This window comes from Juglans microcarpa x Juglans regia, chromosome 7D, assembly GCF_004785595.1.
Source record: "Juglans microcarpa x Juglans regia isolate MS1-56 chromosome 7D, Jm3101_v1.0, whole genome shotgun sequence".
Lineage (NCBI taxonomy): Eukaryota > Viridiplantae > Streptophyta > Magnoliopsida > Fagales > Juglandaceae > Juglans > Juglans microcarpa x Juglans regia.
The window spans coordinates 1,301,054-1,553,473 of NC_054606.1; the positions used below are offsets into that span (position 1 = coordinate 1,301,054).

General features: G+C 35.0%; 25 protein-coding genes and 1 pseudogene across 46 annotated transcripts in view; 16 read left to right on the top strand and 10 right to left on the bottom strand.

The window, feature by feature from the left end:
* LOC121239205 (putative disease resistance RPP13-like protein 1) overlaps nt 1-835 on the top strand; it is a 1,574-nt gene extending 739 nt beyond the window's left edge. The window contains exon 1 of the mRNA XM_041136368.1: nt 1-835. This exon is cut by the window's left edge and continues 739 nt beyond it. The gene's annotated coding sequence lies outside the window, so the exon portion shown is untranslated.
* The window catches only part of LOC121239203 (probable protein arginine N-methyltransferase 3), a 12,729-nt gene extending 7,100 nt beyond the window's left edge, over nt 1-5,629 (top strand). Inside the window, exons 7-8 of one of the 2 annotated variants that reach the window (XR_005935258.1) lie at nt 4,245-4,499; nt 5,404-5,629. Coding sequence is in view for 1 of the 2 variants with exons in the window: in XM_041136367.1 (XP_040992301.1) it covers nt 4,245-4,355 (111 nt within the window). In the remaining variant the exon portion in view is untranslated. Of the gene's footprint in view, nt 1-4,244; nt 4,745-5,403 lie in introns of those variants that run through there. The other variant, XM_041136367.1, reaches the window with a different exon arrangement.
* Nucleotides 5,630-6,868: 1,239 nt separating this feature from the next.
* On the top strand, nt 6,869-14,129 carry LOC121239515 (GPI mannosyltransferase 1). 4 transcript variants are annotated; one of them, XM_041136773.1, is made up of 5 exons: nt 6,869-7,071; nt 10,711-10,983; nt 11,337-11,519; nt 12,720-13,261; nt 13,548-14,129. In XM_041136773.1, exons 2-5 carry the CDS (start codon nt 10,713-10,715, stop codon nt 13,860-13,862), a joined length of 1,311 nt encoding a protein of 436 aa, XP_040992707.1. In that variant the 5' UTR covers nt 6,869-7,071; nt 10,711-10,712; the 3' UTR covers nt 13,863-14,129. The 4 variants fall into 4 exon arrangements, with proteins under 4 accessions (XP_040992707.1, XP_040992706.1, XP_040992709.1 ...); XM_041136772.1 differs by having other exon boundaries at nt 6,869-7,066; XM_041136774.1 differs by lacking the exon at nt 6,869-7,071 and adding an exon at nt 7,807-8,715.
* A 6,052-nt stretch (nt 14,130-20,181) lies between these two features.
* On the bottom strand, nt 20,182-21,395 carry LOC121238341 (cytosolic sulfotransferase 15-like). Its single transcript, XM_041135179.1, has one exon. The coding sequence runs from the start codon at nt 21,306-21,308 to the stop codon at nt 20,286-20,288; it is 1,023 nt and encodes a 340-aa protein (XP_040991113.1). The 5' UTR covers nt 21,309-21,395; the 3' UTR covers nt 20,182-20,285.
* Nucleotides 21,396-24,801: 3,406 nt separating this feature from the next.
* On the bottom strand, nt 24,802-28,790 carry LOC121239413 (cytosolic sulfotransferase 15-like). Its single transcript, XM_041136666.1, has 2 exons — nt 27,801-28,790; nt 24,802-24,834 (listed from the first exon to the last, which is right to left on the bottom strand). The coding sequence occupies exons 1-2, from the start codon at nt 28,788-28,790 to the stop codon at nt 24,802-24,804; spliced, it is 1,023 nt and encodes a 340-aa protein (XP_040992600.1).
* Nucleotides 28,791-30,921: 2,131 nt separating this feature from the next.
* Nucleotides 30,922-40,353, bottom strand: LOC121240062. 9 transcript variants are annotated; one of them, XR_005935429.1, is made up of 12 exons: nt 40,284-40,350; nt 39,222-39,289; nt 38,573-38,699; nt 37,448-38,323; nt 35,913-37,011; nt 35,486-35,778; nt 34,700-34,806; nt 33,741-33,891; nt 32,430-32,582; nt 32,132-32,229; nt 31,934-32,032; nt 30,922-31,510 (listed from the first exon to the last, which is right to left on the bottom strand). XR_005935429.1 is itself a non-coding variant. In XM_041137515.1 (11 exons), exons 4-11 carry the CDS (start codon nt 38,204-38,206, stop codon nt 31,489-31,491), a joined length of 2,682 nt encoding a protein of 893 aa, XP_040993449.1. In that variant the 5' UTR covers nt 38,207-38,323; nt 38,573-38,699; nt 39,222-39,289; nt 40,284-40,343; the 3' UTR covers nt 30,922-31,488. The 9 variants fall into 9 exon arrangements, 2 of the variants coding, with proteins under 2 accessions (XP_040993449.1, XP_040993448.1); XR_005935428.1 differs by having other exon boundaries at nt 37,448-38,352; nt 40,284-40,343; XR_005935430.1 differs by having other exon boundaries at nt 30,924-31,173; nt 40,284-40,343.
* A 1,611-nt stretch (nt 40,354-41,964) lies between these two features.
* Nucleotides 41,965-43,566, top strand: LOC121240002 (annexin D8). Its single transcript, XM_041137431.1, has 6 exons — nt 41,965-42,037; nt 42,121-42,266; nt 42,404-42,622; nt 42,829-43,041; nt 43,151-43,240; nt 43,345-43,566. The coding sequence occupies exons 1-6, from the start codon at nt 41,965-41,967 to the stop codon at nt 43,549-43,551; spliced, it is 948 nt and encodes a 315-aa protein (XP_040993365.1). The 3' UTR covers nt 43,552-43,566.
* Nucleotides 43,567-44,212: 646 nt separating this feature from the next.
* LOC121239417 (protein MAINTENANCE OF PSII UNDER HIGH LIGHT 1-like) lies at nt 44,213-47,332 on the bottom strand. Its single transcript, XM_041136670.1, has 4 exons — nt 47,261-47,332; nt 45,774-45,869; nt 44,765-44,941; nt 44,213-44,395 (listed from the first exon to the last, which is right to left on the bottom strand). The coding sequence occupies exons 1-4, from the start codon at nt 47,330-47,332 to the stop codon at nt 44,213-44,215; spliced, it is 528 nt and encodes a 175-aa protein (XP_040992604.1).
* Nucleotides 47,333-47,419: 87 nt separating this feature from the next.
* On the top strand, nt 47,420-48,688 carry LOC121239674 (putative RING-H2 finger protein ATL69). The gene has a single exon (XM_041136948.1). The coding sequence runs from the start codon at nt 47,515-47,517 to the stop codon at nt 48,064-48,066; it is 552 nt and encodes a 183-aa protein (XP_040992882.1). The 5' UTR covers nt 47,420-47,514; the 3' UTR covers nt 48,067-48,688.
* Nucleotides 48,689-52,949: 4,261 nt separating this feature from the next.
* On the bottom strand, nt 52,950-54,349 carry LOC121240072 (probable carboxylesterase 15). The gene has a single exon (XM_041137529.1). It carries the CDS (start codon nt 54,234-54,236, stop codon nt 53,226-53,228), a length of 1,011 nt encoding a protein of 336 aa, XP_040993463.1. The 5' UTR covers nt 54,237-54,349; the 3' UTR covers nt 52,950-53,225.
* Nucleotides 54,350-74,904: 20,555 nt separating this feature from the next.
* On the top strand, nt 74,905-77,294 carry LOC121239828 (WAT1-related protein At5g07050-like). The gene is made up of 7 exons (XM_041137158.1): nt 74,905-75,235; nt 75,362-75,424; nt 75,652-75,768; nt 75,884-76,130; nt 76,231-76,392; nt 76,492-76,643; nt 76,814-77,294. Exons 1-7 carry the CDS (start codon nt 75,033-75,035, stop codon nt 77,043-77,045), a joined length of 1,176 nt encoding a protein of 391 aa, XP_040993092.1. The 5' UTR covers nt 74,905-75,032; the 3' UTR covers nt 77,046-77,294.
* Nucleotides 77,295-87,481: 10,187 nt separating this feature from the next.
* On the bottom strand, nt 87,482-96,450 carry LOC121240080 (65-kDa microtubule-associated protein 5). Its single transcript, XM_041137539.1, is given in 12 exon segments — nt 87,482-87,887; nt 88,600-88,674; nt 88,791-88,864; nt 91,041-91,128; nt 92,508-92,659; nt 93,261-93,420; nt 93,510-93,665; nt 94,759-94,974; nt 95,075-95,320; nt 95,529-95,545; nt 95,548-95,731; nt 96,124-96,450. Coding segments are annotated over 12 exon segments (1,701 nt in total). The 5' UTR covers nt 96,193-96,450; the 3' UTR covers nt 87,482-87,623.
* Nucleotides 96,451-101,084: 4,634 nt separating this feature from the next.
* On the top strand, nt 101,085-108,353 carry LOC121239600 (cytochrome P450 72A397-like). Its single transcript, XM_041136875.1, has 7 exons — nt 101,085-101,465; nt 102,636-102,835; nt 103,755-104,369; nt 105,116-105,266; nt 106,184-106,360; nt 106,807-106,976; nt 107,697-108,353. Exons 1-7 carry the CDS (start codon nt 101,174-101,176, stop codon nt 107,805-107,807), a joined length of 1,716 nt encoding a protein of 571 aa, XP_040992809.1. The 5' UTR covers nt 101,085-101,173; the 3' UTR covers nt 107,808-108,353.
* An 844-nt stretch (nt 108,354-109,197) lies between these two features.
* Nucleotides 109,198-111,468, top strand: LOC121239237 (annotated as a pseudogene).
* A 441-nt stretch (nt 111,469-111,909) lies between these two features.
* Nucleotides 111,910-115,963, bottom strand: LOC121239235 (dr1-associated corepressor-like). 4 transcript variants are annotated; one of them, XM_041136431.1, is made up of 7 exons: nt 115,862-115,963; nt 115,682-115,724; nt 114,434-114,506; nt 114,246-114,339; nt 113,370-113,492; nt 113,223-113,280; nt 111,910-112,739 (listed from the first exon to the last, which is right to left on the bottom strand). In XM_041136431.1, the coding sequence occupies exons 2-7, from the start codon at nt 115,712-115,714 to the stop codon at nt 112,254-112,256; spliced, it is 867 nt and encodes a 288-aa protein (XP_040992365.1). In that variant the 5' UTR covers nt 115,715-115,724; nt 115,862-115,963; the 3' UTR covers nt 111,910-112,253. The 4 variants fall into 4 exon arrangements, with proteins under 4 accessions (XP_040992365.1, XP_040992363.1, XP_040992364.1 ...); XM_041136429.1 differs by having other exon boundaries at nt 111,910-112,742; nt 115,862-115,961; XM_041136430.1 differs by having other exon boundaries at nt 115,682-115,925.
* Nucleotides 115,964-118,355: 2,392 nt separating this feature from the next.
* Nucleotides 118,356-119,438, top strand: LOC121239423 (zinc finger protein 10-like). Its single transcript, XM_041136676.1, has one exon. The coding sequence runs from the start codon at nt 118,356-118,358 to the stop codon at nt 119,436-119,438; it is 1,083 nt and encodes a 360-aa protein (XP_040992610.1).
* Nucleotides 119,439-123,040: 3,602 nt separating this feature from the next.
* LOC121239424 (mediator of RNA polymerase II transcription subunit 15a-like) lies at nt 123,041-137,663 on the top strand. The gene is made up of 12 exons (XM_041136677.1): nt 123,041-123,199; nt 124,193-124,348; nt 125,807-125,918; nt 126,359-126,469; nt 126,915-128,114; nt 132,745-132,815; nt 134,570-134,644; nt 134,791-135,858; nt 135,968-136,300; nt 136,624-136,821; nt 136,920-137,008; nt 137,198-137,663. Exons 5-12 carry the CDS (start codon nt 127,088-127,090, stop codon nt 137,403-137,405), a joined length of 3,069 nt encoding a protein of 1,022 aa, XP_040992611.1. The 5' UTR covers nt 123,041-123,199; nt 124,193-124,348; nt 125,807-125,918; nt 126,359-126,469; nt 126,915-127,087; the 3' UTR covers nt 137,406-137,663.
* Nucleotides 137,664-139,072: 1,409 nt separating this feature from the next.
* Nucleotides 139,073-142,980, top strand: LOC121239402. 2 transcript variants are annotated; one of them, XM_041136655.1, is made up of 2 exons: nt 139,073-139,322; nt 140,840-142,980. In XM_041136655.1, exon 2 carries the CDS (start codon nt 140,879-140,881, stop codon nt 142,793-142,795), a length of 1,917 nt encoding a protein of 638 aa, XP_040992589.1. In that variant the 5' UTR covers nt 139,073-139,322; nt 140,840-140,878; the 3' UTR covers nt 142,796-142,980. The 2 variants fall into 2 exon arrangements, with proteins under 2 accessions (XP_040992589.1, XP_040992590.1); XM_041136656.1 differs by having other exon boundaries at nt 139,158-139,322; nt 140,849-142,980.
* Nucleotides 142,981-152,280: 9,300 nt separating this feature from the next.
* LOC121240082 (protein ELC-like) lies at nt 152,281-155,710 on the top strand. Of its 2 annotated transcripts, none has more exons than XM_041137541.1 (2): nt 152,281-153,731; nt 155,389-155,710. In XM_041137541.1, the coding sequence occupies exon 1, from the start codon at nt 152,447-152,449 to the stop codon at nt 153,683-153,685; it is 1,239 nt and encodes a 412-aa protein (XP_040993475.1). In that variant the 5' UTR covers nt 152,281-152,446; the 3' UTR covers nt 153,686-153,731; nt 155,389-155,710. The 2 variants fall into 2 exon arrangements, with proteins under 2 accessions (XP_040993475.1, XP_040993476.1); XM_041137542.1 differs by lacking the exon at nt 155,389-155,710 and adding an exon at nt 154,008-154,315.
* A 2,253-nt stretch (nt 155,711-157,963) lies between these two features.
* Nucleotides 157,964-160,873, top strand: LOC121240081 (pentatricopeptide repeat-containing protein At1g11290, chloroplastic). Its single transcript, XM_041137540.1, has 2 exons — nt 157,964-160,550; nt 160,592-160,873. The coding sequence occupies exon 1, from the start codon at nt 158,036-158,038 to the stop codon at nt 160,514-160,516; it is 2,481 nt and encodes an 826-aa protein (XP_040993474.1). The 5' UTR covers nt 157,964-158,035; the 3' UTR covers nt 160,517-160,550; nt 160,592-160,873.
* A 285-nt stretch (nt 160,874-161,158) lies between these two features.
* Nucleotides 161,159-164,078, bottom strand: LOC121240083. Its single transcript, XM_041137543.1, has 3 exons — nt 163,827-164,078; nt 162,127-162,482; nt 161,159-162,040 (listed from the first exon to the last, which is right to left on the bottom strand). The coding sequence occupies exons 2-3, from the start codon at nt 162,478-162,480 to the stop codon at nt 161,477-161,479; spliced, it is 918 nt and encodes a 305-aa protein (XP_040993477.1). The 5' UTR covers nt 162,481-162,482; nt 163,827-164,078; the 3' UTR covers nt 161,159-161,476.
* Nucleotides 164,079-164,932: 854 nt separating this feature from the next.
* LOC121239634 (nascent polypeptide-associated complex subunit alpha-like protein 1) lies at nt 164,933-167,343 on the top strand. The gene is made up of 4 exons (XM_041136911.1): nt 164,933-165,106; nt 165,960-166,044; nt 166,539-166,672; nt 166,768-167,343. Exons 1-4 carry the CDS (start codon nt 165,047-165,049, stop codon nt 167,098-167,100), a joined length of 612 nt encoding a protein of 203 aa, XP_040992845.1. The 5' UTR covers nt 164,933-165,046; the 3' UTR covers nt 167,101-167,343.
* A 1,006-nt stretch (nt 167,344-168,349) lies between these two features.
* On the bottom strand, nt 168,350-172,030 carry LOC121239633. The gene is made up of 9 exons (XM_041136910.1): nt 171,863-172,030; nt 171,643-171,777; nt 171,434-171,467; nt 171,281-171,332; nt 170,381-170,476; nt 169,658-169,711; nt 169,457-169,522; nt 168,799-168,877; nt 168,350-168,722 (listed from the first exon to the last, which is right to left on the bottom strand). The coding sequence occupies exons 1-9, from the start codon at nt 171,917-171,919 to the stop codon at nt 168,645-168,647; spliced, it is 651 nt and encodes a 216-aa protein (XP_040992844.1). The 5' UTR covers nt 171,920-172,030; the 3' UTR covers nt 168,350-168,644.
* Nucleotides 172,031-175,251: 3,221 nt separating this feature from the next.
* LOC121238301 (probable serine/threonine-protein kinase PBL18) lies at nt 175,252-180,627 on the top strand. Of its 3 annotated transcripts, none has more exons than XM_041135131.1 (9): nt 175,252-176,095; nt 176,310-176,437; nt 176,539-176,636; nt 176,905-177,122; nt 177,720-178,382; nt 178,502-178,650; nt 179,203-179,424; nt 179,839-179,988; nt 180,245-180,627. In XM_041135131.1, the coding sequence occupies exons 1-9, from the start codon at nt 175,912-175,914 to the stop codon at nt 180,542-180,544; spliced, it is 2,112 nt and encodes a 703-aa protein (XP_040991065.1). In that variant the 5' UTR covers nt 175,252-175,911; the 3' UTR covers nt 180,545-180,627. The 3 variants fall into 3 exon arrangements, with proteins under 3 accessions (XP_040991065.1, XP_040991067.1, XP_040991066.1); XM_041135133.1 differs by having other exon boundaries at nt 175,254-176,049; XM_041135132.1 differs by having other exon boundaries at nt 175,255-176,062.
* A 510-nt stretch (nt 180,628-181,137) lies between these two features.
* Nucleotides 181,138-190,408, bottom strand: LOC121238302 (transcription factor MYB33-like). Of its 3 annotated transcripts, none has more exons than XM_041135135.1 (5): nt 190,183-190,408; nt 189,952-190,008; nt 188,770-189,158; nt 181,984-182,998; nt 181,138-181,704 (listed from the first exon to the last, which is right to left on the bottom strand). In XM_041135135.1, the coding sequence occupies exons 3-5, from the start codon at nt 189,127-189,129 to the stop codon at nt 181,409-181,411; spliced, it is 1,671 nt and encodes a 556-aa protein (XP_040991069.1). In that variant the 5' UTR covers nt 189,130-189,158; nt 189,952-190,008; nt 190,183-190,408; the 3' UTR covers nt 181,138-181,408. The 3 variants fall into 3 exon arrangements, with proteins under 3 accessions (XP_040991069.1, XP_040991070.1, XP_040991071.1); XM_041135136.1 differs by having other exon boundaries at nt 188,770-189,193; XM_041135137.1 differs by lacking the exon at nt 190,183-190,408 and having other exon boundaries at nt 189,952-190,103.
* Nucleotides 190,409-193,971: 3,563 nt separating this feature from the next.
* Nucleotides 193,972-216,320, top strand: LOC121238299 (exportin-7). The gene is given in 30 exon segments (XM_041135130.1): nt 193,972-194,201; nt 194,979-195,227; nt 195,320-195,480; nt 196,056-196,121; nt 197,084-197,201; nt 197,315-197,424; nt 197,523-197,571; nt 197,574-197,617; nt 198,321-198,444; nt 200,314-200,381; nt 201,443-201,529; nt 201,626-201,778; nt 201,875-201,970; nt 202,140-202,199; nt 202,312-202,430; nt 202,606-202,693; nt 204,230-204,334; nt 204,411-204,515; nt 204,598-204,650; nt 204,789-204,852; nt 204,965-205,099; nt 205,655-205,767; nt 205,852-205,945; nt 206,960-207,179; nt 211,700-211,830; nt 212,646-212,792; nt 212,979-213,107; nt 214,738-214,836; nt 215,475-215,513; nt 215,642-216,320. Coding segments are annotated over 29 exon segments (3,153 nt in total). The 5' UTR covers nt 193,972-194,201; nt 194,979-194,989; the 3' UTR covers nt 215,780-216,320.
* Nucleotides 216,321-252,420: the final 36,100 nt, after the last annotated feature.

Sequence of the window (252,420 nt, forward strand, 5' to 3'; positions counted from 1 at the left end):
ACTAAAGTTCGCGTGATTCCTGTACTTGGGATGGGGGGCATAGGAAAGACAACACTTGCCAAGCTTATATACAATGATCATAAAGTGTGAAGCTTTTTTGATCTGAAAGCATGGTCTTGTGTTTCTGAAGATTTTGATGTTGTTACGATTACAAAAATAATTTTACAATCTGTCACGTCTGAAAACTGTGATGGGAGGGATCTAAATTGGTTGCAAGTCAAACTAAAGGAAAAATTGCATGGGAAGAGGTTTTTGGTCATTCTAGATGATGTTTGGAATGAGAACTACAACGATTGGATTATCCTACGTGCTCCTTTCGAAATAGGAGCTCCAGGAAGTAGCATTGTGATCACTACTCGCAATCAAGGAGTCTCGTCACTAATGGGAACTGTCAAAGTTCCAGCTTACCGCTTGAAAGTGCTGTCAAATGATGCTTGTTTGTCTATATTTGCCCAACATACATTGGATGCAAGAGACTTCAGCGCACATCCAAACCTTAATAATGTTGGCGAGGTCCCGAGGAAATCGTTAGAAGGTGTAAAGGCTTGCCTTTGGCAGCAAAAACTGTTGGAGGCATCTTACACACTACACAATACCGTGATGAATGGAAAAAAATAGTGAACAGTAAGATATGGGATATAACAGAGGAGAGAAGTGGAATTGTTACAGCTCTTATGTTAAGATATTACAATCTCGCCTCACATTTAAAAAGGTGCTTTGCATATTGTTCTATGTTCCCTAAGGACTATGAATTTGAGGAGAAGCCGTTGGTTCTATTATGGATGACAGAAGGTTTGACTCAGTCACAAAAAGATGAAAAGGAAATGGAAGAATTAAGGTAATTTTTCCAACAATCAAGCGTGGATAAATCGCGATTTCTGATGCATGAACTCATCAGTGATTTGCTCAATCGGTTGCAGGGGATACATGCTTTAGAATGGAAAATAGAGTTTGTAGTGGTAACCAAGAGAATATTTCTGGAAAGGCTCGCCATTCATCTTATTTGGGTGGCCTTTACGATGGTGATAAGAAGTTTGAGGTTTTTTCTAAATTCAAATATTTACGTACCTTCTTACCTCTTATGCTACCATATCCTGGATACTGTTATTTGACTTTTCATGTTCCTCTTCAGTTGTTACCAAAATCACGATGGTTAAAAGTGCTCTCTTTGAATGGGTATTGCATAACTGAGATATCAGATAAAATTGGAAATTTGAAGTATCTACGGTACCTTGACCTTTCTTACACTCCAATCACAAGCTTGCCTGAATCAATAATTACTCTCTACAACTTACAAATATTGATATTGGAGAAATGTACTTATATGAAGAGATTTCCTTTAACATTTGAGAACCTTGTCAACCTGCGCCACCTCAATATTCTAGATACATACTCATTGGAAGGAATGCCTCCAAAAATATGTAAATTAACATGTCTTCGAACATTGTCTAATCTAATTGTGGGAGAAGGCAATTGTTCTGGGATAAAGGAGCTAGGGCCTTTGTCAAATCTTTGAGGTACTCTTTGTATTTCAGGATTGGAGAATGTGACTTAACCATGGGATGCAAGGGAGGCGAATTTGATTGGTAAACCCAATCTTAGTGGGTTGTCATTGGAATGGAGTGAAGACAATGATGAGTCACGAGAATTAGAAGTACTCAACATGCTACAACCTCACAACAATTTGAAAGAGCTCACTATCGAGTGCTATGGGGGAATATAATTTCCAACTTGGTTAAGATGTCCTTTTTTTTCCTGATATGGTGATCTTGATAATTGAAAATTGTGAAAAGTGCACATCATTGCCAGCAATCGGACAACTACCATCACTCAAAGTCCTTTTGATTGGAGGCATGGCAAGTATGAAGAACGTTGGTCCTGAGTTTTGTGGGGATGGCTCCTCGCAACCTTTTAGATCCTTGGAGACTTTGCATTTCAAAGATATGAAGGAATGGGAGAACTGGATTCCCTGTGAAGAATTTCCAAAATTACATGAGCTTTTACGTGTAAGTTGTCCCAGGCTACTGGGGAAGTTACCAAACCACCTTCCTTTCCTAAACAAAGTTGTGATATATGGTTGTGAACAGTTGGTTGTTTCAATTTCAAGCTTTCCAGAGCTTTGTGGATTAACAATTGAGAGATGGAAATGGATGATGGTGTACGGAGGAAAGGTTGACTTCAACTCATTCTATTTCAAGTCTCTTTCTACAATTTCAGAATTCACTGGTCGAAGAGAAGTATTTAATAATGATGAACTAGAAACTGTAGAAAACTTAACCATCTCAGATTGTAAGGAGCTGACATGTTTGTCGTCAAATGATGTGGGATCCCTACCACCTCTCCCATGTCTTCATGTTTTGAAGATTGATGGTTGTCCAAAACTAGTTTCTTTGGTAGCAAATGAAGTAGAAGAGCAGCTATAGCCGGGGATTCCATCCACACTCAGAGAGATAGAGATATATAATTGCAAAGCCCTGGAATCTTTACCAAAGACAATTATGTGCCACTATAGGTGTCTCGAGTATATTTATCTTAATGGATGTGATATTTTGACTTGCTTTGCAAAAGGCCACCCACCTCCAACTCTAAAGCAACTTAAAATAGACAATTGCAAGACTATGCGGATTTTGTTAGAGGACAATGATACCAATAGTTGTAGCAGCAACACATCTCTTCTTGAGAACTTGGACATTTGGGGATGTCCATCCTTTGAATCCTTAACATCAAGCAGAGTGCTGCCAGCAACACTTAGACAATTGTTTGTTTATAATTGTCCAAAGCTACAATCAATAGCAAATGGGTTGCATCATTGCTTGTTTCTTGAATGCATTGTCATCTTGAATTGTGAAAACCTTAAATCCTTACCCACAGACATACAAAATCTCAGTCATTTAGATCGGATTGACATTAGTAATTGCCCAACTCTTGATTTCTTCACAGACGGAGAGTTGCTCCCTGCCACCCTAAGAGTGCTTAAGATTTCCAACAATGAGAAAATGCAAGCTGTGCCCAACTGTATACACAACTTAGTCTCTCTTCAAGAATTGGAAATATTGAAATGTCCAGTTGTATCATTTCCCAAATTAGGTTTTCCCACCAACCTAACATCACTCAAAATATCTCATCTCAACTTCACCCAAGGCTTGTTTGAGTGGGGATTGCACAAACTTACTTTTCTTGAACTATTCAAATTTGCAGTGGATGTTCGCACCTGGTGTCCTTTCCAAATATGAAGTTACCTGCCACTCTAAGAAGGCTCAACATCTCACACTTTCTGAATCTAGAATACCTGTCCTCCGAGGGCTTTCAAAACCTCATCTCGCTTGAAGAACTTGAAATAGGACAGTGTGAAAAGCTCACATCCTTTCCAGAGAATGGCTTGCCTCCCTCACTCTTGAAACTTTGTATTTTCAAGTGAGAGAAGTTCGTGTCATTTCCGAAGAATGGTCTGCCTCCCTCACTCTTGGAACTTTATATCTTTGAATGTCCTCTGCTGGAAGAATGCTACAAGAAAGATCAAGGAAGTGAGTGGTTAAAGATAGCCCACAGCCTTTACGTTCAATTTGATAGTGATCACCTGTAGAATCGAGACATGGTTTCTTTCTTCCCATTTGATTTAAAACTTTCTTGGATGCATCCCATGTATGAAGAAATAAATCAAAGGCCAATTTATTGCTAAGTCAATTCTTATTTGTTTTGGTTCGTATTTGATTCCCATCTGGAGAGGCTCAGTCTAAGTCAATTCTTCTCTGTTTTGGCTCGTCTTTGATCTACATCTGGAGAGGGTCAGTGATAATAGGTGTTTGCATAATGCCCAAGTGATCGAGAAGACCTTTGAACATGGAGTTTTTCACTGCTAATTGGCATGCTGATGATTGCTATATATTTAGTGAATCGTTGCAACCTCCCAAAAAAGGTAACTAATTCAGTGATTGTATTTAATAATGTAAAAGTTTTTTTAATTTTATTTTACCTATGAAAAAAAATAATGTAAGAGTTTTGAAGCATGCTAATTCAGGGATATTTACAGAACGTATTTCCTGATTCTCTTCTCTTTGTGGGACATAATTCAAATTGGTGGATCTATTTTTTCTCTTAAATAAATGTAAAATACCTAAAATAGATGCCATAAAATATAAGCTCAGTGTTTTGATGTATGGATCTGGTTTTGAGTAGCACAGAAAAGCAAATTTCTGATTTTGAGTAGCTTATGATAATATGCATTTTGTTCTTTTTGGCTTCAGACATTTGACTTGGCAACAATGAAATGGGATGATGTGGATTTCATTGCAAGTGCTGCGATGGAACCATATTTTGGTAGTTCTAGCAGCATCTCAGATAATTTGGAATCCTAGACAACATCATGTTACGGGGTTGTCTTGTGGTTTGAGACTGGTTTTACCAGCAGATTCTACAAAGAAAATGCCAGTAGAAAATGCAAGTGGCCTGTACAACTTTTTAGTCTACTTTAGGGCATATCCAATGGACCAGAAGTTTAGGTAATCACACTGGCATTTTCCAATTTCCATCTTGTCAGCCTTTTGTGGATTGGAAGTGATTTTGATTTGCGGTTCCTTCTGTTTTTGCATCTGTGATGTCACAACTTAACAGCTCTTACGGACATAGATAGATCCTGCTAGTTCCTGCTTAGAAATAATTACATTTAAGAATTTTAAGATGGTACAGATTTAGATTCCCCATATGTTTGTTGTCAAGAAACGAATAAGAAGGTTCCTTCACTCAATTTTCCAAGCGATAAACATTTTCTGCATCCATAAAGTTCAAGTGGGGAGAGAATCATGATCCGATGCTTGAGCATCAAGTATAGTTATTTTTTTTTTTTTCTCATATGGCATGATCCTGTGCAATGCAACTGAAGATGATGATGGCTTCTGTGTAATCACGGGTAGCGACTTCCTGCATAATGCCTAAAACCGAAAATATCTAAAACATGCAGCTTATACTCTGTTTCATAAGATATTGAAACAAAGCATATGAGGAAGAAAATTCACCACTGGCTTTGATGATGGGATCTTGGCAAAGTCTTTCAAGATTGACGTTGCCACCATTCAGGCAATCAAAGCCGGGCTTGCACCCAAGGCCTAAGATTGCAGACCCTGCTAGTTATTAAAGGATCATCATTTTGTTTTATTTTTATATTCTAATTTTCTGTAGTGAATAAATTACCTTAAATAAGGCCTTCAACGATGAATTTAAGGCTATTAATTTTTTCAGAAATGGCGCCAAGTATTCCTCCACTGTTGTAATTTTCTTTTTGGACAATGTAGAGAGCATATGTTTATGAAATTTCTGTCTCTGTGTTTGTTTTTAAGCAGTTTGGGAGTCTAGCAACAACAATAATGAGTGGAGTTCCAAAACAAGCTTCTTGCGTGTGTTTCTCAGTTGGAGCTAAAGATAAAAGAAGAGAAACAAACAAGCCTAGAAATTTGTTGTTTTCTAGCGACAGCCACCAAAGCAGTTGTTGCAACTCCACTCAAACTAGCTTGGAATGCTAACATTTTTCTGAGCTTGGGCTGAAACAAACTGGAGATAATCATGCCAACAAGTTCAGTAATTTAAATTTTAATGGAAAGCAGTGAGATGCCTTAATACAAGATATTATTCGCAACTTTTGAAGTCAATCTGGGAAATGGACAACAGGACCAACGACGACATAGAATCTTTTGCAACTCTTTAGCCAACCTCAAGTTGCTCAACATCCATCTTAGCCGCCAACTGATTATTGAGAGAATTATTACATGGATGGTCCCGAAACTGATGGAATACGTGACTAAATAGGGAAATAAATGAAGATTTGTGAGAACTATATTCGATTTGTGCATATATGCAACATAGGGTGTTATAAAGATGATCTTAATAGAATCAAATCAGAATTAATTGTTGCTAGGGCTGTAAAAAAAATGGGGAAACCGGGGAATCGACTGGTACATATATATTATTTTAATTTTTTATATTATATATAAACTATTTTTATATTATTTTTTATATTATATATATATTATATGCTAAATTGCTAATTTATATAATATAAAATTTTAAAATCTCATTATTCATGTCCATTAATCTTATAATTCTTAATATAACATTTGAATTTTATAACATAAAATGATAGATATGAGTCAATTACTTACTAAAGCCTTAGAAAAATTATACTCATCATCCATATATCACACACTTATTTTGATTTTTTATCTTTTATTTTTTTTTTCTTTTAACAAGTATGTGGTAAAGGCGGCTGGATAACAAAGCCCTTTAATTTATTTGTAAAAGCGGATCAAACTGAACCAAAATCGACCTTAATGATGAATCAGTTTGGTATCAATTCTTAAATTTTTCAAATTTATGTATACCAATTCGATTATAAAAAGAGCATCGTTTATAACGCTTCTTGTTTTTTAGTTTTTTTTATTTTTCTTTTCATATTTTTTTAATATATTTAAATATTTTTAAAAAATAAGAAAAATATACCAATACACTTAAAATTACTTTCTTAATCACTACGTATAATTTTTTTTGCAGCGGTATATTAGAGCGTACATTTTGGGCGTCATACAAACTTTTCTCTTATAAAAAATGTTTAAAATTGAACTGGACCAATTACATGTCTGATTACTGAACTTTACTGACCGGCCCATTGGGCTTAGCCCAAGCCCACAGAAGCACTATTTTTTTTTTCTCCCCATTCTTACCACAGGCCGATAGCTTCTTGCCTCTCTCGCGCGCTCTCTCTCTGTGCCGGCGTCTCACTGTCTCTCTGTGTTCAGCTGACCGCGGCGACGAGAAAGGCCAACGGAGCCAGCGTGCCGCCCCACGCCACCAAGGTATGTCTCGTTCTCTCTCTCTCCCTCTCGTCTGCCTTGGTCACTCTCTCGTCCGTCTCGGCTTTCCCCTCTCCCACTCCGTCCTATTTTATTCTCCCGCCGTGTGTTTCCTCACGATCTCGAACTCGGTTTTGATGTTGGTTTCAATGTCACAGAACGTCCCGAAAGTCAATAAACAACGCTGCCACGCCCTCAAATCTGACCGACCGCCGCTCGGAGATTGGGTAAGGTACGCTCGTGCTCTAGCCTAGCAACTATTGTTTAATTTTGTGGCTCTTGTATTTGTGCCTACTGGTCATAGGATGTCCAGCCGAGCTGAGCCGGTCTTTGGCTTGCTGAGATCGACTCGGCTCAAAATATTCAAGTGAGATTTTTATTTATTCTTTGTTTGAGCTTGATTCAGTAACCTAAACTCTTAACTCAAGCTTGTCTCACAAACGAGCTCGAATTAATTATTATTATTATTTGAATAAGATTTAATAATTAATAAATTAGATAACTAAAAATATAAAAAATCTAATATTGAATTTGTATAATTAACAAGTAGAACCTCTATTGAAATATAAGATTTTAAAAATTTATAAATAATTAATATTTAACTAGTTGATATTTATCTATAATAACAATATATTATATGCCTACACATATTGTTGATACATATACATAATATGATGGCATATATCTATTTCATATGTGGTTTTCACGTAATAGTATATGAAATCATTAAATTTTATCGACTAATTATTGTACAAATTATATAATATAGCTATGAAGTATATTTAATATATAGACATAAGTAATTATGTTACATATTATATATTTAATTATAAAAGTGTTATGCTTATATTATTAGCTAACACATACATATATATATGTATATATACATAGGTGTATGTATATATTTATGAATATATGAATGAGTTTTAATCGAGTCGAGCCAAAGAGTCGACTCGAGCATAAACGAGCAGGCCTTAACGAGCCTTAGCCGAATCGAGTTGACTCGAGTTTTGTCGGGTATGTGTCATTTACTAATCGAGCGGGTATATGCTTTTACGGGTGAGTTTTTTTTTTTTTTTCACGAGTCGAGTTTAATTCGAGTTTAACCGGGCGAGTACTGAGCAGGCTATTGAACAAACTGGTTCATTTACAGCCCTACTACTGGATGTTTGGGTTGTCCCTCTTTTATGTTGGGATTTGTAGTTGAGTGATTTGATGATTGGTTGACGATGGGAGGGGCTCTTGTTTATAATGTTGTGGTCGGAGGAAGGAATGCTTGTAAAAATGTGAGTTGGTGTTCCAATCGGCCAGCGGTCCAAATAAACAGAAATCGACGTTGGTTTGTTTGATTAGGGTTTTAATTGTGAATAGACTAAACTAATATATTTATATTTTTTATTTTATTCTTATATAAAACGACTATGTTTAACTTAAGTTGGTTAAACGATGCGCCATTTTATAACTATATGTTAGAAAAGATAATAATAAAAATAACGATGTTTGGATTAATGCACCAAATTGTGTCGTTTTGGGTTAGAGCTCGAGTCCCCTCTCCCGTCTTCTTCATTTATTGTCTCCTCCCGTCGTCTATCACACTATCTCTCTCTCATCTCTCAAACCTCTTACAGTCGCAAGCAGCTCTCCCTCAGCCGGCCTCCGTTTGGTTTGGCTGTCCCATCTCTCTTTATCATCTCTCAGACTTGTCACTTCTTGTGTCACTCATCTCTCTCTCTCTCTCTCTCTCTCTCTCTCACTCATCTCTCTGTTCGGTTGAATCTTTCCCCCTTTACGCCGGTAATCACGTCACCCCAACACCGCTCTCTCTCTTGCATTGTTGATTTCCCATCGGTGTCCCATAACCAGTCACATACAGGAGGCTCGGTTTCCCTTAAGCATGTTAATTTTGATATATAGTTTTCCTATTATTTGATTTTTTTTTTATCGATAATCAAGAAATTTTATTTATAAGAATAGGCAAAACCCAAGTACGCATGAAGTATACATGAGAAGTATCTAACTAGAGTTTACAACTTATAGTAAAAAGTCATGGACATTGAGTCCGTTACAAACAATGGCCCCCACCCATAAGAGCAAAGTTTTAAAGAAAAACTTTGCTTACCTATCAAAATAATAACAAACATTGAGATTGTTATTATTTGATATTTAACTTGTTTACCTATGTATCTAGAGGTATTTTGAAATTTTTGGAGCAAATTTTTGTGATCATGAGCAATAACCCGAGAGCTATTTTACACTGTTAGTGTACTTTTTTGCATGAAAAAACATAAAAATTAGATTCTTGTTCATTGAATATGTTGTTTTGATGTAAATTGTGGAAAGATGAGTGAACTAGAATATAGATTTTAGAGTCTTAGACTTGTGATGTTTGCCATGTTGCAAAGTAGCCGCTGTGTAATTAGATTATTGTTCATAGAATATGTTGTGATTTTGTTGTAACATTTTTTATGTAAATTGTGGAAAGATGAGTGAACTAAAATCTATATTTTAGGCATGTTGGAACACTATGAAAATTCTCAGAATTCTCAAAACTTCTCATAATTTCAATTTCAAATTTTTAGTTTCTTTCCAGCTAATCATTCTCTTCATTATTCAAACACAAAAATCAATATAATTTTACAAAATTTAAAATAAAAATAATATTAAAAAATTTTATTCAAACAATTTTTTAAATTTATAATTTTTTTATTTAAAATTTTCTTTCTCCGTTCCCAAAACTCAATAAAACATCTTCACTCAAACTATTTCACTATTATTCACAAAGTTTTGAGATATTCCAAGTGTCCAAACATACTCCTAGACTTGTGATGTTTGCCATGCTGCAAACTAACTGCTGTGTAATTGACAATTGTGGTTTTTTGTTTTATTTTTGTGTTATTGTAATTATTTGTCTTTTACATATAGATGCATTCTTCTTCAACTTCAGTTGATGTTGATTCAAACGAACCAACCACTAACTTGGGAGATGATTTGAGAGATTCCCAAACATCAGGACCTGAGTGCTAATTAAGGATTGTTCATATTCATTGCACCCTTACCTCTAACAACTTGATTGAGATAACAAAAAGGAATAAACTGGATGTAGTGTAGGGGCTATGCTACTAGTGTAATTGCTACTTCTATTATTGTACTCTCAAAGTAGATGAAGATGAACCTAATGAAGTTGAGCAGATATTTGCAGAACCAAAAAATGAGCATGTTTAGTAGATGGAGTCTTAAGTTTTGGTGAACTATACTTCCTGTGTACTTGGGCATCGCCTAATTTCATTCACATCAATAAAGATTATTACTTATAAAAAAAAAAAAAAAAAATTTTGGTGAACTATATTTCATGTAGCATAAAAGTCATTGAGCTAGCATCCTAGTTTTACGTGTTTGCTTCTACATACAAGCTGTGCCTGCAAGGCTGCAACAATGTACGCTTAATGTTTAGATACTTTTCTTTGGTTAGAATTGATAGGCATTTTACTTGGGCTAAATTTAGTTGGCCTCTTTTCATTATGTCTTAAAAAAAACTCTGTGAAGCTAAAACCCAACTTGGACACAGACTTCTGACCCGAACTCTCTGCACATTTCTGTATTCAGTTGGGTTGGTTTGGGTTTCTAAGAGCGTTTTTATTAGGTTTGTGTCTTAACCTGACTTGTTCGGGTCAGGTAGAACCCCTGTCGGCTAAAAGGTAAGCCAATATAATGGATGGATTAAGGACCATACACCTACTTGGCAGTTGATTGCCATTGGGCACTTAATTACCAAGTATGGTATGGATTTTCTTCTCATATTTATCGCTTGCATATTATTAGACTTCATACATAATTCTTGAGCTAAATGACTTCTATATTTGTTTCCTTTCAGCAATGACTTCAGTAAACATTCGTGCACTGCTTCTATTCTCCGCAATTTTTCGTGTGATTCTTATTCTCTATGGAGAATGGCAAGATAGTCATATGGAGGTTAGATACACAGATGTTGATTACCTCGTCTTTTCTGATGCTGCTTCTTTAATGGCTTCAGGAGATTCCCCATACAAAAGAACAACATATCGTTACTCTCCTTTGCTCGCATTTCTACTTATTCCAAATACAATCATTCATCGCTCATGGGGGAAATTTCTCTTTTCAGCTTCTGGTATGGGACATTTTGCGTCCATAATATATGTTCCTTAGCACACATTTCTGTAGTTTGAGTTTTTATGTAAGTGGTTGGCATATTGTATTTTTTGTATACCTTTAGTTGTTTCAAGTATTTTCCCTTTCGATATAAGAGCAAAAGGATACCTCATGCTAGCTTTGAAATTGTACATGAATAAAGGCTGCTTACATGTCCCATTTTTATAGATTTTAATCAGTTCTGTTTTCTCTTTTTGTTGTTCTGCTTATTGATATCGTATTACTTTGACTTTCCCCTCTCCTTGTGTTACAATATGAAGACTAGGGTGAAAGAGCTTTTTCACGAAACCATATGTTTATGGTCATTTGCAGACTTGCTTGTGGGCTTGTTTATCCGATCCATTTTGAAGCTACGCAGGGTACCTGAGAATCTATGCACCTATTCTGTGATGATATGGCTCCTCAATCCATTTACCTTCACTATTGGAACTCGTGGGAACTGCGAGCCCATTGTTTGTGCTGTGATTTTGTGGATCATTATCTGTCTTATAAATGGTATATATCTATATTCATACTAACTCTTTCAGTAGATAGCATTGTAACTTTTACTATAAAGATGTGAGAATCTTCAATCATTTAAATTTATTTGTATAGAGTCTATTGACTGCTCAAAAGTGGATACAGACCACTTACCTGTCAGTTTGCCACCAAAAAATATATTTGAATAAATAAATTTTCAATTTTAAGAAACAAGCTCCTTAAAAAATACGAAGGAGATGCTTGGAGAATGAGATGAGATGATAATTTTGTGAATAATAATAAGATAATTTGTGAATAGTAATGAGATAGTTTGAGTTAAGTATTTATAAAGTTTTGGGAAAGGAAAGAGAAAAGGTTGAATAAAAAATATTTATAAATTAAAATATTGTTTTTGTTTTGGGATTTGAAAAGGCTGAATTGTTTTTTATTTTTTATTTGAAAATTTGAAAAAGTTGTAGTGATTAGTTTTAGTGTTTGTGTTTGAATGATGTTTGGAAAAGAAATGAGATGGGATATGATGAGATGGAATGGGATGGGATGTGATGAGATGAAAAACTTTTCCAAACATCCCCTAAGACTCCCGTTTTTGTCTTCCCATTTCATTACACCAAAAAGCATTTCAAGATTTTGGTGGTTTTGAACTAGTAAACTAAGGTAGGTATGCATGTATATGTTACTGCTTCTTGGGATTCTAATTGTAGTCAGTCTACCACGCTAAGTGTCTCAATAACACATCGGCCTATACCGTATCGCATTCTCGAGCGTAGGTATAGGATTGATGATCATTTAGATGCATTCTTTTCAGACCATTGATTTCTCTATTTCTTAACCAGAAGTGCATGCTGTATGACAGTATGAGGCTATAAAGTCAATAAACTTAAAATATGCTACTCTTTATCTTCTCTTGTATTTAAGAACCCAAACAAACAAAAGCAGAGGCATCTTCCCTTTCCCTTCCCTGCCAATTACCCCTTTTGTTTCTCTCTCCTTTCCTCTTTTGTACACATTGTTAGCGTGGACGTGGGTTGGGGTGGGGAAGCTTCATCTTTACCTGGACTCTTTCTTTATATCAGAATGTTGAATATGAGTCCTTTGAATGGTTTCTTGGCACATTGTTTGATTAATGGATCAAATGAACTTTTATATTAATCTAACTATCTTGTTCTATATTTTTGCTTCCTACTCTTTTGATGGTCCAATGTTTCTGGTTTACAGGTAATGTGTTGCAAGCTGCATTTTGGTATGGGCTTGTTGTCCATTTTAGAATTTATCCCATCATCTATGCACTTCCTATTATCCTGATTCTTGATTCAAACTTCTTCCATTCTGGTCAGAAGCCATTCCTTAGTTATTGGACTGCTGGTCATGGAAAGACAACCCAAAGCAGTACTGATGTGACTTGTCACTGCAATATGCAGAATGTATTGACGAAAATATTTACTAGGCAGAGAGTTATGTTTGGACTGGTATCTGCAATTGTTTTCTTTTCTTTCACTGGTCTTTTCTTCTACTTGTATGGGTGGGCGTTCTTACATGAGGCACTGTTGTACCATCTTACTCGAACAGATCCAAGACACAACTTTTCTGTCTATTTCTATCATATATATCTCCAATATGAAAATGAGATTTCCGTTCTGGAAAAGCTCATCTCTTTCTTGCCTCAGTTCATGGTACAGCTGGTTCTCATTTTCTGCTTTGCACAGGACTTCCCATTCTGTTTTTTTGTGCAGACTGTGGCCTTTGTAGCATTTAATAAGGTATGTTAATTTCCAACTGCATGTTTATTCTTGTGGAACCTTGTGATACTTCCTCTTATTTTCTATAACTTTTGAATTGAATCGAGTCCACTGACCTCAATTAATTATTATTTTTTAAATATATATTATGAGGATATAATCACCATAAAGTTGCTGATTGCGACTTATCCATACCGAATCACCGATGCAGTTTTTTAGCTTTTGTAAACCCATATTTCTACCGTTTAAAAGTTTAGCTGCTTCAAAAATCACTTCCCTGAACTTCACGCAATTGTTTCTTTTATAGGTAATTACGGCACAATACTTTGTGTGGTTCTTTTGCTTGTTGCCTCTAATTCTACCATGGAGCAGTATGAAGCTTAAATGGGAAGGCATATGTTGCTTTTTTGTGTGGATGGGAGCTCAAATCCATTGGTTGATGTGGGGGTATATGCTTGAATTCAAAGGCAAGAATGTCTTCCTACAGCTTTGGATGGCAAGCTTGGCGTTCCTGGCTGCAAATACTCTTGTACTTATCATGATCATTCGCCACCATCGGTACTCTCCAGTATTTCGACATCTAGAGCTCGAGAGTTCCAAGAACTCAGTAAAACTTGAGTGAGGGATGAGACCCCATGACTGTCCAAAGTTGAGAATCGGTATGGTCTTCCGCAACGTCATCGGCTATTGCTTTGGGAATGTACAACCAATATTTTAACACTTGAAAAGGATCTTGAATGGGTTATGGTAACCATAGAGCGTTCAAAACCCATTATCTTGTGTCCCAAGATATGGGATGGTACAGTTGTATCCAAACCTTTTCATGCCTTCCTCGGGCATTGTGTTAAAAGATCAACTATTGATCTAAAAGTTCTAGAATTTTTGGATATTAATTTGGTTAAACCTTTAACCCTTAGAATCATAATATTCTACCACACTTTTGAATTCAACGTCTACGGCAGCCCACTTTATCGACACTGGCCCGATGATAGCCCTTTTCTTTTTGGCGGCTTCATTCATTCGTCAGTATTCAATAACTTATTACTATGTACATACAAAGTACAAAGACATTGTAATCCAACTTATAGGTCACCCTTTCCATGACTTGAACTCATGATGTAGTCCATGCTCTGATACTAATTGTTAAATACCTAATCATTGATCTAAAAGTTTTAAAATTGTTGGATACTAATTTGATTAAATCTTTAACCTTCAGGATCATAATATTAATTGTAACAGTGTTGTAGAAACTAGGGTTTAGGGTAGTTTGCTCCTTAGAGGGGAGTAACCTCCAAAGAGAGAGAGAGCGATGAGGAAAATTTGGAATTGTATTTAAAAGAAATATTCTTAGATAAACCTTTCAGAGGCACCCATGCCCTTAAGGAATTGCTTCTAATGGTTTCTACAGGAAATGAGCCAATATATAGCATTCAAGTTATAATCCAAAATAAGGCTAAAATAGACTATTTAAACTAATAGGTTATGTAAGACCTTAACAATAATAGAATATAGAACGCATAAGTAAAAGAAAAAAGCTGGGGAGCAGCCACTGTTTGGAGAGCAGCTACAACACACCTTACGTGGCTTAAGTAAAATTACCAAAAACACCCTATAATAAAAATTCGCCTATTCCCTCTCTGATTTCTCTTTCCTCCTTCCTTGTTTTGTTCCTCTATGATTTATCCCCTTCCCGTGCTTCATCCCAGCTCCCCCTCCCTTCTGATAAGAGAGAGAGACTCGAGGAGTGAGAGAGAGAGCTGATGTGAGAGAGGAGAGAGACCCGAGGAGCGAAAGAGAGAGAAAGCTGATGAGAGAGAGAGAGAGAGAGACCCGAGGAAGGAGAGAGAGAGCTTGATGAGAGAGAGACCCAAAGTGGGAGAGAAAGCTTGATGAGAGAGAGAGAGAGACCCGAGGAGTGAGAGAGATGTGATGAGTGAAAGAGCTTGATGAGAGAGAGAGAGAGAGAGAGAGAGAGAGCTAATATGCATTTAGAGAAAGAAAATAATAATAATAATGCAAGCTAAGGTATGCTACGGATCATCTGTGAACAGTAGTTGATCCAAGTAAAAACATAAAACGCATATACTGCTTCTAGCATATTCCATCCGGTCCCCAAGCCCAAGCTCAAGCCCAAGCCCACATTCCTTTACTTCATTCCCTTCCTCAGTGCGTGAGCCCATCACGTCCTTGGCCCATGAGCAGCCCACTGCGTGTGACACATTGGTGGACCAATTTACACAGTTGATTTTGCAATTGGAATGTCATGAAACATTATGAGAGAAAATGAAAGGAAAATGAATAGAACCAGACAATATTTCATCAGCATCACCTTTCACAATGACAAGGCCTCTTTATAACAAGTGAGCTGAAAAGGAGAGATTGAAAAGAGAGAGGGGGAAAAAAAAAAAACTGACATACAATGTTTATATTATTTTTAAGGTAATAATTTGTATATAATTATTTTTACGACACCGGGGATGGTTATGCAAAATTTGAAAAATTAGATGGAAAACTCAAAATTCAAAAATATTATCTGCTTTCTCTTAGCGGTTATGATGAGTTTTCAGAGAGGATGAAGGCACATAACATAGAAACGATGATGTTCGATCTTCATTTTGAATTTTGTCATCCCAAATATTTTTGTTATGTTACACATTTTTTAATTGGTTGTTTTTTTTTTTGAACAGTTAATTGGTAGTTATTAAAATACTTGTTAAGTTACACAATATTTTTGTTTTCTAGTAACAGATTGCTGCAGGGTTTGGAATTACAACACATTATTGAAAATGACAAACTAGTCCATATCACAACACAATCGATAAAAGGTTAGGCACATGTCTTTTTCTTGTACTTTATTTTTTTTAAAAAAAAAATTCCACCAATATCTTTTTCTTGCTACTTAATTCAATGAAACACAAGTCACAAGTACAAAAGCAATTGTATCAGCCATGAGATCAAGCTCCTTACTAAGCAAAGCTGGGTTTTAATGATATATGTACGAGGGACATAGCTTTTTTTTTTTTTTTTTACACCTATTTTTTGTTGCGTTGCTTTGCTTTGAGTGACTACAAAAGTAAAATGAAATCGACGTTTCAAGCACCTAATTATTGCACGTACATGGGGTCATGTGAAAGTCCAACCACTCCCATAAATTCAAATCAACATTACAATGCTATAGATATGTGATCGAGAATTTCTTTTTTCCACTTTAAATTTAAGAAAATTCACACGTTATTAGTCAATTTACATAGTGACAATGTCACGCACATGGGATGGTGCTTTGATCACATGGCGCACCACTCACATCAGTCGTACTCCATGATCACACACATGCATGTACACACATATATATATATACATTTGTTTATTGCTTTTGTTATTTTAAAAACAAAAATAAATATATACAATTATTGTATTATCTTTAAAAAATGATATTTGCAGTCGTGAAGGTATAAGTTTTGCACAATCTCTTTAACTTAAGTAAATGTTGGATTTACATTAAAAAAAAAAAACTAATTTTTTAATAGTAGACCTTACTCTTTTTCAAAATAATTACGCAGCGCTTATGTACTTCACAACTGTATGTAGCATTACTTTCCCACATATTTGATTATACTTAAAAAAATATACTTTGTATATGCTCTAATATCTCCATGATCACCATGATCCAATGTATAAAGCAAATGCATTCTGATGGATTTTGAATGCATATATAGTGCATTAATAACTCAACGAATAAGTGCACAAAAAGGACATGATATTTCATTATGGAAGATTCTAAATGCTAAAAAGGAAATAAACTAAAGGGTGGCATGGAATCAACATTCAATACATGACATGATCATGGACCATATATGCATATTGGGAATCTGCACTACTTGATTCATCAACGTATGATCACATGCATGATCAAATATCACGAGAATTCCATTATATAGTTTGGTATTGTATTGGTTGGCATGCATGGATGCATCTATAAATATCATCATGGTACAGAATGAATGTTCGGTCCTGCAGGGCATCAATATATATACCAGAAGCTCATGTGTCGGGTCATATTTGTAATTTGCGACTGACGTCTTTCAAGAATAAAATTAGGGATGGTTCATTTAATATCGTGTCCTCGGTCATTTGAACAAAACGTAAAAACAATATATGAGATCCATATAAAAAAAAAATTTAATTTTTTAATAGTGGACTCTACTTTTTTTTAAAACGATTACGCAGCTTTTATACACTTCACGATTGTATATAAAATTATTCATATATACATCATGTCATGATCATGAAACGCTCTAGCTTCAAGGTTTCAAGCTTATATATATATATATATATATATCTATTATACTATGAAAGCGGCTATCGGCATGTGAACAGGAATCCACATTAAGTTTTGTTTGATACTTTAGTTTCTAATTTTGTCCTTTTGTAGCTAGTTATTATTACAATTTTGTCCCTAGCTCGTGTATTTTACTTTTTGCTCGAGCCCTTATGTGAGTGATCTTTATTACGGTTTTGCCCTTGATTCATGTATTATTTGATTTTTTTGTTCCGTTGGTGCCCTTGTATGATTGAATATTATTACGTTTTTTCCCCTGATTGATGAACAATATTTTTGGACCACCATTTTTTTTCCAAATGTTGCCAATGTAAACTTTATCACAATGGTAGAAAAATGCAAACTTTTCAAACTTATCATTTTTTGTGTTTGGTTCGAAATGCCTCCTCCCAAACATCTAACCCAAGACGCACAATTTTTTCAAAGTTTTTCTCACATAGCTTAGTTTTGAAAACATAGAGAAAGAGATGAAATTTTGTGGAGAAAAAAATGGAAGAGCATATAAAGGAAAATGCTTATTCTGAGTTCTTACGAAATCGTCAACGATGATGGAGGATGTGATGAGCTGTCGTGGTGGGGAAGAAGGGAAGGGGAGAAAGAGAGAGAAGGAAAAAAAATTGAACTTGAAGACATAGACGACGACGACTCATAAAGGGAATAGAGAGTTTCAGTGTGGAAGGGGAAGGAGAGAGAGAGGGAAAGCAGAAAAGAAGAAGAAAAAATTGGTTTGCAACTGCCTACGTGTCCTCTCTTCGAGCTATGAAGTAAGAAAAATGCTTGGGGTACCCATTTTGGATCCGAGCATTTCTACTGATTAATTTTTTTGTTTGTTGTTTTTTTAATAATGAGTAAGTAAGTATTTTTTTAATGATGTTGTAATTTTTTGAAAAAAAAATATTTCAGAGAATAAAAGAATTTATAAAAAAAATTATTAAACAGAAAAGTTCATTTGGCCTTGTTGGTCAGATGTCTCATGCTACGCGACTCATGAAATAATGATCAAAGTTTCGAAGGATACAACATTGAAAGTTAATAGTTTTATAATATTAATTTTAATAAAATTTTTTTTATCATGATACCTTATACCACACACCACATCTCTTTTAATTTTACTTCATTTTTCTCATAACAACTATATGTGATGTATAGATAATAAATAAAACAATTCAATTAGTTTAATAAGAATAAAATAAAATCATTTAAACAAAATAAATTTTTAAAACTATATTATTTTTGGATTCTAAAATTTAAAGAGTCCTACTTAAAAAATATGCATGGTTCATTAACACTACAAATATCCTCTTTAGTTTGGACTTCTAAAATATTTGAAAGATTTTCAAACACTTGGCTTAATTTAAAAGTCTTCGGCTAGATTTAAAATAAATACTTGAGATAACAATATTTTTCTCCAAGATTTTGTAAAGTTCTGAATTCATTTCATGTAAGAACATTTACCTTATTTGCAAAAAACATTGTGACACATGCTATATATAATTTCATGTAGGAACAACGACATAAGAGATTAAACATCTTGTCAATTCATCTTTTGACGTAATCAACAACATAAGTTTCAAGTATATATTTTCCTCAAACTACAACAAAACCGTTTTGTTAACTTAAAAAAACTTTTACCTTATATATGTTGTTCACAATCTGCATTTGAAGAGCTTTTTTTGACACTTTTTTATACATGTGGTTATGAGATGAAGATGTTTTATTATTTAAATTTTTTTCTTAATTTTTACACTTTTTTTAAATGAATTATTAGTGTAATCTGCTTATATCAAAAGATTTTACTTTTTGATATGTCTTTTTTCTTTTTTCTATACCAACCAGGTTCCGTGCCTTTTGAACAAGTACTGCATGCTTGTTCCCTATCACATTCGAATGGTAATCCATACTCAAGAAGAATTAGCTAGCTAGGAAAAAATACACCAATTTCTATAAAAAATTAAAAAAAAAATTAAAATTAAGATGTAGCTAGAGAATATTTGGTGTTGCTGCGGGTGTTGTCAATTGTTATAAAGCGGAAAAGCAATATTAGATCAGAACACTGTTCCAACCTTGATCAGGAGAAAAACAATAAATTAGCAACACACCAAAAAAATCGACAAAAGAGAGAGGGGTTAGGCCGGAGAGCTCATGAGAGGTAGCCAGAGAGGATGATGGGGACGGTGCAATTGACCGACATTAAAAGTAGATATAACCATACCCAAACAATTTTAAAGTACAACGAACCATTGGAAAAAAGCAACATCTCTTGATTTCCATAAAAGTATGTCCGCCGTTATCCCATTGAGAACGTAACACAATTATAACTACGTTTGATTAATTTTGTGCCGGCCGTTATACGCATTAATATTCTGGATTAAGAATACGGCTGGGCTGGGTGTGGTCGCTACTTCATTCATCTTTATTTTTTTATTTTTATAAAACATTTTTTTAAAAAAAGAAAAAAAATTAAAATGTACTGCAAACCTAGGGAACAAATTATTAGCGTTTTCTTTGATTAATTTGTTAATTAGTTCCTGCTTTTGAAGATTAATATATATAAACGGATCCGATCATAATTGGCTGGATTTATATATATATATATATATATATATATATATTATTGCATTAGGGATACAAATTACAATATTAAATATTGTTCGAGCTGAGACCACATGATGCATGTAATATTGCTTGTAGTAGTAGTAGTAGTAATTAAGAGAACACTTCAAACGACAAACCAGAGGCACCTAACTTCTCTTCCATGACTTTGGTCAGTTGCTCCACCTGCCTAGGCGACAGGTAGTTTATCCAATCTCCGACCTCTCCCTTCCTGAACAAGTTCTTGTTTTCGAAGTTCTTTATCGACGTCCCAGATTTGTTTACCTCCAAATCCTTCATATTCTCAAAACTACACAGCTTTGCAATCTTTTCAATAACTCCACCTCTCTCCTCCTCCACAGAAAACGGGAACCCCAAGAACTCTGCTAATTTTTTCAACTGGAAAGTGATGTCTTTTTTCATGTCCTCGTACTTCAAGAACAATACTTTATTGGGCCTGTCTCTGCTCTCCTTCCAGTAACCCAACATGTGTTCCCAAAAGGGACCAAACCCAATAACCCCCTGGCAGTACATTTCAAAGCCTTCTTCTAGTGGCATTGGGGCTTGAGATCGTGGCTTGATTTTATTAATGAAATGCCACGAGGAGATGAAAGTGTCAAATGGGTTTCTGCAGATATAAACCAGCCGACAGCTAGATTTCTTGATGGAGCTAGGTAAGGAAGCAAAAGGAATGTGAGTGCCAAAAAGTCTAGGCTGTGGAAGGTTGGAGAGGTCAGGAAGCTGGTCATTTGCATAGATCTTGTATTCAAAGAAAGGTACAAGATCGTGGGGGTTGAATTTAAGCAAAGGATGGTTGTTTGAGAAGATTGGAAAACGCTCGCGACTCACGATGGCAAAAGCCAAGGCTTTCAACCATGTGGTGCCTGATTTTGGTATGGTGGCTAATACTACATCAGTGTCGCTTGCTTGGAAGTGCCTTTGGAAAGAGATTGTGGATTCGATCTCCCTTGACTGGCACCAAAAGCCTTGGTATTTGTAGAGATGAGAGGTTCGCCACCCTTTCTCTTTGGGAAGAGAAAGAAGAAGTTCCTTGCATTCTTGGCTTAGCTTTCCTTCTTCTCCGGCTTCTTGATCTCCATCCCTCGGTTGGTTTTTTATGGAATGGGTGATAACCATTTGAAAAAGTTGTGGAATGGAAATTGGTATGGAATTTAGCTCACATACACTACTTCTTTATAGCTTCAGTACTTCACTCACTTCTTCGGTTCGACAGAACTTTGGCAGTTTGTGCGCATGAAAAACATGCTGCATGCCAAAGAAATCAGAAGTGGCAAGCCACAAGACTATCGTGGGCGGCAGTGGCACCTCGTTATTAATGTTGTCCATATTCCTAGTGCCCTTTCTTTCACGATATATGTTACGTTCCTAGCTAGTTGATCTTTTACGTACGTCTGCATAATATAGATAGGACGGGGCCGGGTTTCTTTTCTGATAACAGCTAGCTAGGCACGAGGGGGCAGTAGCTAAAAAGCTAGCTAGTACTATATATTTTCCCACGAGGAAAGGCCTTCAATTTGCATGAAGGCTACGTTCATCTAACATGATTTTAACCTCTAAAATATCACTGCATGCATGAAAATATCGATGGTGCCATGCATCAAATAAATTACAACAATTAAATATATATTAGTCGATCCGAACAACATTATGCAGATCAGTACTACTCGGTCCTTTAACTTCGAAGTTATAAATTGGCTTCCAAAATGTTTTCTCCGCGAAGAAAGGACGAGTTTTGGGTTCTTTTATTATTCCTGGAATTATTTTTGGATCAATGCCGGGGTAGGAGTGGCGGACATCATGAATTGACTTGTGTGGATTAGGCAATTGGGTTTTACTGTTCTTATATACGTACCAAAATATATATACTGTTTAATTAAACAGTTAATATATATATATATATATATATATATATATATATATATATATATATATATAGCTGAGTCATTAATCGTGCTTTTGTTGAAGAATGAATGGTGGTGGGTCGGGTTATTCTATTAATAGTTGACACCACTTTCTTAATTTCGATGGATTTGATTAATCTTTTCTTTAATTAATTATTACTTTGGTGATGATCTTCCCGATGATCGATCGCCAAGATACTCCAGCGCTACTACCAATTCATCGAAATATTGGATCCTCCTGTGTCAAAATTCAATTGCCAAAATTCGAGATTGATAAGGGAAATAATTATTGCATGCAAATTACTTCTTTTCCTTTCCAAATAAAAGTACTTGTGAACAAACAAATTAAGACATAAATCACCGAAGTGATTTTTGTTCCCGTATAGTACTAGTGCTGTCGGGTCCTCATCTTTTAGTATAGAAAAATTATACTTATCATCTTCACACCACATATTACATATAAATTTTTTATTTTATTTTTTCTCTTCCTAAATATGTGATATATGGATGATGAGAAATGAAATCAATTAATTTATGAAGAATACAACCAATTTTTTTTTTAATTTAAAAATAAAAATAAATGTGATATGTGGTGTGTGAGGATGATGAATAGCAAATATGGTTAGTAAATGATACCACTTTCAAGTTAATCTCATTCTTCGTCGATTGCGGATAGGGGTGATAGACGGTCGATCCTGACTGACCAAACCTATCGTTTTGGTTTGGACCAGACCGAGATTGAGACCGGTCGGTCTCGATTTATATTTTAGAATACCGAAAAGTTTCGGTCTGGTCTCAGTCTAGGATTTTTCCACCTCGGACCAGACCGAATGAAAAATAAAAATAAAAATGTTTTATATATATTATTTATATAACAATTGTATAATTTATTATATAATTTTCATTTAACCTATCATAATTAACAATATAAAATTTTAAATATGTTATTAACACTTGTTAATATTCTATCAATTAACTAATATATAATATTAATTAGCTAATTATATAGTAATTATATAAATTAATAATGTAATTTTCATCTAATTTATTATCATTGACTACATAAAATATTTTTTTATTGAGTTAGTTATATAATCCACATTAATAAGTCACTAAATTTTAATTTAGTATTTTAAATAAGTTTTTTTTATTAATTGATTTAAAAAATAAAAAAAAATTAGACTGGACCGATAGCTACCAGTCCGGTCCGGTCCCTATGGGTGTTCGGTCCAGTCGGTTTTGGGAAAATGATGGACACCGGGTTGGACTGGACTAGACAGAACCGACCGATTTGCACCCTTAATTGCGGATCAAGAAAAGATATATTCAGTCCATCACTGCACTAGACTGGACTAGACCGAACCGACCGATTTGCACCCTTAATTGCAGATCAAGAAAATATATATCTACTATATATATATAGACGCGAATGTTAGATGAATAGTATTTTCATCTAACATTTTATTTTCCTATTTTACCTCTATTTTTATATTTATTTTTTCTTTCTATCCTTGATTTGTGTTATCTTCTGTTCGTATTTTTATAGGTTTACCCTTCTTTTGCCGACTACTTTTTGGTCTTTATCCCTAATGTGTTTTCTTTTATTTCTGTTTTTACGTTTTTATCCCTCCGTTTTATTGACATATTTACGGATATGCCATTAGCTTTGTTACATTCTTCACATAACCGACTTATTTTTTATCTTTTTCTTTCCTATGCTTATTCTACTGTTTTATCTATTTACCGCCATCTTTATATACAATTTTTGGTCTTGTTGAACTTACAATTTTATCCATTTACGAAAATCTCTGAAAACTTTATATACAAATTACAAAGTTAAAAAAAAAAAAAAAATCTCAGCTGGCTTCAACTTTCAAGTTCTGACTGTCACAGCTGGCTACAGAGTACTATACAATACATCCGGAGCAAATTATTAACTGTTCTCCCAACCTTACAGCTTTCAACTGTTTTTTATCTTCCCATTTTGGCTGGGAAACACACACAAACACATAACCATCTTAATTTCATAGCGCTGCAACCAGGCCGGCCATCAGAGAAGTTATATATATATATAGAGCAAGACTTTAGCGGATATATATACAAAGATCAAATCGCGGTAGATCATGATCGTGATGGTTCTCCACAGGTGCTTACAAGATCATATTGACATATATAATTCACAAGTTCTCAATGCATGGAGTCATGATCATGCATGATATATACAAGTGTTTTTTGACAGCCCTTTTGATCAAATTTAATTGGAACGCAAAAATGAGCAGTACGATCATATATATATTTATATATGTGTGTGTGTATGCTTCTCTTGGCACTTGCGAAGCTGTGCCCATGCATAAATGAGTCTGAAGAAAAAAGAACCCGTAAGTTAATTTATAAGGGGGTGTAATGATTTTTAAAAGGAAAAATTAATTAGAAAAAGAAAATTTAAGGACGATGCATGCTGGCTGTACGTACGTACTCAACATCTCTAGCTGTATCAGTACACAAAAATGCAGGCTCGCAGCCTTATTTTTTAAGGTGTGTTTAGATGTTGAAGTGAGTTGAGTTGAATTGAGATGATAAAATATTGTTGAAATATTATTATTATTTTAGAATTTGAAAAGGTTGAATTATTTATTATATTTAGTGTTAGAATTTAAAAAATTTATAATGATAAATTGAGATGAATTGAGAGGAATTGAAAATCTAAACTAAACCTTAATGTTAATAATTTCTGGTAATGACTTAATTATGAGATGGGTTGGTGGTCCAATCCAGCGAGCGAGGGAGCCCAGGTCGATGGCCACACTACTATCTGTTTCATTCCTGTCTGTTGCACCCTGCCACCCGAGCTCAAAGTATCGGATATGTGTCCGACCCGACCATATCCATTTCAGGTGTCAACCCGATCCGAACAGACCCTTCAAAACCAAATCGGGTTGAATCCGTATCGGGTTGACACTATATTGCGCCCCCCGCGTGCAATATCCAGCTAGCTACCTGATCACCTGTGTTGGACAGACCAATAAATATTTCATGATATGCTGATATTCAAACAATGTAGTGATCTTCATGCATAAAAGATCATCATCAATTTCAGTTTTTGACAGCATAATTAAATTTAAAGATTTCAGGAGGGTTCTGTTTCCCTTGTTACTTCATTCCTGTGGCCATACTCAAATTTAAGAGTTTTCACGGTAATTGACACCAGCTTTAATATTTCCCAATCAGAGCAACATATATATATATATTATATATATATATATATATATATATACACGTATCAGAAAACTATCTAGCTATAAGCTTCATGTGTTATAATAAAGGTTCAAATTTATCTACACAAAATTTAAATAGATTTGATTTTAATTATGCATGTATATCATTGAATGGGGATATTGTCAGCTTATAAAGACAGCTTAGGAAGTAAAAAATGGGTACAGTAGTACTGTTGCATACAGCCTGTCATGCACGAACAACTTCAATGATAAAAAGAAAAGAAAAAAATCTTACTATAAACAAGTTGGTGTATCAATTCGTCCATTAATATTGATATATAATATATATATTTAACGAAACGATGTGAATTAAAGATAAAAATAATTTTTATGATATAGGAGATTTTTTTTTTCTCTCAAAAAAATTCTTTTTATTTTTTTTAAATTAAAAAAATCATCGGTACGCGATATGATGCACGAACTCGCTTGTAGCTACAAAACTCGAAAGAAAAAGAGCACAATAAAATACTGAACCGATCCATCCGCAAGACCAGTTATTGCCTAAAGCAAGTAATTACGTTTTAGGCTTCGTTCGGTCGCTTACTAACTTCATTTTAATTTATCTTTAACTTATTATAATTTTTTTAAATTTTAATATAAAATATAATAAATAATTTAATTTTTTTAAATTATAAAATAATAATTATATTAAAAAATAATTTTTTTAATAATATTTTATTATTTCAATTCCACTCAATTCAACGTCTAAATTATTCAACCTTAATCCCTCGAACATACTTTAATCCATAATTTTTTTTTATAAAGTTAAGCAGTCATTGCTTGCTTGTCACGTCATTGCACGTTAATAATAGATTTATTTTATTTATTTAATTGGTGCAGTTCTTGTGTCAACTTACCCGTTGCAATTCTCATAATTAAGAGATAATAATATTATATTATCGTTAATTAATTTAAAAATGGGAGTGTGGGGAGTAGTCTGCTTCAGAATCAAGTCAATGGCTACGTGAGCCCGTCTATCAACAAGTTGACGACCCACACATATGGTCTCGAAATATCTCAGCCAAAAGCTTTGTTTTTTTTTTTTTTGTTTAAGATCAGTCAGGTGATAGTGATACGGGTTCAACCCGATTTGGTTTTGAAGGGTCTGCTCGGATCGGGTTGACACCTGAAATGGATATGGTCGGGTCGGACACATATCCATTTCAGATGTCAACCCGATCCAAACAGACCCTTCAAAACTAAATCGGATTGAATCCGTATCACCTGACTGATCTTAAACCAAAAAAAAAAGTTTCGGCTCAGATATTTCGAGACCACATGTGTGGGTCGTCAACTTGTTGATGGACGGGCTCACGTAGCCATTGATTTGATTATGAAGCAGAATACTCCCCACACTCCCATTTCCAAATTAATTAACGATAATATAATATTATTATCTCTTAATTATGAGAATTGCAACGGGTAAGTTGACACAAGAACTGCACCAATTAAATAAATAAAATAAATCTATTATTAATGTGCAATGACGTGACAAGCAAGCAATGACTGCTTAACCTTATAAAAAAAAATTATGGATTAAAGTATGTTCGAGAGATTAAGGTGCTATAATTTAGATGTTAAATTGAGTAGGGTTGAGATAATAAAATATTATTAAAAAAATTATTTTTTAATAATAATATTATTTTATAATTTAAAAAAATTAAATTATTTATTATATTTTATATTAAAATTTAAAAAAATTATAATGAGTTAAAGATAAATTAAAATGAAGTTAGTAACCGAACGGACGAAGCCTAAAACGTAATTACTTGCTTTACGCAATAACTGGTCTTGCGGATGGATCGGTTCAGTATTTCATTGTGCTCTTTTTCTTTTTATCATTGAAGTTGTTCGTGCATGACAGGCTGTATGCAACAGTACTACTGTACCCATTTTTTACTTCCTAAGCTGATCTTTATAAGCTGACAATATCCCCATTCAATGATATACATGCATAATTAAAATCAAATCTATTTAAATTTTGTGTAGATAAATTTGAACCTTTATTATAACACATGAAGCTTATAGCTAGATAGCTTTCTGATACGTGTGTATATATATATATATATATATATATATGTTGCTCTGATTGGGAAATATTAAAGCTGGTGTCAATTATCGTGAAAACTCTTAAATTTGAGTATGGCCACAGGAATGAAGTAACAAGGGAAACAGAACCCTCCTGAAATCTTTAAATTTAATTATGCTGTCAAAAACTGAAATTGATGATGATCTTTTATGCATGAAGATCACTACATTGTTTGAATATCAGCATATCATGAAATATTTATTGGTCTGTCCAACACAGGTGATCAGGTAGCTAGCTGGATATTGCACGCGGGGGGCGCACATACACACACACATATATAAAGCACAATTAACGTGACCACATCATCATGTATTGCTTGTGGTAGTACTTATTAAGAAAACACTTTAAACGACAAACCAGAACCGCCTAACTTCTCCTCCACGACTTTGGTTAATTGCTCCACCTGCCTTGGCGAGAGATAGTTCACCCAATCTCCCACATCACCCTTTCTAAACAAGTTCTTGTTTTCGAAGTTCTTTATAGACTTGCCAGATTTGTTTACCTCCAAATCCTTCATATTCTCAAAACTACACAGCTTTGCAATCTTTTCAATAATCCCACCTCTCTCCTCCTCCAAAGAAAATGGGAACCCCATGAACTCTGCTAAATTTTTCAAGCATGAATTGATATCTTCTTTCATGTCCTCGTACTTCAAGAACAATACCTTATGAGGTTTTTCTGTGCTCTCCTTCCAGTAGCCCAAAATGTGTTCCCAAAAGGGACCAAACCCAATGACCCCCTTGCAGAACATTTCAAAGGCTTCGTCTAGTGACATTGAGGCCATAGATCGTGGCTTGATTTTGTTAATGAAATGCCACGAGGAGATGAAAGTGTCAAACGGGTTTCTGCTGATGTAAACAACCCGACAGCTAGACTTCTTGATGGAGTTAGGCAAGGAACCAAATGGAATATGAGTGCCAAAAAGCCTAGGCTGTGGAAGTTTGGAGAGGTCAGGAAGCTGGTTGTTTGCATAAGCCTTGTACTCAAAGAAGGGTACAAGATCGTGGGGGTTGGATGTAAGCAAAGGATGGTTAATGTTTGAAATGGCAAAACGCTTTCGATTCACGATGGCAAAAGCCAAGGCTTTCAACCATGTGGTGCCTGATTTTGGTATGGAGGCTAATACGACATCAGTGTCGCTTGCTTGGAAGTGCTTTTGAAAAGAGATTATGGATTGGATCTCCCTTGGCTGGCACCAAAAGCCTTGGTACTTGAAGAGATGATGGGTTCGCCACCCTTTCTCTTTGGGAAGAGAAAGAAGAAGTTCCTTGCATTCTTGGCTTAGCTTTTCTTCTTCTCCATCCGTTGACTCTGTGTAATTTGTGACAACCATTCTTAGTGAAGGTAGAATTGGTATGAAATTAGCCCACACAGACCACACACTTTATAGATTCACTTCATTCATTCATGTGTTGTTGCATGAGAAAGATTTAGCAATTTGTGCGCGTGAAGCACATGCCCCACAGAATTAAGAAGTGGGAATCCACAAGAAGTACCTTCGCGGGCATGACACGTTGCGATGCATGCATCTATTTGACCAAATCCTTTGCCTCACAATATATAGTTTCCACGAGGAAAATGCCTTTCGAATGAAGGCTACGCGCGTTTATGGTGGTCCAAGATTTTGAAGTACAAAATCACAGCATGAAAACTTTCAGTGAAGGTTTTCTTTTTTCTTTTTTCGGTGAAAACCTCAGAGAAGTGATCATTGTTTGGTTGTAATTGAAGTTTTTAAAAAGGACACATGATATATTTTCAAAATAAATTTCACAACAATGTTAAAAAATCAGATATTTTTATAAAATGATATTATTTTTATAAGATATTTTATAAAAATATCTCTCATTTAAAATATAATTGTAAAAAATATTATGAATAAATCATTTTTCTTCGGCGGTGTGAATAATATGTAATATTCTCTATTTTAAAAATAGAGTCAGACTATTTTGCCGTCTAAAATAACCCGCTCAAATATACCGCACTTCACTTTTTGATTTTTATTTTTGCCTTCATTTTTTTTCACATGTTTTTAATATATTTAAATATTTTAAAAAAATAAAAAAATATCTTAATACACTTAAAATCACTTTTTTAATTATTAAATAAAAAAAATTTTGACAAGCAGCCAAAGCGGAATAATTGAGGCGACAGACTAATTTTATTCTTAAAAATAATAGTACTGCTCCAGCAGGCTGCAGAGAATAATATTACAGAGAGGACGTAGATGAGTGGAGGGAAAGAGCTTATAAACGAAAAAAAAGGACCTTCCAAAGCTGGTGAAGAATTTAATTCTACAGTTTTCGATAATTTGCTTTAATATATATTTTTCAATTCTTTCACTACAAATTTCCGAATATTTTTCACTTAAAAAGAAAAATAAAAGTGTTAAATGACAACGTGTTTCAAGTTGGCAAAGAAAAAAAGAAAAAAATTACTATGTCGTCCCAAAATTACTGCTCTATTTGACCTTCCAGTGAAATTATTTTTTTATTTAATGATAAAAAAAAGTGATTTTTAAGTATATTAATTTATTTTTTTTATTTTTTAAAAATATTACAAAAATATGAATAAAAAATTACAAAAATAACTATAGATAACACTGAACGGTATTACTCAGCCGCAGAGTAGCACCCGCTAGAGAACAAAACACGTGAACAAACAAAGATACATTCAATCCGTGGAGTCTTTTTAGGTATTGAAATTGTGTCTTGTCATTTACAGGCAACGGGCAGGTGAGGGCCTGAGGCCTTATCATGAGTGTACTAGTACTGGAATTTGGCCAAAATTTAGATAGAAAATTTATTTTTATAAATTTAACTAACTATTTTTTAACAATATTAAGTAAAGATTCGACAAATTTATTACTATTATATTAAAATATTAATTTTGACATTATTTTAATTCTAATTATAATTTAAATATTTATTCATTATTAAAAAATTACATATTAATTTTTTAATATTTATATTATTTTAACAATTTTATCCGTCTTTTTTTTACGACGGTTATTTTTTCAAACCGAGAAGAAAACGAAACTAAGCACACACAAATATTAAAAGAATTTCAAGAATTTGCAAGTTACAGAAAAGATAGATAATCTCTTCTTAAAATATTGATATTAGGGAAAGTGATTTATTTGCATTAAATATAACCATTTCAAAGACAACCGAGTGGAATGCATAATGAAATTGTATAGTAGAACACGTGAGGAGATGAAATTTTTTGTCAAAATAATATTTTGGCCAACAGTTGGGATTCAATAGATTTAGCCAGTGATATTGATGAAAGCTAAAAATATTGTAACTTTGTTGAGTTCACTACAATTTCTTTTTATGCAATTTAGTTAAACTTTAGTCAAATTTTAATTTTGTTGAATCCATTACTAATGCTAAGGGACACACACTGACACTGTCATGGTTGCCGACATAAAACATAAACACAAATTCCAAACAACATTAATCAGCATATACAATACAAGAAGCAACTGCTGAAAACGAAACAATGCCCATTTCATTTCTTGGAAGGCAGCTTTGCATACTATTGGCAATAAACAAGCACCAAGATAGATATGATAAAATTTTCCAATTTCCAGTCTGAAGCTTGTTTCTCTTGTGTGCTATCCAGCACCTTATCTACACTGCCAATGTTCCTGTGAAAATTGACAGAAAAATAAACAGTGCCCTATCAATGGTTGTCTCCCACTGTTTCCTCTTCACCCGTAGTGGATGTTTCACAGGAGATCAGCACCTTGTTAACTCTTTTAAGCTGTTTCTTCAAGTGAGAAAAGTATATCAAACACAGGCATAAACATCTATGGATAAGTTCTTATTAGCACTTGAAGCTGACTCAATAAAAAAAGTTTAGAATCGGTAACTATTAAAGCCACCTCTAAACTTTTATAGTTCAACCTGCTACACTGGTAATCTAAACAAAAGAGCAACAAGGCCATCAGAGAAGTTGGAGCATGCCTGTCCTCAACCTATAAAATTATGTTGTGCCTGAAGTTCAAATCTTTGAACGGTAATGTCAGCTTAAGATTTTATTTTAAGCATCCTGCAGAGAGAAAGATAAAAAGTTCCCTAAGACTGTTGCAAACCTGTCCTAAAAAACTTCAATGATCCAAAAATAGAGAACAAAATAAAAAAAAAAAAAAAACTATGGAAAAAAAAAATCATCCTAACTTTAACTAAAAGGAAGAAATTAAGGTTAGGTAAGGCGACTGGCATGAAATAGTAGTATGACCTAACCACCCATCCCATTATCAATTTATCAGAATAAAGGCTGTTAGATTGGAGAAGCAGCAACATCATTAAAACTACCAAAAGGCGCATGATCTGAAGTTCAGAAATCTATTTTTTAATCCTAGAAGCTTTTATCATTTAAATAATTTTTCTCTTATTCCACATAATATTTCCCTTTTGAAAATGTTTTCAATCCCTGTTTTTAGGCCCACAATCATCAATTTAAATACTTTACCTAAACCTACATGCTACATCGACTTTTTTCTTCAAACTGGCATAGCTTAGCTAGAGAAGAATGGAGTTAATCTTTATTTGTTCCAATCGTATCCAATACCTGCCACAAATATATAAGCATACGGTTCATATCTAGCATATGTATAGACATTAAACTATACACATTCGTTAAATACTTGTGCATTTATCTCGTAAGCACCTGTGGTAGAAACGAAGTTCATATTTCTTCACTCCACCCCATGGAAATAGGAGCCTCTGGAATATTATTTGTTGGCAAAGGCAAGTAGTAGTTTTTCTCTGCAATAGGAAGGAGCTTTCCTGAATGTAAGCTATTAATGATCCAGCTGGCTGGCTGCAACATACGATCAAAAGAAGGATTGAAAGTTGAAAACGTAGGGAAAAAGCAGAATAATTGACTGTCTTCACATGCTAGTTTAGGGCGATGACATAATCACTCATTGTTAGATTCAATTCTAGAGAGTAGAACAAGTACTCACCATCATGAGTATTTCTCGCTCTGCCGCACAGTGTTTCAACTGACGTGATACTGTACTCTCATCCTCAGCAATGATGGCACCGATAAAAATCTTTTTATTGTCAAGATCTTTTATTAACCACTGAAGGGTTTTAAACACCTGGCCACCTCCATGCTGGGCAATGAGAAACAGAAGAAAAGACTGAATTAAACAACGAACCAACTTCTTGAAACTAAGAAACCAGAAAACTATATCAAAGAAGAATGTGAAATCAACCAGAAATAAAGTTTAGGACAAAACAATGCTAATGAAGTCAAGACAAACGCAACAAGTTAGAGGCTGCAATGGCTGCATAGGTGTCATTGCTCAGTCTGTCAATCTTTTTTATCGGACGTTACGTGGAAGTGGCTTCTTAGCAAAACAAACATTTCAGTGATTAAGGTGCAGCTTAGCATCCAGCAGTCTATAGCTTTATAGTAACTGAGGATAAAAGATGGACTGCCAGAAAGAAGGTAGTCATCACTGGTATTAAGGGCCTGATATTGACTATAGTTTTCTCAAAACAGTTGTAGATATCTTTATCATATGCAAGTGGGCTGCGTAAATGGTCATCTTTCAATAGAAAGGAAAATAGTCCTGCAGAAACTAATGATCTTGATCAAAGCAATTTAATAAACTTCAATTCACTATCTTGAAAGTAAATATCAGACATCACACCCAGTTTCAATTCCATATGCTATATGGCAGTCTTAGCAGACGCTCCTATAGAGGAGCTGTGTTTGACAGTTTGAGTCACACACATGTTGGACACTGCCAACTCCAGTAATCAACACATTTCTCATACTCCTTAGGTCTAGGACTCAAAATACACTAGATATTAGAACTAATCAGATTTTAGAGTACAAACTCATATTTCAAAATGAGAAGTGCTACAGACACAAAATGATTAAACAATAGTAAACCCACAAACTGACGTAGTTTTATATGATCTATTAGATCAACTTTACAATAAAAGTAACTTTACAATTTGACATACCACATCAATCTTCGTCAATTTGTGGATTTACTTTTATATAATCACTTTATAGTTAAAGTATTTCTCTTTCATAATTTATACAAGGGCATTCACAGAGGTTATCAGGTTAGCTAAAGCATTTCCACTCATTTCCCAGCTCTTAGTAAGAAAATTAACATCATGGTTTTGTAATCATGCCAGAGCTGCAATACCAAGAAAATATGGTCATAGAGAGGCCAATTAGAATACAATAGCCATGGAGATATAAAATGAAATATTCAAGTTTGTGATGTCAATTAAAGTGAAATGATCCTTACCCTGAATATTTTTGCAAATTTGGTGCAGAAACTATGCTTCCCGTGAAGCATAATCCCTACCCTTTCAAATATATACATATTGTTATTGAGATGAACTAGCTTTCCACTTCTGGTACATATTGCATCAACTCGGTTGGATAGAATCATGTATCTAGCAGAAATATAAGTATAAAATTATTAAACCATAGAGAAAAAAATGTTCAACATTTGAAGGGGTGGCAGCAACACTAATCTGTCAACAAAAGGAAAAAATAGCATATTGATCATTTTTAAATCTACAAGAAGGTTGTGAGATATGCATTCTGCGAGATTAAGAAGTCCTCTCCATCAACCTGATGATGAAGGCAATAAAATCAAAAAGACTTTGCACTGGAAAAGATGGGCTATGTTGTGAAAAGAAAAAGTAAGAAACTTAATTTCCAATTATGCTCATTCCAAGCAAGGCCAATCTACAGCTATCTCATTTCTCTTTAAGAGAACTTCCTGCTAGGATCTTCCCAAATGAAGCCATCCAAAAAACATAGCAACTTTTCGAGGCACTTTATTTCATGCGTACCACACACCTTGAGGCATATATTTGGTATTTTACCTTTCCCTCCATCCAAAAAACTCTATATGGAGTCACTTATACTTTTATTATGATTGGACCAACAAACAGAGCAGCAAAGTCGAGCAATCCTTCTGGTTGCCACAGAAACAGATAATATTTACCAGATTTTCTCCATTAAATGAAGAATTCTTGTCTTCACATGAAGCAAAATTACCCAACCCTCAATCTTCCAGAGCCTTGTAAAATAAATCTAAATAGTCATAGATCAATAAAACCTAGTCAACTTCAAGCTTTGATTATGCTGATAGTCATTAGCCGTCAAGCATTGTTGGTATCACAAAAAAGTACAGGACCAGGTAACTCCCAGAACAAAAATGTAAATGTAAGTCAGGCATGGGACACAACTTACTTCTCAGGCAGTAAAATAGAACCTGCTACAATTGAATCGGTAAGCCAATCAACTTTCAGTATTATAGCATTCACTGCACACCCATACAAGAACTTGGTAGTTTTTAACTGAGAAAGAAAGAGAAAAAAAAAACTATGAGAAATTGCAACATCGCATTCCAACAGTTATGAAACCATGCAGTGGAATATAATAAAATAAAAGTAATACATAATACAGGTTTCACAAATTAGAAAATTCATAAACTTCTAACCATTTATCTTCTTTCAGATTAAAAAGAGTACTTTCACCTTAAAGCATTTTTGAACTCATATAACTATAACTCTTAGCTCATGCTAATTCTCAAGTTTCTGCACTCCACATTTTATAAACCCATCTAATCTTGTCATTGCAAGAATTGAAGTTTAATTTTTAGATAGTTCTCAGATCGAAATGAATAGGCGATAGCCAGATGGCATCAAAGTTTTTAATATTTACATATCAAAGTTTTTGTTTACTTATCAAAAAAAAAAAAAAAAAGTTTTTAATATTTACATCTTTGAAAGAGGTGTTATTATGGGTTGTGCACCTCCACCCAAAAAAAACAAAATGAATCTAAGAAACAGGATGAAAATAAATTATTATTCCTATGAATAAAAAAATAAAAAAAAGGAGAGTTCACCCCAAGTAAATCTAATTAAAAAAGGACCAGTTTTAAATGCATCATTTCAAAGATATCATGAAACTTGAGGGGGAGGGGGATACAAAATTGATGGAAAAAGAAAAAAATCTTAATCATCAACAACCAACCTTTTTTAAACAAAGAATAACAGGAGAGTGCTGACAAATAACTCTTGCACTTCCCTTTCCCCTTGAATTTGGAGAAGGAATATCCAAGAGAACAATGCCACCATATTTCCATATTAGTCCTTCAATTTCCTTTGTCTTCTCACTAGAAAATCCAGTAACAAGGAATTCTTTACCTAGAAAATTCAATCTCTTCTTAACCTTGTGAGACGATTTTGTGAGACAACTTTTCATGCCATAAGCTCTAGACCATTTTTTGGACAAATTTGGTCCTTTACGAGCTCTAAGAGTTGGGCCTGCACAGATTTGAACAAAAAAACATTAGGGTGGGGGACATAAAGTTTAAGCATCAAATATGCATTATATAGTCAATGTCAGCATCAACAAGAAAAGAATGAAGGTTAAAATAACACGGCAATTTAAGTCTTACAGTTCTGGTGTGAAAATTGTTGCTTTGGGGGGTTCTTGGTTTGCTGGAGTAGATCCTCTGCTTCAGAGAAATGAACACGTTTTCTTGCATGGTTGTCATGGAAATTATAGCCTTTAGATTGCATATTTTGAACAATTTTGCTTTGGTGATGCTTAATAATGCATCCTGGTACCAAAGCATGTCTAGGATGTCCGGTGAAACTTTTTACAGAATGCTTAGAAGACAGCAGATGCCAGGATGCCCTTTGATTCATAACACAAGGTGAAATTCTCCTCTCCAATGGCTGGATTAGAGACATGTCCTCTTCTCTGGTAGTTTTCTCCAAATTTCTCTTCAGATTTGTCATTTCTGCAACTGAATTATTGTTTATAGTAGTTTCCTGAGTGTCCTCATTATTTCTACCACCAGCATAATTCGAAACAGGCCTTGAATGTAGGAACTCGATAGAACCCCTTTTATCAGAAGACATGGAGCAGCACGTATTTTGATCTGAAGAAAGCTTCCCTTGATCATATTCTAATTGAAAGGACTGGTTATAGTAAAGGCATCCCCCTTCCAAAAAGCATACAGGGTTAGGCACAAGCATGCTATAAGTCTTAAGTGAGGTCATCTGCCTTCTAGTTGATACACCAGAAGCTTCTATATTAACCGTGTATGCAGCATGGTTATCCCCATGATCAGGTCCCAGATTTTGGTTTAGTGTCCTTTGCAAATTCTCCATCCCATGTTCGCTCAAGGGTCTAGAGCATTTTTTTCTAGTATTTTCTCCATCATTCAGATTGTGGCCTTGTGTCGAACTGACATTTTCCGGAGGAATACTACAAGGAACAACAGAACAGAGAGGATCGACAAAAGATAGAATCGAAGATCTAACCACATCTTGAGAAAGCAATATCTCTTCATGAGCCTTTTGAAGTGAACCCTCAACATGTACGCTTGACTGTGAACCAAATTTGGACATGCACTCGAGTTCATGCACAAAAGAGTTTTCATCCGGGGCAATATCTGCTGATTCCGATAGAAAGCTTGTCTCACCAAGAAAAAATGCAGGAACACTTCTAGCATTTTTCTGCTTCGACAGTGCATGAGCATCTTCTTCCTACCAGGAGGGAGATGGAAAGAGGAAAAAACACCAAGGACATGAGAACAAAACTATCATAGATGAATCAAAGATCATATACTCGTGTTTACAGTAGATAAATACTAATTTAAACAAGCTTGCGGAAAAATTAGTGATATCTGCACTTTGAATGCAGATCTTTATGACCCATGTGGTGCATCAGGAAAAAAGGATTAAACCACAATAGAGTTATATTCGCCATAGCAATGTCAACTGCCTGAAAAAATTAATAGAGTTATCTATTTCAAAAAAAAAAAAAAAAAGAGATCCTAGACACACTATGACTTAAGCTCCATATTTTCTACATTTATCTGATAAGAGGAAAGATAGCTCAAAACCCCGAACCATGTGGAAGGAAAATGATTTGTTTGCATATGTCCCTTTGTTGTTTGCATAGAAGGTGAAAATTCTTCACCTGTTTCATAAATAAACCGCCTGAATTTTCCTGGATAGACTGGTGCAAGATGGAATCAACATATGCGGCCAATTTTGAGGTAGTTGAAACCTGAACAGGACCATGAGAACGTTTCCTCTTTCTTTCACAATCAAGAGATCCTGGACATAAGTCTTTTGTTAACTGCACGTCCATGCCCATATTGTCTTCTAAATGTCTGTGTGTAGAAATAAGATTAGAATCTACTTGTTGAGATCTGATGTCTATGTGATTTAATCCATTGTGAAATATACTACGATTTTCAAATAGTGGAGTTTCCTTGACATGAGATTGAGCTGAATCACAAGCACACTGATCATCAGGGTTATTGTAAGATAACCCAACATCTTCAAATGCATCTGTCATAGCAACATCATCCAAGTCAGAAAGAGAATAGCATATGTCACTCTCCTCAGTTTGGAAACTGAAGGCCTCTTCCAAAATCTCCAACCGTGCTTGTTTCACCTGTAGGGCAACTTCAAGTACTGATTCTGTTGGCAATGCCATTGAAGCTAACTCACGCTTCACTAATTCATGTATAACCAGTGCTTCAGATGCTGCAATAGATAGCTCAACTGCTTCATTGACATCAGCACAGTTGAGAAAGCCAAAATTGAATTTCTCTTCATATTGTCTTTCAGAATCCTTGTTATTGGAGGGAGATGGCGGATAAACACTCTCCACAGTTTCATGAACGCAACTTAGAGGCAACAAATTGGGCCCACCGGCACTAAAGTGCATTTTTTAATGAGTCTCCTCTCCAGAACCAACAGAATATTTCAACTAGTTGCATTGAGACAACATTATCAGATGGAAGCAGTTTCTGACTTTGACTTGGGCTATCCTGTTAGATGCCATCTGAGAAAAGACAGATGGAAATGAAACACCTGCTTGGTGGAAAATATAGATTAAACCAAATTCTGACTACATAACCCAAAAAAGATAACTTTTCATATGAGATTTTTACTGATTACAAATGTAAATGCAGCACGCACACACATATATACCATACATAAAGAAACACTTCCTCTGGCAGGTCAAAGTTAGTGGGAGACCAATCTCACAAATTCATAGAGGAGTAATGAACCAGTATGTTCAAGGACTCACATTTCCAGGATTGTCTTACCCAGATAAGAACAAATGACAGTTGTTATATCTATCTCCTTCCCTTGATAAACGGATTTCCATCTTCAACCATGGATGTTAACTTGAAAAGATGCCAAATCCTAGGCTCCTAGCCATTTCAACATACAAACTACATCAGAAAATACTTGACGAATTCAACTCTTCAAGCATATTTAGCAGAGATGATCAACTATAGAATCTTCTGTGAAACAATTCAATGAAGGGACTGCCATATCAAAATACACAGTATCACAATTCAATAAAAGTTGATTGTGACCTGCTAAGAAGTTCTAAATTTTACACAAAGAAATAAGCTCATGGGTACAAGGAGTATATTAGAGCTACTCCTAAAGAATTGCATTACAAAACGTCCCTTGTCAACAGCACTGCAACTCTTACCATTTGTTATGCTTTCCTATGGTGGTAAAGTAGTTGCAACGTTTCATTAGGATGACAGAGTTTTGGTTATGAACTACTTTTGGCATATAAATGTATCTGAAGAGAAAGGAAGATTAAAGGTTAAAAGGGTCCTTTTCTTTTTTGTTTGTACAATTAGCTGGGAAAAGCTTCTACTTTCTGCACAGAATAGAGGCAAAACATATTAATGGGCAAAAAAAGAAACCTTCCAAACCTTAAGTTCTAGCTAAGAAGCAGTTTGAGGTTCCTTATATGCTCATTGAATGCTTCTGCTTGATGTTGCTGAAGCCAACAAGGAAGCAAAGCTAAATCCCGTAACAATTATAGCTTGCCAGAAACACTTTAATAAGCAAATACGTAGAAAATAGAATGACAAACTAATTGATTATGTTAGAGGTCTGGTCCTTTCCTCTCAAATTCCACCACAAAACAATGAATAGTTGTTCACCTATATTACTTAATAAATTAAAAAAAAAAATCCAAATGACAACCGACGGAAATTGATCAAAATTTTATTTGTTTTTCATAAAAAACGAAGCATCGGATCAATGTTCACCCATGACTTATGTGCTCCAATTGTCGATAAAAAAAAACCAATCCGAGTGTAAAGATTTGTAGACTACGGAAAATGCAGCTATGAAAGCCAAAAGTTAAATGAAACTTAGTTTGGCGGAGGGTATAAACCCCAGGTCATATAACAATGTCCAAGTACACAGGGAATGATAAGTATCACAAAAAATGCCAAGATTTCACTTCCCTATTGAAGAATTATTAGCCTAAAGTTACAGATATAGCAGGTTTAGTTCGTTTGGAACATTTTATTAACCATAACAATCAATTTCCCTCTTACGGAAGCAAATTTTCATTATACATCTCAAAAAGGCCGTGCCTAAGTTTTGGAAGCATGGAAGTAGTGAAGCAAGATTTACAAAGGATGTGGCAATGAAAGACCTAGTTGTTTCAACATTCAAAAGCCAAACCACCCAACTTCTGAAAAGCCTTCTTTTTTGCCAAAATTGGCACCATAAAATGACTCACCCGGATGCAAACCCAATCAATCAGATCAAATAAAGATTAAAGAAAAAAATACAGAAGACTACACAGGAGTCTCGTGGAAATAGAAATAGCCTCTGTCGGATTTTAATCGATGACTTGCGCCTATTTCGTAGGGCTTTACTTAATTGTTCATCTTCTTTCTCGGCGACCAGACGAATGGTAACGGTGATGTTATTATTAGCATCATTACAAAAGAAGAAAAGGAGAAGAATCGGATTACCTCGGCGAACTGAGAACGACGAAACCCCAGACTGCACCCCATTGAATGGATGGTAAAGAGGCGAGCTTGCTTCCGGGAATGTGAAAGCACCAAACAGGGCCTTATTTATATTGAGTGGGGATTTTGGCGCCAAAATTGTTTTTTTTTTCTTTTTTTTTAAGGAAAATCTTAAAAAAAAAAAAACTATATATATTATATAATCATTTCACTTCTATATCAATGAGATAATTATCTATCAACTTTTATTTTTAAAAAATAAATGATCAAAAGGGCGATGAAAATAATAATTATTAAATTTATTCTACTACATACAATCATTTTTACATATTTTTTATATACTCCAGTTTAAACAGTTATTTTATATTAAAAAAATTACGTAATCAATCACATTAATAAAGTGTACAAAAAGTACGTAAAAATTATTATATATACAATTTCTATTATTAAATATTTCAAAAGTATGAATAATCATATTGGATATCCAATGTCATCTAATGATTAAAAAGAATGATTTAAAACAAAATATAAATTATTGAATTCTGTCAAACTTATTTATGTAATTAACCCATTAACGACTCAACATGACAGAGTGTCCTTTGACACGTTAAGTGTATATAAAGGGAAACATATTTAACATATTATGAAGTCCAAAACTATTAAAAAAAACTAAATAACTCTTGACAAAAACCACAAATTAAAGATTCGAATTTAAAAGAAAAAGTTTTAGAAGGGAAAAAAAAAAAAAAAAGGTTCGTGATCTGGACAAGAAATGGGGAGAGGAGAGAGTTTTCCTTACTCAGCCCAGCCACCTTGTGACAGCCCAATTGGGGGTGGTGTTGCGAAGAGCAATCGGTTGTGGTTCTAGCGAGCCACACTGTAGCGGCCCAAATCAGTGCCACCAAAAGTGAGCTACTCTGATAGACTACATTCATGGTTAGCCCAAATGGAATTGGTCCAAACAAAAATCCCAGCCCAATTCAATTCATTCTGCCTATTTATTTATGGTTAGTTAATTATTTAAAGATTAACGTTAAATATAGTTATTTTTTTTTAAATGAAATTTATTATTAAAAAATTATGTTTCTTTTAATGTAAATCCTATTACTATTTTAAAGAAGAGTGCGCGGGCAGTCGCAAATATTATTTCTATTGTTTTAATGCGAGCTCCCTACGAGACTGCATGCCGACCATGCCAGGCAGCAGAGAGCAGAAAAAAGGTAACTGCAGCCTGCTGGAAGAGATAGGACGAGCCGAATGCTGTATTTTTTTGTTGAAATTGTGATTCGCTTACTCATGTCCTTTTTTTTTTTTTTTTTTTTGATAACTAGCTTACTCATGTCCTGAATCATAAACAAATCAACAAAACTTCCTCTTAAAATAGCTGTTATTTTGTCAAGTATGAGAGCTGTTTGGCTTGAACATGATGTGTAACGGAAAGGGGAAAGAAAATATTGGAGGTTATCATGTTTGATTCATTAATGGAAGAAAAGGAGAGAAGAAACTAGTCTTCATGCAGTATTGAATATATTCAAAGATAATGAATTATATGTGAACTGAAAAGGCATTCAGAACTGACGTTGCTTTTACCTGAAACGGCTGGCTGCAATGAAATCTTTGGCCTTTATAAGTGAAGAAATAACTTGTCGAGAGAGAGAGAGAGATAGAGAGAGGCTGATTAACAATGGCCACCATAAACGCTCCAAAGCAATTTTCTCCGGTTGAAGATGCTGAGAACATCAAGAGGGCTTGTCAAGGTTTTGATCAATTCTTATTTTATGGATTCTCACTCTCTCTTTTAACCAATACTAATTTTCATTGTTATTTGGACAATGTTTAGGATGGGGAACAGATGAGGGGGCTATAATTGCCATACTAGGACACAGAAATGCAACTCAGAGGAAGCTTATAAGGCTAGCTTATGAAGAGATTTACCAAGAGGATCTCATCAAACAGCTTCAATCTGAACTTTCCGGGGACTTCGAGGTTAATTAATTTGTACTTTTACAACTACCATTGATTAATTTCTGTTCATTTCACACCCTTTAGAACTTATAATTATCATTTGAGTCTGCTTTTTTTCATGATGAAATTTATTGACAAACAAAGTGATATGGAAATAGAGAGCTATATGCAACTGGACTCTGGACCCTGCTGATCGAGATGCTGTCTTGACTAATGCGGCACTGCAGAAGGCAGTACCTGATTACCGGGCAATCATTGAAATTGCATGCATAAGCTCCCCAGAAGAACTCTTGGCAGTAAGGCGTGCTTATCGGTGTCGTTACAAGCGCTCTCTTGAAGAAGATGTCGCCTCTCACACGTTGGGTCACATCAGGAAAGTATGTCTCCAGATTCCAATAGCATTGCCTCTGATATTATGACAATGAAAACTAATCAAGATCCTCTAGTGCTGTGAATTTTGTGGATTTTCACTCTTCATGGAAACTTTGATTAAAGAGGAAAAAGATAAAAAGAAGAATCTATATTTTCAAGAACATAGATGAAATGTTTATGAGGAGCTTATGATTTGTGAACTTTGATGCAGCTTCTTGTTGCAGTGGTAAGCGCGTACAGGTATGACAAGGATGAGTTTGATACGCAAGTGGCGCATTTGGAAGCGGATATTCTTCATGAGAAAGCCCAAGAAATGGCTTTTGACCATGAAGAATTGCTTAGAATTCTTAGTACAAGGAGTAAGGCACAGCTCAAGGCAACTTTCAACCGCTACAGGGATAATCATGGCACATCCATTACCAAGGTAAAGCAATGAAGTTTTTGAGGGTGCTGGAAATGATAATTAGAAGATATATGATACTGTTACTTTTTATTATATACGATTTGCATTGATATTTGAAGTTTTTCTTTAGGGTTTGTCGGGTGATCCAGCTGATGCCTATCTAGCTGCATTGCGTACAACTATCCGATGCATTAGAGACCCTCGAAAGTACTATGCAAAGGTAACATACTCATACAGTCATGAACTCATCTAAGCTTGCATTACAGTTCGTGTTTTCTACAGGGTGTTTATAGTGAGCACCTCATTCAATTGTTTGCAACTTAGGTTTTGCGCAATGCCATCAATACTATGGGAACCGATGAAGATACTCTCAGTCGTGTGATCATAACTCGTGCAGAAAAGGATTTGAAGGATATCAAGGAACTCTACTTTAAGAGGAACAATGTTACTTTGGATGATGCCCTAGTTAGGCACACGTCAGGAGACTACAAGGCATTTCTTCTTGCCTTATTGGGGAGGGATGAGGTTTAGGTTGTTTATCCAATTTAAGAGATTTACATTAAGATGGTACTCTAGAATGAAGTCTAATCGGATCTCCTCTATGTATTTCCCCTTGTTTACAGTGTCACTCTCTGCTTTATCCTCTGTTTATCATGAACGTTGAACTTTAACACCTTATTTTTATCTCATAAATAAAATAAAGGAGATCATTTTCGCAAAGACAGACTCTTGTCATGGCCTCAAACCCTCCAAAGAAATAAAAGGTTTTATAATCTTCCATGGACATACTTTTGCATCTGATATTCGTTGGGCTTCCCTTTTGGAATATGGAAAATTCGAGTGGCTGAAGCTGAAGCTGAAGCAGCTACTTTCGAATTATAAGAAAGAAAAGCAACGACTGGAGTGGGAAAGTCAGAGTTGAAAAGAGGATTTCTCACATTTTTCTCTCATTCAAAACCGTGTTATAAGAACTCTACCTGAGAAACAGTTCCCACTATAGAATCATACAGTAATATATTCAACACCTTACAAAGCTTCTGCTGCTTCAGAACCATAGTAATGCTACTTAAAGCATCCACTGGATAAGGTGACAGAGCATATATCTTAACCATACAATTAGATGCACTTGTAATATAAAGAAAAACTTCTGATAAGATTTTACAATACAAGATATCATATCAACTTTAATTACCTAAAGACACTTCTCACGAAATGGGCTGAATATGGGATTGGGTGATTCAGTTTGGCTTGGTGCTGAGCCTTGGATAATTTCTTGTGGTTTAAACTTGTTGATATAGTAACTTAGAGATGGCCCCGAGTATTCTAGTGTCTGCATTTGAGGTGGGTTTTTACCAACTTGGAGGAGTAATGCATTCTATCGGCCTAATTCCAATCTCAGCTTCATCTTAATGTCCACCAATTAATTCATAGGGATGCAGACTTACGATCAAACAAACAAAAAGAATGAGAATGTGCAGTCACGCCCGTTTGGATTCAAAAAATGTTTCATCTTATCTTATCATTATAATTTTTTTAAAATTTTCACATAAAATATAATAAATAATTCAAAATTTTTAAATCTCAATTTAACTTTTTCAAATCTCAAAACAATAATAATATTTTAACAATATTTTTTTTTCAACTTTCATACTTCATCTAAAATCATCTAATCTTATCTGTAAATCCAAACAGTCGAACTATCCCTATGAATTAGTAAAAGTCAATTACGGTGAAACAAACAAACAAGAAACATCGAAAATAGTAGGAGCTTAAAACCACCAACCTCAACTGAATATATGTTTGTTTGCCCAGCAGTGTCTTTCTCAACATAACCTGTCCAACCCCGCGGCTTGCGAGGCGGAAATGTTCCAACTACTTTAGTCTTCTCCCCTGCTAACCACTCCATGCTGGCCTTCCCAACCTAATTTTTGCAGGAAAATTGCACGATTGGTTAACTAGGTAAAGTGATTTTTTGTGAGAAACCAAGATCTTCTTTTATATTGAAAGCCATATGTTGAATTTTGAGCCCGGCAATCATACGGCCTTTATAATTTATGCCGATGGCATTTGGGAATGATTAGACAGGAACAACTGCAAAAGAGAGAGTGGACATTTCGAGAGTATTCACTGGGAGGCCTTGATATGCATGTTATGGAATCACGTGTATCAACGCTTAGTTTCTAAGTGCGACTCATCACTCACAAATGTACCATTAGTATGATCTTTCCATGTCATTATCTTTCCCACCTCCCTGCCCCAAAGGAACCAGTACACTTAGCAGTTGGAAGCAATAGCTTTGAAAAGTGAAAACAACAATTTAAACCGAATAAATATAGATAGAAGTCATTATTAAAAATATTTATTTTATACATATAATGTGATATTATTTAGACTATACATCTCTTCAGATAAGTGTTATAAATAATTAACTAAAAGTAATCATACAATAAATACAAAATATATACTGTTATAATGATTTTTCTCCAACATTAATCATTTAAACCATGTTGAAATATTAATAAATGATTAGATCTACCATTTACCCATCAGATTATTTGCAGAGGCACTCTTCCCTTGACATCCTCCAATTCTTATTGGTTTATTCATTAAAAAGCCGGCCGGCACGCTTATAAACTGCAATTAATTTGGTGTTTTATCATTTTTTATTCTATCTACCAAGACACCAAGTAAAGCAGTGCACAAATAACTAGAGAAAAAAAAAAGAAAGGACACAAACAAAGTGAACGGGTCACCTCCTTATCAGGAGCACATTCTTCAACATTGCAGTCAGAATCTTCAGAGGAAGCCAGATCAGAGTAAATAGGCTGCAGCTCCGTACTTTTCTCCAACTATGGTACTTATCGTTGAACAACCTTTGCGTTGGGAACGTGCAGGTGTTGGCTGCTGCAATCGCTGCCTGTGATGCACATGCCATTCCTGACTTGGAGACCAGATGGAAAAATTACTTTGCCTCACTTCAGTTGTACCGTTTTACTTGACCGTTCGTAAATATTTTTTTTATATAATGATTAATTAATAAAATAATTTTAAATGTATTAATATATTTTTTTATTTTTAAAAATATTTAAATATATTAAAAAAATTTAAATAAAAAATTTTAAAAAAAAATTACAAAACTATCTATCAGTCAAAGTGAGCCCGACTCAGACCAGATATATATAAATATGAGAGCTCAGAATTCGGAAAAACTGGACAGTTAAACCTGTTTTCTGGCGGTTTATATTTCTTGGAAAAATTTGATTTTCTTGTACGTGGTTTATTCTAGGGTTAGACGAGTTTGAGGGAGAAGTTCAGATCTTGCAGGAGAGAGAGAGAGATTATATCAGTTGGATGTGTCTAATTCTGTGGTGGTGTTTCAGTGGAGTGTCTAGCTGTGGAATGATCGATCTTTACATGCAAAGTCTTTGGGCCGAGCTTACATATATATGCTGCTGTTGTTGTGCACGTACTGAAAATCTGGGTTGTTTGTTTGTTTCTTCAGGAAAACCCAGACATATTGGTGGCATCTAAGCTTAGTCTGGAAAAATCAGTATTTTTCATCGTAAAAAGTGCCTACTTTTTTTTTTTTTCTTAGGGAAAAAAAATTCTCTGTCTCACTCCAACACGCGGCAGTTTAAACTGATTGGCCGAAATTGACTAAATGCAGCAATTCAAAATCTCAAAATTTTCTCCAACACCTTCAAACATGTATGTTTGAATTAGCTCCTGAAGAAGATAACTCATGCTAATGAAAGGATCCCTAATTCGTGTTGTAACAACAACAACCATAATAATAACGATATTGAGCTTAGATTAATGCATGGGTTTCTAAAGTTTGTATCTAAAATGCATACGAATTTCCATCGAATATGTCGTCATTATTTGATCACCAACAACTGCATCATGGGCTTCTTTTTCTTTCGTCTGCATCAACTGATCATTATTAATGTCATTATTGGATAGGTTGAGGACTCGAGATCCTTAATTATGTTTCTTAAAGAGTTAGATATGGTTTTAACTTGATTGCGCCACGTATCTCATATCATCGGTTCTGGAATGTAGGATCGATGTTATTAATCCAATAAATCATCCGCAATGAATATTTTCATTACAATAAGACGCATGCGCTGGCAGCTGCCATGAGACTCTACTCCACAAATGTCGGATCGGGATAATATCTACTCAAATTGGTCTCATAAGTACTTAATAAATAATATTCCAACGACCAGAAATGGAGTACATTTATCATGCATGCAGTGTTTTCCGCTTTCTGCCCTTTCTCGGATACCATTTGGAAGGTCATTGTTGCCATTTCACGAGCCGTTGAACATTAATTCCAAGGTCCAAAGCTATTTATTTTTTGCCGCGTACCCCGGCGGGCTTTTGCCCCCACCTGTCCTTATAAACGCTCTACTTCTTAAGTACTCCCACTTCTGTTCTGATCACACTATTGATCTTCACTCACTTCTTCCAACTATAACTCTCTCTCCGGCCATGTCTACAGCCGAACCACCGTTGTCGGCTACTGGTGTCGGTCTCGGGTACGGCATTGCCATTGCCGTAAGCATTCTCGTCCTGATCTCCACGATCATGTTTGCCTCTTATGCATGTGTTAGAGTTAAAGCCAATGGTCGTAGCGATACTTATAGTAATAATGGTGGTGATAACGACGACACGAATGTCCATAGGTCAGATCGCCAATCCACAGCGAGAACCTCAATGGTGCCTGTGATAGTTGTGATGGGCCTAGATGGATCCATCATAGAGTCGTACCCGAAGACGGTGCTCGGAGAAAGCCGGAGACTACCCACGCCCAATCACGGCCCGTGCTCCATTTGCTTGTCGGACTACCTGCCTAAGGATACCATAAGGTGCATACCCGATTGCCATCACTGCTTCCATGCCAATTGCATTGATGAATGGCTTCGAATGAGTGCCACGTGTCCCCTTTGTCGGACCTCTCCTGCTCCATCGGCAACTCCTAGTCCTACTCCTCTTGCTACTCCTTTGTCTGAGTTGGCCCCATTGGCCTTCCACACCAGGTGATTCTGTATCATTTTTTATTTTATTAATTTTCAAACTAATATATATATATATATATATATATATATATAAAAAGCATAGAGATTTTCTCTCTCTCTCTCTCTTTTTTTAGGAAAGTTTTAGTTAGTTATTTATTTATTTATTTTCTTCCTCCATCCTCTCTTTTCAAGTAGTTGAGTAAATTGGGTGCGTTAAACTCTTATTTATATATTTACTATGAATTTGTACATTTTCTCGAAAATAAAAAATAGCACGAGGTGTGTTCATATCCCAATACCTTGAGATTGCCAAGCAAGTATAATTTTCCTTTTTCCTATGGGGCCCATTAAAATCTTTATTTAAATTTTTGTTATTAGTGTGTATTTATTCTCTCTCAAAAGTAAAAGAGAAAAGTAGATAGACACCTTGGTAGTCGGCACCATCCAGGGGAAAACTTCTTTTCTTCTTTTTTTAATTTTTTTATTGTTGAGTTGTATTCTTTGGGACCATAAATGCATATAAGTTCACATTCAAAGTGAGATTAATGAAAAGGAAAATTCTAGGTGGGAGGGATTGCCGTAGATTGCGGTTGGATTAATTGGGCCACGGATTTTCTGCTTCTGGAACCGATAATCTTATTATCTTTTTAAATCAGTAGAATTTGACATATAATTTTGAACAATGGTAGGTATAGTTTTCATTTGGAAACTATAATATAAGTTTAGATAATTTTATTTTTAAAAATTTTTAAAAATTATAAAATCATCTCTTCTAAAATGATATTTTTTTTTTATTTAATAGAGGATTGCACGTACAGTCTCAAATAGAATTTCTTAATCCGAAATTCAGGTGAGACATTGACTTTAGACACGATTTTCTTAATTCCAATGAATTATTATCAAAGTTTTAACTCTTAAAACAACATATATATGAATATAAAATAAATATATAAGTCTATAATATTTATTAAATTCTTAACGTTAGAACGGTGTCGTTGGGATTCTATAGAAAGTAAAATATCTATTTGTACAAAACGAAGAAAGTATGTTGAATCAAGAGTAATTAACAATGAGTTGTTAATGTGTAGTATGCATTTGAATGATTTATTTGTTCGAAATTATAATTATAAAAGGAAAAATTCTATTTCGTTGTCTTATACAACACATCCTTTTAGGCTACTTTTTTTTTTTCCTTAACAGGTGTGTGACGTAGGCTGTTGCACGAATAAAATAACTCTTATAAAATTTTCAAGAAATACACTATTTATAAGAAGTATAATTGACAATTCCATTGGAAAAAAAATAGATATTTAATCAAGAGCGAGCTCGGGTAATGATTTTAGTATTATAAGTTAATGAAAAAAATGATTTATACATATTTAATTAAAGTGCGAAAACTCTACGAAATTCCTTTGAAACAGCTACATGGGAAGAGGAGCGCAATAGACTTCTGGAGCCGAGGCCCACCTATATTACTATTGGACCAACAAGTAATGGCCTTTGTCCAAACTTGTAAAGCCCAACATTTTTGGGCTGGACTGACTGTCTGGATACTATTACTGGGAAGGTTGAACAAAAGGGCCTTTTATTTTTTGGTCATGGACTCATGTTATGTTCTTTTTTTTTTTTTAACTTTAATAATGGAACAGTTAAAACTAATGCTGCATTCATTTGGATTCACACATGAATGATGTTTTTTTATAGAACAGACAGGTATAGATGATTGAACCGGAATCTAAGACGGACACGCAACTTGCTAGTCAACTTTCACGTGCTTGCTCTTCAACCACATGAAAAATGTTCTCGAGGCTAAATTGAATGAAAATGCAAGGAAACTTCATCTAACAAAAATATTTTTGCAATCCGATCATCGTGTTTATACAGTGACTTATAAATAACAGAAATCATTCATGTATAACAAATATCGTGTTTAATCAGTCACATGAGCTTTCAGCCCAAATTCGCCATAGCTTCCGAGCAATTAACAAATTGACATTAAAGGTGGATGGTCAACTTCTACTTTTCATGGCTGCATTCAAGCAGACACTTCAGTACTTTTTACTATAAATTATAATAATTAGTTCGAATAGTTCAAACGAGCAACCAAACAGAAACTTCCACCTCATCTATAAGTATCTACATATATAGAAACACATTAAACAATAATTAATTACTCGCGTTCATCGCCAGTTGATTGATCTGTACGTCTTTTTGTTTTCAATAATTTGTACATCCTTTTATGCTTCTGAGTACAATTGAAGTATTAAAACGAGAAGAATGAAAATTTTGTAAAAATAAATTTATAAATTAGGATAGTTTGACTTGATATGTTAAAAAATAATTTTATATACAATCGTGAAGTGCGTAAATGTCGGCTAAATATTTTGAAAAAGAGTGAGATCTACTATTAAATTTTATTTTTTCTACGTGGGTCTCATATTTTATTTTATTTTTTTTAAACGATTACGTAGTAGTTGCACAATTCACGTTTATAAATATTTTTCTATATGTTAAAATATAAATTTAAATTTATTATAAAGTAAATTTAATATAATATATAAAATTATATCAATTTATAAATTTATTTTTATTAAATTTTTTGTGACAGTAACCCTTTCTCAAACTAAAATAATGAAATGAGATTACATTGTTTTGGCATCCAAAAAACAGTATTAAAAAAGTGAATGCAGTTGCGGAAATGCGATGTCTTTTCCTGCTTTGGACTTGCTTTGACAAGCGTACCATATTGGCCAGAACATGGACAATTTCGTGCCAATTTAACAAGTTTTCATGTTAACCTTCTTATTAAATTGTATGGAAACTTGGATGAAATTGGCACGAAATTGTCCATGTTCTGGCCTATATGGTACGCTAGTCAAAGCAAGTCCAAAGCAGGAAAAGAAAGATCATGATAGGATGGCTTTTTTATTTTCCTTCTTCTATTTCGAACGTATTGTGAATTACACTTAAAAAAAAAAACAACACAAAAGTTAAGTTCTGCTGGAATATTGAACTTTCCCTTAGAATGGGTATTGAATTAATACAAGCCAAGGACGTCAGTAATTTCAGATTAATTTGCGGTAAAAGCTGAATTAATTGAGGACGGTAAATATTAGCCCGTAATAGTGGTGCAATTGAATGAAATATTACAAGTTTTATGTTTTAAGCTTCGTTTGGTTATGTAATTCAGATGAGATAAGATGAAATATTTTATTAAATATTAAATAAAATATTTATAAAATATAAATAATTGAGAAGTGTTAAGAATATTTATGAATAATAATAATAAAATAATAAAAAATAATAAAAAAATAAAAAATAATAATGAGAGTAATTGAATTACTTAACGTAGCCTAATCTCTGTAGTACTCATGGTAGATAACGTCGACGGGACGATGGATGTAACTTTAGTGACTTGAGCAGCAAAATAATGTAGTACAACTGTTGAAGAGAAAAGCGACGTGACGTGGGTCCATTAACTAGCTTCAAGCGTTTTTTAATTAGTTGAATATGATGCAGCAGTATGACTTTTCAACATCTCTAACAAAATAAGAACTTTAGGCAGATTTTGTTTTCTAGTTAAATTAGGATTTATTTCATATTCATGATGAAATAAATTTTTTCTATTTTTTTTAGGACTATATATATCTTTGGTATTTGTTTATTCAATGGGAACAGATTTTAGTAAACTGGTAGGAGTGTCTGATAGGTTTGGATAATAAAAGTATCTCAATCTATCTTATATTATCATTATAATTTTTATAAATTTTTATATAAAATCTAATAAATAATTTAAAATTTTCAAATTTTAAAATAATAATAATCTTTAAAAAAATTAATAATATTTTATTCAAATATTATATTTCAGAGTCATAACGCACATGAATATGACCAGGACAAGTCTTGCAAAAGAAAAAGAGGAACTGCAGACATGACCCATCGGTGTTTTGGACGGATTGAAGAAGCAAAAGGCGCATTTGCATTTGTTTCCACTCATGGTATGACGTAGATACCAATTTTGTTATTCAACATTCCGATATATCATACCAAAATAATATATTACATATTTTATTTTTATTTTTTTTTAAATTAATTATAAATTCTTCTACTCATCATCCATAACTATATATTTAATAAGAGAAAAAAATAAAAAAATTTATATAATATATAATACTGTATAGAAAATCTAGATGATAAATAGATTTTTTAGTACATGATACAGTGCTCTGGGTTCTGATATTTTCGTCATTAATTATTCATTGTACCTTTCATATATGACCAGTCGGGAAAAACCTAAATTAACATAGTTCCACCTCCAAAGTATATAATAATAATAAGGAAATAAAGTCCACTTAGCTTATAATTAGTTTAATATTTAGTTAGTTTTTAATATAAAAATTTTTCCCTGGGTTTTGGAAAAGGTTTAATTGTGTCCCGATGTGCATGTATTTTACTGATATTTATTATGTGAAGCATGTTAAATTTAATGTATTATATCAAATTGTGTCAATTTGTAGATTTGTAGATTTATTTTTATAAAAAAAATTGTGATTAATTAAAATATTTTTTTATCACATAATTAAAACCACTTAGATCAGGCTACGTTTGGATGTTGAAGTGAGTTGAGTTGAGTTGAGATGATAAAATATTATTAGAATATTATTTTTTAATATTATTATTATTTTGAGATTTGAAAAAGTTGAATTATTTATTATATTTTGTGTTGAAATTTGAAAAAATTGTAATAATGAATTAAGATAAGTTGAAGATCCAAACTAAGCTGATTTGAAAGAGCAAACTGAAAACCAGAAAATGTTTCGTTTTCCCCGGAAATTCTGAAGAATTATATATATGTGTGTGTCTATATATATACACACACAAATGTGGGCGTCACTTTGTCTGTATATAGACAAGGACAAGACTTTTGAACCACTGATATATTGTTTGCAGACGCAACAATTAACAGCACTTTTCACTACCATAAAATCTCCAGATTAAAATGCAGAAAAACATGATGCATACACATGAGTAGCAAACATCATAATTAGATCAAAGAAATTAAAAGCAAAAGCCAAATAGAATACAAGAACATAACATACTCCAGCATATCGTTGTAAATATAACATTAATTGCATGCAGATATCTAGATGATGCGAATTAAAATGCTAGCGATTCAGATCGATTTCAGTGCTTTTTGATGAATTCTTTTATCCCAGCAATGAGATTAGAGGTTTGCTTTGTCGTATTAGGGTCCATATCCACAGCAATTTTGTTGAGATAGAAACTGTGACCCACTCCAGTGCTAATAAACAGCTCCACGTCCTTGTTAGCCTTCTTCATGGCCTCGTAGAACTCCATCTCTGAGTCTATCAGCAAGTCCTGATCTGCTATGCAAAGCAGGTAAGGTGGCAGCTTAAGCCCCTCTAATGGCGGCGCTGCTGGCCCCATCGGACATGTTATTGGGTGGTCTTTGTTGCACCCAACAGGTAATGCCAAGCTCAGGAATTTGTCCACCATGTCTAGAGTTAGGAAAGGTGTCTGAGGTTGCTCTAACTCAGACCTGCTCCTCTCAGAGCGCACATATCCCGGGTGGATTGGAACCGCTCCGGCTAGCCTTAACGGACTCAAATCCGCCTTCCCAGCTCTTGCAGCCACTTCATGGACAAGGTTCCCTCCCGAGCTATCTCCAATGAGGAAAACACGGTCGAAGTCTGCGCTCTCCTTGAGCCAGCTGGGCCCGTACGACTCACCTCGAGCCAAGGAGCGTAGCCAGAGGAGCGTGGAGTAGCCATCATCAATGGCTGCTGGGAGACGGTGCTCAGGAGCACGGCGTAAGAAGGCCGAGACACAAATCACTCGAGATGAACGTGCAAGGCGTGTGTATATATGATAGTAGATGTACCAGTCAGCCTGGCTAATGCAAAAACCGCCTCCATGGAAGTGGACTAGGATGGGAAACTTTTCGGTTTCCCCGAGCTCTTTCTCTGGGAGATAAACCCGAGCCTTGAGATTAGACTTTTCACACGTGAAGATGTCGCGTGTGGATACTCCGTCGACGAATTCATCGTGGGATGGGACTGGCTCGGCCATGAACTTTACCTCTGGGGGTCCAGTCCATGTTCGGTCGACCGATCCATCATCATAAATTCTCAGCCATCCGGATACCTCATCGACGAGCTTCTTCTCACGGACCATGGTTCTACTTAAATAAAACGGTGGTACTAGGTAGGACTCTCTTTGCTTATGGTTTGATACAGCAAAAGAATGAACATCGCTCTCTTTATATAAAGAAGTTAAAGGTGCGTGCTCATGTGAGAGAGAGGAAGTTTCAGGGTCATTACACATCGAAATAAAAAAAAATCGTTTTCTTTCTATGGAAATTAAGCCATGATGGATTATAATTTATCATAGTACGTACGTTAGACTTGACTTGATGATTATCAATTATGTACATGTAATTCTTTTAATTTTGTAGGTCGCGGTCTATATATATATATATATATATATTATATAGTCATTATTGTGAAATTACCGATTGTCCTAAAAATTTAAGCTATGAGAGGAAGTAGATTTTAATATTTAATTTATATTTTAATACTTCCACTCACGTGTAAATTAGACTCTCTTAAATAAATGGGTCAAATACGTGGATTATTTAATTAAATAAGGTAGAGTATATAATCAGAATTTAAATTTAAGACTTAATCTATTTTGATATTATGTAAAATCATCACTTATTTCAAAAATTTAAACTAATAAGAGAACCTAAATTTTATTATTTAATTTATAACTTAACCATTATAATTAATTTCTCAAACTTCTATGCAGATGGCCTGTCAGTATCATCTATAAGAATAATATATTATTGAGTTGGGATCGATAGACATAATAAGAAGAGTGGTGCTAGTGTAGTTTTGACCCTTGGACGTCTCCCCTAGTAGAAATTCTCTATATTATTTTTTTGTTCTTTTTATTTTCACATATTTTAAATATCTTTAAACATTTAAAAAAAAAATACACCAATATAGTAAAAGTTATTTTCTTAATCATTAAATAAAAAACTAAAAAGTAAAAATTAAATAAATAAACAGTCAAAATAAGAGATAAAATTGACGACATACTTAACATTTTCCTAATAAGAATATCGAGCCTCGTCTATATATTTCGAATTAATTCATTAGATAATGTTAAGAGCGTCAGTGCGTGCCAGCTGCTGCAATAATATTCTTGGCGGTTCTGTATATTAGTGAAGTTGGAAAATATTTTTTTGGGTCTACAGCCACAGTCGGGCTCCCGCTAGAACAAATTCAAAGGTTTTTTTCTTTTTTTTTTTTTTTTTTTTGTTTTTTTATCACATCATTTTTTTAATATTTAAAAAAAATAAAAAAATTCATTATATTATTAAATAATATTTTCTTAATCCCTAAGTTAAAAAAAAAAAAGGGAGCGGAAGCTCCCAGCGAATCCCCAGCTTTTTCCTATTTTTTTTCATGACGATGTGCGAGTCTTAAAGATCTTAGAATTTCTTTCTTTTGTTAGTTGTTATTAACTATTGGCCGTATCAAATTTGACCCTTTTTATTTTCGTATTTTTCTTCTTATTATTGGAACAAAGGGCTAGCATTTTACGTTCTGAATAATAATAGAGTTATTATTTTATTACTATCTATTTATTATTTTTTTTATATTTAATTATTTTTTTAATTTTTATTATTATTAAAAAAATGAGTATTAGTAAAATTATATATATTTTTAATTTTCTCTTAATGATTAAAGATGTTAAAAAAATATTTTAAAAAATGATAAAAAAATAAAAAAATTTGAAATACACTTAGGTAATAGATAGATAGTAATAAAGGTAATAACCTATCACTACTCAATGAGAATGTAAACTAGCATTTTCCTTTTCTGGAAGCTTGCATTACTTGTAGATTCTGTACCCAAAAAAGGAAAAAAAAAAACATATAGAATGAGAGAAAAGTAGATACATAATGTGACTTTTATAATATTAATTCTAATTATTTGAGTAAATCGATATTTTCAACATCATTAAATGTTCGATAAATGTTGTATAGCTCGCTTCATATGTATATCTTTCTCATTTAATTAAATCCAAGAGTTTGACTAAAAGCTCTAGAGGATTCAAGTTTAGTTTAGTTTTTTTTTTTTTTTTGTTTTTTTAAATAAATATTTTTTTTCCTTTTAATGGACAAGGTGATCATAAAATTACTTCAAATGAAAAATAGAGTTTAAGGGGTGAGGGATCAGCAACAAACACTTGAAGAAGGTCTATTCAGCTAATTAAAGGAGGTTTGTGACAACCTTGACACTAGCTAGGATGCTTCCAACTGGGTGCGTAGCCGTGAATGATGATGACTAGTGGTTGCAGCTTTGGTTTGGACTCTAAATTCGTGAAAAATCAATTAAGTAAAAAATCATGCGAGGAAAAAAAAAAAAAATCATATGCAAAAGGAAATAAATTAATTAGAAGGGAAAAGATCAGGAAGAAGTAGAGGTGGTTGAGGGTGAATTAAATAGCCTAGCTAATACATGTGGAAAGTCATGCAGTGCGGCCGGGCAATTATACTAGCCAGATTTGGAGGATAGCATGGCCGACGTACGTTCTTTAAGGCCAAGGTAGAAAAAACGAAAAATGTGCTCAATAGAAGAGAGTACGAAAGCTGAAGACTACAGGGCCCGCGGGAAATAGGAGAAGGGCGGAAAAATAAACAGCGATGTATGTTGACGTAGTATATAATTTATTAGATTTATTTTATAATAAAAATAATTTTATAAAATAATAAATTCGTATGAAATTTTGTAAAATTAACTTTGTATAAGAGTATTAGCATTGGTTTATGCATATGTATATGTAAAGTCGTATTTGCATAATATGATTCTAAAATCCTCTACATTGACTTATATATATATTTAAATATTTAACTACTTATGAACAGTACTTATTTAAATTTAAATAATTACTATTTACCCTACAAATCATATTTTAATCATTATTTCTCTCTCTTTCCACTCTCTCTCTCAATACTTTCTTTTTCTCATTCATTCAACAACACAACAAAACTTCACTTACACATTCATTTTATTATTATAATATATTATATATATTTTTTTCATTTTATTATATTTTTAATATAATATATAAAAAAAATTATATTTTTTATTATTACATTTATATTATTAATATCAAATATATGTAGTGGATGCTAATTGTAAAATATATATAAAAAAATTGTTTTTAGCAAAATATTAATATTTTATTATTTTATCTCAAATATGTATAAGTCAATATGAAAATTTTGCTTAAATGATAAAATAGATATATAAAAGAAGTAATTTTACATATGTACAGACTAATATTAATGCTCTGATAAGATTAAACTAGTATTTCTTCTCGTAATAAGTAACATGTATACATTGCCCATATGGCGACAAAGAGTACGTACGTAGACGTTGCATCAACTAATTGCATTTGGAAGATAGCGATATATCAGGCTGCTTTAACATCATTGCACTGTTCCAACTAGTTCATAATTAATTAAACAGTGTGCATCTTGTTGCACTAAAGTCAACTTAGTCAAGTACTACGGTGTTCTCTTTCTAAGTTATAGAAAATAACTAGAGTAGTTTGATTTAGAGATGGGTTGATATGTTTTATAAATAGTAGAATAAAAATAAAATTTTCTATTATATTTTGTGTGAAAATTTAAAAGAATTATTTTCAAATTTAAAAAATTTAAATTATTTATTATATTTTATATAAAATTTTAAAAAAATTATAATAATAAAATGAGATAGATTTTAGATGTGAACCAACCGTGGAGCTATTCATGCTGCAGCCTGCTGCATGCCCATGCATTTTGTGGTTAGCGATAATGATCATGAAACACGTTAATCAGCTTCAGAGAAGTTCGAAAAAACGAAGAGGTTGTTCAGTGACGAAGTAGTGTACCGCAGATTTTGCAATAATTAGGCTTTTGTGTTTCTCATAGCCCACCTAGCAAACAGTACATAAAAATATGGGTGGTGTTTAGAATATTTTTATTGTCTTGATTAAATTCATCTTTAAAATTTAGTTAATATCATATTTTTTTATATTTATTTATTTTATTTAAATTTAATCCTTATATTAGATTATCTATTCACTCTCTATATAATAATAAAATATTATTAATTTAATAATTTTTATATTTAATTTATTTTTATCACATTTTGTATCTCTACCAATTAAATATTAATAATAATTATATTCTAATTAAATTAATATTAAAAAGATCATATTTTCGAAAGTCATTTAATGTTAATAATAAAAAATATTTGATTAAACTCATTTAAAATTATATCTAAATTTCTTAATTACAAACCAAATAGTATTTTTGCTTGGAGTGAGAAATTAATATTTTAATGTTTGTTTGAAGTGAGAAATTAGTATTTTAATATTTGGTGAATCAATAGTGGTTCTCTATATTTGGCCAACCACTGTAGTAAAAATATAAATTATTTTAGATTTGTCTAATTCAATGTGAGATGTTTTTGACATCAATTATATAAATTTTAGCCAACCTACTCATTTGGCCAAGCCAATGAGGATGCTCTTATAAGTTTGTCCTCCAAATGTGCTCCCTCACATGGCCTTGCCACGTCAGCCATTTAAAAAAAAATGAATTATTCCTCATATATGTGAGTGGGAGACAAGCTCCTTAAGATCTCCTTATACTTAAAAGAGGCTATAACAACGTGAACAGCAGTGAACAATAATGTTTGATCATGAATAGTAATCGTAAACAATGATGAACACAGCAAACCCACGAAACCACGGCAAAACCTCTATATCTCCGCGTCCCTTTCTGCATCTTCAAAGTAAATTTACAGCAAAATTACCACAAAATTATAGCAAAATCATCACAAAAATACCACAAAATAAAAAAAATCACCACACAAATCACGATGGTGGAGGAGAAACTGGCCGTGTGTGAAAGGGAGAGATGTCGTGAGAGAGTGAGGGAGCATAGATGGCAGATCGAGGCCATGGGTGGTTGGGATGTGTCGGTGGTGGCCTGAGGATGCCGGAGAGGGTGGTCACACGCTGTGGGTGGTGGCATACGATGATGGAGGTGGCCTAAGGGGAAGTGGGCGTCCGTGAAGGAAGGTGAGCATGCATGGTGGCTCGGCTGGACGTGGGGATGGCTACGAGAGGTGGTCGGTGGCCAAATGAGGTCCCAGTGGTGATGCAGTGGCCAGAGGAGGTGGAGCTCTGCCGTGGGTGTGGAGGACCCATGGGGGTGGTCTTGAAGCCGTGCGAAACCCATAAATGGGTTTCGTGCGTGCGTGCGACGGAGGGAGAGAGGGAGCTTCCCATAGCTTGGGTTCCATGGGAGGGGTTCACCGGTGAGAGAGAAGGCTGTTGGTGGCGGTGGTAGCGCCAGAGGACGGCGCACGGCGACACAGTAGCATCAAGCCCGTTTGGGCTATGCGCTGTCGAGGGAGAGAGGAAGAAAGAGTGTGCGAGAGAGAGATAATGGTGTGGGGAGGCTCGCAGGAGTGAGGCGGAGCTGGTGGTGCCGGCGGTGAAGTCTGGCGACGCACGACGGTGCTGGCTGAGTAGTGGAGCAGTTCGGCTACGGTAAGGGCTATATACGACATACGCTGGAGAGAGGGAAGAGAGAGAGAGGGCTAGGGAAAAGTGAGGGAGAAAGAGAGGGGTCTGGATATTTAATCCAGTCCCTTCGTCTTGGAATCCTCAAAACGATCCAACGGTAGGGATTAAACACTTATTTGAAAATACGTAACCATTAACTTAATTAAAAGCACTTAGAAGAATTAAGGTAGAATATTATTTAAACTAACTTTAGTTTATAAAATAATATTCTTCATCATTAATAAATGATGAAGTCTTATTTAATATATTTAAAAGAATAAAATTATTTAATTAATTAAAGCTTTCAACATAATTTAAATCTCATAATATTTTAAATAACTGAAATGATTTCCAACAATTATAATATTTTTGGAGCTCTTCAAGAATATTATAATTGTCTTATTTAAATTCAAACTTATTTTAATAACACTAGAAATACTCCTTATAAATATTTTTAGTACATTTAAAATATTGGACGTGCCTTAGAAGTCACATAATATCTTTTGAAACAAGCCATCATGGTTTGGCACGCAAGACGAGCCTCGCAGTCGCTAAATGGAAGGGGCAGACAATTCACATAATCTCTACCCTCAGGATTTACTTACGTCATAAAGAAGGAACGTACGTCAAAAAAGAGAATCGTACGTAAGAAGGAAGGAGTAGGGTATTACATTCTTCCCACCTTAAATAAATTTCGTCCTCCAAATTTGCTTAATGTTCTAGGGATTTGCTTAGTACTCTAGAAAAAACACTTCATTAATTACTAGGTAAAAAAAAAAAAAAAAGTTGAGAGAGGGAAGACGTGGCTGAGTGGAAGGAGAGAGAGGTAGAAAGAGAAAGCGAAACGAAAAGGAAACTTTTTAAGATTTAAATCTAACTCTTCATCATAACTCTTCAAATTTGATCGAATGGTAAAAATTTAAATACTGATTTAAATTAATTTAAAATAGATAATTAACATATAAATATCATATCATAAATAAATTATCAAATTTAATTTATAAAATACTAATATTTCATCATTAAATAAAAGATGAAATTTTGTTAAATATTTTTAAAAAGGTATAACTGTATAAATAATTAGAGTTTTAACATAATTTAAATATGACAATATTCTTAATTAACTAACGAGAACTGCTACAGCTAACGAAAAAGTAGCCCGAAAATATGTCCTAAATGTGTATTTCACTTTTTTATTTTTCTTTTCTTTTTTTTCATGTGTTTTTTTAATTATCATAAAGATTATTTTAAAAAATAAAAAATTCACAACATCATTAAATACTTCCTTAATCACTTGGTAAAAAAAAAAAAAAAAAAAATGGCAAACGTCCCTTGGACGTTACCTACTGCTAGTATATATATACACACATTATTCGAGCGGTAATTTTGAAGGGACATGTTATGAGGCAAGTATCATTTTCTTTAAGATAATACTAGGGGGCCGCGTAACATGTACTGCTAGACGTACGCCTAGTTTATTTGAATTTTTTTTTCTTTGATTTTTTTTAACATCTAATTTAATCATTAAGAAAAAAAAAATATTAGTTCACTAATAGTCAATCTCTTAAACATTAATCAAAAAAAAAAATCTAAAATATTCTAGCGATAATATTGAGGGACCATATGTTGTGCGGAGAGAGAGAGAGAGAGTGTGTGTGTTAAGAAGCACTTTTTGATTGCGTAGCATCATGTAGACAAGGATAAGGTTTGATAATCCGCATTGATGGGAGTTATAGGGATAATCCGGATTCTTGTGGGAGAGGAGGTGCAATTCGAGATGTTTATAGTAATGTAAAAGATACATTCTCTATTTACTTTGGACATGGTATGAATAATGAGACTGAGCTTCATGCTCTCTTTGAGAGAGTGGTTTTATGTAAAGAGTTAGATTTCTTTAACTTGAAAATTGAACATGATTCCAAAATAATAGTTGATGGATCATTTATGGTAATTGCACGATTTGGTATCTTTGAGAGTTTTGAGAAGCAATAGTTAAGGAGCACCAAGGGATCCATTTCTCTATCAGACACATTTATAAAGAGGCAAACCAAGTTCTAGATTTTTTGGCTCGACAATGAGAAGTTGGCTTGACATGCAGATATTCAAAAGGAGGAGTTCTACATAGACAGTTGCAAAGTATTGTTCGGCTAGATAAGATTGGTCTCCCTAGTCTTGGAACTTAATTTTCTTTGGTATTTTGTTTGTTTTGTTGGTATTTTGTTGTTGCAGGTTTTGCTTTAAAATATGCATGTTTAGATTGGTTATTGGTTTATTTGATTAGTTTACTGTATAGTTTATATATATATATATATATATATGGATTTGATGTCTGGGATGATTTTATTGAATACTTATAAATCCAAGTGTTATACTATATTATTTACTATAAGTGAAGGTAATCAATAAAATTGATGTTTCGACATCTTCTGGAAAAAAAAAAAAAAAAGATTTGGTAATCTAGATGAACGATTGGCAATATATGAAACGCCCGACGATTACCTTATCCTAAAGATAACAAGAGGGGAAAGTCCCACAATTAGCTAGGTATAATTATTGCAGAAGTTGGCTTTTAAAATTAATTTATAAATTATAGTTGTAAAAAGAACTATACAATCTTAATAAAACGTAAAATTTATGTACACGCATAAATAATAAATATGTCCATATAACAATTTAATAACAATATAATTAGAAAGAAGATATTTTTAGAATATGTCCATATAATATAATATAATTTCTACAATTATAGAAATGATATTTACGAATGTTCAACATTTTTTAATAATATTGAATGTCTTTAATATGTGTATACTGTGTACTATATTCAGCCAAAAAAAAAAAAAAGGCTCGGAAAATAAATCATCATAAATAGCAATCTTTTTCTATTAAAATTAAAGTTGCATTTGAATATTGAACTGAATTGAGTTGAAATGATAAAATATTATTAGAATATTATTTTTTTAATATTATTATTATTTTAAAATTTAAAAAAATCTAATTTTTTATTATATTTTATTTAAAATTTAAAAAAATTTGTAACGATTGGTTGAGATAGATTTAAGAATTAAACGAAGCCAAATGCCCGCACAGTTTCGTCCCTACAACAGGACGGCAAGCTGATATGATGAGTGCGTCCGTATACGTGTCCTATTGCGTCGTTCTTTTTTCCACTACGGCGATATGTCGTTGTTGTAACATATTGTTACACTTTCAGTTCCCATTGTTTATGAGTTGCGACCAATTGTGTACACTTGCTGCGGAATATGTATATACTGTTTGCAAACGAGGGTTCCGTCTTTAACTGACTGATGGGTGATGTTAGCTTCCTCTCCAAATGTGCTTATAAAGGGCCATACGTACCTTCTGCATCAGTTATTATTCACTCTTATATTCTAAATTTATAATTTTTTTTTAAGATGTGAGGGTATTTCTTATAAGAAATGATGATGCTTTTTATAGGATATGAGGTGTGAGATGATAAATAATAATTGATAAAAAGATTTTTTTGCATTTTAAATACATACACAATTCATTAATGGTATTCGTTCAAACATTTAAAATAAATAAATAAATAAATAAAATGCACTAAAGGCACTTTTGAGTGCACATTTGGAAGGCAACCTTAATTGAATTGAATAAAATCTTTATTATTTTTGAATAGCTGACACATCAATACTTGTAATTTTATTAATAAAATTATAAATATAGATAGTATTTTTCTTGACTAATTGACCGTGGAAAGCATCGTCCATATTCCATGAAATTATGTGGAAGCTAACCCGAATTTCTGTTGAAAGAGTCCAATCAATTCAATTCAACACCGAAGTGTATACTGAATAAGGAATATACTTGGGTTAATTTCCTAGCTACCTACTTCACCCACATATCATGTGATCAGTCAAGCTCGATCATCATCATCATCTAGTCTCTCTCTCTCTCTCTCTCTCTCTCTCTCTCTCTTTTTTCCTTCCTTTTTTCTTTTTTCATGTCAATTAGAATTGACCACAAAAATTAGAGAAAAAAGAGGGTTTGATACTATCCATCGATCCATAGCATGGTAGGTGGTGATGAGCGGGCAATGTTCTTCCCTAAGCATGTGAGAAATTTACACAAATAATTGGGGTATGGAAGTTTCCACGGAAATGCCTTTTTTTTTTTTGTCTGTTTTTAACTAATTTTCATGTGTGTGCTAGGTCAAGGAGAGAATCATTTTTTTTAAACCCCCCTTCCCAACATTAATTAAAGAAATGAAATTTAAAAGATGGGCAAAGACTTCTTGCATTTTTTTTATGGTGGAAAGTTTGTTGACAACAACTATATATCAAGTAAAATAAGAGGAGAGTTGATGTTGGAATTGAAGCTTAGGGATTTATATATATATATAAAGGGTTAACAAGAATAATGTCACGTTTGTTCAAGAAAATTCAAAGGTCCAGATTGTCTCGATTTCATTAATGGGGGAGAACATTAAGTAGAAATAAGTTGATCATCAAGAATGGAAAGACTTGTTATTTTCTCTTGTTTGGTTTGGACTTAGGAGGAGAAATCGGAAGGAAAATAAATTAGAAACTATTTGATTTTTTTTTTTTTTTTAATTTCCTTGCAACCAAATTTCCCTCTAAATATCGCCTATTTTGAAGGGGGAAAAAAGGGGCCAATACGAATTAATGGGCCTTTTATCATTGAGTACTTGCAAAATCAAGCAAAATACGAAAAAGATCAAGACATGGACCGTACTTTTGGACTTTGTGTACCATTTATTGGCCCAAAACTATATTCATACATACCCAAAGTTAATTGGACTGGACCTTGTGTTCCCATCGGTCACATGCACTACTGACCTTATTCTTCCGGTCCACAAGTTAATTGGACTGGACCTTATATAGATTCGTCGTGGTGTTCACATTAAGGGTATTTTAAACCAAAAGTACTGGTCAAGTGAAATGAACGGAATTGGTATATGAAGTTTTGGCCATAAAAATCATTAATTTTTAATCCAATTTAATATTAGGGTCACACATGTAATGGAAACATGCATATATATATATATATATATATATATATATATCATAGAGTGCTTATAAATTGTGATATATATTGCTAGCTGTAAATGATTTTGCATATGATTATGGATCATATAAATGTTGTTTTTAATCTATATGTGAAGTTGCTATTGGCGTAGGTATATATGAATGGATTACTTTATAACTAGCATTATATTATAAAGATAATTTCAAACAAAAATATAATAAATTAGTAAGTAGTACTGGATTAGGAGGCCGATGCATGATCCATATCATTCACTGATAAAAATTGTTAATTTCTTCTTTTATTATAAAGTTTTTTTATGAAAAAAGTTCTTTAATTAATTCCTAATTTCTTCAAAATAAAGTGGTTTATGTTAAATGAATCCGAGTTTTCTAAGAATTTTTTTAAGCAGATCCAAAAGTATAGTACTCGCGAGTATAGTACTAGTACTTTTATCGACCTTTTTATAATCTCTTCATACAAGGGTGTCCATGCAATTATCGAGTATAGTGCCTTTTTTTTTTTTTTTTTTTTAAGCAGATTGTGAAGTACTTAGGGACTTTTTTATGATCTCTTCATACAACTCAAAGACTGTTCAATTGGGCCGGGTTTTTTCAGGGTTCCGGCCCGGATTTAGGGTTGGAAAATCTGGACCTATCCAGCCCGGATACGGGTTACAAACCTGGGTATCGGGTTTTAAACCCGGTACCCGGGTCTTTTTACGATTCCTAAATAAACCCCCCCGTCTCTCTCTCTCTCTCTCTCTCTCTCTCTTGTTACGCAGCGTAAAGAAACCCTAAGTCCGTCTGTGCCTCCTCGCCACGACCCCATTGCCGCCGCCGCATCTCCGTCGCCGTCGGCCTTTCCCTAAGTCCCTGCCTCCATCGTGACCCCGTGAGTCTGTCTCTCTCACTCACTCTCTCTCCATTGGATTTCTGGGTTTGGCTTTCCAAGGGAGAAAAGTATCATTTCTACTTATATATGATCTGGTAGCTGCAAGATAAAAATTCTTGTTCACAATCGTTAGTCTAGGACTTGGCTTGATCTGGGTTTGGGTTGATTTATAAACTGTTAAATCCTAACATTGTCTCACATGTGGGTTTTCAAATCCTATAATTAATAAATTCCATGGGCTTGTAAATTATGAATGCTACCTGAAATAATCCAATGCCTTCCAATTATCAGAGTTTCTGGGTGGTATAACTAGCACATTGCAAGAAGTTTTCTCTAGGCTCCCTTTTGAAAATTAGTTGAAGAGAAAAGTAATTTAAAGCATTTTGAGCTTGAAGAAAATGTGTATATATATATATATATACATTTATATATATAGCCTCAAGTAACTTTTTAATTAATTAGTAACTTTTTAATTATATAATTAGTAAGATTACTTATACATTAGGAATTATATAAAATCTTGGAAGTGGTATTTGAATAAAAATCTTTGTTGTTTTTATAAAGTCCATCCATCTGAGATACCTCTTGTGTGTCTTGTAGAATAATGTCTATCGATATGGAATTAGATAATCTACCTGAACTTGGCCGTGTTCACCTTGTAATGGGATAGCTGGTGTGGTGCTTTTTTGGGTTATAGATGTTGTATAGAGATCATGCTTTTCTGGGTTATAGAGAGCTGTCTGATTGGGGAATAATGAATTAGGTACTGGAGGATGACCATTTTCTCCTCTTTTTGCTTATATGGTGTCATATATCCTTGTTGGCTATGTTCCCTTGTGCCATTGTGCAGGAAATATATGCTATATTTATTTGGGTTGTTTTTCTAATACAAGTTGCACAGCTTATGCCAGCTTCTATCAACCAAATGAATTCTTGTCAGTTCATTGGGCGTATATAAACATACTACATACTATATATATTAGGCCGATGAAAAAAAAAAATTCATTGCTTCTATTTTGTTCTTAGTTTTGCTACCTTTTGCGAACCTTACTTACTCTAAATTGGTTGGGAATGAACTCTAACTCCTTTCATAAGTTGATTGGTTGCCAAGAAAATATATCATAGATGATATTTTATTTTTGATTATAACTTAACCTCTATATGAACTTAACCTCTAAACATCCACTTCCCCTTATCTGAGAAATTTATTACCCGTGGAATGAATTATGCATAAGCCCGGAAGTTTCTCGTTCAGAATCTTTATGATGTGGCACTGCAAATATCCTACGTGCAATGAGTGTATATTCTCGTTAATAAATATTTATCTCATTCATTATGGGCAAAAATCAAGTGTTTTCCTGGTGATATGGATTAATCCTAACAAAAATTGTTTTCTATTTTTTTGCAGATCACAGTTCTTGGAACTTCAGGACTCTCTGGATCATATGTTGAGCATAGAGCTTAGACCCATAGTTTTTGGAAAGTTCAATATTAATTGCCAGAATTGTGTTGTTTTTCACAATGGAAATAGACTGGTGTTGTATTCTCTCCTTAAAAGCCATTAATGGTCGAGGTTAAAAAAAAAAAAAAAAAAAAAAAATCTGGGTTCAACCCGGAATCCAGAATCCGGGTTTTGAAAAACCCGGATTTATCCGGGTTCCAACCCGGGTCTGATCCGGATCAATCCGGCCCGGGTTTGAAACCCGGATCCGGATACGGGTATACCCGGGTTCCCGGGTTGGAACCCGGATGAACAGTCCTACATACAAGAGCCGGTGTCCAACTAAGATCATCGATTCATGCTCATGAGATATATATAATTAGTAAAGTACTTATATCATGTAATCCTATCCATAATGGATAGAATAATATAACAACTTTAAGAAAAACGTTTATTTGCGGTCGGATATTAATTAAGAAGAAAACGATGTAAATTTGTAGAGAGAAATGACGTTGGAGATTAAAAAAACTAATTTGGTAATTTGGAGTTATGAAAGGTAACAAAGTTTTGCATGGATAAGTTACTATATATAGAAACTAGAAAGTGGTAATTAGGATTTGTTGAACAAATGATGAACAGGCTACACTTGAACAGTACTCATGATTGAAATCAAAACTTTCCCTCCCATGAAATAATCATCGTCCCTATCATTGCGGAAAAGTATGAAACAAAATTTTCTACTGGAATATTGTCCTTGATTGAGCTAGCTAGCTGTGATACTGTACTTATTGTAGATATGATCATGTCCTAGTACTTGATCTTCTTGTTATCCATATATATATACATATATATATATTATATATATATATATATATTATATGGGATCGAATAAGTAGTTGATCATGACGATATATAATATGTGTGTGTGTGGGTAATATGGCCATAGATCGACCTAGCTAGGTTGTAACTTGATCCTGAGCTAGCTGTGATGTCATGGATGCCTAGTGGTACTCATGATCATGATTCTATCAATCATATATCTATAATCTTTTATATTCATTCTACTTAGAGAAGGGTTTGGAAAAAAAAAATCTTAGAAAAATAAACAAGCAATATCAAGAGAAACATGATATCTACAGATCATCAAGACAAATTTTAATTATCAGCGAATCTTGTTCTTGCATGCAGTCGTAGGCCAAGGACCTGAGGAAAGACCATAAATGGAGTACTACGCAATAAAAAAGCTGGTCTTAGATCACATGTACTTAAACTCTCATGATCTTCAGATCATGAAGGGGTAGTGGAATATATACATGTACATTACCAAATAAATTCTGACTGCATGCGTTGGCTAAAGTACTACGTACATGCAGGTTCACAACAAAAACTTTGGAGATCTGGCTGCATGCATATGTTAGGTCTTCACATGACAACATTATACAGTTAGAAGTCCAGAAAGAGTAACCTCCGATAATGTTTTCTTCCTTTTAGTAGGTACAGTTGTACTTGCACATTAATAAGACAGAAGGACCCGTTGAAGAACATGTTTGGGCAGCCTTTATAAAAAGAATTGTAAAATTGTAGTAGTACTAATATTAAGACATCCTTAAAGTTAGTGTTTTCTTCTTTATGTAGTACTACTGATCTCGATCGTCTAATACTGGTCAATGATATTTTGATAATATTTGTTGTGACAAACATATATCATGCATGAATGACGCGCGTTACTCGATCCGATGTTATATATGCTGGAAGTATTACGAGTAGCAGATCTCTAATTAAGAAGAATGAAGTTCTTTATATGGATGAGATCATCGAGTACATGAAATGCTAAAGGATGCCGGAATTAGGAAATGGAATTATGGATCGGATCACAGTAGCATTACATGGTGCCTGAAGGGACGTTTGTTGGTGATGATTGATCGATCAATGCCTTTCAATTTCCACTTGATATTTCAAATGTGATGTTGCTTTCCAGCACTGTCTGCATCCTGGTTGGCCATTCACTCAAGATCGACCCTAGACCCTCTCTCTCTCTCTCTCTCTCTCTCCCTCTCCCTCTCTCTGGGGCACGCGCATAATCATGTTCCTCGTATCAAACTTTATGAAACTTTATGACGACAATATAATATACATACATATATTCATATATATATATGTGTGTGTGTGTGTTTGTGTGTGTGTGTGTTCATTTTGCTGATCTGCAGGCGATCGAGGACTGAATTAATGCACGACCTTCAAATTTTTAAAATGGCATGAAAAAGCATCTCTCAGATTTCTAAGCTATTTTACCAACAAAAAAAGGAGGTAGGAATTAATTGCAAACCATATGACAAAGAGGTTAATTAGCTTGCGTTATTGCTACTTGCTGATGAAATATTTGGAGAATCAGACATTGGTGCTCGATCTCTTTAGGCACTATATCTGCAAATGGTTTTTGGTTACAAGTCCATTCTCACTTGATTCATTCTCTGTTTTTATTACTGTCTCGCTTTTTCAAGACCCATTAATTATTGAAGATTCCAATCAGATGGGTGGACTAAGGTGCCAGCTGAGATAATCACTTTTAAGGTTGGTTTGAACTTAGAGATGAGATGAGATGATGCGGTTTTAAATAAGTTGAATTATTGTTAGAATATTATTTTTTAATATTATTATTATTTTAGGATGTGAAAAAGTTAAATTCTTTATTATATTTTATGTAAAAATTTTAAAAAAATTGTAATGATGAGATGAATTAAGATCACTTCTCAATCTAAACGAGGCCTAAGACTTTTATATTTGCCTCCCAGAAAAAAGGGACAACCCAAAGTAAAAAAGATTAAACCAAATGCAAAGATGGGAAAGTAGAAGGAAAAACGATCAAACATGCACGAAAAACCAAAATAGATGAAAAAAAGAAAAGGAAAGAAATAAAAAGAATGAGAAGAGCAATTAATAAAGAATAGACAAGAAAGGAAAAATAGCTGCTTTGTTTTCAGCCTTTCAAATATGATTGCCTCAGAAGTTCCAACACATCCGCACCGAGTGGGACATGAGTATATATGATCAATTCCTCCACTACTCCTCTTGGCACCTGCAGTTATATATATCATCATGCACCGAGTCCTATCACACATATTTCATGATTCCAAACAGTGACATGAAGAGTATCCCACAATTGCCTGATCAGACAAAGTCCTATACTCTTATTTCATTCAATTCCTTTCACATATACATGAGGAATTAGAGGAAAAATGAGCAGACCACTCACATGTGCTTTCTCCATTATACATGTCTGTTGGAAATATGCTGAGTCACGCACAATTTGATCATATGTGGGATGCATTAGCCAATCACAGCGAGGATTAATATTTAATCAACAATGTGATTCGGACGTGTTATCCACGCACCTCACCATATGCTCTGTGTAGGCATTTTAGAAGTACTTCTGCCATGGATGACGAATCTTGTGAGATCATGATTTGGGGGTGATTAGACGCCCATTGAATTTGGTGCTCCACTTTGAAAGAGATCTTTTAGACCAATTTCATGTGATAGCTTTACAGGCCTGTATGGTGCAAATTATTGTGCTATAGTTTTCTCCTAGTTTGTTGGATTGATTGATCCACATGATACCATGCACCCCATAATTCAAAATCACTCTTTTGATTTTCACTCGCTTTGATTTATGGATTCTAAATTTCTAATATTAGTCCTTGAGTTAATTTTTAAAGTTTAAAATTACCAAGTCATATATATTATCATTCGCCCAACAACAATATTTAGATCCTAGTCTTCATGCATGTCACTGGCCGTGTGAAGATTGTCCCCCATAAAATAAGATCCTGATGATCTTCATTTCACTTGAAACGGATAGTACTATCCATGTAGGAGACATTAACTGATCATTCATGTTTTTTGTCCATCGTCCCGTAACCTTTCTAGAAGATCACTTTCAAACCTCTGGACTCTCTCCTCTCTTCACTTTTGCTGATCGATCCTCTGGTTTCTCAAACCTTTCTCGATCCTGATCTCTCGTTAGAGATTCAAACACATGGGTATATAATATACAGTGCGTACTCTTGGTAGTATGCAGTACTACTCTTTATCAAGGCAACTTACCCCGGCCCCTTGGTCTGATGATCAGTACTTTCCTAACCTGCCTCTTATGTACCCAAGAATTATATATATTTACCATCTGACGTACGTACGTTATACGTACAGCACCCATGATCAATATCCCGAGAATGTGTGTTTGTACATGATGCACTCACATTCAATATTGTCTTCCTTTTATTTTTCTGGATCTCCACAAGAAGAGAGAACTTTACATTTATGGAAAGAAAAAGGTTTTTTTTTTAATATTAATATTCCTGATCAGAATCTATATATGTTGTTAAATATTGTTGTTGGACAAGGTGATTTATTTCATGAATGCCTACATCATATATCATGTCCAAATCATGTCATGCTAGCTGCCCGGCCGGTGATCATGGTATCGATGCATGAGACGGCCAAATGGCCAAGCCATGCAAGAGGTTGTGTTGATTATTGCATCAAACTCAATTTATCTTAAATCAATCATTGATAAGACATATTACTTTTTCAACTTCTTATAAAAAAGTTAAATTCATCTCAACCTACTTCATCTACTTTATACATTTTAACTTAAAAAGTTAAACATATCTCAACTTAAAAAAGTTAAACTCATCTCAATAGAACTCACAAAATACTATTATTCACAACTTAACTGATCACGTCTCATCTCAATTTCCAAACGTAGCTGACCATGCAGCAGCTTTCAACGGCAGTTCATGTATTGATCATGTACTAGCTAGGGTTTAGAATATATGTGTATATATATATATATATATATATATATTATAATATATATTCTGATCGACGATAGATCGATGTGGTTCAATAGTAAGTTTTCGATCGACAAACCAAGCATCCACCGGCCATCATCTGATATTCGATTGACACCGCGTGCAAGACGTAGAAGTTCGTGGCCGGAGAGCAGATAGAGATCATCAGATTGCATGGTGATCGATCTACCCTAGCTAGCTAGCTAATTAAGTTGATACGCAGTCATATATATATATATATATACATATATATATGTACGCGGTATACAATATTAATCTCCAAACTCCGAAAGACTCCAATATTAGATATTAATCAATTACGAGTACCATGCCGCAGCCCGTGCAGTCAAAGTGGTAAGTACCCGGATGATCTCCTCATGTTTTGTTTTAATAAGATCGACAAAGGTTAATCAAGTACGTACAACTACTGTGAGTGTCCATGCATGGGATCTATTATGCGAATGCAATAGTGCCATAATAATTTAATGGGCGTGATGCATTAATATTATTTAAGGATAAATTAGATGGTTTCAATATTTATATTTAAAAAAAAAAAGATATATAGAATATGGCGATTATTTATATATGTTCCTATTTAATTTTACTAATTACGTATACGTACCCAAAATAAGATAAAGAAAATAGGTATTACACACCCTGCACAATGGAAAATGGGCTGGGAAAACCCTCTGATCATAATTTCTGCGCTTAAAAATTGGAATTATCCGCCCCCAAAAAAAAAAAAAAAAAAAAAACCGGCGTCATGGCGGGCTCCAATACTTTCATCGGAAATGGGCTCTGTGTCATTAGGTTCTTACCTCATGATGGCCCTCACCATGCACCATGGTGACTCGGATCCCCCAACCATCATGCTGCCACGCGTAGCCCACCTCTCTCTCTCTCTCTCTTTCTCTCTCATCACTTATCAGAGAACCCAAAACCTTTAAAGCATTCAAAAGCATCATATATATATATATATATATATATATATATATATATATATAAATTAACATATCAACAAAAATATTAATTAAAGTGGATAATTATAACTTTCCCATCTAATTTATCCTTAATCAGATCCCACATGCAGAAGTGTTAGGCCGAAATAGTAGTTCCGTCTTCCATTAATTATCTGCACCACAAAATTATGAATTTTGACATCATTAACTTTTAAAAAGTTATGGTTAGTAATTAATTAAACTCAAAAGATTAGAAGAACAAATACAACCATTCAAGAACAACTTTTAACTACCTACTCATTAATAAAAAGCTTATAATTCTCATAACCTTTAAATAAAGCATGCACTTACTTAAGCACAAATGGAGGTGGATGGCCGCCAGCCACCATGCGTGTAATTGCTCTTAAATATTAGTTGGTTGTGATGAGCTGTCATCATGTTGTGGCTGGCTGAAATTCTGAACTTTGCTTGATCTAATCATGTATTGTTGTGGAAGAAACGTCGAGGTTCACAGTACGTACGTAATGGTCGTGCGGAAATTAATTAAGAAGCTAGCTAGCACGTGCAACATTGTAAAAGCTCTTTAATTTGGCTTGGGTTGCATCATGGTTACATTTTTTTTTTTTATTTTATGATGCTTGAGTTATGTAGTACGACGTTACAAAGATTGAAAAAGATAACTTCCTTGTACGTGCTAATACAATGCTGCTACTTATAACTCTTGAAACACTAATATTTAATCAGACAATTAGACAAAGATGAGAGAAATGAGAAAACAGATGCACGATGAAATATTATTTAAACGATAACGAATATAATGTTGAGGGATCAATATATATATCATGTTTAATTATGTTGTATGTGTACATGATATATTATAAGCATAATAATATATAATATGGTCTAGCTAGCTAGATTAATATAATATTATACGTTTGTTGAGTTAATAGCTCTTTTGTCCGACGTCTAGCTTATATAAAAAGTACGTAAAAAACAAAAGCTATACATACATAAATATATGCATACAACATATATACACGCTCTGAATTAAATTAAACTACAACATTAATTTTAAATTATAATATTGGTATGACACGATGACATCAAGTTGCGAGCTGGTTTTGATCAATGCGACACCCAAAGGATTTGTGCTTTAATGTAATCCGTAGATAAAGAATCGGAGGACTTTTCTTATAATAATTATGTAGGAGTTACCTAGCTAGAGATCGAGGTTTTCTCAAAATAAGCAGTAGATAAAAGTACACCTTGATAAAGGTGTCCAACGTACCAATCGTGCAAGCATGACAAGAATATTATTAGTGATATATACATGTATATGTCACTAATAATATTCTTGTCATCGCCCCTGATTGCATTAAGCTTGTAGGTACAACGTACGTTTTGGCACACTAAATTGTATATTGATGTTGACATGAATTTTTTTATTAAAAAAAAATAAATAAAAATTTTGAGAGAAGAAAATATATTCTGTCTCATGAAAATTAATTTTATCTTTAATTCATACCGTTTTATTAAATGGATATCTTACATGTCAATATCATTACGCGATTTGATGTACAAACTTACTTGTAAGAAAATTTTTCATATATATATATATATATATATATATATATAAGGCTTTCATCCCCATCCATAAAATAAATAAGTATGCCCATTTCTTATCTTTTATCAAGGAAAAAGTTAGTGAGTAGGTGGCACCTGATCTAACCATGATCGGCCCAAGAATATTGAAAAAATAAACTTTTATTTTCTCGAATATTCCAATATGCAACTTAAAATACATGAATTATATATATGGCTGCAGGCTCACCAATATTTTTCCTTTTAAACATGATGTTAATATGGGCGTACGTAATGTTTGCTGATACGACTCCCAATTACGATTGCGCGCCTAGTGATTAATTTTTCTCAGAGAATATAATTTCCTCGAAAGTATTGGCTTAGTGATCATGAGGTCGATGCATATACATTAGATATGAACAGTAGCTCCTCAAGACTGATATAAATATGTAAGCCACCCTATACATTTCTCTAGGGAGAAACATACTAGTCCTCTTTAATTAGGTGTTCTTCCTCTCTTCTCTTTCTGATCAGTAACTTCTTTTCATTCCTTGCCGAAGTTCCCATTTCGTTCACAAACAAAATGGAGAAGCTCAGAGGTTGCAGCAACTTCCTCGAAGCATCAAAACCCTACTTTGCAATGATATCATTACAATTCGGCTATGCCGGAATGAATATCATTAGTAAAGTTTCTCTCAGCAGAGGGATGAGCCACTATGTGCTAGTGGTTTATCGCCATGCCTTCGCAACCGCTGCCATTGCCCCCTTTGCTTTCATTTTTGAGAGGTTTGAGTCTTACCTTGCACACAATTAACCTTTTAGTTGTTCTTTTTTTTTTTTTTTCCCACTCTGTATGAAATATATATGCATCAAAATTCTGATATTAAAGGAATATAATTTGTATCCTTTCAGGAAAAAGCAGCCAAGGATAACATTTACGATTTTCATGCAGATATTTGTCCTGGCTCTTCTTGGGTTAGTTGCTAATTAACTTTCTCGGGACAATCATGTCATGATTATCTCACTCTCTGTTCTACTCTTTTGTTTGTTTTTTTTTTTTTTTTTCCCTTTTTGAGAAAGGTTCTTAATTTCAGTCCCTTAGGATTTTCTAGGCATATATGCGTAAGTTATAATGATTTTATTAATCCATGATTTTTTGGATTTATCTAAAGACTCTAAAGTTGGATTTTTCTTTTTAATAGTCCGGTGATTGATCAGAACTTCTATTATGCGGGGCTGAAATTTACGTCGCCAACTTTTTCATGCGCAATTAGCAACATGCTCCCTGCCATGACGTTTGTCATGGCTGTCATATTCAGGTATTCATCAAAAGCAACCAAAATCATCACAATTTTAATTAAATTCTTTGTTCCTTATAATTAGTTTGGCTAAAGTGCTCGCTGTTTATATGGTGCAATATTATTGAAAATTAAGGATGGAGAAGCTGAGCCCGAAGAAAGTAAGGTGCCAAGCAAAGATGGTGGGAACTGCAGTGACAGTGGCTGGTGCTATGTTAATGACTTTGTACAAGGGTCCCATAGTGCAGTTGCTGTGGTCGAAGCACATACATCCTCGCAAATCTTATGGGACTGATTCCGAAAACAGTGACAAGGACTTTCTCAAGGGCACCATCTTTCTCATCATAGCTACCCTTGCCTGGTCTGGTCTTTTTGTTTTGCAAGTAAGTGATGCAAAAAGTTCAGCGAAATAGAATGATCTGTTTCTTTTAGAGGCCGGAAATAATCTGTAACAAATGTTTTATGTGACTTTTTCATGATCAGACACAAGCGTTGAAGACATACAAGAATCATCAGCTGTCTCTTACATCATTGGTGTGCTTTGTGGGCACTCTTCAGGCCATTGCTGTCACCTTTGTTTTGGAACACAAACCCTCGGTTTGGAAAATTGGCTTTGACATGAACCTCCTTGCTGCCGCCTATGCTGTAAGAATTTTCTGATCATCTGCAATATCTTTTTGTCTGTACGAGTTTGTGTTTCTGTGAAGCATTCGTTGATCATATCTTTGGTTAATATCTGTACAGGGAATCGTGGGATCAAGCATTTCATACTATGTCCAAGGGTTAGTGATAAAGAAGAAAGGACCTGTATTTGCAACTGCTTTTAGCCCATTGATGATGATTATTGTAGCCGTTCTGGGCTCCTTCATCCTGGCAGAGAAGATTTTCCTTGGAGGGTAATTTAATTTCCCTTAACTTCTTGCATGTATATATGATTTACGCATGCATTATAGAATATTTCTCTCAAGTCATATATCATTTGAGTGTATAATTAAGTTTATAATATTAATCATATAATTAATTAGTAGTTCATAACTTAATAATTCAAACGTACTACGTGGTGCAGTGTGCTTGGTTCTGTCTTGATCGTTATAGGCCTTTACTCAGTCCTCTGGGGAAAGCACAAAGAAAGCACAGAGAATAAAGCTGAGGAGATACCGGATGCTATAAAGGTTGGTCAAGTTAATGGCAATGGATCAGTTTCAGCAATCGAAGATGTTGAAGCAGCTAATGAAATTCAATTGGGAAAAGGAGATCAAGAAACCAACAACAAACCTCTCTTCTGTTGCATGCATTAGCTGCATGCCGGTCCATTTGAACATCCCATGATCAAAGCCAGTACTACTTAAGAGACCAAAGCAAAAACCATAGGAACGTCGGATGGATGGGGATGGGCTTTTTTGTCTTTTCATCCCCCATTTTGTTATCCTCCTCCTCCTCATCCTTCTTTGTTTTTATTTTTCTAAAGTTATAATTAATATAATCGGAGTTTGGGGTGTTTTATGTAAGATATTATATTATGACAATAAACAAAGACTTCAAGGAAATGGAATTAAATATCATGAGAATCGATCCTAATTATAAAGATCAGAGTTTTATATATATATATATCTCATGGATTTCGGTACTGCCTGCCTGGGTGCATGTGGACTCATGTATGTACATTAATTATACGTCTCACTAGTCATGAATAACTTTTGGAATATTGCTATTTTTACTGCCTGCTGACATCTGATTCAGATTCCACTGATGATATATATTAATGGTGCTGTGATACATATTTATATTTATATATAATGCGCCAGATCGATCGATATTGATCGATGAATCTTATAAAAGATCATCTAGTGCACCATTTATATATTTTTGCATCTGATACCTGCTCGCCGGTGATTCCCTAGCTAGCTAGATCCTTAGTTCCGCATGCATCTCATGACAAACATCCCTTTATATATATATATAAAGCTTTATCGATCCGTACGTTAGGGTACAAAGGCAATTATATAACTTTCTTCATCATCGAGAAGCTGCGATAATATTAATGGCCTGTGGCTCTAGCTATAGCTAGCTAGGTCACTTAATTTTAAATATCATATATGTACATATATGATGAGGGTCTGGAGATTTGTTCTTGGCCCGGGAAAGTAAGATCAGTAGTACATGATGAGATAGATAGAATTAGCTGCTATATTCATGCACATGATCAGGGTACCATATCATGTATATTTGGATTTAAGTAATTAATTAGAACCCAAACCTCTATTAATTAAGTAGTCATAATAATTCATATTATATTGCAAATTTCTCATTACCAACTTGACCTTTAAATATTGATCACGAGTACTTGATTTAATTATACCCAATACAACTGATCGTGATCTTCACAATCCATGATCTAATACATACCCGATATAGAATTTAACATGCGCACGCACGCGCATGCACATATATATACGCATGATGTGATCATATATAAGTACTTTACAAACCCTAATTATTATAATCGACGAACCCTAATTATTACACACGAGTATATATGAACTTCATAACGAACTCCGATCTCTCTCAAATTAAACAAAGTACGTACCCCATTTCTGTTCCATATGGAATATTTTTTAGGTGGCCAATTATTTGCATTAGTTATAAGTTCCTTATGATCATCAGCTCTCTTTGAAGAATCTCATGATCATCAGCTCTCCATTTTGGTTAATTATACAAAATCATCGACCTTATTCTCTAATTTGCACAATCGGATTAATGAAAAACATCATTAACTTTTTAAATTTTTACACAAAACTGATCAGTTTTGGTTTCATATATACTTTAGAGATGATCAGATCGAACGTGATTCAATTCATATCAGCCATGCATTCTTTGGAATCTGGTACTGTAGTTTTAAGGTCGAAGCTAGCTGCCCGCCCCCACATTACTTTCGATGATCTCTCTTTTGATGCTATATCTAGCTATAAGTCCACTTATAATATATGTATATAATTAATTTGATCACTTAATTGTACAGTTATGTATAACCTGCCCCCATGCTGCAATATTAATAAGTTATCTTTGTTTTAGTGAATATTCCGTCGGATATAGATCGTATAACTAAGTGCGTATATATAGCGATAAATAAATGTACTTGATTATAATAAATAAATAAATAAAGTAAGATTAAAAAATTAATATATAGTCGTAAGCACATATATCTATATATTAATCTAGAAGGACATGATCATCAGATTTATTAATGACAAGCATCGCTCTATATGTGTGTATATATATATCATGTCTGATAAGCTAAATAAATATATATAGTTTAAAAAAATGACCTCATAATAACATGATGAGAATAACAAAAGGAGAATCTGGGATTTGTTGGTGGTGGCTGAAAGCCGTACGTACGTCAAAGGGGTCTCTAATTTTGTACTGATGTCAGCTATTAATTATATATAATTCGAAATTAAATGTTTTTCTCATATGTTAAAGAAAGTACATATATGCATGCATCGATATGATATTTTCATACATAAATTAGACACGTTATACGTAGTACGTTAAGGGAGTTTTTCTGCTCTTAATTAATTGTATATATGCATGCAAATGGATATTGCTAGAAAAACTGAAATTGTAATTGTATTTCATTGATGTAAAAGCAATGTACAGGGTTTTCTTTTATAGAAGCTAGACTACAAAGAATCCAGAATATTCTAACGTATAAGAAATCTGTTATACAATGGCAATGAGCGTACACATGCAATGCATGCACTGCAGATTTTTTTACGATGGAGAGCTATGGTTCTGCTGCTGTGATGTAGTTTGGCTAACAGGCAGCACAGGGGTAGCTTTGTCCTTAACATCTCCCCTCAAGTCGAGCAGCAAAGACTGCAGATGAAGACTTGAACAAAGTGATGCAAATCGAGAAGAGGATAGAGGTTTGGTAAGCACGTCTGCAAGCTGATCTTTACCAGAAATAAAGGCAACCCGTAGAGATTTGTTCTGCACCCGATTTTGCACGAAATGAAAGTCTATTTTAACATGCTTAGTACGTACATGAAAAACGGGATTAGAAGATAAGTACATGGCTCCCATGTTATCACAATACAGCAGAGGTAGACACTTTAGATGGACACCAAGATCACGACAGAGGTGTTGGAGCCAGATGACTTCGACTGTAGCGTTTGCAACAGCCTTGAATTCGGCCTCAGTTGAAGATCTTGCAACGGTTGGTTGTTTCTTTGATGACCATGAGACAAGATTAGAACCAAGAAATATGCAGTAGCCGCTTGTAGAACGCCGATCGTCTGGGCATCCTGCCCAATCGGCATCAGACCAAGCAGTAAGCTGAGCAAGTGATGAGGGAGGGAGTTGCAAGCCAACATTGGACGTGTGCTTGAGGTAGCGAAGAATTCGCTTTATGGCTTGCCAGTGAGGCACTCGAGGGCTATGCATGAACTGGCACACTTTTCCTACAGCAAAGGCAAGATTGGGTCTTGTAAATGATAGGTACTGCAGGGAACCAACGATGCTTCGATAGAGGATGGGATCTTCGAAAGGTTGTCCAGAAAAAACACTGAGCTTCTCGGAAGTGGACATGGGGATCTTTACTGGTTTTGCATTCTGCATGTTGGTGCGATGCAACAGATCAGTGATGTATTTATGTTGGGTGAGGAGTAGACCCTTGGAATTATAAGAAGCTTCGACCCCAAGGAAGTAATGCAGTTTGCCCAAGTCGGTGATGGGGAAGTCACGGCGTAAAGTTGCAATAAGATCATATATGTATTGCATGGAGTTCCTTGTGACCAACAAGTCATCAACGTAGACTAAAACAAAGGTAATGATATTTGCAGAGTGATGAATAAAAAGAGAGGAATCTTCTGTAGAAACAGCAAAGCCAAGATCAACCAACCGAGAGCTTAGGCGTGCATACCAAGCACGAGGTGACTGCCGAAGGCCATAGATGGCTTTATTTAGTTTGCAAACAAATGATGGATACTGAGGATGTGAGAAGCCAGGTGGCTGAGCCATGAAAACCGTTTCATTAAGTGGCCCATGCATAAACGTGTTCTGCACATCATACTGATGGACAATCCATTTGAGATACGGCAAGTGCAAGCACAGTTGTAACCATGGTTGCCTTAACCACAGGACTGAAAGTTTCTTCAAAATCAACGCCAGACTGCTGAAGAAAGCCTCGGGCAACCAGTCGGGCTTTGCGACGTTCAATCGAACCATCGGCAAGTCTCTTGGTTTAGAACACCCATTTACAAGTGATGGTGTTTGTTGCTTGTGAAGTAGGGACAAGAGTCCACGTTTGGTTGGCAAGGAGGGCTTGAAATTCTTTAGCCATGGCGTCGCGCCATTCTGGGTACTGTTTGGCTATGGTGTAAGTAGCTGGAGTTTCAGGGATGGGACTGAGATCAGTGAGGAAGGTATGGGGCAAGGGCCATTTGGTGGTACCATCATGAAAAGTAGAGGGTCGAAGGGAGTTGGTTTGTGAACGAGTAACCATTGTGTGTGTGTGCAGTTGAGGAGGTGAAGACGATGGACTCGATGATGGTGACGAGGGAGTCTGTGATGGTTCTGCTAGAGTTGATGCAGATAATGGAGAAGATGGCGATGCAGGGGGAGATCCAAGTATAGACGAAGAAATGGAGTATGAATCTGTCGACGGATTGGACTGAAAATTAGGAAGAATTATGTGAATGGGCTTGGAAGGGGTAGTGGGCTTTGGTAGAGATGAGTAAGGGAAGTTGTTTTCGTTAAAACGAACATCTTTGGAGATGTACGTACGACCAGTAGGGATATGATAGCATAAAAATCCATGGTGATTTGGACTTAAACCAAAGAAGACACATGAGAGTGAACGAAAATTAAATTTTCGTGGATTATAAGATGTGGTAAGAGGCCAACATTCCGATCCAAAGACTCGTAAAGAATTGTAATTTGGTTGGGTCTTGTGAAGTAAAAAATGAGGTGAGTTATTTTGTAATGTGGGAGATGCTAGCAAATTAATTAAATAAACTGAATGAAGAAAAGGTTGAGGCCAAAAATGAAGAGGGACAGATGAGTGGGCTAGTAGAGCTAGGCCCGTATCAACTATGTGACGGTGCTTACGCTCAACGATGCCATTTTGAGTATGAGTATGAGAGCAAGTAAGTCTATGAGTGATGCCACACGATTTTAAGTAATTGGAAAATGGACGATATTCACCCCCCCCCAATCGGACTGGAATTGTAAGATTTTTGTGTTATATTGAAGCTCAACATTATTTTTAAATTTAACGAATGCATCGAGAGCTTGAGATTTTGCTTTGAATGGAATTAGCCATGTGTATCGGAAAAAATCATCAACAAAGGTAATATAAAAACGATAATCATCAGGGGACACATAAGGGGATGGACCCCATAAATCCGAAAATATAAGCTGAAATGGTGCAATGGATTTATTTATTCGTTGATGAGCAGGTGATCTATGATGTTTGGCCTGAGCACAGGCATTGCAAAAAGGAATTAAAGTGCGCTCAAAAGGATGTTGATGCTGCTGGAGGATGAACTGGACGAGCTTGATGGAAGGATGTCCAAGCCTAGTGTGCCAAAAAGGAACTGAAAGATGACTTGAGAATGCAGAAGGTGATGAAACTGGAGATGGAATTGTGTAAAGGCCGTTACTTGTGGACCCTTGAAGAAGACGCTTCCCCGACTTGCAATCATGAATAGAGAAAGTGTTAGCATAAAATTGGAAGAAGACATTGTTGTCGATACAAAACTGGCGGACAGAGATCAAATTCTTTTTAAAAGAGGGAACACACAAAATTTTATTTAGAAGGAATTGAGATGAGGAGGAGAGAAAAGAAGCTGAACCAAAGTGTGAGATAGGAACTGAGGAGCCGTCACCATCACGAAGTTGCTCGTCTCCACCATACTCAAGTGCATGTAGATTAAGGTTACTCAATTCACTGGTGATATGGTTTGTGGCAGCGATATCTGGATACCAGTTGGTATCGGGTGAGTAGTTGGTTGAGGTGAAGTTGGCTGTCATGGGTGATGGACTGGTATAGGCTTGATTGAAACGGTTCAAGCAATTGATAGCAATACGGCCTTGGCGATTGCAGACCTGACACACCACACGTTGATCAGCAGAGGAAAACGAATTTGAAGACACGTTACCTGCATAGTTGCCACGGCCCCGATTTGATCATCCACCATTACGTCCGTGATTAAAGTTGCGTCCACCACGGTTTCCTCGACCCTATGCACCAGAGGAAACTTTTGCAGTAAAATTAGTAGAGGCTTCCGTTGGGAAAGTGCTAATATTATAATGATGAAGTAATCGGGCTTCATGAGCCAAGAGGTGTCCGAGTAATTCCTAAGGAGAAATTGGAACAAGCCTGGTAGTCACAGAAGTAAGTAAGCCATCATAATCTGGTCCTAGTCCAGCAAGGAGATACGGAACGAAATCCGCAGGAGGAAAAGGACGACCCGCAGCTGCCATGACACCAACAAGGCCTTTAGCTTTGCGAAAATAGGTAGAAATGGTATCGGCACCCTTCTTGAGAGATGCCAATTGAAGTTAGGTCTGGATGACCCGAGCTTGAGAAACGGAAGCATACGTTGATTCAAGGGAGGTCCAAACAGCTCTTGCGGAAGAACAGCCAACAACTTGGGCCATTATGGGTTCAAATAAATAAGAAATGAGAGTGGGCATTACTTGTTGAAACCAGAGTGGTAGGCTGGATTTGGGGTTTTGTTGTTAAGCATGAGTTTAGGTGGTGGACAAGAACCATCAACATACTTGTAAAGTCGATTTCCATGAAGATATGGGACCAACTGGGTTTTTCAAAGTAGATAATTTTCAAGAGTGAGTTTCACAGCAATGGTGTGGGAGAAATTTGGTTGTGGGAGGGAGGGAGAAACAGAGGATGATTCCTTTTCAGGCTCTTGATACCATGCTAGAAATACTGAAATTGTAATTGTATTTCATTGATGCAAAAGCAATGTACAGGATTTCCTTTTATAGAAGCTAGACTACAAAGAATCCAGAATATTCTAACGTATAAGAAATCTGTTATACAATGACAATGAGCGTATGCATGCAACGCATGCATTGCAGAGTTTGTTACGATGGAGAGCTATGGTTCTGCTGCTGTGATGTAGTTTGGCTAACAGGCAATGCAGGTAGCTTTGTCCTTAACAGATATATATATATATATATATATATATATAATTACGATCTATATAACTAATTGTTCTTCATCATGAATTAGTTATATCAATGATCTCGATCGGCTGGTTTTGTACAAAATCGCATTGTCTTGATGATCTTGCTTGTTCAGTTATAATATTGGACCCAAAGTTTACTTGACAAGCTAGCAAGCCATGCAATATTATCGCATCTCACTTTTCTTATATAAACAGAAAAAAAATAAAGAAAACGCATTATCTAAACCAAATCTGAAGTAAATAAATCCCTTAATTTGTTTCTTCTGCTTCTTTTGGCCGTAGGGTCCTCTCTCTCTCTCTCTCTCTCTCTCTATATATATATATATATATATTATATTATATTATATATATTAATTTCTTTCAAGAGTGGGGATCATATTCATCAATATGAAATACTAAATTGAGGACATTAATTAATGCCGATTTAATGGAAAGCACTAGGCCGCCGCCTGCCCTCGAAGTACTGTGCTTCGATTTTGAGACAGCGATTGTCGATCTTCCGCATATAATGCATGTCTTTTCCCCTGCCCTTCGTTGATAATTAATCGTATAAGATCAAAAGTACACACATGATAAACTAGTACTTAATTCTCGCCAGGGAAATTAAAGAAAAGTAGAGAAAAAAAAGCATATAATCCGATGCAAAAACAATGCTAATCTGTATGGAAAGCACTGGTATATATAGTTCATCGTACGTGGACTTAATATTACTGATAATTGTTTGTCGACTCCCCGCATAATTTATATTTTCCACTTTGATGGCTCCATCGAATAATATTGGACTTTATGTATAGATGATGCACTTACTATATGTTGAACAACATGGAGACAGTACGTAGTACGTACCCAATTATAATAATGCAAGTTGTAATATATATAAAAAAAAAATATTTATAACGAATTATTTGTAATGAAAATAGACTATTTTTTACAAAAAAATAGTCGTTTTCATAAAAAATAACTGGCCATAATAAATAGTTTTCTTATAATTATATATTAAATATATATATATATGTTTGGAGGAGCATTAATGCCATTAAATATATATTATTTCATCATTTTTTACTACTTTGTGCATGCACTCAGTACTACTGCGCTTTTCTTGCCTGTATTATAGTATTTGAGCTGATCTCGTGCATTATTCCCAGAAGATCCCATTAATTCTATTTGTCTACGGAACGATCACAATTCGTAGATAACAATGTATATTCGCGGTGCGACTAATTTATTTGTACCTGAACTTTGTTTGTGTTCTTCCTACCATCTCCCACTATATATACATATATAGTATTATAATATCTATATATATCCGATTGAGGATTAATCGGACTTCATGTAATAATTAGAATAAAATATTGAGGGCGGGAGATCGAGGCAAATCTCTGTCTCACACGCACCCCGATCATGGATAATTTGCCTTAAATTAATTGTTATTATTGGAAGAAAAAAGAGCTAACCACCCCCCCCCCCCCCCCCCCCCCCCCCCCCCCCCCCCCCCCCCCCCCCAAAAAAAAAAAAAAAAACATGGAAACCGAAGAATATTTAGTATCCTAGGTATATGAAAAGCTTCTTAACTAGCGGCCTACCGACCGATGATCTTCTCCATATAGCCGATAGCGTGATGTCACCTATATATATAAGACAAAGCTAATTAGTAAATTGTTTTGGGTTTTCCTTTACCTAAAAATCAGAATAAGTATAAAGGAGCTGCAGGGATCGAGCTGGTTCTGTATAGAACTTTCGCGCACGGAGACAATAATGATTAGGATTGATTCGTTTTTGGGTTGCTGATATAATATTAATGATTTTCTTGTTGGATCTCCAATTTAAGTTATTCCATGTCTTAATTATTTGGAAGGAAGGAGAGATCGGCAGCCAATAGTGCATTGAGATCATGAACATGACCAAGCACACTAGCTATAATATTAATAATTCTCTATACACTATATATTATATATGTGTGTGTGTGTGTACGTTACTTCTTCTTTTTCTTCGTTTTTGTCTGCTTTGACATCATAGGCACTACAATGATGTACATGAGATAATGATAAATAATAAGGTACTGTTGACAATGCAGACTTCATCATGCATGTAGCTAGATATATATATATATATATTTATTGTGCCAAAACCATGCATAATATTGCATGAAATACATGCAGCTAGCTTATTCTAATTATTAATGATTTGCAGCTCCAATCCTCTTGAAGCTCGGCCTCTCTCCTTAACACTCATTTTACCACATGATCCATAGATCAATGAGATGTACCGACACTAGCTCATTGGTGGCAGTTTAATTTGTGGTGTAACGTGTACGAAAGCTACGTGTACTGATGTAACTTCTTCAAATCCACCAATTCACAATTTGGTGGCATGAGTTTTATTTTCTAAGTTATTGGATAATAACAACATTGATCTTAATTTTATGAAAATGGCATGTATGTACAAACGTCTTACACGCACATATCTTCTTATTGGCACAAGTGCATGAATAAACTTATGTATTTTCTTTTTAATTCTGTAAAGACATGGTGAAGAATGCAGGAGCGAAAGTTTGCTAACGATGTTTTGACTTTTGGGGCCGACATCGACGTTGTCGGAAAGCACAGTTTTTCAGATTTGTCGGATAATACAAATTGTCAAGAACTAGGAATTACAAGTAGTAGTGGAGGTAGCAAGTATGATGACGTTGAAGAAATTAGTTATGTACCCTCCCTTTTTGAGCTGGCAATAGGCAATGGAACAGATGCATATAGATTGCGTCCAAAACTAAAAGCCACCATAGAAGAACAGCCCTTTGCCATAAATATATATATAATTTCTGATACAACGCCCATGCAATTGAATCAGGTAATTATGTAAAAGAAATAGCTAGACATTATAATTATTATAAGGTCCTTTCCACAAGATTTATCATTCCCACCCATGATTATAGTTTATGCTATTGAAAATTAGGAGGAATGGGAAAAAAAATAACTCTGAAGAACTTTACTGAATCGAGGTCTTGAGATTATGCAGGCCAGCGGCCATAATTATATAGCTAGGCAGTAGTAAAGCATGCACCATATATGCCGGCCCTTGGTATACATGGAAGTGGAATTCACTTTCATGTTCCACATCATGAGAACGCATGCACAGAAGGGGTCCGGTCCTAAACATAAGCTGGTTGCTGGCCCCGGCCCCCATATGTGCTTGGTTCCCAGTTGGTTGCACAAAGTTTCATCTCAGAAATTGAGCACGTACCCGCTCAATTGGTTGCTAGCTAGGTTCTCTGAAAGATGGTCTGGATTTTGAGTTTTGTCTGAAAGAGAGAGGATAATTTTCTAAAGATAATGAATTTCCTCCTCAAATTCTTGACATGCTCGATCTGATTCCTAGAAATAATATTAACTTCTCTGCTATTGGATCCTATATATATGCATGGTCTCTATTGAACCACCAAAGCATGAAACTCGCATATACTTTTTCCATGCAATAATGCTGAATAATTCAATCCTGAAAACAGAAGGCATTAACATTATTATGATTATATCGAGAGTTAATGTAATTTCTTATTATATGGAAAGAAAGAGTTCTTCTACTGTAAGATACAGAGAGGGAGGGTGGAATTCTAGAAATGCACTCATTTACAATCATTAGGTCAAAACATTGAAAAACAGCCTATGTTCCCCTTGAGACTGAATCATCCTTTGGAAGTGCGACATAGTTTACAGGAATTATGTTATTGATCCTGCCATCTCTATGTTCCTTCCCAGCTGATGATATTCCATGGCGGCCTGAAGGAGTTGCCACACGACGACCAGTGGGTGTTCCAACCACGGTGTTAGCACTGGTGCTTTGTCCCAGCGGCTTCTTTGGTGTAGGCCTTGAACCATATCGGGCCTCTTGTTCTGCTGCAAGTTGGTCTTGCAGCCGTTTCTGCTCCTGCAAGACAAACCAGATAAAAAAAGCAATTACATATATATATTTTCACAATCAAATTAATTTTAGTGTGGAATATAGGCGATATCAAGGATTGGCATCCTTAATAAGCTGTAATTTCAAGACCCTTCATCTCAACCTTGTTCAAGACACCTTATGAGACGACCAAATAAATAAAGGTATGGCTATCAAACACTCCGAAATGGTGGAAATTCATTTAAAAAAACACATCTAACTTGAATGTAACCACACCAAACATCCATATACTAATCAATCTAACAAAGTCAGCATGTTTTCCGTCCTATATATCATTCACCATCTGGATCAAACACATTGGGAACCCTTTGACAACAACAATTTGGCAGCATTTCTAACGTTTCATAAATGCAGGTCAGTAGACCTAAGCTATGTGCTGATTCCACTAATAATGACGTAACTGAAATACTTTTTTGGGATGAAGAATTTCGTCCAAAAAAAGTCTTTTTGTTCATGTAGGGACGATGAATGAGTATGAATTATTGAGCGTCTGATTTTTCCACATTATTCAGAAAGTTTTAGGTGTTCACATTTTCCAGATAGCAAATGGTTCATTGCTGTTGATGGGGGAAAAAATTCCACAGTAGGCAAATGGAAATATCAGCAACCCAGAATGATTATAAGACAATATATGCTATCATGTACTATAGACAACGTAAAGCAGTAATTATCAGCATACCCGTAATTTACGCTTTTCCTCTTCTTTTTCCTGGCGTAGTACAATGTAGTCTTTCAAGCTATGCAAGATGGAAACCTGAACTTGAAATCAGTATTTTTATCTTAACACCTATTTAATACAATCGTTTACTTGTAAAAAAAAAAAATTATAACACCCATAAACTCAGCTGAAATTACAAGCTGGTTTACTACCTTGTCATATAAGAAAGGGATTCCTTTCTCCATCTCCCAGGCTTTTACTTTTGTAGTCAAATTTTCGCAAATAGCTGTATAAACAAGGAGTCAAATTTTACTTAATGACACTTCAAGTCTTAGAGGTGATATACAAAAAGAAGAGAATAAACTTGATAAAGAAACTAAACAGCAGAAGCACGTGTTCAAATGACATTTCGGTTCCCAAGAATCCAACATGTTCTCACTGATTTTTTTTAACCCGGCAACAAAAGCACTGAAGGATACAATTTTGTAGAACTTATTACAAAAAGAGCGTATTATAACTGCTACATATATCATACATCGCATGGTCGTATACAAACTTATCCCATCTTGATATATACATTTCATTTTCTAATATTCAGTATGAAAAATATGATATCAATGCTGCTATATAATATCGTCACTAGTGAGCTTCGATGTCAGAATTCACCAAGTACAGTTTTATCCCACTATCGGATCGCATTCATGGTCAGAAGGATCCCACAGATACCTTGTTTAATTTACGTTCTTCAGGAATGCCTAATTGCTGATAAACTCAGTTCAAAGTCTACCCCAAGGAGAGAACCCCTTTGTCATTGTGTTTGTTGATAGAGTTAACCCCAAACATTAATTCCCTTTCAGTGCCGTCAATGAGAACACTACTAGGAGCACACGAGAATCATTCGTTCTGTGAAACTTCTAAAATCAGGAATAAGCATACACTACTTTTGCAGAGGTGGTTATGGCATATGAGGTCACAGAGAAACAACTATTCAAGTGTAAATTTAGAAGCTATTACTAACAAAACAAGGACCGTTAAGAACAATAGGTGGATGATAATCAAATGATGACCGTAACACTCTATAAGCACTTTTCCTTCTATTAATTCAGGTCTCATTGAGTTTTAACTAAAACAGTTTTGTGAGTTAAATCTAGTGTGACTAACTTTCAAGTCAGTAAAACATAGCTTCTGTAAAGAACCGGGGAAAATAGTTTGTTCGAACTGGCAAAGATTACTATCGAAGCTAATATAATTGAAGAGTTTTCTCGGAAATGTGTAACACCCTAATGGAAGGCCCAAATCATATGGTCTATATTCTAAAAAGACTAGTCAATGAGACAATTGGAGCTCCATTGAAACTTTATAAAAAGCAAAAACTTGTCTTCCTAAGCAATGTGGCATCTCATACACCACCTACCCTTGTCCTTATCATATGGGGTATCACAATCTACCCCACTTAAATTCCCAACATCCTTGTCGGGCCAATCCGTCGTAGGTGGCACAGCCCAAGTCCCACATTTCCGGTTGGGATAGGCTCTGATACCATTTGCAACGTTCCAATGGAATACTCTAACCACATGGCCTATACTCCGAAAGGACTAGTTAATGATATAATTGAAGTCTATTGGAACCTTATAAAGAGCAATAGCTTCTTCTTCCCAAGCAATGTGGGATCCCATACACCACTACCCTTATTCTTACCATATGGGGTATCACAAAATGTCTAAGAAAGTTGATAAGATGAGAGTTCATCATTTCAAGTCACATTTAGCCAGAATACCATTGCACTGTTATAAAATTCTTCAAAGCATGTTATTATCCTCTAAGGCTGTAACATGTGGTAACCACAAAGAAGGAAACCAAGCAAAACATTCACAATTTCATCAACACGTCTATAATAGAGTCAACATCCACTTCAACTTCCATATTTCTTAAAAAGAGAGGATAAGCATAAAAGCAAATTTGAGCCCAAAAATTTGCTTTTGTTTTCTATGCAAATAAGAGTACAGAAAAAGTTCTTTTTTTCTGTTTTTGACTTCTTTTCAATGGAATACGAGTGAACCACATTATATTCATTAATAAGTTTTATGCCTACAATCTGATAGGATTGTTAAGTGAACTACAGATATGTAAAACCTCACACAATGATCAATATAACAGGAATATGGTCACCAGTACCAAACAGCTGTATCAAAGACGCCAAAAAGGGAGAACACAATTTTTGTTAAATTTATTCGTGTCCCATATGGGTCAGCATGCTTTGTTAGCAATTCTTGGCCAATAAACAAAATTCATTTCTCAGTATGAGTAGAGTGTGGCTGAAATTCAATAACCGAGTTGGCATTCCCTTCATCTATGGCATACTGAAGCGAATAACTAAATTGACTGCTGAAGATGTGATTCTCTAAATCATAATAAGCAATATATATGCAAATTATACCAATGAATGATGATTACAAGCTCACATGGTATTTTGCTGACCAGATTCCGTGCTTTCTCAGCACGTTTCAGATTTTTGTGTGCTCCTCTTCCAGCAGTGTATCGATTCTCATCCTGGACAATAAGTTGATACAATAATAAAGTAGCAGGAGAGAGGAATGGGGGGATCAATGTATGTCTCCACTGTAAAGAGCTTCAAAATGCTTTGATCTAAATCATAGCTAATCATATTAATCTAGTAGCAAATGAAATGGTTACCATACCCTATAGAAGCATAACATACAGCTCAATTGCTCCATCAATGTTAGTTATGTAACATTACAAAACAGAATGAACTTGTGAGAGAGTGAGGTGGTTCTTGAATTTAATCTGCTGCTTATAGGTTCTAGCGAGACGTATGGACCAATTACCATTAGAAAAAGAGAGCGTAAGAGAGCGAGCGGGGGAGCGAGCTCCAAATTTAACCAATAAGAAATGTTAACTGCTCAACACAACCTTTATCTACAATTTTTCCAACCTAGGGCTCTAATTCCATCTTGGGGTGGCAAGCAGCCGGACTTGGGTCAACCATAAACTTGAACACCAAATAAATTGGTAGTCACAAGAAAGAACTTCAGAGAATAGAAATCCTTCTCATTAGATATTCATTACAAGGACTTTAAAAATGTACAAACTCCTAATTAGATCTAATTTGAACAGGTCTGTACGATTATATCACCCATGCTTCTCATGGTTGTTCTCTTTAAAATCAATCTCAATGACCATTAATTTAATTAATGAGCTGAAATTTATCCAGCATTTGCCACCTTAAGTAAAAACTAATCCGTCTATCTCAAAATAAACAAGAGGTTAAAACCAGTACACATTTTATTGAAAAATAGATGCAACTATCTTCCTAATGTGTCCTTAGATATGTCAAAAAAGGTGGGGTTAACTTTGAAAAAACATGAATTCAAATTAAGGGCAACAAGAAAGTTAATTAGTAAATTCTTTCGATTTTGTACACTCCCAAATATTTTGGAAACGGCCCAAAAAGAAAAGCCAACAGAGCTATATTTATTTTTGCCTCCAACCTTGCATCAGCTACTGACTCCATCCACTGATGTCTTTCAGTAGCTAAATTCAATTCTAGTAAACTGTGATGTGCACGGTTTTTCTGGGAATTATATCTACACACAATTTACTAGGACAATTCCAGTCAAAGGAAGTCTTCTGGGACTAGCTTTAGCACAATAAATTAAACCATTAACATTAACTTGAACATTGTATAAAAGAGCAAAAAGCAAATAAAAGGAAAACAAATTTGAATGCTTGCAGTAATTTATGCATCAGTCGAGAAGCTTCCCATGGCAAGGAAAGGTGTTCCATAGCATCTTTTACTGGTAAAAACCGTTAAATTATCAAATAACAGTGGCAGCCATAGCAAGATGTCAGGATTACTCCTGAGAAAATGGATTGGCATTTAATAGAATAATTGAATTTCCGCAATTTACCATTTCGTATTCTTCAAGCCATTTCTCCTCCTCAGTTGCATATCTCCACTTCTCTACCTTGTCCAAGATATCCTTCCTGCTTAGTGCTTGCTCTTTCGCTTTTGCAATTTGATCATCCATGCTTGAAAGAAGATCAGAGAGATCCACATTACCTGTGAAGACATCAAGACATTTGAGCACAACAACCACATAGCCATTTTAAAACAGTTTCTACCTCAAAGAAACATGTATTCGACATCAAGCACAGTAATAGTATGATGATATAAGACCTTGAAAAGGAAACCATATCATAGTCTAACAGTAGGAAAGCTGATATGAATCTAAACCATTTCAGCCTCACAGAATCAGAGAATTGAAACAACAGAATGCAATCAATAAAGAGTTTCATAAAAATCTACACACGCATGAATAAAAAACTACTAGGGAATCAATTCTAAGAAAGAAAAAAAGAAGATAGAGACGATAAAAAAATTTCCCCCATCCGAATTCAGGAGGAAAGAGATATAGTTCCAAACATTAATATGAGCTGTATTAGAGCTATAAATACATAAAAGTATGAAAATTTTAATAGGAAATCTCGACAAAAAAAGGATAATAATTCTAAAAAGATGGAATACAATATACAAGCTCAGAAAGCGCATCAAGAAGACCGAACAGACAATCTATATAATAATGGTCTAACGTGCAACTCAGAGTAATTGAAATAGTTTCAAGCAAGTCTAGAAAACATAGAACAAGAAGAGTCCGGTGGACCAGAATCTACGAGGCTGATGAGAATCTGTCGTGCTGCATGACTATCTACATCCATATGAACCCCATTGTAGATTTCTTCCAGTTCAATCTGCCTCTTGAACACCAACTCCTTCATCTTTGAGGCTTTCAGCACATTCAATTGCTCAACTTCAAGTGCAGTCTGAAACAATATGTGCAACAGCATTAACACTACAACATACCATCCCCTGAATATAAGCAACTAAAAAAAATAAAGATACTAAGCATCACCTTTTCAATGACATCTAGAGCGAGGCACCCTTGTCTTAATACCTCATCAACCGAGGAAGAAATTAAGCTAGTTACATGTTCAAATCTTTTTTGCTCATCTAGTGATGTCTCCATGAGATTCCAAAGCTCTACCAGTGTCCTCCCAAGATCTTGAAGCTACAGCAAAAGCACATGCTTGAGAGAGAATTTTTTTGGAAACTTTATGAATATAATACACCACCAAATGAAAATTTCCAAGTTCACCCTTAAACATAAAGCTTAAAGGCATAGGATACCAGCCCAAGTATAAATAGGAGAGGGGGGGGGGGGGGGGGGGGGGGGGGGGAGAGAGAGAGAGCACCCTGCTCAATCAATTAGAAAGCAAATTAAGAAAGATTTACAAAAAGAGGTTCTTGCTGTATTCCTATGGGAATCACAGATTTTGGTAACACACTATGGTTTATCTTGGATACTTTAGTCCATAGTGCATAAATCATGATGCATTTACTCTTCTCACATGGGGATTCTGCCTCAAAGCCTGTATCATCCAAACCATCCTTCTTGGTTTGAGATTTGATGTCACCACCCTAGTAATTGCCACTTAGTTCATAATAGAACTCAAATCCTTAAGCAAAAGGATAGTTCAAAACAAAACTCCAAATGATAGCTGATTTAAGGTAAGGATGCACATGGCTAAAAGTTATAGGAGAAACAAATAAAAGAGATCCACCATCAGGTTCTACCGTTCTATGGTATTCTTCGCCTCCCAATATCAAGTGTTAATACTTTCTTCTGTAAAATATGAAGCCACGCAAAATAAAATATAATGAATCTATTAAACGGATAAGCTATGAATTGCAACTCGGACATTTTTATTTTCATAAGTAAACTTTCAAGCATAAACTGCTAGGCTATCATGATGAATATCAAGACCCTAGGTTCACCAGTAAGCACAAGGCTATTGGTCCTCTAAGCTCAATGAGCGACTATAGCCTGTTAAATTACATAAGCAAAGATCCTGATGGCCAGATCAAGGTTGAAGATATAAACGAACAGAATAACCCTGACTAAATCTTCCTTGGTGGAAATATAGATAAAAATGGCATGAGTATATAGAATTCATATATGGCCACTTGCTTTAAAAACATAGACAAGCATATGCATGCATGCATGGAAGCGGCCAAGTGTATACTGGTATAAACTACACCCACGTATAAATAGATACACGGACATAGAGAGAGAGAGAGAGAGAGATTCAGTGTTAAATCACCTTGTGTAGCCTTTGTTGTTTCTCCTGCTTTAGTGTGTGGATCACACCCGTTAGTCTGGCAAGTGTGTCATTGCTGATGCTCTTTGATTGGCTACCTGAGGGATCAGTCAAGCTTGAGTGAACTTCATTTAGCGTCTTAGAAAAATCAATTGACATTACAGCTGACAGCTCATGGACAGCTTTAATATGGCTGTTGACCTTTTGTAATCTGAAAATCTGCAAGTTAAACAAACAATGGAGCAAACATAAGTGAAATGGGATGTCCATTACTCGTATTCTACAACTTAAAACTCTAAATCACTATTGTTGAAGCAACCTTTTCATTCTGAAGTTCCCGAAGGTGTGACTTAAGCTCTCCCAACTTCTTCGTTGTCAGATCACTTTCAGAAACTTGAGGATCAGAAGAAAGGCTAGATTGACCATTGCCTGCTATTTCTGCACAGATCCGAACAACTTGTGACTGGATTTCTGAAAATTCCTTAATTCTTTCTTGCTTCTTTGACCTCAGCTCCTCCAGGATAGGTTTTATGGCAGATATTTGCTCCTTGAGAGTGCCCCTTCCCTTTCCAAACAGTACAGAGAGGAAATCAACTCGACAAATAATATGGAAGATGATATAGTCATGGAAGGATGATATGTAACTATTCTACAGAAAGCACACAGCAGGTGCTAAGGTCCTCAATTATCGTATAAAAAAATCGATAGAGAATTGCATTTTCTGCAATGAAATAAATGCAACAAGAACGTTAATAATGTAAAAAGTAACAAACCCGTGAAAAAGAGGCATGTTCCCTAGGGCAGAGACGATATTGGTGATTTCAGCTTCAGCCTCGGCTAATGACTGATGCAAATCAGCCTTGTACTTTCTTGTTTTTTCAACCTTCTTCCGATAAATGTCGAGGCACTCTTGCTCGAGTTGTAGAAGCATCTTGTCCCTGTCGCTGTCACTCTCCCCAATTTCGTCCCATATTATCTAGATGACCGAAGAACCAAATGCATAAAAGATTACACGCCAAGCAAAATTTCTGGGTTTAATTTAGAGCATTATGAGAGAATCAAAGTTCCCAAAAGAAATAAACTATGACTCGCACGCAATGGGAACTGAACTAATACAACACCATTGAGAGCTTCAAACTGCCCGGCATTAAATTGGGGCCTAAAACTGTAAATGGATGCATATTCGCATCCAGCACCAAACCCAAAACTACGGAAAATAGTTTAATGAGGACAAAAAAAACTTACAGTAAAATTCAAAACAAAAACATAGACAAACGCACGCACATGTGAATCATCCGCAGAAGTATCATGGATCGTGGTAATGAAACAGAAAGCGAGCATAGAGAGAGAGAGAGGGAGAGAGAGAACCTGCAATTCCTGGAGTAGAGAACCGCAAGTGGTGCGAGACGGAGAGGGAGTAGGCGGCATATTCGCCATTACATAAGAACTTGAAGGCGAAAAAAGAAGCAAGGGATCAGAGTAAGAAGAACCGACTGCGAAGCCCCCGAGGCCCGAGGAGTGAGCGAGTGAGCGTTACGAGGCGTTTTCTCCGCGCTATCTTCTTCCCTTGTCTTTTAATTGGCTTATTTTGCTGTGATTTATTCCATTCCTATTTTGGAAGATCCCCAGCCCCAGGCGGACTTCGCTTCATGATTGGGAGAGAACCCCTTTTGAAATGCGCATGGGTTGTTCTTTTGGCGCCAATGCTTCTTGTTAAATTGTTCTCCCTTTTTTTCATTTCTTTTCGCCCTTTCTTGTAAAGAAAAATAAAGTATAATAGTATTTAATTTATGATAATGTTTTAGTAATAATTTCATGAAATTAAAAACATAAATTAACATGATTTTATATGTTATATTATATTATAATATTATTTTTATTATAAAATATATCTAACATATCATATGTATACACATCAGATTGTGAATATATTTTAATGAAATATTTTGCACTACTCTTGATTTTTCAATAGTGGAGTAAGTTTTTAATAATTCATTGATTAAAAACTCAATTCATTTTATCGTTTTTAAAATTTCAAGGAAACTCGAATCTACCCATTGAGCAAAGTATATATATTATTTTAATATTTACCCCATTACACTAATTAACATAATTTCCTTGATTAACCAAATAGCCAACCGAATCTCTTTTTTTTTTCTTTTAATTATACTAGATTTTTTTTTAAATAAAATACAAAGTGGGCAGAATCTCCATACTCTATTGAAAAGTCTCATTTATGGCAGATGAATACTGTAGAACAAAAGAGAACCAAACAAAACAACAAACCATCAAAATAAAACCAAAACCAAAAACTAGCAAACAAAACCTCAAACTCTAATATGTGGCAAATCCCGTTTATCCAATCTAAGCATACCCTCAAAGGCATTGGTAATGAGATCCAATCCGTGTATCTTCTAACAATACTCTCCTCCCTTCATCTCACAAGAAAATCAGCCAAATTGTTGTCTTCTCTATGTTGATGAACAATGGTGAATCGAAGGCCATTTAACAAAGAGAGGAGTTCATCCCAGCAATCCCATAAATACTAATTCAAACACTTCTTGACCAACAGCTAGTTGACAATCAACATTGAATCACACTCCAGTTCCAACTGCATAAACCCCATTTATTTGCATATGCGCACACCAAGTAGTAGGGCTCTCAACTCTGCCATGTTATTAGAACTATGGCCAAAATGCAATAAGAAAGCACCAAGAAAAGACCTACTATTCACGAGAAAGTCAGATAGCTTCTGTAGCCCCACTTTGACAGCTAGCCATACACTGTTGGCTCGACAACTCCCTTTACCCTCGCCTTACAACGTCTCGGCCAAAGCCGCCACGTGATAAGGCAAGAAAGGATACCAATAAGTACACCACACTAAGAATATTTTTTGGCGAAAGAAAACCAATGCAACACCCTCGCCTACCGCGAATAAGTCACCGAGCGAGGAAGATCCAAAGCAGTTTCTACAAAATCCTAGACTTTTATTGCAATATCCCTTGTAGCCAACACATAATCAAACGACTCACAACTACCCATCGAACAACAATCGTAGCAAGCAAGGATGCCCAGGGTCTGAATTCTATTATTTGTAGCCAAACCATTTACCTTAGCTTTCCACGTATAGACTATAATTTTTTTGGGCAAAGCAATGTGCAAATCCACTCCATCCCTAACTGTTCAACCCCTCTTATCCCGAATAATGTCCCGAATAGTTGCCAAGGAAAAATGACCATCACTAGCAGGTTGCCAGATGATGGTATCCCGTCCCTCCTTCCCAACTGGTATATGCTGGATAATCTGCCTCGTTTTATCTTCGCCAACCAGCTCCATGAGTTGTCCCTCATCCCACCTTCCATCCACCCAAACGTCCTTAATGCACAGTCCAGGTTGCTGAATTAATTACACCAGATTTAACTAATCAAATGCCCCAAAAAAATCATACGTTCAAACTACAAACTTTCCATTTTGATAAGCTCATTTAAAAATAAAAGTTTTCAAATAATTACGATACAAATGTAAATGTAACTATTTTATAACGTATTACAACCGTCTAACGGTATAGTGTTATTCCGATAAAAAAAATATTTTTCTTCTAATTTGATTTGGTTTAAATTTTAAATTTTACATAATCATCTTTCATTTTGTATAGGGTCGAAAAAAAAAATCTATACACTATACTACTATATTATTTTCATTTCATCATGTAAGATATAACACATTTATCATAATTAACTAATTATTTATTAAATAATTATTTATCATCCGATGGTAATAAATATATTATATCTTACATAATACTTTAAAAATAAAATATAAATATGATATATAATATTACTCGTTAAAAAATGGTATTGCATATATCAATACGTACTAGTTATCTTTGATAACTAGTTTATATTTTTTTGGGTAATGATTGACTTAAAATTAGAGTTTTGACATTTTGTGATTTTTTTTATTGGATTAAGCAATATTTGACAATGGTAAACATTTATCAGTTTAATACAAAATCTATTATAATTATTGTTCGCAATTATAGAGTAAAAAAGATATCGAAATGCAAATAGTTCTATAATATTTAAATTATTCTATTATCAATTCAGTATATAAAATACATCATTCATGTCAATTAAATGGTGTGATTTGATTTATAAAATTCAAAAGTTTAAATCAAATTATACTTTAAAATATTTCATAATATTTATTGAGCATTTCATACTAAAATCTTCAGTGACAACAATAAGTGATATTAAGAGTGTGTTTGGATATTAAAGTGAATTGAGTTGAGTTGAGTAGACGATAAAATATTGTTGAAATATTATTTTTTAATATTATTATTATTTTGAGATTTGAAAAAGTTGAATTGTTTATTATATTTTGTGTTGAAATTTGAAAAAGTTGTAATAATGAGTTGAGATGAGTTGAGAGTAGTTCAAGATCTAAACAAAGAAATCTACTTTATGTATTGATATTTCTTTCATTCTAAGTCCAAATAATTACTCTTATTGCAGTTATATCCATAATTTAATCTTTTTTATAGATATCATCTGTATTATTCAATGACGATAAACTCGTTTGATCAGTTAAAACCTTCGAGTTTTTATTGTTTTGATGATAAAATGAGTACTTTAATATTTATAGATATTTTTAAATTAAAATTTTCAAATATCAACTTTAAAATTCTATTATCACCTTCGTTCATGGGACAGTAGACACTATTACTCATTTTCAGTCAATATCTCGATTATAACAATTATTGTTATTTTCGCAATAATCATCACCATTGTTGACAATGTTGTAACATTAAAATCAAAGACCTTACTAGGAATATCGGTATGACTTAAATGTTATTATCATGTTCTTTAACATGTGACACGATTCCACAAACATTATAGTGGTTGTCCATAAGTAAATTAAGGGTATCATTGTCGTGTTATAAAATTGATGGCAAATTATATCAAGTTTGTTTTCTTTAAATTTTGAAAACTGTTTGAGATTTACTTACTGTATTTCTAAAGGAAAGATGGTTATATCAACAAAGGTATAATTTTAACACATAGTGTATTGATAAAAGGGAAGATAATTGATACAGTCACAAAATAGATCTTACAAAAACAAACTTACAAATTAATATATTTTTATATGATATATTAGATTTATTTTACAATAAAATAATTTTACAATCTAACGTATCATATCTAAGAGTGTAAATTTAAACCAGAAAACCGGTCCGGACAGGACTGGTTGGAAAAATATATATATATAAATTAATTTTATATATTATACAAAATATTTATATATATAAGTTTTATATATAATATATAATTATATATTAAATTTTTATATATAATTATATATGAAATAATTTCATATTATAATTTATAAATTATAACATAAAATGTTAATCTTAAATATGAACATTTGTAATTTGTTTGATCATATGCTATTAATATAATTATATATAAGATAATGTTATTATAATTTATAAAATAAAAATTTAATCTTAAAGATAAAAATTTAATTGATCATATGCTTTAAACATTATATATATATATATATATTAAATTATTACTAACATTTTATCATAAAAAGTAACATTTTATTATATATTTTTTACATTTTTAAAAAATCAGAAAATCGAACCGGACAGAAAACCGGTAAAACGGGAGGTACTGGTTTAGGTGAGTAACCGAGACGTAATCGGTTTTAAAAAATATAAAATCGGTACATACCGGTTCGGTCATAGATTTTGTTTAAAATCAGACTAAATTGGACCGGTTACATCTTTAATCGTATCAAGTCAAGTCAGTTTATAAATTTATTTATGTGAAATCTATTTGTGGTTAAAATATTTATAAAAATAAAAATAATGCGTGCATGTCTAATGCAAACTCTTTAAAAAAACGTAAAACCCATTTAAAAACTTATTTTTATGAAATGTTCAACATTTTTTTATAAAACCTTGTACGGCCTAAATTTATATATAGCATTAATTAGAGAAATGTTGGTTATAAGTTGGTGCGAAGGACATGCCCTGTAAATATAATTATTCATTTATTTATAACCATATTGAATGTTTGAAGTAAATTATTTATTTATAATTTATAAGCATTAAAATGTTATTTATTTTTATTTATCAAAAGAATATATTTTATGGTTCAAAGAGAGAGACAGAGAGAAAATATAAAATATTAAAATATGTAATATTAGAATCCGTACGATCAATAATGAGATTTAGTATTGAAAATCCACGTATTATATGCACCTGTCTCCAAGAGGACGCTGATCCCGATCCGTGAGAAATAAAATAAAAGAAAACAAAGGGGAGATCCTTATCACAGGAACCAAAAAGTCAGAGCCGCCTACGTTACAAAGCCACGGAGTAGACACCCTCTCTCATTTCTCTGGCGAGAAAATGAAATCATGTGGAGCAGTTCCCACCACCACCTTTCTCAACTCTCTACTTCAATCTTCTAAAACTAAATCCGGGACTCGCGATTCCCTGCAAACCTCTCGATTACTCAGGGACTTCGCCACCAGGGAATTCAATGCATTCCTCTGGTTTTCTCTCATCGCCGTCACCGCTCTTCTGCTCCGAAAAGTCTTCAATCTCTTCCGGCTTTGGGCCCAGGCCCGGAATATCCCCGGGCCTCCGTGTACCTCTTTCTACGGCCACTCCAAGCTCATTTCCCTGGAAAATCTCACCGGTCAGTTCGATTCTCTTGGGAATTTCAGTTGCCGTTTGGTTGAGTTGAAATTTTATAGGAATTTGAGAAATTCGAGTATTGTAACTATCTTGTTTCTATTAAAATCTTTACTCGCTAGAGATTTTCGTGGTGAAAATGGAGAAAAGGAAAAGCGAAGAAGGATCTTTAAGTCTCTATTTTGCCGTTTCTGCAACTTAGTTAGTCAGGTGGTTGAATTTGTTTTAGTTGGGGGTAGTTTGGAACTTTAATGGGGTTTAGATGATTAATAGATTAGAAGTCAGTATTTTAGTCCACTTGTATTCATGTATTTCTCCGAAATTAATCCGATTATAGTTTTTTTTTTCTCTCTTTTTGAGTAATTCTTTTAGCTGATCTATCAGTCTTGTACATGCTGAATTTCATTTTTTTTGTGCATTTAGAAGCTTTTTACAATTCACCTGTTCAATCTTTCGAGTAGTCAATATCATTACTCTTGCAAGAATTTGGATTCATAATTGCTTGATTTGTCGACGATGTGCTTTTGTGTTAAGATAATCCACTTATTGAATCGATCGATGTTATTGTTGGTTGGATTGCTCGGTCCTTTTAGAATTATCCTTGTTCCGAAGGTTAACTAAGCAATGGATTTTATTATTCATTGATTAGTCTGTTAAGTTTTTAACTCCCAAATGATCAAGAAGAATCTACGCTTGAGAATTTCCTGTTTATACAATTTTCTCCTCATTGGAAATGTATATATTTTCAGAAAGTTGATCTCACCAGAGTAGCCAGCCTGACAAGTTGCTATTTCTCATACCATGCCCAGTATCATCATCTTCGTCTCTTTCGACAAGAATGACTTAATGTTAAACCCCCTGTTTTGCTGCATAGAATATCAAAATGAACATTTGCCCTTTGATGAACTCTAGATTGTTTTCTTTATTTGATTTTTTTGTAATTAATTTTTTTCTTCATTTGATTGAAGCTATAATCTTTTTCAGTTGATATAACTAAATATAGATGATTCGAATTAAATTCGAATTCATTTGTTACTCGGATTCTAGCATTTAATTTAGTTTCTCATGGTAGCCTGTTTCTGGTCTTGGATGATTTAGAATTAGCTTCTATTTGATCTTTGGGATGTGTGTTCCTTTGTATAGGGTATAACTTAACTGTCCTTTTGGCTTTCAGAAGTTTTATCTGTTTTACACAAGAAGTATGGACCAATTGTCAAGTTGTGGCTGGGTCCTACTCAGCTTTTGGTATCAATGAAGGATCCAGGACTTATCAAGGAAATGCTTTTAAAGGCTGAGGATAAATTGCCTTTGACTGGGAGGGCATTCCGATTGGCCTTTGGGCCTACGAGCCTCTTTGTTTCATCCTTTGACGAGGTATGAACTTAGGTTTCAATACCACCTCCATCTTTTTCCCTTTTTCCCTCCCATTTGTATGTTCTAGTCCTATATGAGAAGCAGCATTAGTATTACTGTTGATTTAAACCCGGGAAAGACAATGCATGTTAGAGCACTTAATATCACTTTTGACCTCTTTATACCACTTGAGACTTGGTAGAATATTCATGAACTTTTGATGCATTAGTAAAGTAGAAGGACATTAATTTTTATTGTTTTGATTTCTTATTTTATGCCTTGGCATTATTGCATATTATGCTGCTTGACAAAAAAAGCTGGATGAGATTCGGGAGTTCAGCAATGAATTTGGACTCATGTGTCAGTGCCTCTCCCCATCATCTTGAGTTGGTGGCATGGATATTATTTATTTTCCTGCATGTGAACTTTGGCTTCTCATTCTAAACACGTTGATTATTCCAAAACTTTCTCTGGCCAGTGCTGGTTTACAAAAGTTGTGTTTGGATAAATGTTGATTTGTTTTTTTAATCTTCAGCTGATACTAGAATTTTTTTATTCTGTTTCTACCACATCGCTTTCTTTTGTCGTATGACCATGCATTTTTACTTTATACAATCATTCCACTGTTTCTTTATTCGGAGGTTTGGTTTTGTACTACAATATCTTTCATCTTTCTTTCATAATGATCTATTTTAATAGATTCGCATTTTGTCTTATGAGCCTTTCCTTCTATTAAAATCACTGAGCTTACATTTCTTTATTACTACATCATGATGGCTTCTCAAAGATGACATGAAGAAATTGCACATTTTTATATTTTTTTATTTAATTATTTTGCCGTCAGGTTTGAATCAACATACTTCTTGCTGAACAAAATAACTCACATGTGTATGCATATATTTATGTACATGTGTATTAATGTTTTGTACATCACATGCAGGTGCAAAGGAGGAGGGAATCATTGGCGACAGAATTGAGTGGGAGATTGATTGAGAAACCTCCTGCAATTCCTACAAAGGTTGTGGACTGTATCATGGAGAGACTGAACAAGTTCATGGCCGAAGGCAGCCTGGATTGTAACATGGTTTCTCAGCATATGGCTTTTACCTTATTGGGATCCACACTCTTTGGAGATGCATTCTTAACATGGTCCAAGGCAACTGTTTATGAGGAGCTTCTCACGATGATTGCTAAAGATGCTTGCTTTTGGGCCTCATATAGCATTACACCCTACTGGAAACGGGGATTTTGGAGTTACCAGCATTTATGCACAGAGTTAAGACTCTTAACTCAAGATATTGTTCAACAGTGCCAAAAGAACAACAAGCTTTTTCAACAGAAGGATGGAAACCATTATAATGGGATTACAAATATGGGAATGGAGTCTGCATCTGGTTCACTATCTTGTTTTGGTGTGCTTAATGGTCATCTTAATGCAACAGAGGAACCATGTGGAAATTTCATGGGAGTGATGTTCCATGGATGCCTAACTACCTCGGGGTTGATTGGCAATTTATTGGCAAGGCTTGCGACACATCCACAAATCCAGGAGAAGGTAGCTGTCTTTTCTTTCCTCTCATCCTTTTTATTTGAAGGTCATGCCGCTCCAAGTTCATTTTTCCCGAACTGATGTCAGATGTAGTTAATCAAACTTTTAGAAGTGTTCAATTGGATGCAACTCCTAGAACTTTTAAGCTCCTTGCCCTCCCCCTCCACTTTTGACTGGTAAAGTTATGAGTCACATGAGACCTTTAATTCTTTCTTTAATGTTTTGCTCAAATTTTGTGGATTTATAATCTTGCTCATTCTGGAATATTAGTGGGGTGTGGTGTGTTCTTGCTTGCATACAGAACTTTATTTTATCATTAACCCGCTTTCTGTCTCCAATGTGTATTTGCTGCATAATTTCTGCAATCTTTGTTATATTGGTTGTTGACTGATATCGTCTATGAAAAACACATGAAGCATTTTGATCACTAGTAAAGCACGGAAGGAAGTGTGCCTATAACGTCTAAGTGGAGCTTCTTTTCTGGTTGCTGCATTCTTTGCACACTCACTCTGCTGACCTCGATTAGAACATAATTTCTTCTTCGGTGTTTGGAAGTTTAACCATTTCTAAGTTTATATATATATATATATATATGGTCTGATCAGGGTTTGAATTAAACTGTGCATTGATCTAATTTGTTTTACTGGGATTCTAATTCTGCTGTAACTTGCTTTTTAAAAGACAAAATCAGTTGCCAATAGTTTTTGTTAAGGAATGAGTATCCGACATTGTAATTTTTGTGTATCCTGTAGATTTACTCGGAGATCATTATGGCAAGGAATGGGTCAATGAAACAAGACCAACAATGTGTTGATAAGATGCGTTTATTATTAGCAACTGTTTATGAATCTGCTCGTCTTCTACCAGCAGGGCCTTTGCTTCAGAGATGTTCTTTGAAACATGGTAAGGCATTGCTTAACATTGCATAGTGGGTTACTCTCTCTCTCTCTCTCTCATACGCACATTATCCGTACTGGGATGGGCCGGGTTTATCTTAGACATCCAACTTCCGTATTTTTATTTTTTTTATACCAGATGAAACATAGAGTTATTGTATACATACGAATTATTTTAATATATCTAGCTAAGGAATGGAAGCGCTATCAGCTTTTTATTTTGAAACCCAATCATTATAATACCTTCAATCATTCCTGATATACTTTTTTTTCTTGAAAGGTAAGAGATGAATTCCAAGAACCACAAAAAGTATATCAGGAATTATCATTCCTGATATACTTTTTGTGGTTCTTGGGATACATCTTCAAAGTTAAAGTGTTCTTTCTTCATGTTATCATGTGCATTACTTTTACTTGTAGTTTCTAGAGATAGTGGCGTCACTTGCCCCGATGCAAATAGTCAAGCAAGTAACAATTTTCTATCAATGAGATGAGTTTTTCTTCCTACTGTGTATTTATATTTTTATAGTTAACTATGGCCATACTCAAGAATGCAATATAAGAGGATATTAATTAGTATGACATTTTTGGTTTTGTTGGGCTCTTACAAACTTTTTGGTCAACAATTTATCTTGGCTTGTCTATCCTATAGGTTGAGACCATGGTTGTGGTGGTTCTTCCTAAGCTGTGGAGCTCTTGGATACAAAATTCTTATGGACACTTCATTTTCATGCTGTATAATATTCCCTATCTATCTGTAGCACGTTTACATTGATGTATGTTGCTTTTATTATACTTTTTCACTGTAACTGATCATGATTGTTGCTTGCTGTTTTTACTTCTTTTTTATTATTTATTTTATATTTTATTACACCCCTTTTGTAATCTCTATTTTTTTTTCCTTTTTTCCTCGTACTTCTTCAGACTTCAGACTTGAAACTGGTGTAACCATACCAGCTAGAGCAGTGCTGGTTGTACCTGTGCAGTTGTTACAGATGGATGATTCTAGTTGGGGGGAAAATGCCAGTGAATTCAATCCATATCGTTTTCTGTCGAAGGCTGGAAATGGATCTGATTTGGTGCTTAATACATCTAGTACAGGTTTCACACCTGCGTAAATCCAATGTTAATGTTTCCATAGTTGCACCATATTTTATTTGTCGATTGTACAGTCATTTATTATCACATAATATTAGTATTAATATCCACAATGCCTTGTTCCATGTCTTCTGGCAGTTAATAGTATAATTTGTGACATGCCTACTGTAATCTTTCTCCTTGTTCAATTTTGTATAATATCTTCTTGTTCACACAAAATAGATGATTTAGCCATATCTCACGAATGAATATGGTCTGCACTATTAAATTTTATGGTTGTATTTTGAGTATTATGTGCATCCAAATCTAGCTTGCATTTGATCACCCTCTAATCTACATGACAGTGAGTTGGGGAATAATTGACAATTGTGACCTGAATTTTGCATAATCACATCCTCAAAGTTAAAATAATTTAACTATAATGAATATATGGTAATAATTGTTGCCAGGGAATGCTGAAAAGCATGAACATCTCGGAGAGAGCTTCTTCATCTTAAATGATCCAAACGACAATGCAGCATTTCTTCCCTTTGGGTCCGGTGCACGTGCCTGTGTGGGTCAGAAATTTGTAATTCAAGGAGTTGCAACATTGTTTGCATCATTGCTTGAACATTATGAGGTTTGTGCTATAATTTGTTACTTTTTCGTCTCAATTTCCTGTAGCAAGACTTGTAAAAGAAAAGAAAAATCCTGTAGCAAACAATTTTTTTTTTAAAAAAAAAAATTGTACGCTTGAATGTTATGAAGTTTTGTGCTGGCTACATTTCCTATAGAATGGCATCTAGTTTAAGGCTAAGGCCGAGAGTATGCCTCCTCAGGTTCTTCAGAATCCCACCCAAGAACAAGAAATTATTAAAATACCCTTATGGCAAAAATGTGAAGTTTCCTCATTACTTGAGACTCTTCCAACCAATGAAAGAACTTTTGAAGACTCGGCCAGAACTTCTAAGTTGTCACAGCCTTGAAATTAATACATACTTTTAGTTTTGATTTCTGCATGTTTGCTTCCACGAAAGTCTTTGGAATACTGAATCAATTTCTAAACTTCTTAAATAGGAAACCCAATGTTAGTTTTCTAAACCTTTGATATTGGATTTGTAGCTTCAGTTGAAAATTTCAGTTTCTTACACTATTTCCTTTGCTACTGATATATTGATCTTGCCAATCTATCAGAGAATGATGAGTAAATTCAGGCATCAAGGTCTACCATGTTTAATAGGCTAGCTGTTCCAACTTGGGAGTGTGCGTGTGTAAAAAAAAAAAAACACAAACAAATGTACATTCTGTGATACAATTCTATATGAAGTCTCATTGTTCTTTATATGGATCCAAATTACAGATAAGACTCCTGGAGTCAGAATCTCAGAGGGACTCAAAACAAATGATGAATAACAGTGTTTTTCAGCATCTACCTAGTCGGGAGATAGTCTTCGTAAGAAGGAACAGCTGAAAGAAAAGGCACCAAAAGCTTGGCATGTGGATGGATTAGAGTGTGTTTCTGCATCATCACTTGTTTCTTTTAATTACAAGTCATGGATGGAAGGCAGATGGTTCATTGTTCTTTTCATGTGTTCTTTTTTTGTTTTCCAAAGTTGATGGGGGAAGTGTTTTTCTTCAACTACTATTTTATTTTGGCTTATTAGCTGCAAAGTGGAGGATGCTACATGAGTTGGTTATATAGCAACTCGTGTTTTTTTCTCCTCAGTTTTTAAGAATAGGTCAAGTGCTGCTGTCTCAGTGCCATGACAAGAGTTTTTTTTTTTTTTGTTTTTTTTAAGCACCCTGGGCCTATTGTTGCAGCAGAGCCTCTCGCGCATGCTTAAACTTTTCTTACCCCCCACCCTTGGATTTAGAGACCTCGTCTCTTTTTTCTGTCGTAACAAGTACTTTGTTTATATTTTTTTCTCTCCAGAAGAGAGTTAATGTTGTATTTGTAATACTGATTAAACATGTATTGGGATGTATAAAATATATATATATATATATATTTATATAATACTGTTTGTAATTGTGGCATGGCATTCCTTGCAGTCATGTACCTACCAGTTTGGTTCGGGTATCATGTCCGACATCCATTGCCGGCAACTGAGTCGAGTGGGTCACGGTGCCCACTCCTATTAATTAATCAATATACAGAACTCGTGTGTTATTCATATCATCATATAAATAGCTAAAAGACATGCCAAATGCACCCAAAAAATGTTTTTGATATGAAAAAGCTTGTTACAAATGCCTGGTGCAAACGGTGTGCAAATATGGTTGACGTGGAGATACTTGATGAGAGAGACATAATTAATGAGAGGGATAGGCTGAGTTGCTGGAGCTGGTGAGAGAGAAATACCGAGCTAATGAGAGAAAGATCGAGCTGATGAGAGATGAATAATTCATTTTAAATCTGACGTGGCATGGATGACTGTACGTCGGTTATATCTAACGACTGTATATAGAAGAACTGTTTTGATATTGCTGTTGAAGTATCTATAGCTTTAAAATTAATAATATATAAAAATGGTACATATAGTATTTTGCATATTTTTTTTCGTATTTTAATAATGTGGTTGGTCAAAATAATTATTTTATATTAAATTTTATATTATTGAAGTGTACAAAACATAAAATTTTTATATAAAAATAAAGAATCCAGTTCCTCCGTCTCTCTCCGTCGGCTTACAAGTTAAGCGAAGCAGCAAAAAGATGAACATGAAGAATAAAGCACGATCGCATAGATGGACACGTAAGCGACACGTGTCAAAGGCGAGCACACGAGGCGCCAGGAGAGAGTCCCTCCGTTCCTTGCTTTTGCGTTACAAAAAGCAAAACGAAAAAGCTTTGAAAATCAACAAATAATTGAGGGAAAAAAAAAAAAAAGAGCCTAAAACGACATGAACATGAAGAAATGAGATTGCTCGGAGTTCCGCCAGTCTCTGCAGTTGTTGTTGTATTAGTACTAGTGCTTTCCATCGTACTTGCTCTTCGATACCGGGAGCCTACGGACTCTGTGAAAATGGCTACACTAGGAGGCGTTCACGAATCCCAAGAAGAAGCATCTGCTCTAAACAGCGCCGAGGTCGATGCCTCGCTCGTTTCGCCGTCGATGAACACAACAAGAAAGAGGTTTTTATCTTCCCCCCCCCCCCCCCCCCCCCCCCTTTTTTTTATACTAAGATTTTTATTTTTATTTTTATTTTCTGTTTTTAGGAGTTGAGTTTTCAAACCCAAGAATTCGGGTTTTGAAAACTTTGTTGTTTGCTTTATTTTAGTCCGCTTTAAAATTTCTAATCATTTTGTGAAAAAAAAAATGATGATTTTTTCATGCTATGCTCTTAAGTCAAAGATCAAATGAATTTATAAAATGCTAAAATTTGTATGATGTCAACGATTAACTAAAAGTAATGGTAAGGATTACCTACCACCAGAAAATATGTAAATTATCGTAATTTTGCTTGCATATCATTTCTCTGTGTCTGTCTCTATGTTTTGAAGAATGCGGTACTGGAGTTTGCGAGGGTTGTGAAGACCCAAGAACAGGTGGTGGCTGGTACATTGCATCATCTCACTCTGGAGGCTATCGATGCGGGTAAGAAGAAGATATATGAAGCCAAAGTTTGGGTGAAGCCGTGGATGAACTTCAAGGAATTGCAGGAGTTCAAGCATGCCGATGCTGGCGACTCATCTTCGCCATTCACCACTTCAGATCTTGGTGGTCAAAAAGGTGGCTTTAACTTCCTATATTTTCATTTGCAATGTTAATGCCCTATTTTGTATTTATCAGAATGCTATACTAAGCATTATTTTCAACAATATGGTTCAAAACTTATCCATATACGGTCTGTAAAAGATTTTTAGCTGTCTTTTGAGCCTAACATGGTTAGGGTGAGATGATGAATTCTGGGCACGTAACTACCCAGTAACTTTTTGAGGCTAGTGTTCTTTTGACCTGAACTGCTTCAGTGTGAGTCAATGAGACACAGTATACTTCCCTTGTAGCAGTTGGTGAAAAACCAATAAAACATTATTAGTGATTCTTGGATTGCTGTGTTTTTTATCAGGTGGGCATGGGCCAGGATGGCAAGCCTTGGCACCACTTGATACCCAAGTTCAGGACGCAGCAAATCATGCTGTCAAGACCATCCAGCAGAGGTCTAACTCATTACTTCCTTATGAACTTCAAGAGGTCATTCATGCAAAGGCAGAGGTCAGTGCCTTTTCTTATTGTTGTTTTATTGTTTCAAATGCATTCTGTTGCGTAATGTCCAGGAGCTACCTATAATTTCAAGAGATTTACCATTTTAGTGAGTGATTGTTTATATTACTAAACTGAGAATTTCATTTGGTAAAGGTCGCTGGCGAAGTGGAGTATCTACACCTAAAGCCAAATCCATATTACCTATTCGTTATCGTGTTTTCAGTACACAGTAAATGAAACAGAAATAGAATTTTTCCTCCTCTCTTAGTAGCTCCCATACAGGGCTTGTTCCCATGATAGTTGTAACGTTTTGTTCCTGAAGTGTAATTGAAGGGCTTCATGTAGATGTACTTATAAATGCTTACAATTGCTTGGAATTAAACATAACATTTTGAGTTGCTATGATATGATAAGGGAATAAAGGAACGAGAAAGAGGAAAATAAGTAGAAAACGATACTAGATGTGCTACAAATACTCATTTCATGCTGTTTGAAGAAAATTATATTATTGCATTTCATGATATAGTGGTTGAGCATGCCCCCCCCCCCCCCCCCCCCCGCTTGGCATTTATTCATGGACTGTCTAAAAACAGGTGATAGAAGATTTTGCAAAGTTTGACCTGCTTCTAAACCTCAAGAGGGGAAACAAAGAAGAGAAGTTTAAAGTGGAGGTACATAAGAACAATGAAGGTGGCTTCCATTTGAATCAGATGGAGCCACACGAGAGCTGACCTCATTTACCATCTGTAACCTCGTACAAAATTATGTCTGGGTGTTTATAGGCTCTTTGGCCACGTGAATTTCTGCCTGTGTTTATTTTAAAGTGTATTGGCTTTCCAGCCCACAAAATCAGAGGGAAAAAGCGTGTATGAATTTTAGAATATCTATATGACTATATGTATGGCGATGTTATGGTTTTTTATAATCTCTTATGTTTTCATTTATATGAATTTTGTCATTTGACTATTTGTCGGACTACCGCAATGGTGTCATTAAGATCTGTTTTAGTGGTGATTTGCATTGTGACCGGTATTCTATTAGTTTGAGTTTTTCCTACTGTTGAAGACTCGGAAATCCTCAAAGGTTTCTTCTCCCACCGGCAAGGGCCGAGACAGATGAACCAAAATGGCTATTTTTTAACTTCCCCGGGGAGTACGGTGGTGCCGTGATTGAGATTTCTTAAAACTTTTTTATAATTCAGATCCCTCTTTCAACGTGTAAAACTACATAGGAAGGTTCATGAAAACGTATTGCGGGGAAACAGTCTGGTAATAGAACATACATAAAATGATCTGCTGGGAAAAAAAAAGCACATCTGAGAAAAATGACTTGGCCGTAATTGAAACGAAGATGGAGACACAGAGAATAAGAAAAAAGTACTATAAGGAGGAGTTTCTCAAAGGGCAATCTACCTCTACCAAGGCTGCCATACATTGATTATAGACTGAAGTACCCAGTCTAATATTTCTTGAATTATCAGGAAGCTACCTCTGGAAATTGTAACTAGCAACTGGTATTACAGAAACCTGTCATAATGTAGAGAAAAACTAATAAAGAGAATTAAAAACCTTCCAGATCTTCTAGCGGAAACTGCATGGGGGTATGCTTTCATCTACAACAAAGGGGACACCTTCGTACTCATCTCTTGCCACCATGAGCTTAGCATCTACCTGTTTCCAATAACTAACCACTACGATGTTTCATGCATAGTTAGTCCTCTTCATCATAATCTTCCTCCTCCTCCTCATCTAACCTTGTGCTGAGGTGTGCCAGATGAAGAGGGTCAATGGCCATCTTGTCCACATCAGAAAGAGACCAGCCTGGTAATTCTTCATGCCTAGTCTCAGTGGAAGGACCGGCTATGGATGCAGGGGCTGCTGCTGCTGCTGCTGCTGTTGCTGTGGTCTTTGTGCCCTCATTCTCATCAACATGGGCGTTCAGATCAAAATTTCGAGCTGCTGGGTTGGCAGCATCTGCAACTGCAATATTCTCTTTTGAAAATTCCTTTGCCTCAGAACCATTTTCCATCAATGTATCAGGGTTCTGATTGTGTCTGTGGCTATGCTGAATTGATGTAGAGGGATCGGGTCCTGTATCAAGATGGGAAGTTTCTCTTTCTGCTGTTCGACCTCGTCCACGGCCTCTTCCTCGACCCCGACCTCTTCCTCTGCCACTGCTGCCGGCATGACTCATCTCCTGCTGCAGGAAGCAAGTTTAAATGATCATCTCTTTTAGTGCATATCCTTACCTTCTATGCACAAAAAAGTAAATAGATAAATCCAATCCTCCTCCCTGACATTTTAAAGGTGCTTTCGCGTGCTAACTTTGATAAGTAAAAACATCAAACTATCTCACCCCCACCGAAAAAAATAAAAAAAAAAACAAAGCAAATATAAGTTACAAGGTGAGAGAAGGTCAAGGAAGATGGATTTCAGCCTCAGCCTGAAGATTGGCAAATGAAATTGTTTCATTTTTCTCAATTTGAACAAACAAGATCGTTTTGGACGTTAAAAAGAAATAATTCAAGGATAAGAGAACCAACTCAATTATCAAATATTGAAAGACTTAAAATAAGTCTAGAAAAGGAAAAACATGCAAACTACAAATGCTCTGATGCGAAAAAGGAAAACAAATCACTTCATTATCACATGGTCTGGAAGAAAAGAAGAGAGTTATTACCATCCTGCTCTTCTTCAACTCCTCATCACTTTCATTGCTTTCATCAGCTGCAGCTTTTCTGGTAGAATAAAAAGTCAACCAGTTATCTAATTACTCAATATACCAAGTTAATGTGAAAGAGAGAACAATGGGAATCAAAGTTCTAACCTTCTCTTTGGAATGGTACGATCATCACCAGCAGCATCAGAATGGCCATGACCATAGTCTGGAACTCGGCTGACTACCTCCCTCAGAAAATCAAACACATTATAGCTCTGCACACAATGTTTTCTGCAAGCAATTTCAGTACATAATTTCTTCATATATCAATTTTTTGATATGCAAAGACATAATACTTAAAATGAAGGAAACAAAAGCCAACATATTTCTATTATTAACAGTACCTACAGAAGAATCAGGAAGTATGACATGTCCAGAGACTTTTTTAATTTCTTTCTTCTTTTTTATTTCTTGGATTGGGGGAAGCAGTTGTGAGCGGATGGCAAAAGATATCCTAATGGGAGTCATTTTTTTCCGTTAGGGCTCGTTTGGATAGTGAGATGAGATGAGTTAAGTTGAATAAAATATTGTTAGAATATTATTTTTTTTAATATTATTATTGTTTTGGGATTTGGAAAAGTTGAATTGTTTATTATATTTTTTGTGAGAATTTGAAAAAGTTGTAATGATGAGATGGGATGGTTTCTCTATCCAAACAAGCCCTTAGCACCAATTTCTGGGTTTTTGAGGGGGCAAGGGCTGATGAAATTTCTTCAGAAACTTACATTAAACGACTCTGGACTGAATCTATCATATCAGTTTCACATTTGACATGGAAATCGTATTTATTTTTTTTATAAGATCAAAATAGAAATTTTTACTCCTTTCATGTAATAGTCAAGAAACTAGGTACCACTATTACAAGGTTACAAAAATTGGCCACCATGCTTGCAGCAACTATTAAGCCCAGACAAATAGAAGAGAACATAAAATGCAGGTAATTCTTTTTTTGGATAGGTACAAATGGATGTAATTTTCACTTACAAATGCAATGCACTCATAGTCTTTGCCCCTCTCTGAAGGGTTATCTCATATGTGTGGTCACAAAGGTCTTGCAAAAATAATTCCAGTGCTTTAGCTGCATTATCAAGAATATGATAAGAAAGGGAGTTAAAGATCAGAGGACTCCATGGGAAGAAGAATATTTAACCTAGAAAGTCATGGCCACTCACAAACTAAAACAGGCACTGCCAACGCTATCTTCCCAACATCCTCATCAGCTTGCATTATCTTTTTAATCCGAGCCTGTCACATTAATGAACTCTATAGATAATGAGGCTAGATGATAAAACCCCCATGACTACAATACATAAAGATGCATGAATAATGTGAAACACCAAGTAGAATCATATTTTGTCACTTCTCTTTCCATAGAAAGCTAGGTAACGAAGGGCTTTTCTTTTTCCTCTTTCCTAAGGCCCAGGAAACTTAGTTGCCTGGACACTAGATTAAAATAAGACTTTGAAGCATTAACACAATTTACCACAGAACACTGTTTATACAGCTGTAGCAGTTAAAACCCTTCACGTTTTTATAGGCTTTTTATTCGAACTTCTGAAGCACATTACTAATGAAGAGAAGGTATTCTAGATGATAATAATAATAATAATAATAATAATAATAAAGCCCATTGCTTGCTCCTGGCTAATTCCTCAGATCACCTTATTACCACTCACAACAAAGGCAGTAGGGATTTATACTGAGTTTAGCCAAAAATTCCGACGCAAATGCTTGCTTTTCCTTGATTTCGAACCACTTTAAGTGACCAAACAGTAGATACCACCATTTTTAACACATGATGTTCAAACATGCGTACACAAACTAGATACCTAAACACATAATAACACAATCCAGATTAGCAACACCCCCCGAACCCATAAATTTGTTTTTTTTAAAACAAAACACATAACAAATAATAGCCAAGAAAAATGAACCACCCCACACCCCCAAAAATAAAAATTAATATACAAATATAAGGAAAAGCTAATAGAACCAGATCGCATATTGCCATAAGAGCCAAATATGATGCACCCATAGGGCCATAAGCTCACTTCACACTAAATGACACTAAGGAAAAACACAACCCATCACCCAAAACAAAATATTCATCGATGAGTTCTTAGTTCTTAGAACAAATCATAACCATGGGAATTACAAAAATAACAAATTTACAACAGAACAAGACCTGGATCGAACAGTAAAAGATGTAACACCCCCAACTGATTTAAATCCTAAGCTAAAACCAACAATTCAAACATCTACAGAAAGTCAAGAAATTTAGCACCACCAAAGAAATTGAACTGATCAACATCAATCCATAGATGAAAAAAACGTGATTTCGGCTTTTATTTTCTTTTCGTTCGTTTTCCCACATCCAAAAATAAAAGAAGCAGATAGAGAAAGAGAACGAGAAAACTTACGGCAGGAAATCGAGTATCGAGCTTCTTCCTCATGTTGTCAGATCTGAGGCATAACACAAAAACTTTCAAACGATAATCGAGATTTTTAACACAAAATCGTTGCTACTATCATCAGGATCATCATCGTGACAGCTAAATCCACGAAAACGCGTCTCAGATCCGAAAGTTTTCAGATTTTACCCCAAAAATAGAGTTTTTGTTCCAACGGCATATCCATCCGTACGAGTTTGACGAAGAAAATTAAAAATAAAAAAATAAAAAAGTAAAGGCTAAAAGACAGATGAGTAACAACGCTGTCACCGTAGGTTTAAGACAGGCTAATCAGAAGAGAACCCGTTTATAAAAGACACAGAATTCTTTTTATTTTTTATTATTTATTTTATTTTTATTTTTGATAAGTATAAAAAAATTCTTTATAAGAATAAATTTACAAGCTGATAAGTTAAGTTATAGAGTTTGCTACATTTATAAATGAATTACATAAAATAATTTTACAAGTTAATATAGTTTTATGTGATTTGTTAGATATATTTTATAATAAAAATAATTTTACAATCTAACAAACTACATCAAACCATAACAATTTGTAAGATTATTTTTGTGTAATCTCATTATGATTAAAATATTTTCCATAATTATAAGATACATTTTTTTATCATATATATATATATATATTTAGAGTGTCACTTCTTCAAATCTTTTCTTAAAAAAAAATTATTGTTTGGATTTTAAGTTATATGTATATAGTTATCTTGCATTTAATATATGGAAAATTGTTAACTTACAACTCTTTTGTAACTATCTTACAACTCCGTACTAAATGGATGATAGTTTTCTAAAATTGAATTCATTTTTAGTGAAGATGCACGATGGTATTGATTGATTGCAATATGAATTGTAAAATAATTATAAATCAGTTATAGGTGTATCAAATTTTAATATTATATTTGTAATGTAATTTTTAAAAAAGTTATATTTGTCTCAGATTTTAATATTTTATTACTTTAATATTAAACTAGTTAGTTTAACAACATTATTTTTTTTTATGTATAAAATAAATAATTTTTCAACAAATCTGCAACTATTAGTTTGAAAATGATTTTTTATGTCGATTTTAGATTTATTTACTTTTTTCAAAAAGAGTGTGTGAGGCTTACACGCCCTTAAATTGTAAATATTATTATTTTTAATTGTGAATTTTATTTTTTCAAAGGGAATGAGATTTAGAGATGATCAGATGAGTTAGGTGGTTTTAGATGAAAGATAAAAGTTAAAAAATATATTGTTAGAATATTATTTTTTAATATTATTATTGTTTTGAGATTTGAAAAAGTTGAATTAAGATTTGAAAAGTTGATTTGTTTATTATATTGTGTAAAAATTTGAAAAAGTTGTAATAGTAAGATAAAATGAGATGAAATACTTTTCGAATCTAAATTGGCCCTTGGACTAGTACTAGCGAATAAAATAATTAATATTCTTTGAAAATTTTACTCTGATTTTATGTATCTAAATTTAAAAAAAAAATCATATTTTTCATTAAGAAGTTGTGATAAATTGTGGATCATGAGTTGTTATTGAATCAATTGCTCGTTCAAAAAATGAAAAAGAAAAAAAATAAATTCATCGACAGATTTTATTGTGTTGATAAGTATTAAATTGGCTATGAACACTCATAAATTGTACCTTCATTATATGCGTTGGCATTGCATTTAATTAATTTATTTGGATTAATAACTCCTCGTTTTAATTCCAAATTCATTAAATAGCTTTCAACTCGTCAAAATTTTATTTTAAATCATGCATCGAAAGAATTAAGGGGGAAAATCTTTAACATATATAACAGTTATATAAGCGATGTTTAAGCTGTCATGTGAACTATTTTAGAACAAGTTTAAATGGACCACTTGCCAGCAGAATATTACATGAGCAACGTCTATAAAAGTTTATCCAAAGCGAACGCCAAAATAATTTTAGGAGTAATTTCTTAATTTCTTTGGAGGAAAATAATCGGAGATATATATGGGAATGCTTCTGTATATAATATGTAATTTCCATATACTATATATAATTTCAACTTAGGTTAACTACATAATAAGTCCATTGACTGATCATAATTGCCACCATATTCCCGGAACTCTTATATATATATATATATATATATGAGAAACGTTTTAGCCGCAAAATGATTCTATAAAGGTAAATCTATAAATTGACGTAATTTGATATAATATGTTAGATTATAAAATTATTTTTATTATAAAATAGATCTAACTATTATTTGAAATGTCAGTTTGTAAATTTATTTTTATAAAAAAAAAAATTGTCACCGTAACTCTTTTTATATACATACACATGATACATATGGAAAGTTTGACTAAGTGAGGAACAGCTTGTTCATCACAATATATTTTTGGAATAATCTTAGTGGCAAGGCCTTCGGTTGGGGCCATATCTTAAGCGTCCAGCTTATTCATTCAGTTCAATCTTTAATTGCTAATATGATGCATATAATAATTGCACACCGGGATTTCTTTCCATTCGCTAAGGATATTGCATTAACTCAACCCTAAATAAAAAGCAACATGCCATCTCCCAAATCTTCTCAAACCCCACGAGACACCCACTTTTTATTTTTTATTTTTTTTTTGTCTTTTTCTGTTTCTTGCCTGCCATGGAATCATCACGCGGTTCTGCACTATGCCCCTCAGATGCCTCTAGCATCTCAGCTGCTTCTGAAGGAGCAGTACCATACAAAGAAGGTGGCGAGGAGATCAAGCGTTCAATATTGAAAATGAAGGAAAAATTTTCCAGAGGCCGTTTTCATGAAGTACTACTTCATGATGAGGCGCCGGCACATGAAGTACGTGATCATCATATAGGATCGAGTTCTACTTCTCGTCACGTGATCTTGCTCGATTTGAAGCATTCCAGTCCCGATGATTCCAATGACGTCCATACTGACACTACTCCGAAGAAGGAACTCAATCTTTTCGGCTCCGTGAACGCTGGAAGTACTTCTTCTTCTCAGATCGCAGCCAACGAGCCCACGTCGGATGGAAAGCGATCAGAGGCGGCTAGGGTTTTTTCATGCAACTTCTGCAAGAGGGAATTCTCCACGTCCCAAGCCTTGGGCGGGCATCAAAATGCGCATAAACAAGAGCGTGCATTGGCTAAACGACGTCAAGGGATGGATGTGGGTCATGCTCTGGGACACCAACAATACTTTCCTTACTACTATCCCTATTCAAGCAGTACTATTTCTGCACACTCTCTCTATGGATCTTTGAATAGATTATCATCATCTACTATTGGTGTTCGAGTGGAGTCCATGAGTCACAAACCTTCAAGCTTCCCATGGTCCTCCTCCTCCTCCTCCTCATCATCATCATCATCTGGGCATCGATCTTTTGATCACCATGGTGGCTGGACGACAAGGCCGCAGGCAATAATGAACTCACAGCCATATTCTCTTGATAGGCTAAAGCTGGAAGGTTTTCAGGCACACAATGGTGCATTTGCACTTCCTGCTGCTGCAGGAACTTCTTCAAGATTTGAGGAAATTAGTGGTGCACTTGGCAATCTGAATGGTGGATCGTCTAGTACTAGAAACATTAATATTAATATCATTGGCGCCACTTCAAACAATGTCAATGAGATCGGGCCAAGTACTAGTAATGGCCGTGACTGCCTCCGGCGAGACGAGAAAACCGATCATCGTGACTCTCAGGGACTTGATTTGTCACTAAAGCTTTAATATTATTAAGTATATGTACTGCGTGCATGATGATCTTTCATGTATGCGTGTCATGGTTCTAGTTCGTTCACAGTTTATATATATTAGTATTATATATGATTCTTAACGTTTAATAATTAGGTGTATAATGATCTTTTCTTTGAACATTTGTCATCAGATTGATTCTTCAGAATTGAAAACTTCAAAATGTAAATGAATAAAAATGAAAAGTCATTGATGCACACTTCATGGCCTAGCTGGGTTTAATTTCCAATATTCATTTAATTTAAATGTCGTTTGTCATGCTTACCGGCGTTGATCTTTTTTTAGATCTATCAATATATTATATATATATATAGTAGTGTACTTATAGTTTTATTTATATTTTTACTTACAAGTCTCATTTTGTTAGTTTTTTTTTAATTTTATTATTTTTAACATATTAATAATTGATACGTAGAAAAGTATATTTTTTATAAGTTTTTTTAAATATATTTAACATTATATATATATATATATATATATATATATGGTACTAGTTAATTTGAATAAAGAACAATCAGTCAACGTCATTATCTATTCATAATCAAGATAAGTCATGTTATAACTGTAAAAAGATTTCACAAAATACGAGCCTTTTTGCTATTGATTTTCTAAATATTATATGCAACTTATAAATTTTTATGACAGAGCAACTTTATAATTACGATTTTTTTTTTTTGGTAATAATTAAGAGTCGAGAGTATTGGGGCATGACTCGATGTTCGAAGATCTTAAATTATAAATGGGACAGATCATCACGTCCGGGTACAAAATCATTTACGAATTTATGGTAATAGTTAATAATTTATCCTTAGAATTCTAAATTTTATTAGAGGTGCTATCCACCCCTTCCTCGCTCCCTGCCCCAGCATGGGTGGGGGTGGAGAATTTTTTTCTGTACTCTGCCCTCGTCCATGCTGGGGCGGGATACCCCATCCGCTTGTCTGGATGCGGGGATGAACTTCCATCCGTTCGCCTCCCGCCTCCTATGGGGCTTTTGACCCAATTCAATTATCTGAATCTTAAATGGCCTAAAATCTATTTTTAGGTTACTTTGGACCCAAAATTTAACTAAAATAAATAAATATATTTAAAAATTGAAAATATATATATATATAGATAGAACTATTAACTATATACTAAGTTTCAACTATTAACTAATTAAGTAATAATCATCACTAAGGCACTAAGCTATTACAATTTACAATTATACAAATTAAAAGAACTAATAAACTATTACAATATTACAAACTCCTCTAAAAATATTAAATATTAAAAATTATACTATTAACTATTGTAACAACATTACAGTTAATTGTAAATTAACAAAATCATAACATTTTAATTTGATCAATTTGGGATGGCGTCGTGGCGGTGAGTTTACTGAGTGGTGAGTTGTGTCGACTGCTGTGAGACTGAAAATCAAGATCATAAAAGTTAATAAATTATAAAACCTAAAATATTAATAAGTTAAAAATAAAACAAATTAGAATTATAAAGTTATAAAGATGAAACAAAAATTTATTAGTATAAATATAAAATATTAAAAGTACTAATCAAGATGAGATTGAGACTGCGCCATTGGAATTTGGGATGAAGATAGGGATGAGCATAGATCGGTCATTACGATCGGTCATAAAAAACATCAAATATAAGAGCCAACTTGTATGATTTCACTTTTTTTTTTCTTTTTAAGCAAATGTTTCAAACTTAATCCAAATTAAATTTAGGGTATTTAAAAACATCAAAATAAGAAAAAAAAATACCCTAAATTAATTAGCTTTGTGATAAAAAAAACAGTTCAAACATCAAACATCAAATATAAAAAAAATGACATACCTAAATTAAAAACATCAAACATAAGAGTCAGCTTGTATGGTTTCACTTTTTTTCTTTTTATAGCAAAGTTTTCAAACATAATCAAAATTAAATTTACGATATTTCGGAATACCCTAAATTAATCAGCTTTGTGATAAAAAAAAAAAAAAACATAGAAAAAACAATTCAAACATCAAACATAAAATAAATAAAAAAAAATACGCAAATTGAAAACATTAAATATAAGAGCCAGCTTGTATGATTTCACTTTTTTTTTTTTAAGCAAAGTTTTCAAACTTAATTCAAATTAAATTTAGGGTATTTTGAAATATCTTAAATTAATTTAGAGTATTTCGAAATACTCTAGGGTTTCAATCTCTACATTAGTTTAGGGTATTCGATACCCTAAACTAATGTAGAGAAAACCCCTAAATTAATTTAGTGTTTCAGATTGGAACCCTAAATTGATTTAGGGTTTCAATTCGAATTAATTAGACATAAATCAAATTATCAATGATCAAAATTCACACTTACATAATACAAACCCTCAAAAATAAAAAACACACGGACAAATTTACACAAAGTCACGCATCGTTCATCAATCATCAACGATTCAAACCACATGCACAATCAAGTCTCCACAGTATACAATTCACAAAATCTTATCTTCCATCTCCAATTAAACCTCATCATTCCTTCAATCTTCATTCTATAAAATATAAATCACAAAAAATAAAACTTTAATTTAGGGTTTCTTACTTTTGGTAACATAGATAAAGATAAAATCATGGAAGGTTATGGTGACGGTGACAACTACGATGATGGAGACGTCGATGGGGATGCAAATTGCAGAGAGGGAGCGACTGAGCGAGACTCAGAGAGAGAGAGAGAGAGAGATTCAAAGTGCATACTGGGTAGAAAGAAAATTTGAAGAACAGGGAATTATCATTATTTCTTGTTAATAAAAAAGTGGATAGGTAAATACATTACTCTTGCATGTGCCACTATATAACTCCTAATTTCTTTTTCTTTTTTTTTTTTGTTTGAAAATATAGTAATTAATTTAGGTCAATCAAGAGATGAGATAAAGTGAGATGATTTATAATTTATAATTAATAGTAAAATTTATAAATAATAGTGAAAATCTCTCCTCCAAACCGGTGAGGAGGCAGGATATATGGAGTTGTAAACAAAGACCACCGATTAATGGACAAGATCCAGCAGATCTCATGCATGACGTACGTACATGACTTCATTGGGAGAGTGATAATTATTAAGGAAAAAATTAACTGCCTTCCAAATTTATAAGTTGATCGCTGGAAAATTTTTTTTATTTAATAATTAGAAAAGTGATTTTAAGTGTATTAGAATATTTTTTTTTTATTTTTTAAAATATTTAAATATATTAAAAAAATAAAAAGAAAAATAAAATCAAAAATAAACATACGTTCAACTTGAGGAGCGACTCAATTATTAATTATAAAGTTTCAAAATAATTCGAATAATCCATTTAATCGACAGATTATCATTTGTAAATTACAAGTTCTAACTGGAAATTTTAATATCATTTTTTTGAATAAATTTGATTTTTGTAATTTATATTGTATTTTTGCTAGAGATGTTGCTGAGAGATAAATAAGGGAGAAAAAAGAAAAAAAGAAAACTTAGGGGGCAATGCGAGGAAAATAATATGTCCCGATTCTCCCTGAGTCCCCTATAAATATATGAACCGTACGGACTGCCAACCAGCATGCGTAGAATATTTGAAGTTTTCCCAAGCAGACTAGACGTAGGACTCCTTAGCCCGTAAGCATCCTCCGAAACCTCCCAAAAACCTTGCAGCGCTCCATTTTTTTATTTTTATCTACTCGATTTATAATCTCTGCTTAGAGATACACTCGAACTCACAATCATCCCAACAGGTATCTACATCGATCTCTCTCTGTGTTGTTCTTTTTCTTTCTTTCGTTTTTACCAGCCGGTTGATCTTTTTCGTTCTCTCTCTCTCTCTCTCTCTCTCTCTCTCTCTCTCTCTCTCTCTCTCTCTCTCTCTCTCTCTTTTCTTTTTCCCTGTTAGAGACTTTGAAACTGATAATTCACTAGAACTTAGGGTTTAGGGGCTGAGAGTTATATTATGGTTTCGATGGTGGATCATGCTTATGAATACATGATTTTCTGTTTGGTTCTTAGGAATTTTGGGCTTATGAGGTATATGCATATACAGGAAAAAGAAAATCTAGCAGATAATTGGTCCCCCCCGCCCCCCGCCCTTAACAATGTTCCGAATGAAAATTTGTGGAGAAATTTGGAAAAACAACCAACATATATTTAATCAATGGGTTGGTTGCTACTTGCCAATTGTACTTGTTGCATCCACGGAATCCTTATTGTTATGGGGTCGAAACGCAGACAGGATAAATATTGGTGCTTGTCTGCTTGAGGGTTGTTCAAACTGCTATTTAATGGAACTCAGGCAAATAAACATAAAATAGGAACTTGTGGTGCGATATTCACGAATCAGAACCGATATTGTTTGTAAATGCAATCTAGGACTGATGATGCTTTGTCCTCGGCTTGTGTCAGGAATTTACCTTAACTGATAATTGTAACTGATAATTGGTTAATGGCCATTTCATGCAATTGTTCACGTATATCTAAGATAAATGAAAAAAGCTGCACTATATTTTGTCTTATTGTGGGTTTGAATCTTTGTGTAATTTGTTTGATTCTTTTTATCTATTATGGGGAGGTCAACATAGTTGTTGCCTTTGCTAAGCGTGGTATTAGTTGAGGTAACTTTCTTTAGTGGGACATAATTAGGATAGTGTAATGTACAACCGTTTTATGATAGTTAATAGTTGCGCAATAATTATACTGTAGTTTGACCTGCATGATGTCCCATTTTATGGCGCTAGGAGCTTTTTGGAAAACTTTGATTGCTTTCTTGTCAGAATTTGGTGGATATCATGAACAATTAATTAGAGGCTTGCTCCGACTACAACCAACATGGAAGTGAAGGATTGGAGAGATCGACTATCACCAGAGTCTCGAGAAAGGATCGTGTGTAGGATGTAAGTAAGATATATCATTTTTTAATTGCTTAGGTTGTTTTTTAAGTTACCATATTTTGTACAAAAGATATTTTGCAGATATTCTTTAGAAAAACTGGGGCATTTACAGGCAAGTATTGTTGATCTTGGGGGCTGGGGGAGGGGGGTTGAGTAATTTAAATTATCATTTGCATTTTTTACCTTCCTTATTACATCAGGCCTTTTTTAGATTTGATATGCCTTATAATGTACTAAGGGTTCCTGTTTGACTTATTGCGATTCTAATGATATGCTCAGTAGTCTTACATGCATTTAGTTGATAAAATAAAGATGAGAGAGCATTCTATGGCTTTTCCTCCATATTTCCTGGTTCTTGTATATTTTGATTCACTGGATTCAGCCAACAATCTACTAGTGCCTTTTTTTTTTTTTTTGTAAGTAACAATCTACTAGTGCTTTAAGGGAGAATTAGGTAAAATAAAACCAAGCCTCTTATAGGGAATCAATGAAGAATTAGAAACTTTTAGAATCATATATTGCTGCAAATAGTTCCTCAGCAATATGGTTATTTTTGTCATCAACTTGAGAGATTTCTCATTGTGTTATGTAAATGAAGTTAGTGTTGTACTTGCACTATTCTTCGAGTTTGTTTCTTTCAGATTGCCTCCATCCTATCATCTTTGCTTGTTCTCTGTCTATTATCTCTACTTGTCAAACTGATCTTCAACTTTGTCCTCTTTTGAATGGAATTTATGGATCGGGAAAGCTTTCCCTTATACTTTTATGTTAACCCTACCTTCAGCTTGTTGGCTATCATTGGATCTATGACACTATGTCTTGGTTAGTTAGAAGATTGAGAGATTTAATAATTTTCTGGTGCAAAGGATTGAATACTAATTCTCTTATCTGTTTAATTATGCTATACTTTGCTTCCGCTCAACACGTCTTATGCATTTAATACCTGCTGGCAGAGAGGTGCATGGAGTAGTCTCATGGCCTTCGATACGGTGCTTAATGGGGATGAGATAAATGCACTAATTGCAGAATGCTACTTCTAGGTTAAAAAACTTGGTTTGATAAGTCTACTGAAACAGTTGCAGAAAAATGAATGATGTGAGCAACATATAATTACCATGCAAATGGACCTGGCATGATCAAGAGAAATTGAATATGGTCTGAGCTTGGGAAAGTTTTACTCCAGCTCCTCTTGGGCCAACTGACTGGCCTGTAAGATTAGTATATAACTTACCTTTGGGGAAAGATGAGTCTTAGGCAAGCTAAATTGGCTCATGGATTTTAAATATTAGAAATTGAATAAAGATTGCTTAAGTTGATATGTCATACGATGATGTGGCTCGATATTGCATTCAAGGAATTCTATATTGTTTATAATTGTAAGGTTTTTTTCTTTTTGATCAGTTCTCTATTCTTGCTAGCATGGCGAATGATTTACTTATATTTGAATATTTACACTTTCAGCATGGATATATTAAAGAAGCAGATTCGATCTTCTGGGAGAGACGGATTATCTCAAATTAAGACACTTTCTGAGAATTTTGAGAAGAAGATTTATGAGTCTGCCACAGATGAGGTATCTTAATCACACTGGTATATTATTTCCTGACTGACATTTGCAGCCTTTGCATTGCCATTTATCTGTTCGACCGAACTTGACAATGCAATGTCAGCTTAGTCAAGCCTTTTAGGTTTTCCTGCAGTCCTATTGGAATGATGGGAGAAAAATGCATCTTGATTTCCTTTCATCCATTTCTAGTATGGAATCTCGATCAACTGCATCTCATCATCCCAATACGGATTGCCACCCATCTTGATGGTGTTATTTCAGTTATCTCATGGTATGAACATTGTGATATTTCTTGCAAACTTATCCCTGTAGCTTGTGAAATTTTTATTTTTGCAAGGATTTATGTTGTATTTATACAAAATAAGGTAACAGAATTTTTTTTCCAACTTCAGCATAAGGCATTCCTTTTTTCGTAAATATAATTATTGCATAATATCTGCTTTCAGAATGATTATTTGAAGAAGATATCGGCGAAGTTGCTGACTGTTGAAGAGAAATTGAGAAATTGTCCGAGTCTAATTCTTTATTATCAAAGTCTTATTCTGGTGAAACTACAGGTAAACATGACTTTGATTTGTCTACATTGTGTTACTTTTTGAACTTCACAAACATACAATACGAATTCTTCCTTATTTTCTGTTTACATGCATTAATTTGTTCTTTGTTTTCCTGTATTATATTGAGGCTTTTATCTGGGAGTTGTCTATTGGCCTTGTAATGTCTCTTGTTCCAAATATTTGAAGCTGGCTACACATACTTCAGATCTTAGTATCTGGTTTTTTTCTTTCACCTTCATTACTGAAATGTGTTTCTTGTCGTATTGGTAATTATTCCAACTAACTCTAATTTGGGATTTGTCCAAACTTAAATGAATTTAAAATCCTAGTTTGTCAGTGGTAAACATTTTTGGGATATATAGACAGCTTGACTACTTATTTTCTTTTGAAATTTCATTTCATTAACTCTTTTGTTTTTGTGTGTTCGTATGTTTGTTTTAAACAGCATCCCGCAGTATTCAGTCCCAAGTGGATAAGCATCGGCGATTGCTTTCTCTTCATTCTTATCAGTACCAACATCAATTATCACCGAGCACTCAGAACAACATTGCACCTTGTGGAACTTCTTCCAGCTTACCATCTTCAGGGCATCCTCTCAGTGATTTAATTGAGACTCCTATGCCGAATGCTGCCACTGAAGATTCCAACTTGCAGCGTACCTCTAGAATTTCGCAAATGGCAGCTGAATGGTCAGCGGGACATGGAATATATTCTGATGTTTCTCTCAATAATCCAATTCAGGTTCAAGGAAGGAAACATCCACGGCAGGTGGTTGTCCAACAGAACCACCAACAACCTCAGAAGTTACAGCTAGATTCTTGTCAACTGCCATTACAACCCCGGCTTTCAAAGCCTTCAAAAAATGATTTTGTTTCACCCTCACACTTGCAAGTTCATGGCCAGGAAGGACAATCAGGGCAGCAAAATGATCAGAAACTCTCGCGACCTAATCAAATGCAGTCTTGTCAGCTATCTGTCACGCAAACTCCCTTTACACGGCCTTCTGAGACACAATCATGTGTAGTTTCTGACCATCTGCAGTATCAGCAGCCTTCCTGTCAACAATCATTACAACCTCTGCTTATGAGACATCCACAAAGGCAACTGCAAAAAACACATCAGGCTCCTGTTACCCATAAACACAAATCACCAATGCGAGATCAGATACCATCAATATCACATCAGCAACCGCAATCAATAAATCAAAATATGGCTGATACTTATGTAGCACAGAATCAGCTAATTGGGCAACAACATCTTGCCCCTGACTCACTGCAGCAACAGCAAATGTTACCATTCCTGCAGAACAAGGCTCAAAACATGCAGCAGGAACCTTTGCAAGGCCAGCAAAACAATCAGTCAAGTCGACATCATCAGAAGTTGGCCCAACAAAGAGATTTTTCTGTACTAAGGCCGCAACTGAAGCTGCATGGGAAACAATGTGGTAATTATACCACGCACCAAACTCAGGTTGCGGCAGAGGGGCATACCCAGAAGACAGCATCAGCTTTGTTGCCACCTCAAGGGCAACAATCACAACCACAGCTTCCAGTGAGGGAACTGATATCTCAATCACAGCTCGAAAAAGTGCAACAACCACCAACTCCATCACAGCCAGATACAATGGAAATTTCTGAAGCATCAGGTATGCCAAATCATGCAATTTGGAAGGAAGAACGTTTATTTTTTTCAAATCCAACAAACAACCAAAAAAGAAAAAGAAAACATGCTTCTCAACATTTAATCAAGTTATCCAACTATGCAATATTCTTATATATCTATGTATATATTTTTTGGTTCTCGTCTCAACAGTTTGCGGTTCCAAATTACTGTAGCACTGAATTGTCTAACTTTTTGCTCTACTTACATAGGGATGATAGTAGAATTAATTATAGATATAGGAAGAATTGCATGCTTGTTCTAGAAAGCAGGAATGACATTTAGAAAATATACTGTTAATATGACCTTTTTTCTGAGTACTGTCAATGTGTCCTTGCCAGCATTATATAAGAACTTACATAAACTAACATATGGACCCCTAGTGATCTATTTAATGGGAAAGATGATTCATTTTGTATTCACTATTCTTTAACAAATCGAATCCAGTAATGAGGTTTAAACTTGCTTGATGCTGGATGAGAATAGGAATCCTTATTGTCAGAAGGAGAGCACACTGGCAAGCCATTCTCAGAATTGTTCAAGTTAGGCAAAGGATGAGTGTCGTGTTTTTTAAGAATTAGGTGTTTTCTATTGTATACTACATAGGCCATGCCTATTTTCATTCATATTAATGAGAATTACTTTTTACTGATAAAAAAAAAAAAAAAAAAAACATAGTCTTGAGGTGTTGAACATGGAAATTCCTAATAGGCAGACAAAGGCGTTGTTTATCAAAGCTATCTTGGGTAAGTGGTTATGACATTTTGCCACGCCAAAAAAAAAAAAAAAAAAAAAAAAAAAAAAAACATTGTGGAGATTGGTGGCAGAAGTCAAATACAGCAGCCTGTGAGTGAGGTTGGTGTTCATGTTCAAACAAGGTTAGCAGGCTGTTTGGGGTAGGGGTGTGGAAAAACATCAGGGCAGGGTGGGGGGATTTCTCGTTGTCTTTGAGGTGGGAATGAGTCTAAGATCAGATTCTTGCACAATATATGATGTGGGGACCATCCCTTGAAGATAGCAGGACTTTTTTTCTTTGATTATTTTTACTCTTTTCAGCCCTTGACGATAGAATCTCCCATTGTAAAGAGGCATTGATAGCATAGCTTTTACGGATCTTTGAGAATAGACCCAATGGAATTTTTTTTTATCAATAAACAAAATTTTATTGAGAATAAAGTAGACAAAGGCCCGAGCATACGGGACATATACAAGAGCATCGCCTATATATGTGAGTTTAGCGATACAAGGAAGTCATGAAAGACATTCCATTAAAATCAATTACAATCGACCAATGGAGTAAGGTATTGAAAAATAAACTTCTAAGCACTTCCATTGACCGCTCTCAATCTTCAAAACTCCTTGCATTCCTCTCCCTCCAAATATACCACCATAGACAAATTGGGACCATCTTCCACACTTTTGCGATCTGAGGGTTACCTTGGATGCCTCGCCAAGAAGTTAGGAGGTCGATTACCTTTTTTGGCATGACCCAATCTAATCCCACCCGAGCAAAGAAATCATTCCATAGGGTCGTAGCAATCTCACAATGAATTAATAGATGATCTATAGAGTCTCCACTCTTTTTGCACATAAAATACCAATCCATGACTATGATGTGGCATTTTTGTAGATTTTCTATTGTGAGGATCTTTCTTAACGAGGCTGTCCACACAAAGAAATTACCCTTCATGGGTGCTTTTGTCTTCCAAATACTCTTACATGGGAATGACGTTGTATTATGCATGATCATTGCATGGCTGCATGATAGTAGGAGCGAACTGTGAACTTCCCTTTCTTAGAAGGGCGCCAAAAGATCTTGTCTTCGGCTCCCTTCATTATACGGGTATAGTGCACTAGATCATAGAACTCCGAGAAAGCAACAACTTTCCAAGCTTGTGCATCTCTAAAGAATTAACGTTCCATTGGGGCGTACCATTAGAAATAGTTAAGAAGTCTGCAATTGACGCTTCTTTCATTCTTACTAAGCCATAGAATTATGGGTAAGCTTCCTTGAGTGTTGTATCGTTACACCATATATCATGCCAAAATTTTATTTTGGACCCATCACCCACCTCAAAACGGATATTTCTTGAATAAGTCCCAACCTCTTCTTATGTGTTTCCATAAACCAACCCCACATGTCCCATTTACCTTATTTGAACACCATCCTCCCCATGGTTCACCATACTTCGACTCTATGACGGCTCTTCATAATGCCCCTCATTCATTGTGGTATCTCCATACCCATTTGCCAAGCAAGGCTTAAAGATAGCAAGTGACGGATTCCCAATCCTCCTTTCGGGATAGGGGAGCGCACCGTGGCCTATTTTACCAGGTGGAATTTAAATTCCTCATTCACCCCCCACCCCACTCAAAAAAAAAAAATCCATTAAAGTTTCTCCATGCACAGGGCCAACTTTGTGGGAAGCGGAAATAGTGATAGGAAATAGGTTGGCAAGTTGGATAGAGTACTTTTGGTTAAGGTGACCCTACCACCTTTGGATAGATACGTCCTCTTCCAATTAGCCAGTTTCCATTCCATTTTTTCTAGTACTTCATCCCAAATAAATTTTGATTTTAATGGGGCACCCAAAGGAAGACCCAAATATTTCTTCAGCAGCTGGGGATATCTTGCATTCCAAATTGTTAGCCATGCTCTCGACATTCGGAACATTCCCCACCGGGACTACTTCTAATTTAGCCAAGTTCACCTTCAACTCTAAAACAGCTTCAAAGCATAAAAGGAGTGCCCACACTCCTCAAAGCTCGGATTTGATCATGACTAGCGCCATAAAAGATTAGGGTATCATCAACAAATAATAGGTGGGATATGAGAAGTGAGCTTGTATTTGCCTCCCCCACTGAGAATAATGGAATGTTACTTTGTAAGAATGATCCTTCTTTTCTTAAGGCCTCGTTTGTTTTCAGAAAACATCTCATCTCATCTCACCTCATTATTACAACTTTCTCAAATCCCCACACAAAATAAAATAAACAATTCAACTTTTTCAAATCCTAAAACAAAAATAATATTAAAAAATATATTCTAATAATATTTTATTCAACTTTTTAACTTTAATCTCAACTCATCTCATCTCATCTCTGAAAACAAACAAGCCCTAAATCGTTTGTACTTTTTTAGGCAGAGAGGAGATTTTTTTTCTAACATCCGTTGGATTCCTTCCAAACTATGGAGCTTTGATGTCAAGTCTTTCTAATACCGAATCTTCCCTCAAGATAACCTCCCATTTCACTGGAAAAAGATTTGGAGAAATAAGGCACCATCAAGGGTAGCATTCTTTGTTTGGTTGCATGTGTAAGGGAAGTTCTTAATGATGGATAACTTGAGGAAGAGGAATGCCCTATTAATGGAGTGGTGTTGTATGTGTAAGCAATATGGAGCAAACATCAATCATCTTTTACTTCACTGTGAGCGGTTAGAGATCTATAGGCATCGATTTTTCACACATTTGGGTTTGAATGTTTCATGCCTTGGCAGATGGAAGATTTGATGGTTTGTTGTTGTAGTCCTAATCCTATTAGTACTCATAGCAATTCCGAGGTGTTGAAGATGGATACCTTGTGTTTGATGTGGTGTCTTTGGCATGAATGCAGTGCTTGTCTTTTGGAGATTGTGAGAGGATGATGCTAGAATTTTTTTAATTGGTATTTAAGTTTTTTTTACATGTATGCGCTTTGAATAAAATTTACCTTATAAGAAAAAAAAAAAAAGTTGTACATGGGAAAGAAATTAATATAGGCGTGTCTTAGTGAAAGGGATGATTTAAACATCAATACTTTTCTGTGTTTGAGTGTGTTTGGGTTCAAAGAATATGAGAGCAAAAGAATCATAAAAAAAATCTTAACTAAGCACAATTTGTGCAACGAGATACATGATAATGCACTACTCTTTTTCTTAGTTGAGGGTGAATTCTTTTAAAAGTGCCTAATGCAGTCATTTTCTAAGTGTCAGAGATGTGATTTTTTAATTGAAGTATCCTGTACATCATAATTGAAAGGAAAATAGGAGAATGCCATGCTTCAAATGTTTGTCTTCCCCGAAATAATGACCCTGGTCATTACATCAAAGCATAGGTACTTCCCTTGTTTAACTTCATTGGTTCGGTCAGGTTGATCTACTTCCAGTGCAGCATTGCCTGAAGTTTTGTTAATTTTAGACAACTCAAAAGAGGTTTCACTCTTTATTCAATTCGTGTTGACTTACAGTTCTTTACTCTCATGCTTGTGGTTCTTCATATATCAGCAGTAAAACATTTGGCTGCTTGTCTTATAAACTACTGAATCTTCATGATTGTGCTTGCCAGCTTCTAGGAATTGTGGGCATATCAACAAATTTTAATTTTTACCATACAGTTTTACATGTGCTCAATGAGAACCATGAAAAAGTCGCTTTTATTGATGTGAAAATTGCTGGAACATTGCAGAAGGTGGATTTGAGTATGGAAGTTTGTCCCACAAGAAGTTGCTCTCTTTTGAATCTTTTATCTCATTCTACTTGCAATTTATGTGCATATAATATTTTTTTTTTAACTTTCTTTTCCAAATTTACTCTTGCCATACAAACGCATAACATTTTCTCTGTGCTTCTTTGGTAGGACCACTAAATCTCACATCTGAGAAACCGTTTGCAAATATCGGTGATTGGCAAGAGGAGGTTTATCAGAGGGTAATGTCTTATAAGTGCTTTGTTTGACTGTGTGGATTTCTTTTATCATGTTAATATAACAAATATATTTTACTGTTTCTTGAGTAAGTTCCCAGTTAAGCAGCATTTTTTATGTTTTTCCAGAGACAACTGAATTAAAAAAAAAAAAAAAAAAAAAAAAAAAAAAGAAAACTGTAATAGTCAGCCAGTTAATCCTATTGTCTCACAAATTTTTGCCAAAACATTGGTAAGTTTATTTTTGATAGATTCACACACCATAGGAGTCATAAGTTAGTACTTCATCATTTGGACAGTCAAATATGTATTAAATGATTAAATTCACCTCTTCTCATCATGCTAGAATGCTCGAATAAGCTTATATAAACCTTAATAAGTCAGCTTTAGATATACCTGGTCGAAAAATTTCTGACACGACGAGTTGGATTCGATGTGTGAACTGTGCTTTCAGCATTTAAGACATTGTTCAATGCAGCGAAAGCATCGCAAGATTTTCAAATTGTTTTGAAACATGAAATGAAACCTATTTGAATCTCAGAATACCATACAAAAAGATTGCATAAATATAGAGAAAAGAAAAATCCATTTTGTTCTTAGCATAAATTACCAACCACTTTAGAAGACTAGTGTTTAATTGGAGAAACAAAACATTATAAGCAGAACTGTGTAACATATAGATTGACTCTATGCAGATTATCTAGAAAAGAGGTTTGCATATTTAAAAACTCAGGGGCTCTCTGGTGCACTCTGCTCGGCTCCTATAGACTTCAACTCTATGCAGAATAATGACATAGTATGCTGCCGCCGCAGTTGTGTTTTATTTATAAGCTATGGTATCACTATCACCTAGGACAAAAAAATAAAAATCATACTGCCAATCCTTCTGGTATGGTCATTATTACATAAGCTATGATGTTCATGTATCATGTATCATGTATCATACTACCAATCATATTACATAAGCTATGATGATCATGCATCATCATACCTCTGTATAGAGATGGATTGACTAACTGCAAATATGTAATGTTATATTAAATGCTGTACTAGTAGGGAAGAACCTTTGGAAGAACCTTTGGAATTTTAGTTGCACTCATCATAAGAGGTGAGTGTACTTCAAATGTTGATAAAAACATTAGGAATTGCTTCTTTCTATTTAATATGGAATTTGTTTTTCCAATTGACTCTCAATGGATCCAAAATACTGACAGAAAGAAATGGATATATGTTCCATCGCAAAAATTTTCTTCCCCTTTAGCACTTGGGGTGGGGTTGGACAGGTCATAGTTGAGTACTTAATTTTATAGTTTTGACATTACTCAGTTTTAGTTACTGAAAATTAATAAAAATTCCAATATCATTACTTACCAGAAAAATCATTTTTTTGAAATGGGCATGTCTGTGAGGTTGCAGAGTACCTACAAAATGGGAGGCATTCTGGTTTGGAAGACACAATAGAACTGTGAATTCTCAGCTTCTTTCCATGCACAAACCTTCATTGTCACAGCATGCCTGTTACTTTCTCATTTGTAATCCACAAGTCTTGAGGATTTTATCCATATTGCTTGTTCCTCTGAATCTCTCTCTGTGTTTTGAAATTGCTCATATTGAAATATTTTCTATTGTATGTCAGAACTCAACAGTAAAGGGGCTGGTATAAGTACGTTTCGTATTCTGTTTATACAATCTTATCTGCTGATGGATATATGTTAAGTATTCTTGCAGATCATTACTTTTCTCATTATTTTGCTTTGCAGGTTGAAAGTTTAAAAAGCAGGTATTTGAAACAACTTACTGGGTTGCGGCAAACATTGACTAATAGGCTCCAGCAGGTGCGCTATAACATAACTCATGTTTGTGAATTTGCTGTCATAGCCAAGAATAGATTCGCCACATTACATCACAAATCTTTTTTTTACACTAACGATTTCTTATTTTGTTTTGTTTTATATTTGCCCGTATTCCTTTTTTCCAGCAGGATTCTGCTCCTCATCCAACAAACACAGGCCAATTAGAGAAAATTAATCTTACGTTGAATCTAATTATAGCTTACCTAAATGTGCCCAAAAGCAAGATCATGCCTTCTTATGCGGAGAAGTTGGATACACTTCAAAAGAAGATACTTTGGATTCTTCAGCTGACTGGAAAAAAGTCTGATTCTTCACCACGGGAAGGAAAATTTTTCCCAGATATTTACTCTGTTCAGCAGTTGACGCAGCCACAAATTCAGACATCTGAAGTGCATCAACTTGAAAATCAAAAGATACCGCCACTGCAATTTACTAAGTCACAGAGTACTCTAGTAGCAACTGGTACGAGAGAATTGGCTCAAAAGCCTGAGCTAGTATTTCAAAAGCCCAACATGCAGCAACAACTGGTACGAGAGAATCACCAAATATTGCCCCAGCAGGCTGCAAAGCCGCATGCTCATGCAAAACGACAGAATCAGTTGAATGAGGTAAATGAATTAAAAGTGAGACTAGGGACGAGTGTTAACAAGTCACAGCATCAGGAAAATGCAGTAAATGACTCGAGAGTTAAAGGAGGGATGGGTGTCAAATCAGGACGTATTTTGCAAAATCAATCTGGTGCCAGGTGCTCAGTGTATAGTTCCCAGCACTCAAAGCCTGGGGCTTCAGTTCCTATCTCGTCATCCGAAGTCTCCTGTCATCCACTAGCTCACCATTGTCCTCGTATTGATGTGCAAAATCTGCCAACACCTCTTACGGAGGCCGGAACCTGTTTTCATTCTGCAAAGTCTTGCTCTGCCCTACCTTCTTCCTTGGCTCAACCCTCCATGTTAGGGAATTGTGAGAAACCTACTTTTGATGCTCCATCACGCTTGAATACTGGAAATATTCGACATCCCAATGTACCTGGTTCTCTAGGACCTGGCCAATCACTTGCCATCTGCACTCCTGGGATGTCAGTCTCGCCATATCTTGAGGAACTTGATACTCTGGATGGCACGAATTGTAATATGGCAACCTTCAATTATGATCAGTCAAGTGTTGCTGAACAGCCTATTAAGTGCTTAATTAATGTGGTTAGTTTGAACTTAAATTGTTAACTTCAATTCAAATGTTTTGGTTCTAGATTTTCTGTGGGACGTACGATATTTGATTACATATGAAGTTGATCATGCAAAATTTCAGGTGAACTCGATCTCATCTAAAGAACTCAGTGCTGCTATTGGTGACATTGGATCAGTGATTGGTATTACTGATTGGATATCAAGTTCGCTGCCAGCTAATGGGTCTAGAGCAGCAATAGGTGAGGATTTGGTTGCCATGACGAAGTCTAGTTTGCAAGCAAGATATTTAAAAGGGTGGAATGATACATCTGGAACAAGGAAAAGGAATCGCTGCACAAATTGGATTGCGTCAAATCCTTCTCCAATGAATGATGGATTCAGACAGTGGATTGACTTGGAGAAACCCGAGTTGGAGTCATCTGCGATGTCTTGTATTAAACGGCCTAGGATTGAGGTAGGTAGCTGTTGTGGTGGGGTTTTCAACCAGAACTAGAAGCTACTATTAAGTTTCTTTCAGTAGCATGACTTCATGCATGCAGTTTTCAGCAACATAAAACATCAATTCTCGATACAATTGAATTGACGTCCATCATCATCCTTCAGTAGCATGATTTCATGAATGCAGTTTTTTATGGGCGCTCAATTATAGGGAATTGTTCCTCTAGTTTTTGCTTGTTTATGAATGTGAAAGTTAACTTCCATCTTTGAACAGTTTGGACGTTGAATCAGAGTGCCTCTTGTATTATGATGTAAGAACTTATCTGTACCCCTTTGCAGGTCAAGCATGCTCTGTTGGAAGAAATTAGGAAAATAAACCAACAGCTGATAGACACTGTGGTAGTCATTAGTGACGAACATATCATTTCAACTGCTGCTGCTGCAACTGGTTGTGGTGAAGGTACCATTGTCATGTGCTCATTCACTGCTGTGGCCGCCTGTCCAAACTTCAAATCACAGCCTGTTTCATCTCAGGCAGTATGTTTCCAAGTATTCCAGTCCTATCGCCGTTTATAAGCTATAAGCATTATCTTTCTATACCTTCCCTTGACTTTGTGTTTGTCATCGGCATGCAGTCACCTATTCAGCCCTTAAAATTGCTCGTTCCCGCTAGTTATCCACACACTTCTCCTGTACTCCTAGACAAAATGCCAGTGGGAGCAAGGTGAGAGCATTGGCATTGTTATTTTGATTTTATATATATGCAGATTATTCTTGGAAAAGTGATGGGCACCACGCAGTAACTGTTCATGCATTAGTGATAATATGATATCCCAAAACAAGCCGTGGGCTATGCTTTATGTTAATCCTTGGAAGATTGGTCATCCCCCCAATTCCTTGGTTGCTTTGACAGAGAGGACCACCAGGACCTTTCAGTAAAGGTAATATCAAAGCTCAATTCATGCCTCAGAACCCTGTCAAATCCCTTCTCAGTGGGGGAGATAGCAAGGATGTGGGATTTTTGTGTCCGGGAGGTTGTCCTCGAGTATGCAGTGCAGAATGGCGGAGGCAACTTTAGCTCAAAATATGGAACTTGGGAGACATGTCTTGGAGCTGCTTGAATCAGTCTGCACTTGCATATCATCTACTTGGAAGATTCCTATTGATATGCACCTAGGTTGGTTTTGCTACAGATGATGGATTTTTTTTTTCCCCTGCTAATTGTATCAGGTGCGATGCTTGTGTAGGGTCTTCTTTAATTTGTCTGACCAAATTTTCAAAAGTGTTTTTTTTTTTTTTTTTTTTTAAATGTAGTTTTGAAGGCGTAAGTGTTTGAGCTTATTTGTAATTTTAATAAATTATAATATGAGTTTTCAATCCATTGGATAGTAACAGAGAAGATTATTTTGGGGATTTCAGCTCAAAAGTTATAATGTTCAAAATTACAGAGAGTAGAGGTAATTATACTCATAATTCAGAAATAAAACCTCCTAAATACTTCAAAGTTCAGACATTTTATCAGTTTCTATGATATGAGTTGTATATAATAATCATATTTTTTTTATGTAGCAAAAGAAAATTGAAATTTTACCAAATTGACGGCCATTGTTTCGGCTAAAGCAACTTTGGGTTCCAAGCACCAGATTCTATGGAAAGCGTTCTTGGGTTCAACTCCCTCTCTCCTTTTCTCTCTCTATTGTCTGTGTGTGGGCATCTGCAACTCGCACTTTCTTCTGCTTCTCTGAGCCTTCTGAGCTCATCCCCCACCTTCTCGGCTTAGGGTTTCTTGTTCTTTCTCACCAGCTGTCTCCGTATCCTTCCGACAAAACCTTGACGAAGGTTCAGAATTCTGGCGTCATTGTTCTTGCCTTCGTTCCAATAGGATAAATAAGACACCCTCGTCATCGATCCATACCTTACTTTTTAGGATGATGTTTTCTCGTTCCATAACTTTTGACTTTTTCCAAAAAATAAAAAATGAAAGAAGTCTATTAATTAGATGAAAAATACTTTTGGTCGATTTTATAAAAATAAATTTATAAAATAACTTTACAAAAAAAATACTTAAGCCAAGAGACATTACTTCAAAATTACAAGCGTTCTTAATTAATAACCTATATTTTTATTTTTTATTTTTATGGCCAATTAATAATATATATCTTAATCAACATTTACCGCTTTTAACTATTTATAATTTTTTCTTAAAAAAAGAATTACAACCTTTGTTTAGTTCACCATGGCCCATATCCACCGTTTTGCTCGTACGTCTGGCAATCACAGCTGTAAATTATTTTCAACCGTTGCATTCATTTAGGAATTAATTCCAATGATATTACTTATTTTTCCTAAGGTAGCCATAGTTATGGACATAAAAGAATGTTTCAAAACCAGCTCCAACTTAATGCAATCCATCCATTGGGATGAGACTCGATGGCTAGGAAAGGAGGTTCCACAGAACTTTTGGTAGTGATGGCCGAGTCGTTCATTGTCAAATAATGTTGAAAATTTTGTGTAATATTTTTTTAAAAAAAACTTATTAACAACAATTGATTTAAAGATTGTTAAATTTATCACGTCAACGATAATGCTAAGATTTCGGAGGTCATAACGATATATCGGTTGATGCCTCGTGGCTAATTTTTTTTCTGTTATGAATATAAGGTATAAATTATAAAAAAGGAAGTTGAGAAAAAATAAAGCTAATAATTTTTTTTTTATATAAGAAAAGCTAATAAATTTTTAAAACCAACTATTTTCATAGAACATGTATATAATTTATTTAATTATTTTATTTTTTATAAATTCGTGTTTTGTTTAAGATTATGAAATTTGGGGAAAAGAACAACCGAAACAGAAGGGGAAAAAAAAAAAAGGTAACGAAACAAAACGGAAAAAACGAAAACAGCGAGTGCACAAAATACTAGAGAAAGAACGAGAGAGAGAGAGAGAGAGAGAGGACAAGGAAGACGACCTCGTTACCATCGTCACCGTCGTCACCGTCATCATCATCGATCCCTGACATTCCTTTCGTTCGCAAGGTCAGTTATGAGATCCCATTTCTCCCCCCCCCCCCCCCCTCTCTCTTTAAATCGGATTTTCTAAATGTGACTGTCAATTTTCTCTTGCGGATTTGGTTTTTGTTCTGTTTTTGGGGCTTTGTGTTGTTGATCTATGATTTGTTTGTTGGAATTTTTCAAAGATCTTAAACGTAGCGGGTCTTGATCTTAATTCCTCTTTCTCTTCGGGTTTTCGGATTTTTAGATTGAGAATGTAGGGGAACCTATAAAAAAAGATTAAGAATGTAGGGGTGATTTGAATTCGGTTGTGTCTCCATTGTACTTCTTAAGATAATTTGTACGTTTCTTTGGGTTTATATTTTGAACTTAATGTACGTATAAGCGAGGAATTGCATTAGGTTATGATTTCTACGAATTTAGGTTGGACATGCTTGACTCTTTGATTTTCATGTGTTTAGCATTTGCGCTTTTATCTTCTGAGTTGTGGTGTTGCATGGATATAACAATTGCGATCGGTGATTGGAACTGTGGGTTTCTTTTTGTTTATTTATACTTCTGATTTTTGGGAAGAATATTAGTGGCATTTCCCACTCGAAGCTTTGGATTCCACGGTATTAATCTATATTTGTTTCAAAGCTTGTTAATAACCCCTATGGGCTGGCTCAAGTGGTAAGAGTTTTGGTCAAAAAAAAAAAAAAAAAGGAAAGAAAAAGAAAAACTCCTTTGGGGTTTGTGGCACTACATATACATTATAGTAGGGACTGACTTTCATGGTGGGCAGCTATGATTTTAATGTTTACCCCTATGGCACTTGGACCAAACGCCATCTAATTCCCTGTATCAATCCTGTTTGTGTAAGTAAGTTGCATCTTACCTAACCATAACACGTACAAAAAAAAAGAAGAAAAAAGATTAACAAAAGTATGATTGTGCTATGTGCTACAAGAAGTTTCTGTATAAGAACTGTGAACTTTTGTTTGAAATAGTTGGTCTGTGAGAGGAGATCAACTCGTGGTTTCCTGACAGGTTGGTGAGTTATGATCTGTGATTTTTGGTCCTTCTAGTGTTTTGAAGATGGCTTTAATAGATGGCCTATTGGGCTTGGCATGCTCTTAGAAATGTGGGAGGCTTTAGTTCTTTTGAAGTGTCTGGGGTAGCTTGTAACTGTATTCCATATTCTATCTGGCTATTGTTAGTAAAATTTTTTCATCCTTATTTTTATTGTATGTTAAGTGTGAAACAAAAGCTGCAAGGGGAAGGAATTATGTATTTTAAGCACATTTGCTTAACAAGCTGTGGATTCGTGAATTCTGATCATCGATGTTTTTATTTTTTATTTATTGGCACTGGGTGTCCGGGAACAGCGTCCCAACTAATCTCAGGGATGCACATGCCCTCGGCAAGGAGTTTCCCGCGAGTGCATCTAATCATCGATGTTTTTATTTTTAGTGAAAAACATCTAGGTTCATATGGCTTGGCTGCACATGTTTTGTTTTCAACATTAATTTCAAAAAAATAAAAATTTGATTTTTGTGTAGTTGTCGCAGCAATATTTGATCTAATTTGAAGCCAGAAAGATGTCTCCAGCATCAAAATCTAAGTCCAAATCCAAGAATAAGCCCTCTGCAGGGTCTGTGAAGGAACAACAGAAGACTTCTTCCAAGCCTTCCGGATCTAATGACAATGGGGGTGGCAGTCCAGCAAGTATTTACAATTCAGTCTCTGGAACATTCCATGCCCTAGAAACATTATCTATTGCCTCTTCACCACCTTTCCATGACAGTGGTCATTTCCTTAATATGGATGATACTGATGAGCATTCTAGCAGCCCTCATGGAACGGTCTCCAAGTATGATTCTGTTTCCAACAACGGCAGCTGCTCTGGAGAGTCTGAAGACCCAAAAGAGAAGATGGCTCATTTTACCCCAAAGCAGGAGGCAATACCTGGTTCCGACATTGACAGGCGAGAGAAAATTCGTCTGAAAAATGAGAGGAAGCACCAGCGGCAGAGAGAGAAGCGGGCACAAGAGTTGCATGATCGTTGCAGTGGCTATCTCATGTCAAGAAAGCTGGAAGAACTTTCACAGAAGCTAGTGAGAATGGGGTTCCCTTCTGAACGAGCAATATTCGCGCTGATGTTGAATGAGGGCAAGGTAGAGGAATCAGTTGCCTACCTTTTGGATGGAAATGAAGAAGAAGCTCAACAGAAGCATATTACTAACCTTGGAAGTGGAGCCAATTTGAAAATTGATATTAGTGAAGACCTTTCTTGGATTTCAGTATTGGAGGAGAGATACAACTGCTCAAAGCAAGAGGTTGAAAGAACTGTTGTCACCTGTGAAGGTGATCTTGAGAAGGCAGAAGATACCTTGAGAGCACAGAAGCAGGAACAATCTGCTACTCCGTTGAAGGCAGAAGAAATTGCAGAGACCAAGAACCTAATGAAACCCAAAGAAGTGCCTGCAGCTTCAGTTACGATACAACAAAGAAGAAATGAAAGGGATTCTAACTACCCAAAGGAAACTGCGGCAGTGGCCACATTTCCAGAACCAGGGAATAGGAACCTGCAGGTTTTAAAGACAAATCAACTTAAGACACTGGCAGAGGAGAGGTGGGCTGCTACTGGATCAGGACCTTCTGCTTCATTAAATTTAGTGCCACCTACTCAGTTAGCACCCCCTGCAGGAAAAGTGGAGGTGCGGGTTGGTGTTGTTGGAAATGAAGGAAGAATATTACAGCAAGGACTAGGAGGATTGAGGGGGTCGGTAGTTGTGATGCAACGTCCCCAATCCACAAATGCCAAGCAAGACCCTGTTTCTAGTGTAAGTGCGTCTCTTTCGGCTGTTCAGTGGTATGGAAGTAGCGTTCCTGCTGTTGAAAGCATACGATCAAATGGGAAGGTCATACAAAATCAGAGCCGAGGCAGCCTTGGTTGGGAAAATCAGAGCTCAGAGCATTTCCATCATCAGGCTCCTTATAAAGATTTTCCTTTCTCGTTCGGGCCAGTGGATCCCACATCAGCTGGCCTGGGAGGTTCTTGGAGAACAAGTGGTGCATCTTCACCAATGGTTCCTTCTGATCCTCGGGGTTCACGGAGCACAATGGGTGGATCCTCACATTCGCTTACATTTCCATCCTCTCTTGGGTTGTTTTCTGGTCATGGTTCAGCAGGAACCTTTGGCTTGTCTTCGCCCATGGACTGGAATACAGGGGGCTTGATGCCTGAGTTAGACTATACCAATATCGATTGGACATTGAATTACCCATCACCTTCCAAATCAAATGGGTTGTTGCTGGGGCTTTCTTCCTTATTGAGGAACAGTTCAGGGATGAGGTTGGGCAGTGCAAATGGAAAGTTCAGATCAGGATTGCAGGATGGTCGAGTGGCTACAGAAGCACCATCTTCTGCTGGTTCGCGTGACTGGACAACTCCTTTTGCAGGCAAGGACATCTTCAGTGTGCCCAGGCAGTTTGTTACTTTTCCATCTCCTTAGGACTTGAGAGCAAAGGGAGAAAAATATAGCATCTGTGGTGGGTCTAGTCAGTCGTTTGTGAGTATTGACGGTTGTTTCTTTGATTACCAGCGAAAATGCATCTACTAGTTCTGCCATATAGCTTGGTTTCTTCTATCTTTCTTTCTTTGTTATTGTTATTAATTTTTCTTCCATTTGGATTTGGAGAAAAAGAAAAAGAGAGAGGACGGACAGGGTGGTGCATGTAACTCATATTTTATGACAAAAATAAATAATCATAATAAGCATGAAAAGGTAGCGAATAGGACTTATTGAATTAAGTGGAACTTGAAATTTAAATTTAAAGCTTTTAAATTTGTACACACAATGAGGAGCAAAATAATAAATAATAAATAATAAATAATAAAAGCAAGTGAATTTAATTATCCCACTCACGTGGTATTTTTGTCGGTCTTGGATGCATATATAGAATGAAAGAAAAATAATTATTTGCAGAAGATTTGTAGACAATACGAAGGATATTTTTATAAATTATATAAAAATAATATCATACTGTAGGAATATTACGATTATATAAAAGAATCATTAAAAAAAGTTCCAGCGTATATCCTCAATCTTATTACAAAAATAAATTACGAATTAACTTAATTTAATGTGATATTTTTATTATAAAATAAATGTAATAGATTTTATAAAATCGTGAAAGCCAGTACTATGAACATAATAGAAATCTATCGAAAATAGCAGGAAAAATAACAATACGCTTTTGGTATCAGAGCCATTGGTGATAGTATTGTTATTGCTATTGCTATTGTTATTGCTATTTTATTCCACTTATTGTTATTACTATCTTATTTTTCCTACTATTTTCGATGGATTTCTTGTATACTTATAGTACTGGCTTTCGCGATTTGTATGAGTTAAAATGCATAGAATATAATTTAAGAATGGAATTACAAATCTTGATGGATAATATAAAAGATTTTAAAAGACAACAACAATTAATGAGGTAAAATTATACATCAATGATGTCTAAATAGTATGTATATCAAAGTAGACAAGCTGCAATAGAATACTATGAAGCTGACTGCACTTTCCTAAGGAACGAAATTAATAGTATAAGAAACCATTTGAAGATACTTGCTTTATAAAAAAAAAAAAATAAGAAATCACTGATACAAATTTTACAAAGATAACCCATAACTAAAGAAAATAATGTATATTGGGAAGCTTGTGTTGGTAAGCCAAAAAAAATCGATGGTCAGCACATTCAACCTAGAAGGCTATAAGGGTGGTCCTGGTGGTGTTCCCTCAAGTTCTTAATCTACTTATTTCTCTTTGGAAATAGGAAATTTTTGTTTAAAATCTGTCTCAATGAATTCTTTATTCAAACCTAATGAATCTAGCATTAGCATCCCTGTAGAATCTGATAATATTAATCAATAAGACTACAGTATATTAGATATAGAAAGAAATCTACAAGACTGGACAATTCCTGATGTTCCAAAAAATTAAATATACAAAATCTCTACTTTTTCTTCTAAATTATCATTCCTTACAAATTATACAATTAAAACAGTAGAGAAAACTATTAGTTTAAATAATGACTATAAATCATTACAACTCTTAATAAAAGAAGCTATTAATCGTCATAAAAAACAAAATTATACTTTTATTCATGTTGGACTAGTACAAGTAGCTATAAAACCACTCACTCGAAATGGCTTAAATACCTCAATATTGCTTTGTTTAAGAGACGGAAGACATTATAACTTTCATGATTCATTACTTGGAATGGTAGAATCCAGCCTGTTCCAAGGACCGGTCTATTTTAATTGTTATTCCAATTATTCTTTATCATTATTTGATGGTAATATTTTACACGCCTTAACACTAAATATTAAGACAAATGGCTATCAAATGATGAAAGGGTCACATGCTTTAACAGTAATTTATAGGATTCATTATAAATTAATGAAAACAACATTAGAACCACAAGCTCTAATTACTAGCCCTAAAGGATATACATTATTATTACAATCCAGTACACAAAATTCTAATATACAAATTCCTAAATAAATCAATTGGAATCAAGTCACACTTCCTAATGAATGGCAATTAGAGAATATTACCCCAACACCCAAGATAGAAAATAATTCTAAAGATAATCTCGAATATATAGATCAAAAAATGGATGGGATGGTTCAAATAGCTTTTCAACCTTTTAGAAGATCTTTTTCACATTATTCCTCTCCAGCACCCTCCAGTTATCATACATCCAGATTTATTCTTACATCAATCTCTAGAAATAAATCCCAAAATTTTGACACCAGATCTTTTGATACTAGATCCCAAAATCTTGACACCCAGATTCGAGAAATCATTCATGGAAATATTATTGATACGCCAGTACATGCTATTAGCCATCCTGATAAAGCATCTACCTCTCATAATCCTGAAAAAGAACCCTCTTCTCCGACGTATTCTCAAGTAGTTGGAGATGATGCCTAAATATATACCCTGAATAAAGAAAAATTTAAAATTAACAAAAAATATCTCAAACAAGATTATATGAAAAAAGAAAATAGTCACAAAAGAATAACATTTTTCTCAACCTTTACAAAAATAGAAAGAGATTATATTCAAGAAAAATATTACGAAGATTTAGAAAAAGTACAGATCAATATATCTTTCTTTATATAGTTTGAGATATATAAATCAAATCAATTATCTACCATAAACAGGACTACTAATCAATGGATTAAAGGAGAAAATAACCAAATTATTTATGAAGAATATCCTCCTTTTCAAGTCATCAAGTATAATCAGAGGAATACTCAAATTTTGGCTACACCAATAAAAAAATATAATATTGCAAATACTGAGAAAAACTTTGATAATATAATACAACAAAACAATTATACTAATTTATATCTAAAAATCATGGGTAAGCAATTAGAAAGGATTGAAACCCAAATATCCCCTATAAAACTCACTATTAAAGAAATAGAAGAAATTCTCTTATTTGTTCCCCACGAAATTTCATTCCATTTAAAACCAATTTTTTCCAAAAATAAAAATGATTTATTAGAACAGATCTCTAGTAAATTAGAAAAATTAACTATTAGTAATACTGCTACCACATCAAAACAACCACATATTAATGTATTAAGCAAAATAGACTCACCCGTAATATCTGACTCTGAAATTAGTAATATTGAAAACCAATTTAAAAATCTAGATCTACAAATAAACAAGATTAGAGGAGATCATGTTAATAATTTTTCGGCTAGAGATTCAAAACAGCATGTCTCTATTACTCGTAATTGGTATCCCAGACCTACTCCACCGGATATGCAATTCGAGGAAAGAGAACATATAGTAAGATCAGCATTTGCACCAGATGTATTATAAGAATGAAATATAGACGGATTATCTGAATATGAAATACTAAATCATTTTCAAGAAATGATTATGGTAGCTAACGTCTATAAAAGTAACAGAAAAATTGATCATCAGGTAGCACACATTATTGTTACAGGATTTACTGGCCAACTAAAGGGTTGGTGGGATCATTACCTTTCATATGATGAAAGGTCACGAATATTAACAGTTTATAAATATGATGAAAATATACAAATAATTAAAACAGAAAATAATTTACCCCTAGAATATGTTGTCAACACATTAATATATGCATTAACTAAACACTTTGTTGGTGATCCCGTTCAATTTAAAAAAAGAACTAGTGATTTATTGATTAATCTTAAATGCCCTCAATTATCTGATTTCCGTTGGTATAAATATGTGTTTCTAACTAAAGTTATGATCAGAAATGATTGCCAACAGCCATATTGGAATGAAAAGTTCATAGCCGGACTTCCATATTACTTCGCCCAAAAGGTACGAGAATCATTATTAAGATCAGACGGTACTATTGATTTTCTTAATCTCACATATGGTGATATAATAAGTAAGATTAACAGAACTGGATTAACTATGTGCAACGATTTAAGATTAAAAAAGTAAATAGAGAAAGAAAAGAAGTTTGCTAGAAAGGAATTAGGAACTTTTTGTGAACAATTTGGTTATACTCCTTTATTAGCCCCCTCAAGAAGACACAAAAAAGGAAAAAGATTTTATAAGAATTATTCCAATAAAAAATGAAAATACAGAAAACCTTATAAAAAGATAAAAGACAAACCAACATATAATAAGTCACTAAAAAGTCCTAAAAAGACTAATAAAAAGAAAAAATAGATTGTTTGTTATAAATGCGAAAAAGTATGACATTATAAATCAAACTGTAAAGTCAAACAACAAATTAATGAATTAGATATATCCGAAACATTAAAAGACAAATTAATAGACATTTTTATAATACATTCAAGTGAAGATGAAGTTAGTTCTTCAGAAGAAGAATAAATTTATCAATTAAAAGAATCAAGTTTTTCAGAACAATCTTCCAATAGTGAATTAGAAGAAGATGAAGTACATATTTGTAATTGTCTAAATAAGGATAATTGCATTTGTAACAAAACCATTAATGTACTTTCAAAACAAGACGATATTATACTAGAATTAATAGACAAAATCAACAACCCTCAAGAAAGAAAAGATTATTTAGAAAAATTAAAAGATACATTTAATAATCAAAATACTACAATAACTTCATCCTCAACACCTTACAATTTTCAGAAATAATAGGTAGATTTAAAACTAACAAACAGAAAATTACGATTCAAAATATACAACAAGAAATCAATGAGATAAAACAAGAAATTAGAAATTTAAAAACATCCAATCTTAAATTAGAAGTTTCAAACGAACAACTATTACAAGAAATTATATTATTAAAAATAGAAAAAAATGGAAAAAATCTTCATGATGAAAAACATAACATTGAACAAGGAGAATGTTCAACATTAGATGAAACGGACAATTTCATTAATATTCTTAATAAGATAAATTTTCAAAAATGGTATGTTGAAGTAACAGTTTCAATTAATCAAGAATTCTCTTTTACTACAATTGTCCTATTAGATACAGGAGCGGACCTAAATTGTATACAAGAGGGATTAATACCTTCTAAATATTTTGAAAAAACAAAAGAAACATTATCCCAAGCCAATGGAACAAAATTGAATATAAATTATAAATTATCCAATGCACATATCTGTAATAATGGACTTTGTTTTAAAACAATATTTATTTTAGTAAAAAATATTAATACCAAAGTAATATTAGGAAATCCCTTTCTTGCACTACTTTACCATTTTTCTGTAACAGAAGAAGAAATTTCTACTAAAATACTTGGACAAGAGATACAATTTAAATTCATATTTCCCCCGGTACCAAAAGAAATTAACTCTTTAAAGAAAATTTCATTAACCAGAAAGATTAATTTTTTAACAAAAAATATAATTAGAAGAAAGGAAAACCAAATAAACTTCTTAAAACAAGAATTAAAATATAAAAGAATTCGAGAACAGTTAAAAGACCCATTATTAATCCAAAAAATTGATAATTTCAAAAATTACAATTGAAAATGAAATATGCTCTAACCTGCCTAATGCCTTTTGGAACAGAAAACAACACATAGTAGAATTACCCTATGAAAAAGAATTTTCTGAGAAAAACATTCAAACCAAGGCTAGACCTATCTAAATGAATAATGAATTACTAGAATATTATAAAAAAGAAATTAATGATTTAAAAACGAAATGATTAATAAGGAAAAGTAAATCATCATGGAGTTGTGCTGCCTTTTATGTCCAAAAACAGGCAGAATTAGAAAGAGAAGTTCCTCGTTTAGTAATAAATTATAAACCTTTAAATAAGGTATTACAATGGATTAGATACCCAATTCCTAATAAAAAAGATTTATTATCCCGATTATATAATGCTACAGTATTCTTAAAATTCGACATGAAAAGTGGTTTTTGCCAAATCCAAATTGCTGAAAATGATCGATATAAAACAGCCTTCACAGTCCCCTTTGGTCATTTTGAATGTAATGTTATGCCATTTGAATTAAAAAATACCCCTAGTGAATTTCAAAATATTATGAACGAAATATTTACTCCTTTCACTTATTTTTCAATAGTTTATATAGATAATGTATTAATACTTTCTTCATCTATTGAACAACATTGGAAACATTTAAATATTTTTGTTCAAGTTATCAAACAAAATGGATTAGTTGTCTCATCATCAAAAATAAAACTATTTCAAGAAAAAATTAGATTCCTTGGACATGTAATTTATCAAGGAACTATTACATCAATTAGTATAGCAATATAATTTGCTGATAAATTTTCAGATGAAATAAAAGACAAAAATCATTTACAGAGATTTCTAGGAAGTCTCAACTATGTTGCATATTTTTACCAATCTCTCAGAACATTATGTAAACCATTATTTAAAAGATTAAAAAAGAATCCATCTCCTTGGACAGAAAAACATACTAATATCATAAAACAAATTAAAGCCCATATTAAGAAATTACCATGCTTAGGGTTTCCATCTCCTTATACTTTTAAAATTGTTGAAACAGATGCCTCTGATATTGGATACGGAGGAATTATAAAACAAAAATTATCATCAAACTCGGAACAGATAGTTCGATTTCATTCAAGATGTTGGAATCCTACTTGAAAGAATTATAGTACTATTAAAAAAGAAATTTTAGCTATTGTTTTATGTATTTCTAAATTTCAAGATGATTTGTTTAATCAAAAGTTTTTACTTAGAATAGATTGTAAATTAGCCAATGAAGTTTTAATTAAAGATGTGAAAAACCTGGCTGTCAAGCAAATATTTGCCAGATGGCAAGTTATATTAAGTATTTTTTATTTTGATATTGAGCATATTAAAGGAGAATCTAATTCTCTTCCTGATTCTCTATCCCAATAATTCTTATAGGGAAAATCATGTCATCTTCAAAGTTTAAAATAAAGTCCAAATCCTCATACGCACGGCTGCCATCTCCTCCTTATCCTTCACCTCGTCCTTCTGCAACTCCAAGACCTTATACGATATTGTGGTCATTATCACAAAATATTATACTCTCTTACAATCCATTTTCACTATTAGCCTCTCCAAAATTACCAACCTACTCCAAAGCCGTTTCTCCTTCTTCTCATTCTCCTTCCCAAATTATTAATCCCCCATTATTATCTTAGACTTCTTCATCTCCTAATATTATCAAATCTCATTGGCATCCAGTCTTTCTTATTGAATCTGAAATTCAACATCTGTCTGACCCTCAGAAATTACTTGATGCCTTTCTCCTACCAAACTGGCATTATGTTCCACAAAATATTAAGAAAACCCAGCATTTTTATGAATTTATATTAGTAGATACTGACTCAATTATTCTCTCAGAAATTTCTTATTCCTTTCAAACTCAATCTTCTCCATCTGCGTCTCCAATTATTACTTTTCATAAAGTCACTATCAAACAAGTTCTCATCTTGCAACAATGGGGAAAAAACTCCTATTTAACAAGAAAATTCTTTCATCCCTATGATCCTCCTTATTATGATTATTACGATTACCAGCAAGCATGGATAAAAATATTTTTAAAACAAAACAAAAATTTGCGTCATTCATGGTTCATTCATTTTGATAAACTATAGGAAATTAAAACACTCCCGAAATGGTTCTCACTATGGTGGGAATATTATGGACCAAATCCTCTTCTCCTTCCTCTTCCCTTTCAGGAAAGTCTCCAAAATTTTATTTCACATAATGACAGTCCACCAGCATTAAGCCATTGTTCACCCATCTTGCTATTCTTTCTCAAAACAAAATTAAATTGGATTATGAAATGAGAATACGTTATCAAACCTCATCCATCTCTCAAAACCATTATGTTCTTAGCCCGCTAAGTTTCCATCAAATGGTGGAAAAAAATACAATTATGATCATGTATTGAAAATGTTTTCAAAAGTTACCAGAACTCCAGAAGTCCTAGTCTAACGGAGCAGATTTCAAGCACAATTAGCATCCATTACAAACAAGAAGGATTTGAAAAAATTAGCTGAAGTAATGTCACAAATATCAGACAGTGACGATGAAGAAGAAGCACAACCCAGATTATCTCCACTACAGCAATCTGCATTATCACCAGCCCATCAGGCCTTTCCTTCTCAACAGGCCTCTCAATTTCAGGGTAACCAAGCTGCATCTTCTTCTCAAGATTATTCACCTTACCATCCTTTACAACTGATGGATTCTCAAGATCCGTTTGAACTGGAATTAGCAAATTATGATCCTCAGAATATGTGATTCCAAAAGATTATTATCTGACTAACCAGCATGACATGCAGAAATTGTCAGAATATTATCCCTCTAGAAAGTTATTCGTGACAGATTATTGCCTAGCAAAGCGACAAATAATTTTGTACAAGATTACATGTTTTGTACTATGTTTGTTTTTAGCGTCGGCTGACACTGTTCTTGTCTTTAATGTCGGCCGGTACTGTGTTTGTTTTTAGCGTCGGCTGATACTGTTCTTATAACGGCCGGTACTGTTCATGTATTATTAGAGTTACTATTTTAGTGTCTATATAAAGGGGTTCACGAGGCAAGAAGGGCATTCGGAATTTCTAATCTGAAATCCCTTCCTTTCTCGCCCAAACCTCTCCAGTCTAGTCATGTCCTCCTCTCTTTGTAAATCTTTCAATCGTCCTTCCCTCATGTCTTCAGCTTCAAACTCCTTTGAGAATTAATCTCCTTGTAAGTATTATATTCTTAATGAAGAAGTTTATTTCATATCTTATATCTCTTTTCTTCAATTTTTATTTCTTCATGCATATGGTCGGTTATACCGCCTGCCTTCTTTACTATCATGCATATGGCCGGTCTTACCGTTTTTTATTTTTATTAATACCTTTTCTTTTATTAATATCTTAATTTAATGTGATATTTTTATTATAAAATAAATGTAATAGATTTTATAAAATCATGTAAGTATCCATATAGAAATTACTTATGTATTATTTCTTTGTACATGCAATTGTCCTCTATTTCTTAAGTTCTTTTGAATTCGAAACTCAATTCATCATTACAATTTTTTTAAATTCTTATATAAAATATAATAAATAATTTAATTTTTTTAAAATTTAAAATAATAATAATATTAAAAATAATATTCTAACAAAAAAAATTTTATTTGTGTTTAAGAAAAATTTATAAAAAAATTTATTTATCTATTTTTCAGTTATTGATACGTTAGAAATTAGAAATTTTAAATTTTAAATTTTGAATTTAAAAATGAACCTTTGAATAAAAATATATTTAAAAATTATAAGAATATATAATATTATTTTTTTAATAATATTTTACACAATTCATTTAAAATTAAGTCAGAAATGAGTGAAACGGACGTAGTTGATTTTAAAAGAGTATTGACCAAATTGCATACGTCGAATCCAAGCCGTCGAATCCAAGCCGTCGAATCAACACGATCGCTCACGTTATATTCAAGCTCTCTCTCTCTCTCTCTCTCATGCAGACGCCACGCAATCCCCATTATTTCGAAGCAAATTCCTGACTCTTTCTTCTCATCACACTCGAGAATCTCTCGAAATCAACCAACACAGAAACGTCTGGAGTTTATTTGCAATCAATCAGAGAATTTGAGAAACATACCGAGACGAGCCGCTAATGGTGCCACCGGCGGTGCAAGCGGGTCCGAACCCACAACAGACCCAACAGTTCCTGAGCTCCGTCCTCTCCCAGCGCGGGCCCTCCGCGCTCCCTTACTCCGAGGACACCAAGTGGCTGATCCGCCAGCACCTTGTCTCCCTCACCTCCTCCTACCCTTCCCTTGAGCCCAAAACGGCGACCTTCACCCACAACGACGGCCGTTCGGTCAATCTTCTCCAGGCCGACGGCACCGTCCCAATGTCTTTCCAGGGCCTGACCTACAACATCCCCGTCATCATCTGGCTCATGGATTCCTACCCCCGCCACCCCCCTTGCGTCTACGTCAATCCCACTCGCGACATGGTCATCAAGCGTCCCCACCCTTATGTCAACCCCTCCGGCCTTGTCTCCGTCCCTTACCTTCACAATTGGGTCTACCCTAGCTCCAATTTAGTTGACCTCGTTCGTAATCTCAGCCTCCACTTTGGCCGTGACCCACCGCTCTATTCCCAGCGCCGCCCTAGCCCTAGCCCTAACTCTAACCCTCATCCTAATTTTACTCCTCCCTCTTCTTCTCATCCTGCCAACGCATCGGCTTCTACTTTGGGTTACACGCGCCCTGAGATTCCACCGAGACCGTACCCGCCGTCTCCGTACGGTGGTCAGACGGAGGATCCGTCGGAGGTTTACAAGAGGAACGCGGTGAATAAGCTGGTGGAATCGGTGCTCGGGGATATGACGGTGATGAGGAAGGCACGTGAGGCTGAGATGGAAGGGCTTTTCAACGCGCAGGCGGTGCTGCGGAACCGGGAGGAGCAGCTGAAGAAGGGCCTCAACGAGATGCACAATGAGATGGAAGGGTTGGAGCAGCAATTGCAGATGGTGCTGATGAACACCGACTTGTTGGAGGCGTGGTTGAGGGAGAACGAAACGAAGCTGAGGAGTCACGGCGATAATGTTGACGTGGACGACGCGTTTGAGAGCGTTGACGTGCTCTCGAAGCAAATACTCGAGTCTACGGCCTCCGACTTGGCCCTCGAGGACGTGGTGTACTCATTAGACAAGGCGGTTCAGGAGGGTGCGATACCTTTCGATGTGTACCTGAGGAACGTGCGGCTGTTGTCGCGTGAGCAGTTCTTTCACCGCGCCACCGCTGCCAAAGTGCGGGCCGCGCAGATGCAGGCTCAAGTTGCCAATATGGCTGCTCGGATTTCTCACTATGGAGGCGATACCGAGGCATTACGTGTTCGGGCTTGATTGGTTTCTCAAAGGGGTTGTTATATACAAAATCATTCAGTTGAAGGTAATATTCCTGTGCAAAATTCAATGATCTTTTTTTGGGAGGCCGCCGGGCGGCCGAGGGCCCCCGCGGGGGGGGGGGGGGGGTGAGTTATTTTCTTTTTCATCTTGTTCGATAATGATTTATGTCGATGGGTTATGCAAATACGTGATGTTGTGTATGTTCTGATTGAACGATCGATGGTTTAAGTTCAAATTTTTGATCTTATCTTTTTAAATCTCATTTTAAAGATGAAGTCATTGGGTCTTGTTCATTATATAGAGGAAAATGTATTTTCAGGCATAAACTGATTAAAATTTGACTTGAAGCAAGCACACATGACACAACTCAGTGCTTGTTCTGGCGCTTGTGCTTCCCACGATAATGATTTTCTTATGTCAGTACTTGAGGCCAACCCAATGGGTTCTTGCTTCGTAAATGTATGTGAGCGAGGGCTCAATTTCACCTGGCCAAGATGTGATATGGGGCAGCCTCAAGGTTTTACAGGTTTTCCCTTATGTTTTTAGCACAGGAAACTGCCCAAATTCCTGTAACCAAATATATCTATTACTTATAAAAAAAAAAAAAAAAAAAATCTGATGTCGGTATTTTTCGTTTCTTGTTTCATGCTGCTGTTGGTTCTTTTATTTGAGTTGTGGTTACAATGCTAGGGCATTTTCTGATCACTTATTTTTCCTCGTTGTATGCCTCTGTTCTTCAGTTCTTTTATCCACTGGATGGGCTATTGTAAGTTACCAGTATATAAGCTTCAATGCTTGTCACATCGTTGGGTGAATTGACTTTGTGGTTTTATAGTTGCATTTAGGTTCTCCAGTTTATCGGGGAAGTGAGATGTGAATATTGCTGATGCTTTTTCCTCGAGCGATTGTACATGTGTCTGCCACTAAAATCTTATTCCGGCGTGCTAGTTTATTTGGTGTTTGACTAACCATTTACGACTGCAGTATTTCTCATAAATTTCAATTCCCGGCTTATTTAAGAAATATGAATTGATCTCTGTTTGCTTCCAAATTAGACTATCTGTTCATTAAAATGCATAGTCTCACAAATTGAGTACTTTGATGTCACGATTGATCTACATATTCCAGAGAACAGGATGGTTTTTCAAGGAAAGATTCGTGATGCAATACTACTTATCAAAAAAAAATTCGTGATGCAATACTGTAACTATTTGTCTGTCATCTGAAAGGTTGCAACTTTTGATCTGTCCTACTTCAATAATCACGCGGTTTGTGTTTCAAGAGTTTGGTCTACTGTGATAAGAACTGTAAGTGGACGTGGTGCTGATATTACCCTAAGTCGACCCTCAATTTAAATCAAGTGTGAGGTTTATCTATAGATATTAGGACTTGCAGATTGGATAGAGGCACTGTAAGAAGTTTTTCTGCCCTGAAACTACAAGATGGATGGATAGGCAAGTTCGTCTAGATTTGTTGCCATATGCCAATATTAATAAAGTGGCACTCTTTTCATCCTTCAAGAGCTTGACAAGATGCACCTATCACTTTCAATAGTTGTAGCAGCCTAACCAGGTTTTGAGTTGGGAAGGGTGTACACATTCGTAATCACCTCTAATATTGAAGTGTCATCTAGTCAACTATCAAATGAGTTCTCTACATTGTCTTTAGGAAAGCATCATGTAATATGTCTCCATTTGCAGGACGTGTTAGCTGCCTTCCGAGTAGAATGCTTAGTATAGGCGATTAAAGGAGGTAGTGTAACGGCTTTATGGCTTGGGACTTTGATATGTAGTCGTAGGGATTATGCTTGGAGAGTTCCAATGGCTGTTGTTAGCCGTTGCAGTAAGCTCAGAATGCTATTATGGCTATTTATCTCACGGGATTCTTGCACCAGAATGCAGGCAGGCATTTCATGATTACGGAGTGAGTTTGTCATGTCGTGTTGGCCTTATGAGTTATTTAATGCAACCATGTCTTAAAATAAAGGTATTTATGTAAAGTGATGTTATTTTACTTTACAAAAATGTCTCTCATTTAAAATATAGTTGTATAAAAGGTTGTATGTCTATAATTTTTCTTTATTATAATCGTGAACTCGTGAGATGATTAGGATCATCATTCATCAGCATAATTTATGATAGAATTCTTTGAGTTCAAAAAATGACATTCAGAACATTGAGAACTCCACCATAGAATTCCATGAATTCTAGAATTGGTGGAAGAAATTGGGTAATGTATATATGTTTTTTATATATGGATGAGGGTCCCCTAGAATCTGATATGGATGTGGTTATTGACTGTCTATGGAAAATTAATGTGGTAGAAATCTCAACCAGTCGGTGGAGCTCATAGCTTTTGTCCTTCATTAGGCGGAAGAGTAAAGAAGGAAAAACATTGCAATTTCAGGGAGCATATGCCAAGTTTGTAAAAGCCTGAGTGGAAGAAGTATCAGGAAACAGATCAAATATGCCTTACGTGGTAATCTTCTGCAATACTAATGGTCCATGATTTAAAATTAAGCAACACTTAAACGAAAGAGTGAGCAATGATATTGGTACATCATCTTCTTTTGAATTTTGGGATATATATATACACACAGACATATACAGAAACTCTTTGAAACGGATGGGCTGTTTTCAGCCCTTTAACATCCTCTAATAATAAGGTGTCATCTCAGCATTACACAGCATTATACAATTTAAAGTCATGAGAATCACCGCATGTAATTTCTACCTAAAATTAAATACCCTATGAAGGAATTGTCTTCCAGACTTCCAGTACTTCCCTCTACTATCAGACGAATTATTCCTGTTGCTTCTTTCCACCATCTGGCAGCCGTTGCCACCACTACCAGACCGAAGTAGCCAGACTGACGCTAGAGTCGTAAAAAAATAAAACGAAGTAGAGCATGATGCTGTCTGTTTATTTAATTATAAAAAATAATTTTAATATTTTTAGAAATACATTATATTTTTCATATGAATAGTCTATAGATGTCCCGGTTTGCGCAAGTCATTTCAACTCATCTCACTACTATTCATTACTATTCATCAACTTTAACTCACAAATCTCACTACTATTCACAACCCATCTTATTACTATTCATAACCTATTTCAACTCATCTCAACTCATCTTTGAATCCAAACGATAACGTAAGAGGGCTTCGATGCTTCGGGGCTGCTAGACAGGTCTGTGGGAGTTAGTTCTTGGCTGTTGTTTTAGATGAATTGGTAGAAATTGCGGTGGCAAAGGAAGTAATGAAGTTTCTGCAACGTTAATGTGTTTAATAGAATCATAATCTTGATCTAAAATAGAGGAAAAAGGTTTTATCTTTGTCATTTGGGATGAGTCAAGCTGCAAATTGGCGAAAAATGTAATCTTATTTATGTTTCAGAAGTAGAATTGTAATTCATTGTTGTAGAGTTTCATGTTTCTGCATATCGCTAGTAGATAGTTGTTCTCATTGTGTACTTGTCCAAAGTTGATGAAGATAGATTCTTCATCATACAAGAGAGTCAATTATACAGACATCCTTTAGAGACGAATGAGAGGGTTTGTGCGCCGCGGTCCCATAGTTAGCCCCATGGGTGGCCTACGTAGCAAAAAAATATTGGAGATTGTTTTCAGCCCTTTAGCAGAATGACTGATTAGAAGATTTACTCAAATACATACATACATACATATTCTTTTATTTTTTTTGGAAGAAATAAAGGAGACAATGAGGGAGAAACTGGGAGGAGGAAACCAGGGTAGGTTTGGGAGGTGAGATGAGAATTTTGTGTTTTATTTTAGTGTTTAAAATATTATATTTTAGTATTATTATTGTATTGGAATTTGAAAAAGTTGAATTGGGATTTAAAAAAATTGAATTGTTTATTATATTTTGTATGAAGATTTGAAAAATGTGTAATGATGAGATGAGATGAAATGAGATGAGAATTTTGTGTCTCATCCCACCCTCCAAACTTGCCCTGTCGACTGCATTCCGTTTTAGAATATCCAAGTTACGTATAATTTTTATATATTTATAAAATTAAATTTTGAAAGTTTTAACTTATTAAGAGTCTTCAGTTTGTACACTATATTTTAAATTTTATTTTTTAAATCAAATTATGAATTACATGAGATGTAAATATTTTTAAATGGAATTATATATATATATATATATATATATATTTGTGTGTGTGTGTTAGAACTTGTATTGATGAGGCAAATTGCACCCACTGTTTTATTCCGATTTGTCGTTTTCCATTTCTAAAGTATCTTCATCCACCCCTTTTTTTTTAAAAAGGCTATAAATTCCTCCATCCTCGAAGGGACACAGGAAATGTAGAGTTGCGAGAAAGATGAGCTCCAGCCTCTCGCATCTCACACCTGTCCTCCCCATCACAACCAGTAAAGCTCCGCCAACTCCCTCCAGGTCAAGCCCCTCTTCTTCTTCTTCTTCTTCATCTACTGTCTTCCACACTCTGTCACCAAGAATCCATATTCCTGCTCATGTATATACGCACCCTTCAGCTCTACTCCTTGAGCTCTGCACTTCCTTGAAAGAGCTTCACCAAATTATTCCTCCCATCGTCAAGAACGGCCTCTACAATGAGCATTTGTTCCAAACCAAACTCGTCAGCTTGTTCTGCAGTTACGGTAGCGTAAACGAAGCTGCTCGTGTTTTCGAGCCCATCGAAGATAAACTCGACGCGCTTTATCACACTATGCTCAAAGGGTATGCCAAGAACTCCTCGTTAGACAGTGCTGTGTCGTTTTTCTGTCGAATGAAGCTTGATGATGTCAAGCCTGTTGTCTATAATTTTACTTATTTGTTGAAAGTTTGCGGTGACAATACGGACCTTAGGAAGGGTAAAGAGATTCACGGGCAGGTAATAACTAATGGGTATGCGTCCAATGTGTTCGCAATGACCGGGGTTGTCAACTTGTATGCAAAGTGTAGACAGATCGATCAAGCTTATAAGATGTTTGATAGAATGCCCGAAAGGGATTTAGTATCTTGGAACACGATTATTGCGGGATTTGCACAAAATGGGTTGCCAAAAGTAACGTTTGAGTTGGTTTTACGGATGCAGGAGGAAGGGCAGAAGCCTGATTCGATCACATTGGTTACTATCTTGCCTGCTGCTGCAGATATTGGTTCTATGAAGATTGGAAATTCAATCCATGGGTATGTTGTGAGAGCTGGGTTTGGATCACTTGTAAATATTTCTACCGCTTTGGTGGATATGTATTCAAAATGTGGATCAGTGGGGACTGCTCGTTTAATCTTTGATAGGATGAAACAAAGAACTGTTGTTTCCTGGAATTCCATGATTGCTGGGTACGGACAAAATGGGGATGCTGAGGAAGCAATGAAAATTTTTCAGAATATGTTGGATGAAGGGTTTGAACCAACCAATGTCACCATAATGGAAACCCTACATGCGTGTGCTGATTTGGGAGATCTTGCACGGGGGAAATTCATTCATGAATTATTGGATCAATTGAAACTTGGATCTGATGTTTCTGTCATGAACTCTTTGATATCTATGTATTGCAAATGTAAAAGAGTGGATCTTGCTGCTAAAGTATTTAAAAACTTGCGGGGCAAAACCCTTGTCTCATGGAATGCAATGATATTAGGTTATGCTCAGAATGGACGGGTGAATGAGGCTCTGAGACACTATTGTGAGATGCAATCACAAAACATAAAACCAGATTCATTTACGATGGTGAGTGTGATTCCTGCTCTTGCCGAGTTGTCAGTCACACGACAAGCAAAGTGGATGCATGGAATTGTAATAAGAACTTGTTGGGACAAAGATGTCTTTGTCGTGACTGCTCTTGTCGACATGTATGGTAAGTGTGGAGCTATTGACACTGCAAGAAAGCTCTTTGATATGATGCAGGAGCGGCATGTGACAACATGGAATGCCATGATAGATGGATATGGGACACATGGTCTTGGAAAAGCTGCTGTAGAATTGTTCAATGATATGCAAAAGGGAACCATCGAGCCAAATGACATAACTTTTCTATGTGTTATCTCCGCTTGCAGCCACTCGGGTTTGGTGGAAGAGGGACTCTCTCTCTTTTCCAGCATGAAGAAAGATTATGGTTTAAAGCCCACCATGGATCACTATGGAGCTATGGTTGACCTTCTTGGTCGATCTGGAAAGCTCAACGAGGCTTGGGATTTTATTCAAGGGATGCCTATTGAGCCTGGGATTACTGTATTTGGTGCCATGTTAGGCGCTTGCAAAATTCATAAAAATGTTGAGTTGGGGGAGAAGGCAGCAGAGAAACTGTTTGAGTTAAACCCGGATGAGGGTGGGTACCATGTACTCCTCTCTAATATATATGCCACAGCTTCAATGTGGGACAAAATGGCGAAAGTGAGAACCATGATGGAGAAGAAGGGGCTTCAAAAAACACCTGGCTGTAGTTTAGTGGACTTCAAAAATGAGGTTCACTCTTTCTATTCTGGAAGCACGAGGCATCCCCAATCCAAAAGAATATATGCTTTTCTTGAGAAGCTGGGAGAGGTGATTAAGGCTGCTGGTTACGTGCCTGATACCAATTCGATTCATGATGTGGAGGATGATGTTAAGGAGCAGTTGCTTAATAGCCATAGTGAGAAGCTGGCTATCTCGTTTGCACTGTTAAATACCAGTCCTGGTACAACCATACACATCCGAAAAAACCTTCGAGTTTGTGGCGATTGCCATAATGCAACCAAGTACATTTCTCTTGTGACTGGTCGGGAAATCGTAGTGCGTGACATGCATCGGTTCCACCATTTCAGAAATGGAACCTGTTCCTGTGGAGATTATTGGTAATGTTCATCACACAGATGTTAATTTTTGGGTGTTCCTGTGCTATCTACATTTGAAGGCTTTTCAAGGAACGAGGCCTTAGCATGGATAAAAGGGTTCTAGCATGAAGTTTGGTTGTTGCTGTAATCCTGAAACATCAATGCCCAATAAAGTGCAAACGAATTTCTTAACGGCCAAAAAAATAGATCTGGAAGCAGGGCTGCTATTTGTGTCACCAAATAACGTAATTGAATTTCATCTTGTCATGTTCATTTTATTCAGTTGACTTGCTATCATAAGATAAGAAGATTAGGATTGAATCCTTCATGTACTTTTGCTGCTTCCCATTGACTTCTCTAATGAATCTTTAGTCCTTGCGGCGATTCCTTACGTTTAAACAGTGATACATGGTAGTCCTTCGGTTCTAGTTGCTGCTGCATGCTCACTCTGTTACAAGTAGCACAGCTGAAATCATATGGAAGGCACCTGTCACAATTGCATGCAACGCTCAACCGAAGTAGCTAATTACCCTCCAATGAATGAACACCCGATAAAACTCGAAAAACGACTTTGAACAAAGCAATGAAGTCGGACTCAGAAGGCTTCAATGCCATGGCTCGAAACAGTTTTTGGTGGTCAATAAGCACGTTATATTGCACATTAGGCTGAAAGAGAGAATTCCACCAACTATTTCCAAATTTAGAAAAAAACACAAGGGAGTACCTGACCTCTTACAGATGTAAAACCAAGAAAATAAATCTTCTCAAGCCTACTACACGCTTCCAAACAAGGCATCAAGGGAAGCCAAAATTTCCTTTTCAACCCAGCTTCTAGCCAGTTATATTCACCATGTGAATGTCTAATATCTACACATTCACCAGACAAAACATCCACAACAGATGTTTTAAACAATGCAAATATCCAGAAGACAGCCACAAAATCATACGCTATATACCCAAAATGCTGCAAGACTCGGCTCTACAATCATTTCCACCACCAGAACTGTCGAAACAAATATATCTTCCTCATTCGAGCATTGTATGTCAAGAAGGTTCTGGCTTTGACAGGGTCCGCATTCAAATACTCAAAAGCATACATCTGTTTGGCCTCTTCTAAGCCATCGATCTCCATCACTGCCTGTAGTAGCTCATGGGCATCAATTGAACATTTGCTTCGCTCCATTGCATCAGCCAAGCGCCGAATGCTTGATGCTACTGCCAGCATTGCATCCTGGAGTGCATCTGAGCCACGAGAGCGTTTTGGAAGTTGTCTGACAGGCTGGATCAGAGGATCTTGAGTACCATCTGGCATCTGAGCATACTCTGGCGTTCCAGTAAATGATTCTGTCCCATCCGTCTCACTCAGGTCTTCTGAACTTGGGGAAAGATATGAGGCAGAGTCATAATCACAATTCTTTATCTCTGTTGGATGGTTTCCATCCTTCATCTTGGCCCAGCGACTAGGGGCTTGGTAATTTCCACAAACAATTTTTAGTTCATCATACATCTCTATCTGTTTACCTCGAAATCCTCTTGCATCAGGGTGTGCCTATTTAATTAATTGATCAACACCAACCAGCATATAGTAAATAACAGCAAAACATATTGTAAACAGGAAAAAAATAAATTACTTACTGCAATATATCTCTTCCAAAGATCATCGTTGTCGCACTCAATCATCTTTGTATGTGGATTCCACCTGAATCCATCCTGACTTAGCATATCCTTCATTATCTTATACCTCTTCTTAATTGTCTTAAGTCTATTAACAACTTTTTGATTATTTAAGTTCAAGTTAAAGCGAGAGTTCACAGCAATACAAGCAGCAGTGTAAGCATTTTCATTAAAACATTTGTCAATTTTGTTCCCGTTTTTAGCTTGAACAGCAAGGGCTTCAATAAGGCACTTGTCCATTGCGATTGACCATACCACGTTCCTTCCTTTGTGCTTCATATCCCTTCTCTGTCCATGCTGGGCATATTGCTCCATTCCTGAACAGGAAAATACAGATAACTATATTCTGTGGCATCTACTTGCCAAAAATTTAAACTATATTATGTGCCATATGACAAAAGCAGAATTCAAAATACTGAGTGATAGACGATTGACTGCATCATCCCACAAGACAAGAGAAAATGCAGTATCATAGCCCAACATCATCTACATGGATCATGTATTAGTACATGGCATAGTTAGAGGTCACAATCAACATCTGTGATGTAATCTACCACCATCTTCTCTATCACATAAACTTGATGATACCATAAAGGCAAAAGGTAAATTTTTTTAGAGACACTCAATCCAGTGAAAAAATAAAACCCAGCATTAATTTTACTTTTAACAAATAAAACTAAAAAATGATGCCTAGGCCCTACGATACTTAGGCCCACAAATTATCACAAATCCCAACTTGCTTGAACCTTCAAATCATTACTGTGTCTCTTCCTTCATTGACTAATGACTAGCTATCCTCAATCTTATAACAAGTACTTCTAGCTGATAAAGATAATAACCAGTGCAGCCTAAGGCACTTAGCTTGGAATCACCACCGCTGCACCTTTGATGTAGTGTAAGGCGCAACATAAGGCACTTATCTTACAAAATAATGCTCAGCATTTGGTTCCCTTTTGCAGTATGGTAGAATAATACTTGAAACTCCCAGTTTTTAGTTATTTGAAAATTTTCAACTCATCCATAATTGACTTGGTATCCACTTACAAAAAATTGATTCACACCCTCCGCTGGACACAGCACCATAACACCATACAGGCCAAACAAAAAACTGCTAGAGCAAACTCAATACAGCTGATCAAAATTTTTAAGCTAACCTCAACAACTTGTGCTTGGCATTGAGCCTAGTCACAATTATTTTCTATCTACAAACACAATTGAAGTACATCTCGTATCGTATCTTGCTAGTAATTACAGCATTTTGCGAACATCTAGTCGGTCCATGTCTTGTTAACGCACAAAAGGAACAATTATCACGCGAACAATAGCAATAAATTGTTAAGAATTCGTCTCGTGAAATTATTCTACCATGCCCAATAAATGATGTTTGAAAGTTCCCAAATACAAAGATAACACGCACACAGAGAGAAAAGCCCCCACTAAAACCCGGCAAATGCTAACACTTGAATGACGCAATGAAAATGAAAGCAGCTAGTACAACACACCAACACCCCCGACTTAGGTCTTTAAAAAAGAAAGCTACAAAATAAATAAATAAACATCTACACAGAGGAGCAAACTGCATGCATGCATGCATACATACATACTTATACAAGTAAATACCAGATACGAATGCAAGTATGTATGGAGAGAAATCGCGATACCCGAGTCAACGGAGAGAGGAGATTCCGATCTTAGGAGTGGTGGAATTTTCTCGCCGGTCAGATCGCCGGTTCCGACTGCATCTTATCTTCGGGAGATACAGCGACGGCGTTAAGCAAATGGAAGAGGACTACTACTCTGACGGTACATCAAGAGGTTAGGGTTTCTTTTTCTCGAGAAAATAAAAGGTTTGAAAATTTTCCCGACCCGCACTTTCTCGAAAACCAAACGCTTACGAGAGAAAAGTGTACTTGGGTCCAACAGTTCCAGTGCACTACGGTCCGTTAGGATACACGACAGACCTATCATTAGACGCCATCAAAGCAAAAGTCAAAGAAATTAATCTTTAATAATCCATATTAAAATATGCATTATTTTAAAGAGTAATTCTATGTATAACTATGAAGTGCGTAAATATCGCGTAATCACTTTAAAAAAGAGTAGAGTCTATTATTAAAAAATTAATTTTTTTATGTAGATTTTATGTTTTATTTACTTTTTTCAAAATGATTACGCAGTAATTATAAAATTCACAGTTATAAATATTTTTTCTCTATTTTAAAACACATGTAGATGCAATTAAAGGAAATGGCTATGAATTTTTTAATTTGTAAAGTTCTTTCTTCATTCTAAAGAAAAAAAAATGTTGAAAAACATGTTATTTTATTATTTTAACCGAAAGTGGTATATTTTAATTTTTTATAGATAGATATAAATATTTTATAACTCATTTTACAATGAATTAATATGATAGTATTATTGCAGGCATATAACTTGAAGGCATAACAACCATACCTCTAAAATAGAGATATTAGATTCGATCACTTCCTCGACTCAAAAAATAAATGATAGTATTATTATTTTTTAAAAAAATAAAAACTTTTATACAAAACTCAAGATTTTAATTATCTTTATAGTTTTTATTTTTGTAAAGAAATTGATGGCATTGTTGTGGATCAATGATAGTGATTCAGATTTCAGATTTTAGACGTGGCCTGACCATCTACTGCTCAATTTAAGGGAATTGACTGTTGAGACTCGAGACGTGGGAACAATGTCAATGTCGTAATTTCAGGTCATCATAAGCCGTGACTATATAAAATCCCATTTTCATCAGCTCCCCTTTCTTCTCTCTGTCTTCAGTCACTTTGCCTTGGGCATCCGATTTTGGGGTTTTAGGGTTTTGCATAAAATTCCCACTACCTTTCTACGAAAGCCAGCCATGACTGCTCAAACCCAGGAAGAACTCCTTGCTGCCCATCTCGAACAGCAAAAGATCGATGTATCTCTCGCTCTCTCTCTCCATAATAAGTAACATGTTAGATCTCTTTAGTTTTATGATTCAGCATCGCTTGGGGCAAGAAAATGTTCTTTCTTTTTACTCCAAGATTTCCTTTTCTTTTCTGCTGGTGCTTTTAAATAGCTATATGCGCTTTAGATCTTAATGATTTTCTTACCCAACCGTTTTCTTGCTCACAATCTGATAGAAATGATGTTGGAAAATAGAAATCAGTTAATTTCTTCAGGGCACTTAGTGATATAAGTACACGTAAATAAGTTTTAGGATGTAAGACGGATTGGTGACTTTGGAAACTTTTTTTTTTTTTTTTGATATGTAAAATAGGTATTATTCATCCATTCAACTGTCAATTACAAAGTAGAATATGCCCTATTTATGTAGGAGCATTAGAAACTAAGAAGTCAGTGACTTTGGAAGCTATACTGCTACACTGATCGGAAATTGTATATCTGAGGTTTGTGATGTGATATTGGTTATAATTTATATACCTACATAATTTCGATAGTAATTGTATGCGGAATATATTTCGAGAGTGTAAAATAGAACTGATAGTCATAATGGTGTGGGGACGAAGATTAAAAAAAGAAAAAAAAATTGTATATATTACCTGTTGGGGCTACCAAGTAAGGTCAGCTGATTAAGGAAAGCTCAGGTAATAAAATCTCTTAGCTGTTAATTAATTAATTATCTAGTTAAGCAGTCATAGACGGACTGAGTGTCGGGTGCTCTAGGATTATGCAGATTGGGGAAAAACCTTTGATGGGTTGGATCGCACATGCTGCCTTTTCTCTTTTTATTGGTTCTAGTACTTAAATTTTTGTTTTTATGTGGGTAGCTTGACGAGCCCCTAGTTGAAGATGAAGACGAAGATGATGAAGAAGATGATGACGACGACGACAAGGATGACGATGAAGCCGAGGGTAAGTTCACTGCAAATGTTGTGGTGGTGTCTTTGTTTCCTCGTTTATGCTCTTTATTTATCCTTAGTTTCTCTTGATTTTGGTGGCACTAGTGAGTTGCTCATGCACACATATTTATATAAAGTCTCACCCCTTTTTACTATACTTAGGAATGCTTTAAGAGAAATCAAGTAATATTGCATGGTGTAGCACGTATGTATCTATGGCACCTGTCTTCCTATAAGAATTGGTGAAGTGTAAGGTCTTGGCTCCACTAAGACTAATTTGTTGTGAAAACGACCGATAAGAATATTAAAGACCAAGGATTTGGGGAAAAAATTACTGCTTTTTAACGAGTTATGTAGTTGTGTTATCTTGTTTCACGTCACTCGTTTGCCTCTATCGTGCGTCTAACCTGATATGTGTTATCGTCTCTATGTCTGTGTTTTGTCTTATTTCATTGTGATTTCTTCATAATGGTTCCTTTTTTCAATCCGTTTAATAAATATAATCAGGACAACTTGATGGAGACGGTAGTGGAAGGTCAAAGCAAAGCAGAAGTGAAAAGAAAAGTCGGAAAGCAATGTTGAAGCTTGGCATGAAACCTATCGCAGGAGTTAGCAGGGTCACTGTCAAAAAAAGCAAGAATGTTGGTGCCTTTTCAACTACGATTTTTTTTTTTTTTTATGCTTTCCATTTTTAGTCTTTGTTTTTTGCCTAACATTATACTGCTGCTTAAATCAGATACTGTTTGTCATCTCGAAACCGGATGTTTTCAAGAGTCCAACTTCAGATACATATGTAATCTTTGGGGAGGCAAAGATCGAGGATTTGAGCTCTCAACTGCAGACTCAGGCTGCAGAGCAGTTCAAGGCTCCTGATCTCAGCCATGTGATTTCCAAACCTGAGTCTTCGGCCGTGGCCCAAGATGATGAAGAAGTAGATGAGACGGGGGTGGAACCCAAGGACATTGAGTTGGTGATGACACAGGCAGGGGTCTCTAGGTCAAAGGCTGTGAGAGCATTGAAGGTTGCAGATGGGGACATAGTTACAGCCATCATGGATCTTACCAACTGAGAGAAGCTTTTAGTATTATTTTATGTCGAGGATTTTGCAGTTCCGTGGTTTCTAGATCACCTGAACTTTATGGTTTTGGATCTTTTTTCAATTTATTGAATTTTTCTTTTTCTTTGTTCTGCGTTTGTACGAGCAAACCACTCAGACGAATGCATTGTTGAGTGGTAAATTGGAGCCCGTGTTTCTCTATTCGTGTCCGATTTCAAGTTCGGGGACTACGCTTTAGATCCTATTCATTCAAAAGTTGCGCAATTTTAAACAGCCCTTTAATTATTTGAAACCTTCTTTCTTTTTGAAAATGTTGTACCGCCTTGCTGAAGTATTTGTGCGGTGCATTAATCTCTATCCAAAGTTATATTTCTGTAATCAAGACGATATATTCAATTTTTTGAAGGTTAAAGATTTTTTTTTATTATCTATATATGTGCGTGTGTTTGTAATTTTAGAGGACTGAGGGTGCTATAATCCCCAGCCCTTTTGGGTTGGAATCATCTCATGTTCTTGCATGCTAACGACCTTGCCCCGAGTCTCTCTTCACTTCCCATATTCCTGCTTCATTATACCTCTAAACTTAATACAGTTCAAGGGCCACTTCATATATGCCTTACCAATAGAATTGAAAATTGCATGGTTCTGAGAGATGGATGGCAATTTCGGCCAATTGAATATCATATGTGTCATTGACAGTATATATGCTGCACGACTCGTATCGTATCGGTGCTCTTGCCGACCCGATATATCTTGCCATTCGATCGTGCATGCTTAATTGCCAGGCAGCAACAAGTAAAGAAAGCCACCATTGTGTTACTTGTACACTTTAGTGTTAGAACAAGCACATCAAAAAGCGCTTTGATATCTTTTATATGCAGAATCCATGAACTCAAGTTTCAGATTTGGTAAGGAGTTTTATACTACTTTTCCATAATCATGTGAAGTAAATCTTCATGAATTTTCTTATGTATTTAGCCAAAGAAGACTTTTCTACTTCCAGATTATTTCTATTTAGCAATAGAAGGTTCGCCTGTTTTATTAATTTTCATTCCCTAGAAAATATTGAACATCGTTTCTACTCCATGAATCTAAACGCGTACCAAAAGTTTATTCATAACCACTGTTTTCTACAACGTTTCTATCCTTGCCAAAACAAGTACATCATCTTCTCGTTTTTAATGATAAATGTGGATGGATTGCTGCATAAACGAGCAACATATTTCTCATTTTAGTGAATTTCAGCAATAAATGTCTTGAGTATTGTCAATGGTATAGCAGAGAAATTTGTTATTTGCCGGGTGTTTCTCATGAATACATACTGTGTACTCCTACCATACATATTTTGGATCATTAGTAAAGTTTGATTTGTAAAAAAAAATGAAATAAAATGCTGGACATGAATTAAGATCATGGAAAGACAAGCTCGGGAGTTTTTTTTGGTGCTTCACTAACCTTTTGAAATTTAAGTGTAAGCAAATGACTTCATGATCTTTGTATAATGTGTTCTTTTTTCCAAAATAAGTTCCGTCCACTTAGTTAAGTGAGATATTTCTCTAGGCCCAAAGCATTGTCACGCCTAAAAATAGCATGATAGCCAGTCCGAAACAAAATCCAACGATCACCATGAAAGCCTGGAGACAGTTAAAAGAACAAGATGCTTGTAATTGTAGAACATAAATAATTCACTGAAATTCCAGGGATACTTACCTTCCCTTGAGACTCAAACTTAAATTTGTCAGTGAACCATGACAATCCTCTGTCAACAAATGGTGCAAGAGCAAGCGCCCTGCAAAAGAAGCACCACGTTAGAATCAAAAGGTTGTTGCATTGAAACTATATTCTAGCATCAAAAGAAGAAAAATTTACACAATGTTTCCTGCACTTAACATGCCTGCAAACCCAATTAATCAGCATCTAACTCTACATCTTACTTCCGATAATGAATTATGGCTGACTAAAAAGAAACAATCTTTCCTGTTACGTTAAAGAAATAGTGCATGTCAACAGCAACAGATGGGGAGCTTCCCCATTTCTCTAACTGTAGTGTTCTTGAATCTGTCTCAAGTACACTTATGGTTGACTCCTTAAATTCAAGATGGACCCAATAGACAGAAACTACCCCCCCCCCCCCCCCCCCCCCCCCCCCCCCCCCCCCCCCCCCCCCCCCCCCCCCCCCCCCCCCAAAATTCTTTCTCCTTCCCCCACCAATTATGATATGAGATTTGACCCACAGTGAAATGAAACAACAAAATTTGAGATCTAAAAAAACTTTCAATCAGTCTTACCCGCCAGATACAATGTAGAAACACCATGGTGTTCATAAATATTTAAAAATTATCAAGAAATTTGAGTTACAGCAGCTTACCCGCCAGCTCTTATAAGTTTAGTAACTTGGCTTCCAGCCCACACCATGGCCATTATTTTGAGGAATCTGCAAATGACCAAAAGTTTCAGGTCATCATTGAAGTTTTTTATAAGAGTTATTGACATTTTAGATCATTTCTGCTTTATAAGTAATATATCGGTTCCTTTCTTCCTTAGAAAATATTGATATATTACTAGCCACCTTTCAACAGCTGCGAGATAGCCCATCCTTCCGGGTGCAGGAGCAATATGAAACCTAGAATCAGTGCAACTTGTGGTTATGATCTAATATATTCAGAACACCTTCATGGCGATACTGTGTAATATAAATAAAAAGTGAGGCACCTTCTTTGAACATTTCACTATTGATTTTTCAAAGAAGTTACTATTTCCAGTACCATTTGTCATATGATTCTTGAATCACCGTTGATTGGGAAATTATAGTAGTAAATCAACTTTAAAAAAAAATAGAAATCTGAATGCTATTTGTATTGAGACATATTCCTTCATTTCATTTCTACTTTCCTTTTCTTTGTTGTTATTTTTTTAATTCTCGGTACTGTTCCGAGAACATAAAAGGTGTTGTTTCTATAAACATAAAGTCCTCAATATTTCTCCAAATTTTGCGGAAGGTTAGTGTAATCCATGCTACAAAAAACAGCAAACAATAGGATTAGGAAAAATAATATGGAAAGAGGACATTTTCAGGAAATGCTTATCTAAATGGTCAAGTATCTCAAAGAATTACTTTGAAAGTGCCTTTGGATTTCCTAAAACAAAAAAAATAAAACTTGTAGCTTGTTGCGATGTTATCCTTGGGGCAGGATATTGGAAGTTCAAACTAGCCAAGACATTTTCTGATGTTATTGTGCACAGCGAAAGAACTTGGAACAATAATAATTGGCACACACGTTATTTCACTCACCAAACTATGAGAAATGTTGTGAGATAGTAGGTTGTATTCAATAAACCATAGGACAATATTCCTGAAATCCCATATCTCTTTAATCTCTTCAATATGCTGCCAAATTGAACAAACAAAAATAAACTGTTACCATAAGTAAAATGACATCCCCAAGAAACCAAGGTAGTTAGACAAGCATATGGTAAAATGTCATTCCCCAAGAAACCAAGAAAATGGACACGCAGCCTACTTTGCATTTCATACCTTCCCTTGTTCTTTAAAAAAAAAAAATGAAGAAAATCCTGATAGCTAGAAATAGATAAGTGATAATGAGCTTCTGTCCAATAATAGAGCATTTGAAACATGAGTTCCTTGGGCTCTTCGGTTCTTATAATGTCAAAGAAAAGAAGAAACTGACAGAGGTTATGTTATGAGAACAAAAGCAACTCAATCGGAGAAAGCTCATGGGGGGAAAAAAAGAAACAATGAGATATTATGCACTCAAGGGGGTCAAGAGGAAGCCAGGACGGGAAGTGAGAAGGTGTTGTAGTCCTCGCTGAAGTACATCTTCTTGGGCATATTTCCTGTATCGCTGGCAGACTGTGTTGATATAAAATAATAATAATTGGAATGATAACGCTGAAGTGACAATAATACTCGTGCTATATGTTCGTGTGAGCTTGGTGTCCATTTAATCTTGCATTAAACTTTTAACATAATCAGTAATCCAATGACTCTCTCTCGGTCGACCACATTCACAACGTGTAGAGACTAGAGAGTTTAAACAATGTATGCAAGCCATTAATTGCCTTTTGGATGCATTGGAACAAAAACACAGATTCGCCATCATCGTGTCATTAACAAAAAACCAGTAGTCTCTAAGTATTGACCCTAAAATACCGAAAGGCAAGTAGTACGTACTCGTTGAATGTGAGTGGTCCTCCCCGACCAGTTTCATTCTTTTCCGTGGAACCTACAAGAGAAATGCAAAGATGTGAATTTTTTATCTCGAGTAAACGAAACATAAATATACAGAGTCGCTTTCGAATTATTTTAGTTGATGATGCCAATTACCTTCACAGTTCGAAGCATTTGATGTACCATAATCCTAACTCACCCAATAAAGAAAAATGAGAGCAATTGTTATCAGAATAACGTTCGGTAAAACCTAATAAAGGAACAAGCTCATGAAAGAACAATAGTATTACGACCAAATTCTATTCCTTTACACAGATTTCAGCCACAATGAAAGAAAAAAAGAAGAGGAAGAATGGAATGCTCACAGTATCATCACCGCTGATTGAGCAGACTCTGGGTCTTGGCGAACGGCGCAGACTAACCGAGGAGTTGTTTGATTTGTGTAACCAATATCGCCTGGAAACCCTGTGAATGCTCACGCAGGAGAATTCATGGAAACCCTTAAACCCAAAAAAAGGGAAAATAAATATAGTAGGAATAAATCAGAGAGAAAGAGAGATGAAGAATAACAGGTGTTAGCATTACCTGGTGATGATGATAGAGGAGTAAAGGCTGACTGACGAGCTTGAGACCGACAGACATGAGAAAAAAGACGGAGACGGACTGAGAGACAGTGAGCTCTTTTTTTTTTTTTCTTCTTGAAAAAGAGAGAGGATTAACAATGGTATTTTACTCTTTTTTTTTAAAAAAAAAATGTCCTGAATTCCTGAGTGAGCAAAAGTATGGGTAGTTAATTGTCCTTCCGATCTGTATTTCGCGGCTTCGCCTGCGCACGATGGCCGTATGACAGCAGATAAAGTGAGTAAATAGTAATACGCGAATAATAGTAAATAATTTATAAATAATAATAAAATAATTTAAAAATATCTAAAAAAGTTATATTATCTCACATCAGTAACGTCTCGTTTGGTTATTAAATTCATCTCAATTCATCTAAACTTATCATTACAATTTTTTTTAAATTTTAATATAACATATAATAAAGAATTCAATTTTTTTCAAATCACAAAATAATAATAATATTAAAAAATAATATTCTAGGAATATTTTATCATCTCAACTCAATTCAGTTCAATATTCAAACGCAGCATAGTGATAGGACTGAATAACAATAGAAGAAACTGGTCGGCACCGATGCAAACCGACCGTTGGAGCATAGAATCGACCGAAACCAATAGAGAACCAGTCAGTCGATGGTAAAAATTCCTTAAAATCGACACTAGCTAGTTCGATTCCAGTTTAAACCTGCTTCAAACTGTCAAACCAATTGATTAAATAAATATATGTTTTTTATATATATCGTACTTAAAACGACATTGTTCTACTTAAGTTTAAGTAAAACGACGTCGTTTTATACTTAAAATATACCAAAAAAAGAAAATACAAATGAAATGACGATGTTTGGTCTTAAACCAAACGACATCACTTTATACATAACATATTAGAAAAAATATATGAGTAAAACGACGCCGTTTGATTTTAAACCAAATGGCGTCACTTCGATTTGAGCTCATCTTCTTCCCTTCTCTTATTCTTCTCCGATTTTTCAATTTCTCTCATTATCTTTCTCCTCTACAACACTTTCTCTCTTTACTCTTTTAGACAAACCTTGCCGCTAGGAGGATTGAGAACCGTCAGAGTTGATGACTCAATATGGCCGATATTTCTCCTTCCCATCGATTGGTACAATCGGTTGTTCCATGCAACTCTCCTTTATTGGCCCGCGTCAATTTTGGTAAAAAATCGTGCTTATAGGGTTGGTTTTCACTCTGCTTAGCCAATGGCCTCATTTTTTCATGATTTTGTAGGTACTACATTTAATTATCATTATTTTATGAGTAGCATCAAGTATTTAGATAATTATGATGTATTTATGACATCATATTGATGTAATATATTTTTTATTATCATTTATACATTTGCACTGCAACCCAAAATAAACTTGTTTCTAATTCTTTTACAACATTGCCTTTGAATTATAAAATTTGTCTCAAGTATATAAATTGCAATTAAAATCACTAATTTACCTTTTATGTTAAGAAAAATTGAAGGGTTACACTCATATAAAGATATTACAAAAGTAAATTCATAAATTGATATAATTTCATATGATACATTAGTTATTAGATATATTTTTGGATAAAAATAGTTTTATAATTTAACTTATTACATCAAATCACATTAATTTATAAATTTATTTTTATAAAATTAACCTGTGAGTAAAATATTTCTCAAAAAAGAAGAAGAAAAAAGAACAACTACTAAAGAAAACTCAAGACACAAAGAACGAGAAGATCATATGGTGTAGATATGGCAGCTTATTGGAGAAAGTTATACTATGAAATAAGAAAGTGTAAATTATTGAATAGAGAGGAAAATGGAATATTGTTGTAATATATTTGTGGTTTTAGTAAATAAAAAGCCAAAATTTACTCACGGACTCATGTTATTATAAAGAAAAGAAAAATATTACCTCAAAATTACTTGTTGTCCTTTGTCTGCACTTGCATTGTCCCATATTCTCGAGGAAAATGATGATATGATGATCCCTTTCTACCCAAAAGAATGGACTAATGCATGCTTGGAGACTGGAGAGTATGTTAAAAATGAACCTCGATCTATCCAAACGACGGTCTAGATTCATATCATGATATGTTCTGATTTTCCTGCTCGTTACAGAAATCAAAGTAAACGGATCTTTAATATACAATTAAAGATTCATTCATGGAAGTAGACAGGTTGAATTTTGTTGTGTTTATAAAACCGAGGAAAATGAACTTTCAGTTGAATGTGGTACCAATTCATATGGCCAAAAACTGCCGAGGCATGAGAGATGCCACCATTCGTCCCCAACTGCAAATTGAAGGTTCATTATCTCATTTGACATAAGCATTCTCGAATAGACAACTTTTGATTTTGTTTTCAAGCCATGTATCTAAAATGCTGTCATTTTTTAGACTGTTATTAATAAATCTACAAAAATATATTAGATTTCACAAATATAAATCTATAAATTAATACAACTTCATATAATATGTTAGATCTATTTTACAATAACTATAGTTCTATAATTTATCGTACCATATTAAATCACATCAGTTTGTAAATTTATTTTTATAAGATTTATGTGTTGTTAATTAGGTATTTCTCTATTTAAAATTATGTACAATATTATCAAGTGTGATTACAAATAACAAAATTTATTATGAAGATTAATTAACATTTATTTTTTATTTTTTAATTATTAAAATAATAATAAAAATTTAAATACTTAAATATTGTGATTAAGAATAATAAAATTTAAGAGAAAGAATTTTATTTTCAATAATTCTATGTTTTACAATAAAATTTATTATTGTTTTATTTTCTTGGTAGAGGTTTTTCCGGCCAGGTTTAACCAGTTGGGTAGTTATCATGCATGCATGCTGGTAAAGAGCCGGACTGATTCAAAGTGTCATCCTCCTACAACCGTACCACGGACTGTGTAAAACTACGTTTCTTGTGCCTCCAGCGTGATGACCACAAGGGCTGTCAATTGTTAAAAAAGAAAGAAAAAAATTGATGCTGAGGAAACATAAAACAGAAGGAAAGATTCTGACGTTATTTTCCAGGAGATATTCTGAATTATATTAAGTTCTGCACTCTTATCATTGAACAATTCTTTTGATCTGGACAGAATAAATTCGAATGTTTGTTCAGATGCGGCGATTGGCTAGCATTATTCATAAAGAAATCACCTGCATGGTTGCAGCCAACTTGCTCATATCAGACATTTACTAAAGGCAAAAAAACCAAGAAAAAAAAGAAAGAAAGAAAACCAGCTTCGAGTAAGCTGTAATGGAGTTTTATAATCATGTTCGGCTGATGGATAACATCAAAATAGCATTAAAAAAGGTGGCGTTCACACAAGGAACAACGTCATTAAGGAGCTTTGGTTTCATCATTCAATCAAGCAATTATTGTATTTCTGGGAGCTAGACGTCAAGAATCTGCAGACAAACGTACAGTCGTATGATGTTTGAAGTGTAGCATAGGAGCTTGCACCATATAAACAAAGGCCAACTAGATCTTCTTCTCACAATCTGGTTGAAGAACTCCAAGGGCCCATTCCTCGATCGGATATCCGAATATGCGGTGAAACTAAAATTACAGATGCTTTCCTGATTCTCCGCCACCCTTTTCCTCTCATATAGTTTATATAATTTGCTCGACTTTTTATTGCCTTGTTCATCAGACTCTGAAAAAATAACTGATTTTCTACCCCTTTTTTTTTTCCTGGTAACATGTTTCAAATCTTTTTCTTTTCACCTGCTAATATTTTACTCTGCGAGAAGGCCTTTCTTCCAAGATCAAGCACTTATAGTCCTTATAGAGCTACAAACATGGGGGAATGTTGTTTCGGTTGGCATTGCATGCTAGAGAATCAATGAAATGAATAAATAAGCATTCATATGAGAGTGAACATAAAAATCACTTGCGTATAATCTTCATTCTGCTTTGTTTTGTTCTAGCTAGCTCTACCATATTACTTTGAAATTTCCAATTTATATAAGAATATATTCCGGAAAAAAATCATGTCCACAGAGGTTCAGAGGGTAGTGGTGATCCAGGATGCATCAAAGGATGTTAGTCTAGCCGCACTCAGATGGGCACTGAAGGGTTTATCACTAAAGCCTGGAGATGTGATTACCCTTGTTGGAGTTCTTCACCAGGTTAATAACCCTTGTACGTTACCTTTCATGAAACATCGGAAATTCAGTAAGCATTTTTGCTTTCTTTTTTTCTCTTCTTCGTAACGAGAAAATATAAACCATAACAATTGATAAACAGTTGGAACAATGATAAAAGTAAGCATCTATGGAGGTAAAAATGAAATCTCTGTCACAAGTAAGTACTGGTACTGTTGCTAACCTTTTTCTTGTCCCTTACTCCCATTTCTTTTTGTTCTTTTTATTGTCATTTAAATGTTCAGTGGGATTCAAGACCAAGGTAGATGAAACGAACCAGACAATTGTTCAGAAATTGGTTGCCGGAAAGAATGATGAGTACCATAACAATGTGGAGATAATGAAAATTTCAGAGGAGTACGAGGCACAAAAGGTCAGCCTGAAAGTTGTATTGAAATAGTTTTACTGCTTCATCCCTATTAATCATTCATAAAATGGCTGATCATACAATTTTGTGGCCATGAAATTTCTCAGATCGAGTTCTATATAGACGTGCATGCAGGACCTTGTCCAAAGGTGGTTGCCGTTAAGGCTGCCAGAAAGCTGAGGGCAACATGGGTGATACTCGACAGGTCTGTTGAACACCAAAACTGCTGTTCATAATCTGAATATTCATTTACCCTATGAAAGTGAAAAAATAGTGTTAATAATATAATTTATATAATTTAAAAGGGTCATACCAGTAGCAGAGCATCATAGTTTACACCTCATACTTGCAGAATAATTTGATCTAAAACATGTCAGAAGGACAGAGTAATCTTCAAATAATAACTGCACTTTGAATATCATATACTTTGTTTAGAATTTCTGCTTGCCTTGCTATAATATGTTTATATACAGGCAGATGAAGCAAGACAAGAAATACTTCATGGAGAAGCTTTCGTGTGGTATATCAAGGATGAAACGCGACAACAGCGTTCAACTTTTGAGAGGACCAAAAGCAATGGGGGTTGGGGACAGCGCACCCTCGAATACTGAAAGCATCAGTGCCGGTGCGGTCCATGTACCATATAATGAAATGGTACAAGGCAGCACAGATGAAGAACTATCTCCTAACAGTAAGTACATCAACCCATGGTGGCAGGAAATTTTTTGGTATAGAATTGGTCAACAGGTGAATCCCATAACCTATAAAACTGGTCCAACTATATTAATTTGACTCTATGAATAAATATTCCAGAAGAGAGAGAGAGAGAGAGAGAGAGAGAGAGAGAGAGAGAGAGTTCATTTTCTGCAGTAGAAACATCCTACTTAATTGGAAATGTAAGAGATAAAGTGATCATTTGGGAGTCACTTTTTATGGAAATAGAATTAGGTTTGGTTCCATGAAACCCTAGCAAATGTTACACCAAAACCAAAATCGAATTCTTAGAGGTTCATTTCACCAGTCAAGTGCCATTTTAGTAAGGTATCTACCGTAAAGGTATTACTCCCTTCATTGCCTGATACCTGGTAACATAACTTTGCATAGTTGTCATGGCTAGTAAATTTTCAATATACAACTGATTCAGACATTTACACATTCACACATACTAAAATCAAAATGTATACACGATGAACCCACTTATGGATGTGTAATTTGTATTTTCTTCTTTAATGATAACTCAGTACTTGTTCATGTCAACTAATTACAAAGTCCACATTGTTAATTACAGGATTTCCAGGTGATAATCAGAAGAACAGCTTAGACAAAGGACATTGTCCGGATGGTTGTCAACCGCAAGTTCATAGGAGTGAAGCCTCAAGTTCTAGTTGTACTGAGGCCAAGTGTTCACCTTTACATTTTAAGGAGGAAGGAAACACCACAACTACGGAACAGAGAACAGGAGGAGAGCGATCCGCACAGTCCATTTCTGCGAATCGAGAGAGTAGTCCAAAAGAAACATCAAATTTGGGGAGCCCACATGAACAGCAAAACAACAAAAGTGGTTGGACAGAAAAGTGTCTGATGGAGGAGGAATTTCCTAACTCCGTGTGTTCTATATGCGAGAATAGACGACCAAAAATTGGATGGAAGAGAGAATTCACTTATTCAGAACTCCATGCCGCTACAAAGGGATTTTCCCCAAAGAATTTCCTATCAGAAGGTGGATTTGGTTCTGTCTACAGAGGAGTGATGGATGGGCTGAAGATTGCCGTTAAGCAACACAAAAATGCAAGCTTGCAAGGAGAGAAGGAATTCAAGTCTGAAGTTCGTGTACTAAGCAAAGTCAGACATAAGAATCTGGTCAGACTGTTGGGGTCATGTTCAGAAGGAAGCCACAGGCTACTCGTTTATGAATATATCTGCCATGGTTCTTTGGATCAACATCTATCAAGTACGAATACGATCAAATTAAACATCCCTTAATATAGATTTCCTCTTCAATACTTGTAACAGATGTTTTCACGCTACTTACCATTACAAATTAGGGAAAGCTAATCACATGTTCTGCAGAGCACAGCCGCAAACCCATCAGCTGGGATAAAAGGATGAAAATAGCTATGGGAGTTGCCCAGGGCTTACAATATCTGCACAAAAACAAGGTCATCCACAGAGATATGAGACCAAACAACATCCTTATAACCCATGATTACGAAGCTCTGGTAATAAACCAAATACATGTTCTTTTAAATCAGTTTTTAAGATCCTGCAATATATATAAAGTGAAATGTTGGGTCAGTATAATATTAAGTTTTACACTTAAGATGTCTATTCTTGTTCTTGAAATAATAATATCTATATCACTCTTACGAATTCACAGCATCGAGCAAATTCATACCACATCTACTGATCTTCAGATGGTTTTTAGTTACCTAAATCATTTCAATATTATATGTGTTTCATGATTAGGTATTTCACTTCAGTCCATTGAAAGTACTGGATCCAAGAAAATCAGTCTGGCCAGGATACACATTGTTAATGTACTTGTATTATACTGTACTCCACGTAGCACACTTCCATTACACTAAAATTCACCTACCACAGTACTCTAAATAGGGCTTCCCGCATTGTACTGTTATGCACATCAAATGATATGCAATTCTTCCCTTTCTTTTACCACACATCAATATATGATTTCCTTAATCAATTCTAATATGCAGCCAAAGCATAATATTATATCAATATCCATCTAACATGTAAAATGTGTTTACTAGCTTGGTGATTTTGGTCTTGCAAGAACTCAACATGAAGACACAAATAACTCATTAGAGACAATGTTTGTTGGAACTTTGGGATACTTGGCCCCAGAATATGCAGAATGTGGGAAAGCATCAACCAAGACAGACGTGTATGCTTTTGGGGTGGTTCTATTACAGCTAATTACCGGGATGAGGACAACTGACCGTAGACTTGGAGGGAAAAGTCTTGTGGGATGGGTAACTGCTTCAATGCCTCCAAGTTGTTAGTCATGTGAATATGTCTCTAATACTCTCTTAGAGTGCCAATACATTGATTATCTCCAATACATGGAGATATGAGAGATAATCTAGTACATATTTTTTTGAAAATCTTAAACCCTTTAAAAGCAGACCCCGTATTTTTCCTGTCTTTCTCCTATTAAATTTAAGATTACCTTTGAGGGGGTAGAGAAGTGAAAACGAGAAGGAGGATTCAATAAAGAGACAATGCAGTCCTTAAATAAAAATCTTGCAATGAAAAATTGCTTTGAACAAACAGCTCTGGTTGCAGTGATCTATAGGAGAGAAAAAAGCATACAAAAAAAATGACAGGATAAGCATTCCATTGCATGCCACACTTAGCAGTAACTCACATGTTTCCTTTATATGCAGGCAAGACCGCTATTGAAAGAGAAGAACTACCCGGCCTTAATTGACGAGAGGATTGTGGACTCGCACGATGTCCACCAGCTGTTTTGGATGGTTCGAGTAGCAGAAAAATGTCTCTCAAAGGATCCTGATACGAGGTTAACGATGGATAATGTAAGTTTGCATGAGTCAAGCCTTAAGAATGTTGGTGCAAAAACTATGGCATTTAAGAATTTGCCTACTTTTCACGTTCAAGATGCTTGAATCACCAAAATTTGCCTTTTCCAATGCCTGCATTGCATCTAGCGTATTATTAACTTCAGGAATTCGTAAAATTCTGAATAGTACAGACAATTATTTATCTCATTGCTCGTTCTTATCACCCAGAGAATCTCATATGCATTGTTTGTTGTATGATTCAATATTACAGGTGGTTCGGGCTTTAGATTACATAATAGAATGCAACCCAATATGTGGCAAAGTCTGCTCCCCAGCACGATCAGACTCATTCAGCAGCATGCCTGTCACCCCTGACTCACAAGGCAGCATGCAAGACTCCCCTGAATCACATGCTGAAGACGGAAGCATTGTCATGGCATCTGCTTCCACAATTAGCTCGTCCTCTATGCCTAAAAAGTTTACTTGGGGCGGTGAAAACATAGATGAAAATGAGACAGGAGTGCCTCCAACTAATAGAGTGTTACTTTATGATGAGATGATGGTCGCCTAGATACGATGATCCACAACTTCATCTTCAGTGATAGATAATTAATCCGAGTTAATAAATATATAATATCCTATTTTGCGGTCTAAGAGATACCCCCTCCCCCAACAAATTGCTTGTTTAATAATCTCATATAAATAAACAAATAAAAGAGAATGTTGTATACTCCAATGTTATATTGCGCACCAATATGTATTATTTAAGTTATGTATGTATGGTTTAAGTTTTGATTCTCAAAATTCTCAAATATATCGCAAAGTTTCTTCGGTTACTAAGTGCATACTGCAAATTTTCATTTAATTGTGCTCTCAAACAGAGGGCAGTTACATAAAGCATAATGATCCTTCGACGCGTCTATTAAATGCCAAAACAATTGTACTGCTTCCATCACAAAAGAAAATTCCACGGCAGTAAGGAGCAAACTAAAACCAATATTTCTGATGTAAAGTTCTGTGAACGAGAAACAGAGAACCTAATATTTAAGAACACTTTCCCGAAATGTGACCTAAGTCCAAGTGGTTGCCAAGTACAAAGAGGAAGTGGGACCATAGACAGAACTGCGGGCAAAGTCGTCATGCATACAAATCAAACTCAGCCAATAACCAGATACAACTGAATCGCCATTTTCCAGATTTGAAATTAGTAGTTATGTTACAGTTTCAGTAAAAAGGCAGAATGCGCACATGCAGTTCGCTGTTTAAAAACAAGAAATACAAAAAAACCACAAAGAAAGAACCCATTAGCGTTGCATATGTTCCAGAAGTAATACCCGCAAGGGGGCTTTTTCAGTAGCCTGACTACCCACATTGACCAAATCATCAACATGAATGAAGTGACAAATGTTTAAAGTTCATAAAATTGACAGCAGTTTCAAGGAAGATCAGACATTTGACAGACAGCAGGCATGTTATTCCATGCAAAAGAATTAAGTCCCCATCCTTGATTTGATGTAGAAGTTCCCGCCGCCTTGTGTTCGTAGTCAATGTCAAAATCATCGTCAAGAAATGTTGCAAAGGTGCTCTGATCTATATTACACCCAGAACTCTGCTCAAGCCAGTCTACCCCAAGTAGAGCATCCGGCTGAGTAAAACTCAACCTACCTGCGGTTTCTTCTTCTCTATCTGAAGTCCAGGCTATGTCCACTGGTTCCGATTTCACAATGATCCCTAAAAATCAATTAAGAAACTATAATGAGTGGCAGATTCACAGGATTATCCTGCTTTTGAAAGTTTGGAAGTAGTTTAGAAGAGCTCGATGATGAGGAAAGCAATAGTGTTTTTGAAAACAAAAGCTAAAAATAAAGCCAACATCTATCAGGTGAACTATAAAAAATAAAATTTTTATTCAAAGATGTCAAGATAATTCAAAAATTTCCCAGCGGGTTTCTCCAAATATAGATTTGATGAACTTTGTAATCCTGCCAGACTGCATTAAGAGATGCTCACCAGTAAAGGTCTCGGCCGGTGGTTGTCCATCCATTGAACTTCCAGAAGCACTGATAGGACTGATTTCACTGAAAAGTGAAGTTGTAGAGTGACCAAATGGGGAAATGGGATCCCCATAATCTGCCCATTCTGTCTCACAAATGTTCAGAGTAGAACTGTCAGCTATATCACCAGGAGTGGCACTAGATGAGTTTGAACTCTTGTCAGATGAATGCTTCTTTGAACTACTCAAATTCTTTGATTCCTGAAGTAAAGCATCCAGCAAACCGCTGTTACGTGGTGAAGAACAATCTATCTCAAATGTACCAGCAGGTAGAGGAGACTTGATAAAAGCATCAACTGACTCAAGTAAAGGACGGGAAGGAGATGCAACCCAGTTACTGAAATCAGTTTCTGCATATTGGAGTGAAGGGAGCTCCAACTTCACAGCCCCAGAGATGGGCTTAGAAGCAGAGGAATTGCCATTTGAGAGGGAATGGCTGCCCTGAATTACACCAAAAGACTCTGAATTCTTAGTGGCAGGATTGGGATCAAGAGGAGGAGAAAATCCAAATGACTGAGCCACTTTGTCACAAGTATCCTCTTGAAACTGCTCAAATGAGGAGAAGCCATTACCAACACTAGCACTGGGACCAGGGAATAACTCATTTGATTCTCGAAGACGCTTCTGAATAGGCATTATTGGTTGCAGAGTACAATATTGAGGAGAACCAAGGCCTTCTAAAAGCATACTGCTTGCAGGGATATCGGGAAGTTCAGGGACATATGGTAAGACACCCTGATTGGCCTTCAGACTATCAAATATGACATCGGGTATCTCATAACTGTTGGTCTGCAAAATATCATGATGCCCTCTATCCCCACCATTAACTCCAACAGTGTTTTGGCCATGTTGACTCTCCTGCAATGCTTGAAAACACACCTCAGGAGGATAAAGAGGTAAGCCAGCTCGTTGGTGTCTCTTAATTCGGGTATTCCAGTAATTCTTTATCTCATTATCTGTACGACCAGGCAACTAAGAACAGTGAAAGAGAAAATAAATTATGTTAGATGAAGAGTTAATACATATATACTCAAGTCTTAAAGAACAAAAATTGAAAAGCTCAAACTATTCATGTTGATGACAAGTTCATTAAGGATATGCAAGACAAAATGACCAAATATGCCAAACAAACTAAATTGTGGTTTTTAAGTTAGCTCTTTCAGAAGCCTATAGCTGCCTGGAATATACAACAATGCATCATCATTAGTAAATTAGATATTGATTCTACTATTCTTGTTTTTTCTTTTGTAAGTAAGAAAACTTCATTTGAAAGTGCAAAAGGTGCAACCCAAGCACATAGGGTGTATACAAAAGAGAGTTGTATCAAGATAATGGTTCGACTCAAATGAAAATCACATCACTTACAAATATTTTTTTTAATAAGTAAGAAGTAAGTTTCATTGTTATGAATGAAAATAGGCATAGCCCATGTACACAGAGAATATACAGAAGAAAATGCCTAAATACATTCTAAACACTAAATTAAAGATAAAAAATCATGCACATCGTTGCCATTCAGAACAATGGCTGAAAACCACAGGAGTAAAGTGTGTAGAAAAAAAATCAGAAGCTCCGCCACTGTTCTTTCTCTATCTTCGAAGCACCGCGCATTCCTTTCCATCCAAATACACCACATAATAGGGCTGCTACCCGCATGGTGCGGGGCGGGGGGTGCCCTTCCCCGCACCCCGCCCCGCACCATGCGGGGTTGGGGATTTCCCCACCGCCCCCCGCCCCCGGGAGGCGGGGGCGGGGTCCCCCGCCCCGGTGCCGGGGGGCGGGGGAAAAACCCCCACCCGCCCCGCCCCCCGCCATTATGTTAAAAAAAAAATTTTTTTGGTCTAAAAATATTTTTTTAGACCAAAATTATAATATATTTTAAATAATAAATTAAAATTTATAAATATAAAAAAATATAAACTCATTAGAGTTAGATTTTGGATTGATTTGGCCTCCTAGGCCAATCTTTATATAGGAGGCCAAGACAATACAATAGTCATTAGTAGTAAGTCCCACATTGCTTAAGGATGAGTATTGTATTGCCTTGGCCTCCTATATAAAGATTGGCCTAGGAGGCCAAAACAATCCAATGACTTGAATATAATTTTAAGTCTTTTATAAATTGTGTATATCTATATACAATATATTTATTTAATATATATAAATAAATTTTTTTTTTTAATGTGGGGCGGGGGCGGGGCGGGGCCCCGCTGGGGTCATCCCGCCCCCCGCCCCCGCTATACCCTCTCTATGCGGGGCGGGGGACCCCGCCCCCGCATGGGCGGAGCGGGTTAGCCCGCCCGCCCATGCGGGGGCGGGGCGGAAGCCGGGTGGGGCAGCGGGGGCGGGGCCCCGCTGCCCACCCCTACCACATAATGCACAACAGGATCATCTTCCATGCTGCTGCCACCTAGGGACAGCCTTGGACACCCTTCCAGCAAGCAAGTAGGTCAGCCACCTTTGACGGCATAACCCAAGCGACACTCACTCTACTAAATATCTCATTCCACAGCTCTCTTGTCACCTCACAATGCAATAATAGATGGTCCACTGATTCTCCATGTTTTTTGCACAGATAATACCAATCCAGCACAATGAGACCCCTTTTCCTTAAGTTTTCTGTGGTTAGAATACTCCCAAGAGCCGCAGTCCACACGAAGAAAGCCACTTTGGAAGGTACGCGATTCCTCCATATACTTTTCCACGGGAAGGATACATTACTTGTGAGGCCTGGACTTTATAATATGCTTTCACTATGAACTTCTTGCTGCCACTGGACCTCCATTGTAACCTATCACCCTGTACCGTTATACTTCCTGAGGAGTATATCAAGCTGAAAAATTCCGAAACTGTAGACAATTCCCAGTCATGATTTTCCCGAGTGAATAGGATATTCCACTGATGAGAACCATGGGCAAACAAAAGCAAGTCCACCACTGAAGCCTCCCTATTAGCTGCAATACTATAAAGAGCTGGGAAGGCCCTCTCAAAGAGCACTCTCCACATCAAACATCCTGCCAAAACCTGATTCTAGTGCCCTGCCCAACCACAAAGCGGATATTGTTTTCAAAACACTGCCAACCCCCCTAATATATCTCCACAAACCCATGCCATGCCCATCTCACTACATTGGTACACCAACCACCCCAAGCACCTCCATATCTGGAGTCAACGACTTCCTTCCAAAATGACTCTCCCTCCAAGTGATACCTCCATAACCATTTCCCCAATAACGCTTTATTGAAAGTCCTCAAATTGCGCACACCCAATCCTCCACTCGAGATTGGAGAGCAAACTTTATTCCATTTGACAAGATGGAATTTGTTGTCCTCCCCTAGACCACCCCACAGAAAAGCCCGAAATAACTTATTGATCCTATTCGCCACCCTAGCTGGCAACGAAAATAGAGATAAGAAATATGTCGAAAGATTAGATAAAGTGCTTGTGATCAGAGTGAGCCGCCCCCCCCCCTTCGATAGATATAGCCGTTTCCACCTAGCCAACCTTTTTCTCCACTTTCTCAATGACCCCATCCCAAATAGCCCTAGCTTTAAAAGTCGCCCCCAAGGGGAGGCCTAAATATTTCATAGGTAGAGAACACACTTTGCACCCCAAAAGGTCTGCGAGATTACTGATAGGAGACACCACACCTACCGCCACCATCTCAGATTTACTAAGGTTTACCTTAAGCCCCGACACCACTTCGAAGCACAACAAGAGTGCACGTAGAGCTTGAATTTGGCCCATCTCCGCTCCACAAAAAAGAAGTGTGTCATCTGCAAATAAAAGATGTGAGATCATGATAGAGCCATTAATACCATTACCCACTGAAAAACCGGCTAGAAAACCACCCTCTACAACTATCTTCACCATCCGGCCAAGTGCCTCCATAACAATAATGAAAAGAAAAGGAGATAGCGGGTACCCTTGCCTCAAACCACAGGAACTGTTAAAGAAACCCGCAGGGTTACCGTTAACTAACATTGAGAAGCGAGCAGTAGTAACACAATGTCGAATCCATGAAATCCACCTATCACCAAAGCTAGGGTGCAAATCGGTCGGTCCGGTGATGGACCCATCATTTTTCCGGACCGGACCGGTAGCTATCTGTCTGATCTGGTCCAGCTTTTTTTTTTGTTTTCTTTTTTTAAATCAATTAATTAAAAAAAATTATTTAAAATACTAAATTAAACTAAGTGACTTATTAATGTGAATTATGTAACAAACTCAATAAAATAAAATTATATATGGTCAATGATAATAAATTAGATGAAAATTATATTATTAATTTATATAATTACTATATAGTTAATTGATTGATATTATATATTAGTTAATTCATAGAATATTAACAAATGTTAATAACATATTTAAAATTTCATATTATTAATAGTGATAGGTTAGATGAAGATATATATAAAATATTGTTAATTTATAGAATATTAACAAGTATTAATAACATATTTAAAATTTTATACTGTTAATTGTATAAGTATTATATAAATAATATAAATAATATATATTTTTTATTTTTCATTCGATTCGGTCCGGTCCGGAAAAACCCTGGACCGTAGACCGGACTGAAACTTTTCGGTCCTCTAAAACGTGGACCGAGACCGAACCGGTCTCAGTCTCGATCTGGTCCAGTCCAGACCGACCGTTTATCACCCCTAACCAAAGCCACACCTCCCAAGTAAGTAAAGGAGGAAATCTCAATTTACATGATCATAGACTTCCTCCATATCAAGCTTGCATAGAATGTCTAGTCATTCTATGTGAGCCCTTCTTCAACCTATGATCCAAGTACTCATTGGCAATAAGAACTGAATCAAGTATCTGCCTCCCTCAAACAAAGGCATTTTGGGGTTTTGAAATAATTTGCTCCATTACCAAGCTTAACCAATTAGCAAGAACCTTCAAAATAATTTTGTAAACTCCACTCACCAAGCTTATAGGGCAGAAATCCTCAACTTCTATCGCCCCATGTTTCTTCGGTATGAGGGTTATGAATGTTGCATTGAGGCGTTTCTCAAACTTTTTGAAGACATGGAAGTCAAGAAAGACCCGCATAACATCATCGACATCCACCATCGACCTAGTCTTTCTTAGGGGTCCATTCGTAGGGGTCGCCAATATTTCAAGTTTGAAAATGTGGTTAGCAGTGGACGGTTTTGCTGAGAAAGTTCGTTCTTGGTGGTCTTCTTATTAGCTCACGGGTACCCCTAGCTTCATTCTTGCAGGTAAGTTAAAGGCTTTAAAGCAAGATTTAAAGAGGTGGAACTTGAAAGTTTTTGGTAGTATTGACAACCAAAAGACTATTCTAATGGAGGAGTTACAGGAGTTGGAGGGGTAGGTATTGATGGGAAATACTTCCGAAGAAATATTGTCGAGAAGGAGTGTGGTGGTGATTGAACTGGAAAGGGTATTGTTGATGGAGGAGACCTCGTGGCGACAAAAATCCAGGAGATTTTGGTTAAAATAAGGGGATAAATGTACAAAGTTCTTCCATAGAGTAGCTAATTCACGTAGACGCAATAATACTATTGAGTCACTCAAGACAGGTAATCAAGTTCTTTCTTCCCCCTTTGAATTAGAGAAACACATTGTGAATTATTATGAGGACCTGCTCATGGAGCCGACTTGCTGGAGGCCGAAGACAAAGCACCTGAGCCGGAGGGATTTTCGATGGGTTTCTTCCAACAAAATGATCTGAGCAAACCCAAGCTAACGTCTTCTGACACAATTCCGGAAATGGGCTTCCCAAGAAGGAGAAACAAGAAACCTATCCAATTTCGACCATTCCCTGGTGTTGGACCGTGTGAACTCACCCCCAACAAGGGAAAGATCCATAAGGTCCAAATCAAACATAAACTCAGAGAACTCTTCCATGGATATAGAGGTGTGAGAATTCCCTGATCGCTCGCTGGGAAAGCGAGTGATGTTGAAATCCCCGCCCATACACCATGACACGTCCCATAAACAATATAAGTCCGCCAACTCCTCCCAAAACCTTCTCCTCTCTCTATCCAGATTAGGCCCATAAATGCCTGCATAAGCCCACTCCCACCCATCTACTACATTCTTGAAAAGACTAGCAACCGAGAGAGTCCCAACACACTCCTCTACTGCCTCCACTACTCTTTTATCCCACATTAAGATGACACCACCAGACGCTCCAACCGAAGCCAAGTAAGACCAACTCACATACGAACACCCCCACAAACTACGGATAAGTTTTCTATCGACAACCCTCAATTTTGTTTCTTGAAGGCACACCACATCACTTACAATGTTAATGAAACATTATGAATTCACAACAACGTAATTTGTGTAATTTACTTTACTACTTCTTATCCAATCTGATTCAATTAAAGGGAAAGGGGCATGATTGCTTGAAGTTGAAGAAAGCACAAACCTCAGCATTTTGTTTTTTAACACTGTTCAGGGTTAATAAATATATAAAATAATTGGGTTTAATCAAACAAGCATAAAAAAGGACAAGTATGGGTCAACTGTCTAAACTTATCCTTTATGGAATTATGCACCACGTAAAAGTTAAGGATTGGCCAAACATATCCCAAAATATTTTTCAATACCATATTGAATACCACATATATCCTTACCATTTGCAGCTAGCCAGCTATAGACCATGATATCAGAAACTTTTAAGATCCGCGACAGACCATGATAACAGAAAATGATTGTACCGTACCCAAAAGCAGACAAACAAAATATATACTTACATGTGCTGCCATCCGAGCCCATTTGTTTCCCATCTTGGCATGAAGTTCAATGATCAGCCGTTCTTCCTCAGCTGTAAATGCACCCTTCTTTAAGTTTGGCCTTAGGTGATTTGCCCATCTTAATCGACAGCTTTTGCCACATCGGAACAACCCAGAGTGCTTCTGAACAGCATTCCAGTTCCCCTCTCCATGCTTCTTGACAAAGTCCACCAAAATTGCATCTTCAGTAGATGTCCATGGTCCTTTTTTTAGAACAACTGCTCCACCCGCACAGCCTTCATTATTTTCATTAATCAATGGAGACTCGCATTGATCCTTAGGCAGTGACCCTTCTTCACTCTCAGTTGTTTTGCAAGGCATTCTCAATCTGTGATGCTACACCAAAGCCACTAGCTGATAACCATGCAAAGAGTAGAATGACAGCCTGAATAAAAGGGATGAGAAGGAAAAAAAACGAACACATAAACAAAAGGATAGCTCCTTTTTTCTTTCTACCCTAAAAATACCAGCACTTCACCTCCCACGCCCTAACTATTTTTGTTCTGCACTCTTTTCTGAGCACATCAAACTGCAACTGGTGCTAATATATATAGCACTGCTTTAAGTTCACCCCATTTCATAATTATAAACGACCCCACATCATGCATGGATGATGACGGTTGAAAATAGAAGATGATGGTAAAAGCAACCTTAGAGGTAGATAGCCAAAATAGGTGACTATGGACGAGATGGAGAAACGCAATACAGTAACATTAAAAACTTTCCCAGACTAATAACTCCGCCAGCCCTATGAGCAATTAAATTAACAGTCTAAAATGAATTAATGATGACATCCACGAATTTTGCCCCTATCTGAGGTACATAAAAGGAAGAAAAAGATCTTTAACCGGAAACCAAAACTAGCCCCATCATTAAAGCAATGAAAGGCCAACACACTCCTCTAGGTCCACCAACCTAAATTCCTATCTTTAATTCACTAAAAAAAAGGAGTTAATTTCATTTATTGCACACGAAACACATTTATTATGCATTAACATAACGAATCGCAATATTCATAAAGAAATTAACAATTTTAAGGATCAGAACTCTCAGCTCAACCAACAGTATATTAATGCATGTTCAATTCCACCAAAATGGGCCTAAAACTAAAAAAATTATACTACACACACAGAGATGAAATACCTGAATTAGACCAAGACAGAGTATATGCAAAAATCGAAGCTGCTACGAGTCCTTTCGCTGAAATTTGTAAAAAGAAAAATCAAAAGTCAGGAAGAGTGCTCGATTAAGCTCGGAGCTGAGAATATGGTAATTATGGAATACGTGAGCACACAGAAATGGAAAAGCTGGAATCAAAAGCCCAATTTGAAGTTAAAAAAATAGCAAATACTCGAAGAAGATAAGCTCAGAAACCTTGTGATTCAGAGCAGAAATGGATCAGAGAGCGCAGAGAGCAAGACAAAGAAAATAATCCAGATCCACGCGCATGGGCACGAACAGAGACTCACTCTATTAGATAGAAAGCGAGGGTGAGAGATTTGTAGAGGAAGGAAGTGAGGAAAGAGAGTTTGAGTTGAGAGTTTGGGGGGATTCGAGAGGCGAAAGAAATGGCACGAGGAGAGGGAAATTAGGTGAGACAATGTACTTTCAAGGAAGACCGAGTAAATACCACCCTACTTTATATAGTGTATGCCATATATTTCCTCTTTCTTTTTTTCTTTTCCCCTTAATTAACATTTTTATTTTTTAAAACATGCTTTTTTCTTTTAAAATAATTACCTCTTTTTTCTCTAATATTTTACTACATTTAGGATGCTTGGAGAATTAAATGAAATTAGAGTTTCATGAATAATATTAAAATAATTTATAAATAATAATAAAATTATCTGAGTTAAAATATTTTATTAGATTTTAATAAATGAGTGATAAAAAATTGAATAAAAATATTACAAATTTAAAATATTATTATAATATAATTTTTGTTTTAAATTTGAAAAAATTATATTATTTTTTATGTTTTGTCTAGAAGTTTGAGAAAGTTGTAATCATTAAGTGAAAAAATTAAAAATTAAAAATTAAAAAATATTTATATTTGAATGAAATTTGATAATGAACTTATGAAAAATTTTGAAATGAGATGAGATAATATAAGTTGAGTTTCAGAAACAAACCCTTAATTTTTTTCCAAAATTATGATAGAGTGGACAAATTTACTTCATTTGTCCAAATATATATACAAATATATATGAGAAATATTACAATAAAGTTTTACACCACACACATCCATACACCTAACTAACATATAATTTGTTATTTTTATCGTTCTATTTAAACAAAAACATATTTAAGCATTAAGATAGAAGAATAAAAATGACAAATCATATATTAATTAAATAGAAGTATGTGGTGTAAGACTTCGCTATAGAATTTCTTATACACATATATCATCCTTAAATTTTAAAGAAAATGGACTGTGCTTTTAATGATTCAAAGCGTCTTCAGCGTCATCCCATGCAATAGCGATGGTCACAATAATTGAAGGTCATGATATGTCTTCCAACCAATGCAAATGTACAACATGCATGACATTCATCAAACACTATACATACCTGACTATATTTATATCTATATATACATACATGCATACATACATGATATATATGGACATGAACTGCAAAATGAGACGGCACTTACATCATCAAACTTCTTGGCAAGCAACCAATGAGAATGTTTTGTTCTTCCATATGCATCTCCTCTGGACCAATGCCCTACTCAACGTGAGTACTCCCTTGGCACAAGTGTATGATCTGATACCTCTTGCCGAGTTGGATGAGAGAGTCATGAGATCATTCACTTCTAAAAATAATATTTGTTTTCTGGAGGATATTATATATCATGATTAATCCCATCTCTCTCTCTCTCTCTCTCTCTCTCTCTGCGTGTGTGATTATTGTTTAGATCTCACAAATTGTATCAATGATATATAAATGGATCTGACAAATCGAAGTCTCCTTTTAGAGATCTTGTAAATACCTGCTGGCAATACGTATTTTTTTAAGCTCCGTACTGATCATCGCAAATCAGATAGGAAAATATTGGAATGGATATCGTGGGCGGCTCCAGTAGTCCTTTTGTCATGCAATAATGTGCATGAGAACAAGAAGATTGAAATGAGAGATGATGATGTTACCCTAATTATGGTTCCCGGCCGGCCTTGGAGTTTTCCCAAAGTTGGTAACTCGCAGAGGTGGCCGATCACCAGGCTTATGGTCCACGTCATAAGCAAAGAGAAATAGTACCGTTCCACTGGAGAAAAGCCAGATGTTATATATTCACACATGGAAGCTGCAAGCAGCTAGCTAGGCGCTTCTCGTGATGCAAACCCAATCAATATGTTTTGTTTCCTTTTTCTTTTTCCCAGTACTCGAAATTGCTTTTGTTTTTGTCTCTATGTCCCTCCCAACTTGCAGGTAAATGATGTGAGCAATGCCAGAAATTATTGATGGGTACAAAGAATATTTTGCTTTATGGCGTGTGCATGCAGCATGGCTCTATTTGTTCCAAACACAGGAAAATTAGGAATAATGAAGAGGCATTACAGGCAGTTTGGAGCAACAATACCAAAACTGTGATAGCTAGACTTCGAAATGGATCTATATCCTGCAAAAAGAAAAAAAAAAAATGAAAGAAACAGTACTCCAAACGGGGTATATACAAAGTTGTTCAGGAGTTTTCTCTACAGAGGATGCAGAAACATGAGTACTCCAAACCTCTCACGAAACCGAACATGTACACTAGTCTCCCAAACTATAGCCCCCGCAGGCACGCCGTTCTCCGAAGGAAAGAGAATGGCGTCTTGATATCCCTCTTTGTTGGGATATGACCAATATATAGAATATAGAAGAGGTATAGCATATATCATAACTTTGCGTATTAAATTATTAATTTAAAAATAATATTTCCAGGCATCACGCCACACCAGTACTAATTAATCTTGATCTTCCGTGTATGGCGCCGCGTCATCATGAATCCATGATCTGATTCCACGAAAACATGGGCTCCACGCATAATTTGTCATGCTCAAACCGTTGATGTTTTGTGATTATTAGATACCAATTATAATATATACATGTTTTGTGACTATATATCTACTTAATCCATATTTTCTCTATCCAAATGTCATATCTCACATGTTAGTATTTTGAGTTATTCTATTTTTAAGTCGATATGTAAAATAAAATATCTATATTACTTAAATAATAAGATTTTATTAATTTTAAAATTTATTTTTCAAATCAAATTAAGACATATAAGTACTTTATTATAAGATGTGTTCTACGCAACAGCTTGAAAATATAATTTTTTTTATAATAATACTTTCTTAAGATCTGGCTTTTGCTCGGTATTTATCACCTGTTTGTTATGTTATCTTATTTAAAAAATTAGCTGTCATGTGACGGGTATGTGATTAGATGTTATATGAAATTAATTTCTATTCTAAATCGTGGTTAATGTATTATATTATCGGTGAAGGAAATAAGCAGCAATTAGATATATATTACATTAACATAATACATATTTTCTAAAAAAAAAATAATAATACTACATATAGTTGTGGAGTACGCAAATACTGTGTAGTCTCTTTGAAATAGAGTGAGGTTTATTATTAAAAAATTATTATTTTTTTATATGAGTTCTGTATTTATTTATTTTTTTCAAAGTGACTGTATAGTACTTACACACTCATGATTACAAGTATCATTTCTAAAAAAAAAAAAAAAACTATTTATAAGTATTCTATTAAGGCATCAAGCACAAGTGAATAATTAATATGTACTTTTCGAATACACTGTACTCACATTCTATTATCAGACGACATAGCAATAAAAACTAATGTTTATATAAAAAATTTTAATTATATAAAATGTTGACATAAGATGACAGTACTGAATTATTTTAGGAATATTTAAATAAATTTGTCAAATCAAGTTTTTTAAAATGAATATGATAGTCCTATAATAAATGAAATATTTATAAACCAAATTTGAAATAAAAAATAATTCCTAACGGGCCTGCGTGAAATATCGTATCTACGAAGGGCTTTTGGGTCAATGTAAGCCAGCCAGGCATCTAGCCCATTAAACACTGGTGATGCTATAGAAAAGAGACGGAGTCCAACCCAAAGTCCCGACTGGACCGCATCGCAGCGCAACATCTTGGCTGCCGAAACACCACCGTGCACCAAAAGGATCTTCTTCCTTACTCTCGCCACCGCCATCGTTACTTTTAAGCCCAAACCCCCCTTCTCTCTCTCTCTCTCTCTCTGGTCGATGTTCCCTATTTTTAAGCCGAATTAGAAGGAGACGCAGAGACACTTGTTGAAAAAAGAGGAACAAAACGCCACACCAAAAGGTTATCGGATCTCAACTCAGGTAGATCCCAATAAGGCAAGTTACTTCTTCTCTTCTATTTCTTTCTCTGTAAACACCATTGGATCATCGCCGATGCTTCTCTTTGGTTTCTTATATTGGAAATATCTTATTTCCTTTTCTTGGAAAATGCTCAAATTTCCGTTGTGTTATGAATTTCGTGCCATGCTTGCGTTGCCGCAATGGCCTTTTCAGTTTTTTTCTTTAAACTCTCAACTCTCTCTCTCGATAAACTTGCGATGGAAACTCAGTTAGTACTCGTATTGGAATATTCGTTGCAATCGTTTTATTGGACAAAATTTTTTTCACAGTCCTGGAAAATCTGTTATGTAATTAGTTCGTGGCGAGGTTTCTTCGTTGCAATGATTTCGTTTTCGTTTTTTTAATTTTTTTGCAACTGCACTTAAATAGTTAAATGCTTGAAATCTAGCCTGTCTGATGCTTTGTTCGGGATTTTGTATTTTTCTGTGTCCTTATCTCTGATTGGGCTCTGAGAAAGTTTTTTAGTGGTCAAGTCTGTTTGGATTCTGTTTGATCGTGTTGCTTCAAAAGATCTTAACACTATGCTCGAATCTTTTCTCTCATTTTCTTTGCATCCTGTCAAAGGCTTACTGATTGAATCCATCTCATAGTGCATATGAAGGAAAGCTAAAAGTGATGCGAGTTTGTTGCTCCAGGTTACTCTGGAATTTGCTCTGAATGTACCTATAAAAAAAATAATATTTTGCATGGGAATTTGTGATAGTTTCAGTAATGTGACATTTACGACATTTCTTTCAGATTCTTTTGCAATGGAACTAGCACAACTAGAGGCATTGTGTGAGAGGCTGTACAATTCCCAGGACTCCATGGAAAGAGCTCATGCAGAGAATACTTTGAAATGCTTTTCGGTGAACACTGATTATATTTCACAATGCCAATACATTCTTGACCATTCATTGACTCCTTATGCACTGATGCTCGCTAGTTCGAGTTTGTTGAAGCAAGTCACTGAACATAGCCTTGCCTTACAGCTCCGTCTTGATATCCGTAATTTTCTTACTCTTCGCCTACTGACCTCTGCACCTTTTTTTACTTTTCAATTTGCTTCCTAATCTTGAATGTTTGAACTTCACTTGCAGGAAGCTACCTTATTAACTATCTTGCCACCAGGGGACCTGAATTGCAGCCTTTTGTAACTGCATCTTTAATTCAACTCTTATGTCGAGTAACAAAGTTTGGGTGGTTTGATGATGATCGATTCCGGGACGTAGTGAAAGAGTCAATGAACTTCTTAAGCCAGGTTATTTGTAGTGCATGCCGATAATTCTGCCTGTGTGGATGTATGCCTATGCGTGTTGTGTTCTCTGCATTTTACATATGCTTGTAAGCAGCTATATTGTCTAAGATATGCCTAAGTTGATTTGTTGGATTCCTTTAAATTTTAATTTTCCTGCGTAATCGTTTTTTCTATGGTTTTTTGGCTCTTCAAATGAATTGAATGAATAAGATCATCCCACATTCGGCTGCTCATCTATCTTGACTATCGGTGGTTTCTAGAAAGAGAGATGCTTTAGTCACAAAGAGATTTCACAAAAGTGAACTCACAAACTAACATGACTTAATGTGGTACATTAGATTGAAATGTACTTTTATTTTAAAGTAGATGTAACGTATTACATAAAGTCATTTGTTTGAGTTTACTTTTGTAAAATCTCTTTGTGGCTGTAGCACTTCTTTTCAGAAATACTTTTATTGCCTTGCATTATTGCTTTATGGGGATGGTGGATTGACTTTGAGTAATTGTTCCAAGTTCTGGCCAGGGTTGTTCACATGGTCGGTTACATATATCACTAAGATATTGTTTTTTTATAATAGGCAACATCGGACCACTATGCTATTGGTTTGAAGATCTTAAATCAACTAGTGTCTGAGATGAATCAGGTAAGTTTATAACTCGTGCCCAAGTTTGTTAGCAGTATGGGGAATAATTACTCTGATATTACAAATCTTGGGTAATATATGTTATTCTTAAATCCTTTATGAGCATAATATTTTACAGTACTCGGTTATATTCATACCGTATGTTTTTTCATTCTTTGAAGAAGAAAAAGCTTCTTTTACCTGTTTGGTGCTTATTTCTTAGAAGTCTTATCTAAAATAGTGTCTGAAATGATATGTCTTTGCGAAGAGATCTTTGATCACCAGATTTATTCTTATTTTATTCTGATGCTGGGTAGAGAGTAGAAGAATGAGAGATGGATGCATCTTTGTATTAGTGTGTAAAATTATAGAAGGAAAAAATAAATAAATTTTCAACTGAGAACAACATTTACCTGGTAATGCCTAATCTTGGAAAAGAAAAAGCTTATTAGTTGTTAAGTATAACAAATACATGCATTTACTACACCAAGTTTTAATCACATAACTTGTAATAGCTGCAGCAATCTGCTATCTAGATTCTCTTTGTGAGTATATTTTAGCTAAAAATTCGATGACATATCTCATGATGTGGTGACTGATTAGTTCCTAATCGTGTACAGAATTTTTTAATGAGATGAATGTCACATGGCATACTAGACTCTTAGATTTCTAATATTTTTGTAGGTTCTTTTGTGCATTTCTGTTTTGTTTTTGGGAAATATAAGCATGCATTTATTTTTTTTGTCAAAAATTTCTTATAAAAAGAAATATAAGCAATGCATTTGTGACTGTTGTGAGAACATGTTTTGGAGATTAAAGCAATAATCTGTCCTTGGTTTTGCTATATCATATTTTAGCTTTTCCTTGTTTGCCAATTATAATTTTTAATTTTCTTTGTTTTTTTTCTCTATAGATATAAAATTAATTATATTGATCTGGTCATTAACACCTGCTTGTATGTGTTTGGACTTCTATATCCTTAGCCTAATCCTGGGTTGCCTTCAACACATCATCGAAGGGTAGCATGCTCCTTCAGGGATCAATCGCTTTATCAGATATTCCAAATATCATTGACGTCACTGCAACAGCTGAAGAGTGATGGTAATATGCTATGTATAATTTGGGAGTGACCAACCCACCATCTTGCCTAAATTTTCATTCGGTGCTTTTCTGGTGAATCAGTTCTGATGGTTTTGCGTGTATGTAACATGCAGTTGTTAGTCGATTGCAAGAGTTAGCACTTTCTCTATCGCTTAAGTGTTTATCCTTTGATTTTGTGGGGACATCAATCGATGAAAGTTCCGAAGAATTTGGTACTGTTCAGGTGGTTGCCTCTTTTATTGTAATGATTACTCATTTGATGGTTCTTTAGTAAGTTCCTTTTGCATTGGATTGGGTTGTAATATGGTGGTGATCTGACAGATTCCATCTTCTTGGAGGCCTGTTCTGGAAGATCCTGCAACCTTGCAGATCTTTTTGATTACTATGCTATTACGAAAGCCCCTCTTTCCAAAGAGGTTAGTACATGTCATGTTCCTTGTATTTGGAGTAGCATCATCGCACACATGGTCTCTTTACATGCTCTATGAAGATATGCGTGAGGAAAGAAAGACTAGTCTAGGGATTTTGCTATACAGATAAGTTATACTAAAATTACTGATTTATTGGCTGAATAGTTTTTATATATATTATTTTATTCTTCCTTATGTATTTGAGTTTTTTGGGGGGTGGCAGTAGACATGTATTTTCAGCTCTGGTCTCCACCTTCCACCCCCCCCCCCCCCCCCCATTTCTCCCAAAAAAGAAAAAAAAAAACCGCACATGCATGCATACAAACATATTGTTCTCAATATTAGTAGAAAATGCATTAAGGCATTAGTTTTTTTCTTTTATGTTTTTAAAATATGGGAAAATCGTAAAATCGTTTGCTGATTAAATGGATAGACTTCTGCAGTTTCAGGAATAAACAATGGTGGAGTGCCATTTTAATTATCTTTTTCTTGTATATATCCTGTGTACTTGGTCTATGCCTTTTACCTATAAAAAAAAAATGGTGGATTGCCATTTATTTCACTATCCAATTTGCTTGGTCTGTTTTGCTAAAAAAGAAAATTTTTAGGCCATCCCTCTGTCTTTCGCTGTGAACTTTTCCTAGTTGATTGCTGTTAAGTATGCTTTAAACCTTTTTCTGCTAGGGTTAAAATTAATTTTTCTTTCCAGGCACTGGAGTGCTTGGTGCGACTTGCTTCTATAAGACGTTCTTTGTTTACAAATGATGCTGCCCGTTCTAAGTTTTTGGCCCATTTAATGACAGGAACCAAAGAAATCCTGCAAACAGGGCAAGGTGTGTTTGGCTTGCTGCATTCTTTTCCTTCTGGTTTCATGCTAGGCTTTTTCCATATTGATTGTGAGTGACTATTGAATGATCCATACTCTCTTTCTTTGTTTGCTCTTTTACTTGTGGATGTGTGTGGTTGTGCACATGCCTGATGTCTATGTTACTACCCATAAATAATCTCCTTTTTCCTTTTCCTTTCTTCCCTTTGCATTTTCTAATTTGATAGAATATACATGACTTGGAATTTTGAAGACTTTTATTAACACAACCTAGGGATATTCCTTTTTTGCTCTTTCCTTTTCTATTCTTCCCTTTGCATTTCCTTCTTTAACATAATAGATACGACTTCAAGTTTTGAAGATTTTAAATCCACCTCGTCCTTGTATTGCATAACTTGAAAGAAATACCTAGTCCTCGTATTGCATTACTTAAAAATCCGCTTAGTCCTTGTATTGTGTTACTTAAAAGATTCTACCTGTCCTAGATAGGTGTTTCCTCTTGTATACCATCTTGTGTACTTGGGCTATGTCTATCCTATTAATACAATCGTTTGCCTTTACAAGCAGTGTCCTTGGTTCTTTCAAACTTTTTTTTTTTTGGATAAGTAATTGATAATATTTTTAATAGAGATAGGCAAAGCCCGAGTACACAATATGGTATACAAGAGATAAGACCTATCTAGGTCGAAGTAATAGAAGGTAAAAAGTCCTGAAAATTCAGGCCATTTAAAACTAAAGCTATGACCCATAGAAATAAAATACGGAAAAATGGAGATCTAAGTTCCTCTGTTGACCGCTCCTTGTTTTCGAAAGTCCGATCATTGCGCTTTTGCCATATACACCACATAATACCGATTGAGATCATCTTTCACACTGCCTTGATTTATGGGACTCCTCTCGGAAGTGTCCAGCTAGCTAATAGATCAACCACAGTTGCAGGCATGACAAAGGATAACTCTACTCGGCTAAACACTTCAACCCACAAGGCTCTAGTTGTCTCACAATGTAAAAAAAGGTGTTCCACTGTCTCGCCGGATCTTTCAAACTTGAATTTTGTCATTTCCTCTGTCTCATGTGGTGCCTTTGGATGGAGAGAAATGGTCCGTGCTTCGAAGATCAGGAATGTTCCTTGGATGAGCTTAAAAGATTCTTTTTAACACTTTATTTTTATGGGCCTCTGTCATTGATTTCAGTGGGGCTAGTTTTCATGGTTTCCCTGTATCTATTTTTAGTCCTTGTAACTGGGTGTTCTCATTGTATACCTGCTGTGTACTTGGGCTACTCCTGTTTTTTCTTGTCAATAAAATTTTATTCTACCTATTAAAAAAGGAAATTTGTCATGCCAGGCTTTTGCGTTTTATTTGTGGTATCCCTGGAACTTGTATTGACAGAGTTGCACCAGTGATCTATATATCTGATCAGAGTTTATGTACGTACCAAATTGAGGTTGGGACTAATCTATCATCCATTAGGAGATGTTATCTGATTTAAAGCTAAAATATGATTATGAAAAGCTTGTAGATGAGTGGATTCTTATAAAAATAAAATAAAATAGACGAGTTGATTGCTTCTGCCGTGGTGTATGTGTTTGAGCTTGTTGCAAATGCATGCATTTATTGTAGTTGATTGCTAATGAGCTTTTTAGTGAGTCAGGTGTACGTGGTTGATTTTAAAAAGCTTAAATTAACGCCTATAGGTTTGCTGTTCTACAATGTGGATTAGCATTCAAATGTATTTCGTGAATTATTTTCATAACACTATGCACAACCTACCAATAATTTAGTTTATTTTAAAAAGTTTTCTAGTGTGTATTTTTTTTAAATTCTTTATTCTTTTGGATGTGCACTTACTATATTTTTATTGGATGTGGTATCAGGTCTTGTTGATCATGACAATTACCATGAGTATTGTCGTCTTCTTGGACGTTTCAGGGTGAATTATCAGGTATGCCTAATGTAAAATTTTGGACGTCAGGTACTCCTTACTAAGTATTGTTGCAACTGTAACGAGGAAGAGAATAAAATGGACTGGTGTTGTATGTTCAACGTAAATGGTAATAATGTAGATCATTTGTTGCTTCATTTCTTACTTGCTTTGGAGTTATGGGCCCTTGTCTTATATTTGGCTGGCTTATGCCTAAATAAATGTTTGCTTGTTTTCATATTTGGCTGGCTTATGCCTAAATAAGTGTTTATCTCATGTAGACTATATGAGGGAATGAAATACGCAAAATTTTAAGGGCAAGAGTTTCCATCAATAGAATTAAGTCTTGCTCTGCCATTTCTTATTTCTTGGATGTTGTTAGATAAAAGAAGGCTGTCATCTACAATAGAATACTTTCGTATGCAGCATGTATACCTTATTTCTGATTATTCATAAGATGATATTTGCTAATTAAGAAGTAAGATAAATTGCTGGTTCTATTGACCGTCATCTTCACCCTGCTGCATGTGGGACACATTGGTTTAGTGATTGTTTTGAGGTTTCTTTTAGCTGTTACCATAGTGGATCTCTAACACTCAAAATGATCACACACCCACCATATTTACCATGATAGATTTCCTCCTGTTGGAGTTCTGTGGCTTGTCATTTTGGACAATTGATTTTGACAGCATTCTTGTATTCGTCTGGTCCAGATATTCTAGCTGGTTTTATTTGGTTCAAGTATATCCAGTGATTTGGTGGGGTGATAATTTGTAATTGTAGTTTTTTTTTTTTTATCAGTAAATAAACACTTTGTTGATGAGGAATATGCATAGCCCAAGTACAATTTGTAATTATAGACTTAGGCTAGTGAATTGAAGTTATTTCTCTTAATTTAAAGGTACATGTTTATTTTAATACTTTACTTCATTGGTCGATTGTAATTGATTTCCATTGCTCTTGTATATGTCCCTTATACTTGGGCTTATCTCTACTCTTTTGATCAATAAAAATTTGTTTACCGATAAAAAAAAAAAAAATTAAAGCTACATGTTTATTGGATTTGTAAACTTATGTTGCAGTTGTCAGAGCTTGTGAATGTAGAAGGCTATAGTGATTGGATACATCTGGTTGCGGAGTTCACTTTAAAGTCTCTGCAATCTTGGCAGGTTACTTTTAAGCAATTCCATGTTACAGTGTCTATAAGAGATCCCTATTACCTTCTGTGACTTGCATTACTGATTAAGGTCATCTACTTTTGCCAGTGGGCCAGCAGCAGTGTGTATTACCTATTAGGCCTGTGGTCCAGATTGGTGACATCTGTACCCTATTTGAAAGGTGATGCACCAAGCTTGCTGGATGAATTTGTGCCTAAGATTACTGAAGGTTTCATCACATCAAGGTTTAACTCTGTGCAGGTATAGCTGCCCATGCATTCTTTATGGATTGGTATTTTGATAGTATTGTAAATGTGAGAACATCAGCCCCCTGTTTCTTCTCTTTGTATTTTGCAGGCTGGATTGCCAGATGATCTTTCTGAGAACCCGTTAGACAACGTTGAACTTCTTCAGGATCAACTAGATTGCTTTCCTTACCTTTGCAGATTTCAGGTTCAATCTATATGTGATTATTTTTTTGTCAACCTGAAGTTCCCTGAAGCGCATTTATATGGAAAGACGTGAAAATATAGCTCCAGATTTTATTTAACAATCTCGTTCCAGATCTTATTTTGTTGGAGTTGTATTGGCATAATAACAACTTTGTTTCGTTGGTTTGCAGTATGAAAGCAGTAGTTTGTATATAATAAATATAATGGAGCCAATTCTGCAAGCATACACGGTATTATCATCTATCATGTCTATTGCATTTCTTTTTTAAGATTTTGATTTAAATCCTTTTGGGCTTCTAATGAGATGAACATTACTTTTTCTTTTTGATGGATTAAAAATAGGAAAGAGCTCGACTGCAGACCACTGATAACAAGGATCTCTCTGTCATAGAAGCCAAACTTGCTTGGGTTGTTCATATTATTGCTGCTATTCTTAAGATAAAACAATGTACTGGTTGTAGGTAAGTTTTTTTTATTTTTTAATTATTTTTAGGTAAATATCCTTTTATACTTTTCGCCTATTACATTTGTTGACTAAAATTTCTTTTTACTTATAAAAAAAATCCTTTTATACTTTTTATTAAATTTAGATAATTTCTGTTGTTATTGTTAATTGCCTATATTTCTAATATGCAGTGTGGAATCACAAGAAGTGCTTGATGCAGAACTTTCAGCTCGTGTTTTGCAATTGATAAGTGTAACTGACAGTGGACTACACAGCCAGGTAGATAAGCAAGAATCGCCTTTGCCTTGACCTAATTTTTGATAACAGGGGGTACATCGAAAGTCTAAATTGTTATGTTTCCTTTAGCATAGCAACCTTAATGCTTCATGCATGGGATTTAAGATGGAAATATGACAATTTTGCTTCATCAGGTTTAGTAAAAAGCATCTGGATCATGTCATTGAACACTGTTGATGGATGAGCTAATATCCATGGTGCTAAAAACTCTTTATGTCTGATTGTTGGCTCTTATTAAAAAAATATCTGATCATTGGCTTGTAATTTACTTGTTGGTTATCTAGATTTTACGTCTTTGTTTTCCTTCCACCCCTAATCAAGTGCCTTCTCTTGCATACACCTTGTGTATATGTTAATGCCCCTTTCTGCTTTTAATAAGATTGACTTATGAAACAAAGCCAAATGAGAGTTCATTGAGTGGTGTAATGTAAGCATAAATGATAAGACTGGTTCTTTTGTCTCTGTTTGTGATTATAAGTTGTAATGACGAATCTTTGATTCTTTGGTCTTTGAAGAATGCACTAATTGTTTTGAAGTATCATTATGTAAGTGGATTCAAGCATACTTAAATGGGAAACATCAATCTGAGCCAGTATTGTATTGGATCCTGCTCACAAGTTTTATTTAAAACTGCCTTTGGGGTTGAGTTAAGTTATTGGTTTGAATAGGAGACATACTGTACTGGCAATAGACCATTATAATCCTGAATGGTGACTGCAGGTGGTAGAGGATAGAGTGGGCTTTTGACTGTCCTTTGTGTTAGGTGATCACGTAATGTTTTTCTTGGACCTGCAATCCCTATGAAATATTAGATTTGATGTATACATAAGTGGTTGTACCTTATTATCCTTCAATTATTTATTGGTTGCCTAATTATCTTTTTTATTTGTTGTGTTTATATGCATACACATCATATTTGTCATCCACATTGGACACAGACACAAACGTATCATACCCAATCAATGAAATTAGCAACTAATATGCGCATACACAGCTCCATCTAATGAACCAACTAAGGCTACCTCCCAATGCCCACGTACAGGACCACATTCCCATATAAAGTACTATTCTGTCAACTTACAGGGCCACATTCCCATATAATGTACTATTCTGTCAACCCAATCATACCTTCTTCGATGTTATACTGGTTTTTCATCTCCCCATTTGCATATTTTTGGAAAAAGAAACTACTTAGCAAAGTCATATGTTTAGCGGAAGGATATATTGGAGGCTGGAGATCAGGGAAACTATGTCATGATCAGATGTCAAATTGTTGCAATTGCTATTCCATTAATTGCATGCTTTTATATTGGCTATCTCTTCCAAGCTTTGACAAGCAGAAGTTTCTCTCTCTCTCGCTCTCTCTCTCTCCCCTTTAAAGACAGCTGAACATGAATCTTTCCAAAATATCGTTAGGAGTTATTTTGATTTTCTTTCAAATATTAGTGAAAAATGAAAATGCCATTTAACATTCTTTTAGTGATTTACATTATTGATTCGCATCTTGGCACATGGCAGAGATATGGCGAAATAAGCAAGCAGAGACTTGATCGAGCAATTCTTACCTTCTTTCAACATTTCCGAAAGTCTTACGTAGGTGATCAGGCCATGCATTCATCGAAGGTAATAATTTTCTCTCCTATTCTTTGTTAAGTTTTGTTGCTGCCTATGTTTTGAGGCTCTCTGTTTTTTATTGCAGCAGCTATATGCTCGGTTGTCTGAGCTTCTTGGACTCCATGATCATCTACTGCTATTGAACGTAATTGTTGGGAAGATAGCTACAAACCTCAAGTGTTATACAGAGGTGAAAGCTCTTTTTTGTTTTCCATGTGTTGATTATATTTTTCTTTGATAGTGTATATTAGTTGTTTTTATGCATAATTTAGAGTGAAGAGGTGATTGATCACACATTGGGCTTGTTCTTGGAGCTGGCATCTGGGTAAGTATTATTACTTACGTATTTGAGTGATACAACTGTAGCTTTTTTTTTTTTTTTTTTTTTGGGTAAAAATTATTATTATGATTTTTGCCAATTACAATTCCTTCGTGGACCACTGTGGTGCTTTCTGGGTTGCAGATACATGACTGGGAAGCTGCTTTTGAAATTAGATACTGTCAAATTCATAGTTGCAAATCACACTGTAATTCCAGCTCTGAACTTTCCTGATCCGTTGTCCACTTTTTATTTGAGTGTCTATGAAACTAATCTTCATACTTATTAGAATGATTAATTTCTCACATTCCTAATTTCAGAGGGAGCACTTTCCATTTTTAGAAGAATATAGATGCTCACGCAGCAGAACAACTTTCTATTACACCATCGGCTGTTTAATATTTATGGAGGACAGCCCTGTGAAATTCAAGTCATCAATGGATCCACTTTTGCAAGTATTTTCTCTGCCCCCTCTGTCTAGTTATATGTATATGTATATGTATATATTGCACATGCTCAACATGTCAAAAAGGGTCGCTCCGGTAGCCTATTTTTTTACAGTGCTTCAGTTATGCTTGATCCTGTTGTTTTTGGCATGTAATACATGCTTTTGTCTACCTTAGTTAATTGAAGCTGCATATATTTCTTAAATGTGATGTTTAACCTTTGTCTCTTTAATGTCTTTATGGCTCTTGTACCATTATTTTTTTTACCATCATTAATATTAATGCTAAGTTGTATTGTTAATTAATCTCTATTTCTTGTTCATTTATGATCATACGAAATGTTGTGTTGTTCTTGCATAAAAAGTTTCTTTTTTTATAAATAAACGATAGTATTAATAAGTATAGGCATAGCCCAAGTACACAAGATGGTATACTGTTCTTGCATAAAAATAGTAACAATCAGAGTAGTTATATTTTTATTGAATGGATAGCATGCAAATTTAATTTTTCCTCTTTCTTTTAGTTTCAGATTTTTTCGCTGATTGAATATTTATGGTCTTTTAGGTTTTCATCAGTTTAGAATCGACCCCTGATTCACTTTTCCGTACTGATGCTGTAAAGTATGCATTAATTGGCCTAATGAGGGATCTCAGAGGAATTGCAATGGCGACAAATAGGTAAGTATATGCAAAATTTCTGGATTTGGTTATTGTTGATGAACATTAACCCATAATATTATTACTGCTTTTGATATTTTACAGTCGCAGAACTTATGGGCTTCTGTTTGATTGGCTATATCCTGCACACATGCCTCTACTCTTGAAAGGCATCTCACACTGGAGTGATACACCAGAGGTAGGGAAACATGGTTAGATTCTGCCTATATATAGGCTTTTCAACAGTGTTCACGTATACTTTAGTCAACCCTAGAAAGCATTTATACTCTTAGCACTAGAATCCATATTTATCAACATAAAACTTAGGGTTAATTACACTTTGCCCCCTTGAACTGTCACTCAATTCACAATGTGACTCTGAAACTAATAATTGCATCAAAGTGGACTCTCGAACTTTCAAAACTTTCCAATCTCCCCCTTCCGTCTACCGGCAGCATTAAATCTAACAGAAATTCACTGTAAAATGTAATTTGCATCTAATTTATTATCATTGACAATATAAAATATAAAATAATATATGCTATCGATTAATAATAAATCATTAATCATTAATCATATATAAAATTATTTTATACCTAAGTTACAAGCAAGTATGAATAATCTATGTACACAATGAAATTATTTGATATTCATTAACCATATATAAATTAATAAAAAAATTACTTAATGATTTATTTTTTTTGATAAGTAAATAGATAGCTTTTGTGAATAGAATGAAACTAGGCAATGCCCATTTATTATTAATTGATAATATATATTGTTTTATATTTTTATATGGTCAATGATAATAAATTAGATGAAAATTACATCTTTGCAGTGAATGCTATGCATATGAGCAGCACGTGCAGTGAATTTTCATTAAATTTAACGCTGCTGGTAGACGGAAGGGGGGATTGAGAAGTTTTGAAAGTTCGAGAGTTCACTTTGATGCAATTATTAGTTTCGGAGGCACATTATGAATTGAGTAAAAATTCGAGGGGCAAAGTGTAATTAACCTTAAAACTTACCTATAAAAACATTGATCAACTTAAAATAAGCCTTAATCCCAATTTACATGTCTTTCAACAGTGCCCATGTATTGAAAACTGGTTGGCTCTTTATCTTTTTTCTCTTCCCCCTCAACAGGGTTTTTTTTTTTTAATACGCTTTTTGATAAGCAACAGGGTCTGTTTTAATTCACTTGGTAATGCAGGTTACGACACCTTTGTTGAAATTCATGGCTGAATTTGTGTTAAACAAAGCCCAGCGTCTGACTTTCGACTCTTCTTCTCCAAACGGCATACTTCTTTTCCGTGAAGTCAGTAAATTAATTGTTGCTTATGGGTCAAGGATTTTATCTCTTCCAAATGCTGCTGATATATATGCCTTTAAATACAAGGGTATATGGATTTGTTTAAACATTATCTCAAGAGGTAACAACAACAACAACCTTTGTTTACTTCAGCTGTTCGGTGGGTTTACTCAGTGAGATTATTATTTTTATTAGTATTTAGCCAGTGTGATATTGAAGTCTAATATGACACGATTTTTGTTCTAGTGCTGGTATTATTTGGTACCTTTTATTTTTAATCAAATATGAACATAATCAAAAGCTATAATATTTGTTCTCAACTATATTATAGATCATATATTTGTTGTATATTTTTTGAATTTTTGCTCATCATATTTTGGTGTGTGATGTTCCATCTTTTTAAGTTTAATTTCCAGAGCTCTCTTTTTCTTTTTCTTTTTCTAAAATTTAAATCTATTTATAAAACATGCATGCCTCTAAAGTATTTTGTAGTTATATTAACTTTTGGAAACAATAAAAATTCATAAAAAAAGTCTAATGCAAAACAGAGGTACTGTAGAAAAATTGTGACAGAAGAAGCAAGAAAATGATCTAACAGTTAATATGACTAAAGAAGTCTCTGATGAAGTGGTATTGCAACTTGCAATACAACTGAAAAAAGTCACTCCATGTTGCACTTGCATCTCACAGCGACAAAAAAGATCAACTGACTTCCCAGTCCTCTTTCAAATACAACACCAATCAGTCACCACATTATGTCTCTTAAAACTTTCATTGTAAGAATCTTTCCCAACAAGGCTGTCCAGGAAAGGAACGTAGCTCCTGTTGAAACCTTTGACCACGAAATATTCTTCTAAGGAAAGGGTTGTTATTATAATGAGATATTAGGATACCATAGAAGGAATGAACACTTGACATCCCTGAACAACCCTCTTTTGGATGGGGCACATAGGATTTTGACTTCGCCTTTTCTTTAGAAGGAACTAATTATTATTATTTTTTTATAAGTAAAAGGTAAATTTTATTAATACGAATGAAATAGGCATAGCCCATGTACACATGAGGTATACAAAAGAACACCTAAATACATTCTAGGAACGATAGATTGAAGACAGGAAGTCACGAGCATTGTTCCCATTAAGCACAATGGCTGAAACCAAAGCATTCCGTCATTGTGCACTCCCTATCTTCAAAGCACCATTTATTCCTTTTCGACCAAGTACACCACATAATGCACAATGGAATCATCTTCCACACTGCCGCCACTTGAGGACATCCTTGAATCTCCTTCCAACAAGCCAGTAAATCAACCACCTTCAATAGCATTACCCAAGCGACATCAACTCTTCTAAAGATCTCATCCCACACCACCCTTGTCACCTCACAATGCAATAATAAGTAATCCACTGATTCTCCATGCTTTTTACACAAATAGCACCAATCCATCACAATGAGCCCCCTTTTCCTCATGTTGTCCATGGTCAAAATCTTTCCAAGAGTAGCAGTCCATACAAAAAAAGCTATTTTAGAAGGAACACGAGACCTCAAAATACTCTTCCAAGGGAAGGGAACATTATCTTGTGATGCCAATATTTTGTAATACTCCCTGACTGTACACTTCTTGCTGCCATTGGACCTCCACTGCATCCTATCCCCCTATGCCGTAGTGTTTCCCGTGGAGTATTATCAACCTGAAAAATACTGAAACGGTGTGCAATTCCCAATCATGAATATTCCTATTAAGTAGGACATTCCGCTGGTGAGAACTATGAGAAAATACCCGCAGATCTGCCACAAAAGCATCCCTATTAGTTGCAATACGATAGAGAGCTGGAAAGGCCCTATCAAGAGCGCAATCTCCACACCAAATATCATGCCAAAACCTAATTTTGGTACCCTTTCCAGCCACAAAACGGATATGATTTTCGAAACTCTGTCATCCCCTCCTAATAAATTTCCATAAGCCCATGCCATACCCCCCTCACTTCGTTGGAGCACAGCCCTCCCAAGCACTTCCATGTCTAGAGTCAATAATTTCCTTCCACAGTGAATCCCTCTCCAAGTGGTACCTCCATAACTATTTCCCCAACAAAGCTTTATTGAAAGTCCTCAAGTTGCACACTCCCAAGCCACCATTCGAAATTGGAGAACAAACTTTCTTCCACTTAATAAGATGGAATTTCGTTTCCTCCCCCATTCCCCCCCACAAAAAAGTTCGAAATAATTTCTCAATCCTATTCGCCACCCCTGCAGGAAAAGGAACTAGAGATAAAAAAATAAGTAGGCAGGTTAGTTAAAGTGCTCTTAATTAAAGTGAGTCGACCCCTTTTCGATAAATATAACAGTTTCCAACCAGCCAGCCTTTTCTCTACTCTCTCTCCACAACCCCATCCCAAATAGCTTTAGCCTTAAAAGTCGCCCCCAATGGGAGGCCCAAATATTTCATAGGCAAAGAAGACACTTTACAATCCAGAAGGCTCGCCAGGCTATTGATACTGGGCACCACACCCACCGCAACCATCTTGGACTTACCAAGGTTCACCTTAAGCCCTGACATGGCTTCAAAACATAACAAAAGCACTCGTAAAGTTTGAATTTGGCCATGATCCGCTTCACAAAAAAGGAAAGTATCATCTGCAAATAAGAGATGTGAGATTATGATAGAGCCATTAGTACCATTACCCACCGAAAATCCAGATAGAAAACCTCCTCCCACAGCAGCCTTCACCATCCTGCCAAGTGTCTCCATAAGAATAACAAAAAGAAGAGGAGACAATGGATCCCCTTGTCTCAATCCACGAGAACTGTTAAAAAAATCAGCAAGGGTGCCATTAACTAGCACCAAGAAGCGAGCGGTAGAAACACAATGTCGAATCCATGAAATCCACCTATCACCAAAGCCAAACCTCCCGAGCAAGTATAAAAGAAATTCCCAATTCACATGATCATATGCCTTTTCCATGTCAAGCTTGCATAGAATACTTGGAACTAAACTAATTATTCTAAGTGCACCAAGTGTAATTTTTTTTTTTTGATAAGTAAGTGCACCAAGTATAATGCTAAACATGATGAGTAATATCATCTAGAATCTTTTCAATTCTTACATTACTTTACTTTGTTGTTACAGTTTTATTACAATTTCTTTGAACATTATGAGTAAGATGAATTTTGAAGATCATTATTCTCATCAATAAAATTTTTATTTGCCGATACAAAGAAAAAGATCATTTTTATCTCTTTTTATAAGTAAAAGAGAGTTTATTAATACTATCATCTTTGTTATGAGTAATCATTATTATGATGATAATTACTAATTATCAAAGTAAAATCCTTGTTCCACTACTTTGAGAGTTTTGATTAGCAGATACATGGATCACAGTTTTATTACAATTTCTTTGAACATTATGAGTAAGATGAATTTTGAAGATCATTATTCTCATCAATAAAATTTTTATTTGCCGATACAAAGAAAAAGATCATTATTATCTCTTTTTATAAGTAAAAGAGAGTTTATTATATCATTTTTATTATGAGTAATCATTATTATGGTGATAATTACTAATTATCAAAGTAAAATCCCTTGTTCCACTACTTGAGAGTTTTGATTAGCAGATACATGGATCAATCCATCCTTCTAAGATTCCTATTTTGGTCATGATGCTCTCTTCCAGATTCTTTTCCTTACTTTACTTTGTTGTTACAGTTTTATTACAATTTCTTTGAACATTATGAGTAAGATGAATTTTGAAGATCATTATTCTCATCAATAAAATTTTTATTTGCCGATACAAAGAAAAAGATCATTTTTATCTCTTTTTATAAGTAAAAGAGAGTTTATTAATACTATCATCTTTGTTATGAGTAATCATTATTATGATGATAATTACTAATTATCAAAGTAAAATCCCTTGTTCCACTACTTTGAGAGTTTTGATTAGCAGATACATGGATCACAGTTTTATTACAATTTCTTTGAACATTATGAGTAAGATGAATTTTGAAGATCATTATTCTCATCAATAAAATTTTTATTTGCCGATACAAAGAAAAAGATCATTATTATCTCTTTTTATAAGTAAAAGAGAGTTTATTATATCATCTTTATTATGAGTAATCATTATTATGGTGATAATTACTAATTATCAAAGTAAAATCCCTTGTTCCACTACTTGAGAGTTTTGATTAGCAGATACATGGATCAATCCATCCTTCTAAGATTCCTATTTTGGTCATGATGCTCTCTTCCAGATTCTTTGCCTTGTGTATCCAATCACTTGTGTTTCCAATATCATTCTTTTAATCGATAACTGTTGTTATCCTCTGTGAATTCAAGAATTAATCTAGTAGTCAGTTATGGCATTAGTTTATTAGTAATATGTACAATGTTATCTTTTGAACTTTTTTTATATAAAGTTTTGAATACCTTTTCATTTTAAACTAATTCCATAATCTATCAGATGTCAGTTAGACATAATCTTTTCCCCCTTCCTATTTATGGCACAATATGGATGATGCTAGTAAGAGCCAGTACTAGTGGTTTTGGTGCTTATATCATGTATTTCAAATACTTATTGAATACGGTGTTTCTTATGAAAAACATATGTTGTAAACTGAATTTACTGTCTGACCTTCAAATGACAGCCCTTGCTGGAAATTATGTCAACTTTGGTGTGTTTGAGCTATATGGGGATAGAGCACTCTCTGATGCCCTTGATGTTGCTCTAAAGATGACACTATCAATTCCTTTGGCTGATATATTGGCCTTCCGTAAGGTATGTGAACTTTTTTCTCTAAAGGCATTGTAATCAATTGGTTTTATGATCAAGATCTCCTAGAGCATCTACTTGTAAAAAAAAAAAAAAGATTCTCTAGAGTGAGAAAAATAGACACATGGGGGAGCCTTTCAGCATTTAATGTCTATATCTGTTTCTAGTTCTTAATTTTTTTTTTATAAGTAAATTCTAGTTCTTAATTAGGTATTTTTTCTTATATACATCTGTGGACTTGGGCTACGCCGCTTATTATTATTATTTTTATTATCAATACTTGTTTACCTATAAAGAAAAAATTTAAATGTTGAGCATTTTATTTTACCTGAGAAACATGCAAATTGTAAGAGTAAGTTCAAGTGCTAAATACTCAAATATTTTAAGTTTTTCCTGCCTTAAAACTGGACTGATTTTAAAAATAAAAAATATAATCAGTTCCTATAGTTTGCCTTTTCAACTTTTTTATATCTTGTCTCAGTCTGAAAAAGGTAGTCCGCAAGTTTTTGATGCCGGAATATTTTTCCAAGTTTTAAGTTCGCACCGTTAGCATAGCCCTTGAGTATGAACTTCATTAATCATGTGCAAAATGAATTATGTGAAGCAAATTGGTCAATTTTGGAAATATTTTATTCGTTCCTCATATTCTGTCAAGTTTGTGTTCTTTGTCCTTTCAATGTCAGTTGTTGAGTTTATAGTTGGGTCCTAGACTAGTGATCCATAAAAAAAAATGTTGGGTCCTAGACTTATTTTATGGATCATTTTCTCTCCAACAATGTTTCTCGCATTTGAGCAATTTTCTGATTTTTTTTTTTTTGCAGCTAACAAGGGCCTATTTTGCATTCTTGGAGGTTCTTTTCAGCAGCCACATTGTTTTTATATTGAACTTGGATACAAACACTTTTATGCATATTGTAGGTTCTCTTGAATCTGGTCTTAAAGGTTTGGATACGAATATCTCATCACAGGTGTGTTTCGTGCCTCTATCATATGGATGGGCATTATTAACATTGAAATATATTAAACATCATGCATGAGCATGTACTTTAAGCTGACGTTTCTTGTCTAGATTGGACACCATAGTGTTTATCTGTATTTTTTTTTTTTTTTTTAATTTCTCATTGATGCCCAAAACTCTGAACTTCTCTTTCCAGTGTGCATCTGCTGTCGATAATCTGGCTGCATTCTATTTCAACAATATCACTATGGGGGAGGCACCTACTTCACCTGCTGCAATAAATCTTGCTCGGCACATTGCAGATGGCCCCAATTTGTTTCCAGGAGTAAGGATGACAACGATTGATGGGTTATCATTTGCAGTTTGTGCTTAAAAATATGACAATTTGTGTTTCTTTTGGTCAAGTAATTGTCATGACAGTCCCCTTTCCCTGTCAAATTTTTTATTCCTAAAATTAACCTATCAAGTGCTTCTTAATATTAAATTCTATAAATGAACTCAAAAAAAAAAAAAATTGTAGCCATAAATCTTCGTTAGCTGTGGATTAATTGTTTGGCATGCATAAATTTTTGTAGTAGCTCTTTTAATTCCTTATCTTGCACCTTGCGTAGGGTTCATGAATTTGAAACCTGGTTTATTTGCTCGAATTATATAGCACCAAAGTTTTCCATCAATTTGATTTCATATGAATGCGCATCAGTTCATTTAAGTGAAATGGGGCATCACCCGGTGCTAATCCTACATAAGTGGGGTCCTTGGTTGGGTGATTTCTAAAAGTATCAACCTTTCTTTTCTAACATCATGAATTCTGAATGTTTGGTGTTGAAGAAGACTAGAATACTGAAGTATCTCTATTGTTTTAAAACAGGTGTCTTGGAGAGTAATGAATGCTAAATAGGTATTAACAAAGTGAGAACATGCTAGAAACTGTGTTATGGCTGGTCACCATGCTGTTTTATTGATCCTACCTGATTTATTCTGACCCGAGCCAAACTAATAGATTCAGATAGATGTATGTCATTTGGCCGAAGCAATGAACTTCCAACCTGTCCTGAAAATTGTAATAAACAATCCTCAAGGAAAATACACTTTCCATCCTCCAACTTAGATGTTAACACTTTGTACCCCAAATTACCAAAACTGAATAATTGGAAGCTGGCGTAAAAGCAGGGCAATAGAACTCTAGCAAAGTAGGAGAATCTAGAGTTCTTAAAAAAACATTTAGATAACTAGAGGGGGCATTGCACTTCGGATGAAGTGGATATCATAGGCAGCATCTACTAGTGGTTTCTTGTGATAAAGGTTTTCCTCTTCACATTCTGGTGGCCCTGAACTACGCATTGTTTTTTTTTTTTTTTTTATCTATCCTCGATTTCAGCCCTCATGCTTTCAGAACCTCATCACTGCTAGGGTAACCTCACCATACAAGATGTGGCTGCATTTAGTTAATCAAGTTTGTGGGCCTTTCACCGTCAACTATGATGAGGACTATAAAGTTACTGTGCTGTAGTCTCTTTCTTGATCATTATGGGAATAATGATGCATCTATATGTTAGGACTCTATGTACTTGGGCCATTGCTGTAGACTTTAATGGCATGAATCTTCATGATTTCTTAGCTGCTAATGTGCCTTTGTAGATAGGGCATACTTCTTTGTAATTGGCAGTTGATGCCCATTCTTGTTAATAATACTTATTTTTACTTATCAAAGAAAAAAAAGTTATAAAAAAAAATGATGCATTTATATGTTATACCAGTTCCTTTGTCGTGAATATCATTGTATATTTGATTCTATGTATGATGTATTTGTATATGCATGCATGTGTTGTGTATGTGTATGTATATCTTTGTCTATATCTGTGCTTTTATTTACGTCTCTGTATGCTCATTTGGGTACTTTTAGATTGTTTTTAACAACTTTCTGTTTTTTTTTTTTTTTTCCTATAAATATAAAGATATTGAAGACGCTCTTTGAGATAGTTTTGTTCGAGGACTGTGGCAACCAGTGGAGTCTTAGCAGACCAATGTTGAGCTTAATACTAATCAGTGAGCAGGTGATGCTTCATAATTTAGAGCTTAATACTTAAACTAGTGTGAGGTTTAAGTCACACTGGTGTGACTGCCATGGTTATACCATTGACAACTTTCCAGAGATTAACTCTTTGTGATACTCATAATTGGACTAACTTCATAAACTTATCGCATCCGTTAAGTTCGCATCAATCAGATGTCATTTACTATCAAATCCATAAAGTTATGTATTTGTATATCTTTTTTAATTCTCTGAAGCTATAATTTAGAACTTTTTGTAGATGAGACAGCTTTTATGATAAATTGCACTTTTCTACAGTAAACTCTAGAATGAATGGATGATAATTTACTGTGGAAAAATGCAATTTACCCTAGCTTTTAAATTTTTATCATTAACCCCTAGTGAGCGTGAAAGGTGTGGAAAAAGTTTTTTCCTATAAAAAATAAAGTTTTCTGATGATAAGTAATTGAATGTTGTAACTATAAACCTTCTTGTTGCATCTGTTATGTAGCATGACCTGGAAAGGTTTAAACATCTGATAACTATGTTACTGGAAATTTTACATGCCCCATCTCGATTAGATTGTTCATGTTGATCCATATGGATTTAATTCAAAAGTTTTGACCGTGTTTATTTCTGACGTAACATTATCTTTTGCAGATATTCACCGATTTGAAAGCTCAGATTTTGGCTTCACAGGTTAGTATCATCTCTTCAATGTCTTCTGAAGGTTATGGAACCTCAAGTTATCAACCTCTAGTTGAGTGTTTTCTAGTTGCATATCACTAAGTATTACAAGAAGTATACTTTTTTGCATGATCTTGCAGCCAGCAGATCAACATCAGCGGCTTTCCTTATGTTTTGACAAGTTAATGGCAGATGTTACTCGGAGCTTGGATTCCAAAAATAGGGATAAATTCACACAGAATCTTACCATATTCAGGCATGAGTTTCGGGTAAAATAACTCGAGTCTCTGTGAAGTGGATACTTGTTTGGAAATCAAATTATGTATGCAGAAGATGTTTGTCCGAAGAACCCAGTACTAGTCTCTTCTGTAAACATGGCATCTCTGCTCATTAGACAAGGGTGTTATTTCACATGGGTTTCTTAATCTAAACGAAAAAGAAGCAGATTCTATGATGTTCATGGGATTGTGGAGTGGGAAAAGTTTGATATGAATCTTTGTGGTGTTCCTGTATAGTTTTAATAGACGTCGTCCTTGAATAGGGGAGATGTTAATCTGATCAGTATGGATGTTGTAGCATTAAGTGGAGGATTTCTCTAAGGTCGGGTGTAGACGCTAGGGGTTGGCGGGTTACGTTTGGTGTTGGGTTGGCTGATGATGATGGTCGTTGTAGAAGATCAATTCTTTTTTAGGACAAAGAAATTAAGATGTACATGATCATTAATTCTTCAAGTTTTTAATGTTTCTGTAAACTAGTCTCTTGTATTCTTTGTACTGTTGATAATAGAAGGAAAAAGAAATTTACTAATTTATTGAACAATATCACTTTCTTCGCTTCTTTAACTTTTAGAAGTTGTTTCCAAAGTCGGAGAATTTATAATGTTGCAGTCTGCGGGGGCCTACGAATTGCAAGTTAGCAACCCAATTAAAAAAATTGAAATGCTAGGTATCGTGTGTTTTAATTTATTTTATTTTTTTAGTGGTTAAGAAAGTGATTACTAGCGGATGTGTGTATTTTTTTTTTATTTTACAAAAATGTTTAAATATATTTAAAAATTTTATTTGAGTTGATCTTAATTGTAGCAGAATATGCTTAATGTGGTACCAAAATATCAAGATTATGCATGAAACTTGTATAAAATAATTTACATATTAGAATGAAAGATGTTTTTAAAAGATCATTTGATATAAAGTTTCTATTGAGAAAGAAATTGCTAAAAGTCTGAATGTGAAAATTACTGTTCTATGAAAGACTTTCATAACAAAATCTAAAGGAGATGATAAGTTGTGTTTTTAAAATTTTATTATATATATATATATATATGGCAAATTATAAAATTTGTGTCTTTGAAATGAGATTAATGCTCCCTTTGATACATAAATTTAATTCAATTCATCTCAATTCATAATTACAATTTTTTCAAATCTCAACACAAAATATCATAAACAATTCAATTTTTTTAAATTCTAAAATAATAATAATATTCTAGTAATATTTTATTATCTTAACTCAACTCAATTCAACTCAATTTAATATCTAAACGCAGCCGTCTAAAGTGAGAGAATGATAGATACAAATGAGATTAATCTTTCAATGGCTTAGTCTTCCACCAAAAATATATTATCTATTTTTCTATTTAAAAAAAATAAAAAATAAAAAATATAATTATTTTAAAAATATTTCCATATATATAGTCTTTTTTTTTTTTATCTTGCATGCTTATTCGTCCTCAGGGGATCTTCCAAGTTCCATGCATTATTAAGTACTCTAGGCACCCGTATGCATCATGTGCCTCCATTTGAAGAGCGAGCTAGCTAGGAGTGGTGATGATCGAATAATTTATCACGCAGCAACCAACGATCGAGCACCAAGGAATTAAAAAGAAAGAAAAAAACATTCCTGATAACCGCCATGCAATTCAAACGTACGTACGTACTTTAGAACACAACGACCATGCATGCATGCACGTCTTTCAGTAGAACCACGCGCACATGCTCAGGAGTACTCTACCTGATCGGATCCCTTCTGCTACCAGCAGAAAGTGCCAGTTAGAATGATAGAAATATTTCACAACAGAGAGTGAGAGAAATTCAGATAGGGGTGGTCATGAATTTGAAGATAGTGGAAAAGAAAATGCAGCCTGCCCCAATTTTTTCTTTATGGACGTACAACGCTATCTATCTGATCTGTAAGCTAGATTATTTTAATACGTACGTAAGTTCATCTAACGATTTTATGTAAAATTTAAATATTATCGTGAAATATATAATACTATAATTTATTGAGATTTTTTTTTTCTCAATGAAGTCTAGAAGATAAAACCTTGTAACTATTTTTCATATAGTTCATCATCTTCAAATGATTTCTATTAATGTTTTTTATTTTGGATTTAATGTTAAAAAGCCTAGCTAATATTGTATAAAAAAAAACTTTGAAATCCATATTAATAATTTTATTATTCCTTTTAAACTTAGTTTTAATTTAATTTTGATGAGCCCATATCCATGAAAATAGATAATATATAAAAGTTATACAAATTTTTGAGACTATAGAAAAAAAATTGGAAACATTTCTAGATATATTGAAAGTTTAGAAACTTTTAGAGATCACACTGGAATTACAAATTTTTTGGAGAACCATTTTCTATATTTATAAGATTATAAAAAAAAATGTTGGAAGTATTTTGAATTTTCAAGAAATTTTGGGTACTTTTTTTTTTTTTTGTTGGCTAATCAAGCCTCGTTTGATTACATAGATACAATGAGATGAGATGTGATAAAATTTGAAAGTAAAATAAAATATTATTAAAATATAATTTTCTAATATAATTTTTATTTTAAAATTTGAAAAGTTGTATTGTTTAGTATATTTTGTATAGGAGTTTGAAAAAGTTATATTGATTATATGAGATGAGATGAGATTGTTTGGTTTTGTAACTAGATCAGGCCTAATACAACTATTTCAAGGGGTCGGTAGTTTGTGACGTCAAGGGTTTATCTTTTCGAATAGCCATCGTGTCTGTTTCGCCTTATAAATATGAAAAATTCTATTTATCATCTCCACACACTACACATCATACATAATTTTTTTCTCTTACCAAATTCTATTTATTACATGCTTCTTTATCATCTAATGATAATAAATATGTCACATACCACTTATATTGATTAAAATAAGATGAGAATGTAATGTATATGATTACTATGAGATATAGGTCATGTGCTAGCTGAACCAATGGAATAGATACTAGCTAGCTAGGAGCTAGCGATCGATTAAGATTTAAAATCATACAACATGACATCAAGGCCGTATTCAGGTCAACAGGTCAATCATAACTATGTTCTTGGTGCTTGTAGCAGTGAGCAAGCTGGTAAATATATTTAAACATTTTTGTAAAAAAAAAAAAAAAAATAGAAGCATTAGCTAGTAATCACTTTCTTAATTATTAAAAAAATAAAATAAATTAAAACACACGATACCTAGCATTTCAATTTTTTTAATTGGGTTGTAAACTTGCAATTCGTAGGCCCCCGCAGACTGCAACATTATAAATTCTCCGACTTTGGAAACAACTTCTAAAAGTTAAAGAAGCGAAGAAAGTGATATTGTTCAATAAATTAGTAAATTTCTTTTACCTTCTATTATCAACAGTACAAAGAATACAAGAGACTAGTTTACAGAAACATTAAAAACTTGAAGAATTAATGATCATGTACATCTTAATTTCTTTGTCCTAAAAAAGAATTGATCTTTCTACAACGACCATCAAGATTCATATCAAACTTTTCCCACTCAACAATCCCATGAACACCATAGAATCCGCTTCTTTTTCGTAGAAACCCATGTGAAACAACACCCTTGTCTAATGAGCAGAGATGCCATGTTTACAGAAGAGACTAGTACTGGGTTCTTCGGACAAACATCTTCTGCATACATAATTCGATTTCCAAACAAGTATCCAGTACTACACAGAGACTCGAGTTATTTTACCCGAAACTCGTGCCTGAATATGGTAAGATTCTGTGTGAATTTATCCCTATTTTTGGAATCCAAGCTCCGAGTAACATCTGCCATTTAGACAAGGGTGTTGTTTCACATGGGTTTCTTAAAATGAGATGGGGTTAAAGAAATGAGAAACTTAAAATATAAGGACTTTGAAAGTTTAACATGATATATAATCATGACCTGTAAATGAACATCGATTTTCACTGGAAATAATATGCATGCTAGCCAAAAAGAAAATGCACTTCATACAAATAAAAACTTCTTTAATTAAGACAATATTGTTGTAATTAAGATCAAGCATGTGGTCTTGCTTAAACATTGAAACAATGCATTGAGTAATTGTTGATCAAGTACTTGATTTATCTACAGGTTTCAGATCTCTCTTCACAATTTGCAAAACACTAATTTTTTTCCCATTGACGCAGGCTTTTGAATGGTAACATAATTTTAAATAGGCTTGTTCAATACTATTGGATAATCCTTCTCACTTGAAACCAATTTCGCTTTAAACGCACATGGCCACTCTATCTCGGATCTGTTTGACTACCAGCAGAAAGTGACAAGAATGAGAGAGGATTTCACACGAAAAGAGTAGTGAGAGAAATTCAGAAAGGGGTGGTCATGAATTTGAGGAGAGTGGAAAAGTTAACACTCTATCTCGGATCTCTTTGACTTCCAGCAGAAAGTGACAATGAAAGACGATTTCACACGAAGAGAGAGAAATTCAGAAAGGGGTGATCATGCATTTGACGCAAATTTATATAATATATATAATGGTGGAAAGAAAATGCAGTCTGCCCCCAAATTTTTCTTGCGTACAACGCTCTCTCTCTCTCTCCGAATCCCTTTGATTACCAGCAGGCAGCAGAAAGCGCCAAGAATGAGAGAGGATTTCGAAGAGAGAGAAATTCATAAAGGGGTGTACGATGGTGGAAAGAAAAGTAGATAGAGATTCTCTCTCTCTCTCTAAATCCCTTTGATTACGAAAGTGCCAAGAATGAGAGATGATTTTGAAAGAGTATTGTTAGTTAAGTTGTGAAATGTATCAATATTGTATAATTATTTTAAAAAAAAGTTAGATTTATAATTAAAAATTTAATTTTTTTTATATAAATTTTATATTTATTTATTTATTTTAAAGTGATTATACTATGTTTATACACCCATAATTACACTACCATTTCTATTTTGAAGAGAGAAATTCATAAAGGGGTGGACGATGGTGGAAAGAAAATGCAGTCTACTGTCTACACTGGGACTCGACGCAGGTACGTACTATTATGCCACATCAGTTTTAGTTTTATTTTTTATTTATTTACATTTCAGAAACTTCTTGCAGACAGCATTGCCATCTTTTCAGCACCCGGTGTAGATTTTCAACGCCACGTCGCCACCCTTTTCCAACCTTATAAAGCTCAAAACTTGTGTCAAGACTGGCACCCAACTCTATCTTTCTTCTTTTCATTCTAATTAAGCCAGTCATATATGATTAAAGGGATTCTAAACAAAACGCTGGAGAAAGAAAATTTAGGCGAGAGATCAGCTTGGAAAGCTTCAGATCAGGTAGGTTCCATGGGCAAATTCAGACTTAGAGTAGCCGCAGCAATGGCGAAGGGAAAGAAAAGTGAGTATCATGTCCGCCAATGCTGGCTTCCTCGCCGTCGTCAGAGGTTGCCGATCTCAACATCGATTCTGGGGTCTTTGCTCCTTCATCATTGTTTTAAGTATATACCATGCATATGAAATCATGTCCTCGTAATTATTTAACGATCTGCACCAGTCATTCTTCTTCATTGTTCTTTCTTCTTAATTGCTTTTATTATCTATCCTCATGCAATTAGCTAGCCTTGCACTCTTTTGAGAGTTTCATGGAAAATCAATATATGAAACAATGATCGAAGTCGGATTTCTTTTCCTTTTGTTTTCATATGATTGTGATTGATATTATTCTAGCTAGTTTCATGACAACGTGCAAATGAAACGTTTAATTTGTCTTGTTCTTTTGTAACGATGGCCAAGGAGCAATCGATTAAGAGTTAGTTTGGTTACACTAAATCAAAATATCTTATCTCATTTCATATAATTATTATAATTTTTTCAAACTCCTACACAAAATATAATAAACAATTCAACTTTTTCAAATCTCAAAATAAAAATAATATTAAAAAATAATATTATAACAATATTTTATGCAACTTTCAATAAAACATTCCATCTCCTCTAAACTGTATAACCAAACCAGCGAAATAATTAAAATCATACATGACATAAGGTATATATTCAGGTCAACAGTATCATAATTATGTTTTTGGTGATTGTGGCAGTGAGCAAGGTGGGAGCTTTAACTTTTCCAAAACGGGGCATCTCCTTTTTGCATGTTTGATGTCAACTACGATTGGCTTTCTCCAAGTAAAGGCTGTATTTGCCGCTTATCCTAAGAACTTGTGGGTATCCTTGACTGCCATGATCATCTACTACTTGTCACTACTTATCGTTTGCAGCCAAGAAGAAGATTCTTAGGACTACTCGGGGATCAAGATACTCCCAATTACTGTTTGACCGTTTCATTATCTTCTGGGGAGCACTAGCATCTATCTCACTGGTGATGGTCTTTCTGCCACCCTTACCGTCGTGGGTATTTCTTCCCATCTCGGCTTTTCTGCTTACTATAGTTGCAGCTTGCTGGGTAGTGCGTAAAGTTTCCATATTCTTCATGCGGATACATGGGCATGCAGGCGGGGAGAGGCGGCAGAGATGTTATGCCTAGCTAATAATTCCAGAGAGACTTGCGCTACATCTTAATTTGAATATTATTTGCACTTTTGTTGTATAGTTCTGGGTTTTCTTTTTGTGGCCAAGATCTACTTTGTTACACGTTCGGAATCTCGGATTGCTTGGGGTCCCTAGTAATTTACCAGGCTGTCAGAATCTTAATTTGGTTTATGTATTGGGTCCTCATCCTTCTTTTTGTATCTGTTATTGTTTGTATAATTAATTATTGTATATAGCTATAATGATTATGAGCAATGCTATTCTGCCATTCAGCATTTATTGTTGGGCGTGCCGTCCAGTTATTTTTTTTGCTTTTTACATTTTACATTTTTTAATATATTTAAATATTTTTAAAAAATAAAAAAATACACCAATACACTTAAAAATACTTTCTTAATCATTAAGTAAAAAAAAAAAAAATTTTGCCAAGCAGTCATAAAGAGCAATGAAGTTGAGACAACGTACTAGTATTTTTCAATGATTATTTATAGAATTAAAAAAGTAATCACTTTGCTTTTCTGGTTTTATTTATGTTAGGCTTCAAGTACCTTTTTTTTTTTTTTTTTTTAAATAATTTCTTGGCTAGTCAACTACTTCTGTATCTGTTATTGTTTTTAAATTACAAAGTGGGAGGATTGCTTCCCACTATGAAATTTTAGCAGACAAGCTGGGGGAATGGTAGAGAGTGGTGAGTTTTCATAATTTTGATTGGAAGCGGCCCATTGTGCTAACTTATGCGCACATCAATTTTATGATCGATGAATTTTTTTACAAACCAGTTTTTAAAAGATTGAAGCAGATATATTGAGTTTGAATAGATGTCTTGAATTTCCCAATCGGTAATGGAAGTATTTTTTAATAGTGCACCGATCACTTGTTGCGAGTCCCCCTCAATTTGTAATTTGTTCATGTTTCTGTGATACGCTTTTTGGATACCTTCTAGCACTGCTGTTGCTTCTCCTACATTTGGATTGGTGTTGTTGATGAAGCTTGTGAGAACAAAAATGGGAGTACCGTCACTTGTTTTGCAAATAGATGTTGTGGTGCTTCCGTTTCTTTTGACTTCAGTGGTTGTGTTGTCTAACATTCTTCAGGTTTTGGGAACAAAGGAAGGGCAATGATCCTCCCTGAACCTCCCTTGCCTCCGCCGCGTGAGTCAACGACAATTGAGGAATTTAAGGTGGGTAGGGGACAATTAAATATGGCCATGCTACAAGAACCGATACAACAATCGAAGATTACAACCGATAAGTGTTAAATGTACTTTTTTTATTTTTTTTCTTCTTTTTCTTTAACCATTATTTATATTTTTAAACATTTTTATAAAAAAATTTTTTTATTTTTTTTCTTCTTTTTCTTTAACCATTATTTATATTTTTAAACATTTTTATAAAAAAAATATCAATTAATTAATATTCACTTTCTTAACCATTAAATAAAAAAAATCAATCAGTCACTTTTATCGATCACTTTTATAGGTTCAACTAGCATTTTTTATTAAATATTGGCAATTTGAACTCGGGTACGAATTTGGTGTTCAATTAAATATTGGCGTTATATTTTTTTTATTTTTTATAATTACAATAGTTCATAATAACATAAACACTCACGTCTTCTTAACCAAACTCATCAATATATAAATTTCATGTCAAACCACTCAAAACCAAGTTTTTTGGACCATAAAAATAAAGATACTGAAAGTTAATTAGTAATCCTATCAATTATAAAAATATAAAACAGGGGACAAAGAAAAAGAGAAGTCTCGTTTCTACAAGCTCGACAACTACACAGAAAGAAAGAGAACAAAAAATCCTCTAACTGGGAATCTTTTAGCTTAAGCACCCACTTGAAGTTATTATTATTTATCGAAAATGGATTTTAGTTGGGACCTTTGGACGCAATCTTCTCCGGTGTTGCAAAATGGTGGAGGGAGGATGCGGTCCGCCATTACACAAAATCCAATCACCATCGCTAGACTTGCAAAAGTCGGTCCAAATGGGCGGTGGGCCACAAATTACCAATCGCCAAGTCTCTGATTATTATTGTAATATATATATGTATATGGTATAAGTCCTTGGTTGGTGTTTTAAATTAGGGTAAGTCGTAGATTAATATTTTAATTTAGGTTAATACGATTTCCAAACACTTCTTTTGGAAAGCTAGGCCCCCTCGCTGTTTAGTTTGCCTTTTTGAAAGTAGCAAATGTCTGTCTTGTTTTCTTGTAGAATGTAGAAAGTGCCAACATTTCGAGCCCAGAATGCAGTATATGTGTGGATGTTATCCGAGAACAGTTAGAAAGGATGGGCAGCGCATCTGAGCTGTGTTCGCGGCTCGGAGCGGTTTTGGGTATGCTTGGTGACTGCTGGTTAATTTGTACTTGTTCTCCATCTTCTCCTTTTAGTGTTACCTATGTTCTTTTAATTTAAATGCATTTGCATAGCGAATTGAAGTGGCTTTTTCCCAGCACTTAACTTGTCTGGCTTCAGCTTGGAAAGTGTTTGAGAACATGATTGAGATGTTTTGGACTGATCGGGGTGAGATTTTCAAAATTCTCTCCTCACAATTGGGCATGTAGCTTAGAAACTGAAGATTATGTAAGGCATGGTGAATATATTTTAATTTGATTTCTTTCGATATTACTTTTTCTTTTATGCGTAAATGACTGATTTTATGGAACAAGAGGAGCATCTACTCACAAATAGAAAAAGAGTTTGAATCCTAAGTTTGCATTTCCGTTCTTGAATTATTATTTGTCAAACAAACTTGTAATCGATAAAATAAAACCGACCCATGGTATTTTCTAAGCCTAACCTAACAAAGTGAACCTATCAGGAGTGAAGAAAGAGAGAGAGAATGAAGATAAAAAAAAGTTGAGAAGGGTGTAAAGAGAAAAAGAGGAAAGTTGAAATAAAGAAATAGTCAAAATTAAATCTAAGTTTTAACTAATGCGACGTGAATTTATCTTTGCCTATTTCATTCACATCTAATGCTAATATTGGATTATCTATTTATTATTTATATAATAATAAAATAATATTATTTTAATATATATTTTTATTTTTATCAAATTTTACCATTCTATCAAATATATGTTAATTAGTAATTATATTCTAATTAAATTATTAGTTAAAAAAATAATATTTTAATGGTCATTTAATGCTAATTAATAGCTACAAACGTCTAATTTATAAACTCATCTAAAATTCAATATAAATATCTTAATTACAAATCAAACTTTCTTCTATCCAAACTTACTTCAATCAAAATGTAGACCGCCCAGTACTTCCCTTGTATGATATATTCCATTGGCGAAAGTACTAGACCATGATAATGTTTTCCCCACCCAATGAATGATCTTGGGTTTCATCGCCTGATCAGGTCCTAATCGTATTCGTTTATTTTTTTGTCTTTGAGTTGGTATTCCTCTCACTGCTGTCTCCAACACCAATAAATTGAAAAAGATTATAAATCTAATTTATTTACCCAAATCAAGAATCTTTATCCACTGATTTTTGGAATGAAATCCTCTTGGTTCGTACAGGCCTAGCCACGTCCAAGACTGCATGTACTATTTCAAGCGGCCAAGCAACCTATTAGGAAAGCTAGAATAAGACAATGGCCAAGAAACAAAGCACCCAGGAAAGCTAGAATAGGACAATGGCCAAGAAACAAAGCACCCAACTAATGAAGAGATGGCACTCTATATATGTATGTTAACATTGATAGCTGCATTAAAAGTCAAAGTAACCGGCCCCACTTCCACACCCAAAAAGAAAGAAAAATCATTACTACATTATCTGGCCTATGCTCACAAGCCAAAAAAGGTCCAATTTCCCTTCTGCAAATTATGTGGTATTCAATCCAAATTTGACAATACTAAGAGAGTATTGACATTGAATTGATTATTTTATTCTTTAAATTTTAATTAATATATAATTTTTTTATTTTTAACTAATCATTTAAAATTTAAAATTTATATTAGATTAATCATCACACTTTTTATAATAATAAAATATTATTATTTTTTTATTTTTTTATTTTTATAATTAATTAATTCTATTTTTATAACCTCTTATAATCTCTAATAATTATATTCATTTTCATTTTCACAATCCAATAAATAAAATTTCATCACATAATATCAAGGAAAAGAGCTGCAGAAGAGAGAATGAGTCGAAATATAATAAACAATAAGTTTAGACTTGCTACAGGACTTTTCATATTTAAAAATAAAATAAAATTACTGTAACTCATATTTGAGATAAAAAATCTTTGACTAATTCAATGTGAATCAGTTATTGTTAAAATTAGTTAAATATAAAGATAAAAATATATTTAACTAATCCAATACTAATACTCTAACAACGCGGTTCTTGTGGACCAAAAGCCTTTAATACATGAATGGGGTCCCACATGTCCTTGCTTTTCTAACTGCAAAAAAGTCGTATCCCAGAATGGTTTGAAAGTTCACTTGGAAGTATGCAAAACAACAGATAGGGGCTGGGGCACTCTGCGTTCATGGGACCCTATTCGTGCAGGTACTTTTATTGCGAGTATGCAGGGGAAGTTATTGACGTAGTTAAGGGAAACCAGCGTGGGGAGGAAGGTGAAAATGATGAGTATGTTTTTGGAGTCGTGCTACGTACAGTCTACACTGGGGCCTGCGTGCACACAAAAAGGGTGTTTAAGTAATTTTACTATAATTTTATTCAAATGTTAAAAATATCCCTCACTTCACATCATCTTTCTTCCTCTTTTCGAGTCTCTCGTTCTTATCTCATACTAGAATATAATACAAAGTAAAACTCCAATGCCATCGGTCACTTTCTGAGCTCTGTCCGGCACAATTGACGTCATCTTCTTCTCCACTGACCACTGACCACATAATAATCGAACTATTCTCAAGAATTCCGATTATTATTTTCTCAAAAATTTACAAATATTACCCCAACAAAAAAGGAAAAATCTCAAGTAATACTGCTCATAAATTCCACTCCACATCGTAATTTTCTCAAGTGAGTAAAAATGTTTGCCAACAAAAAGCGAAAAGCGAAAAGCATATCATAACTTTCCACTATAACCATCAGAAGAAAGACCACAAAATCACAATCAAAAGATGACAAAATCAATGAATCACAGTCAATCAAAACCCAAAAGAAAGTAAAAAAAAAAAAATTGCAACAGGCGTTTTATAACTCTGCACATATTTAAACGAAAAGTGAAAAAATAATAAACAAAACAAATAAAAGAGGTAAAAGAAAGAAAGAAAGAAAGAGAGACCCTAGAGCAAGGAAAGGCAACCAAGGCAGTGGAGGCTTTGGAAATCATCTGCATAGAGAATAGAGATAGAGAGACAGAATGTGTGTACGCGTGGGTGGGTTGGCATTTTTTGTAGTTGACACTTGGCACATGAGAGGGAGAGTTTTGTTTATGAGATGAATGAAATGCTCTTAAATGAAACAAACCGTTTCGTTTCGTGCACATGAAGGCCCCAACGGAGGACTGTATCTAGAATAATTCATGTTTTTTATGCAACTCGTTTTTATAATCCATTCAAGTGGAATTATGAACCTGGCTTATTGGAGGAGGAATGGTCTAACGACTCTAATGAGGTTTACAAAATTCCATCTCCCCTAATCATAAGTGCCAAGAATATGGGAAATTTAGCACGATTTATGAATCATAGTTGCTCACCAAATGTTTTCTGGCAACCAGTTTTATATGACCACAATAATCAATCCTTTCTTCATATTGCATTTTTTGCAATCAAACATATCCCGCGCCTATATATGACAGAGTTGACTTATGATTATCGGATTGCCCGCTCTGATGAGGTTAAGGGAACCAACGAACTCACTGGAAAAAAGAAATGCTTATGTACTGGATCATCAGGCTGCCGTGGTTATTTTGGTTAATGTTTTAAGTTTTGCATACCAGCAGAAGTGCATGGTGCTGGCAAACACTGCCCTGGCTAAATGGTTTGAGATCTCCCCCATGTGTACCTGTTATCAAGACTGCTAGATAGCATGCTGCTTATAAATTTAAGCTGATCAAGTTTTCATTTTGGTAGATGACATGTTTTTATATCTTACGAGTCTTCAATGTTGTTTTTCTGCAGCTTGTATTTGTTCATTAATTTTGAAGTATTGGGAACTCTAGGTAAGAAGGCATTTAACAATTTCTCAACCTCAATTTGAAGGATTTCAGAATGGCTAGTTTGCTTGATTTTCTTCGTAATTGCTTGGGCTATACGCTTATAAAAAATAAGAAAAAAGTACACAGGAATAGTGCTATATAAGTTTATATGCTCGAGGTGATCTTAGAATATATGTGTAATATGCTCGAGGTGATCGTAAAATAAAACAGTTCCATTCTACAGTTGACAAATTTCTCCTCAATGTTGGTCAAATGATGTCGAGTGATTTGTGCAATTCATGTTTAGAGAGTATACCTTTGTTGAAATTCATGGCTGAATTTGTGTGAAACAAAGTCCAGCGTCTGACTTTCGACTCTTCCTCTCCAAACGGCATACTTCTTTTCCGTGAAGTCAGTAAATTAATTGTTGCTTTTGGGTCAAGGATTCTCTCTCTTCCAAATGCTGCTGATATATATGCCTCTAAATACAAGGGTATATGGATTTGTTTAAACATGATCTCAAGATGCCGTAACAACAACTACCTTTGTTTACTTCAGCTGCTCGGTATATTTACTCAGTGAGATTATTTTTTTATTAGTATTTAGAATTAGTGTGATATTGAAGTCTAATATGACACCATTTTTGTTCTACTGCTGTTATTATTTGGTACATTGAACCAATGCATTGAGTCATTGTTGATCAAGTACTTGATTTATCTACAGGTTTCAGATCTCTCTTCACAATTTGCATAACACCATTTTTTTTTCCATTATATCGCAACCTTTTGAATAGTAACATAATTTTAAATCTTACTATCTGTGCATATAGCAATATGAGATGATTTTAGATAAAGATAAAAGTTAAAATAAATATTGTTAGAATATTATCTTTAATATTATTATTATTATTTTAATATTTGAAAAAATTAAATTAATTATTATATTTATATATTTTTTTCGAAATTGTTTATCTTTAATATTATTTTTTATCTGAGTATTGCCATCCACCTTCCTCCTACAGTAGGAGTCCTTTTATTCCATAGACGGCCGTAGGGCATTCCATACAGCAATCCCATGGGATTGTGTCACATCAGCTTTTTTTTCTTTCCGCCACGTCCACCATTTTCTAAATTGAGAGTTGTTATGCATTAACAACTGTTTAGATCTCACACTATACATATTTTTTTTTTATTTTTTATATTTTTTAAATGTTAGACTTTCATCTACGTCTCTCTTTCTCATCAAGCGCTCTCACTCATGTCTTTTTCTAACCTCTCTCTCTTCAAGCTCTCTCTCTCTAATCAAGCTTTCTCGCTTATTGATAAGGTTTGGAGACCTTGGTTTGTGTAAAAGTAAAACACACAAATGAGAACTCCTCAGCATAACGTTTGTTGTAGGATGAAGACTTTATTTATATTATGAATTGGAAGAATTAAATCAAAAGACTTAATGGCAGAATATTCTAAAACAATCAAAAGATTATTTGTTTCCTTCTTAAGTATTCTTGTCGCATTGACTTGAGGATGATGTGCATGATTTGCTGCAGGTTTCCATAACAGAAGTTTCCATAGCAGAGGGACTATCCTTAACACCCCCCCCTCCCCCCGACAAGCTAACCGTGGGGCAAGGCGAGACGGAAAGCTTGGATCGAAAGAAAAGGAATTGAGATCGAGAGACACTCTTGGTGAAGAGATTTGCAATCTAAAGATTAGAGGGAACAAAGTTAATACATAGCAGTCCAGCAGTTACTTTCTCATGTACAAAGTGATAATCGAGATCAATATGCTTGGAACGAGCATGAGAGACTGGGTTAGCCGACATGGAAATGGCACTTCGATTATCACAAAAAATAGTAGGAGTAGCCGAGAGAGAAATATGGAGATCATAAAGCAAATGAGTGAGCCAGGTGACTTCGGCTGCAGCTAAAGCAAGTGATCGATATTCAGATTCTGCACTACTGCGGGAAACAGTGGGCTGTTTCTTAGCACTCCAAGAGACTAAATTCGAACCAAGATATATGGCATAACCAGATGTAGAGCGGCGTAGTGTCGGGGCACCCAGCCCAATTGATATCGGAATAAGCAAGAAGTTGGCGAGAGGAATGAAAGTAGAGATTCAAACCAAAATGAAGAGTGCCTTTTACATAGCGTAGAATACGCTTAACTACACGGAAGTGGTCATCAGTAGGGGCATGCATATGTTGACAAATTGTGTTGACACTATAAGCAAGCTCAGGACGTGTGATGACCAAATATTGTAGAGCCCCAACAATGGATCGATAAAGTGTCGAATTGGAGAAGAGAGAACCAGCTTGAGTGAGCTTTTGACCAACGACCATAGGAGTAGCAACGGGTTTGCAATCTGTCATGGCTGCTCGATGAAGAATGTCAACTGCATATTTTGTTTGACTAAGAAATAAACCAGAGGAAGTAGATTGAACCTCAATGCCCAAGAAATAATGAAGAGCCCCTAGATCCTTCATAGCAAGTTCATTGCTAAGGCGATCAAGAAAATTGGTAAGAAGTTGAGAGTTGCTGCGGGTAACAACTATGTTATCAACATAAAGGAGAAGATAAATAGTGCCAGCAGATGTGTGATACACAAATAATGAGGAGTCAGCTCGACTAGGAACAAAACCAAATTTAAGCAAAAAATTACTGAACCTCTGGAACCAAGCACGGGGTGCTTGTTTAAGACCATAAAGAGCACGTTGAAGACGACAAACATGATGAGGAAAGCGTGGATCAATATAGCCAGGAGGTTGATCCATATAAACTTCCTCATTGAAAGTGCCATGAAGAAAAGCGTTTTTGACATCTAGTTGACACAATGGCCAACCTGCTAAAATGGCAAGGGAAAGAATCAAACGTACAGTGGCAGCTTTCACAACAGGGCTAAAGGTTTGATCATAATCAAAACCAGGAAGTTGAGTGTAGCCTTTAGCAACAAGACGCGCTTTATAGCTTTCAACAGAACCATTGGGAAGAAGCTTGGTATGAAAGACCCAACGGCAGCCAACAACATTTTTGTTGGGTAAGTGAGGCACCAAAGACCAAGTATTATTAGAGTGCAAGGCCTTAATTTCTTCATAGCCGAGACCCACTCAGAATGTTTAGAAGCAGATTTGAAGCCACGAGATTCTTTCAATGCAATTAATGATTGAAAAAAGGATGTCTGAGGCAAAGTGGTGACACTATGATATGCTTTGGGCTTGGAAATACCAGACTTTGACCGAGTGGTCATGGGATGAGTATTGCAAGAGAGATCAGTTGCATGAGAGAGTGGCGGTGCTGCTGAAATTGAAGCAGGTGCAGAAATTGCAGCAAGTGCAGAAATGGCAACAACATTCGGTGGTGAAGAAACTGATGTAGAAGGCACGACAAGGGGATAATCAACAGCACATGGGACGCAAGAAGTAATAGCAGGGGATGATTGTGAACCTGCAAAAGAAAAAGAAGGACGACCAGAAGAATATGATGGCAGAGAGTTAGGAGTATTAGGGAAAAGTAGAAAATCACTTAAGGAGCTGGGAGGGACTGAAGTAGTTCCTGCAAAAGGGAAGTGAGTTTCATCAAATACAACATGACGAGAGACAAAAACAGGTTGAGTTTGGCGATCCAAACAGCAAAAACCTTTATGCATGGAGCTGTACCCAACAAAGACACATAGAGTGGACTCAGGAGCAAGCTTGTGTGGAGCATAATGACGAAGATAAGGATAACACAAGCAACCAAATGTGCGAAAGTGAGTATAGGAGGGTGACATACCATATAACACAGCAAAGGGTGATTGACCTTGGAGAGTTGGTGTTGGAAGCCATTAGATAATATACACAGTAGTAGAGAAGGCTTCAACCCAAAGAAAGGTAGACGCATGAGCATGAAAAAGAAGAGTGAGACCTGTCTAAGTTACATGGCGATGTTTGCGTTCAATACGACCATTTTGAGCAGGCGTATAGGGACAACTGAAGCGATGCTCAATGCCAAAAGAGGACAAGTATTGTCGAAACTTATGATTAGTAAATTCTGTACCACCGTCGCTTTGGAAGGTTTTAAGTTTGTGAGAAAATTGATTTTGAATAAGATTATGAAATTTAACAAAGATGGGAAAGAAATTAGATTTTTGCCGAAGTGGATAGAACCATGTAAAGCGAGAATGATCATCCACAAAAGTAACATAATAGCGAAAACCAAAAGAAGAAATAATGGGAGAGGGACCCCATAGATCGCAATGAAGTAATTCAAAAGGAAGAGAACTACGCTTTTCATTAATGGAAAAGGACAAACAATGACTTTTGCCTAATTGGCAACTATTACATAAATTGGTAGATAACATAGAGGAAGAAACAGAAATGACACCATCTTTGTTGAGAGTGTCAACAGTGCGAGTAGCCGTATGACATGCCAAATATCAAAAGAAGCATGAATATTGTTGGCATGCAAGGAGGTAAGAAAGGCACGATGAGCACGATGAAGAACATAGAGGCCATGTTTCAGACAACCAGTTCCCAACACCACTCCCATTTGAAGGTTCTGTATATTAAAGCCAGAACAAGAAAAAGTAATTGAGCAATGATTATCAGAAGTTAACTTGCTAATGGAAATTAAGTTTTTGGCGAGAGAGGGAACAACAAGAACATCTTTGAAAATAAGAGAACCAGAGGAAGAGTTATGAGAGAGGGAACCCGTATGTGTTATAAGAAGAGAGGCACCATTGCCAACGACCACTTGATCTGAGCCTGAGTAAGGAGAAACACTGGATAACTGATTTGCATCATTGGTCATATGAGAATAAGCACCACTGTCAGTATACCAGTCAAAATCTGGAGAATCTTGCAGTGAACAAGAGGAGAAGGCTTCGGCTACATTAGCAGTCTGTGAATGCTCATATCGATCCCAACAAACAGAAGCAACATGGCCAAGTTTGCCATAAATCTGACAGGTAGGTCGAGATGAGGGTGGTGGACGAGGTGAAGAGTGTTGAGACCGAGAGTTGCTGTGAGAGTTGGTGGACCCACGACCATGGCCAGAGCGTCCATCACCACGACCACGACGAGCACCACGAGAGGACTGCCTGGCTCCTCGATGAGCAGTGAATGCAGTGAGGTGTCCTGCTTGAGAATCAAGAACTCTGAGCTTTTGGCACAAGATCCTTCAATAGGGGCAGTGGTGTTTGAGACATCATAGTGGTGGAAAAAGAAGAGAATTCAGGCCCTAATCCATGTAGAAACCAGTGCACCTTATCGGTTTCATCAACAGGTCAACCCATAGCATGAAGTTGATCACACAGATTTTTGAAGGCGTGGGAATAATCACCAACGCTGCGAATGCCTTTCTTCATCAGTTGGAGTTCATCTTTTAATTGAATCTCTCGAGTTTTGGACTTATGAGAGAAAGAGGCTTCAAGAGTTTGCCAAGCTTCAAAAGCAGATGTTAACCCGAGGACTTCAATCATGGCTTCTTTCGTGAGGGAAGAAAAAATTAGGCTAAGAATGAGTTGATCAGTTTGATGCCAAGTAGAATACTGAGAATTTGGGATGGATTTATTATTGGCATCAAGAACAGTGGATGGTGGGGAAGGATTAGAACCATCAAAATGCCCGAGTAAATTTTGATTGGTAAGGAGAGGTAAAAATTGGCTCTTCCAGAGTAGATAATTTGTGGAGCTGAGTTTGATGGTTAACATATGAACCATCGTGTTAAAAGGCAGGGGAGAAGGAGAGGACGACTGAGACTCCATAGAAAAAAAAAAAAAAAAAGAAAGGATGGACGCAAGTCCTAGGTATTCTTTGATACCATGATAAGGTTTGGAGACCTTGCTTTGTGTAAAAGTAAAACACACAAATGAGAACTCCTCATCATAACGTTTGTTGTAGGATGAAGACTTTATTTATATTATGAATTGGAAGAATTACAATCAAGAGACTTAATGACAGAATATTCTAAAACAATCAAAAGATTATTTGTTTCCTTCTTGAGTATTCTTGCCGCATTGACTTGAGGATGATGTGCATGATTTGCTGCAGGTTTCCATAACGGAAGTTCCATAGCAGAGGGACTATATCCTTAACACTTATCAAACCCCCTCTTTGTCTCTCTTCGACCTCTCTTTATCCTCAATCTCTCTCTCCTCAAGAACTCTTTGACCTCTCTCTCTCATCACATCTCTCTCTCCTAAAGCTCGCTCTCATCAAACCTCTCTCTCTCTCTCTCTCCTCAAGTGTTCTCTCTCTCATCAAGCTCTCACTTTCCTCAAGTGCTCTCTATCTCACTTCAAACTGCCGGTTGATTCAACTAGGAGGGAAAAATTCAAACTGTAAAATCAATTGACACGTAGGGTATATAGGGTGTGGAATTTAATACAGTAGTTGATGTTAATATTTTATGTCTCTTATAAATTTCTTACAAATTTGTTACGGACAACGCTAGTTTATTCTAGTTGATTTATCAAATTTCACGCAAACTTAGATAATTTTGTGTTACATTAAATATATAAGGTTATAATTGAGATTTTAAATAATTTTTTTTGTTTTGTGCTAAGAAAGTCTAAAGGATAAAATTCCTTCCAATTATTTTCATTTATATCAAACCTTAACTATTTTTTTTATTTTGAATTCAATATTAAAAATTCTAATATTGTAAAACAAAAAATTTTGGAATCTATATTAATAAGTTTATTACTTTTTTTAAATTTAAATTTAATTTAGTTTTAGTGAGACCACATCCTTAAAGATAAATAATATATAGAAATTATACAAAATCTGGAAAAAAATAGAGAGAGACATTTATAGGTTTATTAAAATATTAAAAAATCTTGGAGAGCATTCACAAATTATAAATCTTTTAGGGGTCATTTTCTTTAAAATTATCAATAAAATATAGGGGATATTTTTAATTTAAAAAATTCTATACACTATACTTTTATCTCATTATATAAGATATGATATATTTATTACCGTTGAATATTTTTTATTAAATAATTTTTTATCATCTACCAATAATAAATATATCAAAATAAAAGTTAGATGCGAGTAATCTATAACATTTCTCTTTTAATTTTTAAAAAGTTTCAGGCCCCATGAGATCCGGCAGTGCCGTGGGCCGACTCGTCCCCTACGTATTTTCCATGTTGCTTCCAACGTGGTTCCCTATCTCTCGTAAGGATTCTATTATGCCACGGTTTCGGAAGACTGATGGTGGGTTTAGATGCATAAGATATCTTATTTCGTCTTATTTTATTATCATAAGTTTTTTAAATTTTTATATAAAAATATAATTTTTTAAAATTTTAAAATAAAAATTATATTAAAAAATTATATTTTAATAATATTTTATTTAATTTTTAACAAAATATATCATTTCTGAACCGCGTATTAATGTAGTACTACTATCTTTTCGGCAGTCAGCACCCGGTTCAACGTCACGCGCGTCGCCAATCGCCATCCTTTTCCAAACCTTAGCTTGGTCAGCACCTGGTTCAACGTCACGCGCGTCGCCAATCGCCATCCTTTTCCAAACAAACCTTAGCTTGGTCAGCACCTGGTTCAAGGTCCTTCTCCACCCTGCTTGGTCAACCGGGCTTGGAAATTGATGCCCCACGTGGGTTTTTTTTTTCTTTCTCATCTTAACAAATTGATGCCCCCCACATGTGTTATAGGCTAGCGTTACCAAGCCCGGCTTAAAAGCTTGGGGCCTGCTGGCTCATCTTTACGCTGTTTCTGATTGGCCTGTCAGCACCCGTTGAACGTCACGCGCGTCGCCAATCGCCATCCTTTTCCAACCTTAGCTTCCTTCTTTTTTTTTTTTTTTCATCTTAAGAGTATTGATTCTTTTATATGTATCTTTAAAATTATATTTTTTAAAAATTAATTCTACTCACACATTAAATTATGTATTTTAGAACTAAATAATAATAAAATTTTATTATTTTTTATTTTTTTTAAAATTATTATTATATTTATATATTTTACAATTAGCATCATGTACTCAAAAATACTAATTTTATATATCTAAATATTTATAATTTTATATATCAAAATGATTAATTTTATCAATAAATATTAATATGTACTAAAAAATATTTTGTATCATCAATTTAATACGAATTTTATATATCAAAATTATTTTAATATAAATTTCATAAAATTAATTTTAATGGATATGAGAGAGAAAAAGTATTAAAAATAATATTTAAAAAGTGAATTGTACTTCTTCAAATTCAAAAGAAATATTATTTATAATTATGTAAAATTTTAGAGATGTATAAGTTAATATAAATGAATTTAAAGATATATTATATAAATACGAAAATAAATAAGCCATCTTATTCATCACGCGCGTGTCAATGTAGACATATTATTGCTAGTGCTCGCTTGGATTCTTGGAAAGCTTGGGGCCTGCGGGCTCATCTTCACGCGCGTCGCCACTCGCCATCCTTCTCCAATCTTTAGCTTTAGCTTGGACCGTGAAAGTTTATCTCGTGTGTGTGAAAATTATTTTTGCACCCATCCGACCCAAACTTTTCCATTATATATATATATATATATATAAATAAAGCTCAAGACTGGAACTTGGATTCTTGGAAAGCTTGGGGCCTGCGGGCTCATCTTCACGCGCGTCGCCACTCGCCATCCTTCTCCAATCTTTAGCTTTAGCTTGGACCGTGAAAGTTTATCTCGTGTGTGTGAAAATTATTTTGGCACCCATCCGACCCAAACTTTTCCATTATATATATATATATATATATATATATATATATATATATATAAATAAAGCTCAAGACTGGAACTCTATCATTCTTCTTTCATTCTGATTAAGCCAGTTATATATGATTAAAGGGATTCTAAACAAACCGCTAGAGAAAGGAAATTAAGGCGAGAGATTAGCTTGGAAAGCTTCAGATCAGGTAGGTTCCATGGGCAAATTCACACTTAGAGTAGCCGCAGCAATGGCGAAGGGAAAGAAAAGTGAGTATCATGTCCGCCAAAGCTGGCTTCGTTGCCGTCGTCAGAGGTTGTCGATCTCATCATCGATTCTTAACTCTCTCTCTCTCTCTCTCTCTCTGAAACCTAGGATCTCTTTCACCATTTTTTTGGGTCTTTGGTCCTTTCATCATTGTTTAAGTACCATGCATATGAAACCATGTCTTCGTAACTTAACGATCTGCACTCATTCTTCTTCATTGTTATTTCTTCTTAATTGCTTTTCCTATCTATCCTAATGCAATTAGCTAGCCTTGCACTCTTTTGAGGGTTTAATGGAAAATCAATATATGAAACAATGATCGAAGTCGGATTTCTTTTCTTTTTGTTTTCATGATATGATTGTGATTGATGGTATTCTAGCTAGCTAGTTTCATGACAACGTGAAAATGAAACGTTTAGTTTGTCTTGTTCTTTTGTCACGATGGGCAAGGACTGATCGATTAAGAATTAAAATCGCACATGACATCAAGGTATATATTCAGGTCAACAGTATCATAATTATGTTTTTTGTGATTGTGGCAGTGATCAGCAAGGTGGGAGCATTAACTTTTCCGAAACGGGGCATCTCCTTTTTGCATGTTTGATATCAACAACGATTGGCTTTCTCCAAGTAAAGGCTGTATTTGCCGCTTATTCTAAGAACTTGTGGGTATCCTTGGTTGCCATGATCATCTACTACTTGTCGTTTGCAGCCAAGAAGAAGATTCTTAGGACTGATCGGGGATCAAGATACTCCCAATTACTGTTTGACCGTTTCACTGTCTTCTGGGGAGCACTGGCATCTATCTCACTAGTGATGGTCTTTCTGCCACCCTTACCGTCGTGGGTATTTCTTCCCATCTCGGCTTTTCTGCTTACTATAGTTGCACTCCTCTCTTTGATTACCCAGGCAACTTGCTGGGTAGTGCGTAAAGTTTCCATGTTGGCCATGTGGATACATGGGCATGCAGGACGGGAGCGGCGGCAGAGATGTTATGCCTAGCTAATAATTCCAGAAAGACTTGCGCTACATCTTAATTTGAATATTATTTACAGTACTTTTGTTGTTATAGTTCCGGGTTTTCCTTTTGTGGCCAAGATCTACTTTGTTATACGTTCGTAATGTCGGATTGCATGGGGTTCCTAGTAATTTACTAGGCTGTCAGAATCTTTGGAGTATGTATTGGGTCCTCGTTCTTCTTTTTGTATCTGTTGTTGTTTGAATTATTAATTCAGTTTGCTTTTCTGGTTTTATTTATGTTAGGCTTCAAGTACTTAAGGCCGTGGTTGTGTTATCTAACATTCTTCAGGTTTTGGGAACAAAGGAAGGGCGGTCCTCCCCGAACCTCCCTTGCCTCCGCCACGTGAGTCAACGACAATTGAGGAATTTAAGGTGGGTAGGGGACAATTCAATACTGGCAATTTGAACTCGGGTACGAATTTGGTGTTCAATTAAATATTGGCGTTTTATTTTGTTTATTTTTTATAATTATAATAGTTCATAATAACATAAACATTCCCGTCCTCTTATCCAAAGATTCCAAACTCATCATATATACATTTAATAACAAATCACTCAAACCCAAGTTTTTTGGAGCATAAAAATAAACATACTGAAAGTTAATTTTATTAATACTATCAATTATAAAAATATAAAAGACAAAGAAAAGAAAATTCTCGTCTTATTAGCTTCGGATCTTCTAGAAGCTCAACTACTACGAAGAAACAAAGAGAACAAAAAATCGAAATCTTTTAGCTTAAGCATTTATATGACCTTAAAAAAATTGTTTACTTGTATCAGTTATTTTTTATGAAAATAATTACTTTTTATAAAATTAATTTATTTTTTTCATAAATAATCATTCTCATCACAAATATTCATTTTTCTTATTATGTGCATAGCCACTTGGAGTTATTATTATTATTTCTCGAAAATGGATTTTAGTTGGGACCTTAGAACGCAATTTTCTCCGGTATGGCAAAATGGTGGAGTGAGGATGCGGTTCGCCATTACACAAAATCCAACCACCATCAATTGCTAGACTTGCAAATGTCGGTCGGGCGGTGGGCCACAAATTAACAATCGCCAGGTCACTGATTATTATTTTAATATATGTATATGGTAAAAGTTCACGATTGATAATATTGTAATTGTGCACACTTTATACTCACTACATGATTATTTTTAATTGATTATTTTTAATATTCACTTAAGAAGATGTGTAGTCAAGATGATATCACATCATATGAATAAAATGAATACTCTTAATAATAATTTCTATATATTTACTGTTTAAATTAGGGTGGTCATGAATTCAGTATACCCAAAGCTGTTCGTCCCGACAACACCACGTGAAAAAAGCAAGACGAAGCAAGATTCTGGTTTCTCAACCACTTCTTCTACAAAGTGTCCCTTTGGTTATGATTTACGATCGGCGAGCAAGACAAAGAAGGATGCCGCCGGCCGCCTTGCAGATGCTTCTCCGAAGTTATGCCCCTTTTAATATGATTTCCAAACATTTAAGCTAGCTACGCCCCCTCGCGGTTTAGTTTGCCAAACACTTATTTTTGAAAGTAGCAAATGTCTGTCTTGTTTTCTTGTATATTGCAAGTAAGCTAACTATGGAAGTTCCCGTTTCACATTTCTTTTCCCTGTTGGATCTTCATGTCAAAATTCTAATCTTTCCTCGTTCCAATTTTTAAAATCTTTACTGAAATCAGAGCGTGAGTTCCTGTTTTACATTTCTTTCTCCTGATGGATCCTGGTGTCAAAATTCTAATTTTTTTCTTTTCTCGTTCCAATCTCAATTTTTAAAATCTTTAATGAAATCAGAGCGTGTATATCACGCTTTAAGGACTGTCCACTGCGTGGAGCTGATATTGAGAAGGGTCCACGAGGGCAAGCATGTTTTTCTTTGATATAGTTTCTAAGTTTCTCTTTCTTTTCTACGTGGATGGGTACGTAATTTTGGGGAGAATAGTTCTATCGCCAATAATAGTAATGAGTACTAGCTAGAGATATTTTTATTGAAATATTTTTATTCTTACGGAAAGGAATTAGTTCTTTCATCTCAAAATGCAAACAATGTTTTACGGTATTCATTACTTGGTGTGGCTTTAACTATGCATTCATCAAGAGGTATAAGCAGTTGCTTTAAATTGGAGTATACATGGATTTTTTCTTTTATTGTTTTAAATCATCCAAGATCACCTCGTCCAAGTCAAGGTTATTTGGAGCGAATGGGGGTGCCCTCCATTAATAAGATTTTGACGCTGAATGCATGTCAGTCAGGTGTGAGTATGGGAGTTGTGTTTTCATGATTAAGATAGTCTTTTTTTTTTTTTTTTTTCTTTCTTGGAGGTGGAGTTGCTCCTAATTTGCTGAAGCCTGCCAACATTTTTCTTCAGTTTGTTCTGTTACTTGTTTTGCCTTCCTTACGTTTGATCTTCTGTTGCAGTAGGCTGATGACTTTCCATTGTATGCATTTCAAGCTCAGAAAATCAAGACGACTTCTAGGTTTGGCTGTAGATTGTAGAAAGTGCCAAATCAGAAAGTAGAAAATGCCAACATTTCGAGCCCAGAATATAGAAAGTGCCAAAACATGCCCATTGTAGGCAATTGGAGCCCAGAATGCATTCTATGTGCGGATGTTATCCGAGAATGGTTAGAAAGAATGTGCAGCGCATCTGAGCTGTGTTCGCAGCTCGATCGGAGCGGTTTTGGGTATGCTTGGTAACTTATGGTCTGTAGTACTTGTTCTCCATCTTCTCCATTTAGTTTTACATATTTTCTTTTAATTTATATGCATTTGCATAGCGAATTGAAGTGGCTTTTTCCGACCAGCCCTTAACTTGTCTGGCTTCAGCTTGGTAAGTGTTTGAGAACGATGATTGTGAGATGTTTTGGACAAGGCTGGGTGAGATTTTCATTATTCTCTCCTCACAATTGGGCATGTAGCTTAGAAACTGATCAAGATTATACACAAGCCATGGTGAATTTTGATTTAATTTCTTTCTATTTTACTTTTTCTTTTATATGTAAATGACCGATTTGATGGAACAAGAGGAGCATCTACTCACAAATAGAAAAAGAGTTTGAATCCTAAGTTCTTTAATTATTATTTGTCAAAGCAAACTTGTAATGGATAAAATATAACCGACTCATAGTATTTTGTAAGCCCAGCTCAACAGAGAGAACTCATCAGGAGAAAAGAAATAGAGGAAATGAGGATAAAAATGGTTGAGAAGAGTGTAGAAAGAAAATAGGGAAGTTGACATAAAGGAATAGCCAAAACTAAACACAAGTTTTAGTTAATACGACATGATCTTGGGTTTGAAACATCACGCGAAAGTACTAGACCATGATAATGTTTTCCCCACCCAATGAATGATCTTGGGTTTCATCGCCTGATCAGGTCCTAATCGTATTCGTTTATTTTTTTGTCTTTGAGTTGGTATTCCTCTCATTGCTGTCTCCAACACCAATAAATTGAAAAAGATTATAAATCTAATTTATTTACGCAAATCAAGAATCTTTATCCACTGATTTTTGGAATGAAATCCTCTTGGTTCGTACAGGCCTAGCCACGTCCAAGACTGCATGTAGTATTTCAAGCGGCCAAGCAACCTATTAGGAAAGCTAGAATAGGACAATGGCCAAGAAACAAAGCACCCAACTGAGTATTGGTATTGGTTTTATTAAGGTCATCTTTAAAATTTGATGAAAAATATATATTTTGTATAAATCTAAAATCTCTTTATCTATAACTCCACATTAGATTAGTTATTGAATTTATTAAAAGAATAATATTATATTATTGTTTTAATAATAATATTTTTAATTTTTTTTCATATTTTGTAATTATACTAACTTTATGCATATTAATAATTTAATTTAATACTTAAATTATTGATACTAACATAGTGTCATTCATATTGTTAAAGTTAGAAAATGCATCAACACCCACCATATAGTAATGTTAGTAAAAAAGTACTAAAAAAAAGATGAAAGAATTACATTGTACCAATTATAATAAATGTAAAAAATATATTTTATAATAAAATAATAACAATAGAGAATAAATAATGTATCTTTAAATATAAAGATAAAAATAAAAATACTGTAGCTCAAAGAGCTTTGATGGTGTACGAATCTAATGCTCGCGTTTTAACTCCCAAATCATCAAATTTTGCTGAAACCTCCGTTTGGATGAGACCGATGGTGGTGGTTCCACGAAGAGACGGCACGCTATGTATGTTCACATGGGTAGCTGCAGCCTGCATTAAAAGCCGAAGTAACCGGCCCCACTTCCACCCCAAAAAAAAAAAAAACACATCATTACTACATTATCTGGCCTATACTCACAAGGAAAAAAAAAAAGTCCAATTTTCAGTAATTTGAATTCAAAAATAAATTGAGATAAATTATAAATAATAATAAAATTTATAGATTAAAATTAATAAATAATAATAAGATGAGTTATAAATTTAAATGTTGTGCTTATTTTGCACTAATAAATAATATTCAGGTGGATAATGCAATTCTGATAAATCAAATTTTGATCTAGCAACAGGCTGAATTAATTGATTCGTAGTAGAGCAACGAAAGAGGTTGCACCGTAACTATTTGTACATCAAAGGATGGTGCTGCTGAACCGATGGTTCCGACAGATCACACAGCTCTTTTTTTTTTTTTTTTCACATATTTTTAAATATTTTATAATGTATTTTTTTTTAAAAAAAAATCACAAATTCACTAAATTTCCTTCCTTAACTATCAAGTAAAATAAAATAAACTAAAATAAAACGTGCATGCATGCACCAAAGATAGCATGATAGATTTAATACAAAACAAAACCAACACAACAATTGAATGAAAACACTAGAGACGGTTAAAGAAATGAGAAACTTAAAATATAAGGACTTTGAAAGTTTAACATGTATCTCTTACCGACAACGATATCTCTCTGTAAGCTAGTTTATTCTAGTTAGATTTATCAAATTTCACGCAAGTTTAGATAGTTTTGTGTTATATTAAATGTATAATGTTATAATTGAGATTTTAAATAAATATTTTCTTACTAAGAAAGTCTTAAGAATAAAATTCCTTCAAACTATTTTTCATATAAATCAAATCTTAATTATTTTTTTATATTTTTATTTTGACATTTATATTTAAAATTTTAATATTGTATAACAAAAAATTTTAGAATTCATATTAATAAGTTTATTATTTTTTCTTAAATTTAAATTTAATTTAATTTTAGTGAGATGACATCCTTAAAAATATATAAATAATATATAGAAATTATAAAAAAAATCTTAAAAAATTAGAGAGAGACATTTATAGGTTTCTTAAAATATTAAAAAATCTTGGAGAGCATTCAAAAATTATAAATCTTTTAGGGGTCATTTTCTTTAAAATTATCAATAAAATATAGGAGATATTTTTAATTTAAAAAATTTTATACACTATATTTCTATTCTACGATGTAAGATATAGTATATTTATCATTATTAAAAAAATTTTATTCAATAAATTTTTATTACATTTTCAAAAAGTTTTGGACCCCAGATTACGCAGGTCCGCCAGCGGCCAGCGCCGTGGCTGTCGTCCTCAACTTATCTTCCATGAAATTTCCAATGTCGACGTGTCGTAAAGTTAGTAAGCCTCCATCCCCTGCGGTAACGTCAGCTGAATTATAGTCAAACCGAGAACCATAAATGATGGTTTGATTCGTAAATAAGTTAAGGTGAGTTGAGATGAATTATAAATAATATAATAAAATATTATTTTTTAAAATTATTATTATTTTGATATTTAAAAATTTTAAATTATTTATTATATTTTATATGAGAATTTGATAAAGTTATAATGATAAGTTGAGTTGAAGAGTTTTGAATCCAAACCCGTCAAGTTTTGCCATTTTATTTCATTTTCCTCTTTTTTCATTCGGTTGTGTCTTAGCATCCTCATTAGCTTGGTCATATAAGAAGATTGGTTAAAATTTATATAATTGATGCCAAAAAATCTCACATTGAATTGGATAAATCTAAAATAATTTAGACTTTTACTATAATGGTTGGTTAAATATAGATAAATACAATTGATTTATCAAATATTAGAATATTAATTTCTTACTCTAAACAAATATTAAAATATTAGTTTCTCACTTCAAGTAAAAATATTATTTGACTTGTAATTAAGAAATTTAAATGGGTTTAATTAAATATTTTTTGTTATTAGTATTAAATGATTTTTGAATATTAATTTAATTAGGATATAATTATTATTAATATTTAATTGATAGAATTATAAAATGTGATAAAAATAAATTAAATAAAAAATAATTAAATTTATAATATTTTATTATTATATAGAAAATATATAAATAATCTAATATTTGAATTTAAATAGAATAGATAAATATAAAAAAAAGTATAATGTTGACTAAATTTTAAAGATAAATTTGCTAGGCCAATGATGTAGCTCTCAGACATACAGGAATTGGTATTCCACGTCATTTTTTCGTGCTAACCATACTCGCTTCAGTACTAACCATACTATTTTTTCCATGATCGGCCTCAGTGCTAACCATACTAACCATACTAACCATACTAACCATACGCAAAGGTGGCGTTGAAACCATACTCGAGTCGGCTTCAGTACTAACCATACTCGCTTCAGTACTAATTTTTTCCATGATCGGCCTCAGTGCTAACCATACTAACCATACTAACCATACTAACCATACGCAAAGGTGGCGTTGAAACCATACTCGAGTCGGCTTCAGTACTAACCATACTCGCTTCAGTACTAATTTTTTCCATGATCGGCCTCAGTGCTAACCATACTCGCTTCAGTACTAACCATACTCATGATCATGGAAAAAATAGTATGGTTAGTACTGAAGCGAGTATGGTTAGTACTGAAGCCGACTCGAGTATGGTTTCAACGCCACCTTTGCCAAACACCTTTTCCAACCTTATAAAGCTCCAAACTTGTGTCAAGTATGGTTTGTACTGCACCCAACTCTATCTTTCTTCTTTTCGTTCTGATCATATATGATTAAAGAGATTCTAAAAAAACCGCTGGAGAAAGAAAATTAAGGCGAGAGATCAGCTTGGAAAGCTTCAGATCAGGTAGCAGGTTCCATGGGCAAATTCACACTTAGAGTAGCCGCAGCAATGGCGAAGGGAAAGAAAAGTGAGTATCATGTCCGCCTATGCTGGCTTCGTCCCCGTCGTCAGAGGTTGTCGATCTCATCATCGATTCTTAACTCTCTCTCTCTCTCTCTCTGAAACCTAGGATCTCTTTCACCATTTTTTTGGGTCTTTGGTCCTTTCATCATTGTTTAAGTACCATGCATATGTCTTCGTAACTTAACGATCTGCACTCATTCTTCTTCATTGTTCTTCTTCTTAATTGCTTTTCTTATCTATCCTCATGCAATTAGCTAGCCTTGCACTCTTTTGAGAGTTTAATGGAAAATCAATATATGAAACAATGATCGAAGTCGGATTTCTTTTCTTTTTGTTTTCATGATATGATTGTGATTGATGGTATTCTAGCTAGTTTCATGACAACGTGCAAATGAAACGTTTAGTTTGTCTTGTTCCTTTGCCACGATGGCCAAGGAGCGATCGATTAAGAATTAAAAATCATACATGACATCAAGGTATATATTCAGGTCAACAGTATCATAATTATGTTTTTGGTGATTGTGGCTGTAGTGAGCAAGGTGGGAGCATTAACTTTTCCAAAACGGGGCATCTCCTTTTTGCATATTTGATGTCAACAACGATTGGCTTTCTCCAAGTAAAGACTGTATTTGCCGCTCATCCTAAGAACTTGTGGGTATCCTTGACTGCCATGATCATCTACTACTTGTCGTTTGCTGCGAGGAAGAAGATTCTTAGGACTAATCGGGGATCAAGATACTCCCAATTACTGTTTGACCGTTTCATTGTCTTCTGGGGAGCACTAGCATCTATCTCACTGGTGATGGTCTTTCTGCCACCCTTACCGTCGTGGGTATTTCTTCTCATCTCGGCTTTTCTGCTTACTATAGTTGCAGGCCTCTCTTTGATTACCCAGGCAGCTTGCTGGGTAGTGCGTAAAATTTCCATATTCTTCATGCGGATGCATGGGCACGCAGGTGGGGAGCGGCGGCAGAGATGTTATGCCTAGCTAATAATTCCAGAAAGACTTGCGCTAGCTAGTACATCTTAATTTGAATATTATTTGCAGTACTTTTGTTGTTATAGTTCCGGGTTTTCTTTTTGTGGCTGGCCAAGATCTACTTTGTTACACGTTAGAATTGCATGAGGTCCCTAGTAATTTATATAGGCTGCCAGAATCTGTGGTGTATGTATTGGGTCCTCGTCCTTCCTTTTGTATCTGTTGTTGTTTGTATTATTAATTATTGTATATAGCTATAAGGATTATTTATAGAATAAAAAATAGTTATCACTTTGCTTTTCTGTTTGTATTTACGTTAGGCTTCAAGTACTAATTATGGCCGTGAATAAAATAAAGTCAGCATGAGAGACTGAATTCAAATGTAAAAAATTTTGAAAAAAAAAAAAATAAAGTTGAATAAAAATACTGTTTTTAAAATTTTATTTTATTTTCAAATAAAAAAAATTATTTATTATTTTTATTTAAAAAATTTAGAAAAGTTTAGAAAAATAGGCCTAAGCTGCCCTTATTTTTCAACTTTCGGACAAGTTGCCCGGCCCTTTTGTCAAAGCTGTTCGTCCCGACAACATCACAACACCAAGTGAAAAAAGCAAGACGAAGCAAGATTCTGGTTACTCAACCACTGATTCTACAAAGGGTCCCTTTGGGTATGATTTACAATCGGCGAGCATGACAAAGAAGGATGCCGCCTTGCGGATGCATCTCCGAAGTTATGCCCCTTTTAATATGATTTCCAAACATTTAAGCTAGCTAGGCCCCCTCGCTGTTTAGGTTTCCAAACACTTCTTTTTGAAAGTAGCAAATGTCTGTCTTGTTTTCTAATATATTGCAAGTAAGCTGTCTATGGAAGTTCCCGTTTCACATTTCTTTCCCCTGATGGATCTTCAATATATTCTTCATTTCAAAATTCTAATTTGTTTTCCTCATTCCAATTTTTAAAATCTTTACTGAAATCAGAGCGCGTATATCGCGCTTTAAGGATCGTCCACTGTGTGGAGCTGATATTGAGAAGATAGAAGCTGATTCAAATCCTCAGGGCATGGTACTTGATCGCTTCATTGAAGGCCATCCTATAATCGAAAGGTCTCCTGCTAATACAGGCAAATAGGAAGTAGTAAGTGAGAAAACACCAGTCATATATGAAGATGTCTCTTTGGAGAGAGGTGTTTTCTTGGTTCAACATGCCACGAGGGTAAGCATGTTTTTCTTTGATCTAGTTTCCAAGTTTCTCTTTCTTTTCTACGTGGATGGGTACGTAATTTTGGGGAGAATAGTTCTATCGTCAATAATAGTAATGAGTACTAGCTAGAGATATTTTTATTGAAATATTTTTATTCATACGGAAAGGAATTAGTTCTTTCATCTCGAAATGCAAACAATGTTTTACGGTATTCATTACTTGGCTTTAACTATGCATTCATCAAGAGGTATAAGCAATTGCTTTAAATTGGAGTATACATGGATTTTTTCTTTTATTGTTTTAAATCATCCAATATCACCTCGTCCAAGTCAAGGGTATTTGGAGCGAATGGGGGTGCCCTCCATTAATAAGATTTTGACGCTGAATGCATGTCAGTCAGGTGTGAGTATGGAAGTTGTGTTTTCATGATTAAGATAGTCTTTTTTTTTTTCTTTCTTGGAGGTGGAGTTGCTCCTAATTTGCTGAAGCCTGCCAACATTTTTCTTCAGTTTGTTCTGTTACTTGTTTTGCCTTCCTTACGTTTGATCTTCTGTTGCAGTAGGCTGATGACTTTCCATTGTATGCATTTCAAGCTCAGAAAATCAAGACGACTTCTAGGTTTGGCTGTAGATTGTAGAAAGTGCCAAATCAGAAAGTAGAAAATGCCAACATTTCGAGCCCAGAATATAGAAAGTGCCAAAACAAGCCCATTGTAGGCAATTGGAGCCCAGAATGCATTCTATGTGTGGATGTTATCCGAGAATGGTTAGAAAGAATGTGCAGCGCATCGATCTGAGCTGTTGATCGCGGCTCGGAGCGGTTTTGGCCCTTTGGGTATGCTTGGTGACTGCTGGTTTGTACTTATTCTCCATCTTCTACTTTTAGTTTTACCCATGTTCTTTTAATTTATACGCATTTGCATAGCGAATTGAAGTGGCCATTTCCCTGCACTTAACTTGTCTGGCTTCAGCTTGGAAAGTGTTTGAGAACGATGATTGTGAGATGTTTTGGACTCGGGTAAGATTTTCAATAATCTCTCCTCACAATTGGGCATGTAGCTTAGAAATTTCTGATCAAGATTATACATAAGGCATGGTAAATTTTGATTTGATTTCTTTCTATTTTACTTCTTCTTTTTTTTCTTATATGTAAATGACTATTTGATGGAACAAGAGGAGCATCTACTCACAAATAGAAAAAGAGTTTGAATCTTAGTTCGCATTTCCGTTCTTTAATTATTATCTTGTCAAACAAATTGATTGGACTTTTGTTTAGTTTTTTTTTTTCCTGTGTTTTATGTAATTATAATTTTACTTTTAAAACTCATTTATCAGTTTTTTTAATTTAAATTTTTAAAATTTAAAATTTTATAATTTTCAGTATATTATTAACTGATACACGAAGAATTAAACATTTTTGTAATATTTTTTCTTAACTACAATTATTTCTTTTTTTTTTTCTTATGAATTTTTAGTACTCTTAAAAAGGTGAATACCACTTACATTTGAGGCTTACGAGTTACGAAGCAGAACAGGGAAAGGTACACGTAATGTCCTCAAACTACGACACAATTTGCAATCATCCTCCCAAGCTATCACTTTTGCAATCGCCTAAAAACTACTAAAGTTGACACAATTGCCCTTTACAAATTTACAAGTTAAAAAAATATATATATATATATTTTTGGGAGTAGCCACTGTTTCGCTACGTCCGGCGCACACCTAACGTGGACGGCAAATGTACCATTTCATTGAGTGAGTTGAGAGTGAGACGGATCCAAGAGAGAACTAATGGATGAGAGAGAGATAGTAAAGGAGAGAGAAAGACGATGGGGGATGAGAGAGAGATTTGATGAGAGAGAGAATCAAGGAGAGAGAGAGAGAGACGATGAGAGAGAGACCTAGCAAGAGAGAGAGAGACGATGATGAGGGAATAGAGTCGAGGAGAGTGAGAGTCAATATGAGAGAGAGAGAGCAAGGGAGAGATCTGATGATAGAGAGAGGGGTAGAAGGTTAGGTGCGTTTTGCACAAAAAGAAAAAAGAAAGATTACACACATAACATGTGCTGTGGATCAATCGTGAACAGTAATTGATCCGTAGCACAGCTAAAACAAAAATCAGTAAAAAAGAAGCGAAAAAAGATGAAAGCCAGCACTTCTATGGGCAGCTGCAATTGATCTTTCTTTTTCTTGAATTTAATTGGGTTATTTTGCCCGTTTGAAGATTTTTAGGGTTGATTTTGACATTTTTAAAGGGAAAATGGCGCACATTGTTATTGATGCAAGAAATATCGCTCAATAAGTTGGAGGGAGATAAAGAGTCATTTCCGGCCCATTGAGTTGACTGGGTCATGATCGGTATTGTTCGGTGCCCCCGACAGTGTTTCGGTACGGCTATACGGTAGTGTTGCGTATGTCCATGACTGTAAATGGAAAATAAGTGCAGAGAAAGTAAGAGAAATGGACATAAAGATTTACATGATTCGACACTAGGTCTATGTCCACAGGAGTTTAGGGAGTGGAGTTTCCGCTATAATATATTTGTTTACAATCTCTTATACTTTCTCATTTCTCACTGTACAAGAATAGATAATGGTCTGCTGGATAAATAAGCTCTCTCCCTGGAGCTCACTCGAGGTTGAAGAAGAAGTCGGGAGGCCTCGCTGGTCATCTAGCTGAAGGTTTTTTATATAACTCCTTGTTGCGTGTGTCAATCTGCAGTGATGGGATTAGACCTATTTACGTGTCAGCTTCCCTTATCTTCCCACTTTTCCTTTGACCTACTTTGAAACCTCCTGCCACCTACCTGCTCCATGTCTCTCCTTGTACCCCACTCCTATCCGGCTGGTGGCTTGGCCCAATCTTGAGCTTAATATTTTATCCCTCCACAATTGTAGTTTTTTGATAGTTTGGAGAGTGATTGCAAATTATGTGGTAGTTTAAGAGAGTTGTGTGTGTGTGTGTGGTTTTTTTTTTTTTTTCTTAAGCTAAGAGAGTTGTTTATTTTGCCCCACTGAATAGTATTCAGGTGTATAATGCAATTCTGATAAATCAAGAAATGAAAATCTGCTACGTTGGACAACATCATTTAACGAAAACAAAACACTAGATCCTTGGAAGAATTCTTTAGTGCATTTCATCAAACATTAAGTACGTATTTATTGTTGGGAAAATCAACACAGCGGAAGGAATAAAAACGGTAATAAAAGAGTACACTCTACGCACTCAGTGACACCAAGAATTTAACGTGGTTTGGCAACTGCCTACATCTACAGAAAAGAGCTTCACTATTAAATAGTGGTACACAAGAAAATATTACAGAGGAAGAGGATCACACTCCACTCAACTCAACTCTTTTTTTTTCTCTCAGAGCTCTCCAGGCTCTCTCTCTTTTCTCTTCTTGGGTGTGAATTGAAGCTCTCGTATGGAGCTTCAATTTATAGATGTCTCGCTTCACGTATGAATGTATTTATTTACATTCAATGGACAGTTGAGCGCTGGATGTTGCGCGCTGCACGCTGGAGGTTGAAAAGCAAGCAGTCATTGTTGATTGCTTGCTTGGGGCAGGACTTCAACACTTCTAGACTGCTTTGCATTTCAGTGTACGCGTTTAGTGAAAGCATCCCCGGAAAGATCTCCGGCAGATTCCTAGAGTGCGAAGTAGACTAGAGTGCAAAAGTGGACGGTTCTGTTGCCTCGATCTTGCGCTGAGTATAGTAGTTTGTGACTGTATCGATCCTCTCGTTATTTCCTCTGAAGTGTTTCCTGCTCGTGTCATATATAATTAGCTCCCTCTTGTCCGAATCCTTGATGACCAGGCAAACAACGTGTCTTTTCTTTGATTTGGTGTTTCGGGATCTTCCATATGATTTGTATAAATTTTAAATAGGCAAGTTCATTGAAACTCTTGAAAAAAATAGATCTTATTTTTAAAAAGTATAAAAAATTATTATTATTATTTTTTTTATAAATTAAAATTTATATGAAATTTATCTATTTAAAATTTGTATCTAATGTTACTTCTTTCTTATTATTAGTAAGAGTGTGCTAGTTTAGCTACGGTATATATCTTTTTCCAATAAAACTCTAACTTTCAACGAGAGTAGTGACTAATAGCATAATACGTAGAGCCCAATTTATGAGTGTAAATTATGAATTCAAACTCAGGAATTCAGTTCGCTTTATTATTGTAAAATTAATTGTCACATAAGTTTAAATTTAAATTTAAACCGGTGAAAAGAGTTATATTTAATCATTTATATTTTTTCTTAACAAATATCAAATATAATGTATTTAATTTTTAGCAAGATAAGATTGTATTAATATACAGCCAAAAGGAAGTGAAGTGACGAAGGGTTCCAATTATAATCATTTCGGTACAAATAGTATATATAATAATGCCGGAAATCAGGGTCAAGCTGTGTCATTTGTTATGATATTAGCTGTAAGATTAATTATATTTTTGGAACATGGAACAAAATCATAAGGTCATTCTTTGAGGCTACAATAAATGCTTTGAAGAAGTATTCTCTGGGGGCATGATTTGTTAACTTTAGCCGAAAGAAGTGGTTATAATATCGAGCAAAATGTTGATTAATCAAGAAATTCAGGGTCATTCATAACGTCAACACTAAGTACAACTCATAGCTAGTGAAGAGGCTGTC

What these genes read in the sequence shown, in the direction of transcription:
- LOC121240072 (XM_041137529.1), bottom strand. Translation starts at nt 54,236, where the DNA reads ATGGTCCGTGAGAAGAAGCTCGTCGATGAGGTATCCGGATGGCTGAGA.
- LOC121239633 (XM_041136910.1), bottom strand. Translation starts at nt 171,919, where the DNA reads ATGTCTGTCGGTCTCAAGCTCGTCAGTCAGCCTTTACTCCTCTATCAT. An exon ending in AAATGCTTCGAACTGTGAAG is followed by an intron (nt 171,333 to 171,433) that starts GTAATTGGCATC and finishes TTTCTCTTGTAG; the next exon opens with GTTCCACGGAAAAGAATGAA. An exon ending in AGTTTGAGTCTCAAGGGAAG is followed by an intron (nt 168,723 to 168,798) that starts GTAAGTATCCCT and finishes AACTGTCTCCAG; the next exon opens with GCTTTCATGGTGATCGTTGG.
- LOC121239634 (XM_041136911.1), top strand. Translation starts at nt 165,047, where the DNA reads ATGACTGCTCAAACCCAGGAAGAACTCCTTGCTGCCCATCTCGAACAG. An exon ending in TCGAACAGCAAAAGATCGAT is followed by an intron (nt 165,107 to 165,959) that starts GTATCTCTCGCT and finishes TTATGTGGGTAG; the next exon opens with CTTGACGAGCCCCTAGTTGA. An exon ending in GGATGACGATGAAGCCGAGG is followed by an intron (nt 166,045 to 166,538) that starts GTAAGTTCACTG and finishes AAATATAATCAG; the next exon opens with GACAACTTGATGGAGACGGT.
- LOC121238301 (XM_041135131.1), top strand. Translation starts at nt 175,912, where the DNA reads ATGTCCACAGAGGTTCAGAGGGTAGTGGTGATCCAGGATGCATCAAAG. An exon ending in TGAAGAACTATCTCCTAACA is followed by an intron (nt 177,123 to 177,719) that starts GTAAGTACATCA and finishes TGTTAATTACAG; the next exon opens with GATTTCCAGGTGATAATCAG. An exon ending in CCCATGATTACGAAGCTCTG is followed by an intron (nt 178,651 to 179,202) that starts GTAATAAACCAA and finishes TGTGTTTACTAG; the next exon opens with CTTGGTGATTTTGGTCTTGC.
- LOC121239424 (XM_041136677.1), top strand. Translation starts at nt 127,088, where the DNA reads ATGCCGAATGCTGCCACTGAAGATTCCAACTTGCAGCGTACCTCTAGA. An exon ending in TGACTAATAGGCTCCAGCAG is followed by an intron (nt 134,645 to 134,790) that starts GTGCGCTATAAC and finishes TTTTTCCAGCAG; the next exon opens with GATTCTGCTCCTCATCCAAC. An exon ending in TTAAGTGCTTAATTAATGTG is followed by an intron (nt 135,859 to 135,967) that starts GTTAGTTTGAAC and finishes GCAAAATTTCAG; the next exon opens with GTGAACTCGATCTCATCTAA.
- LOC121240082 (XM_041137541.1), top strand. Translation starts at nt 152,447, where the DNA reads ATGGTGCCACCGGCGGTGCAAGCGGGTCCGAACCCACAACAGACCCAA.
- LOC121239413 (XM_041136666.1), bottom strand. Translation starts at nt 28,790, where the DNA reads ATGGTTGTCACAAATTACACAGAGTCAACGGATGGAGAAGAAGAAAAG. An exon ending in GTTCTGGTTTGTCGTTTAAA is followed by an intron (nt 24,835 to 27,800) that starts GTGTTTTCTTAA and finishes CTCATAATTAAG; the next exon opens with TCATTACCAGAAATTATTAA.
- LOC121240062 (XM_041137514.1), bottom strand. Translation starts at nt 38,206, where the DNA reads ATGCACTTTAGTGCCGGTGGGCCCAATTTGTTGCCTCTAAGTTGCGTT. An exon ending in ACAATTTTCACACCAGAACT is followed by an intron (nt 35,779 to 35,912) that starts GTAAGACTTAAA and finishes AAATCTGTGCAG; the next exon opens with GCCCAACTCTTAGAGCTCGT. An exon ending in AATTTGCAAAAATATTCAGG is followed by an intron (nt 32,583 to 33,740) that starts GTAAGGATCATT and finishes CTCATTGCCCAG; the next exon opens with CATGGAGGTGGCCAGGTGTT.
- LOC121239828 (XM_041137158.1), top strand. Translation starts at nt 75,033, where the DNA reads ATGGAGAAGCTCAGAGGTTGCAGCAACTTCCTCGAAGCATCAAAACCC. An exon ending in TCCTTGCTGCCGCCTATGCT is followed by an intron (nt 76,393 to 76,491) that starts GTAAGAATTTTC and finishes ATATCTGTACAG; the next exon opens with GGAATCGTGGGATCAAGCAT. An exon ending in GAGAAGATTTTCCTTGGAGG is followed by an intron (nt 76,644 to 76,813) that starts GTAATTTAATTT and finishes TACGTGGTGCAG; the next exon opens with TGTGCTTGGTTCTGTCTTGA.
- LOC121238341 (XM_041135179.1), bottom strand. Translation starts at nt 21,308, where the DNA reads ATGGTTATCACCCATTCCATAAAAAACCAACCGAGGGATGGAGATCAA.
- LOC121239417 (XM_041136670.1), bottom strand. Translation starts at nt 47,332, where the DNA reads ATGGCAACAATGACCTTCCAAATGGTATCCGAGAAAGGGCAGAAAGCG. An exon ending in ACACTGCATGCATGATAAAT is followed by an intron (nt 45,870 to 47,260) that starts GTACTCCATTTC and finishes TAAGTACCATAG; the next exon opens with TTGGAGAAAAGTACGGAGCT. An exon ending in AATGTGCTCCTGATAAGGAG is followed by an intron (nt 44,942 to 45,773) that starts GTGACCCGTTCA and finishes TGCAAAAATTAG; the next exon opens with GTTGGGAAGGCCAGCATGGA.
- LOC121240081 (XM_041137540.1), top strand. Translation starts at nt 158,036, where the DNA reads ATGAGCTCCAGCCTCTCGCATCTCACACCTGTCCTCCCCATCACAACC.
- LOC121239235 (XM_041136429.1), bottom strand. Translation starts at nt 115,714, where the DNA reads ATGAGGAAGAAGCTCGATACTCGATTTCCTGCC. An exon ending in CGTACCATTCCAAAGAGAAG is followed by an intron (nt 113,281 to 113,369) that starts GTTAGAACTTTG and finishes TTATTCTACCAG; the next exon opens with AAAAGCTGCAGCTGATGAAA. An exon ending in AGTTGAAGAAGAGCAGGATG is followed by an intron (nt 112,743 to 113,222) that starts GTAATAACTCTC and finishes TGCTTCCTGCAG; the next exon opens with CAGGAGATGAGTCATGCCGG.
- LOC121239674 (XM_041136948.1), top strand. Translation starts at nt 47,515, where the DNA reads ATGTCTACAGCCGAACCACCGTTGTCGGCTACTGGTGTCGGTCTCGGG.
- LOC121240002 (XM_041137431.1), top strand. Translation starts at nt 41,965, where the DNA reads ATGGCCACCATAAACGCTCCAAAGCAATTTTCTCCGGTTGAAGATGCT. An exon ending in CATCAAGAGGGCTTGTCAAG is followed by an intron (nt 42,038 to 42,120) that starts GTTTTGATCAAT and finishes GACAATGTTTAG; the next exon opens with GATGGGGAACAGATGAGGGG. An exon ending in CGTTGGGTCACATCAGGAAA is followed by an intron (nt 42,623 to 42,828) that starts GTATGTCTCCAG and finishes ACTTTGATGCAG; the next exon opens with CTTCTTGTTGCAGTGGTAAG.
- LOC121239402 (XM_041136655.1), top strand. Translation starts at nt 140,879, where the DNA reads ATGTCTCCAGCATCAAAATCTAAGTCCAAATCCAAGAATAAGCCCTCT.
- LOC121239423 (XM_041136676.1), top strand. Translation starts at nt 118,356, where the DNA reads ATGGAATCATCACGCGGTTCTGCACTATGCCCCTCAGATGCCTCTAGC.
- LOC121239515 (XM_041136773.1), top strand. Translation starts at nt 10,713, where the DNA reads ATGACTTCAGTAAACATTCGTGCACTGCTTCTATTCTCCGCAATTTTT. An exon ending in CATTATCTGTCTTATAAATG is followed by an intron (nt 11,520 to 12,719) that starts GTATATATCTAT and finishes TCTGGTTTACAG; the next exon opens with GTAATGTGTTGCAAGCTGCA. An exon ending in CCTTTGTAGCATTTAATAAG is followed by an intron (nt 13,262 to 13,547) that starts GTATGTTAATTT and finishes TTTCTTTTATAG; the next exon opens with GTAATTACGGCACAATACTT.
- LOC121239600 (XM_041136875.1), top strand. Translation starts at nt 101,174, where the DNA reads ATGAAATCATGTGGAGCAGTTCCCACCACCACCTTTCTCAACTCTCTA. An exon ending in TTCCCTGGAAAATCTCACCG is followed by an intron (nt 101,466 to 102,635) that starts GTCAGTTCGATT and finishes TTTGGCTTTCAG; the next exon opens with AAGTTTTATCTGTTTTACAC. An exon ending in GCTTAATACATCTAGTACAG is followed by an intron (nt 106,361 to 106,806) that starts GTTTCACACCTG and finishes AATTGTTGCCAG; the next exon opens with GGAATGCTGAAAAGCATGAA.
- LOC121238302 (XM_041135135.1), bottom strand. Translation starts at nt 189,129, where the DNA reads ATGCCTTGCAAAACAACTGAGAGTGAAGAAGGGTCACTGCCTAAGGAT. An exon ending in GGGCTCGGATGGCAGCACAT is followed by an intron (nt 182,999 to 188,769) that starts GTAAGTATATAT and finishes CACTGTTCTTAG; the next exon opens with TTGCCTGGTCGTACAGATAA. An exon ending in ACCGGCCGAGACCTTTACTG is followed by an intron (nt 181,705 to 181,983) that starts GTGAGCATCTCT and finishes ATTGATTTTTAG; the next exon opens with GGATCATTGTGAAATCGGAA.
- LOC121240083 (XM_041137543.1), bottom strand. Translation starts at nt 162,480, where the DNA reads ATGGAGCAATATGCCCAGCATGGACAGAGAAGGGATATGAAGCACAAA. An exon ending in TTTGGAAGAGATATATTGCA is followed by an intron (nt 162,041 to 162,126) that starts GTAAGTAATTTA and finishes TTAATTAAATAG; the next exon opens with GCACACCCTGATGCAAGAGG.